Raw genomic sequence first — 288,358 nt, 5'->3', positions numbered from 1 at the left:
TCTTAGCCACAGCATTCAGACAGGAAGAAAAAATAAAAGGGGTCCAAATTGGAAAGGAGGAAGTGAAATTGTCATTATTTGCAGATGACATGATACTGTACATAGAAAACCCCAAAGACTCCACCAAAAGTTTACTAGACTTAATAAATGAATTTGGCAAAGTAGCAGGATACAAAATTAACGTCAAGAAATCGATGGCATTCTTATACACCAATGATGAACTCACAGAAAGAGAAACTAAGCAAACAATCCCATTTACCATTGCGGCAAAAAAAATTAAGATACCTAGGAATAAACTTAACCAAAGAAATAAAGGACCTATTCACAGAAAACTGCAGGTCTTTGAAAAAAGAAATAGAGCAAAATATAAAAAAGTGGAAGCACATACCCTGTTCATGGATTGGGAGAATTAACATCATTAAAATGTCCATATCACCCAAAGCAATCTATAGATTCAACGCAATCCCCATCAAAATACCAACGGCATACTTCACAGAATTAGAACAATTACTTCAAAAGTTCATATGGAACCAAAAAGGCCTCGAATAGCCACAGCAATCTTGAAAAGGAAGAACAAAGTTGGAGGGATTACAATACCAGATTTCAGGTTATACTACAAAGCCACTATAATCAAAACAGCCTGGTATTGGCATAAGAACAGGTATATAGACCAGTGGAACAGAATAGAGAACCCAGAAATGGACCCAAGGCAATATGCTCAATTAATATTTGACAAAGGTGGCAAGAGCATACAGTGGAGTAAGGACAGCCTCTTTAATAAATGGTGCTGGGAAAATTGGACAGCTACTTGCAGAACAATGAAACTAGACCATCAACTTACACCCTAAACCAAAATAAACTCAAAATGGATAAAAGACTTAAATGTAACTCATGAATCCATAAAAATCCTAGAGGAGACTGTGGGCAACAAAATCTCAGACATCATACGCAGCAGAATTTTTACTGACACATCACCTAAGGCAATAGAAACAAAGGAGAAAATGAACACATGGGACTACATCAAACTCAAAAGCTTCTGCACAGCGAAAGATAGAATCATCAAAACAGAAAGGCTACTCACTGTATGGGAGAGCATAATTGCCAATGATATATCAGATAAAGAGTTAATTTCCAATATATAGAGAGTGCTCATACAATTCTACAAAAGGAAGACAAAGAACCCAATTAAAAATGGGCAGAGGATCTAAATCGACTCCTCTCCAAACAGGACATACAAATGGCTAAGAGACATATGAAGAAATGCTCAACATCACTAATCATCAGAGAGATGCAAATTGAATAGACACTTCTTAAAAGAGGACATACAGATGGCCAGTAGATATATGCAAAGATACTCAAAGGCATTAATCTTCAGAGAAATGCAAATTAAATCCACAATGAGATATCACTTCACACCAGTCAGAATAGCTGTCGTCAGTAAATCAAGTCACAAGAAGAGTTGGTAAGGATGTGGAGAAAAAAACCTTGTGCATCGTTGGTGAAAATTCAGACAGGTGCAGCCACTGGGAAAAGCATTAGAGTTATCTCAAAAAAGAAAAAGCCCGTGACCAGCAAAGCCCATTGGTTAGAGCGTAGGCCCATGTTCCAAAGGGTTGTGAGTTTGATTACCTGAGTTACAGGTTTGATTTCTTGGGTCCCATCAGGGCATGTGCAGGAAGGCAACCAATAATGTGTCTCTCTCACATTGATTTCTCTCTCTCTTCCCCCCTTTTCACTCTCTGAAAATCAATAAAATAAATATCCTCAGGTGAGGATTAGCAGCATGTAGCATCTTCCCAAGAAGGGAGAAAGTAGAGTGTACACATAGGTGGGTCTCTACAACCCTCATGTCTAACCAACAGGCTGCTGTGAGGGAAGGCTATGCAGAACCTACCAGGCCAGACAGCCATGTGCCTTGTTGTCAAGGTCACAAAGCAGTTCCTGGGCATTGCAGTGCTCCACTGATTGTCAGGGGATTCTTGGTGCCTGCGTCTCACCCTTCAGACATCCTCCACCCAGCACAGGTCAGGATTCTACTATCTGCAGCTGGGCAACAAACGGGATGGGATCAGGGTGTGTGTGTGTGTTTATGGTGAGAAGACAGACAGCACCTTGCACACAAACACCCAGGCCAGGACCCATTGTCCCACACCACAGGGAACAGATACAGGTAGGAACCCTGAGTCAGCAAGCAGAAAGACCCAACTCCAGCTCAATGACTTCTTCCCAGAAGCTTAGAGTTAGTCAAGTCCAACTGGATGCCACCTGAAAAAGGGACAACAGAGTGTGGAGATGGTGGCCTTGGGGTGGGGTGAGCAGGGGTCCTGAAAATGGGGCCAGGCCTCACCTCCCTGGGTGTGGGGGCACAGCAGCTGAGATCAGCTGGTTGTGGCAGGCAAGTTGGTGAGGGCACAGTGAGTGATAAATGCCCACCTGTAGACCCATAGCAGCTGGATTGCAGTTGAGCCTTGTACTCACAACCTGTGGGACAGTTCTCTGGAAAGTTCTCAGGCACCTAGCACAGCTCTGGGGGCAGCTGCATCTGCCTTCAGCTGCAGCACCAAAGGGCTTGGGGCTCAAGAGCAGGGCACAGAGGGGAGTGTGGGGACACAGGGGAGGGTGAGATGGAGGACACCAGCCACCAAAGGAGGAAGGCAGGAGGGAGAAGGCAAGCTTGGTGGTGGCTGGGACATTGGGGAGACCTCAGCCTCAGGTGACTGAGAGCCCTTCGGCCAGGCTGCTCCACTACCAGTGCTGCTTCTCTGGCCATGCCTGGCTGTCAGTGAAGCAGACACACCAAGAGGAGGCTGCAGAGAAGCCCCAGTGGCCAGGTTGGGGGAGAACTTCCTCCAGCTTATATTGGCATGCCCCTTGCCCTCCAGGAAAACAACCTGGGAGGAGCTGAGGGCACAGAAGCATCTTCCTCAGGGTTTCTAGTTTCCACTGATCATCCCTGGGACTTAAGGGGCCACCTATTCTTATCTCTATGCCCTAGGGCAGGACAGGGCTCAGAGATAGGTGGGGGAGAAGGAGGCCTGAACAGACAACCCAGAGGCCAGCAGTGGTTTTATAGGAGGGTGCATGTACTGCAGGGGTACTCCAAAGTTCCACTTTTACCCTTCCAGACAGAGGCAAGATTCCCTCAGCTTCTCTCTGCCTGTAGCTCCTGTCCAAACCCCTCTGACCCCACATCCCTCCACTGCAGCCTGAGAGCACAGGCTCCTCCCCCAGGTCTGGCCCTTCCTCTGGGAGCACAGGCAGGTTACAGCCCTCAGTTCTCCTGAATCCCACCTGGGCATCTTGCCCCTGGACTTAGCTCTCTCCCAGGCCCTGCCTGAGAATCCTCTCTACAGTCTACCCACCTTTCCCATCAGAATCCCAGGCACAGCTCCCCACCCAGGAGCGAGGTTTCTGTCAAAGCCCATTCCCAGCTGTACTCCCTCTTCCCCAACAAGGTCTGGAGCTGGAGTCACTGTCCTACCAGGCCAGCTGTCCTGACACAGTCATCTTCCTCCCCAGATCTTGCTTGTGAACCTGTCAGGCATGTGTCTGTAGAAGGACAAAGATGAAGACACTGGGCTCAGGGGACACAGGCTCATCTCTGCTGGTGGATTAGCAAATCTCTCAGATCATCTTCTCCCTTAGGATACTGAGCTCAAGTGTGTGGCCTCTTGGGGTGGTTTATTCAAGAATGAGATGTGGTTGTCACAAGGTTGATTTATTTACTTGCAGCAAGTAAAGGAGACAGGAGGTTCATATCCAAAGCTCTGTCTCCCCACACAGGCTTAACCAGTACTTGTGTGCACTCCTTGGTCAAAAACAGGTTGATTTCTTCTTTGCAGTTGGCTACATTTGCTCCTGTCAAGATGACCCTGTTTACAACTGGTCTTCAAAATACTGTGGTACATTTTAACATTTAGCAAGAATAACATTTAGTAAAATCATTCAGAATTGCCCAGACCCTGAGACCCTTGTCCTATGAAACTCTTGGTTCTCACTGAACTCACAATTAAGTCCAAGCCAGGGACTGCTTTTTCCTAATAAAAATATCTTCACCTTAAAGCTGACTCTGTAATCTTAATACCAGTCATTTCAAATGAAACAAGGTATCAAAAGCTGTACATATCTCTGTGAAATTAAACTGAGACTGGATATTCTAAAAAAAAAAAAAAAAAAAAAAAAAAAGAATTGACTTACAAATCAATGGAATGGAAATGAAGGTCCAAAATAAAACCATACATCTATAACCAATTGATTTTCAACAAAATGCTAAGACGATTCAATTAGGAAATAAGTTTCTTCAACAAATGGTGTTGGGACAACTAGCTATCCACATGCAGACTAATGAAATTGGACCCTTATTGCATATCATGTACAAAACTTGAGTCAACATGTACCACTCTCCTAAATGTAAGAGCTCAAACTGTAAAAATTCTTACAAGAAGTAATACAAGTAAATTTTCATGACTTTGACTTTCACAAAGGATTCTTATATATGACATCAAAATAGATGAATTGTGCTTCATCAGAATTAAAAACGTGTGCATCAAAGGGAATTATGAAGAAATTGAAAGAATAATCTACAGAATCAGAGGAAATTTTTACAAATTATATACCTAATAAGGACCTGGTATTCAGAATATATAAAGAATTTTTGCAACTCCACAATAACTACAAAATAAAATCCAATTAAAAATAAGCAGAGGGGAATACTATGCAGCTGTAAGAAAAAAACCTATCTTACCCTTTTAGACAACATGGAGGGACCTGGAGAGTATTATTCTGAGTGAAATAAGCCAGTCAGAGAAATACAATTATCACATGATCTCACTTATTTATGGAATATCATGAACAAAATAAGCTGTCAATCACAATAGATCCAGAGACATGGAAGTAGGTAACAAATTGATAAACCTCTGAGGGAAGGGAAGTGGGTGGGTTGGGAAGGGATAAAGAATGTATATCCATATATCCATAACCAATAGACACAGACAATAGTTTGGGGGAAGCAGGTGTGCTGTGGGAGCAGAGAGAGGAGGTCAGTGGGAGGGGGAGGGGGGACATCTGTAATACTTTCAACAATAAAAATAAAAAAATAATAATAATAAAAACAAGCAGAGGTCTTGAATATACATTTCTCCATTGAAGATATACAAATGGCCAACAAGCACATTAAAGATGCTTAACATCATTAGTCATTAGGGAAATGAAAATCAAAACCAAAATGAAGCACTTCACAGCTACTGGGATGTCTCATAATAGAAAAAGACAATGTGTTGGCAAAGATGTGGAAATATTGGAATTCTTGTACATTGCTAATGAGAATCTACAATGTTTCAGCCATTTTAGAAAGTGGTTTGGTGGTTTCTTAAAATGTTAAGCATAGAATAGAGTTGCACTATGAACCTGCATTCCACTCTTATGTATATGCCCGAAATAATTGAAAACAGGTTATCAAGCAAGTTTATGTACACACATATTAATAGCAGCACTACATGTATATATGCACAATCAATGGACACAAATATTAGATTGAAAAAAAGAAAAGGGGGATTGAGAAAGGGAAAGAAAGGGTCAATGGGGGAAAACAGGAGGGCATCTGTAATACTTTCAACAATAAAATAATAAGAAGATACTAAAAACAAACAAACAAACCAATAGCTGAAAAGTGGAAACAGCCCAATGTCCATCATTAGATTTAAGGATAAAAAAAAAAAATGTGGTATATACATATGATGGAATATTACTTGGTCATAAAAAGCAACAACATGTTGATAAATGCCACAATGTGTATAAAACTTGAAAACATTATGCTAAGTGAAAGATGCCAGGCACAAAAGGTAATGTATTGTATGATTCCATTCATATGAGATATCCAAAATAGATAAATCTGCAGAGACAGAATGCAAATTGGTGGTTGCCAGGTGCTGGGGTAGAATTGGGGCTGCAAATGAGGAGAAACTGCTTCATGGGTTAAGGGTTTTACTCAATAGTGATGGAAATGTTTAGAGGTGATAGTTGCCCAACATTGTGAATGTATTAAATGCCACAAAATTGTGCACTTTAAAATGGTTATTTTTTTTTATTGTTGACAATATTACAGATGTCCCACATCCCCTCCTTTTCCCCCTCCACCTAACCTCTCCCCCACCCCAGACCTTCCCCCACATTATTACCTGTGTCTGTGGGCTATGCATATATGCATATATGTTCTTTGGGTGGTGTCTTCCTATCCCTACCTCCCTCCCCCCTAAGATCTGTCAGTCTGTTCCATGTATCCATATCTCTGAACCTATTTTATTCATCAGTTTATTTTGTTCCTTAGAGTTCACATATAAGTGAGATCACATGATATTTTTCTTTCTCTAACTGGCTCATTCAGATTAGCGTAATAATCTCCAGGTCCATCCATACTGTTGCCAAGGGTATTTTAGATTATGTGAATTTTACCTCAGTAGATTATTTTTTAAACTTAGTTGGTTCTTGGTAAATGTTTTATTTATTTATTAATTTTTTTCCTTTATTGATTTCAGAGAGAGAGGAAGAGAGATGGAGAGAGAGAGAGAAACATTGATGAGAGAGAACATCGATTGGCCACCTCCTGCATGCCTCCCACTGGGAATCAGGCCCACAACCTGGGCTTATGCCCTGACTTGGAATTGAACCGGCGACCTCTTGGTGCATGGGTTGATGCTCAATCACTGAGTGACACCTGCCAGGCTCAGTAAACGTTTTATTTAATTTTAATTTTTTTTTATTCTCACCTGAGGACATTTTTTCATTTTTTGTTCAGATAGAGCGGGAAGGAGAGAGAGGAAGAGAGAGAGAGAAACAACGTGAAAGGGACACATCGAGTGGCTGTTCCTGCACGACCCAACCAGGGCCGGGGACAAACTGCAACCAAGGTACGTGCCCCAGCGGGAACTGAACCCAGGTATCTCTGGACCACAGGTTGATGCTCTAACCGCTGAGAAGAACCTGCCAGAGCTCAGTAAATGTTTTAAATGTTAATATTTTAAATAATTTTTCCCTATTAACATAATTAAGAATACACAAGGTTCAGGAAACTGAAAACAAAATTAGTCTATTAGCAGGTGCAGGAATTTGAAACAGGAGGTTGGAAGAAATGCTCTCAGTTAAAACTGCAAGAAAAACACTGTCTGACTTACATAGCCAAGAAGCCATTCCCAGATGCCCCTCCCTCCTTTGACCAGAAACAGCAGAGGTATTTTCAGAGCTTTCATCCAAGGCAGGGACACATGGAAACAGGAAATAATCATTCAATTTCATGTCTCAAGGAGCTGTGTTTTCTGACCTTTTACTTTCTGGAGAACTTGGTAGATTGTGTTTATTCTAGTGCAGGGGAATCTCATTTATAAGAAATAATAGTTATTTGTGTATTATATAAGATAATACATGTAAAGGGCTTAAATGAAATGTCAAGTACATAGTCAATAACCTGTAAATGTTCATCCTTTCCCTGTTTCTATCACATTAAATTCTACTCTATTTTACAGAAAGGAACTCCATTTCTTATATCTTTGCTTATTTTTCACTTTTATTTTTTATTATTTTAATTGAATTTATTGGGTTGATGTTGGTAAATAAAATGATATAGATTTCAGGTGTACAATCCTATAATATATCACCTATATATTATATTGTATGTTCACCACCCCAAGTCAGGTCTCCTTCCAACAACATTTATCCTCCCCTTTACCCTCTTCTACTTCCCTGTATCCCTCTTTCCCTCTGGTAATCACCATATAGTTGTCTGGGTCAATGTGGATTCTTTTTTGCTTAATCCCTTTACCTTTTTCTCCCATCCTCCAACTCCTCTCCCCCCTGGCAGCTGTCAGTCTAGTCTCTGTATCTATGAGTCTGTTTCTGAGGCTGTCATGAAAATTAATAATCATCTCTACCTTCTTTTTTCATCTAAATTGCCATTTAAGGGTCCCCTATATCACAGGCTCCTATCCATCTGGCTCAGTTTAAAAGTTGAGAGACAAGAAGGTTTTGTCAGTAGGAAATAAATGGATCATATGTTAGAAGCACTGAGTTTAGCCCTAGCTTTTTCACTAATTAGCATACCATTTTTCTGGGCATATGTTAACATATAATGAATGAAGAATTTGGGCTCGAGTATCCCTTCCAGTTTTAAACTTACATGAAGCTGGTGACTAAAGCTGACAGTAAAGGACAAGTTACAACCTTTACTAGTAAGAAAAACAGAGTCATAGATCTATGAATATTTAAAGGACCTTGAAAGATCAACTCGTTTATTTAATGTTAGAATGATATTAGCCTGGCACATAGGATGGCGATCACATATACTTCCTTGCTGGCTTTTTCTAAGGTTTCTTCTCCCTGGAAGTATACCTCTTTACTTGAATTTATATTCATAGGATAAATTGAGTGTGCAAATAACAGGGGCATATAAATGTCACTATGTGGATGTAATGAATCAACCTATGTTCAGAGACATGATGATGAGTTTTATGGCATGGAGTGGTTTTGAGGTAATTATAAAAGTGAAACTAAAATAGGGGGTGGGGAGAGGGACATCTGTAATACTTTCAACAACAAAGATAAATATTTTAAAAAGGGGGAATCATTACTTAATCTGAAATGTCAGTGTAGTCTACCTCCATTGCCGAGGACACATTCTCTTACTATCAAACCTACTTAGTTAAACTTTAATCCTATAATTTTTAAGATGAAACATAACAGGATATACAAAACTTCACAAATATGCATGTGTGTAAACACACACACACACACACACCACTCCTCTTCTCCTAGAAGAGATAGGGACTATCTCTCAAATTATACCAGTTAGATGTGATTCCAAGGATACTTGAATTATCTTCACCCAGTAAATCAAGCAATCTATCAATACTACCAAAGGTAGAGCTTCTAGGAGGCCAAAACTTAGGGGAGGCTAGTAAAGGACAAATCACAAATTTCAAAGTCAAGGGCTGAATGTGGTAACTGTTGCCTCCATCTCCTAAATTCAGGGAGAAAAAAAAAACAACAAAACTTCTTCAGGCTATTAAAGAGAAGACTAAATGCCTCCAGCGGAGTTTACCCTCCTCCATGTAGCTCCTTCTCTCTGTAGGAAACACATAATCTGGAAATCCAATGTCATATGCAATGTCACTGACCTTAAGAAGTTTACAATCTAGCCAAAACTCCACATATGCAGAGGAGCATAAACTATAGAAGCTAGAAAGGGTCTTTAGAGATCACCCAGTGGTTTGACAGTCTTTCATAGAGCTTTTAAGTTTCCACAGAAGGGCCTCAAACCAACATTAAGAAGAGGTCAAGTGTTAGTTTGTACCCAGAAGTTTCTAGTACATAGCCTTATTTTCTTTATAAAACTCCCTGTTTTGAGTCTATTTTGTATATTGGACTTCTACAGATTTCATTAGTGAAGGTTTCATGACTAAACAAACATTGAAAACCACATCTCTGATGCAAATGCTTCATTTCAAAAATGACGAAATGAAGGTCCAGAAGGTTCTAACAATCCATCTAAGGTTTTATCACAAATGTTTAGCCAAATCATGAAGCATTGAAAAGAGGAGACTACATCTGCCTTGTGGTATTTCTGCTACTGTCAAGTGCCAAATAAATGCTGAAGACAAATTTGTGTGGGTGAACACAATCTCCTGGGTGCAACTTGGTAGACAGTGACTGATTCCTAGTGGAGATTGAACTTAAGCTGGGCTATGGCCTATGTGGAGGATTTCAAGAGTTGGAAGAAAAGAGTTCCTGACAGAGATAGAATCTGAGTAGAGGTACAGGGTGCACTGATTTACACAGAATGCTCTTCCAACCATTCTTTGTGGTAATGGTGTCAGTTACCTATGTCTTCTGCTTACAAAATGTTTTATTTATATTCTGACAAAATCTGTTCCCACTGACCCTTTCAGAATTGTATCAGTACCAAAGGATAAAATCAGTTTTAGTATGAGCCCTAATAAGCTTCAGTTTTGACAATTGGCATGATGAATTAATTCTTAATTTTATCTCCAATAACAAACTTGGAAATACAATAACAAATCTTATATGCGATAATTTATAGAGTTTTTGATTATGTATGGCTAGACTTTTCTCATAATATTCAAGTGCCAATTTCCTGCACATAAGTATGTTGAATTGTCATGACCACACACACACACACACACACACACACACACAAAACATTCTTCTCAAAAGGCATTGTATCTCTATTACTACTTATAACACACAAAAGAAACCAAGGGATTAATGTTGCCTTTGGTATAAATACCATCAGGGAAGAGTTTAACAAATTGTTCTTGGTTAAAAGAAAACATATTGGGACTTGATATTATTGTTCATTAACAATTATTGAGTTGCTTGACTTTTTATAGCACACCTATGGCAAAAGTATAGTATGAGCATTTATTACAACAGTTTCTCTCATTATAAAAAGCAAGTAACACAGGGGAGATGACTTACCAAAAGACATACCACACATAAAGTATTGAGTCAGGATTACAGCTTTGGTTTCATAATTCTTTATAAACCTTTTTTTTTTTTTCCAAAATCACCCTAATGTGAAATACTATTTCAAGTATAATAAGACCACTTAAAACTTTCCTTCATCTTTTCTCTTGCTCTTCATGGAGCAGCCGATGTGTAATTATAGGTATATTAGCCAGGGTTTTCCAGAGAAACAAAAACAAAATAGACGATAGATATGATAGATAGATACATAGATACATAAATACATAGATGATAGATAAATGATTAGAGAGAGGGAGAGAGAGAGAGAGAGATATCTTGGTCCACCTATTCAGAAAGAGAGAGTTAATAATTCCCTGAGTTTTATCTCCCCTGAAAATTAGATAAGAGTTTTCTTTATCCCTATTATGGTATACGTGGGAGGGAGAGAAAGAGGGAAGGAAAGAGAGAGATATAGATGAGAGAGAGAAAGAGAGACGGAGACAGAGACAGAGATTATAAGGATTTGGCTTAAAAGTCCCTAGATCTACAGGATGAATCAGCAAGCTGGAAATCCAGGAGAGTCAATGATATAGTTGTAATCTAAGTCAAAAGGCCAGAGAACAAGGAGAGCCAGTGATGTAAGTTGTAGTCAAAAGCTGGGCAGACTTGAGACAAAAGAAGAACTAATATTTCAGTTCAAGTCCGAAGGCAGGACAAAACTGATGTTCAGCTCAATCAACTGGGCAGGAGGTGTTTCCTCTTATTCAGGGGAAGTTCAGCCTTTTTGTTCTATTCAGGCCTTCAAGTAATTGGATGAGGGTCACTCACATTAGGAAGGACTATCTGCTTTACTCATTCTACCAATTAAAATGTTAATATTATCCAAATATATCCTTACAGATATACCCTTACACTCAGAATAATATAATTTTAATCCTCACCCAAGAATTTTTTTAATCTTTACCTGAAGATACTTTTTTCCATTTTATCTTCAGATAGAGTGGGAGAGAGAGAGAGAGAGAGAGAGAGAGAGAGAGAGAGAGAGAGAGAGGTGAGAGAGACACATTGATTGGTTGCTTCTCCCATAACTCGACCAGGGCCAGGGACCAATTCGCAACTGAGGTACGTGCCCTTGACAGGAATCGAACCCACAACTCTTTGGTCCACAGACCAATGCTCTACTACTGAGCCAAACCTTCCCGGGAAGAATAATGTTTGATTAAGTATCTGGGCACCGATGGCCCAGTGTTGACACATAAAATTAAACATTACAGCAGGGATTGTGGAAATTCTTATCTCCATGTTAGGTGATATAGTCCCCTTTCTTTCCACTCTGAGATGGACCAGCATCTCTAAGAAAGTAGGGTTCATTTTTAAGATGATCTAAATTGAATGAAACTTATAAGACCAGAATTCCTATAAAGATAATTCTAGGGATTGAGGACACAATGATTCTAAATCTCTATATAGGAGAGGATATAAAATTACTAGTTGGAAATTCCCTCAGTCCATGTTCAAATTTTCTTTTACTTGGACTAATCATTCTTAGCATTTTTTTTCCTCTGTTGGGGCTTAGGTAGGGTTTGGAACATCAAGGTTATGAGAATATTAGACAAAGGAGCAGTGAGCTACAGAAAAACATGGAACTATAACTTTAGATAAAGGTAGATTATAGAATCAGAATATAAGAACATGTCAAAAAATAGTCCAATTCCAGGAAGTTCATGGAAACTGCAGGTCAGAATAAAATAACATATTATAACCAAGCAAATAATCAGTAGAAGACTCCAGAAGCAAGAAGGCAAAGTGAGTCCAAGGAAAAAGGCAGAATAGTATGAGTTGACACAAGAGACAAAAAGACTTGGAAACCAACTTGTCTCTGACAAGAATCCTTAGACTTTTTCACAGGAACATGGGAACCTGTTTGACAGGATCTGGCTAATCAAAGACCAACATGGCTGCAAGTCAAAGAATCAGGATCTTTCTCAGAAAGATCTGCCAAGGGCTCTCAGAAACCCAGAAGAGACTGGAATTTGGAAACAGATTTCACTGTCAGGTGGGAGAATTGCAAAAGAAGACCAAGAAGAAAGGAGACAGTAAATAATGTTAAAGTAATTAAATTCTGATTGTATATTTTTTTACCCAATCCCCAGGGAGAGAGATTAATAGAGAGATTCACTGTAATATTGGAATTGTGCTATATAAATGCTAAACAATAAGAAAGTAGAAAATGCTAGTCTTTCTGTCAGTAAAATACATAGCAGGTGATCTTGCTCCAGTAAAATATTACTTCCAGGAAATACCATTGCAATTAACATTTTTTTTCCTGAACTTGAGCCAAGTTTGAAGGCCCTACCAGCCTAGTTTCTTTGTTGAGTAGTTGTAATTTTGGAACTACTGTAATCTTTTCTTCCTCTCACAGTGATGCCTTTTCATACTCCTACTCTGTAACAATTATACTATAAAGTGATATATAGGTATGGGTTGCAATGTCCTATATGGAATGATGAATGAAAGCACTCATCCATCCATTCAACACACGTATTTAGTTTCTACTATGCTCCAGGCATTTTTCTAGGCACTAAAGATACAGCAGTTGAAAAACCATACAAAAATCCTCTCTCTCATAAAGTTTGTGTTCTTGTGAATTCCTAAAGTGCTCTTGGGAAGGCCTGAGAACTAAGACTTTGGCCCATTCTGATACATACATGAAGAGTTGAAGAGTCAGTTTTTCATTGTAAATAGAAGCTCTTTTCTCCCTGTCTGTACTTAAATGGTTTAATAGAGTATCTGAGTTCTAGTTAAGTACTCTTATTCTCTATTAAATATGACAAAGGACTGGCATAAATGGAAGTCTGTGTCTTAGAATATCCAATTCCCACAGTAAAAATACTGTATCTTCCCCCACTAACACTTTGGACTCTTATCTACTCCAAAATGTACATCTAAGCTCCATTCATCAAGCTCCTGGACCTTCTGAAACCAGGCACCTTAGGACCACCATTCAGAATTTACAAACATTTACTGACTACCCATTAAGTGCGAGGCACTTGGCTAGACACACTTAGGTAATTATTCCATTTATTTCTCACAACAACCCTGTGGGAGATGAAGAGTAGATATTCTAAACTTTCTTAGACTTTGGGTTTCCCAGAAAGATGGGTCAGTAACTTAATCAAGGACAATAAGCTAGTTAATATTTGGAATATAAAAAATATTTATTTTGACTCCATAGCCCTTGTCCCCTAGTGTCCTCATGGGGAGCATTTCCCCCATATCAATCTCCCTATGTGCATGAAACATGGCCACAAACACAGTACACATAGTAGCCTTAATCCTTAATGTATATTCAATCATCTTGACTATTTAATAGTTGTTATTCCCTCTAGATTCCACATTTGAATGGGAATAGCCAAAGGGGACAGGGAGGTAGTGGTGATAGTAAAAGATTCATTCACTAACATAGACTGAGAGTCTGCATTTCTATCCCTATTTATTTTGGAATTGGGAAATCGAAAATTGGGGCAGTTTCATAATAGAGATTAATGCAAGAACAGAAGAAACAAAAGAAAAGTCTCATATGTCTCTGTATGAATGGTGACATTTATGAATATTCTGCTTTACTATTGGTTTGTGGGGAAAACTTTGGGTTTTGAAAAGGTCATAAGAAGTTAGGAGCACCTATACTGATCATCTAGAGGCTCTTCTATATTTTTTTTTATTATTTATTTTCTCTCTTTTTCTGTTTTTCTTGTTGATTTTTACCTGCCTATTGCATTTGCTGCGTGGGTTGGCACAGTGGACGACATTTAATATTGCAAATCCAGATATTTTGTGCACCACCATGTCAGTTCTCAAATGTGTAACAATGAGACAGACAGGAAAACAACAGAAAGGGATAAATGACAGATAATTCCCCATGGCCTAGCAGAATCAATAGTTTGTTTCTACCACAATTCCTAGAAGACCTTTCCTTAAAGCTTCAAATAATAAAAACTTAAACTTATTTTCTTCCAGTTCCTTCCATCCTCTTGTGCTCCTGTAGTGGGAGTAGTAATAAGGAGGATAAATACTCCAAATGCCAGAAGTGAATGGAAATCATCAAGCAAGTAGCCTGAAGCATCAGGCAACTAGATAAAGATCCCCAGAAGAGTTGAGAATTGACTGCTGTGGAAAAACTCAGATGCTGTCAGATTATTGATTATTTTGCAGTAGAAAAAGTATCCAGTGTCTGAACCCCTGGAAACATAAACAACAAGAAGAAAACACTTTCAATAAATAACCTAAGCTGATTTGACAGGGATGTGAATCAAGTCCCAACCCAAATCCAAAGCTAAGGAACATAGGAGGCAGCTGTACCTTTAAATTCAGTCATTGACAAAGTCAAACACAGAATGTCAGTCAGGCCACAGAGATTCCTGTTTTTTGTTTTTTTTCTGTTCTACAAGAATAATACTTGCTCATATAATCACAATGATAATGTACTGTTAGCATTGGATGAACAAATTGTATGTAAACATTTTAAAATTTGGGCCCAAGAATGTCACTCAGGTAATGTTTCTTTGAGACCCCAGGGTATTACATTACCTTCTATGTTCCTCACATCTTTTGGGGAGTCTGAACAGAGAATTCTGAAGCTCAAAGGTTATTTTCATCTAAAGTTGTTAAAAGTCTGGCTCTCAGTATCCCAGGGCCCTTAAAAGTCTGTTCTCAAATAATTCTGTCACTTCACTTTTTCCTGAATGAAAAATAGCACCACTTCTTTTCCCAAGTTCTCATTATATATATATATATATAAAACACTAATCTAGGTACTGCTATGAAGGTATTTGTATATGTAATGAAGGTCCCAAATCTGTTGACCTTAAGATAGGATGAGTATCTGGGTGGACCTGATGTAACTGCATGAGCCCTTTAAAGCAGGGAGTTTTCTCTGGTTGGTAAGAAAGAGGAAGTCAGAGAGATATGGCTTGGAAAAAAGCAAACATTCATCTTGAAACTGTCTTTGTGCACCTCATGGCAAGGAATTGATGACAACCAAATTCTTCCAACAACCAAAATGAAAATAGAAGAGACCCTGAGCCCAGATGAGAAATGCAGCCCTAGTCAAACACCTTGATTTCAATGCAGTGAAACCCTGAGCAGAAAATTCAGGCATCTCTGACCCAAAGAAACTGTGAAATAATAAAAGTATGTTGTTTAAGTCATGAAGCTTGTGGTAATTTTTATGCAGAAATAGAATATAAATACAAGTCCTTTCAGCCACGGATTCCTGGATCCTGTTGGCATCTTCACTTTTTTTCTTTGCTTTAAATTTTCCTTAGCTAGGGAATTATTTATTCCTCTTCACATTGCTTCTCTGAACAGACATGAGAAAGATTTCCAGATAATAAATCTGTAAGTGGAGCAACATTACATTACTTATCCACAGCTACAACTACCTGTCATTAGTGAAATTAAAGACATAAAAACCAGTAATATGAATCAAATATTCAGTTATACCAAGGAATAGAAAAATAAACCCAATGATTCCATGCCCCCCCACAGCCAAATTTCCAAGGTTCAATGCAAACCCAGATAAAAGATCAGTTTCTTCATTTGACTATTTAGAAATATATAAAGAGCACTACTCTATGGCAGGCAGTGAGAACACTATAATGATAAAAACAGACAAATTGTGTGCTCTTATGGAGCTGATAGTCTAGTACAGCATGGTTCAACAGAAATATAAGGCAAACCATATTTTTTATATTAAATATTCTAGTATCTACCTTTAGAAAACTAAAATAAATGAAGTTAATTTTAATATATTTTATTTGATCCAGTATATTCAAAATGTCATCTCAACATGTGATCAGTATAAAGAATTATTAATGAGGTTTTACATTATTTTTGGACTAATTCAATTTCTGGTATGCATTTTACACTTATAAAATATCTTATTTCAGACTAGCCATATTTCAAGTACTCAATAACCACATATGGCTTGTGTTTACTTAATAATATGACACACTGTGATAATTTGTTATGCTATGAGAATTACTGAGGGCTGTGGAAACATGAAGGCAAGATGTTGAACTCAAACTGGAAAAAGAGAGGAAACAAAGAAGGCTTAATAAGTAATAACCAGGTGAATGGCGGGTAAAAAGGTGTTCAAGCATGACGGAATAGCATAAGCAAAGAACTGGAAGGGTGAGAAGTATGCGGATGGTCAAAGCCCGGAAGAAAAAAGCAGAGCATTTCCAAAGAAACACAAGTATTTCAGACACTGCTGGAGTGTGGATTGAGAAGGAAGAAGAAAGGACCAATGCCCCCAATGGAATTAGCTTCATTGCCTACTGATCCACCCTTGTCTGCTCTGCCTCTTCCTACCTAGGTTGGTAACTCATAAGCACATCCTGCTCAGTTCTTTCTCTGCTTGGAAATGTAACTTTCTAAACTCTTCTTTCCAAGAGTATCTTTCATTTCAGACTCTGTTAAACACTCAGCTTAATTTGGCCGTGATGTTAATGGCAACTATGCAAGAAAAGGGCTTTCCTGAGAGCCTAAAATAGTGGTTTTTGCAGTGCCCAGACATTTAGGTTATGTTACCACCACTGTGGTTTTCTTTGCCTGCCCCAGAAATCTCTCACTTTCTCCATAAAATTAGCGATAATGATAACAACAGCTGAAAAGCATTAAGTTTTTATAATGTGCAGAGCTAAATACTGGTATGGATTATGTCTTAACTATCACAACAAATCTCCATATTAGGCTCTTTAGTTATCCTCTGTTTATTAAAAAAAAAAAAAAAGCTAAAGCTCAGAGTAGTAAAGTGATTTGTCCAAGGTAATGGAGCTAATGGGAGGTACAGTTGGGATTTAAGACCAAAGACTCTGAATTTGGATGGTTAACATTAAGCTATAGTGCATCTTCCCCTCCCTCTATATATGTCATGCACACAAATATGTACATGTTCATGTACATACAGCAAAATCTTAGCCCTAAGTAGTACATAGTTAGGTTGCACCAAGCTCTCAAGGAGATAAGCTGGTAGTCTTTCTGAGTGAAAGGACCTTAGAGGATGGAGAGCATCCTGTTCCTTGTGGTGGTCTTAAGGTACTAGGATGTGGTGCCAGGAACAGAAAAGGTATCAGAACTGACCTGCCAATTCTGCCTTCTGATTACTCCTAGCTAGGCTAGTATTTATGTCAGCTCATCCATACTCTTGGCTGTACAAGGGAAAAAGTAGTAAGGAAGAGTTATTATCTAATAAAATTGGCATTGTTGGGTCTCTCTCTCTCTCTTTCACTCTCTCTCTCTCTCTCTCTAATCAGTGTAATGTAACCAGTGTCCAGGGCTGCTGAACTCATTTACCACCTCTGTTCTTGTCTTTGACTCAGTAGAGAAGAGGGAGCGGATGGCAAATGCAGAAACTGCATTGCCAGCCATTCTGAGCCAAAAGAATGACTAACCACTTCCCTCCCAAACTCATTATGCCTGTCTAGCCCCTCCCCCCACCACCACCCCTGATCTTTGTGGAGAATAATTAAGTTTGCAACACTGGGCAATGTTAGCTAAAGCTAATTGTGATATTCAAAAAACAATCCAAAACACTCTTCTTTTTGGTCTGATGTGCTGAATTATGAATGGCTTTGATTTGTTTTGTTCTGCTTTCTTTGTGCCTGTGGTCTCTAATTTGCCCTAATTCTTTGACAATGAACCTCTTCCTCTTTAAATGGAAGAAGACTGTTCTAACCATGGCAGATGGAGATGGAGGCAACAAAACTCAAACTGTACAGAAACTGAATCAAGATAAACAACCTAATGATTTAACTCTTTCCTCAACAGCTGGCTGCCTCCCATTACCCAGGAGAACATTTGCTTAGTTCCCCTAATGCAGTCCATTTATCTTTCACTTGTCTTTGCAAAAGGACACTTGGTGACTTTGATAAAGCTCTTCCCAACACAGCTGTGCTTTAAAATTGTCATGGAGATTGAAGGTAAAAAAATGGCCATCATGCCCTGGCCGGTTTGGCTCAGCGGTTAGAGTGTCGGCCTGTGGTCCAGAGAGACCCGGGTTTGGATCTCGCTAAGGACATGTACCTCAATTGCAGTTTGTCCTCGGCCCTGGTTGGTCGTGTGGGTGGCAGTCACCCAATGTGTCCCTTTCACGCCGATGTTTCTCTCTCTCTCTCTTCCTCTCTCTCCTTCCCACTCTATCTGAACAAAAAATGAAAAAATGTCCTCGGGTGAGGATTAAAAAAAATGGCCATCACTACTGTCTTTCAAGAAATATTAGATGAAGAGAATGAAGTCCCTTCTCTTAACAATAGTGGTTTGTGAAATGTGATCCCTTAACCAGTAGCATCCACACCACCTAGGAATTTGTTAGAAATCCACATTCATGGGCCCCAATCCAGAAACTGAATCAGAAACTACAGGTGAGACTAGAAGTCTTTGTGATTCTGATGCACACTAATGTTCAGAACCACTGCTTCACGGAATCTCTTCTAAAGTAAAGCTCATAGTTAGAGAAACCCCACTTAAAAAGGCAAGAAGACAAAGTAAAGGGAGAAGGGGCTTTGACTTTGACAATAGTTCTCAAATTTGGATGTACATTAGAATTATCTGGAGAGCTCTGAAAGTACTGATACCAGGGCCCTAGCTCCAGAGATTTGGTTTCAAATGTTTTTGTTTTCTTTTTTGTTGTTGTTTTTTTGCACTTATCTTCGGATAGAGTGAGAGGAAGAGAGAGAGAGAGAGAAACATCGACACAAGAGAGACACATCAAGCAGGTGCCACCCACACGACCCCAACCGGGGCCAGAGACAAACTGTAATTGAGGCACCCACCCTCAGCAGGAACCGAACCTGGGACTCTCCGGTCCACAGGCCAACATTCCAACCACTGAGCCAAATGGGCCAGGGCTGGTTTCAGATGTTTTGATGTGAGAACTAGGTATTAGAATTTTTTTAAAAAAAAAGCTACCCAGGTGATTCTAATGTGTGTAGGATGTCATCTGGAGGACTTTCTCACTTCAATTATCACCTGGTAAATGCTTGTGTTTGAAGAAGGAAAATGCTAGGTTGACTCATGAGTGATAGGGAAGTATTACCAGTCTAATAAGAGAAAGGCAAGGTAGCTAAAGCATATTGGGTGCCTGCTATGTGCCAAGAATGACACTAGGCACTAGGCCCAAACAGCCCTGAGCAGGTAGATTTCCTGGGAACATCACTATGAAGCATCCAAGGAGAGGAGTTAGAATAAAGAGATGATTAATTAATAAGACAAAACAAAGAAAGTGTTAATCATAATCATTCAAAAAATAAATGAACAAAAGTAGTGGGGGGAGTCATCCCAGCTTAGATTCAGAAGGCTAGACTAAATGACCTAATATTTCCTCTAAGTTTCTTCTAGAATACTATGAAAAAGCATAAGGGCTGGTATGACTTGTAAACTGTTTCTGAACATACACAATTATGGGAAAAAAATGAGGTGCTATCTCCAAAACTATTCTCACCTAAAACTTTGAGGTGACTCAGACAACCTTAGGGACAAAGAAATTAAGTATTATCATACAGATTTTATAGACTACAACAGTGGTTCTCAATATGTGGTCCCTGAAATTTGTTAGAAAAATAAAGTATCAGACTCCACTTTAGTCCTACTGAATAGGGAACTTTGGGGGTGGGGCACTGCAATCTGTGTTTTAACAAGTCCTTCAGGTAACCCTGATGGTTGTTCAAGTTTGAGAATAAGTTCATTCAACTTATCCTCAAAGGAATCATCGATCATCATTTTTTTTTCACATCACTAAGTATTTATTCAGAAGCCTGACTATCTAGCCCCCATAGCACCCTCCTCAGAATTGCACTGGAAAATGCTGAGAAAAGGGCAGAACTGCAATGACGACTGTCAATGATGCTGGTAGGAAACATGAGAGAGTGGGGCTCTAAACACTGACATATGCTTGTAGTATGACTTAAAAAGTAATTTGACATCTCTGTTATATGGCACACAACAGGTACTCAATAAATATGTATATCAGTATCTGTAAACGAAAAGTAGCAGTACTAATGGGGGCAGGATATAGTGAAGGGAATAGGAGTGAGACATCTGAGATTGGGTTCTGGCTCTGTCTTTAAACTAGCATTTTGACCTGGAGCAAAGCACTTCCCAATGCAGCCTCAGTTTTCTCAGCTATAAAATGAAAAGAAATTCTAATTACAAAATCTCCAAGGGCTCTGTTTACATCAAAATAGTTTTGTTTAAAGATCTTCACTGTGACACTGAGAGAGTTTAGTGACCCAAGCAGTTTATATAAAAAGAGGACCACCAAATAAACACAAAATTTTCTGTAACCTATGAATATGTTCTATAAACATTATTAATTACTAGCACCAGGCAAATAACTATTTCTACTACTATAGGAGGTGGGTTAATCCTTAATATGTGGAAAACGCCTGATTAAACACTGTCCTGACCCATTTAATAATAAGAATTTCCATCGTCTGGGTAGCACACAGCAGTCTCTCCTTGTTGTTGGAAGATGATTGGAGTATCTGGGAAATATTATGCACAAATGACTGAGGCAAGTTTCTTAAACTCATTAGGATTATAGGGCTGGATGAACCCCTCAATTGCCCTTAATCATTAGAAGGTGAAAAATACAGCAAAAGGTCGAGGAAAACCCTCACAAAAAATCATCAGAAAGGAATGCAAATAGTGAAGAGACAACACTTGGTGCAAATCTCTGCTCCCCAGTAGCTGTGTGAACTTAGACTTGCCATTTAACGTCTCTGAGCCATAGATTCACCTGTAAAAAGGAAATAACACCACCCACCTCATGAGGTTTTTCTGAGGATTAAATAAAAGAATGGAGGTTTTCCTGGGAAGATGGCGGCAGGTAGGACCAGAGGGAGGGTGAGTGTGTGAGTAAGTGAGCGAGTGTGTGAGAAAGTGAGTGGACATGAAGGTGGGTGACCAAACCCAAGCTGTGCAGAGCTGCCAAGTAAAAACTTTCTGTGCTGTGGACTGGAGCAGATGGCTACCATGGTAAGCGGCCCTTCAGGATGCTTCTCCCTGTGCCGCAGGAAGCTCCCACCATTTTGGAAGATCCTGGGTCTTCTCTGGGAGGAGGCAGTGGGAGCAGCTAGGGCCCAGTAATGTGAGCCCACCAGCACACCTGACACCATCAGACCAGTGGACACTCTGTGTCAACACAGACCAGTGCACAGTAGTGGAGCTCCCAAGGTGCTGGTCACAGAAGCCACAGCCAGCCTGGAACCCAGCACCATGCCCCACAGTAGCAGCCTGATCAGAGTCCACATATACCACCAGCATCAGAGGCTGGGGAGCAGACATCCATACCCAGGCACCAGAAGCACAGAACAGCAACTTAGACCGATTTACAAAAACTACAGCAAAAGCTGAGCAGGAGTTGAGCCACAAGGGGCAGCAGCATTCCCCAGCCTCCAGCTGTGGGAATTGGGGCTCCACAGAAGCCTGTGCTGTCCAGCAGCTCACAAATGAAGTGGGAAGCCTGAGCCTCAGAGAGACTGGTGCTATCCAGCTGCCCGCCCTCTGGAACTGCAGGAACAGGGGCACCAGAGAGGCCTGTGTAACCCAGCAGGGACTGTGCAATCTAGTTACCCATGGGACCTGTGGGGTGCTGAAGCACCAGAGAGGCCTGTGTAACCCAGCAGGGACTGTGTCATCCAATTACCCTTGGAACCTGCAGGGTGCTGAAGCACCAGAGAGGACTGTGGGATCCTGCAGGGACTGTGCGATCATCTTATCCTTGGGAACTGTAGGGTGCTGAAGCACCAGAGAGGACTGTGGGACCTAGCAGGGACGCCAATATCTAGTAACCTGCAGGACCTGCAGGATTCTGGGACACCAGGAAGGCCTGTGCAACCCAGCTGCACACAACATAAGCATAGAGGATGTGAAAATGGAGACAGCGTGAATGGAAGCTACACAGACAATTTCCCAGGACCAAACGGGAATTACAACTAAAATAAACACAAATCCTCTGATAAAAACAACAGAAAAACAGCAGGACAGGACCATATAACAAGGGACACTGGTAGTATCTGCAGAGGTAAGAGAGGGTGGCAACCTGGGAGCCCATGGACAGCAGAAGTTTTAGCTATGAGCAGCACCCTTGGGGAATGAACACCAAACCTGCTCCACAGAGCACAGAGCCTGGACAGAGCACTAAAAAAGCCACAGCCACTCACCTGGGGGCTATAGCAGAGAGAAGGCAGACTGGGCTGGAACTCAGGGGGAACACCTGGAATTTGGAAGGCACTCAGGATTTTTGCTGAGTTGCGGCCACAAAGGACAGTGGCCAGTGTGCTCCTTGGCGGAGTTCTGGGGAAAAGCAGCAGCCCACCTCCTCCAAGGTTCAGCCTTTCCCAGGTGAGGCAAAAAATTCAAATTGAGGCTCATTAACAACCAACATCCATCCCACCCTCTGGAAATCCTCTTATGCAGAACAGTAGGGCTACATTCCAAGGCACTGAGTAACTGATACCACTAGCACTCAGGAAAAAGCTAGAGGATAACCAAACCTTTCCTAAAATTGCAAATCTATTCAGGAAAGTAAAACTTGACAGTGGTGTTTAACGTGGGGACACCCAGGCTCATCCAAACTCAGTAGAGGGAGCCACAAACTGCAGAACTCCAACAGCCACAAGGAAAGTTTGGCATCATCCAAAACCCACTGAGATAGCAAAAATGGTGAAACAAAGAAACAAATCCCAAATGAAAAAACAAGAGAACTTTATCGAAGATGAGATCAATGAAATGCAGCTAAGCAAATTATCAGAGGTAGAGTTTAGAACCATGATCTTGAGGAAACTCAATGGCATGAGTAAGGACATCAGCACCATGAGTAAAGATATAGAAACATTGAAAACCAACCAAGTGGAAATGAAGAATGACATAGCAGAAACTAAGAACACATTGAAAGGACTAACAAGCAGAATAGAGGAAGAGGAGGACTGGATCAGTGAATTAGAAGACAGGGTAGAAAAAAATCAACCAATCAGAAAACCAAAAGGGAAAAAAAAAAAACAATTAAAAAACAGGAAGACAGCTTAAGAAAACTGTGGGACAACAGGAAACGTAATAACATTCGATTCATAGGAGTCCTTGAAGAGGAAGAAAATAGGAAAGGGTAAGAGAATATATTTGAAGAAATAGTGACAGAAAACTTTCCAAACTTGGTGAAGGAAGAAGGCATTGAAGTTCAAGAATCACAGAGAGCCCCAAGTAAGAAGAACCCAAGCAGGCCCACACCAAACACATAGTAATTAACATGCCAAAAATTAAAGACAAAGAGAGAATCCTAAAGGCAGCAAGAGATAAGCAACAGTTTACTTACAAACACAAAAAACAAAAACAAAAAACAAAAACACAAGGCTCCCAGCTAACTTCTCAACAGAAACATTACAGGCCAGAAGAGAGTGGCATGAAGTAATCAAGGTCATGAAAAACAATTATCTAAATCCAAGAATACTCTATCCAGCAAGGCTGTCATTCAAAATGGAAGGTCGAAAAAAGAGCTTTCCAGACAAAAAAAAAAAAAAAGGCTAAGGGAATATATTAATACCAAACCAGCACTGCTGCAAGATATGCTAAAAGGACTGCTGTAATTGATAGAAAAAAATAGGAAGAAAAATATAACCACACTAAACAAAAAATGATAATTAATAAGTACATATCAATTATCACCTTAAATGTGAATGGTTTGGATGCTCCAATAAAAAGACACAGGGTAGCAGACTGGATAAGAAAGGAAGACTCACATATATGTCTTTTACAAGAGACCCACCTCACAACAAAAGACTCTCATAGGTTAAAAGTGAAGGAATGAAAAAAAAATATTTCAAGCAAATGGAAAGCAAAAAAAGCTGGGGTAGCAATACTCATATGTGATAAAGTAGATTTCAAAATGAAGGCCATAACTAAAGACAAAGATGCCACTACCTGATATTGAAAAGATCTATCCAACAGAAATATATAACCTTGATAAACATATATGCACCCAATATAGGAGCTACAAAATATATTAAAAATCTTTTGGAGTACTTCAAAGGAGAAATGAACAGCAATACAATCAAGGCACGGGACTTCAATACCAGGCTCACATCACTGGATAGATCTTCTAGAGAAAAAATTGACAAGGAAACACAGACTTTAAAGGAAGCACTACATCAAATGGATATCATATATATCTACAGAGAATTATTCCCCAAAAATGCAGAATTCATATTCTTTTCAAGTGCACATGAGATATTCTCAAAGATAGACCACATGTTGGGGCACAAACTAAGTCTCTACAAGTTCAAGAAGATTGAAATTATATCAAGCATCTTCTCAAATCACAACAGCATTAAACTAGAAATCAATTGCAACAAGAACATGCAAAGACATTTGAAGATATGGAAGCTAAATAGAATGTTATTAAACAATGAATGGGTAACCATGGAGATCAAGGAAGAAATTAAAAACTTCCTAGACACCAATAAAAATAAACACACAACGACACAAAATCTATGGGATGCAGCAAAAGCAGTTCTGAGAGGAACGTTCATAGCACTATAGGCCTACCTCAAAAAGCAATAAAAAATTTCTAATAGAGTATCTCACCTCACAACTTAAAGAACTAGAAAGCAAACAGAAAGAAATTCCCAGAGCAAGAAGAAGGAAGGAAATAGTAAAGAACAGAGTAGAAACAAATGACATGGAGATCAAAAAAGCAATTCAAAGATCAATGAGAAAAAGAGCTGGTTCTTTGAAAAGATAACCAAGATCGATGGACCCTTAGCTAGACTCACCAAGAAACAAAGAAAGAGAACCCAAATACACAAAATCAGAAATGAAAGAGGAGAAATAATTGACACCACAGAAATACAAAGGATTGTTAAATATTATGAACAATTATACGGCAACAAATTTGACAATCTAATGGAAATGGACCAATTTCTAGAAACACATAGTCTCCCAAAACTGAGCCGGGAAGAGATAGAAAACTTGAACAGACCAATAACAACAAAAGACATTGAAGATGTAATCAAGACTCTCCCAGCAAACAAAAGCCCAGGCCCAGACGGCTTCACGGGGGGATTTTACTGAACATTCAAAGAAGAACTAATACTCATTCTCCTCAAACTATTTCAAAAAATTCAAGAAGAAGGAAGACTTCCACACTCGTTTTATGAAGCCAGCATAATTCTAATGCCAAAACCAGAAAAAGACACTACAAAAAAAGAAAACTACAGGACAATATCCCTGATGAACATAGATGCTAAAATCCTGAACAAAATTCTAGCAAATTGAGTCTAGCATTACAACACAAAAATTATTCACCTTGACCAAGTGGGATTAATCCCAGGGATGCAGGGCTGGTACAATATTCACAAATCAATAAATGTGATACATCACATAAACAAAATGAAAAATCAAAATCATATGATCATACCAATAGATGCTGAAAAGGCATTCAACAAAATCCAGCACCCATTTCTGATAAAAATGCTAAACAATCTGGAAATAGAAGGAGCATATCTCGACATAATGAAGAACATATATGAAAGACCTACAGCCAACATCATACTCAATGGGCAATAACATGAAGCACTTTTTTTAAGAACAGGAACAAGACAAGGATGCCCACTTTTGCCACTCTTATTTAACATAGTACTGGTAGTCTTAGCCACAGCAATCAGACAGGAAGAAAAAAATAAAAGGGATCTAAATTGGAAAGGAGGAAGTGAAACTGTCACTATTCGCAGATGACATGATACTATATTTAGAAAACCCCAAAGACTTCATAAAAAAAAATTAATAGACTTAATGAATGAATTTGGCAAAGTAGCAGGATACATAATTAATGTTAAGAAATCAATGGCATTCTCATACACCAATGATAAACACGCAAAAAGAGAAACTAAAAAAAAAAATTCCATTTATCATCACGGCAAACAAATTAAGATACCCAGAATTAAACTTAACCAAAGAAGTAAAGGACCTATTCACAGAAAACCACAGGTCATTGAAAAAATAAATAGGGGAAGATATAAAAACGTGGAAGCACATACCTTGTTCATAGATTGGAAGAATTAACATCATTAAAATGTCCACACTACCCAAAGCAATTTATAGATTCAATGCAATCCCCATCAAATAATGACATACTTAACAGAACTAGAACAAATACTTCAAAAGTTCAGATGGAACCAACAAGACCTCGAATAACCACAGCAATCTTGAAAAAGAAGAACAAAGTTGCAGGGAATCACATTACCAGATTTCAGGTTATACAACAAAGCCACTGTCGTCAAAACAGCCTGGCACTGGCACAAGAACAAGCAAATTGATCAGTGGAACAGAATAAAGAACCCAGAAATGGACCCCAGGTGATATGCTCAATCAATATTTGACAAAGATGGCAAGAGCATACAGTGGAGCAAAGACAGCCTCTTTAATAAATGGTGTTGAGAAAATTAGACAGCTAGATGCAAAAAAATAAAACTAGACCATCAACTTACACCCTACACAAGAATAAACTCAAAATGGAAAAATAATTAAATGTGACTCATGAATCCATAAAAATCCTAGAAGAAAATGTAGGCAACAAAATTTCAGACATCTTATGCAATAGAATTTTCACTGATACATCACCTAAGGCAACAGAAACAAAGGAAAAAATGAACACATGGAACTACATCAAACTAAAAAGCTTCTGCACAGCAAAAGATACAATTATCAAAATGGAAAGACAACACACTGTATGGGAGAGCATAATTGCCAATGATATATCAGATAAGCTGTTAATTATATATATATATATATATATATATATATATATATATATATATATATATATATAGTGCTTATGCAACTCAACAAAAGGAAGACAAAGAACCCAATTAAAAAATGGGCAGAGGAACTAAATAGACACCTCTCCAAACAGGACATACAAATGGCTAAGAGACATATGAGGAAATGCTCAACATCACTAATCATCAGAGAGATGTAAATTAAAACAACAATGAGGTATCACCTCACACCTGTCAGAATGACCACCATCAACAATCATCAAACCACAAGTGTTGGAGAGGGTGTGGAGAAAAGGGGACTCTAGTGCACTGCTGGTGGGAATACAGACTGGTGCAGCCACTATAGAAAACAATATGGTGTTACCTCAAAAAATTAAAAATTGAACTGCCATTTGACCCAGTATTCACACTTGTAGGAATATACCCTAAGAAGTCTGAAACACCAATCAGAAAGAATGTATGTACCCTCATGATCATAACAGCACTATTTACAATAGCTGAGATCTGGAAACAGCCCTGATGTCCATTAGCAGACGAATGAATGTAAAAGCTGTGGTAGGTATACACAATGGAGTACTGTGCAGCTATAAGAAAGAAAGATCTTTTATCCTTTGAGACAACATTGAGGCACCTGGACAGTATTATCCCAAGCGAAACAAGCCAAACACAGAAAGACAAGCAGCATATGATTTCACTTATTTGTGGAATATAATGAATATAACAGTCTGAGGAATGGGGTAGTCCCAGAGACATGGAAGTGGGGTACAGACTGACAATCTCCAGGAGAGGGCATGGTGGGGGAGAGATAAACCACAGAACTTATATGCATGTATACATGAACAATGGACATGGACAACAAAGCTGGGGACAGGGCAGGGAGGGAAGGGGAGGGGGGATCATTGGAGGAAAAAGGAGTAACATCTGTAACAGAAAAATAAATAATTAATTTTAAAAAAAGAATGGACTATGTGAAGGGCCTAATATAGACCTCAGAACAATCTGAAATAATCAGTCAAAGAGAGACTATTATTATCGTGAATTACCTCTGCGTGTGAATGCAAATGAAATTGTGAGATCCTGGTTGCCTGCAATTTAATCAAACAAAAAATGGGCTTGACGCCTAACTGCTCCATACCCAGATCCAGGCAGGCTACTGTGAGACAAAGCCATGAAATGGCAGGCAGACTCACACACAATTGCAACGTTTGCTTATTTTCCTGAAAAATTCACCAATGTTATGGTTTGACACAATATATAAACCTGTGCCTCACTTCATATAAAGTCTGATACTGTCACAAAATGATTGATGTGCTGGGGAAAACAACACATGTGCGAAAAACAACAACGATTGCCAAATGTTTACCCAAGTGCTGACTTGGATATACCATAAATGTGCAGTGCAAGGAGGCATAATTGGGGCCCTAGAGGCAGCTGATGAACTCTCCTTTTGGGCTGTGTGACCTACTGAGATTCCCCAAACTTTCCGAATTGCTTTTTCAAAATACCTTCCTTTTAGCCACCCATCTAGCTCCACTCCCTTCCTGACTGATAGCTCAAAGATACGAGAGCAGTGGAAGACTTAGCCCCCATGGGAAAAGACCCCTACTGGCAGGCTGAAGGCTAGAGTGAGGAGCTCAGCACAATCAAAGTGAGATTGAGGTGGGTAACAGGCTTTGCTCCCTGAGATTCTGTGAGCCTCCAACCAAACAGCAGCAGATGACTCTTTCTAAGTCACAGTCATTATGATGCCAGTAACCTTTCATTGTAAAAATATATGCGTATCCCCCAGAGCCCTGCCACTTCCACCTTCCTTAAGTGGTTGCTAGGTTTCACAGCCACCAAATTAGATACATTCCTACTTGTTCAGGCACAGTCAGTTTAGGTCCCATGGTGTTTCAAGCAACAAAACCAGTCAAGAGGATTAAGCACTGATAGATCTAAGGAGAAATTGGAGTGCTTTCTCTGATAAAATTTTCCCAAAGGCAGCCACATCCCAGCTGATGATCGAATCAGACTAATCCTTTTCCCCACAGCCTCTTTAGATGTACTCTTTCTTTTATCCTTGTCAAATTTGTGGGTGGAGGTGGCATGTCCCTGCTGTATAGGATTAAGACCACTCCGTTTTCAGCCTGCACACTCCTCATGCTCTCCCCTGAGGGAAGTGGGTGGCTGTCTGGCTGGCCCTCTCCCAGACAGGAACTTTGCCTGCCAGGCATTTGTGGGTGCACATTTATATCACAAAAATTTATAAAATGCTCACTAAGTGTCAGGTGCTGTTCTAGGTACTATACACATAGTAATTGAACTATTATTCCCATACAACCCTGTTTAGTGTATAGTTATTAAGTCCATGTTACAGATGAGAAATACAATGCACAGAAAGATGAAGTAATTTGCCCAAGGTCACAAGCTGATAAGTGGGAGAGATGGGATGATTTTACCAGTAACTAACTGCAGAATAATGGTTAATTGCTCACATTTTGAGGTCAGACAAACTTGGCTTAGGGTCCTATTTTTACATTTACTGGCTGTGTGACTTTAGGTTAATTCCTTAACCTCTCTGAACCTCAGTTTTCTCCCCTGTGAAAAGGGGAAGCCAACAGTGTCTATCTCATTAGGTTGGTGTAAGCATTAAATAAAATAGAAACAAATCTCTAAGCCTAGTACCTGGCTCCTACTAACTGTTGTTTGTTCTAATTGTTACGGAGCTGAGTGATGCTAGAAATCACCATGCCTTTGTTATAGTCTAATCAGCCACGCTGCTGGCTGGATTTTAAGTATCTCAGAGTGACCTGACGTGTCCCTCTACTTCCCTTTCATGTGCACCTCAATTACCCTCCTCCGGTTATAGATCATCATAGTTTGAATGACTGTAAGTTTCTCCCTCCCTTCTTCTGCTAGTGTGGGAGCAATCTGAGGGGCCCACAGAAGCTGCAGAGGCAGACATGGAGAGCAATAGCACATTTGCCAATGAAGGCTTCTGAGGGAAGCAGCTATGGAAACTGGCCTTCAGTCTTTGAACACTCCTACTTCCCCTGCCAAGGCATATCCATTTCTCTGGCAGCCCCACAGTGGATGTTGGGGGATACAGAAAGATTTCAGATGAGCTTTGTCCAGGTATCTGTGTGAAATGACTCTGGGAAGGTGACTTAAATCATATCAGTTAACCAGTTTTGCAGCAAAAATTTATCCTGAGCTGCTAAAGTCATTCACAATGTATTCAGGAAAGTGGCTCAGCCTATATGAAGAATAAGATCCCCACTTGGACCTTCTGCATGGCTCTTTTACCACCATCCACCTGCAATAAGGAGACCAGTTACCAACAGTGTCACTCCCTGTTCCTTCCAATCCACTTACAAATGTGTTTTTTCCTTCTTCTAGAACAGGGATTCTCAACCCTGGCTGCACTACAGAATCACCTGTGGAACTTCTGAAGCATACCAATGTTGGGTCACCCTCAAAACCAATTAAATCTGAAGGTCCATGAGAGGGACCCTGGCATTGGTGATGTTAACAAGCTTCCCAGGTGATTCTAATGTGCAACCAAAGTGGAGAACCACTGCACTAGATAAGAATAGCAGGTTCTTTTACCAATCTCTTGGTTTCCATGTCTTTCTCCTTTTTGAACATTGCTGCTTAAAATAAAGAGTCCTATATGAAAGTCCAATAGAAAGCCTCCCAATATGACCTCATTCATTTTCCTGCCACCCTCACCCATGCACTCTACCCTCCAGTCACATCCAGTTCTTTATCGGTGCACAGAGACACTACCTAGATTAATCCCATTGCAATTTTGCTTATACTGTTTTCTTGCCCTAGAATGTCTCCTCTTCTTTGCCTAAAGTGGTGGTTCTCAGACATGAGGACTTGATATAACACAGATTGCTAGGCTCCACCCCAGAGTTTTGTATTCAATAGGTCCAAGTGGGCCTAAGATTTGAAACTAACAAATCCTAAAGTGATGTTGATGCTGCTGGTCAGAAGACTGCATTTTGTGAATCACTGGCCTAGTAAAACCTTACCCTTTAGGTCTGGCCAGCTCAAATACTGTCATCCCTATAATTCCTTCCTTTGCCCCTCACCTCCAGGTGAAAGTGGGCATTTGTGCTCTGCACTCTTCTGGTGAATTATTTGTGTCTCTGTTTCTTATACTTGGTTGTATTTCTGTCTCCTCCATTAGATTATAAAGCCGTTAAAAATAGGATTTATGTTGCAGTCATGTTCATATCCACTATGATGCTTAGTGTTGCATTTCATAGTGAAAGAGCCCTGTAAATAGATCTTAAATGAAGATGTTTACTCTAACACGTAGAGGGAGCCTGGATGTGTGGGCAGCCTCGGCAAACTGAACTTGAGTCACATAGAATAGCACCATTCTTTTTTGAATGTGTCGTGTAAACCACAAATGCTTTAGCTTTACCTTACAATTTAGTAGAAGCTGTTCTCCCCTTCCTGAATTTCCAAAAGGCCTCTTTCAAAATGACATTGCAATTCCAGGAAGAAATGACTCTAGCAGGATTTGTTCTTGGCAAATTTTAAGAAATGTTTAACTTCATCATGTTTCCATCTCTCTTCACTGATTTCTGATTCCTACTCCAAGCACTATTGTTTTCATACTGGTCTCTGGCTGTTCAAATTGCTCCACAACATAGGTTCCTGTTATCCAGCCAGACTTTTCTGCCCTCCTCACATCCTTTTGGTCTCTGTACTCTGTTGATAATAAAACCTCTAGATATAGTGCTGTGGTTAAGAGCATGGGCTCTGGGGTCAAACAGATCTTATGGATTCCTGGATCCACCACTTAACTGCTATATAACACTGGAAAAGTCAATAAACTTCTCTGATGCTACATTTCCCATCTGTTATATAGGGATATCATGCATACTTTTCAGGACTATTACAAGAAATAAAATAAAATAATGTATGTAAAGTATACATATTATATGTTCAATAAATATTTGCTCTTACAAATGCATTTAAACTGATTAATACCTGGCAAAAGCTTGCCCAGTTATGCCCTCCACCACCACCCCATTCCAGGTAGCATTTTTAATTACAAACAACCTTGTCAGGGAAGGCTTCTGGAAAACCCTCCCTTTTTTGTACCACAGCCAGAATGATCTTTTTGTTTGGTTGTTTAAGGGACAGACTTTCTCTTCTTCTCTTCCAAAAGTGTATCTGAATTAAATTTCATCGACTACCTGCAGTACTCTGACAGGAACCCTTCTGGACTTACTTTGCTTTTTTTTTTTTTTTTTTAAATATAATTTATTTTGTAGACCAGTTATAGATTCACAGAAGAATTGAGGGGAAGGTACAGAGAGTTCCTATTATACCCCCTGCCTCTACACACACAGAGCCTCCCCCACTACCAACATCCCCCACCAGAGTGATGCATTTGGTACATTTGATTAATCTACATTGACACATCAAAATCATCCAAAATCCATAGATTACATTAGAGTTCACTCTTGGTGTTGTACAATCTATGAGGTTGGACATATGGATAATGATATTTATCATTATATGATACACAATTTGTGATCATACAGAGTAGTTACATTGCCCTAAAAACCCTCTGTGCGCCACTGCTTCATCACTCACCTGCACTAATCTCAGGCAGCTACTAATATTTTTACTGTCTCCATAGATTTTTTTTTTCTTTTCCAGAATGTTATATAGTTGGAGTCATAATGCTGTAACCTTTTCAGCTGGCTTCTTTTACTTAGTAATATGCATTTACAAAACTATCTTTTCAGAATATAAATTAAATCACTTTCATCCTCTTCTTAAGTTGTTTTCCATTGTTTCCCCTTTGTAGGATAAGCCCCAAAATCCTTAAATGGCCCAAAAGGCCTTGAATTTAGTGGTTTATAACTGGGTAGGTATTTGGAAATTTAGGAACATTTTCACTGTTATAAATATTAAGGGTTCAGTTTGGCATTTAGTGGATGGACCAGAGAGGATAAACTTCATGAAACCTTGCATATACAAACTAGCAACCCCCATCCACGTTATAGAATTGTCCTACCCCAAAGAAAATGGCACCTCCATTAAGCCATCAAGCTTCATCTCCCACCACTCCCTTGCTCTCTGGACTCCAGCCACCCTGGCCTCATTTCTAGTCCTCCACAGAACCTTGGACCTGTTGTTCTTCCAGTTTGGTATACAATTTTTTTTTGATCAGTCACTTAACTCCGACTGACCTTCAAATTTCAGTATAAGCAATATTTCTTTGTGAAGGTCTTCATTAACTTCCTATTACAGCATACGCTTTCTTAGAACTGTTTCTTCCTTCAGAATATATATCTCAGTTTATAATTATATACTTATTTGTGTAATTATTTGATTAATGTCTATCTCACCCATGAGATGAGAAGCTACACAAAACAGGCATCACATCTGTTTTTGCTCACCATTGTATACCCAGCACCTAATTTGGCTAGTAGTAGACTCTCTCCCTCCCACTCCCTCTCCCTCTCCAAGTAACAGGGGCAGCTATCAACATGTTCTGTTTTCAGGGGTCTTAGAACAATTTGCTCCCACTTGACGCTTTGAGGTAGGAGAGAGAACAGGACAGAGTAGAAAGACTCTTCTTTTTAATTATTTTGCTTGTGTTCAAGTTTCTTAGAATGAAGTCACAGTGGTTATGTTTCTAATTTCTAATTTCTTGTCATTCCAAAATGCTACACATAGACATTCTGATTGATTACCTGCTCCCAAATTTAAGGGTATTTACAGCATGTTGTCTGTTCAATTTTTGATGCTTTAAAGATGTGCAGAGTACTTGTCCAGTTACAGAAAAAATTGAAATACATCCTTTCAGATCTAACAGTTTTGAAATGTACAAGTGGTGGAGACACTTACACTTCAACTCATGAACTATACATTGAAAATCAAAACAGCAGGCTACTTCAGCTCTAAGTGCTTTAAAGTTGGTTTGTTTGTATTTTTATATATGTATTTATGATTTTTGTATATATTTATTGTACAAAGTATTACAGGTGGCTCTCATTCTCCCACACATTAATCTCTCCCTCCTTGCTACAGTCCCCACCTCTGCCTTCACCTCATTGTAGTCTGTGTCCATTGGTTATGCATATATGCATATAAGTTCTTTGGTTTCTCTCTTCTGCCCCCTCCACTCCCGTTCCCTTTCAGTTTTGTCAGTCTTTTCCCTAATTCCATGTCTCTGGAAGAATTTTGTTCTTCACCTTATTGTATTTATGATGTTCCACAAATAAGTGAGATCATGGGATACTTGTCTTTTTCTGACTGGTTTATTTTGCTTAGCATAATATTCTCCTGGACCCTCCATGTTATCTCAAAGGGTAAGAGATATTTCTTTATTAAAGCTGCATAGTATTCCATTGTGTAAATGTACCAATGCTTTTTAAATTAATTAATTTATTTTTGTTATAGATATTTCTCCTTTTTGCCCCACTGATACCCGCTACCCCGCCCTCCCCGCCCTGTCCCCAGCTTTGTTGTCCATGTCCATTATTCAAGCATACATGCATATAAATTCTGTGGTTTATCTCTCCCACCCCACCTCTTCTGGGTATTGTCAGTCTGTACCCCACTGCTGCGTCTCTGGGACTACCCCTTTCCTCAGATTGTTATGTTCATTATATTCCCCGAATAAGTGAGATCATGTGATATTTGTCTTTCTCTGCTTGGCTTGTTTTGCTTAGGATAATACTCTCCAGGTCCCTCAATATCATTTTAAATGATAGATCTTTCTTTCTTACAGCTGCATACTACCCATTGTGTATATGAACGACAGCATTATTATCCAATTTTCTACTGATGGACATTTGGGCTGTTTCCAGATATTAGCTATTGTAAATAGTGCTACTATAAACATGGGGGTACATATGTTCTTTCTGATTGGTGTTTCTGGCTTCTTAGGGTATATTCCTAAAAGTGGGATCAAATGGTAATTCAATTTTTAATTTTTTGAGATAACACCATATTGTTTTCCATAGTGGCTGTACCAGTCTGCATTCCCACCAGCAGTGTACTAGAGTCCCCTTTCCTCCACACCCTCACCAACACTTGTTGTTTGAGGACTTGTTGATGGCAGCCATTCTGACAGGTGTGAGGTGATACCTCATTGTTGTTTTAATTTACATCTTTCTGATGATTAGTGATGTTAAGCATTTCTTCATATGTTTCATAGCCATTTGTATGTCCTGTTTGGAGAGGTGTCTATTTAATTTCTCTGCCCATTTTTTAATTGGGTTTTTTGTCTTCCTTTTGTGGAGTTGTATGAGCACTCTATATATTTTGGAAATTAACCCCTTATCTGTTCTATCGTTGGCAATTATGCTCTCCCATACAGTGGGTTGCCTTTCCATTTTAGTAGTTGTTTCTTTTGCTGTGCCGAAAGTTTTGAGTGTGATGTAATTTTATGTGTTCATTTTTTCCTTTGTTTCTGTTGCCTTAAGTGACCTACCTGTGAAAATTATACTGCATATGATGTCTAAAATTTTGTTGCCTGCAGATTCTTCTAGGATGTTTATGGATTCATGAGTCACATTGAATTATTTTATCAATTTTGAGTTTATTCTTGTGTATGGTGTAAGTTGATGGTCTAGTTTCATTTTTTTGCATGTAGCTGTCCAATTTTCCAAATACCATTTATTAAAGGGACTGTCTTTACTCCACTCTATGCTCTTGCCAACTTTGTCAAATATTTATTGAGCATATTTCCTTGGGTGCATTTTTAGGATCTCTGTTCTGTTCCACTGATCTATCTGCCTGTTCTTGGGCCAGTACCAGGCTGTTTTGATTACAGTGGCTTTGTAGTGTAACCTGAAATCAGGTAATGTGATCCCTCCAACTTTGTTCTTCTTTTTCAAGATTGCTGTGGCTATTCGGGGTCTTTTTTGTTTCCATATGAACTTTTGAAGTATTTGTTCTAGTTCTGTGAAGTAGGTCATTGGTATTTTGATGGGGATTACATTGAATCTAGAGATTGCTTTCAGTAGTATGGACATTTTAATGATGTTAATTTTTCCAATCCATGAACAAGGTATGTACTTCCACTTGTTTTATATCTTCCTCTGTTTCTTTTTCAATGACCTGTAGTTTTCTGTGAATAAGTCCTTCATTTCTTTGGTTAAGTGTATTCCTAGGTATATTAATTTTTTTGCTACGATGGAAAATGGGATTTTTTTTTTTTAGTTTCTTTTTCTCTGAGTTCATCATTGATGTATGAAAATGCCATTGATTTCTTGACAATAATTTTGTATCCTGCTACTTAGCTAAATTCATTTCTTAAGTCTAGTAAATTTTTCATGCAGTTTCTGAGGTTTTCTATGTATAGTATCATGCCATCTGCGAATAATGACAGTTTTACTTCCTCCTTTTCAATTTGAATCCCTTCTATTTTTACTTCCTGTCTGATTGCTGTGGCTAAGACTTCCAGTACTATGTTAAATAAGAGTGGCGAAAGTGGGCATCCTTGTCTTGTTCCTGTTCTTAAGTGAAATGCTTTTAGTTATTGCTCATTGAGTATGATGTTGGCTGTAGGTCTTTCATATATGGCCTTTATTATATCCAGATATGACCCCTCTATTCCCAGCTTGTCAGTGTTTTTATCAGAAATGGGTGCTGGATTTTGTCGAATGCCTTTTCAGCATCTATTGATATGATCATATGATTTTTATGTTTCATTTTGTTTACATGGTGTATCACATTTATTGATTTGCGAATATTGTACCAGCCTTGCATCCCTGGGATGAATCCCACTTGGTCATTGTGAATAATTTTTTTGACGTATTGCTGGATTTGATTTGCTAGTATTTTGTTCAGGATTTTAGCATCTATGTTCATCAGGGATATTGGACTGTATTTTTCTGTCTTTGTAGTGTCTTTTTCTGGTTTTGGAATTAGAATTATGCTTGGCCCATAAAACAATTTGGAATTCTTCCTTCTTAAATTTTTTATAATAGTTTGAGGACAATGGGTATCAGTTCTTATTTGAATGTTCAGTTTAATTTCCCCATGAAGCCGTCCAGGCCTGGGCTTTTGTTTGCTGGGAGAGTCTTGATTACGTCTCTAATTTCCATAGTTGTTATTGGTCTGCTCAAGTTTTCTCTTTTCCCACTTCAGTTTTGGGAGATTATGTGTTTCTATAAAGTTGTCCATTTTGCTTGGATTGTCGAACTTGTTGCCATATAATTATTCATAGTATTTGTAAACAATCCTTTGTATTTCTGTGATGTCATTATTTACTTCTCTTTCATTTCTAATTTTGTGTATTTGGGTTCTCTCTGTTTGTTTATTGTTGAGTCTAGCTAAATGTCCATCAATCTTGTTAATCTTTTCAAGATCCAGCTCTTTATTTCATTGATCCTTTGAATTGTGTTTTTTTGTGTGTGTGTCTCTTCATGTCATTTATTTCTGCTCTGATCTTTACTATTTCCTTCCTTCTACTTGCTCTGGGGTTTTCTTTTTGTTTGCTTTCTAGTTGTTTACGTTATGAGGTTAGATAGTCTATAAAAAACTTTTCTTGTTTCTTGAGGTGAGCCTGTAGTGCTATGAACTTGCCACTCAGAACTGCTTTAGCTGCATCCCATAGATTTTGTGTTGCTGTGTGTTCATTTTCATTGGTTTCCATGAAGTTTTTAAATTTCTTCCTTGATCTCCATGGTAACCCATTCATTGTTCAGTAATATGCTATTTAACCTCCATGTTTTCAAATGTCTTTGCATGTTCTTATTGCAATTGATTTCTAGTTTCATGCCATTGTGATCTGAGAAGATGCTTAATATTATTTCAGTCTTCTTGAACTTGTAGAGACTTAGCTTGTGTCCTAACATGTGGTCTATCTTTGAGAATGTCCCATGTGCACTAGAAAAGAATATGAATTCTGCAGTTTTGGGGTGTAATTCTCTGTAGATATCTATGACATCTATTTGATCTCATGCTTCATTTAGAGTCTGTGTTTCCTTGTTAATTTTTTATCTAGATGATCTATCCAGTGATGTCAGTGGTGTGTTGAAGTACCCTGCTATGAATATATTGCTGTTGAATTTTCTTTGAAGTCCTCCAGAATATTTTTAATATATGTTGGTGCTCCTATATTGGGTGCATATATGTTTATCAAGGTTATATCTTCCTGTTGGATAGATCCTGTCAATATTATGTAGTGGACTTCTTTGTCTCTAGTTATGGTCTTCATTTTGAAATCTACTTTATCAGATATGAGTATTGCTACCCCAGATTTTTTTTTCCTTTCTATTTGCTTGAAACACTTTTTCCCATCCCTTCACTTTCAACCTATGTGAGTCTTTTGTTGTGAGGTGGGTCTCTGGTAAACAACATATATGTGAGCCGAGCTTTCTTATCCCAGCAGCTACTTTGTGTCTTTTTATCGGAGCATTGAAACCATTCACATTTAAGGTGATTATTGATATGTACTCATTTATTGTTATTTTTGTTTAGACTGGTTATATTTTTCTTCCTATTTCTTCTACTAATTACAGCAGTCCTTTTAGCATATCTTTCTGTTCTTGTTTGTTGTTAATATATTCTCTTATCTTATTTTTTTTATCTGGGAAGCTCTTTATTTGACCTTCTATTTTGAATGATAGCCTTGCTGGGTAGAGTAGTCTTGGATTCAGATTCTTGTTTTTCATGACCTTGATTACTTCATGCCACTACCTTTTGGCCTGTAGTGTTTCTGTTGAGAAGTCACCTGAGAGCCTTATGGGGTTTTCTTTGTAGGTAACCTGTTGTTTATCTCTTGCTGCCTTTAGGATTCTCTCTTTGTCTTTAATTTTTGGCATTTTATAACTGTGTGTTTGGTGTGGGCCTGTTTGGATTCTTCATACCTTTGCTCTCTGTCCTTCTTGAACTTGAATGCCTTCTTCCTTCACCAAGTTAGGAAAGTTTTCTGTCACTATTTCCAAATATATTATTTCACACTTGCTCATTTTCTTTTTCCTTGGGTACTCCTATGATGTGAATGTTATTATGTTTCCACTTATCCCACAGTTATCTCAGGCTATCTTCCTGGTTTTTAATTGTTTTTTTGTTTTTTTTTTTTCCTTTTGGTTTCCTGATTGGTTGATTTTTACTACCCTGTCTTCTAATTCACTGATCCAGTCTTCAGCTTGTTAGTCCTTCCAATGTGTTCTTAATTTCTGGTATGTCATTGTTCATTTCCACTTGATTCGTTTTCAATGTTCCTATCTCTTTACTCATGGTGCTATGTCCTTACTCATGCTGTTGAGCTTCCTCAAGATCATGGCTCTGTACTCTACCTCTGATAATTTGCTTAACTACATTTTATTTATCTCATCTTTCATAGAGTTCTCTTGTTCTTTCATTTGTGATTTTTTTCTTTGTTTTACCATTTTGGCTATCTCAGTAGGTTTTGGAGCCTGCCAAATTTTCCCTGTGGCTGTTGATGTTCTGCTGTTATTGGCTCCCTTTGCTGGGTTTGGATGAGACTGGTTGGTCCATGTTAAACCCCACTGTCAAGTTTTACTTTCCTGGGTATATTTGCAATCCCGGTAAAGATTCAGTTATCCTCTAGTTTTTTCCCGAAGGCTAGTAGTCTCAGTTACTCAGTGCTTTGGAATGTAGTCCTGGTGCTCTGTATAAGAGGATTTCCAGAGGGTGGGATAGATGCTGGTTGTTAATGAGCCTCAATTTGCATTTCTTTGCCTCACCTGGGAAAGGCTGAATCTTGGAGGAGGTGGGCTGCTGCTTTTCCCCAGAACTCCGTGAAGGAGCACACTGGCCACCGTCCTTTGTGTCCACAACTCAGCAAAAACTCTGAGTGACCTCCAAATCCCAGGTGTCCCTACAGAGTTTCAGCCCAGTCTGCCCTCCCTCTGTTGTAGCCCCCAGGTGAGTGGCTGTGGCTATTTTAGCACTCTGTCCTGGCTCTGTGAGCTGTGGAGCAGGCTTAGTCTTTATTCTTTAAGGGTGCTGCTCATAGCTAAGACTGCTGGTGTCCATGGGCTCCCAGCCCGCCACCCTCTGTTACCTCTGAAGATCTTACCAGTGTCCCTGGTTATATGGTCTTGTCCTACTGCTTTTCTGTTGCTTTTTTCTGAGCATTTGTCTTTATTTTAGTTTTAATTATTATTTGGTCTTGGGAAATCATCAGTGTAGCTTCCATTCACTCCGCCTCAATTTTCACATCGTCTAAGCCTATCTTGTGCGCACCTGGGTTGCAGAGCCTTCTCTGTTGACCCCTCACCCTGCAGGCCCCTTGGGTAATTGGATCACACAGTATCTTTGTGGACCTGGCTCTATTCCTATGTTATGGGTTAATGGGTCGCACAGGCCTCTCTGGTGCTTCAGCACACAGCAGGTTCCGCAGATAACTGGATTGCACAGTCCCTTCTGGGTCACACAGTCTTCTGTGGATCCCTGGTTTCCGCCTCTGGTGGCTGGGAAGTACCACTGACCCATGGGGCTCAACTCCTGCTTAGTATTTCCTGTAGTTTTGGTGGATGGGTCTCAGCTGCTGGTCTGTGCTTCTGTTGCCTGGCAATGGATGTCTGCTCCCCAACCTCTGTTGCTGAGGTTATATCTTGAGTCTGATCAGGCTGATATAATGGGGGATGGTGCTGGGTTCCCAGCTGTCTGAGGCTTCTGCAACCAGCACCTTGGAGAACTGGTCTGTGTTGACACAGTGTCCACTGGTTAGATTGTGCCAGGTGTGCTGGTGAGCTCAGGTTGCTTGGCCCTGGTCGCTCCCATTGCCTCCTCCCAGGGAAGACCCAGGATCTTCCAAAATGGTGGGACCTCCCTGCGGCACATGTAGAAGTGCCCTGAAGGGCCGCTTACCAAGATAACAGGCTGCTCCTGTCCACAGCACAGGAACCTTCTCTACCACAGCTTTTTGTATACACTCATTTACTGTCAGACACTTGGGCTTTTTCCCGATCTTAGCAAATGTAAATAGCATTGTTATGAACATAGGGGTACATATGTTTTGTTTTTTTTTCTGATTAGTGTTTCAGGCTTCTTAGGATATATTACTAAAAGTGAGATCACTGGGTCAAATGGTAGTTCAATTTTTAATTTTTTAAGGTAACACCTTATTGTTTCTCATAGTGACTGCACCAGTCTGCATTCCCACCAGCAGTGTACTAGAGTCCCCTTTTTTCCACACCCTCACCAGCACTTGTTTGGTGTTTTGTTGATGGTAGCCATTCTGACAGGTGTTGTCTTTTTAATGCCACAATCTAGGCAATCAGAAAGAAAGAGAAAGAGTGAGAGCTATGTACAGTTGTACAATGGGAGAAGAGCTGCTGAGAAGAACAGAAACCTACTTCATGGGCATTGGACCCAGGGAAAAGTGGTGTCAATTAATGGAGAAAGTGGTGACAAAGGGTATTATGGTGTCACTATTGGAATGTCTGCTATTTGAGGACATTTCCTGAACCTCTATAAACAGCATTTGGCTGAGGTCAGGGTTAGACTAGTTGATTCCTACTTGCTTTACCCATTCTCACCCAAATCCTGAGTTCAGGATTGTGCTTTGCCCCTCCTTCTCAGTCCTTAGGTTATAAATTAGGCTAGAACCTGAGAGGCTTGAGCCTGTGTCCTGAATAATTTACTCTGGCACCTTTTTACTGCTCCTTGACTGTTATCCAGTGTATCTAAATCCATAAGAATTGGCTCAGCCAATTCTGGTGGACATGTGGTTTCTAAAGCAGAGCACTTTCTCCCCTGACCCCACCCCAAATCTCACTGTGACTCATATGATTATATAGATTTAACACAGATGGGAAAACCAGAGTCTTTCTAATTTTTAAATTCTCTCCACTCCAGAGCATAAATTCATAGCCCCAAGCATAGATCTGTGACACAAACATTTTATTTGGAACTGCAAGTACAAAGTTAAATAATCCAAAACTTTGGTAACCTTGTCAATAGCTTTTAGGTTTCTTTTATTTCCCTACACTTGCCCACTATAGGTTTTTATTTTAAGTTCGAATGGTAATTTTTAAAAAATGTTTTTATTGATTTTTTTAGAGAGAAAATGGAAGAAAGAGGGAGAGATAGAGACATCAATATGAGAGAAACATCAATTTGTTGCCTCTTGCATGAACCCCGACTGAGCATCAAACTCAAAACCTGGGGATGTGCCCAGACCAGTAATCTATCCAGAGACCTCTTGTTGCATGGGATGATGCTCAACCAACTGAGCCACACTGGCCAGGGCAAAATGTTAATTTTTCTAAGTAGAAAAAGTTGTCATCAATTACCATTTTCCAAGGTGTTACTCCTCAAAGGAAAACAAATCTGAATTAAAAAGGCATTTTTATTTTAAAAAATAATTATTGGTTCATTTAAAATGAAATTAAAAATTCAGAATTAAATCAATGTAAATGTATACTTTTCTCTTCTCTTGTACTCATCTTCCTCTGCCAAAAAAGACACTGTTAAAAGTTTGAGCCTTTCAAAGATGTCATTTTATAAAAGTAATTAAATAGACTCTTCAGAATGATTTTTAAATGTAGCCAAAGGCCCTCAGTACTCACCACCTCAGGCTGGCAAGGTTTTGACCAGGCCCATAGCATGAAAGAGTAATGCCAGACAATAAAGCCATTATCCCTCCAAATTTTCATCGCCAAGTTAATATGTACCCACCATGAGCCCAAGTTTTTTTTTTTTTTTCCTGTATTTTGCCTACCAAACTGATTTTGTCAAGTAAAATTTCATTTTTTTCACTCTTCAATAATCAAAGCCAAACATAGGTGGTCCTGGAATGGGGTTATCATAGATTACAAGCTATTCCTTGGAGTAAAAATGACATTAGTGAGGGACATTATTTTTTTAAAATCATATATTCATTCATTCAACAAATAATTGTTGAAAAATCAAAATATTCCAGGCACTGGAGATAAAGCAATGAACAAAACTATCAAAGTCCCTGTCCTGGAGGAGATGCTATTTTCAGTGAGGTAAGACAAACAATAGGTAATAAACAAGTAACAAATATGTCAGGTGGTGATAAATGCTATGGTGAAAATCAAAGAGAGTAAGGTAGTGAGGAATGGCTATGGATTGTAATGCTGTTTAATATGACATGGTCAAGAATAGTCTCTTTAAGTCAAATATTTAAGCAGAGGTCTGAAGGAAGTATGAAAATGAACTAAGGGTCTATCTGGGAGAAGAACATTCCTGACAGAAGGAATAGCAAGTGCAAGGATCCTGAGGCCAGAGTATGTAATTGGTGTGTGTATAAAAGAAATGCTTTTCTATTCCAGTGTGACCGAAACACAATAAGCAAAGGGGAAAGTGATGGATGATGTGATTGGAGAGATAATTAAGAGCAGATCAGGTAAAAATTTTGCCCTTCCCTGTGAATGACCTGGGAGTCAGGGGAGAGTTTTCAGCAGAGTATGATCTAACTTATGTTTAAAAAGAATCACTTTGAGTGCTGTTTGAAGAAAAGATTCTGGGTGGGAAGTGGGGAGGTAGGTTTCAGGTGGCAAAGGAAAGAAACCACAAGGCCATTTAAGATGCGGTTGTGATCATTCAGATGAAAGGAGTTAGGGGCTATTAAGCAGCTGATAACTGAGAAGACAGTTAAAACTGATCAGATTCTAGATATATTTTGAGAATAGAACTGATGGATTGACCATAAAGTGTGAAAAAAAAGAAGAGGAATTAAATATTCATTCATTTATTCAATAGATATTGACTGAGCACCTTCTATGTACCAGGTACTGTTCTCTGTGCTTGGGACATGTCAGTGAACAAAAATTTCTATCTTCATGGAGCTTACTTTCCAATGGAAAATAATAGCTAACATTTATTAAGCACTTTGCTTTCTCAACTCATTTAATCCTCACCACAACCCAATAAACTATGTATCTATGTACATATGTATGATATTAGCTTCATTTTTCAGATGATTTCCCTCAGAGAGAGGGTAATTAATTTCTTTGAAGTCTTGCAACTGGTAAGTAGCAAAGCTTTCTTTCAAACTCAGGAAGTTCTTCGGCTAGGGAGTCTGAGTTTAAACCACTATAGTCCAATGCTTGTACCAAGCCAGGAGAGTCAAACCTGCACCACCCATGTGCAAACCAGGAATCTCAACTGTTAGATGACTTGAAGATTTTACCCTGAAAAACTGCAAGAATGCTTTTGCTATTTATTTGATTCTGAACACAAATTAGTAGCTTGGGTCTATGGACTGAATTGTATGTCCTTCCAATTCACATATTGAAACCCCATATCCAATGTAATGCTATTTGGAGATGGGGCCTTTGGAAGATAATTAGGATTAGATTAGATCATGAGGGAGGAGCCGTCATGATTGGACTAGTGTCCTTATGAGAAGAAACACCAGAGTGAGAACATATGATGACACAATGAGAAGGCTGTCTGCAAACCAGAAAGAGGGCCCTCATCGGGTATGGAATCAAACATAACCTTGATAATTGGACTTCCAGTCTTCAGAACTGTGCAAAATAAACACCTGTTGTTTAAGCCAGCCAGTCTATGTTATTTTGTTATGGCAGCCCACTGACTAATACACCTGATCGCCCATTCACTATTACTTGTAATGTTTCTACTACTTGCATTGAAACTTTTTGTATAATTTTTTTTATACATGCTTTGATACAATCTCAAACACATGCTACATCTATCCCATTTACTTTTTCAGCTTACAGAGGTCAGAGGCTCTTATTAGCATAACTTTTTATTTTCCATCAGTTTCCATTACAGAGATCTTCCCACAAGTGAGTATCTAGTAAAGGTAGCAGATTGACTGCAACCAAAAAAAAATGTTTTAGAAATCTGCAGATAATTCTGTACACTTTCACCTAAAACAAGATTAATATCACACTTACAGATAAATAAGAATTGTCATTTCTTTAAGGTTTAATTATTGCTCAACATTGTGCTAAGTGCTTTCTATGCATTATTCAGCTTAGCCCTGAAAGTATGAATTAGATGCTCTTATTAGAATCTCTGTTTTTAAGATTGGAAATTGAAACTCAGAGAGGTTATAAACAGAACTCCTCTCCACAGTCAATAAGCTAATAAATGACAGATTCTCAGGTCTATCCATCTTCAAAGCCAGTTTTCTTAACCATTGGGTTTAAAGTGAAAATTAGGCCGTACAAGAATTTGCCTCATTGAAAAAATGCATTTTTAATGTGTATCTTAAAATTATTTTAACAGTTTTATTGAGGTATAATTGAAGTACAATAAACTCTACACAACTGATTAGTTTTGACATATGTATATATACACATATAAAACCACCACAATAAAAATATACATCACTCCCAAAAGGTTCAATACTTTTCTATAAGCCTTCATAACAGCTCTTCTTTGTCCTTCACCCTGTCTCCAAGCACAAATTATTTTTAATGTGCAAGGCCGAAACTGAGGTGAGGTTCTTCTTGCCCAATGATCATACCAGCTCGGTCCCTAATATACCGGGTTTATTTGATTAGTGTCAGTTTACTGATCTGTGACTTGGGATCCATAATGCCAAACTTCACCTTCAGGCTGACATCCAGGCTAACTATAGTAAAAAGAGTGATGATAAGTTTTCCCTGATTTAAAAAGCTAATTAAAAAAAAACAGTCGGGCTGATTGATTTCTTTTTTTTTTTTTAGAAACAAAAGATGCAGATTATTTATCAAGTAGACTGAAACTCTAGGGATCCTTTTTGACCGTCTGTATATTTATAAGCTTTTGAAAAATCTCAAATTTATCGACTAGAGTGATTCCCAGGTTATTAGAAAAGTAACAGAGCCAGTCAGCAGCTAAATTCATTTTTAAATAAAACCTACCCAAACTATTTATTTGAAGAATGGACCCAGAAGTGATAGATTGCTACCAAGTTCTTAAGAAATTATGCATAGGAGCCTTAAAGGTCTTTTTAAAAAATAAAATCTATGTATCTATCAACTTGGTTCATTTGCTCAGTTTCCTCCACCCACACATTAACCTAACATGTCCACTCTAAGTAGAAAGAAAAACATGGAGTGAAGAATTGTGTGGACATCTGGGCCCTAACAGATCACTACCCTTGGCCACTGTCACCCATCCAGCCATTTCCCAGCTCTGTTTATGAAATGGAATGATGAGGAAAGAGAATTAATATTATTTAAATGGTGAGAGAATTCAAAGTAGTATAACATAAGGATTAATCTATATGGTACAGCCGATATGCCATAGAACAGAGAATCTATATGGTACAGCCAATATGCCAATAGAAGAGAGGCCATTGTGCATGAAGGTGGTCAGAGAAGGATTGTTAAAGGAGTAGCTGGACATAAACCCAGAGGAGAAGGGAAAAGTATTCCAACTGTATCTAGCCACTTGGATAACTAGTAGGTTAGAGATAGGAATGAGTGTAGAAAATGTAGTGGATATAGAGTGAGAGGGAAGGCATCCCAGTGTTTAGCGTTGAATGAATCTAACAGCCGTGCATTGCTGACCTAAAAGAGATAGAGACACAGAAAGGGAAGAAGGGTGAAAGACTCTTTGCCAATTGGTTCCTCTGTCTTTTTTTTTACCACAATATGTGACAATCATCTGTCTGGGGCTTTTAATTTCAGATAAGCACTTGTCTACCCATCAAAAATAAAGCAATTCTACTTAAAGCAACTTTTATTAGAAACAGCAGCTAGCATAAAATAAAAAGTAACCAGGGGAAGCAAATTCTACAGGGAAACATTTTCCTTCGATTTTCCAGTCAAAGATTAAGTGCCCCATGGTGGGAAATATCCAAGACTCAACCTCTCTATAGTAGGCCATCTGGTAGTCAAATACTTCTGAATTCCAACTCCTATTTTGAAGGCAAAACATAGTTCAGGCAGGAGCCCAGAAGCAAGGAATCATTTAAGAGAACTGAGTCCATCTTCACTTGCTTTGTCACAGACACTCAGTGTTGAAATGGATCTTAAATGTGACCTACTCTGATCTTCCAGGACAAAATTTAGCCAAAGTTAGCCCCTGGAGGTCATCTTGTTCATGTCCTTCTCTTGGGCCATTTTAACATAAATTATTTATCCCAGAGAAAAGTTGGAAACTCCATCCTAAAAGAATTTTGAGAGGCTGTTGCAAATTTTCCTTACTGAGGTCTTCCTTTCATCTTATAGCCATAGAATTTGAGCTCAAAGGGAACTTAGGGACTACTTACTCTAACACTCTCCATTTTTTAAAAGAATGTCTTTACTTTAGAAAATTATTTACAAAGTAAAGAAAATTAGATTTATTTTTTTTAAAATTTAGAATAGAATGTTACATATAAAACTGATGATCTCCTTCCAATCTCAGGCACATCCTTTTGAATCTCCCTATCCCTTTAGAGGTAAAAATTATTACCATGTTGCTGATTTTACTTTCTGAATATTTTTGATACTTTTACATACACAAAAACATGTAATATTATTGTTGCATGTTTTAATTTGATTTAAAAGGTATTATGTTTGCTGGCTATCTATATTCAGCGTTGTTTTGAGACCTAGATAATTCCTTTTAACTGTTCTTCAATATGCCATGTCTGAAAGTACAACATTTTCTTTATATTTTTTTTATTAATTAATTTTGGTAACAGGTGTTTCTCATCCCCCCCCCACTGATTCTCCCCTCCTCATCTCTCCCTGCCCTGTCCCCAGTTTGTTATCCATGTCCATAGTTCCTGCACACATGCATATAAGTTCTGTGGTTTATCTCTTCCCCACCACCCCCTCTTCTGTGGACTGTCAGTCTGTACCCCACTTCCAGGCAGGCCTTTATTATCTGGGACTGCCCCATTCTTCAGACTGTTATGTTCATTATATTCCACAAATAAGTGAGATCATGGGATACTTATCTTTCTCTGTTTGCTTCTTTCACTTAGAGTGATACTTTCCAGGCCCTCCATGTAGTCTCAAAGGATAAGATATCTTTTTTTCTTACAGCTGCATAACACTCCACTATGTATATGTACCACTGCTTTTTTATCCATTCATCTCCTGATGGACACTTGGGCTGTGTCCAGATCGTAGCTATTGTAAATAGTGCAAACATAGGGGTACATATATTCTTCCTGATTGGTATTTCAGGCTTCTCAGGGTATATTCCTAGAAGTGGGATCACTGGGTCAAATGGAAGTTCAATTTTTAATTTTTTGAGATAACACCATATTGTTTTCCATAGTGGCTGCACCAATCTGCATCCCCACCAGCAGTGCACTAGAGTCCCCTTTTCTCCACACCCTCGCCAACACTTGTTGTTTGATGATTTGTTGATGGCAGCCATTCTGACAGGTGTGAGGTGATCAGTCATTGTTGTTTTTATTTGCATCTCTCTGATGATTAGTGATGTTGAACATTTCTTCATATGTCTCTTAGGCATTTCTATGTCCTGTTTGGAGAGGTGTCTATTTACTTCCTCTGCCCATTTTTTAATAGGGTTTTTGTCTTCCTTTTGTGGACTTGTATGAGCACTCTATATATATTAGAAATTAACCCCTTATCTGATATATCATTGGCAATTATGCTCTCCCATAAAGTGGGCTGCATCTCCATTGTGATGATTGTATCTTTTGCTGTGCAGAAGCTTTTGAGTTTGATGTAGTCCCATGTGTTCATTTTCTCCTTTGTTTCAATTGCCTTAGATGATGTGTCAGTGAAAATTCTGCCGTGTATGATGTCTAAAATTATGTTGCCTACAGTTTCTTCTAGGATTTTTATGGATTCATGAGTAATATTTAAGTCTTTTAGCCATTGTGAGTTTATTCTTGTGAAGGGTATAAGTTGATGGTCTAGTTTCATTTTTCTGAATGTAGCTGCCCAATTTTCCCAGGACCATTTATTAAAGAGGTTGTCGTTACTCCACTGTATGCTCTTGCCATCTTTGTCAAATGTTAATTGAGCATATGGCCTTGGGTCCATATCTAGGATCTCTGTTCTGTTCCACTGGTCTATATGCATGTTCTTGTGCCAGTACCAGGCTGTTTTGATTACAGTGGCTTTGTAGTATAACCTGAAATCTGGTAATGTTATCCCTCCAACTTTGTTCTTTCTTTTCAAGATTGCTGTGGCTATTTGAGGTCTTTTTTGATTCCATATGAACTTTGGAAGTACTTGTTCTAATTCTGTAAAGTATGCCATTGGTATTTTGATGGGGATTGCATTGAATCTATAGATTGCTTTGGGTAATGTGGACATTTTAATAATGTTTGTTCTTCCAATCCATGAACAGGGTATGTGCTTCCACTTTTTTATAACTTCCTCTATTTCTTTTTTCAATGGCCTGTAGTTTTCTGCGAATAGGTCCTTTATTTCTTTGGTTAAGTTTATTCCTAGGTATCTTAATTTTTTTTTGCCACAGTGGTAAATGGGATTGTTTTCTTAGTTTCTCTTTCTGTGAGTTCATCATTGGTGTATGAGAATGCCATCAATTTCTTGACGTTAATTTTGTATCCTGCTACTATGCCAAATTCATTTATTAAGTCTAGTAAATTTTTGACGGAGTCTTTGGGGTTTTCTATGTATAGTATCATGTCATCTGCAAATAAAGACAGTTTCACTTCCTCCTTTCCAATTTGGATTTCTTTTATTTATTTTTTTCTTGTCTGAGTGCTGTGGCTAAGACTTCCAGTACCACGTTAAATAAGAGTGGCGAAAGTGGGCATCCTTGTCTTGTTCCTGTTCTTAAGGAAAATGCTTTTAGTTTTTTGCCCATTGAGTATGATGTTGGATGTAGGTCTTTCATATAAGGCCTTTATTATCTCGAGATATGATCCCTCTATTCCCACAATGCTGAGCATTTTTATCAAAAATGGATACTGGATTTTGTCAAAGGCTTTGTCGGCATCTATTGATATGATCATGTGGTTTTTATTTTTCATTTTATTTATGTTGTGTATCACATGTATTTACTTGCGAATATTGTATCAGCCTTGCATTCCTGGGATGAATCACACTTGGTCATGGTGGATAATTTGTTTGGTGTATTGCTGGATCTGATTTGCTAGTATTTTGTTCTGGATTTTGGTGTCTCTGTTCATCAGGGATATTGGCTTGTATTTTTCTTTCTTTGTAGGGTCTTTTTCTGGTTTTGGAATTAGAATTATGCTGGCTTCATAAAACAACGTTGGAAGTATTCCTTCTTCTTGAATTTTTTGAAATAGTTTGAGGAGAATGGGTGTTAGTTCTTCTTTGAAGGTTTGGTAAATCTCCCCCGTGAAGCCATCTGGGCCTGGGCTTTTGTTTGCTGGGAGAGTTGATTTCATCTTCAATTTCTTATGTTGTTATTGGTCGGTTCAAGTTTTCTATCTCTTCCTGGTCCAGGTTTGGGGGACTATATGATTCTCGAAATTTGTCCATTTCACTTAGATTATCAAGTTTGTTGACATATAATTGATCATAGGAATAGTTAACAATCTTTTGTATTTCTGTGGTGTCAGTTGTTACTTGTCCTCTTTCATTTCTAATTTTGTGTATCCAGGTTCTCTCTCTCTCTTTTTTTTTTTTATCCTCACTCGAGGACATTTTTCCATTTTTTGTTCAGATAGAGCGGGAGGGAGAGAGAGGAAGAGAAAGAGAGAGAAACATCGATGTGAAGGGACACATCGAGTGGCTGCCACCCGCACGACCAACCAGGGCCGGGGACAAACTGCAACCGAGGTACGTGCCCTTAGCGGGAACCGAACCAGGGTTTCTCTGTACCGCAGGCCTACGCTCCAACCGCTGAGCCAAACCGGCCAGGGCTCTTTTTTATTGTTGAGTCTAGCTAAGGGTCCATCAATCTTGTTTATCTTTTCAAAAAACCAGCTCTTTGTCTCAGTGATCCTTTGAATTGTTTTTTGTGGTTTTTTTTGGTCTCTGTGTCATTTATTTCTGCTCTGATCTTTACTATTTCCATCCTTCTACTTGCTCTGGGGTTTTCTTTTTGTTTGCTCTCTAGTTTTAAAGATGTGTGATTAGATAGTTTATGAGATTTTTCTTGTTTTTTTTAGTTAGACCTGTAGTGCAATGAATTTCCCTCTCAGAACTGCATTTGCTGTATCGCATAGATTTGTGTTGTTGTGTTTTCAGTTTCATTGGTTTCCAGGAAGTGTTTAATTTCTTCCTTGATCTCCTCGGTAACACATTCATTGTTTAATAACATGCTATTTAGCCTCCATGTGTGCAAATGTCTTTGTGTGTTCTTCTTGAAATTGATTTCTAGTTTCCTGCCATTGTAATTTGAGAAGATGCTTGATATGGTTTCAGTCTCCTTAAACTTGTAGAGACTTAGTTTGTGCCTAACATGTGGTCTAGCTTTGAGAATGTTCCTTGTGCCCTTCAGAAGGATGTGAATTCTGTAGTTTGGGGGTGTAATTCTCTGTAAATATCTATTTAATCCATTTGGTCTAGTGCTTCATTTAGAGTCTCTGTTTCCTTGCTAATTTTTTGTCTAGAGGATCTGTCCAGTGATGTTAGTGGGGTGTTGAAGTCCCTGCTATGATTGTATTGCTATCAATTTCTCCTTTGAAGTCCTCCAGAAGATTTTTAATATATTTTGGTGCTCCCACATTGGGTGCATATATGTTTATCAAGGTTATATCTTCCTGTTGGATAGATCCTTTCAATATTACATAATGGCCTTGTTTGTCTCTAATTATGGACTTCATTTTGAAATGTATTTTATCAGATATGAGTATTGCTACCCCAGGTTTTTTTTTTTCTTTCCGTTTGCTTGGATGATTTTTTTTCCATCCCTCACTTTCAATCTATGTGAGTCTTTTGTTGTGAGGTGGGTCTCTTGTAAACAACATGTAGATGAGTCATGTTTTATTATCCAATCAGCTACTCTGTGTCTTTTATTATTTTTTTTTAATTTTTTTTTTCCTATCCTCACCCAAGGATATTTTTCCATTTTTTGTACAAATAGAGTGGGAGGGAGAGAGAGAGAGAAACATCGATGTGAAGGGACACATCGAGTGGCTGCCACCTGCACGACCAACCAGGGCCGGGGACAAACTGCAACCGAAGTACGTGCCCTTAGCGGGAACCGAACCCGGGTCTCTCCGGACTGCAGGCCGACGCTCTAACCGCTGAGCCAAGCCGGCCAGGGCTACTCTGTGTCTTTTAATGAGAGCATTCAATCGAATCTCATTTAAGGTGATTATTGATATGTACTATTTGTTGCCATTTTTGTTTAGTGTGGTTATATTTTGCTTATTAATTCTTCTGCTAATGAAAGCAGTCCTTTTAACATGTCTTGTAGTGCTGGATAGGTGTTAATGTATTCCCTTAGCCTTTTTTTTTTTTTTTTTGTCTGAGAAGCTCCTTATTTCACTTCTATGTTGAATGATAGCCTTGCTTGATAGAGTAGTCTTGGATTCAGGTCCTTGTTTTTCATGGCCTTGATTACTTCATGCCATTCCCTTCTGGCCTGTGTTGTTTCTTGTGAGAAGTCACCTGAGAGCCTTATGGGGTTTCCTTTGTAGGTAACCTGTTGCTTATCTCTTGCTGCTTTTAGGATTCTCTCTTTGTCTTTAATTTTTGGCAGTTTGATTACTATGTGTCTTGGTATGGGCCTGTTTGGGCTCTTCTTACTTGGGGCTCTCTGTGCTTCTTGAACTTGAATACCTTATTCCTTCACCAAATTAGAAAACCTTCCGTCACTATTTCTTTGAATATATTCTCTAACACTTGCTCATTTTCTTCTTCTTTGGGGACTCCTATGATGCGAATATTATTATGTTTCCAGTTGTCCCACAGTTCTCTTAATCTATCTTCCTGTTTTTTAATCGTTTTTTCCTTTTAGTTTTCTGATTGGTTGATTTTTTCTACCCTGTCTTCTAATTCACTGATCCAGACCTCAGCTTCCCCTACTCTGCTTTTTAGACCTTCCAATGTGTTTTCATTTCTGATATGCCATTCTTCATTTTTTCTTGGTGGTTTTTAATTTCCAACTGGTTGATTTTCAACATTTCTATGTCTTTACTCATGGTTCTCATGTATTTACACATGCTGTTGAGCTTACTCAACATCATGGCTCTAAATTGTAGTTCTATTAACTTGCTAAACTGCACCTCATTTATCTCATCTTCGGTAGAGGTCTCTTGTTCTTTCATTTGCCTTTTGTTTCTGTTTTTCGCCATTTTGGCTATCACAGTGGGTTTTGGAGTCTGCCAAGTTTTCCTTATTGGTTTTGGTGTTCTGCTGTTTGTGGCTCCCTCTTCTGGGTTTGGATAATTCTGAGAGGACCCACTTTAAACACCACTGTCAATTCTTAACTTTCCTGGTTAGAGTTACTAGCCCAGGGAATGGTACTTATCCTCTTTTTTGCCTGGAGGCTATTAGTAGCAGTCACCTACAGAACCTTCTTATCTGAGTTGAATGAAGAAATTTCTCAGGTGCTCAGTGTAAGAGAATTTCCCGAGGGTGGGGAAGATGCTGGTAGTTAATAGGCCACAATTAGCATTACAATGGCCACCGGTGGGGTTGAATCTCCTACCGTGGGGCCTCCGTCTTTCCCCAGGGCCATGGGATGTAGTAAGATGACTACAGTCCTATTTGGCTGCACTCAGCAAAAGCTCTGAGCACCCTCCAAATTCTGAGTGTCCCCACACAGTTCCAGTCCAGTCTGCCTTCCCTCTGCCAGAGCCCACGTTGAGTGGCTGCTGCCAATTTAGCCTCTGTCCAGGCTCTGTGTCATGGAGCTGCCTGGGACTTTAACCGGAGGGTGCTGCTCTCAGCTAAGGGAGGCCAAGGCTGTGGCACCAGCCGAGGGTGTAGCACCCAGCCCAGGGCGCAGCTTCTAGCTGAGGCTGCTGCTGGTCCCAGCCTAGGTTGCAGGACCCAGCCGAGGGCGTACCCAGCCAAGGCAGCCACAGGGCACAACCGTGGGAGCTGCTGGTCCCAGATGAGGCCACAGGACCGAACAGAGGGTGCAACTTCCAGCCGAGGCTGCTGGCCCCAGCTGAGGTCGCCGGACCCAGCCAAGGCAGCAGCAGCTTCCAGCCAAGGCCGCTGGATCCAGCCGAGGACGTAGCACCCAGGGGAGGTCGCAGGACTCAGCCGAAGTGGCCGCTGGTCCCAGCCGAGGGCACAGGACCCAGCCGAGGGTGCAGCTTCCAGCCGAGTCCACTGGTACCAGCCCAGGCTGCTGCGGACCGTGGGCTCCCGGCCCCCTCTCGCGTCCTCGCAAGCCTACCAGGATTGATTCAGTGTCCCTGGTTATGTGGTCCTCCAAGCTGCCTTTTGGTTGCCCCTTCCTGATGATTTGTCTTTATTTTCGTTGTAATTCCAGTTTGGTCCTGGGAGATGGTCTGTGTAGCTTCCATTCACTCCACCGCCATTTTTTCATGAACCTCAGCTATGTCATTTCTAATTCCCACTTGATTTTTATTCTGTAGCTTGTACTTTTTTCTTTTCATTTCTTTTCTTTTAATTTATTTTCTTCTCTTTTTTCTGCGTGTTTAGTTCCCACTGAGATCTTTATAATTCTCATTAACTTGCTTGTAATTCTCAGAAAGTTGTTTGAACACCCTTAAAACCATTGCTTTGAATTATTTATCTGAAAAACTGTTTCCCTCCATTTCATGTACTTATTATTTCTTTTTTTGCTGATTCTTCCTTTATTTTCACTTAGGGGTTGTTTCTTTGTATCACCATTTTCACAGTCTCATATTTTGGGGCCAGGTGAGGCATGTTAGGCCACATAGGCAGGTTGGTGTGTATCAAATAAAACTGTTATGTCTCAAAGTCTTGGTATGGTGCTCTTCTTATGGTATCCAGTGGACTGCTCTCCTTGATCTTCTGAGCTGGGTGCTCTAGGAATGATCCTTGTGTGGGTTATGTGGGCTCTGCTGTTGAATTTAGGTTTTGATTTGCTATTGTGTGTTTGTTCGTGGGCTCATTTCTCAGGCTTTGTAACTATGCAATGGAACCAAAACACTATTGATTCTGTCATATCAACCATTATATAGGTGTTGACAGGACAATACAAAGTAACCAGTCCAAACCAAAAAGAAACCTCCAAAGTATCAGACACAACAATGACAGATGCCTGGATGGTGTGGGTAAGTGGCTGAGTGTAGACCCATACACCAAGAGGTCAGCAGTTTGATTCCTAGTCAGGGCACATGCCCAGGTTGTAGGCCAACTCCCCTGTGTGGGGCGTGCAGTAGTGGCCAATCGATGTTCGCTCTCATCAATGTTTTTATCTCTCTGCCCTCCCCCTTCCTCTCTCTTTAAATACAATAAGAAAAAATAGAAAAAATAATTAAAAATAATAATAGAACATCCTCAACAGTAACATTAAAAGACACACAGACAATACACAATACACACACACACTCACAGACACACTCAAAATACTAGGAGGTCTGAGACCCAAGAAATTAGAAGAGTGAGAAAAAGAATAAATAATAAACAAAAGATAAAAGTAAAGAAGCCAATGCACAATAAGACTAAATAAAAAGGAGAGTGAAGAAATGGCGGGGGAGTGAATGGAAGCTACATAGACCATCTCCCAGGACCAAACTGGATTAACAACAAAAATAAAGACAAATCGTCAGGAAGGAGTAACCAAAAAACACCTTGGAGGACCGCATAAAAAGGGACACCGACTCAATCCTGGTAGGCTTGCGGAAACGCAAGAGGGGGCAGGGAGCCCACGGTCCACAGCAGCCTGGGCTGGGACCAGCGGACTCGGCGGGAAGCTGCTGCCTCCTCAGCTGTGACCGCGGCTGAGTCCTGCGAACTCGGCTGCATGCTAAGCCCTCGGTTGGTGCCACATGGACTGGCTGGGACCAGGGGACTCAGTGGGAAGCTGCTGTTGCCACCTTGTCTGTGACCACGACTGAGTCCTGTGAACTCGGCTGCATGATAAGCCCTCGGCTGGTGCCGCATGGACTTGGCTGGTACCAGGGTACTCTGCTGGAAGGTGCTATGACCGCAGCTGAGTCCTGTGGCTTCGGCTGAGTGCTACACTCTCGGCTGGTGCCACAGCCTTGGCCGCCCTTGGCTGGGAGCAGAGCCCTTGGGTTAAAAATCCCAGGCGGCTCCTCGATGCAGAATCTAGACAGAGGCTAAACTGGCAGCAGCCAATTACCTTGGGCTCCGGCAGAGGGAAGGCAGATAGGACTGGAAATGTGTGGGGATACTCGGGTTTTGGAGGGTGCTCAGAGCTTTTGCTGAGTGCAGCCACACAGGACTGTGGTCATCTTACTCCTTCCCAGGGCCCTGGGAAGAGGCGGTGGCCACTCCCTTAGAGAGTCAACCCCAAGTGGTGGCCATTGAAATGCTAATTGAGGCCCATTAACAACCAGCATCTGCCCCACCCTCGAGAAATCCTCTTACACTGTGCACCTGAGGGAGTTTTTCAGGCAACTCAGAAACCAAGGATCTTTAGGTGACCTCTACTAATAGCCACCAGGCAAAAAAAGTTACCGGATAACTACCATTCCTGGGGCTAGCAACACTAACCAGAAAAGCTAAAACTTGACAGTGGTGTTTAAAGTGGGTCCTCCCTGCCTCATCCAAACCCAGAAGAGGGAGCCACAAACAGCAGAAACCAACACCAACAGGGAAAATTTGGAAGGCTCAAAGCCCACTGTGATAGCCAAAATGGTGAAAAAAAAAAGAAACAAAGGACAAATGAAAGAACAAGAAACCTCTACCAAGATGAGATAAATGAGATGCAGTTAAGCAAATTAACAGAACTAGAATTTAGAGCTGTGATGTTGAGGAAGCTCAATAGCATGTGTAAGTACATGAGCACCATGAGTAAAGACATAGAAATGTTGAAAATCAACCAGTTGGAAATTAAAAACCACCAAGAAGAAACGAAGAATGGCATATCAGAAATGAAAACACATTGGAAGGTCTAAAAAGCAGAGTAGAGGAAGCTGAGGACTGGATCAGTGAATTAGAAGACAGGGTAGAAAAAATCAACCAATCAGAAAACTAAAAGGAAAAAACGATTAAAAAACAGGAAGACAGATTAAGAGAACTATGGAACAACTGGAAATGCAATAATATTTGCATCATAGGAATCCCCAAAGAAGGAGAAAATGAGCAAGTGTTAGAGAATATATTCAAAGAAATAGTGACGGAAAGGTTTTCTAATTTGGTGAAGGAATAAGGTATTCAAGTTCAAGAAGCACAGAGAGCCCCAAGTAAGAAGAACCCAAACAGGCCACACCAAAACACATAGTAATCAAACTGCCAAAAATAAAAGACAAAGAGAGAATCCTAAAAGCAGCAAGAGATAAGCAACAGGTTACGTACAAAGGAAACCCCATAAGGCTATCAGCTGACTTCTCACAAAAAACACTACAGGCCTGAAGGGAATGGCATGAAGTAATAAAGGTCATGAAAAACAAGAATCTGAATTCAAGAGTACTCTACCCAGGAAAGATATCATTCAAAATGGAAGGTCAAATAAAGAGCTTCCCAGACAAAAAAATAAAAAAATAAAATAAAAAAACAGGCTAAGGGAATACATTAGCACAAAAACAGCACTGCAAGAAATGTTAAAAGGATTACTGTAATAAGCAGGAGAATAGGGAAGAAAAATAGAACCACACTAAACAAAAATGGCAATAACAAAGTACATATCAATAATCACCTTAAATGTAAATGGATTGAATGCTCCCATGAAAAGACACAGAGTAGCTGATTGGATAAGAAAGCATGACTCATCTATATGTTGTTTACATGATATCCACCTCAAAACAAAAGACTCACATAGAGTGAAAGTAAAGGGATGGAAAAAAATCTTCCAAGCAAATGGAAAGGAAAAAAAAAAAAAGCTGGGGTAGCAATACTCATATCTGATAAAATACATTTCAAAAGGAAGGCCACAACTAGAGACAAAGAAGGCCACTACATAATATTGAAAGGATCTATCCAATAGGAAGATATAACCTTGATAAACATATATGCACCCAATATAGGAGCACCAAAATATATTAAAAATTTCTGGAGGACTGCAAAGAAGAAATCGATAGCAATACAATCATAGCAGGGGACTTCAAAACCCCGCTGACATCACTGGATAGATCTTCTAGACAAAAAATTAGCAAGGTAACAGAGACTCTAAATGAAGCACTAGACCAAATTGATTTAATAGATATCTACAGAGAATTATACCCCAAAACTACAGAATCCACATTCTTCTTAAGGGCACATGGGACATTCTCAAAGATAGACCACATGTTAGGGCACAAACTAAGTCCATACAAGTCAAAAAGACTGAACTCATATCAAGCATCTTCTCAGATCACAATGGCATGAAACTAGAAATCAATTACAAGAAGAACATACAAAGACATTTGAATACATGGAAGGTTAATAGCATGTTACTAAACAATGAATGGGTCACCGAAGAGATCAAGGAAGAAATCAAAAACTTTCTGGAAACCAAAGAAAATGAACACACAACAACACAAAATCTATGGGATGCAGCGAAAGCAGATCTGAGAGGGAAGTTCATAGCACTACAGGCCTACCTCAAAAAACAAGAAAAATCTCTAATAGATTATCTAACCTCACAACTTAAAGAACTAGAGAGCAAACGAAAAGAAAACCTCAGAGAAAGTAGAATGAAGAAACGAGTAAAGATCAGAGCAGAAATAAATGACATAATATCCACAAAAAAAATTGAAAGGACAATTGAACAAAGAGCGGGTTTTTGAAAAGATAAAAAGATTGATGGACCCTTAGCTAGAATCACCAAGAAATAAAGAGAGAGAACACAAATACACAAAATCAGAAATAAAAGAGAAGTAACAACTGACACCACAGAAATACAAAATATTGTTAACAACTACTATGAACAATTATATGGCAACAAATTCGACAATCTAAGCAAAATGGATAAATTTTTAGGAACACATAGTCCCCCCAAACTGGTTCAGGAAAAGATAGAAAACTTGAACAGACCAATAACAACAGAGGAAATTGAAGATGAAATTAAGACTCTCCCAGCAAACAAAAACCCAGGGACAGATGGCTTCATGGGGCAGTTTTACCGAACATTCAAGAAGAACTAATACCAATTTTCCTCAAACTATTTCAAAAAATTCAAGAAGAAAGAAGACTTCCAAACTTGTCTTATGAAGCCAGCATAATTCTAATTCCAAAATCAGAAAAAGACACAACAAACAAAGAAAACTACAGGCCAATATCCCTGATGAACATAGATGCCAAAATCCTGAACAAAATACTAGCAAATCAGATCCAGCAATACACCAAACAAATTATTCACCATGACCAAGTGTGATTCATCCCAGGGAGGCAAGACTGGTACAATATTCAAAAATCAATAAACGTGATACACCACATAAATAAAATGAAGAATAAAAACCACATGATCATATCAATAGATGTCGACAAAGCCTTCGACAAAATCCAGTATCCATTTTTGATAAAAATGCTCAGCAGTGTGGGAATAGAGGGATCATATCTCGACATAATAAAGGCAATATATGAAAGACCTATAGCCAACATCATACTCAAAGGGCAAAAACTAAAAGCATTCCCCTTAAGAACAAGAGCAAGGCAAGGATGCCCACTTTCACCACTCTTATTTAACATAGCACTGGAAGTCTTAGCCACAGTAATCAGAGAGGAAGACAAAACAAAATGGATCCAAATTGAAAGGAGGAAGTGAAACTGTCATTATTTGCCAATGAAATGATACTATACATAGAAAACCCCAAAGACTCCATCAAAAGTTTACTAGACTTAATAAATTTGGCAAAGTAGCAGGATACAAAATTAACGTCAAGAAATCTATCGCATTCCTATACACCAATGATGAACTCACAGAAAGAGGAACTAAGAAAACAGTTTCATTTACCATGGCGGCAAAAAATTAAGATACCTAGGAATAAACTTAACCAAAGAAATAAAGGACCTATTCGCAGAAAATAAAGGTCACTGAAAAAAGAAATAGAGGAAGATATAAAAAAGTGGAAGCACATACCCTGTTCATGGATTGGGAGAATTAACATCATTAAAATATCCATATTATCAAAAGAAATCTATAGATTCAATGCAATCCCCATAAAAATACCAATCACATACTTCACAGAATTAGAACAAGTACTTCAAAAGTTTATATGGAAACAAAAATGACCCCGAATAGCCACAGCAATCTTGAAAAGAAAGCACAGAGTTGGAGGGATCACATTACCAGATTTCAGGTTATACTACAAAGCCACAGTTATCAAAACAGCCTGGTACTGGCACAAGAACAGGCATAAAGACTAGTGGAACAGAACAGAGAACCCAGAAATGGACCCAAGGCAATATGCTCAATTAATATTTGACAGAGGTGGCAAGAGCATACAGTAGAGTAAAGACAGCCTCTTTAATAAATGGTGCTGGGAAAATTGGACAGCTACTTGCAGAAAAATAAAACTAGACCATCAACTTACACCCTACACAAGAATAAACTCAATATAGATAAAAGACGTAAATGTGACTCATGAATCCATAAAAATCCTAGAAGAAACTGTAGGCAACAAAATTTCAGACATCATATGCAGCAGAATTTTTACTGACACAACACCTAAGGCAATAGAAACAAAGGAGAAAATGAACACATGGGACTACATCAAACAAAAGCTTCTGCACAGCGAAACATGCAATCATCAAAACGGTAAAGCTACCCACTGTATGGGAGAGCATAATTGTCAATGATATATGAGATAAGGGGTTAATTTACAATACATATAGAGTGCTCATACAACTCCACAAAAGAAAAACAAAGAACCCACTTAAAAAATAGGCAGAGGAACTAAATAGATACCTCTCCAAACAGGATATACAAATGGCTAAGAGACATATGAGGAAATGCTCATCATCACTAATCATCAGAGAGATGCAAATTAAAACAACATCTAGGTATCACCTTACACCTGTCAGAATGGCTGCCGTCAGCAAATCATCAAACAAGTGTTGGCGAGGGTGTGGAGAAAAGGGGACTCTAGTGCACTGCTGGTGGGAATGCAGACTGGTGCAGCCACTATGGAAAACAATATGGTGTTACCTCAAAAATTAAAAATTGAACTTCCATTTGAGCCAGTGATCCCACTTCTAGGAATATACCCTAAAAAGCCTGAAACACCAATCAGAAAGAATATATGTACCCCCATGTTTGTAGCAGCACTATTTACAATAGCTAAGATAGGAATCAGCCCAAGTGTCCATCAGTAGATGAATGGATAAAAATGGTACATATGAATGGTACGTATACATAATGGAGTACTATGTAGCTATAAGAAAGAAAGATCTCTTATCCTTTGAGACTACCTGGAGGAACCTGTAAAGTATCATCCTAAGTTAAACAAGCCAAACAGAGAAAGACAACTGTCATATGATCTCACTTCTTTGTGGAATATAATGAACATAGCAGTCTGAGGAGTGGGGTGGTCCCAAAGACGTGGAAGTGGGGTACAGACTGAGAATCCCCAGAAGAGGGGGTGGTGGGGGAAAGATAAACCACAGAACTTATATGCATGTATGCATGAACAGTGTACATGGACAACAAACTGGGGACAGGGCAGGGAGGTAGGGGGAGGGTAAATCAGTGTGGGGGGGGGAAGGAATAACATCTGTAACAAAAATTAAATAATAAAAAATAAATAAATTAAAGAAATAAATAAAGACAAATGCTCAGAAAAAAAAAGCATCAGTAAAGCAGCAGAACAGGACAATATAACCAGGGACACTGGTAGAATTTGTGGAAGAACCAGAGGGTGGTGGGCTGTGAGCCGAAGGTCAGCAGCAGTCTTAGCGGTGAGCAGCACCCTTGGGGAATAAAGACCAAGACTGCCACACAGCACAGAGATTCTGAACAGAGCGCTAATTAGCCACAGCCACACATCAGGGTGCTACCTCAGAGGGAAGACAGACAGGGCTAAAACTCTGTGGGAGAACCACGATTTGGAGGGCACTCAGAGATTCAGCCTTTATTATGTGAGGCAGAGAAATGTGAATTGAGGCTCCTTAACAAGCAGCATCCATCCCACCCTCTGGAAATCCTCTTATGCAGAACACCAGGGCTACATTCCAAGGCACTGAGTAACTGAACTACTAGCCACCAGGAAAAAACTAGAGGATAACTGAACTTTCTCGGGGCTTGCAAATATTCCCAGGAAAGTAAGATTTGACAGTAGTGTTTAAAGTGGACCCACCCATGGTCATCCAAACCCACTAGAGGGAGCCACAAACAGCAGAACACCAACACCCACAGGAAAAATTTGGCAGGCTCCAAAACACACTGAGTTATCCAAAATGGTGAAACAAAGAAACAAATCCCAAATGAAAGAACAAGATGAGATCAAAGATGAGATCAATGACATGCATTTAAGCAAATTATCAGAGGTAGCATTCAGAGCCATGATCTTGAGGAAGCTCAAAAGCATGAATAAGGACATCAGCACCATGAGTAAAGATATAGCAACACTGAAAACCAACCAAGTGAAAATAAAGAATGACATAGCAAAAATAAAGAACACATTGGAAGGACAACCAGCAGAGTAGGGCTAGCTGAGGACCAGATCAGTGAATTAGAAGACAAGGTAGAAAAAATCAATCAATCAAAAAATCAAAAGGAAACAACAATTAAAAAACAAGAAGACAGTCTAAAAGAACTGTGAGGCAACTGGAAACATAATAAAATCTGCATCATAGGAGACCCCAAAGAAGAAGAAAATGGGCAAGAGTTAGAAAATATATATGAAAAAATAATGACAGAAAACTTTTCTAACATTATAAAGAAAGAAAGTATTCAAGTTCAACTAACACAGAGAGCCACATGTAAGAAGAGCCCAAACATGCCTACATCATGACACATAGTAATTAAAATGCCAAAAATTAAACAAAGAAAAAATCTTAAAGGCAGCAAGAGATAAGCAACAGGTTACCTACAAAGTAAACCCCATAAGCTTTCTGCTGACTTCTCAACAGAAACAATATAGGCCTGAAGGGAGTGACATGAAGTAATCAAGCTCATGAAAAACAAGGATGTGAATCCAAGACTACTCTATCCAGGAAGACTATCATTCAAACTAGAAGGTCGCCCTGGCCGGTTTGGCTCAGCGGTTAGAGCGTCGGCCTGCGGTCCTGAGAGACCCGGGTTCAGTTCCCGCTGAGGGCATGTACCTCGGTTGCAGTTTGTCCCCGGCTCTGGTTGGTTGTGCGGGTGGCAGCCACTCGATGTGTTCCTTTCACATTGATGTTTCTCTCTCTCTCTGTTCCTCTCTCTCCCTCCCACTCTACCTGAACAAAAAAGAAAAGAAAAAAATAATAATAAAATAAACAAAATAGAAGGTCAAATAAAGAACTTTCCAGACCAAAAAAAAAGGCTGAATGAATATATTAACACCAAACAAGCACTGTAAAATATGTTAAAAGGACTGCTGTAATTAGTAGAAAAAATTGGAAGAAAAATAGAAACATAAAAACAAAAATGGCAATAAATAAATACATATCAATTATTACCTTAAATGTGAATGACATGAATGCTCCGATAAAAAGATCCAGAGTACCTGATTAATAAGAAAGCATAATTCACATATATGTTGTTTTACAAGAGACTCACCCCACAACAAAACACTCACATAGGTTGAAAGTAAAGGATAAAAAAAAAATATTTCAAGCAAATGGAAAGGAAAAAAAAGCTGGGGTAGCAATACTCATATCTGATAAAATAGATTTCAAAAGGAAGGCCATAACTAGAGACAAAGAAGGCCACTACATAATATTGAAAGGATCTATCCAACAGGAAGATATATCCTTGGTAAACATGTATGCACACAATAAAGGAGCACAAATATATATTAAAAATCTTCTGGAGGACTGCAAAGGAGAAATCAACAGAAATAAAATCATAGGAAGAGACTTCAACACTCCGCTGACATCACTGGAGAGATCATCTAAACAATAAATTAACAAGAAAACACACGCTCTAAATGAAGTGCTAGATCAAAAGGATTTAATAGATATCTATTGAGAATTATACCCCAAAACTGCAGAATTCACATTCTTCTCAAGTGCACATGGGACGTTCTCAAAGATAGACCACAAGTTAGGGCACAAACTAAGTCTCTACAAGTTCAAGAATATTGAAATCATATCAAGTATATTCTCACATCACAATGGCATAAGACAAGAAATCAATTGCGACAAGAACATGCAAAGATATTTGAACACATGGAGGCTTAATAGCATGTTATTGAACAATGAATATGTTACCATGGAGATCAAGGAAGAAACTAAAAACTTCCTGGAAACCAATGAAAATGAATACACAACACAAAATCTATGGGATGCAGTGAAAGCAGTTCTGAGAGGAAAGTTCATAGCACTACAGGCCCACCTCAAGAAGCAAGAAAAATCTCTTATCGATTACCTAACCTCACAACTTGAAGAAACAGAAAGCAAACAAAAAGAAAACCCCAGAGAAAGTAGAAGGAAGGAAATAGTAAATATTAGAGCAGAAATAAATTATATAGAGACCAAAAAAAAATAAAAAAACAATTCAAAGGATCAAAGAACAAAGAGCTGGTTCTTTGAAAAGTCAAACACAATTGATGGACCTTTAGCTCGACTTACGAAGAAGCAAAGAGATAGAACCCAAATACACAAAATCAGGAATGAAAGAGGAGAAATAAAAACAGACATCACAAAAATACAAAGGATCAATAACAAATATTATGAATAATTATATGGCAAGAAATTCAACAATCTAAGTGAAATGGACACATTTCTAGAAACACATAGTCTCCCAAAATTGAACGGGAAGAAATAGAAAACTTGAACAGACCAATAACAACAAAAGAAATTGAAGATGTAATCAAGACTCTCCCAGCAAACAAAAGCCCAGGCCCAGATGGCTTCACGGGAAATTTTACCGAATATTCAAGAACTAATACCCATTCTGCTCAAACTATTTCCAAAAATTCAAGAAGAATGAAGACTTCCAAACTTGATTTATGAGGCCAGCATAATTCTAAATCCAAAACCAGAAAAAGATTCAAAAATGAAAAGAGAAAAAAAAGCTACAGGCTAATATCCCTGATAAACAAAGATGCCAAAATCCTGAACAAAATACTAGCAAATCTAATCCAGAAATCCATCAAAAAAAGTATTCAACATGACGAAGTGGGATTCATTCCAGGAATGCAAGGCTTGTACAATGTTTGCAAATCAATAAATGTGATACACCACAATAACAAAATAAAAGATCAAAATCATATTATCATATCAATAGATGATGAAAAAGCATTGAACAAAATCCAGCACCAATTTTTGATAAAAATGCTCAGCAATGTGGGAATATAGGTATCATATCTCGGCATAATAAAAGCCATATATGAAAGACCTACAGCCAACATCACACTCAATGGGCAACAACTAAAAGCATCTTCCTTAAGAACAGGAAGAAGACAACGATCCCCACTGTTGCCACTCTTATTTAACATAGTACTGGAAGTCTTAGCCACAGCAATCAGATAGGAAGAATAAATAAAAAGGATCCAAATTGGAAAGGTGGAAGCGAAACTGTCATTATTCGCAGATGACATGATACTATAGGTAGAATACTGCAAAGGCTCCATCAACAGTTTACTAGACTTAATAAATGAATTTGGCAAAGTAGCAGGATACAAAATTAACATCAATAAATCGATACCATTCTTATACACCAATGATCAACTCACAGAAAGAGAAACTAAAAGAACAATCACATTTACCATAGTGGCAAAATAATTAAGATATCTAGGAGCAAACTTAACCAAAGAAATAAAAGACCTCTTCACAGAAAACTACAGGTCATTGAAAAAAGAAGCAGAGGAAGATATAAAAAAAGTGAAAGCACATACCTTTTTCATGGGTTGGAAGAATTAACATCATCAAAATGTTTATACTACCCAAAGCAATCTTTAGATTCAATGCAATCCCCATCAAAATACCAACGACATACTTCACAGAACTAGAACAAATACTTTAAAAGTTTATATGGAACCAAAAAGACCCCAAATAGCCACACCAATCTTCAAAAAAAAAGAACAAAGTTGGAGGGATCATATTATCAGATTTCAGGTTATACTACAAAGCCACTGTAATCAAAACAGCTTGGTCCTGGCACAAGAACAGTCAGATAGATCAATGGAACAGAACAGAAAACCCAGAAATGGACCCAAGAGAATATGCTCAATTAGTATTTAACAAAGGGGGCAAGAGCATACAGTGGAGTAAAGACAGCGTCTTTAATAAATGGTGTTGGGGAAATTAGACAGCTTCATGCAAAGAAATGAAACTAGATCACCAACTTACACCATACACAAGAATAAACTCAAAATGGATAAAATCGTTAAATGTGACTCATGAATCCATAAAAATTCTAGAAGAAACTGCAGGCAACAAAATTTCAGACATCATAAGCAGCAGAATTTTCACTGATACATCACCTAAGGCAACAGAAACAAAGAAAATGAACACATGGGACTACCTCAATCTCAAAAGCTACTGCACAGCAAAAGAAACAACCACAAAAATGAAAAGGCAACCCACTCGACGGGAAAGCATGTTTGCCAGTGATACATCAGATAAGGGGTTAATTTTCAATATATACAGTTCAACAAAAGGAAGACAAAGAACCCAATTAAAAAATGGGCAGAGGAAATATATAGACAACCTCTTCAAACATGACATACAAATGGCTAAGAGACATATGAAGAAATTCTCAACATCACTAATCATCAGAGAAATGCAAATTAAAATAACAGTGAGGTATCATCTCACACCTGCCAGAATGGCTGCCATCAACAAATCATCAAACAACAAGTGTTGGTGAGGGTGTGGAGAAAGGGGGACTCTAGTACGCTGCTGGTGAGAATGCATACTGGTGCAGCCACAATGGAAATCAATATGGTGTTACCTCAAAAAATTAAAAATTGAACTTCCATTTGACTCAGTGATCTCACTTCTAGGAATATACCCTTAGAAGTATGAAACACCAATCAGAAAGAATATATGTACCCCCATATTCATAGCAGCACTATTTACATTAGCCAAGATCTGGAAACAGCCCAAATGTCCATCATTCATTGAATGAATAAAAAAGCAGTGGTACATATACACAATGGAGTACTATGCAGTTGTAAGAAAGAAAGATATCTTATTTTTTGAGATGACATGTGGGGACCTCGAAATAATTATCTTAAGTGAAACAAGCCAAACAAATAAAGACAAGTATCATATGATCTCAGTTATTTGTGAAATATAATGAACAGAACAGCCTGAGAAATGGGGTAATTCGAGATTTGTGGAAGTAGGGTACAGACTGACTATTCCCAGAAGTGGTTTGGTGGGAGAGAGATAAACCACCGAACTTATATACATGTATGCATGAACAATGGGCATGGACAACAAAGCTGGGGACAGGGCAGGGAGGGAGGGAGAGGTGGAATCAGTGGGGGGGGGGAACTTCTGTAACAACAGTAGATTAATTAATTAAAAAAATAAACAAATAAAAATAAATCTTAAAACTAAAGAAGAAGAAAAAATTAAAAACGGAACTGCCTTATTTACCAGCAATTCCAATTCTGGGTATATATCCAAAGAAACACAAAAGTCTTGCACCCCTATGTTTATTGAAGCATTATTTACAATACCAACAATATAAAAGCAACCCATGTGCCCATCAATAGACAAGTGATAATAATGATGTGGTACATATATACAATGAAATATTAATAAGCCATTAAAAAGAACAAAATCTTACCATTTGTGACAGCATGAATAGACCTAGAGGGTATTATGTTAAGTGAAATAAATCAGTCAGAGAAAAATAAATACTATATTATTTCATTTATATGTGGAATCAAAGAAAATCATAAACAAACAAACAATACAGAAAGGTTGCCAGAGAGGGACTGGGTTAAAAAGACAAAGGGATTGAGAAATAGAGAAGAGTAGTTACGAAATAGTCATGGGGATGTAAATTAAAGAATAGGGAATATAGTCAATAATATTGCAATAACTATGTATGGTGCCAGGTGGGTACTGGAAAAACTTTCAAGTATATGTTTGCCTAATTATTATGCTGTACACCTAAAACTAATACAAAATAATATTGAATGTAAACTGTAATTTAAAAATAAATTTTTAAAAAAGAAGTTTAATATTTAATATGTTCAATGTCTCTCCTTGTGCCTTTGTTTTTAATTTTCTTTATTGATTTTAGAGAGAGAGAAAGGGAGAGAGATAGAAACATCAATGAGAGAAAACATCAACTGGACACCTCCCGCTTGCCCCCAACTGGGGATCTGGGTCACAACCTGGGCATGTGCCCTGACCAGGAATCAATCCTGCGACCCCTTGGTGCATGGGGTGACGCTCAACCACTGAGCCACACCAGCCAGGCTCTACTTGTGTCTTAAAATAGCTTTGTTGAGATATAATTTGTAGGTGGTATGTATACAAATGGCCACTCAAAGTATTCAGACATTGTTGTTTGTTTTTTTTTTTCATTCATAGATATGTGCAACAATCACTATATTAAATTTTAGATCATTTTCTTTACCTCAATAAACGACATATCCTCTGGCTATTACCTGTCAAGTGTCCCATCTTTCTCAGTCGTAAGTAACCACTAATCTACTTTCTGGCCCTATATATTTGCCTATTCTGAACACTTCCTAAAAATTGAATCAAATATTATGTAATCTTTTTTGCCTGACCTCTTTAATTTAGAACAATGTTTTCAAGGTTCATCCAAGTTGCATGCATCAGTACTTCATTATTTATGGCCAAATATTATTTATAGAATAGATATAGCCATATTTTTAATCCACTTATCATTTAAATGACATGTAGGGGGTTCCTGCCTTTGTATATGATAAATGCTGCTGCTATGAACGTTGATGTACAAGTTTTTGTATGAACACATTTATAATTCTCTTTGAAACATACAAAAACTGAAATTGCTGGATCATATAGTAACTTATTTTATAACTATTTGAAGAACTGTCATACTGTTTTCCAAAGTGGTTGCTCCATTTTACATTTCTTTTTTTTTTTTTTTTTTTTTATCCTCACCCGAGGACATTTTTCCATTTTTTGTACAGACAGAGTGGGGGAGAGAGAGAGGAAGGGAGAGAGAGAGAGAGAAACATCGACGTGAAGGGACACATCGAGTGGCTGCCACCCGCACGACCAACCAGGGCCGGGGACAAACTGCAACCAAAGTACGTGCCCTTAGCGGGAACCGAACCCGGGTCTCTCGGGACCGCAAGCCGACGCTCTAACCGCTGAGCCAAACTGGCCAGGGCTCCATTTTACATTTCTTACAGCAGTGTATGAAGGTCCTGATTTCTCTATATCCTCATCTACATTTGTTATTATCTGACTTTTAGCTTATAGTCATCATAGTGTGATGTGACATTTCATTGCTGTTTGATTTAAATTTGCCTGATGACTAATGACACTGTGAATATATTTATGAGCTTATCGGTCATTTGTATATCTTCCTTGTAAAAGTATCTATTTAAATTTTTGATATTTTTTTTTTTACAATTTTTATTATTTTATTTTTGTTACAGATGTTTCTCCTTGTTTTCTCTAGACATTCTCTTCCTGAACCTGACCTTCCCCACAGCATTTTTGTCTATGTCCATTGGTTATGCATACATGCATATATGTTATTTGGTTTCTCTCATCCATCCACCCTGCCGCCCTCGTCTGAGATTTGTCAGTCTGACAAATACACCTTTCTATGTCTCTGAGTCTATTTTGTTAATCAGCATATTCTGTTCATTATCTTCCACAAATAAGTGAGATTATGTGGTATTTGTCTATCTCTCATTGGCTTATTTTGCTTAGCATAATGCTCTCTAGATCCCTCCATGTCATCTCAAAGGATTAGAGATCTCTCTTTCTTACAGCTGCATAGTACTCCATTGTGTATATATACCACAGCTTTTTTATCCACTCATCTATTGATGGACACTTGGGTTGTTTACAGATTTTAGCAATTGTAAATTGTGCTGCTATGAATATAGGGGTACATATATTCTTCTAATTGGTGTTTCACGCTTCTTAGGATATATTCCTAAAAGTGGGATCATTGGGTCAAATGGCAGTTCAATTTTTAATTTTTGAAGTAACACCATAGTGTTTTCCACAGTGGCTGCACCAGTCTGCATTCCCACCAGCAGTGTACTAGAGTTCCCTTTTCTCCATACCCTCTCCCACACTTGTTTGATGATTTGTTGATAGCGGCCATTCTGACGGGTGTGAGGTGATACTTCATAGTTGTATTAATTTGCATCTCTCTGATGATTAGTGACATAGATCATTTTTTCATAAATCTCTTAGCCATTTGTTTGTCCTTTTTGGAGAGATATCTATTTAGCTCCTCTGCCCATTTTTTAAGAGTGTTCTTTGTCTTTTTTTGGTTGAGTTGTATGAGAACTCTACATATTTTGAAAATTAACCCCTCATCTGATGTATCCTTGGTAATTATGCTCTTTTTTATAGTGGGTTCCCTTTCCATGTTGATGGTTGTTCCTTTTGCTGTGCAGAAGATGTTAGTTTGATGTAGTCCCATGTATTAATTTTTCCTTGGTTTCTTTTGCTTTAGGCATTGTATCAGTAAAAATTCTGCTATATGTGATGTCTGAAATTTTGTTACCTACATATTCCTCTAGAATTTTTATGGATTTATGAGTCACATTTAAGTATTTGATCTATTTTGAGTTTATTCAGGTGTATGGTATAAGATGATGGTCTAGTTTCATTTTTTGCATGTAGCTGTTCAGTTTTCCCAACACCATTTATTAAAGAGGCTGTCTTAACTCCATTGTATGCCCTTGCCACTTTTGTCAAATATCAATTGAGCATAATGTGTTGGGTCAATTTCCACAATCTCTGTTTTGTTCCATTGATCTATATACCTGTTGTTGTGCTAGTACCAGGCTGTTTTGATTGCAATGGCTATGTAGAATAACATATCTAGTAATGTGATCCCACCTACTTTGTCCTTCTTTTTCACAATAATTGTGGCTACTCCGGGTCTTTTTTGGTTCCAAAAATTGGTTCCAAAAAAAAAAAATTTAAGTATTGGTTCTAATTTTATAAAATATATCATTAGTATTTTAAGGGAGATTAAACTGAATCTATAGATTGCTCTGGGTAATATGAACATCTTAATTATGTTCATTCTTCCAAAGCATGAACAAAGTATGTGCTTACACTTTTTTATATTCTCCTCTATTTCTTTTTTCAGTGACCTGTAATTTTCTGCAAATAGGTCCTCTATTTCTTTGGTTATGTTTATTCCTAGATATCTTACTTTTTTTTATACCAATGGTAAATGGGATTTTTTAAAGTTTCCCTTTCTGTGAGTTCATTATTGGTGTATAAGAATGCTGTCAATTTCTTTATTTTTATTTTTTAATAATTATTATTATTATTATTTTATTTTATTTTTGTTACAGATATTTCTCCTTTTTTACCCCATGGACACCCTCCTCCCCATCCCTCCTACCCCGTCCTTGGCTTTGTTGTCCATGTCCATTGGTTATGCATACATGCATATAAGTTCTGTGGTTTATCTCTTCCCACTCCCCACTACCCCCACTTCTGAGGGTTGTCATTCTGTACCCTACTTCCGTGTTTCTGGGTCTACCCTATTCCTCAGACTGTTATATTCATTATATTCCATATATAAATGAGATCATGTGGTATTTGTCTTTTTCTGCTTGGCTTCTTTCACTTAGGATAATACTTTCCAGGTCCCTGCAAGTTGTATCAAAGGATAAAAGATCTTTCTTTCTTACAGCTGCATAGTACTCCATTGTGTATATATACCACAACTTTTTTATCCATTTGTGTACTGATGGACATTTGGGCTGTTTCCAGATTTTAGCTATTGTAAATAGTGCTGCTACAAACATGGGGGTACATATATTATTTCTGCTTGGTGTTTCAGGCTCCTTAGGGTATATTCCTAGAAGTGGGATCACTGGGTCAAATGGACCTGGAAAGTGTCATCCTAAGTGAAACAAGCCAAACAGAGAAAGACAAGTTTCATATGATCTCACTTATTTGTGGAATATAATGAACATAACAGTCTGAGGAATGGGGTAGTCCCAGAGATGTGGAAGTCGGGTACAGACTGAGAATCCCCAGAAGAGGGGGTGTTGGGGGAGAGATAAACCACAACACTTATATGCATGTATGCATGAACAATGGACATGGACAACAAAGCTGGTGACAGGTTGTGGAGGGTGGGGGAGGTGGGAGACAGTGGGGGAAAAATGAGAAACATCTGTAACCAAAATTAATTAATTAATGAATTAATTAAAAAGAAAGAAAGAAAAGAAACACCTTCACAGACACACTCAGATATAATATTTAACCAAATATCTGGGCACCCCATGATCCAATCAAGTTGACACATAATTTTGGCTATCAAAGCCTATAACTGTTCATATTATTAATATTATTAATAATTTTAATTTCTGTAAGTTGGTAGTTATGTCACCTATTTATTTACTGCTTTTAGGAATTTGAATCTTCTCAAATATTTTCTTTTTTTTTAATAATTAATTTTTGTTACAGATGTTTCTCCTTCCCCCCCCCCACTGACTCCCCCCTCCCCCTCCCTCCCTGCCCTGTCAACAGCATTGTTGTCCATGTCCATTGTTCATGCATATAAGTTCTGTGGTTTATCTCTCCCTCACCACCCCCTCCTCTGGGGATTGTCAGTCTGTACACCACTTCCACGTCTCTAGGACTACCCAATTCCTCAGACTGTTATGTTCATTATATTCCACAAATAAGTGACTTCATATGAAACTTGTCTTTCTCTGTTTGGCTTGTTTCAGTTAGGATGATACTTTACAGGTTCCTCCATGTAGTCTCAAAGGATAAGAGACCTTTCTTTCTTACAGCTGCATAGTACTCCATTGTGCATATGTACCACAGCTTTTTTATCCATTCATCTACAGATGAACACTTGGGCTGTTTCTTATCTTAGCTATTGTAAATAGTGCTGCTTCAAACATGGGGGTACATATATTCTTTCTCATTGGTGTTTCAGGCTTCTTAGGGTATTTTCCTAGAAGTGGGATCACTGGCTCAAATGGAAGTTCAATTCTTAATTTTTTGAGGTAACACCATATTGTTTTCCATAGTGGCTGCACCAGTCTGCATTCCCACCATCAGTGCATTAGAGTCCCCTTTTCTCCACACCCTCGCCAACACTTGTTGTTTGATGATGTGTTGATGGCGGCCATTCTGACAGGTGTGCGGTGATACCTCATTGTTGTTTTAATTTGCATCTCTCTGATGATTAGTCATGATGAGAATTTCTTCATATGTTTCTTAGCCATTTGTATGTCCTGTTCGGAGAGGTGTCTATTTAGTTCCTCTGCCCATTTATTAATTGGGTTCTTTGTCTTCCTTTTGTGGAGTTGTATGAGCACTCTATATGTATTGGAAATTAACCCCTTCTCTGATATATCATTGGCAATTATGCTCTCTCATACAGTGGGTAGCCTTTCCGTTTTGATGATTCTATCTTGTGCTGTGCAGACGCTTTTGAGTTTAATGTAGTCCCATGTGTACATTTTCTCCTTTGTTTCTACTGCCTTAGGTGATGTGTCAGTGAAAATTCTGCTGCATATGACGTCTGCAATTTTTTTGCCTACAGTTTCTTCTAGGATTTTTATGGATTTATGAGACACATTTAAGTCTTTTGTCCATTTTGAGTTTATTCTTGTGTAGTGTGTAATTTGATGGTCTTGTTTACTTTTTCTGCAAGTAACTGTCAAATTTTCCCAGCACCATTTATTAAAGAGGCTGTCCTTACTCCACTGTATGCTCTTGCCAATTTGTCAAATATTAATTGAGCATATTGCCTTAGGTCCATTTCTGGATTCTCTGTTCTGTTCCACTGGTCTATATGCCTGTTCTTGTGCCAGTACCAGGCTGTTTTGATTACAGTGGCTTTGTAGTATAACCTGAAATCTGGTAATGTGATCCCTCCAACTTTGTTCTTCCTTTTCAAGATTGCTGAGGCTATTTGAGGCCTCTTTTTGGTTCCATATGAACTTTGGAAGCACTTGTTCTAATTCTGTGAATTATGCCATTGGTATTTGGATGGGGATTGCGTTGAATCTATAGATTGCTTTGGGTAATATAGACATTTTAATGATGCTAATTCTCCCAATCCATGAACAGGGTATGTGCTTCCACTTTTTTATATCTTCCCCTATTTCTTTTTTCAATGACCTGTAGTTTTCTGCGAATAGATCCTTTATTTCTGTAGTTAGGTTTATTCCTAGGTATCTTAATTTTTTTTGCCACAATGGTAAATGCGATTCTTTTCTTAGTTTCTCCTTCTGTGACTTCATCATTGGTGTATAAGATTGCGATCAATTTCTTGACGTTAATTTTGTACCCTGCTACTTTGCCAAATTAATTTATTAAGTCTAGTAAACTTTTTGTTTTTGTTTGTTTTATTCCTCATCTGAGGACATTTTTCCATTTTTTGTACAGACAGATTGGGAGGGAGAGAGAGGAAGAGAGAGAGAGGGAAACATCGATGTGAAAGGGACAGACACATCGAGTGGCTGCCACCCGCATGACCAACCATGGCCGGGGACAAACTGCAACCGAGGTACATGCCCTTAGTGGGAACCGAATCCGGGCCTCTCCGGACCGCAGGTGGACGCTCTGACCGCTGAGCCAAACCGGCCATGGCAAGTCTAGTAAACTTTTGATGGAGTCTTTGGGGTTTTCTATGTATAGTATCATGTCATCTGCAAATAATGACAATTTTACTTCCTCCTTTCCAATTTGGATCCCTTTTATTTTTTCTTCCTGTCTCATTGCTGTGGCGAAGACTTCCAATACCATGTTAAATAAGAGTGGTGAAAGGGGGCATCCTTGCCTTGTTCCTGTTCTTAAGGGAAATGCTTTTAGTTTTTGCCCATTGAGTATGATGATGACTATAGGTCTTTCATATATTGCCTTTATTATGTCTAGATATGATCCCTCTATTCCCACACTGCTGAGAATTTTTATCAGAAATGGATGCTGGGTTGTATCAAAGGCTTTTTCGGCATCTATTGATATGATCATGTGGTTTTTATTCTTCATTTTATTTATGTGGTGTATCACGTTTATTGATTTGCAAATATTGTACCACCTTTCATCCCTGGATGAATCTCACTTGGTCATGGTGTATAATTTTTTTGGTGTATTGCTGGATCTGATTTGCTAGTATTTTGTTCAGGTTTTGGCATCTATGTTCATCAGTGATATTGGCCTGTAGTTTTCTTTTTTTGTTGTGTCTTTTTCTGGTTTTGGAATTAGAATTATGCTGGCTTCATAAAATGAGTTTGGAAGTCTTCCTTCTTCTTGAATTTTTTAAAAATAGTTTGAAGAGAATGGGTATTAGTTCTTCTTTGAATGTTCGGTAAAACTCCCCTGTGAAGCCATCTGGACCTGGGCTTTTGTTTACTGGGAGAGTCTTGATTACATCTTCAATATCTTCTGTTGTTATTGGTCTTTTCAAGTTTTCTATCTCTTCCTGGTCCAGTTTTGGGAGACTATGTGTTTATAGAAATTTGTCCATTTCGGTTAGATTGTCGAATTCATTGCCATATAATTGTTCATTAATTGTAGTTGTTAACAATCTTTTGTATTTCTGTGCTGTCAGTTGTTACCTCTACTTTTTCATTTCTGATTTTGTGTATTTGGGTTCTCTCTCTTTGTTTCTTGGTCAGTCTAGCTAAGGGTCCATCAATCTGTTTTATCTTTTCCAAAAAACATCTCTTTGTTTCATTGATCTTTTGAATTTTTTTTTTTTTTTTTTTTTGGTCTCTATGTCATTTATTTCTGCTGTTAACTTTTTTCTATTTCCTTCCTTCTACTTGCTCTGGTTTTCTTTTTGCTTGCCCTTTAGTTCTTTAAATTGTGATATTAGATAATCTATTAGAGATTTTTCTTGTTTTTTGAGATAGGCCTGTAGTGCTATGAACTTCCCTCTCAGAACTGCTTTCGCTGCATCCCATAGATTTTGTGTTGTTGTCATTTTCATTGGTTTTCAGGAAGTTTTTTATTTCTTCCTTGATCTCCTAGGTGACCCATTCATTGTTTAATAACATGCTATTTAGGTTTCATGTGTTCAAATGACTTTGTATGTTCTTCTTGCAATTGATTTCTAGTTTCATGCCATTGTGATCTGAGAAGATGCTTGATAGGATTTCAGTCTTCTTGAACTTGTAGAGACTTAGTTTGTGCCCTAACATTGGTCTGTCTTTGAGAATGTCTCATGTGCGCTTGAGAAGAATGTGAATTTTGTAGTTTTGGTGTGTAATTCTCTGTAGATATCTATTAAATCCATTTTGTCTAGTGCTTCATTTAGAGTCTCTGTTTCCTTGCTAATTTTTTTGCCTAGAGTGTCTATCCAGTGATGTCAACGTGGTGTTGAAGTCCCCTGCTATGATTGTATTGCTATTGATTTCTCCTTTGAAGTCCTCCAGAAGATTTTTAATATATTTTGGTGCTCCTATATTGGGTGCATATATGTTTATCAAGGCTATATCTTCCTGTTGGATAGATCCTTTCAATATTACGTAGTGGCCTTCTTTGTCTCTAATTATGGCCTTCATTTTGAAGTCTATTTTATCAGATATGAGTATTGCTACCCCAGGTTTTTTGTTGTTGTTGTTTTGTTTTTCCTTTCCATTTGCTTGGATGATTTTTTTCCATCCCTTCACTTTCAATCTATGTGAGTCTTTTGTTGTGAGGTGGGTCTCTTGTAAACAACATAGAGATGAATCATGCTTTCTTATCCAATCAGCTACTCTGTATCTTTTTATGGGAGGGTTCAATTCATTTATATTTAAGGTGATTATTGATATGTACTTATTTATTGCCATTTTTGTTTAGTGTGGTTCTATTTTTCTTCCCATTTCTCCTGCTAATTACAGCAGTCCTTTTAACATTTCTTGCAGTGATGGTTTGGTGCTAATATATTCCCTTAGCCTTTTTTTTTTTTTTTTTTGTCTGGGAACCCTTTATTTTACCTTCTATTTTGAATGATAGCCTTGCTGGGTAGAGTAGTCTTGGATTCAGATCCTTGTTTTTCATGACCTTGTTTACTTCATGCCATTCCCTTCTGGCTTGTAATGTTTCTTGTCAGAAGCCAGCTGAGAGCCTTATGGGGTTTCTTTTGTAGGTAACCTGTTGCTTATCTGTTGCTGCTTTTAGGATTCTCTCTTTGTCTTTAACTTTTGTCAGTGTGATTACTATGTGTCTTGTTGTGGCCTGTTTGGGTTCTTCTTATTTGGGGCTCTGTGTGCTTCTTGAACTTGAATGCCATTTTTCTTCACCAAATTAGGGAAGTTTTCTGTCACTATTTCTTTGCATATATTCTCTAATTCTTGCTCATTTTCTCCTTCTTCAGGGACTCCTATGATATGAATATTATTCCATTTCCAGTTGTCCCACAGTTCTCTTAAGGTGTCTTCCTGTTTTTTAATCGTTTTTTCCTTTTGGTTTTCTGATTGGTTTATTTTTTCTACCCTGTTTTCTAATTCTCTGCTCTGGTCCTCAGCTTCCCCTACTCTGCTTTTTAGACCTTCCATTGTGTATTTCCTTTCTGTTATGTCATGCTTCATTTCTTCTTGGTGGTTTTTAATTTCCAACTGGTTGATTTTCAACATTTCTATGTCTTTACTCATGGTGCTCATGTCCTTACACATCCTGTTGAGCTTCCTCAACATCATGGCTCTAAATTCTAGTTATGTTAACTTGCTTAACTGCACCTCATTTATCTCATTTTCTGTAGAGGTCTCTTGTTCTTTCATTTGGCTTTTGTTTCTGTTTTTCACCATTTTGGCTATCACAGTGGGCTTTGGAGTCTGCCAAATTTTCCCTGTTGGTGTTGGTTTCTGCTGTTTGTGACTTCCTTTCCTGCGTTTGGATGAGCCAGAGAGGACCCACTTTAAACACTAGTGTCAAGTCTTAGCTTTTCTGGTTAGTGTTGTTAGCCCAGGGAATGGTAGTTATCCTCTAGCTTTTTTTGCCTGGAGGCTATTAGTAGAGGTCACCTGAAGAACCTTGATATCTGAGTTGCCTGAAATCTCCCTCAGGTGCTCAGTGCAAGATGATTTCCTGAGGGTGGGGCAGCTGCTGGTTGTTAAGGGGCTTCAATTAGCATTTCAATGACCACCAGGTGGGGTTGAATCTCTGAGCGAGGGGCCGCCACCTCTCCCCAGGGCCCTGGGAAGGAGTAAAATGACCAAAGTCCTGCGTGGCTGCACTCAGCAAAAGCTCTGAGCACCCTCCAAAACCCGAGTGTCCCACGCAGTTCCAGTCTAGTCTGCCTTCCCTCTGCAGGAGCCCAATCTGAGTGGCTGCTGCCAATTTAGCCTCTGTCTATACTCTGCATCGTGGAGCCACCTGGGACTTTTAACCCGAGGGTGCTGCTTCCAGCCCAGGGCGGCCACGGTAGTGGCAACAGCTGAGGGTGTCACACTCAGCAGAATCCACAGGACTAAGCCGTGGTAGCGGGACACTGCTGAGGCAGCAGCCGCTTCCCACCTAGTCCCCTGGTCTCAGCCAGTGCATGCGGCACCAGCCAAGGGCTTAGCATGCAGCAGAGTTCGCAGGACCCAGGAAGGGTCACAGCCGAGGCGGCAGCAGCAGCTTCCCGCAGAGTCTCCTGGTCCTAGCCTAGTACGCAGGTCCCAGCCCAGGCCACTGAGGACCATGGGCTCCCGGCCCCCTCTCGTGTCCTCACAAGCCTACCAGGATTGAGTTGGTGTCCCTGGTTATGTGGTCCTCCAAGGCGTCTTTCGGTTGCTCCTTCCTGATGATTTGTCTTTATTTTCGTGTAAATCCAGTTTGGTCCTGGGAGATGGTTTGTGTAGCTCCATTCACTCCACCGCCATTTTTTTTTCCTCCTCAAACTTTTTCTTACTCTAGCTAAAGGTTTGTCAATTTTATTAACCTTTTCACAGATTTGATTGTTGGTTTTGTTTTTTCTATGGTTTTTCTATTGTCTATTTATATCAACTTTAATATTTATTATTATTTTTCTTCTACGTCCTTTATGTTTAGTTTTCTCTTTTTTTTAGTTTCTCAAGGTGAAAGTTTAGTTATTGATTTGAGATCTTATTTCTTTGATAACATAGTTGCTTGTAGCTATAAATTTCCTTTCAGTGTTGCATTAGCTAAACCCCATATGGTTAAGCATGTTGTATTTTATTTTGAGGCATTTTATTACTTCCTTTATGATTTATTCTTTGACCCATTTGTTACTTAGGAATGCATTTTTGAATACTGGCATATTTGTGATTTTTTCAGATTTTCTTTTTTATGATTTCTAATTTAATTCCAATGTACTTGGAGAACAGTTTTTATTATTTAAATCATTTTAAGTTCATTTAGTCTTGTTTTATAGCTAAGTGTATGATTTGTCCTGGAAGAATGCTTCGTGTGCACTTCAAATGAGTATGTAGTCTACGGGTGTGTGGGGTGTGCTATACTGTATACCTCCATACTGTTTTCCTTAATGGCTGTACCAATTTATAATCCTACCAACAGCATAACAGGGTTCCCTTTTTTCGACATTCTCACCAACATTTGTTATTTGTTGATTTATTGATGATACCATTATGACAGGTCTGAGGAGATATTTCATTGTGATTTTAATTTGCATTTCTCTAATGATTAGTGACATTTAGCATCTTTTCATGTCTATAGGCCATATGTATGTCCTTTTGGGGGAGGTGTCTATACAGGTCCTCTGCTCATTTTATAATTTAATTTTTTAATTAGTATTGAGTTGTATGAGGTCCCTATACATTTGGGATATTAACCCTTTAGCATATGTATTGTTGGCAAGTGTGTTTTCACATTCAGTAAGTTGCTTTTGTTTTGTTAATAATTTCCTTTGCTGTGCAAAATCTTTTTAGTTTCATGTAGTTTAATTTGTTTATATTTTCTTTTGTTTCCCTTGCTTGAGTAGATATATGAGAAAAAATACAATGAAGATCTAGTTTTTTTCTGTTTGTTTGTTGTTGTTGTTGTTGTTGTTTTCTTTTTGGCATGTATTTGTCCAATTTTTCCAACACCATTTATTGAATTGACTGTCTTTATTCTATGTTCTTGTCTTCTTTGTCAAATGTTAATTGACCATATAGTATGAGTTTATTTCTGGGCTCTTTATTCTGTTCCATTGATATATATATGTCTGTTTCTATGCCAGTAGCATACTGGTTTTTTATTTTATTTTTATTAATTAATTTATTTTTGTTACAGATGTTTCTCCTTCCCTCACCTAGACACCCTCCTCCCAATCCCAACCCCCAGCATTGTTGTCTATGTCCATTGTTATGCATACATACATACATATAAGTTCTTTGATTTATCTGATTCCTCCTTCCCACTCTCCTCTTCTGTGGTTTGTCAGACTAAACCATACTCCTTTCTTTGTCTCTGGGTCTTTCTTGTTCATCAGCTTATTTTGTGCATTATATTCCACAAATAAGTGAGATCACGTGATACTTGTCTTTCTCTGTTTGGCTTGTTTTGATTAGGATAATACTTTCCAGGTCCCTCCATGTTGTCTCAAAGGATAAGAGATTGTTCTTTCTTATGGCTAATTAGTGTTCCATTGTGTTGTGTTGGCAAGGGTGTGGAGAAAAGGGGACTCTGCTACACTGCTGTTGGGAATGCAGATTGGTGCACCCACTGTGGAAAACAATATAATATTTCTTCAAAAAAATTAAAAGTTGAAATGCCATTTGGCCCAGTACCATAGTGTTTTGATTACTGTAGCTTTGTAGTATAGCTTGTAATCAAGAAATATGATTTCTCCAAATTTGTTCTTCTTTCTCAAGATTGCTGTTGTTATTTGGGGTCTTTTGTGGTTTCTTATTTATTTCTTTAATATTTGTTCTAGTTCAGTAAAATATACCACTGGTATGTGAATAGGAATTGCCTTGAATCTATAGATTGCTTTTGGTAGTATGGACATTTTAGTAATGTCAATTATTCCTACTTATGAGCATGGTATATGCTTCCATTTATTTGTATCTCTCTTACATTTTTTCTTTAGTCTTATAATACAGGTATTTTACCTCTTTGGTCAAATTTATTTCTCAGTATTTTTTTTTATGAAATTATAAATTATATTGTTTTCTTATATTGTCTTTTTGATAGTTCATTATTGGGTATAAAAATGCAACCAATTTTAAATATTTATTTTGTATCTGGCTACATTACAAAATTCACTTATCAATTCTAGTAGTTTTGGTCAAATCTTTAGGGTTCTCTATATACAGTGTCTTGTCATCTGCAAATAATGACATCTTTACCTCTTCTTTTCCAGTGTGGATGCCTTTTATTTTTTCTTCTTGTCTGATTGCTGTGGCTAGGACTTTCAGTATTATATTGAACAAGATTGGTGAAAATGAACATCCAAGTCTTGTTTCTGGTCCTAAGGGAAACACTTTTAGTTTTGCCTGTTGAATAAGATGTTAGCTGTGTGTTTGTCATATATGGCTATATTATGTTACTGTATGTTTCTTCTATTTCCACTATGCTGTGAGTTTTTATCATGAAAGTGCACTGTACTTTTTCAAAAGCTACCTCTGTATTTATTGATATGACTATATTATTATTATCCTACATTTTGTTTATGTTGTGTATTATGTTAATTGATTTGCAGGCATTGATTTATCCTTTTTTTCTTGTTATTGTTATTCTATCTATTTTTGAAAGTGGGTTATAGTATTAATAACTGTTATTGTTAAATTTTCTATTTCTCACTTCATTTCTTTCAGTTGTTGCTTCATGTATTTTGGTGCATGTATTAGGCACATATATACTTATAATTTCTATATCTTCATGACCTTTCATTATAAAACATGTTTCTTTCCAGTAATGTGTTTTGTTTTAAGCTTAATTCATCTAATATGTGTATAGCCATTAAAGCTCCCTTTTTGTAATTATTTGCAATGGTATATCCTTTTGACCCTTTTAGTTTCAACCTAGTCATGTCTATCAATCTAAAATGTGTCTCTCATAGATAGCATATAGTTGATTTTTTCCTAATCATGACCTCTTATTTAAAATATTTATTGTATTCACATTTATTGTAGTTACTGATAATGTAGAGTTTATGTCTGTCATTTGTCTATTTGTTTTATAAATGTCATATTGTATGTTTCTCTATTCTATCACCATTGCCCTTTTTGTGTTAAATTGATATTTTTAGTATACCACTTTAATTCTCTATTGTTTCTTTTGCTATGTATTTTAGTTATTTTATTGGTGGCTGCCCTAAAGGGTTTACATCTTAACATTTTTTTAACATGGGTTAATTAGAACTTAATTTTAAGAATGGCCCTGGCCGGTTTGGCTCAGTGGTTAGAGTGTCGGCCTGCAGACCAGAGAGTCCAAGGTTCTGTTCCCGCTAGGGGCACGTACCAAAAAAAAAAAAAAGAATAAACCATACTTTTTTTTCAATGTAGCTCTGTTCCATCCATTCTTCTTTCAGTTATTATTGTCAGAAAAATTACATATGTAATATATATGTATATATATTATTGGTGTAATTGACCATGCCCCACAAGTGTCTGAGGCTCTGTTCACTCTTTCACATTCTCATTTTCTTTCTGTTCTCCAGATTGGATAATTTTAATTGACCTATCTTAAATTTCACTGTTTCTTTGGTCAATTCAAAATCTGCTGTTATATACCTCTAGTATATTTTTTATTTGTTATTGTATATTTCAACTTCAAAATGTATGTTTTTAGTTTTTAATAATGATTCTTTATAGATAATATTTGGTAAAATGGTGTTCTCATTCTTTTAATCCTTTATTTTATTTTTTTATTATGAATTTTTATTTATTTTTTTGTTACAGATATTTTACCTTTTTACCCCATTGGCACCCCCCACCCTACCCCCGCCCCACCCTGTCCCCGGCTTAGTTGTCCATGTCCATTGGTCATGCATACATGCATATAAGTTCTGTGGTTTATCTCTTCCCACCCCCCCACCCCCCATCCCCTCTTCTGAGGGATGTCAGTCTGTGCCCTACTTCCATGTGTCTGGGTCTACTGTATTCCTCAGACTGTTATGTTCATTATATTCCGTATATAAGTGAGATCATGTGGTATTTGTCTTTTTCTGCTTGGCTTCTTTCACTTAGGATAATACTTTCCAGGTCCCTCCATGTCGTCTCAAAGAATAAGAGATCTTTCTTTCTTACCGCTGCATAGCACTCCATTGTGTGTATGTACCACAGCTTTTTTATCCATTCGTCTACTGATGGACACTTGGGCTGTTTCCAGATCTTAGCTATTGTAAATAGTGCTGCTATGAACATGGGGGTACATATATTCTTCCTGATGGGTGTTTCAGGCTTCTTAGGGTATATTCCCAGCAGTGGGATCACTGGGTCAAATGGAAGTTCAATTTCTAATTTTTTGAGGTAGCACCATATTGTTTTCCATAGCGGCTGCACCAGTCTGCATTCCCACCAGCAGTGTATTAGAGTCCCCTTTTCTCCAAACCCTCGCCAACACTTGTTGTTTGATGATTTGTTGATGGCGGCCATTCTGACAGGTGTGAGGTGATACCTCATTGCTTTTTAATTTGCATTTCTCTGATGATTAGTGATGATGAGCATTTCTTCATATGTCTTTTGGCCATTTGTATGTCCTGTTTGGAGAGGTGTCTATTCAGCTCCTCTGCCCATATTTTAATTGGGTTCTTTGTCTTCCTTTTGTTGAGTTGTATGAGCACTCTATATATATTGGAAATTAACCCCTTATCTGATACATAATTGGCAATGATGTTCTCCCATACAGTGGGTTGCCTTTCCATTTTGATGATTGTTTCTTTTGCTGTGCAGAAGCTTTTTAGTTTGATGTAGTCCCATGTGTTCATTTTCACCTTTATTTCTGTTGCCTTAAGTGATGTATCAGTGAAAATTCTGCTCCGTTTGATGTCCGAAATTTTGTTGCCTACATTTTCTTCTAGAATTTTTATGGATTCACGGGTCACATTTAAGTCTTTTATCCATTTTGAGTTTATTTTTGTGTATGGTGTAAGTTGATGGTCTAGTTTCATTTTTTTGCATGTAGCTGTCCAATTTTCCCATCTCCATTTATTAAAGAGGCTGTCTTTACTCCACTGTATGCTCTTGCCACCTTTGTCAAATATTAATTGAGCGTCGTGCCTTGGGTCCATTTCTGGGTTTTCAGTTCTGTTCCACTGGTCTATATGCCTGTTCTTGTGCCAGTACCAGGCTGTTTTGGTTACAGCCGCTTTGTAGTATAACCTAATATCTGGTATTGTGATCCCACCTACTTTGTTCTTCTTTTTCAAGATTGCTGTGGCTATTCGGGGTCTTTTTTGGTTCCATATGAACTTTTGAAGTATTTGTTCTAGTTCTATGAAATATGTCGTTGGTATTTTGATGGGGATTGCCTTGAATCTATAGATTGCTTTGGGTAGTATGGAGATTTTAATGATGTTAATTCTTCCATTCCATGAACAGGGTGTGTGCTTCCACTTTTTTATATCTTCCTCTATTTCTTTTTTCAATGACCTGTAGTTTTCTGCAAATAGGTCCTTTATTTCTTTGGTTAAGTTTATTCCTAGGTATCGTAATTTTTTTGGCGCGATGGTAAATGGGATTGTTTTTTCAGTTTCTCTTTCTGTGAGTTCATCATTGATGTACAAGAATGCCGTTGATTTCTTGACGTTAATTTTGTATCCTGCTACTTTGCCAAATTCATTTATTAAGTCTAATAGATTTTTGATGGAGTATTTAGAGTTTTCTATGTACAATATCATGTCATCTGCAAATAATGACAGTTTCACTTCCTCCTTTCCAATCTGGATCCCTTTTATTTTTTCTTCATGTCTGATTGCTGTGGCTAAGACTTCCAGTACAATGTTAAATAAGAGTGGCGAAAGTGGACATCCCTGTCTTGTTTCTGTTCTTAATGGAAATGTTTTTAGTTTCTGTCCATTGAGTATGATGTTGGCTGTAGGTCTTTCATATATGGCCTTTATTATGTCGAGTTATGATCCCTCTATTCCTACATTGCTGAGCGTTTTTATCAGAAATGGATGCTGGATTTTGTCAAATGCTTTTTCAGCATCTATTGATATGATCATGTGGTTTTTATTCTTCATTTTGTTTATGTGGTGTATCACGTTTATTGATTTGCGAATATTGTACCAGCCTTGCATCCCTGGAATGAATCCCACTTGGTCATGGTGAATAATTTTTTGATGTATTTCTGGATCCGATTTGCTAATATTTTGTTCAGGATTTTGACGTCTATGTTCATCAGGGATGTTGGCCTGTAGTTTTCTTTCTTCGTAGTGTCTTTTTCTGGTTTTGGAATTAGAATTATGCTGGCCTCATAGAACGTGTTTGGAAGTCTTCCTTCTTCTTGAATTTTTTGAAATAGTTTGAGGAGAATGGGTGTTAGTTCTTTTTTGAATGTTCGGTAAATCTCCCCCGTGAAACCATCTGGGCCTGGGCTTTTGTTTGCTGGGAGAGTCTTGATTACCTCTTCAATTTCCTTAGTTGTTATTGGTCTGTTCAAGTTTTCTATCTCTTCCGGGAATAGTTTTGGGAGACTATGTGTTTCTAGAAATTTGTCCATTTCACTTAGATTGTCGAATTTGTTGCCATATAGTTGTTCATAGTAGTTGTTAACGATCTTTTGTATTTCCGTGGTGTTGGTTGTTACTTCTCCTCTTTCATTTCTGATTTTGTGTATTTGGGTTCTCTCTCTTTGTTTCTTGGTGAGTCTAGCTAAGGGTCCATCAATCTTGTTTATCTTTTCGAAAAACCAGGTCTTTGTTTCATTGATCCTTTGAATTGTTTTTTTGGTCTCTATGTCATTTATTTCTGCTCTGATCTTTACTATTTCCTTCCTTCTACTTGCTCTGGGGTTTTCTTTTTGTTTGCTTTCTAATTCTTTAAGTTGTGAGGTTAGACAGTCAATTGGAAATTTTCCTTGTTTTTTGAGGTAGGCCTGTAGTGCTATGAACTTCCCTCTCAGAACTGCTTTCGCTGCATCCCATAGATTTTGTGTTGTTGTGTGTTCATTTTCATTGGTTTCCAGGAAGTTTTTAATTTCTTCCTTGATCTCCTCGGTGACCCATTCATTGTTTAATAAGATGCTATTTAGCCTCCATGTGTTGAAATGTCTTTGCATGTTCTTGTTGCAATTGATTTCTAGTTTCATGCCATTGTGATCTGAGAAGATGCTTGATATGATTTCAATCATCTTGAACTTGTAGAGATGTAGTTTGTGTCCTATTATGTGGTCTATCTTTGAGAATGTCCCATGTGCACTTGAGAAGAATGTGTATTCTGTAGTTTTGGGGTGTAATTCTCTGTAGCTATCTATTAAATCCATTTGGTCTAGTGCTTCATTTAGAGTCTCTGTTTCCTTGCTAATTTTTTGCCTAGAGGATCTATCCAGTGCTGTCAACGGGGTGTTGAAGTCCCCTGCTATGATTGTATTGTTGTCGATTTCTCCTTGGAAGTCCTCCAGAAGATTTTTAATATATTTTGGTGCTCCTATATTGGGTGCATATATGTTTATCAAGGTTATATCTTCCTGTTGGATAGATCCTTTCAATATTATGTAGTGGCCTTCTTTGTCTCTAGTTATGGTCTTCATTTTGAAATCTATTTTATCAGATATGAGAATTGCTACCCCAGCTTTTTTATGCTTTCCATTTGCTTGGAAAATTTTTTTCCATCCCTTCACTTTCAACCTATGTGTGTCTTTTGTTGCGAGGTGGGTCTCTTGTAAACAACATATAGATGAGTCATGCTTTCTTATCCAATCAGCTACTCTGTGTCTCTTTATGGGAGCATTCAATCCATTAACGTTTAAGGTGATTATTGATATGTACTTATTTATTGCCATTTTTGTTTAGTGTGGTTCTATTTTTCTTCCCATTTCTACTGCTAATTACAGCAGTCCTTTTAACATTTCTTGCAGTGCTGGTTTGGTGCTAATGTATTCCCTTAGCCTTTTTTTGTCTGGGAAGCTCTTTATTTGATCTTCTATTTTGAATGATAGCCTTGCTGGGTAGAGTAGTCTTGGATTCAGATTCTTGTTTTTCATGACTTTGATTAGTTCATGCCATTCTCTTCTGGCCTGTAGTGTTTCTTGTGAGAAGTCAGGTGAGAGCCTTATGGGGTTCCCTTTGTAGGTAACCTGTTGCTTATCTCTTGCTGCTTTTAGGATTCTCTCTTTGTCTTTAATTTGTGGCATTTTAATTACTATGTGTCTTGGTGTGGGCCTGTTTGGGTTCTTCTTACTTGGGACTCTCTGTGCTTCTTGAACTTGAATGCCTTCTTACTTCACCAAATTAGGGAAGTTTTCTCTCAGTATTTTTTTGAATATATTCTCTATCCCTTGCTCATTTTCTTCTTCTTCGGGGATTCCTATGATGCGAATATTATTACGTTTCCAGTTGTCCCTTAGTTCTCTTAAGCTGTCTTCCTGTTTTTTAATCGTTTTTTCCTTTTGTTTTTCTGATTGGTTGATTTTTTCTACCCTGTCTTCTAATTCACTGATCCGGTCCTCAGCTTCCCCTACTCTGCTTTTTAAACCTTCCAATGTGTTTTTCATTTCTGATATATCATTTTTTATCTCTTCTTGTTGGTTTTTAATTTCCAATTGGCTTATTTTCATTGTCCCTATGTCCTTACTCATGCTGTTCAGCTTCCTCAAGATCATGGCTCTGAATTCTAGCTCTGTTAACATGCCTAATTGCTCCACATTGATCTCATCTTCGGTGGAGGTGTCTTGCTCTTTCATTTGGCTTCTGTTTCTGTGTTTCACCATTTTGGCTATCACTGTGGGCTTTGGAGCCTGTCAAGTTCTCCCTGTGGTTGTTGGTGTTCTGCTGTTTGTGGCTCCCTCTCCTGTGTTTAGATGAGCGAGGGAGGACCCGCGTTGAACACCACTGTCAAGTCTTACTTTCCTGGTTAAAGTTGCCAGCCCAGGAAACGTACTGTTATCCTCTAGCTTTTTGCCTGGAGGCTAGCAATCTAGGTTAATTGATGAGTTTTGGGTTGTCAGTTGATTGAAAAACTCTCTCTGGTGCTCAGCCAAGGGGCTTTCACGAGGGTGGGGCAGATGCTGGTTGTTAGTGAGCCTCAATTAGCACTTCAGTGGCCCACAGGGTGGGGTTGGATCCCCGAGGGAGGGGCTGCCTCAGAGCCCTGGGAAGGAGCAATATGGCCACCGTCCTGAGTGGCTGCCACTCAGCCAAAGCTCTGAGCGCCCTCCAAACCCCGAGTGTCCCGACTCAGTTCCAGTCCAGTCTGCCCTCCCTCTGCCGGAGCCCAAGATGAGTGGCTGTGGCTGTTTCAGCCTCTGTCCTGGCTGCACTGTGGGGCCGCCTAGGAGTGTAACCCGAGGGCGCTGCTCCCAGCTGAGGCAGCTGCCGAGCTGCCGACCGTGGGCTCCCAGCCCCATCTCGCGCCTTCGCAAGCCTACCGGGATCGAGTCGGTGTCCCTCATTGTATGGTCCTCGCAAGCTGCTTTTCTGTTGGTTTTTCCCGTCGATTTGTCTGTGTTATAGTTATAATTCCAGTTTGGTCCTGGGAGACGGTCTGTGTAGCTCCGTTCACTCCGCCGCCATTTTTCGGTTCCCCTCATTCTTTTAATCCTTTAGACATGGTTTTCTTTTATTTTTTAATACATTTATAATAGTTGATTTAAAAATCTTTGTCTACAAGTTCAATTCTGGGGCTTCCATAGGGACATTTCTATTGACTGGTCTATTTTTTCTGTGTATGAGCCATACTATCCTCTTTATTTTTGTGTCTAGAAATTTTTATTGAAAACTGGACATTTCAAATAGTATATGATATGGCAGCTGTGGAAATAATATTGCTCCCCTATTCAGTTGTATTCCTGTTGTTGTTTGTTGCTACTATTTATTTATTTAGTGAATTTCCTGGACTAATTATTTGAAGTCTGTATTCTATGTTGTGTGTGGCCACTGAAGTCTCTGTGCAGTTTGCTTAGTGTTCAGTTAATGATTGGACAGATATTTGTTTAAATTCATTGAACTATTAATCCTCCCAGCTTTTTCCAAGGGGCTCTGTGTTTCTTGCGGCACGCCTCCAACACCCTGGCAGGCAATTTACAGTTTTTCCTTAACTTTTACTTCCTGATTTTGCAGAATCTCATTGTCAGTTTTATGTTAGAAATAGGGGCCTTCTTGGATATTTTTTGGGCATACACACAGCCCTGCCTATGTGCATTAACTTTTTGATTCTGAGGAAAATTTCAGAGCTATTCAAAGCACCATATGGATCTCTCATTCCCCATATTCTCTTTTTATGTCTTTAATCAGCCTCTTGTTGGCCTCAACTGCCTCAGGGAACTATAGTGTTAAAATTTTTCACCTGATTTTTTTTTTTTTTTTGACAGCTCAAGAGATAGAGATTTCTTTACTGAATAATCTCTGAAGTAAGGTTATATAAAGAAAAATCCTGAGAACAGAGTTCTTCCAGAGACTTGCCAGACAGGTCTAATAGTGACATATCTCTTGGGGAGGGCCTGTAGGGAGTTCCAAATCCATTCTGTCATGTGCAATGGCTACTTGGTTGCTAGTTTTTTTCAGTTACTGTGATTGTGAGGTTGCATATTTTCAAGGTCACCATAAATCTGAAGACTGGGCAATGGGACTAGAGCAAGTAAAATGTTCTCTGCTGCTATTGAGATTTAACTGTTTTTCTGGAATAAATGCTTCTCAGACTGTTGTAAGCCTTTGATCAATTACCAGAACTCTGAAAATGTCACCTTGAACAATTTTTTGCCAGTGTTCTCGTTGATTTTACAAAATATCCTTACACCACCATGCCAGAAGTGCTTCTTCTATTCTGGGTATTTTCATATTCTTATAAATATTCTTCAGCTTTGTTAGGGACAGAGGTAAGATATTTGGAAACAGAATGATCCTTTATAGTCTTCCTTTTAAATTTTGTTATATGGGATGAAAGATTTGTTTAATCTGGGACTAATTATTTCTCACTATCAAGATAAGACCTTTCTCCCCAGTTCCCTACAATAAATAAAGGTTCAAGTCTGGCTAGTAGCGATAGGATCTCTTTCCCTTTTTGTGTGAATACCAGGTAATGTTCCATCTAACACTTCAAGTGGTTCTTTCTCCAGTCTTGGATTGCCTTGTCATAGGCATGTACTGATGCAGATATTTGGAGTTGCCTCTGTGGAACTGTCTCTTGTCCAATACTCTATCCTGTCATCTCTAGATGATCTGGTTTTCCTGGACACCTAGTTCTATCTTTTTATCACAGGGAGTCCTCAAGTGTCTACCTCAGTTCCTTCCCCCTATACCATGGCCTAAAAACTCTCTTAAGGCAGTAAGCTTGGGAAATCAGAGAGTTCTCTTCACTTGTTTTTCATCTTTCAGAAACAACTGTCCTTCATTAGTTGATGTCCAGTGCCCTGAAAGCAATTGCATTACTCTTTATGTCTCAACTTTTAGTTGTTTCAAGTGTCAGGTCAAATTAATTTTCTGCTATTTTATTTTGCCTAGAAGCTGAAGCCCCTACATAACACACTTTTAAGTTTTATCTGAATTATTAATGTTTTCTCTATTATTTTTTTCAATTTTTTAAAAGATATTATTGACTCTCCATCATTTCCTTAAGTTTAGTCCACCAACAAAACAATAACTACAGCTGTGGTTTATAGCATTTTGCCAATTTGTGTGATCTAACTACTCCCACTATGGCCAATTTCAAGCTACTAACATATGTAATATTTCCATTATAGAGATACAATAGATGGAATTAACCTCAAGAACATAAATTAGAGTAAATTAAGATGTGATGTTTTAAGTATTATATTTTTAACATAATTTATTAATTTTAAGTATATAATTTAATTTTAATAATAATTGTTTAAAAACCAGCCACAAAATTTCTGAAATATTAACAATCAACACCTGTGAAATAATATGAGCTATCTATAGCACACTACTGCCTCTATCTTTGGAGATTAGAGTCAGTGTGGAAGCATCACTATAAACAAACATACAAGGAACAGATTTCATTTAGCTGGGGATATGTGTACATGCTTCCTGCTCCCTATGTGTATTAGGCGACAGTATGAAATGCCCAAAGCAAGCATTTGACCACTTTTTTTCTCTCCAGAACAAAATAAAAAGCTATCCTCAAAACTCCACCATTAAAAATTAATTACTATGGATCTTGAAGTCTTTTGGATTTCTAAGAATCCCTTTTTAAAATAGCTAGGTATTTTTTCTGAGCAATAATACTTTCAGCCTTTTAATTGGCTAATACATTTATAGATATTAGACAGCTACACAAGAACAAGGCCTTGTGTCATTTGCCCATTGGTTCAGTGGTAGTAGATGCGGGAGAAAAATAAAAATGGGTAAGTAAAAATATGCCCCCAAAACTGCCTTTTTTATAGTTTTTCAGAGTTTGGCTCCAGTATATCCAAATGTTGGATAGGGTTTGAAAATACTAAATGAATAGTTAGTAGCATTTTCCCATTTTGGCTTGACTATCCACTATCAGGGGACACTGTGTGAGTTGCTGACAATTCTATCTTGCTCATCCCCTCAAGAATATTTTTATATTGGGAAAAAATTTAAAGAAGAAAAAGTTAAGATCATCTATAAACTTCAAAGGCTTAAAATACCCTTATAAAATAAAAAAGTACCCTTTTATTAATAGCCATGACAAAATATAAAAAGCTAAGGAACTTTCAACAGTTCACATACATAGAGAAAAGGAAGACTAGAATGAGAAGCCAGAGAAAAATAAGGAAGAAGATTTTGATATAGACAACCAGGGGTGCAATAAAATTGTCATTTTTTTTACTTGAGTTTAAGATAATATTTTGAAATTATACTTGGGTGATGTATAATAGCCCCTTGATAAATATGCAGAACGTGTACAACCTTTTTAGCACTTTTGTAGATGAAGAGTATTAAGAGCCACATCAAACTCCTCTAACACTAATCAGCAATTCCTGTATAAAGCTGTTAGGTTCATTCACCAAGCAGGCAATTCAAATTCCCAATCAGCTACACCGAGTTCAAGGTGCAGAATACTACTGGCACTTTCCCCCAGTAAAAAATAATGCATCATCTCCAAGTCACCGAATAAAGCCCCCTAATATCCTCCTAACCCCAAACCCAAGGCAACCTCTCATTGCCTATGATGAATGGAGTCTAGTAATTTGATGTGTTTGTTACTTCAGAAAAAATAGGAGAAGTGGCCTGTGCTCTCTCTGTTTTACAGCAGTTGGAATGTGAATGATACCTTCTTCAGATTTTTAAATTTTCTAAGATAAGAAGAAATCTAAATTAGATATCTGAGTGCCTGGCCAGGTGGTTCCATTGGTTGGAGCATCATACCATACAACAAAAAAGTTGCAGGTTTAATTTCCGGTCAGGAAACATACCTAGGTTGCACGGTCCCCATGGCTGTCTCCACACTAAGGTGTAGGGGATGGTCAGCAGTTCAGTTAAAATACCACAACACTCTCTCACCAAAATTTAGTAGCTTCTTTCTTCACGAAGCACAACTCTGGTTGTTGTAAGCTTTTACTAGAGTCCAGGGTTCAAAAAAAGTTGATTCTGATGGTGTTCGCTTCGTTAATCATTGTGGTAGTGCAGAGAAGCATTTTTGAAGTTCCTTACTATGCTATTATTTATTTTTTTATGTATTAATTTGTTTTTGTTACAGATGTTTCTCATTTTTCCCCCATTGACATCCTCCTCCCCTTCCCCCCCCCCATCCCCAGCTTTGTTGTCTATGTTCATTGGTTATGCATATATGCATGTAAATTCAGTGGTTTATCTCTTCCCCTTCGAAACCACCCCTCCTCTGAGGCTTGTCAGTCTATACCCCACCTCTATGTCTCTGGCCTAATTTTGTTCAGCAGTTTTTTTAGTTCATTGTATTCCACAAATAAGTGAGATCATGTGATATTTGTCTTTCTCTGCTTGGCTTGTTTTGCTTAGCATAATACTCTCCAGGTCCTTCCATGCCATCTTATAGAATAAGAGATCTTTCTTTCTTACAGCAGCATAGTATTCCATTGTGTACATGTACCACAGATTTCTTGATCCACCCATCTACTGATGGACACCTGGGTTATTTCCAGATCTTAGCTATTGTAAATAGTGCTGCTTTGAACATAGGGGTACATATATTCTTTCCGATTGGTGTTTCAGGTTTCTTAGGGTATATTCCTACAAGTGGGATCACTGGGTCAAATGGAAGTTCAATTTTTAACTTTTTGAGGTAACACCATAGTGTTTTCCACAGTGGCTGCACCAGTCTGCATTTCCACCAGCAGTGTACTAGAGTCCCCGTTTCTCCACACCCTCTCCAACACTTGTTGTTTGATGATTTGTTGATGGTAGCCATTCTGACTGGTGTGAGGTGATACTTCATAGTGTTTTAATTTGCATCTCTCTGAAGATTACTGACATTGAGCATTTTTTCATGTCTCTTGGGCATATGTATGTCCTTTTTGGAGAGTTATCTATGTATGTCTTCTGTCCATTTTTCAATTGGGTTCTTTGTCTTCCTTTTGTTGAGTTGTATGAGCACTCTATATATTTTGGAAATTAACCCCTTATCTGAAGCATCATTGGTGATTAGGTCTCCCATAGATTGGGATCCCTTTCTATTTTGATGGTTGTTTCTTTTGCTGTGCAGACGCTTTTTAGTTTGATGTAGTCCTATGTGTTTATTATTTCTTCTATTTCTCTTGCCTTAGGTGTTATATCAGTGAAAATTCTGCTGTGTATGATGTCTGAGATTTTGTTGCCTACATTTTCTTCTAGAATTTTTATGGATTCATAAGTTACATTTAAGTCTTTTATCCATTTTTAGTTTATTCTCGTGTATGGTGTAGGTTGGTGTTCTAGCTTCATGTTTTTGCAGGTAGCTATCCAATTTTCCCAACACCATTTATTTTATTTATTTATTTATTTATTTTTATTTTTTAATATGAATTTTTATTTATTTTTTTGTTACAGATATTTCACCTTTTTATCCCATTGGCACCCCCCACCCCACCCCACCTCCGCCCCGTCCCCGGCTTAGTTGTCCATGTCCATTGGTCATGCGTACATGCATATAAGTTCTATGGTTTATCTCTTCCCACCCCCCCACCCCCCCATCCCCTCAACTGAGGGATGTCAGTCTGTGCCCTACTTCCATGTGTCTGGGTCTACTGTATTCCTCAGATTGTTATGTTCATTATATTCCGTATATAAGTGAGATCATGTGGTATTTGTCTTTTTCTGCTTGGCTTCTTTCACTTAGGATAATACTTTCCAGGTCCCTCCATGTTGTCTCAAAGGATAAGAGATCTTTCTTTCTTACCGCTGCATAGTACTCCATTGTGTATATGTACCACAGCTTTTTTATCCATTCGTCCACTGGTGGACACTTGGGCTGTTTCCAGATCTTAGCTATTGTAAATAGTGCTGCTATGAACATGGGGGTACATATATTCTTCCTGATTGGTGTTTCAGGCTTCTTAGGGTATATTCCCAGCAGTGGGATCACTGGGTCAAATGGAAGTTCAATTTTTAATTTTTTGAGGTAGCACCATATTCCAACACCATTTATTGAAGAGACTGTTTTGACTCCACTGTATGCTCTTGCCACCTTTGTCAAATATTAATTGAGCATGTTGTCTTGGGTCTATTTCTGGGGTTTTTATTCTGTTCCGTTGATCAATCTGCCTGTTCTTGTGCCAGTACCAGGCTGTTTTGATTACAGTGGCTTTGTAGTATAACCTTCCTACTTCATTCTTCTTTTTCAAGATTACTGTGGCTATTCGGGGTCTTTTTTAGTTCCATATAAACTTCTGGAGTCTTTGATCTAGTTCTGTGAAATATGTCATTGGCATTTTGATGGGAATTGCATTGAATCTATAGATTGCTTTGGGTAGTATGGATATTTTAATGATGTTAATTCTTCCAATCCATGAACAAGGTATGTGCTTCCACTTTTTATATCTTCCTCTATTTCGTTTTTCAATATCCTGTAGTTTTCTGTGAAGAGGTCCTTTACTTCTTTGGTTAAGTTTCTTTTTAGGCATCTTCATTTTTTTTTGCTGTGATGGTAAATAGAATTGTCTTTTTAGTTTATCTTTCTGTGATTTCATCATTTCTTTATAAGAATGCCATTGATTTCGTGATGTTAATTTTGTATCCTGCCACTTTGCCAAATTCATTTATTAAGTCTAATAGATTTTTTTTTTTTTAATCCTCACCTGAGGACATTTTTTTTTTTTTTTTGATATTTTGTTCAGATAGAGTGGGAGGGAGAGAGAGAGAGAGAAACATCGACGTGAAAGGGACACATCGAGTGGCTGCCACCCACACGGGGACAAACTGCAACCGAGGTACATGCCCTTAGCGGGAACCGAACCCGGGTCTCTCTGGACTGCAGGCTGACGCTTGACGCTCTAACCGCTGAGCCAAACCGGCCAGGGCAGTCTAATAGATTTTTGATGGAGTCTTTTGAATTTTCTATGTACAATATCCTGTCTTTTGCAAATAATGACAGATTCATTCCCTCCTTTCCAATTTGGATCCCCTTTATTTTTTCTACATATTGAATTGCTGTTGCTAAGACTGCAGTACTATGTTTAATAAGAGTGGCGAAAGTGGGCATCCTTGCCTTGTTCCTGTTCTTAAGGGAAATGCATTTTTTTCTCATTGAGTATGATGTTGGCTGTGGTTTTTTCATATATGAACTTTATTATGATGAGATATGCTACCTCTATTCCCACAGTGGTGAGCTTTATAAAAATCGGAAATGGGTGCTGGATTTTGTCAAATGCTTTTACAGTATCTATTGGTATGATCATGTAATTTTTATCTTTCATTTTGTTTATGTGGTATATCACATTCATTGATTTGCAAATATTGTACCAGCCTTGCATGCCTGGGATGAATCTCACTTGGTCATGGTGAATAATTTTTTTGATGTATTGCTGCATCCAACTTGCAAATGTTCTGTTAAGGATTTTGGCATCTGTTTTCTTCAGGGATATTGGCCTGTAGTTTTCTTTCTTTGTAGCGTCTTTATTCGGTTTTGGAATTAGGATTATTCTGGCCTCATAAAATGAGTTAGGAAGTGTTCCATCTTCTTAGATATTTTTGGAATAGGTTGTTAAATCTTCTTTGAATGTTCAGGAAAACTCCCCCGTGAAGCCATCTGGGCCCGGGCTTTTGTTTGCTGGTAGTTTCTTGATTGCATCTTCAATTTCCTTTGTTGTTATTGGTCTGTTCAAGTTTTCTATCTCTTCCTGGTTCAGTTTTGGGAGGTTGTGTGTTTCTAGAAATTTGTCCATTTCTCCTAGATTGTCCATTTTGTTGGCATATAATTGTTCATAATATGTTTTGATGATCCTTTGTATTTCTGTGGTGTCAGTTGTTACTTCTCCTCTTTGATTTCTGATTTTGTTTTTTGTTTTTTGGTTTCTCTCTTTTTGTTTCTTGGTGAGTCTGGCTGAAGGTTCATCAATCTTGTTTATCTGTTCAAAGAACCAATTTTTTGTTTCATTGTTCTTTTGAATTGTTCTTTTTTAGTCTCTATGTCGTTTATCTCTGCTCTGTCCTTTACTATTTCCTTCCTCCTACTAGCTCTTGTTTTTTCTTTTTACTTTCTAGTTCTTTAAGTTGTGAGATTAAATAGTCAATTAGAAAATTTTCTTTTTTCTTGAGGTAGGGCTGCACTGCTATGAACTTCCCTCACAGGACTGCTTTTGCTGTGTCCCATAGATTTTGTGTTGTTGTGTGTTTGTTATCATTGGTTTCCAGGAATTTTTTAATTTCTTCCTTGATCTTGTTAGTAACCCATTCATTGTTTAATAACATGCTATTTGCCTCCAAGTATTTGAATGTTTTTGTGTGTTTTTATTGTAATTGAGTTCTAGTTTCATGCCACTGTGATCTGAGAAAATGCTTGATATGTTTTCAATTTTATTGAATTTGTAGAGACTTGCTTGTGTCATAACATGTGGTCTATTTTTGAGAATGACTCATGTGCACTTGAAAAGAATGTACACTCTCAGATTTAGGGTGAAATCTTCTGTAAATATCAATGAAGACCAACTTACCTAGTTTGTCTTATAAGGACTCTATGTCCTTGTTAATTTTTGGTCTAGAAAATCTATCCACTGGTGTCAGTGGCATGTTAAAGTCACACACTATGATTGTGTTGCTATTGATCTCACCCTTGAAGTCCTCCAGAAGTTTTCTAATATATTCTGGTGCTTCCGTATTTGGTGCGTATATGTTTACCAGGTTTATATCCTCTTGTTGGATTGCTCCTTTTAATATTATGTAGTGACCTTCTCTGTCTCTTATTATGGCCCTTGTTTTGACTCTGCCATTTTTTTATGTCATGTTTTTTTCTTAATCAAAATGTTTGTAAAAATTTTTGCACACTCATCTTTTCATTTACTTTATTTTCTATCTCCATATATAACACAAATGAAATACATTTTGTAATTTATATATTAATTTATGAAAAAACTATATTTTTATTAGACTCCTTTTTTTTCCCAATAACATAATGTGCTTCCCTGTTTTCTTTGTCTTGTTTGATCCACTTCAGTAACTTCTTTTACATGGATAATGTTTCTTTCTAGGTAAATTTATTCATGGATAGTTTAAGATGTTGCCACTAATATGCATTGGATTTTTTTCATTTCAATTTCTGAGTGATTATAATGATTAGTGTTATACATTTTTCAAAGTAGTTGATATTTGTGTATTTTTATTGCATTCTGTCACCTTACCAAAGTCTTTTGTTTGTTCAGAGTTTTGTAAAGTTTCTCGGGTATTTTATTATACAAATATATTGTCTGCATATAAGGGAAATTTTGTCTCCTCTGTTAAATAATTATTATATTATTCATAACTTTAAAATTAAATAATAGTGGCATCTCTATCTTGTTTGAGACTTTAATAGTATTTCACAATTTATTATGATATTTATTATTGATTTGAGCTAAGTAGTCTTTTGTGCATAGGTAAGGAATAGATGCTGACTTATATCAAATTATTTTTCCTAATGCAAATGTTTTTTTTTCCTCTAAGTCATTAACTTATTTATAAATTGTATTGAAATTTTCCTCATATTGAACCATGCTTGTATTCTTGGGATGAATTCTACTTGGTTATAATGTATTATTCTTCAAATACACTACTGGCTTCAATTTATTAATACTTTATTTAGAATTTTTATGGTTGAAATGTGTCTATAATTTTCATTTGGGGTACCTTTATCAATTTTTATCATTAAGATTATGCTAGCTCTAAAGAATTAATCAAGAAGTGTTTTTTGTTTTTTATATAATATGAAATATTTTCAATATGTTTTTATTGATTTTAGAGAGAGAGGAAGGGAAAGGGAAAGAGAGAAACATTGAAGTGAGAGATAAACATCAATCACCTGCCTCCTGCATGCACCCTATTGGGGATTGAGCCTGCAACCAGGGCATATGCCTTGACTAGAAATTAAACTGGTGATTTTTGGTGCATGGGACAATACTCAATCACTGAGCCACACCAGCCAAAGTTGAAATATTTTTAATATCAAAATAACATTTGTGCCTTGGCCAGTTTGGCTCAGCAGTTAGAGTGTCGGCCTACAGACCAAAGAGTCGTGGGTTTGATTCTTGTCAAGGGCACATACCTTGGTTGCAGTTGGATCCCCAGCCCTGGTTGGGTCATGCAGGAGGCAACAGTTGATGTGTCGCTTACATCAATGTCTCTCTCTCTCCCTCGCTCTCTCTCACTGTATCTGAAGATAAATAGAAAAATATCATTGGATGAGTATTTAAAAACAAATAAATAATAACATTTGTATTTTTTTTAGTTTCATATATAGCTATGAAATCACTTAAGCTGAATGACTTTTAATTGGTAGAACTTTCAAAATATTTTAATTTTCTCTATGATTATTGTGTTCAGGATATCTATTTACTTTTGGTATAGTTTTGGTTATTTTCCACAAAATCTTATCACTTAGAATGTCTTCGGCATCTTGTAACAGAAAAACACACCTAAAAGTGGGTTAACAAAAAGAGAGTTTTCAAATCTCACAAAACTGAAAATCTAAAGGTTGAGCAGCTCCAAGATTGGTTAATTCAGTGGCTCAGAGACATCATAAAAGACCCAATTTATGCCATCCTTAGCATGTAGGTTACATCTTTTAGGTTGGCTATCCTTATAGTCCCAAGGTGGCTACCAAAGCCTTTGTTGTTACATTCAAAGTACAACATTCATAGGCACAAGGGGAATTTTTTTTTTTCTACATTTCTTTTAAAGAACCAGAAAACCTTTCCCAGAAGCCCTCCAACATATGTCGTTGTCCATAATTGCATCAAGTGCTGAAATCTAGGTCAATTACTGGCCAAAGAAATGAATTTGCAATATTAACTTAGTCTCAGACTAATTAAGACTCTTTCTTTGAGGTGGAGGGGCAACATACAAATGAAAGCAGAGCTCTCCCAACAGAGCATTTCTCCATTGCTATCTACACCACTATTTCATGTACCAATTCAATATCATATGTCAATTGAAAGTCTACTGTGTGTTAGGCTCTGGCTATGGAGTAGAAAACATAACAGATAAGGTTTTTGCTATTATGGAATTTACATATTGGTTGGGAAAGCTATATATTAAAATAATTTTTAAAATATGGCGATTTCAAATAGTGATAAATTCTTGAAGAAAATCAAGAGCATGCTCTGTTATAAAAGATAGTCTTAGAAAGCTTACTGAGAAGATGACACTTGATCTCAAACCTATATGATAAGAAAGAAACTGTGAAGGTCCAGTGGAACCAGACTATAGGAACTGAACTGTATGTGCAAGCATCTCAAAGTGGTCATATGCTTGAGGGGTTTGTAGAAAGAAATTCAATGTTCTCTTAAAATACATTATGTTTTATAAACCCACACTTGAGCACATGCTGTGTCCGTCATCTAGAATGACCATCACTACATTGTTGTCTCTTAAACTCCTACCAACCCTCCAAGATATAGCTCAAATATTATATTGTCTCTCATTACCTTCTCGAGTAAGAACGCTTTGTGTCCCTACAATATATTAGAATCCTTATCACACAGTAGTACAGTTAACTTATTTTTATGTTTGCCTTTCCCTCTAGATTTGGAATAGCTTCAAGGTAAGGGCTAAGACTGATTTAAATTTGTATTCCTGCCCAGCCAGTGTGGTTCAGTGGATTGAGCATTGTCTCATGAACTGGGAAGTCTCAGCTCAATTCCTTTTCAGGGCACATGCCTTGGTTGTGGGCTTAATACCCAGTAGAAGGTATGCAGAAGGCAACTGATTGATGTTTCTCTCTCACATTGATATTTCTATCTCTCTCTCTCCCTTCCTTTCTCTCTTAAAAGAAAATCAATAAAAACATATTTAAAATAAATAAATAAATAAATAAATAAATAAATAAATAAATAAATGTGTATTACCCATTACCAAGTATTCCGGCCCTGACAAATAGTTTGTGCACCACAAGTATTAATTGAATTGAAATAAAAATAGCTATTGGTCTTAGCACTATTATAGGCATTATGGAGCATACAAAAGAACCTTGATCTCAGAGCTTGGCTCTGATCCCATTTTTACTACTTACTAGCTGTGTGAACTTAAGCCATTTACTTAACCTCTCTATGCCTCAGGTTCCTTATCTGTGAAGTGGAAAGTAATAATGGTAACAGTCTTTAAAAAGTGAGGTATAATTTAAATAATGTATGTGAAGCTTTTAGCACACACACAACTGGAACATAAGTGCTTAATGTTAATTTAGTAGTATTTATAAATTAATAAAATTATTAGATTAATAAAATATATACAAATTAAAATTATAATACTGCAAATGCATCACTAAGATGGTTTAAAGTGCATTCTGAAACAAGATGTTGTTATCTTCATCTCAGCAAAGCACTGCTGAATGAATGAAAAAAGAAAAAGTAGCCCCAGTATAATATGTGCTGGCCTGGCCATTCTAGAGCACTGAGTTCATTTCTGAGCATCATACCTTAAGAGAAAAAAACTATTGTGTAAGTAGAAGCAAACCACTGGGATGCTCATAATTCTAGTGAAGGGGAGATGCACGACAGAGAGAGATATGAGAGCTGAAATCAAACATTTGAAGGGTTGCCATGTGGAGAAAACAGAGCTTTGCTTGATGCTGATACAGAAAGCAGAACTGGGGCCATGGGGTACAAGTTGTAGCAGGTAATTTCAGCTTATTCTAGAGAAGCATGTGCTGAAAATCAGCATTTACCACACAGATGAGAAAATGGTGAGTTTTGAATCAGTGGAAGTGCTCAATAATTGAACAGTCAGTTAACAAGGGGATTTTGTTCAGTGGGCAGGGGATTATTCTAAATTATCTTTGAAGTCCCTTGCAAGAGATTCAAGATCTGGACCTTTCTGGTAAAGATTATTGTTACTACATTAAAATTAGGAAGTTCTCAGAGTGATGCTCTGAAAAAGAGCCAAAATGCTCTCAAAATGAACACCCCACCAAAAGTGTGTGTGCCTGCACACACGAGCGCGCGCACACACACACGCACATACACATAACCTTCTTCTGACCAGCCTATTCCTGTGCCTTTGTTTACAAAATTTCTACTTTGGTCACTCTTTAAATTGGACATTGAAGGTTTCTGTTCAAATGTAATTTTTTCCCCAGAAGAGGTATTGTGTTAAGCCACTCAGTCATTATCATTAGCTTCTGTCATATAATATTCAATGAATGTGTTTATTATCCGCCATTCACATTTGAGATTGTACAAGTTTATAAGATTAAATTTACTCACCTTAAAGGGCTCTAAAGAGATGGACAAGTGGATATGTACGTTTGGATAATGGTGACAAGTCACAAAACTTTCATCATTCAAGCTCAATCTTCATGGCACCAAGTGCAAACCATGCAGAGATACCATGTCCCTCCAAAGGCAGGTTTTTGTTTGTTTGTTTGTTTGTTTGTTTGTTTGGTTAGGTTAAAAGCAAGCCTTTTATCCTTACAAAGTCCTGAGCTGGGTAGTGATCTGCGCTGGGATTTGGCAAGACCATTTTGCAACTTGGCCTTCTGCCCAGCCCATCGATTTAGCTCATTAAATTGTATCATTTAAGCCTACAAATGTCACAGATCCCATTAGACAAACTCCTCTGGCTAGCATCACAGAAAAGAGAGAAAATGATAAGCCCCCTGAGGCAAACTGTTAGACCATTTCTAATCTTTTATGTTTGGGGGACTACATTGGGAGTGAGGTCTACTCATATAATGGTATGAAGTGCTGGCTGGTATCATTTTGTTCAGTTAAGAATATACCTCAAGACCAGTGCATAATAATGGGAAAGCCAACCTCATCTCTCAGCTTAATTTAGTGGCAGATGAGTACAATCTGCCAAGTATAAAGGTAAAGAGTGATGGGAAGGCACCTTTCCAATAATACACTGAGATCCCAGAAATTCCATTATTAGTTACTTATTCCCAGAATAATGGCAGAGTAAGACTAATAGCAAGCATATGGAGAAAGGACTGGTCTCAGAAACCAGAGCAAAGCTGATGCTAAAACTTTGGGGATTGGGAGAGAGCAGGGCACTAGGCAAGTCATTAGACATCTACATAAGCCTACGTGTAGACAGACAATGCAGGGAACCCATTTTATATCACTCAATAAATAGTGTAAAAGGTGGGCATGGAAATATAAAAGAGATTTCCTGAGCTGGACAGCAAGCCTCACTTTTCCCCTCCATTATATCTTCCCTGTCCTAGACACACTCTCTGTACTACCAAGGCCCCAGCAACTTTCCTAATCAAGAAATTCAGGTTAGGTTGTTATTATCAGCTGTGTTATTTATTATTCCACCCAGGGATAATTTTATGGATGTAGTTCCCTAAACCAAAGAAGAGGCTCTAATAGTATAATATCTGGTAAACTTCTGGAGGAGGTATATTTCCCTACAGGGGAGTTGTATGAGGCTTCTCATAGCACAACTCACTGGAAATGCAATAGGTCATAATAATTTCAAATGCAAAGTAAAGCTAGACTCTGAATTGAATATATATCATTCTATTATACTTACTTCAAGTCTCAAATTACCGTGATTTTACAGTTCTCTCTCTTCACTACTATAACCCAAGATCTTGCACATAGTGAGAGTTCAATGAATGCTACTACTTGTTGCTTTTTTAATTATTATTATTAGAAGCAATAGTAGTAATAGTGCTGCTGAAATACCTGGCACAGTGCCTGGGACATATTATATATTCAAAATTATAATAACTGTTTTATTGCACCATCTCCTGGCATAATTCCTGGAATATAATAGAGCACCAATTTAGTTATTTCTACTCATTCTCATTTTTCCCTGGGGATACATTTGTCTTCAGTCTACCACACAGCTGTGCCTTACTGAAGTAGGCACAGATCCTCCTGTAGCAGTCATGGTTAGCCCAGCACCACCAGTGACACCATCTGAAAAGACATTTAGTCTTTCTTTCCATAGTAGCCACTTAAGTGGCTAATTGGCATCAAATGTTTAAGATTATTTTTCAGATGGTGAAATGGAGGTTATGGAATTTTAGCTCACCTCTAATCCCTGTATCTTATTATACCACTGTTTCTCAACTAGGCCATCATAAATCTCACTACCTTTGTTCTTGCACTCTGTAGTGCCTGGACTACCCTCACATTTTTATACCTAATTCATTCTCTAAGAACTGTCTTAATACCCACCTTATCCATAAAATCTCTCAGACATCCAGCCCTCATTGAGTCCTTTCTAAAATTACAAAGCTTCGCCCTGGCCAGTTTGGCTCAGCGGTTAGAGCGTCGGTCTGCGGTCCTGAGAGACCCAGGTTCAGTTCCCGCTAAGGGCACGTACCTCGGTTGCAGTTTGTCCCCGGCCCTGGTTGGTCGTGTGGGTGGCAGCCACTCGATGTGTCCCTTTCACGTCGATGTTTCTCTCTCTCTCTCTCTCCCACTCTGCCTGAAGAAAAAAAAAAAAAAAAAAAAAAGCGAAGACTAAAATTACAAAGCTTCAAATCAGTACCACATAATTTAGCATTTTATTTTATGACCTTGCCAACCCTTCTCAGAGAGGTTGTATTTGCTCATTAAATATTCATTTGTTGTGTACTCGCCATGTTCCAAACCATGTGTGAGTGCTAGGAAGACAGGAAACAAGGTGTTCTTACTCTAGTAGCAGGAAAACAAAGATTCAGTTTGGTGACATTGGAGAATTGTGATACAAGTGTCCATGGAGAATTCAAAGGAAGATTGCCTAACTTTCAGAGGGTATTGGGGAAAGGCTTCACAGAGAAGGGAACCTATGAACAAGGTGCTGGAGACAAGTAGGACGAATCCATGTGCAAAGACATGGTCATTAAATGGCAACTCAGAAAACATGGCTCAGTATGGCTAGAACTTAAGGTAGGATATAGTAAGATGAGAAAATATCATGGAAGGTTTATTCATCTTTCATCAAATATATATATCAAGCATTCATGGTATGCCAGGAATTGGCTAGTTGCAGGTGCTGAAAAACAGGACAGATGCAATATCTACACTTGAGCTTTAAAGATAATTATACAGAGCAGACAATTGTAATAAGCATTAAGAAGGGAGAGAAAAGAGTACAAGAAGAGAAAACTATGAAGGAATACTCTAGAGGGTAGTTAGTGAGGATTGCACTGAAGGGGTGACATGTTATTGAGGTTAGAAAGATAAAAAGCTGAAGAAGAGTGTTTCAGGTGGTGATCAAAGATCTTGAAGGAGGTTGCCCAGCTGGTGTGGCTCAGTGGATTAAGCATCATCCCATGGACTGAGAGGTCCCAGTTCAATTCCCAGTCAGGGCACATGCTCCGGTTGCAGGCTTAATTCTCAGTGGGGGCATGCAGGAGGCAGCTGATTGATGTTTCTCTCTCACATGGATATTTCTATCACTCTCCCTTCTTCTCTCTCTGGAGGATCAGTGAAAATATATATATATTTTTTAATGTCTTGAAGGAGGAAAAATCTTGGCATGTTGGACAAATTGGAAGAAGTTCTACAAAGCTAAAAATTAGTTATGAGGATATAAAGTAGAGCATAGGGAATATAGTCAATAATATTGTAATAAGTATGTATAGTGTCAGATGGGTACTAGATTTATTGGGGTGATTACTTTGTAAGTTATATAAATGCAGAACTACTATGTTGTACACCAGAAACTAATATTGGATGTTAACTGTAATTTTAAAATAAATAAATAAAAATAGTGGATGAGGGTGAGAGAATGGCTTAAAGTAAAGTTGGAGAGGTAAACACAAGCCAAGACCTAACAGACCTCATCAAGGAATATTGATTTTATCACATGAATAGCAAGAAATCAACCAAGTAGGAGTAAAATGGGATCAGGTTTGTGTTTCATGGGATAACTTGGGGGTAGTGTGGTAGACAATCTGGAAGGGAAAGAATCATGTTAGGATGGTCAAGTCTAAGGCTGTGAAATGGTCCAGGTGAGAGATGATGAAGGCAAGGATTTGTTCTTTTATATCCTCTAAAAGTGACTATCATATTGCTTGGCACAAGGAAGGCTTCTATCATGGTCATGTTAATTAGCTAAATACGGTAAATATAAACTGAATTGGGTTGCTTAGTTTCTCCCCAGGAGATTACACTGTCTCTTCTTCCTCCTACTTTTTGCTTATAATGGAGACGGGGAGGCAGTCTACAATTAGTATTATTAAAGTCATTTTCTGTTTAGGGACAAATGCTTACTCTAAGTGCTGCTTTTCTTTAGTCACTGTTGAGTTACTTGAAAATAGCACAGGCAAATATCACATTTATCAAGACAGCCAAACAGCACCCTACTCTCCTGAGATTTTTATGCAAAGATAAATTTGTCATCAGGCCTGTTGAGGGCAAGAGTTAACACCCATCTTCAAATATGAACTTCCCAGAAGATCACAAGCACATGAATTACAAATGCCACTTGGTATAATATATGCTTTTACTTCTGCCAAAACTGGGATATAATTACCTGGAAGAGTGAAGCAAATGTTTGTGAGCTTCATGTCTTCATCTCTCTTACATCAAGAAGATGAGACAAGAGTCTATCATATTTTAATTTCCTTTTGCTGGCAAAACAGTTTGGTGATGAAAGACATGTAAATAAGTCTATCCAAACTCAGCCTCCAGAGAACCCTGGAGGTCCCAGGGATAGAAGGGAAAAGAGGACCAATCACTTAATGGGTCCAAGCCTCATCTTCTTCCCTGGGTAGGATAGCCATTTCTACCTCACAGGGCTAATACAAGGAGTCAGTGAGGAAGGTTCATGAATTTGATCTATGAACTACAAGGCAGGAGTTCTATACTGTGATTCATTCTATGCAATTAAAAGCAAAGACTGTCATATTTTCTCCCAGAGAAAGTTAAACACATTGCAGGATAATAGTTTTAATTTAAATTAAATTCTATGAAAATCTGGCTTTAGATGTGCTTGTGAAACAGACCGTTCACTTCACAGATTTCAATCACATTCTCATATCTGTCAGCTCCTTGGTTTGGAATAGTGGAGGAAAAAATCATGAGTGGGCAGAGGGATGCGTGTGCTTATCTTTTGCAGCTGCCTTTGGCCTTTTGGAGCCAATACCCTCCCCCCAGTGAAAAGTAGCAGGAGGCGAGAATTTCAGTTAGCATTAAAACAGAATTGCAGCCCGGCTGGTGTGGCTCAGTGGTTGAGCATCGACTCATGCACCAAGAGGTTGCAGGTTCAATTCCCAGTCAAGGCACATGCCCACGTTGTGGGCCAAATTCCCAGTGGGGCGCATGCAGGAGGCGGCCAGTCGTTGTTCTTTTTCATTGGTGTTTCTCTCTCTATCTCTCTCTCTTCCTTCCTCTCTCTAAAATTAATGAAGAAAAAACCATTTTTTTTAATAAAATATAATTGCAATCCATAATCTGCATTTGGGATAACTGCAAATGTAATCCTGAAAATCTGCACAAGCCCATAGGCTCAGAGCCCAAAGAAATTGGCCAAAGATGAACTCCAACTTTGCATCACCAATCAGAAGTATTATCACGAGTATTTTCAGGCAGCAGAAGAGAAGGAACTAGCTTGTGCCATGTCTCAGGTTTACACTGCCAACTGCTTTAGTAATGCCTTATCTTATTTAACTCTCACAATAGCTTTATGAAGTAGGAATTATTCTTTAGCACAGGACCTGGTACACAGTGAGAAGTCACTAATGATAACTGTTATACATATTATTGATATTGATAACCTTAACAATAATAAGGCTTGAGTAACTTATCCAAGGTCACAGAGCTGGTAAAGTCAGGATTTGAACCCAGATTTTTCTGACCCCCAAACCTTGGCTTTTTCTGCTATACTCCTTTGCAAGAAGGAAAAGATTGTGACATTAAAACAGTGTTGAGTTTTCCAACCCATTAGCAAGGCTGCCTCCACAGCTGGCCATTTGAGAATTTCAGGTATCTAAGAATATCTTTGGTCTCCCTTTCTCTCCTCACTCAGGTTTCTAAATTGCTATGAACCATGGCCCAACTGTACTACAAAAAGGTCAACTACTCACCGTACAGAGACCGCATCCCCCTGCAAATAGTGAGGGCAGAGACAGAGCTCTCTGCAGAGGAGAAGGCCTTCCTCAATGCTGTAGAGAAGGGGGACTATGCCACTGTGAAACAGGTCCTCCAGGAGGCAGAGATCTACTACAATGTCAACATCAACTGCATGGATCCTCTGGGCCGGAGTGCTCTACTCATTGCCATTGAAAATGAGAACTTGGAGATAATGGAGCTACTGCTGAACCACAGCGTGTATGTAGGTGATGCCTTGCTCTATGCCATCCGCAAAGAAGTGGTGGGTGCTGTGGAGCTTCTGCTCAGCTACAGGAGGCCCAGTGGAGAGAAGCAGGTAAGAGAAGTCCCTATAGGTTGGGAAATAGCCAGAAAAAACAAGACATATTCACAAGCCTTGAATCTAGGGAATTTCAGGTAGGCTATAGTAGAGAAGCCCTATCACAGCAACCCTTTGCTCTCAGAAGTAGCATCAGTGATCCCAGGTGGTATCCTAGAGCTACCCTACATGACCCATGCTGAGTTTTACTGATTTGCCTTTTCCTTATTAGGATTTTCCCGTATACATTCAATACTTCACAACCAAATAGTGTACTTTCTATTTCTGAAATATTCAAGCACCTACCCTTCCTACCATTTGTTACATATCTTTATTTTCTTCCTCTAATCAAAGGTTACATTCTAGAAAAGAAGAAACCAAACACAAACCTGAGGTTTCTCCTTTTACTAGCCTCTCTCCTGAAGGACAGGAGGCCTTTAAACATGAGTTTCATTATGCAAACGCAGATGGATACAGTACAGAGACTCACATATTTTTCTAGTATCTGTCATGTGACTGCATGCCACCCCTAGATATTCAGGTTTTAGTCTTGGCAATTCCTCTACTCTTCAAGGCACTGAGATTTCATATTCTGATGTCCTCTCCCTTGCCTCCATATCCAATCCCAAACCTTGTGGTTTCTTTCTTCCCAATATCCTTACATTGTTTCCTCTCCAGCCCAACTCTCACCACTCTGCCTCTGGTTCTCATCATCTCTTTTCTAGAAGAGTGATTCTCAAAGTATGCTCCCTAGACCACTAGCATTATCATCACCAAGGGAACTTGCTATAAATGCAAATGCAAATTCTCAGGACCCACCACAGACTGAATTAGAAATTCTGGGGGTGGGGCCCAGCAAGCTATGTCTTAAGAAGCCCTCCAGGGAATTCTTATGCACACTCAGGTTTGGGAACCAATGTCCTAGACTAACATGGAAATCTTCTAACTGCACTCTCTCCCACTAACCTCTTTCTTTCTTCCTTTCAGCACATTCTGAACAATGATGCTGCTTATTCTTCACAAAATATTGCAACAGTTCTATAATACAATTCCATCCTTTCAGCAACTACAATGTCTTTCCATTAGAAGAGAAACCAATTCATGAAGCCTAGCATTCAACATTCTTCATTAACAGTCTTTTCCAGTCCTATTTTCCCTAGTTTCCCTCAGTCCCTTCTAACCCCCTCAAACATGTCTCTTGATTTTATTTCTTCCTTTAGAGCATAGCATTGGGTGTATAGTAGGGACAAAGAAAATACAGAGTCCTCAAACTTGGAATAGTGCAATACATTAAAAGTAGAAATAGGCCCTGGCTTCTTTGGCTTAGCGGTTAGAGCATTGGCCCACAGACTGAAGGGTTGTGGGTTCTATACCTGGCCCTGATCAGGGTCATGTGGGAGGCAACCAATCAATGTGTTTCTCTCACATTGATGCATCTCTCTCTCTCTCTCTCTCTCTCTCCCTCACTCCCTTCCACTCTCTAAAAATCAATGTAAAAATATCCCTGGGTGAGTGCTACAACAAAAATAGAAATAGAAATAGTATAAATCAATACTAAAACTGCAAAGTGTTTAGAAAATATTGATAATAAAAATGCTCAACATCAAATCTTATGGGATATGACCAAAGTTGGGTTGAAAGGAAATTAATAGCTTTAATATTTACTTAGTTAAGCAAAAAGGAATGAAAATAAGCTAAGTGATAACTAGAAGACTAAGAATTATAATTGATAGAGCAGAAAGGAAAACACTAGATGAAAAATTCCTTGAATAAAGAGCCTGAATCCCCTTATTCTCCATCAGCATTTAACACAGTGCGAGAAGAAAAGGTACTTTATCTCTCTTCTTTACTGCTGTATCCCAACACTGGGAAAGTGTCTGCAACATCACATGCACTCAATAAATGTTTATTCTATGAATGAATAGTATGCAATCAACACTGTGCTAAGCACCATACACAACTTACCTTATTTAATACTCCCAGTAACTCAGTTAGGTAGAAACTATTATTGTCATCCCCATTTAACTAATGAGAAAAACTGAGTTATAGGATGATTAAGTCAGTTGTCCAAGATCACAAGAAATGTCATAGCCAAGACTGAAACCAAGCCATCTACTTCCTAAACCCACCCTCTTAACCACTAGGCTGCACTGCTTCCCTTGCAGTCTGAGTAAATGTTAGAATTCCCAGCACAGAAGTTCTGAGATGAGGTAGATCAGTGGAATACAGATGAATGAGCTCTCTGAAAAGGATCCATCATGTGGATTTATACCAAAGCAGAGAGATGTTAACATAATCCCTACTTTGTCCACATGAAAACTGATTTGTTCTGTGCTCCATTTCACCACAGCCCTGCTAAGTGCCTGAGTATTTTAATGTGCCAATACAAACTAAGACTTACCCAGCTACCCTGCAGTATGATGATCTTGCCCACCTCTGAGATTGTGTAGTCCTTCACCTGACACCAGTCACTTACTACTACATAATAGTGGTCAGCCTTACTTTATACTTAATCTGCTTTCTGTAACTAGATTGCTTTTTTTAATGTGAGGCATAATATAATGTCCAACTGTTGCCATGCTTCCCCAATTAATACCTAATACCTAACCCAGCAACTAGTATATAATGGGTAATATACAGTGGTGAGCAAATGTAGATAAATAATAATAATAATGATAAATAATAATATAAGAATAAACTTTGTTTCACGTACTCACAACTGTAAATCTATTTTTGCCTAACCTTGTATAATTGTTTACTGATTAACATGAAGGAATTATGGGGTGTATCTCCCAGAAAAGCATATGGCTAACTGATTGACAAAGACATCCCAGACTTTCCTTTTCAACCTCATTTGGCTTCATAACTATTTTGAAAGAGAGGAGGGCACAGAGGTGTTTCCAAAAAGAGAGTTAGAAATATCAACTCTATCTGAGTTTTGAAAGTAGGCCAAGTTCTTATTTGATGGTCGACACTTCTTTCATCTTTCCCCAGTGCTCTGGAATCCCTGAGGAAGAAAAGTACCAGGTAAATTTACACTAAATCTAAGGTATGACCTTTCCTGGAGAAAGGCAGTGCGTAACTCACAGTAATGAATTACTAATAGTGGAATATTAGGCATATGGAACCTACGGAAAGCTATCTGGGACAAGTTGTGTTTACCTTCAGACACTGCCAGTATAAGACCTCCTTTATCTATACTCAAATATCACGCCATTTGTACTAACCCAGAAAGTTGTCAACTCCATTCCCAAGTCTCTTCAGCAGCCTTCTCTTCTATTTCTCCTTTCTCTCCCAAGCCCCACCACCAGCCTCTGCTAAATTTCATTTTCTTCCATTGCTTTGACAATCACTGTGATAAGTCATACATCAGTAACTATAACAACAGGCTGCCACAGTGCAGAAGTGCTGCCTTTTTCTGAGATAGAAACAAGATATATTTACCTGGGGGCAATCAGGGATGTAAGCAAACACATGCCTTCTGAAGGACCTACTCTCAGGAAGGCACCCTCCCACAAAAAGAATCCAAACACCTGTCCTCTTTCACAGAAACCCTCCCTCATATCACTAAGGGATTAGGCACAGCTGACCTCAATCTGGCTTGGGTAAACTAGTGCTTCTTAGGATTTACTGGGTATAGTTTGACTTCAGGCTGGTGGCAAGACACCTTCAACTCGATCTTTACCCTCAACCATTGTCTTCTTCTCCCTCTTCTAGCTTATTGAAACTGTCAATGGGGGGGGGGAGAAACATCTGTAACAAAAACACATTAATAAAATTAATTTTAAAAAATAAAAGATAAAAATTAGAAGACAGTCATAAATGGTTGACACTGACTTCAAATATCAACACTCACTTGGAGACATGGATTCTTAATAGGTGCCAAATTTCAAACTAAAAATGGTGATGCTCTATCAGATAGGATTCCCTGCACTAGACAACAAGAAGAACCCTGTGTGTGTGTGTGTGTGTGTGTGTGTGTGTGTGTGTGTTGGGGGGTGGTTACTCTGTTGTCTTCTTGTGTATGTTATTCTGTGGTCTTCATGCTGCTCGAGAAATCTGACCCTTTTAGCAGCATCCAGTCCAAAACCACTATGGCTTATTTCATTAGGGGTAGATTGTAATGATTCAGAGGACTTGTGATCGCTTGGAATTCAAATATTTTGGACAGCAGAAGGTTTAATACCAGCTTATTTCTTGCCCATTAAGTCTACCTCTGCCCAGCTGGTGAGGCTCAGTGGTTGAGTGTAGACTCATGCACCAAGAGGTCACCATTTCAATTCCTAGTCAGGGCACATGCCCAGGTTGTGGGCCAAATCCCCTGTGTGCTGCATGCAGGAGGCAGCCAATCGGTGTTCTCTCTCATTGATGTTTCCATCTCTCTCTTCCTCTCCCTTCCTCTCTCTCTAAAATCAATAAAGAAAATAAAAGTCTACATCTTTCATCCCACTAACTTCGGAACTACTAGCAAAGCATCAGCAACAGAGACAGCAAACTCAGCAACAATCCAGAGAGACTTGTATCTGTGTATGGTCACAATAAGCTCAAATATCAATCATTGTGCATATGGAGAACTTGTCAAGATTCACATTCCTGAGTCCCACTGCACACTTATAGAATGAGAATCTTGAGGTTTTGGCTTGGAATCAGCATTTTAATAAGCCCATTCCCAACCTGTTTCTAGGTAAGAGATTTATGTACCTTTCTGTATTTGTTTCATATATCTGCCACAACAAACTACCACAAACTGCATGACTTAAAATAAATGTCTTTTATCATAGTTAAGGAATCCAGAAGTCCAAAATAAAGCTTTTGGCAGGGCTGATTCCTTCTAGAAGCTCTAAAAGAGAATCTGTCCCATGCTTTGGCTTGTATCTACTTCACTTCAATCTCTGCCTCTGTCATCACATAGAGTTCTCCTCAGTGTTTTGTATCCAAATATCACTCTTCTTTCTCTTCTAAAGACTCCAATCATTTGATATAGGGCCTATCCTAATTTAGGATGACCTCATTTTAACTTCATTACAAAGACCCTTCTTCCAGATAAGGTCATGTTCACGGGTTTTAAGATTTGAACATATCTTTGAGGGGACACAGTTCAACCCATCATACTTTGTATGAGAAATACTAGTCTAGAGTAGTGGTTTTCAAATATTTTCAGAGCTTTTCATTAAATGAAGTCCTGCCCAGGTATAAAACACACAAACAGACCCAAGCAGAGCTGCCTTAGTTTAAGTACATACAGGTTGAGGCCTAAAGCTCTACTTGTTTACACACACATACACAAACACCCATACCTGCTTGGCGCCTGAGGAGCAAGAAAAGCTGGAAAACTACTGCTCTACATAACACAATGATAAGCTCTAATTCAGTTTCAGGTACTAACTAGTTTATAGTTAACAGGGTGACCTTGGGCAACTCATAAGTTCTTTTACACACGTTCAGTTATGGATTCATCCTATATCTAAATTTCCTCATCTGTAAAATGAAGCTAACAATACCCAATCTAGGGGGCTATAGTAAGGAAGAAATAAGAAAAATATGTTAAAGTCTTTTAAAATTTTTTAAATGCTAGACAGAGGTCAATGACTACTATTTTCAGCTTCACTCTATCAGTTTGTCTTAGTCCGTCATACTGTGTGGAGAGCCCAGCTATCAAGTGGAACTCATCACAAGGTACCACCAATATAGTGAGAGGGAGAGACTAGTAAGTGAGCTGGCCCTGTTCATAGATTGCCCCCTTCTGCCTGACCTTGATGGCAATGGTCTCCCTTTTGCTGTCAGGCAAGCTGCATGACCTCAAAGTCATCCCTCCTTGTTCACTGGAGTCTAAGTATTTGAGCAACAGGGAGGTATAGCTGCTGGCCTATGCACCAATAGCCCACCCAAGTAATTTTCCTTCTTGGTCACTTGTGTCAATACAGGCAGGAGAAAGAGGCTAAGCCAACCTTCTCCCCACGGCCCACCCCTCTGGGCTCTGCCATAATTACTCATTTGTCTGTGGCAGATGGCTCTAAATTAAAATTGGTCTCACAGATGAGCTAGCAAAATTAAGTCTCAACAACACTGGTAAGTGTTTGTGTTGAACATGTAGAAAATCAGCAACACAACATTCCATTCACTCCTTCTCCTGTCTGATCCTTGGTCTCAGGGAGAGATTGCACAGTGTGGAGGGGGACACTAAGGGCCCAGGCAAAGGTGGCTGGAGCACAGAGAGGGTATAAAGAGTTTAGTTATGTTAGTCAATATGAGGGAAGAAATTAAAGTAAAAGTTATTCTGCTGTTTATAGGCAGCCTAAAGTAGTAAAGAGAACAGAGGCTTTGTAGGTATGTATGCCTACAATAATCTGAGTAACAGCTTTAATTCTATGATTTTAATTCCACAGTAAAAGTTCTAGGCCAAAAAAAAAAAAATGGGTTGTGTCAATTAAGTCAAGAAAATAAATCAGCCACTTTGTTGGAAAAAATGGTCAGAGTGACTATATGGCATCATATTGGCTAAACTGATTAAGTGAGTTACCTCCTCTCATATATCTGTGCTTACTTTTAGTACTCATGGACAGAATTGTAAAGAGTTTAGAGATCATTAGGTCTGAAGTGACATGTCCAAGGTCACTCTGCTGATCCCTGTACTGGCACAAAAGCTTCCTATCTCCCAAGCCACTCTTTCTACTACTCCATTTTGCCTCCAAGGAATCATTAGAAGTGGTAGCATTTACAATGATGTTCAAAATAAACAAAGCAATTATAAGTAGTGTCTGTCTACAATAATTAATTGATGACAGAGTTCCAGCAAATGATTAATTCTCTTCAGTTCTATTCAATTTTGTAAGCATTTTTTTTACCACTAATTATATGAATCACAATAAATTTGAAAGATACAGTTAGTGCCCTCAAGAAATTAATAGTCTTGTGGCGAGGACAGACATGCACATGCTTAGTGGGCATGGACTTCTGTGTTCCAAGGGTAACAAAAGATAGAAGACAGTGATGTTTGCCTTTCAGGAAAAAAAAATATTTAAACTTGGACTCAAGTAGATCAAGATAGCTGGCTACAAAACACTTCACAAGGAAGAAACCATGAAGCAATCTCAAAAACAAATCACTAAATGGAAACACATGAGGTTTTTTTAGCCATAACCCTCCCCACCTTCCTTCAGGGTTACCACCAACTCAGGACTTTCTTTCTGTAGCTTTATACTCTGGTTGTATATAGCCCTAACCCACATATACATGTCCAGTTAAAGAGTTACCTCTTTTCCTCTGTCCTCCTTCACCTCACAGGTACTATTTTGTAGAGAGTAATTATTTTCTGTCTCATTTTCACTCCAGGCTCCTCATTGTTTTTGGTTTTTCCAGGTTATGGTTCCTGTCACAAATTCAGTTCAAGTGTGGAATATCAGTGTCCTCCTATCTTCCCTCCTAGCAGTTTTATCCTAGTGCACCAAATACTACCTTGTACTGATTCTTTTCCATATGCCAACAACAACATGGGACAGAAAAAGAACAGCACAAGGAAATATGTGCTACATCATCCAAAATGTGTAATGTGGACAATATAGGAGGTCACTCTATATACAAGTATACAGAGAGATTTCAAAGGAGGAACATTTTATATAAGAAATTGTCTTTGAGCTGGAAAGGAAGAAAGAAGGGAATGGCACACTGTTCAGAAGGAAATAAATGGAGAATGGCATTGGTAGCTTGTTCATAGTAGGTCCTGGAGTGATGGGTTGGTGATAAAAACAATGCTTGGGGCTCATTACCCTCATGAGATTAGCCTCATAGAGGAAGGCCACAGATACCTCACTCAGTGTCAGGACACTGGGCCAAGTGGGCCCTGAGTCTTATCATAAACAGTAGTTGTTGGGTTCCTATGCTCATCTGCCCTACTTTTTTTTTTCTCTCTCTCTGATCCTAGTTAGAGTAAAGGAGAATGAGTCTATGGAAATTAGTTGAGCTGCTCCTTAGTTGGGAACTTGGTGAATAATCACCACCATCCCAGCTGGTTGTTACTGGTCCTCTGAATGGTAGTTGGAGCTGGGAGGGCTAGAATGGGATGTAAGGAGCTGGATCTACTGATCACCCAGAAACCTGATTGGACAGCGAATATCTATGAGAAATTTGGCCATATTGATACTTGACCTTTTCCTTTCATCTATATACTTCCCTAAATTACAGTCTCTTTGTTCCCTCCCCATCCACACAGGCCCAATGTGTTGCATTTTAATCTCATTGGTTGACAACTCTCTTGGCATCTATATCATACCTGTCAGGTTCCTCCTCTTTCTCTGACACTACCTTTTAGTCTTTTTCAAATCCTTTGATATTAGTGCTACCCTGAGTTCTGTCACTTCTCCCTTTGTAGCCCAATATCTATCATAAACATCATCATTTATTTTATAAACTTCAGCTAGATATACTCATGTAGATATATCCCAAACATTTAAAATTCACTATGTCTAATAATAAAAATATCAAACACTAATGTAACACTTACTATGTGTCAGGTACCATTCTAAGTATACAACATACATTAACTTATTTGATACTCATGACCATCTTGTAATGCAGGATAATACTATTATCCATTCTTACAAATGAGGATATCAGGAGGTTAAATAAAGGGGAAAAATAGGTTAAATAACTTTCCCAAGCTAGTAAGCAGACAAACTAGGAATCAAACCTAGGCAGACCTAGCAGTAGAGTCTATTTTCTTAATCCCTGTGCTAGCCTCATTGTGCCCTCCAAAGCCTCCTCCTCATCCAGTATATCCTCTCAATACAGTGTACCCTGTCTCCTTTCGGTTATCTTTTTAGTTATCTAGATTAAAAAAAAAACTTGCAGTTGTCTTCATCTTTACCCTCTTCTTCAACTATCCCATCCAGTTGGTTACTAAGTTCATTTCAATAACTTGATTGAGGGGAGGAGGCAAACATATAAACAATTAGTTGAAATATTAATGCTGTTAGAAATAAGAGTCCTGCATTTGATCATGTCACTCAAATGACCACAGCCATTCCTTATTTCATATGGAATAAAGTTCAAAATACAGGCACATGGTTGATAGTTTGAGAAAAGAGAGCTGACTGATGGCCCCTCAAATCAACTTAATTCTCACTGATAAATCTAGCCCTAGAAATTGGTGGGTTAGTGAGGCCAACAGACAATACAGGCTAAGGGAAGTGGTTTTTTCTCCTGTCAATAGAAAGTCACTGGAGTCAAGAGAGCCACCTTAGTAAGGAGCATCCTGGATTCAGAGACCAGCTGATAAATGCAAACTATGTTGCCTCTGGCAGAATTAAGTGACCCAATCCAGCAGCTATTCTAAGAAGTATGTCAGCCTTCTAAACTCCTCAGTAAAGGGAAGGTAATCATCATGTGAATACCAAGAGCTTAAATGGAGAAAAGCTTACTGTTTCACTTGCTATAGTAGATTATTATTGTCTTTCCATTAGTAAAGGAGAGCTGTGAGCCAAATATGAAAAATACACTGAAAGAACCATCCAAAGACAGTCAAATCAGTGAAGGAAGATGAAGCTGGCCCCAGTGACAAATCGACTGTGAGTCTACCACCTTTACCTCTTCCCCCAAAAAGGAGGGAGTGATGGGCCATTACAAAAATCCTGGGGCTGGACAGTAGAATGTCTAAATCCCTTTCTGCTCTTCAAGAACAAACTGGAGTGATTTGATATTTGTAGCCACCATCAGCTTCATTATCTGTATCAAAATTATAGATGGAAATTTGGAGCTAAAAATGACCTCTACAGATCCTCTAATCAACCCCTATGTCATCAAATAGGCAGATAGTATCCCCCACCTTCCAATGGGCCTGCACAGGGAAGGTTTCAATCCTCATTGATTCACCCAAAGTTTAGAGCAATTTGGGCTTTGTCTACCCAACCAAAATAAAAATGTGTCATATTTACCCAAGCAATTGTCTCTCTTCCCACCCCACCCCCTTTCCTTATCTCTTAACTCTCAAACTGAAATGTGAAATTATTTCTGTATCAGAATCTTAGGTCACCACAATCCTTTTCTACATCCATTTGTTTACTTTGGAATTTTTGAATTTTTGTTATAAAAGTAATACATATTAACTGTAAGAATTAAAACAGTATAAAAGCATGTTCAGGGAAACATCCTGTTTTCTACTCTCGCAATCAACTCCATAAAAGTCATTACTATGAACAATATAAGTGTATTGTTCTAGGTATTTTATATGCATATTCAAACAGAAATACATACAGATACACAGATTTCTTTTTTATTTTTAAATTTTTTTAATTCTTTTTTTATTAATTTATTTTTGTTACAGATGTTTCTCCTTTTTCCCCCCATTGACACCCTCCTCCCCATCCCCCAACCCCATCCCCAGCTTTGTTGTCTATGTCCATCAGTTATGCATACATGCCTATAAGTTCTGTGGTTTATCCCTTCCCTCCCCCCTCTGAGGATTGTCAGTCTGTACCCTACTTTTCAGACTTTTTTTTTAATGATCTGAAATTTGTTTTGTTTTCCTCAATAATACATGTGGATATCTTTCCATGTAAAAATATTTATCTTTACTGTATTCTTTTTAATGACAGTATTATGTTATATCATACAAATGTGCCATATTTATTTAACCAGTTCTCTATTTAAATTATTTCAAGGATATTTAGGCTTTGAGTTTTCTTATATTTTTGCTTTATTGAACAATACTGTAATGAATATCCTTGTATATATGTCTTTGAACATCTGTGATTATATCTGTAAGGGAAACTCCTAGTAATGGAATTATGCAATCACAAGGCGTATGCATTTTAAAATTTTGCTGTACATTACAAAGTTGCTTTCTTACCAACTGTTTGTAAGAGTGTCTCTCACATCTTTGCAATCATAGATTGCAAAAAAAAAATCAAAGATTAAAAAAATTGTCAACCTGACATGTTATAAATGCTACCTCATTATCATTTTACCATTGAATTTATTGTAAGTGGGATTTCACATTATAAGCAATTTGTTTTCTTCCTTTATGAATCAACTTTTCATTTTTAACTAATTTTTATTATATCCATGTTTTTATTGATTTGAGAGAGAGAGGAAGGGAAATGGTGAGAGATGTTAAGAGAGAGAGAGAGAGAGAAACATCGATCAGTGAGAGAGAAACACTGATCAGTTGCCTCCTGCACACACCCTGACCAGGGATCAAACCTGCAACCTGGGTATATGCCCTGACTGGGAATCAAACTGGTGACCTTTCAGTGCATGGGACAGTGTTCAACCAACTGAGCCACACTGGCCAGGGCTAACCCATTTTTCTACTAGAGTCTTCATCTTTTTCTTCCTGGTTTGTTTAAACTCTTGGTATATTAAGGTCATTGCACTTTATTTATTCTTTTAAAAAACACCCTAATTTATTAGAAAACAGTGATATACCCAGACTTTAACAGAACTGAGGCAAAAAAGAAAGCTAATTATGTTCTAGATCTTTAACTTTCTGCATAAAAATATAGGATTGTTTTAGTGATGCTTAAAATGTCTTAGTGTCTCTCTTATATAAAAGTCTGGATAAAAGAGTATTCATGCTTAATTATTCATTTATTTTTAATTTCTAGTTTAGGGCTTAAGTATCTTTATTCAGAGGAAGAAAGTCTATATAGCTATTATAGCTAGAGTTTACTGGTTTGACAGCACAGAAATAGAGAACTGGACAGGCCTATATCTCAAGCCCAAGGGAAGTAGAGAGGTGACAGAAACAAGAAGAAGGGTTGGTCTTCCTCATAGGAATGAGTTCTAACACTCAAGCAATAGCAAAAGTCCATTTAATCCATTTTCTGCCCTGACTTTGTTGGCAGCAGAGTTGCTACTTCACAAAGGATGGCAAGTAGCGAATATACAGGAAAACATTTCCTTGATTTTTTTTTAGTAGGAAGGAAACATGTAAAAGGGAGACAATGTATGACATGATGAGTCTGTATCATTTCTGGTATAGACTCTCCAAATTGTCTATACTGATCAGATGAATAGGATAGTTTCCAATTTTTTTACTTTATTTGATGCAATGCTGACGTAATCGTCTAGATTAAAAAATGTTTGGACACTGAGAGTATTAATGTGTAGTGTCAAAATAAATAGGTGATCAGGCAGCCCTGACTGATGTAGAGGCTTTTAGTGTCTTCTTGTCCAGAAGTCAATAAAATGATGTTTACCTCTGGAATAGAGCAACCTTAACAAGCTCAAAGAGGAGAAGCTTTCTCTCAACTGATGCTACCAACAATACCAATTGTCTGTTACTTAGGTTATTTTTTCCACTTTGATTTGAGAAGAGCTAGTAAGTTTGAGAATTCACAAAACAGATAAATGAAGCTTTCCCATGTTTGAAGTACATGAACTACAAATATAGACTCATGATGTCTAGAAGGGCCTCAAAGAATAGAGGATATTATGAAATGCCCATAACAAGAGACTTCAAGCTTTGAATCATTCCAGACCACCCTAGAATTTGCCAACCTCTCAACACCCTATCATCTCACCCTAGTCCAAGCTATCGTTATCTCTCAACTGGACAACTGTAGTAGCCTTCTAACTGACTTCCTCTTCTTTCCCTCTCAGATCCACATAATCTAGTCTTTTCACAGAAACTGAGTCACACTTTTAAAACATAAACCTGTGTCACTCTGATCAAAAACTTCCAAAGCCTTTTTCAATGCCTACAAGACTCTGCATGATCTGGCCCCCTGCTCTTTGATCTCATCTCTTTTTTTTATTATTATTATTTTTATTTTTTAGAGAGAAAGAGAAAAATAGAAACATTGAAAACAGAGAGCATCGATTGGCCGCCTCCTGCATGCCACCCACCAGGTACTGGGCCCACAACCTGGGCATGTGACCTGACCAGTGACCTCTTGGTGCATGGGTCGACACTCAACCACTGAACCACACTGAGCAGGCATCTCTTACTATTATCACAGTCGATCTGTTCCAGCCATACTAGCCTCTTATAGGAAGGGTCTAGCCTTGATGCCATTGCCTGAAATGTTCCTCATACAAGTAGCTGCATGGCTATCTCCCACTGTTTCTTTAGATATATGCTCTAATGCTACCTTATCAGATAGGCCTTTCTTAATTTCCCTATATAAAAATAGCACCTTCTCTCATTGTTTTCTATCCCCTTGCTCTGCTTCAAGATTTGCTTCAAAATTCTTCATAGTGCTTATCACCACCTGATATGTTTGTTGCCTATGTGACCTATCTAGAGAAGGTACTTTGCCTATTTTTGTTCACTTTTTAATCTCTAGTACCTAGAATAGCTTTTGGAACATGGCAAGTACCTAGAGTGAATGAACTACATAATAAAAAAGCATGATTTTCTTTTTCTTCCTCCTCCTACCGCTTCCCCTCTCCCTCCCTCACCTCTTCCTCTTCTACCTCCTCCTCTTTCTCCTCCTTCTTCTTCTTTTTATTTTTTACTAGACTAAGTAGCTTTATTAGAGAAAAGTGGTATGTAAAAGGACTTAAGAGTTAGCATTGGTGCCTTTCATCTTGCCAAAGGTGGGTACAGCATTAATGACACAATGGTACTACATCCACCACTTCACAAAGCCCGTGACTGTCTACTTCTCCTCTCCTTATCCCTCTTTTTCCTCCTTTTGGCCACTCTGGGAGTATGACTTTTCACTTTCTCAGCATAGGCCAGGGTATCATAAACTCTACCTTCAAGCACATGTCCAGTTATTTCCAGTGTGGTCAAGGCCTCCAACATACACTGGCTAAGGGTAGCCTCATCCTCCAAAACTGTGTCTGCCAGAAGCACCATTTGATCTTCTAGGGCAATGCCCACAAGTGAGGCTCCCTGAGCCTTGATCTAGGCAACTGCCTCCTGGCCACTCACCTTGAATTTATGTAGCTCCTGGGCATGGACAAAGAACTCCATGTTGGCTACTGAACCAAGTGTGGCCATGCCTGCCACTACCACAAAGATGGAGTCAAAAAATAAAAAGAAGTACATTCTCACTGCCTGCTGCATGTCACATCACTACTCAGGAAAACATTTTTTTTTTAATCCTCACCTGAGAATATTTTTATATTGAAGATATTTTTCTATTGACTTTTAGAGAGAGTGAAAGGGAGGGAGGTGGGAGGGAGAGAGAGAAATAAACATTAATGTGAGAAAGACACATCGATTGGTTGCTTCCCTCATGACTCCAACTGGGGCTGTGAATTGAACCTGCAACCCAGGCATGCGACCTTGACCTGGAATCAAACCCGTGATCTTTGGTCTACAGCCAACACTCTAACCCCTGAGCCAAACTGAAAAGCATTTTAAGTAAAGAGTTACATACTAGAGAGAGCAGTCTAAAAGTGCTGAGTAGTGTTTGATGGGGAAGAATAAAATGCGGTCACCCAATTTTAATACAATAATCTCAGCAGTGGAGAGAAATGAAATGACATATCACCACAAGAAATGTTGGAACAGAGGTAGAATGGCCATTGGACAGGAGTGTTAACAAAGGGGTTAAACATCTACTATGAGATTGGGCTATGTCATCTCCAAGGTCTCTTCCAACCTTGTAATTATGTAATGTGTATATCATCTGTGGCATATGATATGATGGACAAAGTGTGAGAGTGGAGTTCTAATGCTGACTCCATCCCTCAAATGTTATGTAGCCTTAGACAAACTACTCAACCCCTTACCATTTGAAAACAAAGATCGAATACTCAGTAACCTCACAGGAATGCTATGAGGAAATGAATAGTGTTTTGAAATTATTCCAAAATTACTTTATAAACCCACATTAAATAGGTATCATGTCAGACACCTAATTGGTTTAGTAAAGAGGCAAGAATACAAAGCTCCAGTATTTATAAAAACCATGGGGGAGTTCACTAGGCAGTGGTGTCATTGATATATTTCTAGAATAAAACCCCTGGAGTTCTAGTGGATATCTGTTTAGCTGTGGTTCACTTAATCATAGAATCATCAGGCTTAGATGAAACATAGTAGCAAGCTAGCTCATTCTTTTGTCACTGCAATTAACTTCTAGCCTCTGAAAGAGTTTAAATACTCCAATGTTAATTTGATGGGACCTTGGCAGGGTCTGAAATAAATCCCAAAGCAATTCTGTGCAAGTGTCAGTTGCTCTCAGTTCTCAAATGTATGTCTAGCGCCTCCAGGGCATCTCAAGTTTATAAATGAATGGTATTATAATACCAGAGGTGCAGAAGAATTTGCTGGAAGTTAAGCCTCCTCCTTGCATACCTGACCACCTTAGCTGCTCTTTTCTGACAATAGACAAACAATCCTATGCATTGATGGAGTCTTCCAAGAGCTGGGTGTTGTTTTCTCCCCCACTAGAAATTGGGAGTGGAATAATAAAACATCTGAGGTCTCAATCACTACCACTCTTCCAACTTTCCATCATTCTTTAAAATTCTTATCCCCTATTCATTGAATATGAAGAAGAAAATTAAGTGATAGTGAATTTCACTGGGAACACCAATCTCTTTGTCTCCCTTCTAATAGCCCTACCCTGCATTCCTGAAAAGGTACTGCAGAGTAAAAGACTTCATTGAAACTATAAGGTCTGACCACATGTGTCTTCCAGAGAGGGGAATATTTTGCAAGTGACTGAAAGGTCATCCTTACATTTACAATGTCTCTAGCTTTTCAAGTTTCAGATTTGGGGCATGTTTGACTTCAGGGAAATAAGGACAAGACACCTGATATTTTTCTAATTCAGTAGTGATCAATACCTAGCATACCTTTCTCTAGGGAGGCAGCAGCCCACACCTTTAGCATGGAAGCATACTAGAGAAAGACAAAGCAAAAGACAGTAGTAGTAGGGTTAAAAGCCCAAAGCAGCTCTCCCTTCTCCCACCTCCAGCCAGAGACAACCAAGCTCCCGTTTCTTTCCTTTAATAGTTTGTCTGTTCTGACAAGAACAAAACACATTCTGCTTGAGAAGGTACTATTGACAATGCAGCTGCCAGTTCAAAACAATGTAATTAGAAGTAATGTAACAGAGAGGAAGAAATTATGGTGGGGGGATATTCTTCTTGAGTTTTTCTCTCAAAATGCAATAGAGGAAAAATATATGAGTAAATACAGTACACCATATGGATATCAGTAAATCTTTGCTTGTCAAAGATTATGTTTGAAAAGAACTTACCATTGATGATGTCAATATGATAGGCATTGGTTCAATCACAAAATAACTTACACTACTTTTCCTTGCCAACCAGAAGTTGCAGTTTTTAAAAATGTAGCCTATTTGTTATTATGAGCCACTAATATAATCTTAGCTATTGTGTACTGAAAATCAATTGATCATCATGATGTGTGCTGCCATGGCCACCAGAGATGTTTAAATCCTGTTTTCTGCTAAAGAAGAAAGATTCTTGAAATAGGTTCTGCTGACATGTCTGTGCTAGGTGAACTTAAGCTTCTTAGCATTGTCCAGACACAAGCTTCTTTTGTAAAAGGTTTCCCATTCCTAACCAAGCCCTACTGCAGAGTGAGGGGTTCTTTGTTGCATGAGTGTTTCTCAGAGAAGCCACTCAGAAATCCCAGGTGGAGAGTTCAAGCAAAGTGAACCCAAATACAAAATTCTCCCAGGGTGCCTCCAGCAGTACAAACCAATAAAACATGTTTCCTGCCCCCCTCCCAAATCACTAAAAAATATTGGAGAAAAAAGAAGAGAGACTTTATTCAAACAAACAGTTCACAAACTGGGAAGATGCAGCTTTGAGTAAAAATAGAACAGAGACAAATGAGAGGCCATCTTTCATGGAGAAAATTCCTTCCCAGGTTTCCATCAGTGTAGATTGGTTAATGATGGGTACAATCTGTGTAGTTCTATTGATCAGGGCAGATCTCGGTCTATTAGTTAAGTGCTAGTATGGTAATGATGGGACAAGGAAATTCCTTACAGTAGTTGATTCAGAAAGCATAAACAGATGGGGGGTTGAAAGTTCAGTCTATGGTTCTCCCAAGAATGCAGAGTACATGAAAGGCCTCTGTCAGCAAAGAACCACTAGACTCTATTTCTGAATTTAGGCCTAGTTAACCACAGGGAGTCCATCTCAATAGATAAACTGCTTCTCAGGGTATACACATGTATTTCAGTCATTGTATGTTTGACTCATATTTGCCTAGAACATCCATAATTCATAAAGTTTCCATTTTTATTTATTTTTTATTTTTTATTTTTTATTTTTATTTTTTATCCTCGCCCGAGGACATTTTTCCATTTTTTGTTCAGATAGAGCGGGGGGGGGGAGGGAGAGAGAGAGAGAGAGAGAGAGAGAGAGAGAGAGAGAGAGAGACATCGATGTGAAGGGACACATCGAGTGGCTGCCACCCGCACGACCAACCAGGGCCGGGGACAAACTGCAACCGAAGTACATGCCCTTAGCGGGAACCGAACCCGGGTCTCTCCGGACCGCAGGCCGACGCTCTAACCGCTGAGCCAAACTGGCCAGGGCAAGTTTCCATTTTTATGATAACCAAGGGCACTTACTCTGGTATTTCCATGAGATGCATGTGCACTGATTCCTCTTCAGTGTGGTTGAGAATAACAGAATAATAGCACTATGCCATGGAAAGATGATCTCCATAATTACCTGCCCAGTTCCTTGCCACTGGAGACCTTCAGTACTGCCAACTCCAGACTAAGACACTTTATTCCCGTGGGGTGATTCTTCTAGTATAGGCTCTGGAACTAATGCTGTTTCTAGTCACATGGACTTTAGAACTAGAAGCCAGCAGCTCAGAAGTTCAGCATCCAGTCAGCCAAGCTTCTGGTCACCTCTGAATCTTGTATTTTGGTAGCTATACCTAAGCCCTTGCCTTGTTACCATGTAACTAAGCTCTGTTTTATATTCTACTTTAGTGGTTTTAAACTGAAGGCAGTATTGTTCCCCCTGGGAACATTTAGCAATGACTGGAGATGTTTTTGGCTGTCATATTTGGGTAAGAGGTGCTACTGATAACAAGGCTTTAGAGGCCAGGAATGCTACTACAATAAACAAGACAGCTCTCCCACAACAAAAAGTGATCTGAGACAAAATGTTAAGAGTACAAAAGTTGATATGCCTTGGTCTAAATTTAGTAATTGAATCCCTATCTTATACCATGCCCAGTACCCCTTTTCAATACCAACCATCTGCTTCCTAGACCTCTGAGTACATCCACACTGTGTACATTCACAGTGTTCCATCCACATATTGGGAAACCTCTGTCTTACCCACTACTAGAATGTCTGGACTGCTTCTGATACCAAACAGCCATCATTCTACTTGAGTACCTTGAGGCTATATCACACATTTTTAAAAAATCCAAGCCCTGGATCCAAACTGCTTGGATTGAAGTCCTGGTTCAATCATTTGGTAGCTCAGTAACCTTAGACAAGTTACTTAACCTTTCTGAGACTCGGTTTTCTTTTTATTTATTTTTTATAATTATCATTTAAATGTATTAAAATAGGTGTTTCTAACACTATTCCAAGATAATTTATTTTACTTATTTTTTTAATTAATTTATTTTTATTATAGATGTTTCTCCTTTCCCCCCCACAGATTCCCACCTCCTTTCCCTCCCCGTCCTGTCCCCCGTTTTGTTGTTCATGTCCATTGTTCATGCACACATGCATATAAGTTCTGTGGTTTATATCTCCCCCACAACCCCCTCTTCTGGGCATTGTAAGTCTGTACCTCACTTCCACGTCTCTGGGACTACCCCATTCCTCAGACTGTTGTGTTCATTATATTCTGCAAATAAGTGAGATCATATGACACTGTCTTTCTCTGTTTGGCTTGTTTCACATAGGACAATACTTTCTAGGTTCCTCCATGTCGTCTCAAAGGATAAGAAATCTTTCTTTCTTACAGCTGCATAGTACTCCATTGTGTATATGTACCACAGACTTTTAAAAAAATCTTTATTGTTGAATGTAGAATCTATTACAGATGTTCCTCATTTATCCCCCATTGACCCCCTCCTCCCCACTCCTGCCACCCTCCCACCTTTCACCACACTATTGTCTGTGTCCATTAGATATGCATATAAGTTCTTTGGTTTATTTCTGCCCACCCCCCAACCCCTTTCCCTTTGAGGTTTGTCACTCTAGCAACCAATTTGTTCTTCTTAATCCCTTTACCTTTTTCACCCATTCCCCCAACCCCCCTCGCATCTGGCAACCAACAAAATGTTCTCTGTATCTATAAGAATGTTTCTGTTCTACCCATTTTGTTAGTAGATTCCATTGTTGATAGATATGTATTCATTGCCATTTTGTTTGTTCATATATTTTATCTTTTTCTTCAAAAAGACCCTTCATCATTTCATATAATAATGGTTTGGTGGTGATGAACTCCTTTAACTTTTTCTTGTCTGGGAAACTCTTTATATGGCCATTGATTCTAAATGACAGCTTTGCAGGATAGAGTAATCTTGGTTGTTGGTCCTTGCTTTTCATCACTCTGAATATTTCTTGCCACTCCCTTCTGGCCTGCAAAGTTTCTTTTGAGAAATCAGCTGACAGACTTATGGGAACTCCCTTGCAGGTAACTACCTGCCTTTCTCTTGCCACTTTTAAGATTCTCTCTTTGTCTTGAACCTTTTGCATTTTGATGATGATGTGTCTTGGTGTGGGCCTCTTGGAGTTCATCTTGTTTGGGACTCTCTGTGCTTCCTGGACTTGTATGTCTGTTTCCTTCACCAAGTTAGGAAAGTTTTCTGCCATTATTGTTTCAAACAGGTTTTCAATTTCTTGTTCTTGCTCTTCTCCTTCTGGCACCCCCAATATGTGAATGTTGGCACACATGACGTTGTCCCAGAGGCTCCTTACACTATCCTCATTTTTTTTATTTTTTTGGATTCTTTTTTCTTTTTGCTGTTCTGATTGGGCGTTTTTTGCTTTCTTATATTCCAAATTGATGGTTTGCTTGTTGGATTTATGTACTCTACCATTGAATCTGTGTAAATTATTTTATATTTCAGTTAATGCCTCCTTCATTTCTGACTGTGCATCCTTCATTTCTGACTGGTCCTTTTTTATGCTCTTGAGGCCCTCACTAAGTTTGCTCAGGTTTTCAATAAGTTCATTGAGCATCTTTATAAGCAGTATTTGAACTCAACATCTGTTAAGTTGCTTATCTCCATTTCACTTAGTTCTTTTTCTGGGGTTTTGTTCTGTTCTTTCATTTGGGACCTGTTTCTTTTTCTCCTCATTTTGGTTGCCTTCCTGTGTTTGTTTCTGTGTATTACTGAATGAGAGGTATGGGGCTAGCTCAGACCAGATGCTGCTTGTTTGAAAGAATTTAGGAAAAACATGAAGCAGGATCCAAGACAGGCCAATCCTATGGTTAAGCAAGTGGCATCAGCTTGGGTGGGCCTGAAAGTTGGGTGGGGCAGGGCCTCAGGGAATCACCAGGGCGGGACTACCAGTGTAAGCCAGGTTGCTGGAGTCCCAGATATGGCAGCTGTCTGCCGCCCCAGGGAAGGGCTCACCAAAGGAACAAAGGCCTCTGACAGCACATTTGTCCCAGAGAAAACCCCCACTCCAGGCCTCGCTCCAGTGCCAAACAGCTCAGTTCTTCCCTGTATGTCTCTGGCGCCCCTCGAGCTGCCTCCCCTCCAGCCTTAGAGGGAATGAGTCCAATAATTCCGTGCGCGGGCCTTTTAAGGAGCTGCCTGGGGCTCCAGCCAAGTCAGCTTCCCTGAGCCTCAGTTCCTGCTGGTTTTTCCAGCCAGAAGTTATGGGGATTCTCTTCCTGGCACTGGAACCCTGAGCGGGGCACCTGCTGTGGGATGGGGACCCCTCAGTCCTCAGGAAGAACCTTCCCGGCGGAGGTATCCTCCTGATTTGTATCCGCCACACGTGAGTGTGGGACCAGCCTACCAGTCTGGATGTGGCTGCTGCTTTAATTCCGTAGTTGTAGGACTTCCATTCAGCTTGATTTCAGGCGGTTTTGAATGATGGTTGTTCTGTAGTTGTAACACTGATGTGGCTGTGGGAGGACACAATACTACGTTTACCTACGCCGCAGCAATCATGACCGGAAGTCTTCTGTACCACACATTTGTTATCCATTCGTCTACTGATGGACATTTAGGCTGTTTCCAGATCTTAACTATTCTAAATAGTGCTGCTACGAACATGGGGGTACATATATTCTTCCTGATTGGTGTTTCAGGCTTCTTAGGGTGCACTGGGTCAAATGGCAGTTCAATTTTTAATTTTTGAGATAACACCATATTGTTTTCCATAGTGGCTGCACCAGTCTGCATTCCCACCAGTAGTGTACTAGAGTCCCACTTTCTCCACACCCTCGCCAACACTTGTTGATTGATGATTTGTTGATGGCGGCCATTCTGACAGGTGTGAGGTGATACCTCATTGTTGTTTTAATTTTCATTTCTCTGATGATTAGTGATGATGAGCATTTCTTCATATGTCTCTTAGCCATTTGGACATCCTGTTTGGAGAGGTGTCTACTTAGTTCCTCTGCCCATTTTTCAATTGGGTTCTTTGTCTTACTTTTGCTGAGTTGAATGAGCACTGTCTATATATATATTGGAAATTAACCCTTTATCTGATATATCATTGGCAATGATGCTCTCTCATATAGTGGGTTTCCTTTCCATTTTGATGATTGTATCTTTTGCTGTGCAGAAACTTTTTAGTAGTCCCATGTGTTCATTTTCTCCTTTGTTTCTGTTGCCTTAGGTGATGTATCAGTGAAAATTCTGCTGCGTATAAGTCTGAAATTTAGTTGCTTACATTTTCTTCTAGGATTTTTATGGATTCGTGGGTAACATTTAAGTGTTTTATCCATTTTGAGTTTATTTTTGTGTATGGTGTAAGTTGATGGTCTAGTTTCATTTTTTTGCATGTAGCTATCCAATTTTCCTAACACCATTTATTAAAGAGAGTGTCTTTACTCCACTGTATGCTCTTGCCACCTTTGTCAAATATTAATTGAGCATATTGCCTTGGGTCCATTTCTGGGTTCTCTATTCTGTTCCATCGATCTGTCTGCCTATTCTTGTGCCACTACCAGGCTGTTTTGATTACAGTGGCTTTGTAGTATAACCTGAAATCTGGTAATGTGATCCCTCCAACTTTGTTCTTCTTTTTCAAGATTGCTGTCGCTATTTGAGGGTTTTTTGTTGTTTTTTTTTTTGGTTCCATATGAATTTTTGAAGTATTTGTTATAGTTCTGTGAAGTATGTCATTGGTATTTTGATGGGGAATGCATTGAATCTATAGATTGCTTTGGGTAGTATGGACATTTTAAGGATGTTAATTTTTCCAATTCATGAACAAGGTATGTGCTTCCACTTTTTTAATATGTTCCTCTATTTCTTTTTTAAATTACCTGTAGTTTTCTGCAAATAGCTCCTTTTTTTCTTTGGTTAAGATTGTTCCTAGGTATCTTAATTTTTTTTGCCATGATTGTAAATGGGATTTTTTTTTTAGTTTCTCTTTCTGTGAGTTCATCATTGGTGTATAAGAATGCGATCAATTTCTTGACGTTCATTTTATATCCCGCTACTTTGACAAATTCATTTAAGTCTAGTGAATTTTTGATGGAGTCCTTGGGGTTTTTTATGTATAAAATCATGTCATCTGCAAATAATGACAGTTTCACTTCCTCCTTTCTAATTTGGATCCTTTTTATTTTTTGCTCCTGTCTGATTGCTGTGGCTAAGATTCCAGTACTATGTTAAATAAGAGTTGCAAAAGTGGGCATCCCTGTCTTGTTCCTGTTCTTAAGAAAAATGCTTTTATTTTTTGCCCATTGAGTATGATGTTGGCTGTAGGAATTTCATATATCGCCTTTATTATGTCAAGGTATGATTCCTCTATTTTAAGATTGTGGAAATGGGTGCTGGAGTTTGTCGAATGCTTTTTCAGTGTCTATTGATATGATCATATAATTTTCTTTTTTTGTTTTTGTGTTATGTCACATTTATTGATTTGTGAATATTGTACCAGCCTGTATCCCTGGGATAAATCCTACTTGGTCATGGTGAATAATTTTTTTGATATATTGCTGGATTTGATTTGGTAATATTTTGCTCAGGATTTTGGCATCTATGTTCATTAGGGATATTGGTCTGTAGTTTTCTTTCCTTGTTGTGTCTTTTTCTGGTTTTGGATTTAGAGTTATGCTGGCCTTCTAAAACGAGTTTGGAAGTCTTCCTTCTTGAATTTTTTGAAATAGTTTGAGGAGAATGGGTATTAGTTATTATTTGAATGTTTGGTAAAATTCCCCCTTGAAGCCATCTGGGCCTGGGCTTTTGTTTTCTGGGAAAGTCTTGATGACATCTTCAATTTCTTTTGTGGGTATTCGTCTATTCAAATTTTCTATGTCTTTCTGGGACAGTTTTGGGAGACTATGTTTTTCTAGAAATTTGTCCATTTCACTTAGACTGTCCAATTTGTTGCCATATAATTGTTCATAATATTTGTTAAGAATCCTTTTTTATATCTGTGGTGTCAGTTATTATTTCTCCTCTTTCATTTCTGATTTTGTGTATTTGGGTTCTCTCTCTTTCTTTCTTGGTGAGTCTAGCTAAGGGTCCATCAATCTTGTATATCTTTTCAAAGAACCAGCTCTTTGTTTCACTGATCCTTTGAATTGTATTTATTTATTTATTTTTTTTTTGGTCTCCATGTTATTTATTTCTGCTCTGATCTTTACTATTTTTTTTTCTACTTGCTCTGGGGTTTTTCCTTTATTTGCTTTCTAGTTCTTTAAGTAGTGAGGTTAGTTTGTCTATTAGAAATTTTTCTTCCTTCTTGAGGCAGGCCTGTAGTGCTATGAAATTCCCTCTCAGAACTGCTTTTGCTGCATCCCACAGATTTTGTGGTGTTGTGTGTTCATTTCATGGTTTTCCAGGAAGTTTTAAATTTCTTCCTTGATATCCATGGTAACTCATTCATTGTTCAATAACATTCTATTTAGCCTCTATGTTTTCAAATGTCTTTGCATGTTCTTGTTGCAATTGATTTCTAGTTTAATGCCATTGAGATCTGAGAAGATGCTTGATATGATGTCAGTCTTCTTGAACTTGTAGAGACTTAGTTTGTGCCCTAACATGGAGTCTATCTTTGACAATGTTCATGTGCACTTGAGAAGAATGTGAATTCTGCAGCTTTGATGTCTAATTCTCTGTAGATATCTATGAAATCCATTGGATCTAGTGCTTCATTTAGAATGTGTTTTCTTGCTAATTTTTGTCTAGATGATCTATCCAGTGATGTGAGCAGAGTATGGAAGAACCCTACTATGATTGTATTACTGTTGATTTCTCCTTTGAAGTCCTCCAGAAGGTTTTTAATATACGTTGGTGCTCCTATATTGGGTGCATATATGTTTACCAAGGTTATATATTCCTGTTGGATAGATCATTTTAATATTATGTAGTGCCCTTCTTTGTCTCTAGTTATGGTCATTATTTTAAAATCCACTTTAGCAGATAAGAGTATTGCTACCCCCGCTTTTGTTTTTTTTCCTTTTTGTTTGCTTGGAAGATTTTTTTTTCATCTTTTTACTTTCAACCTATGTGATTCCTTTGTTGTGAGGTGGGTGTCTTTTAAAGAACATATGTGTAAGTCATGCTTTCTTACCCAGTCAGTCACTCTGTGTCTTTTTATCAGAGCATTCAAGCCATTCACATTTAAGGTGATAATTGATATGTACTTATTTATTGCCATTTTTGTTTAGTGTGGTTCCATTTTTCTTCCTATTTCTTCTACTAATTACAGCAGTCCTTTTTAGCATATCTTGCAGTGCTGGTTTGTTGTTCATATATTCCCTTAGCCTTTTTTTGTCTGGAAAGCTCTTTATTTTACCTTCTATTTTGAATGATAGCCTTGCTAGATAGAGTAGTGTTTGATTCAGATTCTTGTTTTTCATGACCTTGATTACTTCATGCCACTCCCTTCTGGCCTGTAGTGTTTCTGTTGAGAAGTCAGCTGAGAGCCTAATGGGGTTTCCTTTGTAGGTAACCTGTTGCTTATCTCTTGCTGCTTTTAGGATTCTCTCTTTGTCTTTAGTTTTTGGCATTTTAATTACTATTCGTCTTGGTGTGAGCCTGTTTAGGTTCTTCTTACTTGGGGCTCTTTGTGCTTCTTAAACATGAATGCCTTCTTCCTTCACCGAGTTAGAAAAATTTTCTGTCACTACTTCTTCAAATATTTTCTATAACCCTTGCCCATTTTCTTCTTCTTCAGGGACTCCTATGATGCGAATATTATTATGTTTCCTATTCTCTTAAGCTCTCTTCATGTTTTTTATTTGTTTTTACCTTTGGTTTTCTGATTGGTTGATATTTTTTACCCTGTCTTGTAATTCACTGATCCGGTCTTCAGCTTCCTCTGCTCTGCTGGTTAGTCCTTCCAATGTGTTCTTAATTTCTGCTATGCCAGTCTTCATTTCTACTTGGTTAGTCTTCAGTGTTTTATATCTTTACTCATTGTGCTAATATCCTTATTTATGCTGTTGAGCTTCCTCAAGGTCATGGCTCTGAACTCTACCTCTGAGAATTTGCTTAACTACATTTCATTTATCTCATCTTCAATAGAGTTCTCTTGTTTTTTCACTTGGCATTTGTTACCTTGTTTCACTATTTTGGCTATCTCAGTGGGTTTTAGAGTCTGCCAAATTTTTTCTGTGGGTGTTGGTGTTCTGCTGTTTGTGACTCCCTTTACTGGGTTTGGATGAGGCTGGGTGGGCCCACGTTACACATCACTGTCAAGTGTTATTTGCCTGGGTAAATTTGCAAGCCCAGGAAAGGTTCAGTTATTCTCTAGCTTTTTTCTGAAGGCCAGTAGTCTCAGTTACTCAGTGCCTTGGAATGTAGCCCTGGTGTTCTGTATAAGAGGATTTCCAGAGGGTGGGATAGATGCTGGTTGTTAATGAGCCTCAATTTGCATTTCTTTGCCTCACCTGGGAAAGGCTCAATCTTCAAGGTGGGGTCTGTTGTTTTTCCCCACAGCTTTGGAAGGAGCACACTAGCCACCATCCATTGGGGCCACAACTCAGCAAAATCTCTCAGTGTCCTCCAAATCCTGGGTTTCCTCACAGATTCCCAGCCCAGTCTGCCCTCTCTCTGCAGTAGTTTCCACATGAATGGCTTTGGCTGTTTTAGTGCTCTCTCCTAGCTCTCTGAGCTGTGGAGTGGGCTTGGTCTTTCTTCCCCAAAGGCACTGCTGACAGCTAAGACTGCTGTTGTCCGTGGGCTCCCAGTCCGCCACTTTCTCAAGCCTCTGCAGATCCTAGAATTGTCCCTGGTTATATGGTCTTGTCCTGCTGCTTATCTGTAGTTTTTTTTCTGAGGGTTTGTCTTCATTTTAATTATAATTCCTGTTTGGTCCTCGAAAATTGTCTTTGTTGCTTCCATTCATTCCTCCTCCATTTTCACATCCTCTATGCACATCTTGTGTGCAGCTGTGTTGCACAGGCCTCTCTTGTGCCCCCGCACCCTGCAGTTCCCATGGGTAACTGGATGGCACAGACCCTGCTGTGTCGCACAGGCCTCTCTGGTGCCCCCGCACCCTGCAGGTCTCGTGGGCATGCAGCTGGATGGCTCCAGTTCCTCTCTGGCCCCAGCTTCCCACCACTGTTGTGGGCTGCTGGGTTGCACAGGCTTCTCTGGTGCTTCAGCTCCCCGCAGGACCCACGGGCAGCTGGATTGCACCAGTCCCTCTCAGGCTCTTGCTTTCCACTGAACTTGTGAGCTACTGGACCACACAGGCCTCTGTGGAGCCCCAGGTCCATCCCGCCTCTGGTGGCTGGGGTGTGCTGCTGCCCCGTGGGGTTCAACTGTTGCTCAGCTTTTGCTGTAGTTTTGGCGGATGGGTCTCAGATGCTGGTCTGTGCTTCTGTTGCCTTGAGATGGATGTCCTCTCCCCAGCCTCTGTTGCTGGGGTCTATCTGGACTCTCATGGGGCTGCTACTGTGGGGGATGGTGCTGGGCTGCTGGCTTGCTGCAGCTTCAGTGACCGGCACCTTGGGAGTTCCACTACTGTATACTGGTCTGTGTTGACACAGAGTGTTCAGTGGTCCAATGGTGCCAGGTGCTCTGGTGGGCTCAAGTTGCTGGGCCCTAGCTGCTCCCACTGCCTCCTCCCAGGGAAGACCCGGGATCTTCCAAATGAGGGGAAAAGTTAATTTCTAGCCTAGGCCACTGTCTGTGTGGAGTTTGCATGTTCTCCCATATCTATGTGGGTTTTCTCCAGGTCCTCCAGTTTCTTCCTACATCCCAAAGATGTGCACGCGAGTTGAATTAGTGTGACTAAATTGTCCCAGTATGAGTCTACATGGGTGTATATATGTTGTACCTTGCTATGGAAGGGTGTCCTGTATAAGTTTCTTTCCCACCTTGCACCCTAAGCTGCCAGGAGAGGTTCTTGTCACCTGTGACCCTGACCTGGAATCAGTGGGTTGGAAAACAATTATCTTACTTATTTTTATTAATATTTCTTAAATGTATGTATAGCTCACATTTATTTCATTGTTTAAAATTAAAAGTGTTTTGGGTCTTCATTTAGAAGTTTTGTGATGTTTTGTGACCAGAAATATGCCATTTTGTTAATATTAATTAGCTGTGGTAAAACGAGTTTTGTTATATGTCGTTTTGTTTCAAGTCACAGTTTCCAATAACCTATTGACAACATTAAGTGAGGACTTACTATTTGGTAAATGTTAGCTATTGCCCATTGCTGATGCATTTTCAGATTGATTCAGCACGTCTCTCACATCCAGTGATTATCAACCTTTTAGAATTGCGGTGTCCAATAATGTGCATGGCAGTTTCTGCCATGATGGAAATATTTTCTATTATTGTCCTAGTAAACCACTATACTGATGGGAATGTGTTGTAATCCTCAGATTTTTTTTTCCTTTGGTTTGTTTTTTAATTGCTGCTTGAATTTCATTAGTTGTTATCTGTTTACTCCAGTTTACTGATTTTTCCTGGTTGAATTCTTGGAAGATTGTATGTTTCTAGGAGTTTGTCCATTTCACCCATTTTGTCCAGTTTGTTTGTTCATAGTATTTTCTTAGAATCCTTTGTATTTCTGTGATGTCAGTTGTTACTTTGCCTCTTTAATTTCTGAAATTATTTATTTGGATCCTCGCTCTTTGTTTCTTCATGAGTATAGCTAAAGGTTTATTGATCTTATCTATCTTTTCAAAGAACCGGCTCTTGGTTTCATTGATTTTTTGTATTGCTTTTATAGACCCTATGTCATTTATTTCTGCTCTGATTTTTATTATGTCCTTCCTTCTGCTTATTCTGGGCTATTCTTGTTGTTCTTTTTGAGTTCCTTCAGGTTAAGGGTTAGATTGTTTGAGATTTTTCTTGCTTCTTGGTGTAGGGCTGTAATGCTAAGAACTTCCCTCTCAGGACTGCTTCTGCTGTGTCCCATTGATTTGAGGTTGTTCTGTGTTCATTTTTATTTGTTTCCAGTTTTTTTATTTCTTCCGTGATCTCCTTGGTAACCCATTCATTGTTTAATAACATGCTATTTAGCCTCCATGTATTTGAGTGTTTTTGAGCTTTTTTTTTTATTATAGTTGATTTTCATTTTCATGCCGTTGTGATCTGAGAAAGTGCTTGGTATGATTTTGTTCTTTTTGAATTTGTTAATCCTTATTTTGTGACCTATCATGTGGCCTATCTTTGAGAATGTTCTATGTGCACTTGAGAAGAATTTATATTCTGCTCCCTTGGGATGAAATGTTCTATAAATATCAATTAAATCCATCTGATCTAGTGTGTTGTGTTAGTCACTGTATCCTGTTAATATTTTTGTCTGGAAGACATATCCAGTAATTATAGTGGGGTAATAAAAGTCCCCTACTATGACTGTATCACTGTTGATCTCTCACTTAAAGTTAACCAAGAGTTTTAAAAATATATTTAGGTGCCCCTATGTTGGGTGCATAAATGTTTACAAACGTTATGTCCTTTTTTTGGATTGACACTTTTAATATTATGTAGTGATTTTCGTGTTTTTTTTTATGGCCTTTGTTTTGAAGTCTATTTTGTCAGATATAAATGTTTCTAGCTGTGTTTTTGTTTCTATTTGCATAAAATATTTTTTCCATCCCTTCATTTTCAGTCTGTGTGAAACTTTTGTTCTGAAGGTGGGTCTCTTGAAGACATCATATATATGGGTCATGTTTTCTTATCCATTCAGCTACCCTATGTCTTTTGATTGGAACATTGAATCCATTTGCATGTAAGGTTATTATTAATAGGTCCTTATTTATTGCCATTGTTTCTTATACCTATGTTCCTCCCTCTAAATTTATTCTTATTAAAGCAGTTCCTTTAATATTTCTTCCAATACTGGTTTGGTGGTAATGAACACCCCCCCCCCTTTTTCTTTGGTCTGGGAAGCTCTTTATTTCACCTTCACTTTTAAATGATAGCCTTGTTAGATAGAGTAGTCTTGATTTTAGGTCCTTGTTTTTCACTACTTTGAATATGTCATGCCTATCCTTTCTGGCTTGAAGTGTTTCTGTTGAAAGATCAACTGACATCCTTATGTAAACACCCTTGTAGATATCTAACTGTTTCTCTCTTGCTGCCTTTAAGATTATTTATTTGTCTTTAATCTCTGCCATTTTATTTTATTTATTTAATCCTTAACCAAGAATATGTTTTTATTGATTTTAGAGAGAGAGGGAGAAAGCAGGAAGGATAGAGAGAAACATCAATGTGAGAGAGAAACATCAATTTGTTATCTCTCGTACACACCCCAGGAATTAAATCTTCAAGCTGGGTATATGCCCTTACTGGGAATTGAACCTGTGACCTTTTGGTGTACGAGATGACACACCAAATAACTGAACAACACTGGCCAGGGCAACTTTTGCCATTTTAACTATGATGTGTCTTGGTGTGGGTCTCTTTGTATTCATCTTTGGACTCTGTGCTTCCTGAACTTCTGTGACTTCCTGAACTTCCTTCAACAGGTTAAAAAGTTTCTGTCATTATTTCTTCAAACAGGTTTTCTATTTCTTGCTCACTTTCTTTTCCTTCTGATAACCTTATGATGCAGATATTGTCATATTTCATTTGTCCCAAAATTTTCTTAACCTATCCTCATTGCTTTCTTATTCTTTTTTTCATTTTGTTGCTCTGGTTGGGTGCTATTTCTACCTTTTCTTCCAAGTCATTGATTTGATCCTTTGCTTCATCCAGCCTACTTTCAATTCCTTCCAGTGTTTCTTAATATCAGATATGGTGTTATTCATTTCAAACTGGTTCTTTTTTTTTTTTAATCCTCCCCTGAGGATATTTTTATATTTATCTTTAGACAGAAGGGGAGGGAGAGAGAGAGAGAGAGAAAGAGAGAGAGATGTGAGAGAGACTGATTGGTTGCACCTGCATGGCCCTACTGGTTTTTATTCATGTTTTCTATGTCCTTTTTTATGCTGATGTAGTTCCCATTAAGTTCCTTATACTTCTCACCATAACTATTACTGTTAACTCTAAGTTTGATAAATTGTTCACCTCCATTTTATTTAGTTCTATTTCTGGAGATTCCTCCTTTTCTTTCATTTGGGTTTTTTTTTCTTTGTCACCCCATTTTACCTATCTCTTTGTGTTTGTTTCTATGCATTAGATAGAACTACTATGACTCCAAGTATTCATGGAGTGACCTCATGTAGTATGTATCCTGTGGTATACAGTGATGCAGTTTCCCTGATCTCCTGAGCTGTATGCTCTATAAATGACACATGTGTGGGTTATTTGGGCTCTTCTGTTGTAACTGGGTCTTGCTTGTTGTTGTCTCATTTGTGGGTGGGATCTCCTATCAGGCTAGCTGACTATGAGTTTCAACCCCAAACATATCATGTGAGCTGTTGTACAGGTGCTGACAGAACAAATCAAAACAATAATCAAAACAAAACAAAAAAACATACAAAAGAACCCAACAACACCAATAAAAACAACCACAAAAGAAAAAAAGAAGCGGGAAAGAAAAAAGAGAACAAAAACAATAAAAGAAGAGAAGAAAAATGGGGCAGAAAAAATAACATAAAAGGAAAGGAGGGAGAGAAAAATAAGAATAAAGATTAGGTAAAGAAGAAACGGTAATAAAGAAAAGAGGTAACAAAAGGACAAAAGAAGAGAAAGAAGAAAAAATAAAAGGAAAAAGAAGAGAAACAAGGAGAAGGAAAAGAGCAAGAAAAGGAAAAAGAAAAAGACAAAATATGAAAGAAAAAAAGAAAAATAATTTAAAAATAAAATAAAATAAAATAAAATAAAATAAAATAAAAAATAAAGTGGACTTTATCTCAGCAGAGTTTAGTGCCTGCTGGGATCTTCCTTAGGATTCTATTGTATGTTGTCTGAGGCTGACTGTTTTGTGTGCCAGTTCCAGGCCTTCTGGAAGGTACTTTGGTGCTAGCCTATGTCAGAAGCTGTTCACATTTGGTTCTCATCAACCTGTTCAAAGCTTCAAATGATCTGCAGTTTTTAGCTGCCTCCACTGGGTTTGATTGAGAATGAGAATAGCCAAGCTGTGCTCTAAGGCCAATTTTTTAGCAGCACAGGGCCCAGGAGTGTGTCAGCAAACATCCCAATGCACCTCTAGATCAGCCTCTGCCTGTTGGCTGCCTGTCAAACTTAGTCATTAAAAGGCTGTTTCTGAAAGGGCTTTTGGCAGAATCAGAAGGATGGGACCCTTGGACTTCCCTTAAGGGGAAGGTACAATTCAGACTTCAGAGAAGATGTTGGGCGTATTCCCCTGTCCCAGAGGCACACATCTGAGTCTGTCCTATACTATATCCCTGACCTCAGCAGGACAGAGGCCCTTGTAAGTAGGCCAGTGGGGTCTGCTGAAAGCCAGGAGTTTCTATCAGCTCTTCCTTTATGAGGAAGCTATAGACAGGTTCCCAGGAGAGAGGGTGAATGGTCCTACCCCAAAGCCAGTCACTGATTCGGCCCAGACCTGTGTTCCTAGCCTCTGTTCCTGCCTCCTCAGCAGCGGTTGAGATTCAGGGTGGAGCAAGCTGTATCCCATAGTGCAGGGTAATTGCCTTTCCCCAGGCTGCTGCTGCTGGAAGGGGATTGCATCTCTCAGGAGAATTTCTGCTGTGGTATTGGGGGCTGGCAACTGACCACAGGGATCCTGGCAGCTGCTCTCCCGCATCTCTCCTCAATGCTTCCCACTTCAGACTTTTCTCAGGTGACTCCAGACTGCACTGCCCTCCCTCTGCCAACGCCCAGAGTAAATGGCTGCAAATGAATATTTTGTGCTCTGGCTTTTTTAAAAAAATGGCTTTGTCTACAACAGACTCTGTCTCTCTCTGGAGGATAGAAGACACACTGCCTTTTACTACTGGATGCTACATGGGAAGCTGTTCTGGGCTCTGGTGCTCTGAGCTAGGGAGCCCTGCCTGGAGTCCAGGCCTCACTCCTCTCAGGTGGAATTCCCCCCTGCCCACAGCCAATATATACCTCCACAACCATAGCCTGCCACCTGTGGGAACATGGCCAGCACCACTCATGACCCACAAGTCCTAGTAGTCTTCAAGTGGTTTTTTCCCTTCCTTGTTTAAAAGTTTCCTCTTTGGCTAGTCTTCAGTTGGCAACTCAGTGTTAATATTCCCCAATTTCGTTTTATTTCCAGTTTGGATCCAGGTGGAGGTATGAGAAAGATCCACCTACTCCGCCACCATCTTTAAAACTTAAACCTGCCAAAGTTATAGGATGAATGACAGATTATGATTTCCACAGTGTGTAGTAAAATGGCTGACCTTATTATCCCTAAAGGTGATACAGTGTAAAAAGGTAAATGTAGTTTCAAAAGGGATTGGTTATGTTTACAGCTTCTAAAACTATAAGGGAGGATCCAGAAATATTAGGGCCACATGTCTTTGATACTGATAGCATGGAAAAATTACTGCTCTCCCCCGATATTTTCTCCTGTGCCTCAGAGACAGAAATCTATGTTGTAAGGTCCACTGACCTGAGCCAGTCATCAGGCTAGTCTTAGGTTTCCTGAATATCTCCATGCTGCAATTTAGATACATTTTTCTCATGTGTTTTCTTCAAGGGAAAAGGCGAAAGCTATATGTTCATTCCAGAATATGAAACTGGATAATTCAGATCATAAACTGATTTTTTTTTAACCTAACTGAGCATGGAGAATCTCTAAACTATCCTCCATAGTGGTCCCCAAATTTTCACTATATTTTGTAAACCAAATGCCTCTATGTAACAGCAGAGCCAGATATGCAAAATTCAACCCTGTAGATGTTTTACCACTATCTAGAGATTTGAAAAATGGAAGATAGTTGATAACCTTGTAATGCTTCCTTTGTTGAAAAGATCAAAGATAATAATGTAAAGAAAAATGAACCCCATCTTCAACCTTAGGGACTATGGCCACATTTAAAGTAGTTGTTGAGAAGTAGTATCTTATCTCTGAATAACAGTGCCAAATATCAGGCTTGCCTAAGGTGTGAATAACTAATGTAAGCAGGAATGTGGGGCTCAATAATTGCTTGATAAATATAACACAATCTCCTCTCCCAAGAATTATCCTCCAATCATATAACCCTCCATTCTGATGTCTACATGTAACCAACACAATTTTAAAACAAAATATTATTTGGCATACATATGAAGCATCAAATGAAAACCATGACTAGCAAAAGGAGTACACTTGACATTATTTCAAATAAATTTTGCTTCTAGATTTCTGGTCTGGTTTCCTTTACACCTTTTATAAAGGTCTTTACCTATCCACAAGCCTATTTAAAGGTCTTATTTTTTCAGTTTTATCCCACACTGATTTTGAGAGTAATGGTGAGAATTACCTGTAAAAATGTTCCATTACACTCTGAGAAACAACTGAGCTTAATTTTCATTGCCTAAGCTCTTCTAGGCCTAAAGTGGGACTGCTGATAATATCTACCAATATTTCATTGTATGGCAATAAACATATTTTAAATAGTATGGTTATGAGTTTTATTTTTCTTTTTCATTAATTAATTTTCGTTACAGATGTTTCTCCTTTTTCCCCCACTGATTCCCCCCTTCCCCTCCCTCCCCGCCCTGTCCCCAGTTTGTAGTCCAGTTCCACTGTTCATGCACACATGCATATAAGTTCTGTGGTTTTTTCTCTCCCTCACCATCCCCTCTTCTGGAGATTTTCAGTCTGTGCCCCACCTCACATCTCTGGGACTATCCCATTCCTCAGACTGTTGTGTTCATTATATTCCACAAATAAGTGAGATCATATGATACTTGTCAGTCTCTCTTTGGCTTGCCTCACTCAGGATGATACTCTCCAGGTCCCACCATGTTGTCTCAAAGGACAAGAGATCTTTCTTTCTTACAGCTGCAGAGTACTCCATTGTGTATATGTACCACAGCTTTTATATCCATTCATCTACTGATGGACACTTGGGCTGTTTCTGGATCTTAGCTATTGTAAATAGTACTGCTACAAACATGGGGGTACATGTATTCCTTCTGATTGGTGTTTCAGCCTTCTTAGGGTATATTCCTAGAAGTGGGATCACTGGGTCAAATGGAAGTTCAATTTTTAATTATTTGAGGTAACACTATATTGTTTTCCATAGTGGCTGCACCAGTCTGCATTCCCACCAGTAGTGTACTAGAGTCCTCTCTTCTCCACACCCTCGCCAACACTTGTTGTTTGATGATTTGTTGATGGCGGCCATTCTCACAGGTGTGAGGTAATACCTCATTGTTGTTTTAATTTGCATTTCTCTGATGATTAGTGATGATGAGCATTTCTTCATATGTCTCTTAGCCATGTGGACATCCTGTTTGGAGAGGTGTCTATTTAGTTCCTCTGCCCATATTTTAATTGGGTTCTTTGTCTTCCTTTTGTGGAGTTGTATGAGCACTCTATATATATTGGAAATTAACGACTTATCTGATATGTCATTGACAATTATGCTCTCTCATACAGTGGTTTGCCTTTCTGTTTTGATGATTGTATCTTTCACTGTGCAGAAGCTTTTGAGTTTGATGTAGTCCCATGTGTTCATTTTCTCCTTTGTTTCCATTGCCTTAGGTGATGTGTCAGTGAACATTCCGCCATGTATGATGTCTGAAATTTTGTTGCCTACAGTTTCTTCTAGGATTTTTATGGATTCATGAGTCACATTTAAGTCTTTTATCCATTTTGAGTTTATTCTCGTGTAGGGTGTATATTGATGGTCTAGTTTCATTTTTGTGCATGTAGCTGTTCAATTTCCCCAACACCATTTATTAAAGAGGCTGTCCTTACTCCACTGTATGCTCTTGCCACCTTTGTAAAGTATAAATTGAGCATATTGCCTTGGGTCCATTTCTGGGTTCTCTGTTCTATTCCACTGGTCTACATGCCTGTTCTTGTGCCAGTACTAGGCTGTATTGATTATGGTGGCTTTGTAGTATAACCTGAAATCTGGTAATGTGATCCCTCCAACTTTCTACTCCCTTTTCAAGATTGCTGTGGCTATTCGAGGTCTTTTTTGGGTCAATATAAACTTTGGAAGCACTTGTTCTAATTCTGTGAAGTATGCCATTGGTATTTTGATGGGGATTGCATTGAATCTATACATTGCATTGGGTAATATAGACATTTTAATGATGTTAATTCTCCCAATCCATGAACAGGGTATGTGCTTCCACTTTTTTATATCTTCCTCTATTTCTTTTTTCAATGACCTGTAGTTTTCTGCAAATAGGTCCTTTATTTCTTTGGTTAAGTTTATTCCTAGGTATCTTAATTTTTTTTTTTTTGCCAAAAAGGTAAATGGGATTGTTTTCTTAGTTTCTCTTTTTGTGAGTTCATCATTGGTGTATAGGAATGCCCTCGATTTCTTGACGTTAATTTTGTATCCTGCTACTTTGCAAAATTCATTTATTAAATCTAGTAAATCTAGTAAAGTTTTCATGGAGTCTTTGGGGTTTTCGACGTGTAGTATCATACCATCTGCAAATAATAACAGTTTTAATTCCTCCTTTACAATTTGGATCCTTTATATTTTTTCTTCCTGTCTGATTGCTGTGGCTAAGACTTCCAGTACTATATTCAATAAGAGTGGCGAAAGTGGGCATCCTTGCCTTGTTCATGTTCTTAAGGGAAATGTTTTTAGTTTTTGCCCATTGAGTATGATGTTGGCTGTAGGTCTTTCATATGTGGCCTTTATTATGTCTAGATATGATCCCTCTATTCCCACATTGCAGAGCGTTTTTAACAGAAATGGATGCTGGATTTTGTCGAAGGCTTTTTTGGCATCTATTGATATGATCATGTGGTTTTTATTCTTCATTTTATTTATGTTGTGTATCACATTTATTGATTTGTGAATATTGTACCAGACTTGCATCCCTGGGATGAATCCCACTTGGTCATGTTGGATAATTTTTTTGGTGTATTAATGAAGCCGATTTGCTAGTATTTTGTTCAGGATTTTGGTGTCTATGTTCATCAGGGATATTGGCCTGTAGTTTTCTTTCTTTGTAGTGTCTTTTTCTGATTTTGGAATTAGAATTATGCTGGCTTCATAAAACGAGTTTGGTAGTCTTCTTTCTTCTTGATTTTTTAAAAATAGTTTGAGGAGAATGGGTGTTAGTTCTTCTTTGAATGTTCGGTAAAACTCCCCCGTGAAGCCATCTGGGTCTGGGTTTTGTTTGCTGGGAGAGTCTTGATTACATCTTCAATTTCTTCTGTTGTTATTGGTCTGTTCAAGTTTTCTATCTCTTCCTGGTCCAGGTTTGGGAGACTATGTGTTTCTAGAAATTTGTCCATTTCTTTTAGATTGTCGAATTTGTTGCCATATAATTGTTCATACTAGTTGTTAATGATCTTTTGTATTTCTGTGGTGTCAGTTGTTACTTCTTCTCTTTCATTTCTGCTTTTGTGTATTTGGGTTCTCTCTCTTTGTTTCTTGGTCAGTCTAGCTAAGGGTCCATCAATCTTGTTTATCCTTTCAAAAAACCAGCTCTTTGTTTCATTGATCCTTTGAATTGTTTTTTTTTTGGTCTCTATGTCGTTTATTTCTACTCTGATCTTTACTATTTCCTTCCTTCTACTTGCTCTGGGGTTTTCTTTTTGTTTACTCTCAAGTTCTTTAAGTTGGGAGGTTAGATAGTCTATTAGAGATTTTTCTTATTTTTTGAGGTAGGCCTGTAGTGCTATGAAATTCCCTCTCAGAACTGCTTTCGCTGCATCCCATACATTTTGTGTTGTGGTGTCTTCAATTTCATTGGTTTCCAGGAAGTTTTTGATTTCTTCCTTGATCTCCTCGGTGACCCATTCATTGTTTAATAACATGCTATTTAGTTTCCACGTGTTCAAATGACTTTGTATGTTCTTCTTGCAATTGATTTCTAGTTTCATGCCATGGTGATCTGAGAAGATGCTTGATATGATTTCAGTCTTCTTGAACTTGTAGAGACGTAGTTTGTGCCCTAACATGTGTTCTATCTTTGAGAATGTCCCATGTGCACTTGAGAAGAATGTGAATTCTGTAGTTTTGGGATGTAATTCTCTGTAGATATTTATTAAATCCATTTGGTCTAGTGCTTCATTTAGAGTCTGTTTCCTTGCTAATTTTTTGTCTAGAGGATCTATCCATTGATGTCAGCGCAGTGTTGAAGTCCCCTGCTATGATTGTATTGCTATCAATTTCTCCTTTGAAGTCCTGCAGAAGATTTTTAATATATTTTTTGGCTCCTATATTAGGTGCATATGTTTATCAAGGTTATATCTTCCCGTTGGATAGATCCTTTCAATATTATGTAGTGGCCTTCTTTGTATCTAGTTATGGCCTTCATTTTGAAGTCTATTTTATCAGATATGAGTATTGCTACCCCAGTTTTTTTTTTCCTTTCCGTTTGCTTGGAAGATTTTTTTTCCATCCCTTCACTTTCAATCTATGTGAGTCTTCTGTTGTGAGGTGGGTCTCTTTTAAACAACATATAGATGAGTCATGCTTTCTTATCCAATCAGCTACTCTGTGTCTTTTTATGGGAGCATTCAATCTATTTACATTTAAGGTGATATTTGATATGTACTTATTTATAGCCATTTTTGTTTAGTGGGGTTCTATTTTGCTTCCCATTTCTCCTGCTAATTATAGCAGTCCTTTGAACATTTCTTGCTGTGCTGGTTTGGTGCTAATGTATTCCCTTAGCCTTTTTTTTTTTGTCTGGGAAGCTCTTTATTTGAGTTTCCATTTTGAATGATAGCCTTGCTGGGTAGAGTAGTAATGCATTCAGATCCTTGTTTTTCATTACCTTGATTACTCATGCCATTCCCTTCCGGCCTGTAGTGTTTCTTGTGAGAAGTCAGCTGAGAGCTTTATGGGGTTTCGTTTGTAGGTTTCCTGTTGCTTCTCTCTTGCTGCTTTTAGGATTCTCTCTTTGTCTTTCATTTTTGGCAGTTTGATTACTATGTGTCTTGGTGTGGGCCTGTTTGGGTTCTTCTTACTTGAGGCTCTCTGTGCTTCTTGAACTTGAATGCCTTCTTCCCTCACCAAATTAGAAAAGTTTTCTGTCACTATTTCTTTGAATATATTCTCTAACACATGCTCATTTTCTTCTTCTACGGGGACTCCTATGATGTGAATATTATTCCATTTCCAGTTGTCCCACCATTCTCTTAAGCTGTCTTCCTGTTTTTTAATCGTTTTTTCCTTTTGGTTTTCTGATTGGTTGATTTTTTCTAGCCTGTCTTCTAATTCACTGATCCAGTCCTCAGCTTCCTCTACTCTGCTTTTTAGACCTTACAATGTGTTTTTCATTTCTGATATGTCCTTTTTACTTTCCAACTGGTTGATTTTCAACATTTCTTTGTGTTTACTCATGGTGCTCATGTCCTTACACATGGTGTTGAGGTTCCTCAAGATCATGGCTCTGAATTCTAGTTCTTTTAACTTGCTTAAATGCACCTCATTTATCTCATCTTCATTAGAGGTCTCTTGTTCTTTCATTTGGCTTTTGTTTCTGTTTTTCACCATTTTGGCTATCACAGTGCGCTTTGTATTCTGCCAAATTTTCCCTGTGGGTGTTGGTGTTCTGCTGTTTGTGGCTCCCTCTCCTGGGTTTGGATGGTGCAGGTAGGACCCACTTTAACCACCACTGTGAAGTCTTAAGTTTACTTTAGCTTTTTGTTTTTGTTTTTTTGCCCTTAGGCTATCAGTAGAGGTCACCTGAAGAACCTTGGTTTCTGAGTTGCCTGAAAAACTCCCTTAGGTGCTCAGTGTAATAGGATTTCCCGAGTGTGGGGCAGATGCTGGTTGTTAATTGGCCTCAATTAGCATTTAAGGCTACCAGGTGGGGTTGAATCTCCGTGGGAGGGGCCGCCGCCTCTCCCCAGGTCCCTGGGAGGGAGTAAAATGACCACAGTCCTGCATGGCTGCACTCAGCAAAGCTCTGAGGACCCTCCAAATCCCGAGTGTCTCCACACAATTTCAGTCCAGTCTGCCTTCCCTCTGCCGGAGCCCAAGTTGAGTGGCTGCTGCCAATTTAGCCTCTGTCCAGACTCTGCGTCTTGGTTCCTCCTGGGACTTTTAACCCAATGGCACTGCTCCCCTCTAAGGGCAGCCGAGTCTGCGGCTCCAGCAGAGGGCATAGCACTCAGCCAAGTTCGCAGGACTTAGCCACGGTCACAGCTGAGGCGGCAGCAGCTTCCCGTAGAGTCCCCTACTCCTTGCCCAGTCTGTGCGGCACCAGCCTAGGGCTTAGCACACAGCCGAGGTGGCAGAAGCTTCCAGCCGAGTCCCCTGGTCCCAGCTGAGTTTGCTGGTCTCAGCCCAGGCTCCCTCTCGCATCCAACGCAAGCCTACCAGGATTGAGTCAGTGTCCCTGGTTATGTGGTCTTCCAGGCTGCCTTTCGGTTGCTCCTTCCTGATGATTTGTCTTTATTTTCATTGGAAATCCAGTTTGGTTTTGGGAGATGGCCTGTGTAGCTCCATTCACTCTGCCGCCATTTTTTTTTCTCAAATCCTGGTTATGAATTATTTAAAACAAAATAATGTCTTGGCTCCTCTTCTTGCTTGAAAGACCTCTTTTTTTTATTATGATTTTGTTTTGTTGGCAGATGTGCTTTTATCAAGATCAGTGTCCACTGGAAAATTAGAAAATAATAAATGTATATTTGTATTGAATCCTATGATATAATTAATATCAATCTGGTTATCCTGGCCCCCATATGGTCCTGTGTCCTGGTTGATCCCCTAGGTTTTTGCATCTGGATTTTCAGCCCTGTCTAGAAACCTTCATCATACTACTTGAATTCACATTGGTCACATGATGAGCAGTGACATAAAAAACTGTGAAACTGTTTCCAGTGTATATACGAGAAATTTAATTTAAAAATTACATGGTGACTTATAAAAAATGAACCAAGAACAATGGCTTTCCTATAGAGTTATTTGTACCAAGCACCACCATAGGGCTATCTGCAAAGCAAACTACACTTGCATCAGCAGGTCATGGCTTCATTTCTCTGTGCAGTGCTAGAGAAAGAATGATCAGAATTACACTTCTGACATTATTTCCACATATGTAATAACTCACGCTTTCTTATTTACTAATTTTTTTACTCGTTGCATCATTTTTAATAATTTTCTAAAAATGTCATATCTTCACTGCACACTGAATGGCTTCACAGAGGGCTGGCTTCCCAAAGACTAGACACAGTTTATCCTTTTCTGCTTTGGCTTCTTTTACCTCTTCCTTTGCTTCTAACATCCATCCCAAAACTCACTTTATGTTGGGAGTCCGTGGTCCTCATCATTCAGTATAAACCACAATTTGCAAAGAAAAATGTATAGAATGGTTCATTTAACCCTTTACAGCAATCTAGACTTGAGAAAAATGCCTTTCTAGGTTTCCTTTACTAGAACCTGAAATTATAAAGTCCATAACTTATGGCATTAGCCATATATTATTTTCTCATAAATTTTGCTCCTATCTTTTGAAAAAATTAAGATCCCCTATCTAATAAGAAATCAAGAATAGTTCTGTGGGCTCCTAAATCTTGATTAGTGTTACATAATGTTTATCTGGATTTAAGGTAGAATGTTATTTGATGAGGTTAGTTATTACCTAATAAAACCTGTAAGACATAATTATGATATGTATGAATATTCAATTTTATGATTGTAGATTCGTTACTTGATATAATAAATAAAACTGTTGGTCTTTTACTAGTTGGGAGTGAAGCAGTATAGTGGTTAACAGGACAGGGATTTGAGTCAAACAGCCTGGGTTCAAGTTCTGGCCACTCTACTTCCCAGACATGTGACCTTGGGCAAGGCACTTAGTTTCTCTGTAGATGAGTTTTATCAGATGTAAAGTGGGATAATTATTATGTTTACACATAAAGCAAAGACGAATACTAAATGAGGTACTCTAGCATGGTGTCTGGCATATGAAAAGTTCTCCATAACTAGTAGCCGTTAATGTTATTTTTATCCTTGTTACAAAGGGTGATGTTGGCCATTGTTATATACATTATTGATTTTTATGTATCAATATTGACTTTTTAAAAATACTAGGTGTGTTTTGTGACATCATCTCCAAATAAGTTTTGTTAATTTTAGTCTTCCAATCTAAATTATATACACTTTGGCTTTGACATCAGCTCAGATGGTACACCAAGTCTTAATTCTAATGGTTCTGTTTTTATTGGAGTCTGGGATACATTATTTTCTATATGATGACAATGGCTGCTCCAAAGTAAGCTCCTGCATCACCACTACTAGCTAACTGATCTATAGGTAAGGCAGAGTAGGCGGCTGGTAATGTGATGTGATTAGATGCAGGTGTTCTTCATTTCTGAGTAATACAGAAAAACTGAAATTTCCTTTTCAACAGTGCCTTGAATTGCTGAAAGGATTGAGCATTGATTTTATCTGGCATGTTAGGATGGGAAGGAGGAGGCCCAGCATGTATAAAAATAAGTATTGTGCCTGGCCGGTGTGGCTCAGTGGTTGAGCATTGACCCTCGCACCAAGAAGTCTCTGGTTCAATGCCTGGACAGGGCACATGCTCAGGTTGTGGGCCCAGTCCCCAGTGGGGGGTGTGTAGGAGGTGGCCAATTGATGTTCTCTCTCATCGAAGTTTCTATCTCTCTCTCCCTCTCCCTTCCTCTGTTTCTAAAATTCAATTAAAAAAAGGAAAAAGAAGTATTGCAATTTCACTAAATCTGGGCACAAAATGGGAGATTTATTTCGAACATGATACTATCAGGCCAGTTGTGTGAGGAAGTGCCAATTAGATAGGTTAGCCCATGACCAGAGAGCATTGTGGGTATGATTGAGGTAGCTCCTGACAAGGGTCTGCCTATTGGTGGGTTTAATTTCAGAAACCTGTGAAAAACTCTAGCAAGTATGCCTACCTAAGCTGGTAGCAATAGGGTTCAGAAAAATTACAATTAGCAGATTTGTCCAGTGATGAAGTTAATGGAAATGAATGTATCATTTGGATCACTTTAGAACAATAACCTTGTAAAGACTCTAGCAGTCCTGAGAGTGGAGGAAGTGGAGCATCATCTATTCCTCTGTTGTGTCTTCTGGGAATGGAATTTGGCTGAAAATATAAAGAACTGACTTGAGTTCTCTCTGTTCACTGTATTACCAGTATTTTATATGATGAGCTCCTAGCCCAGCAACTCTGTTCTATGCTCATTAATCCAGAAGATTCTACAATATAATACTAGCTTTTTAACAGGAAAACCTAGAGCAGATCCAAGAGCAAACTCATTAAGGCCTGAATACAAAGCTCCAGAGAGACGTAGGCAATGTATTCTTTAGTGGCCATGACCCAAGCTATATCATTGCAAACTTTAAAATGCATCAGGTTTCTTTAGAAGTATAGTTGTAGGTAATATGAACCAAATTTAATTTCTTGGTGTACTTATTTCCTTACCTTTTCTCTCCCTGCCCCCCCCCCACCATACTTTTTTTCTTTAAATAAAAACAGGATTTTTAATGGGAAGCCCAAGATCATGCAGTATAATTTTGGAGTTCAAAGAGAAAGCAAACAGAAAGAATATATGTACCCCTATGTTCATAGTACTATTTATAATTGGTAAGATCTGAAAACAGCGTAAATGTCCACTAGTAGATGAGTGGATAAAAAAGCTGTGGTACATATACACAATGGAATACTATGCCGTTGTAAGAAAGAAAAATCTATTATCCTTTGAGATGACATGGAGGGACCTGGAGAGCATTATGCTAATGGAAATAAGCCAATCAGAGAAAGATAAATACTACATGATCTCTCTTATTTGTGGAATATAATAAACAAAATAAGCTGATGAACACAATAGATCCAGAGACATAGAAAGGAGTATGGTTCAGACTGACAAACCTCAGAGGAGGGGTGTGGGGTGGGGAGATAAGATAAACCAAAAAACTTATATGCATGTATGTGTAACCAATGCACATAGACAACAATGCTGGAGGGGTGAGGGGGCAGTAGGGGGAGAAGGGTGTCAATGGGGGAAAAAGGAGAAACATCTGTAACAAAAAAAAATAATAAAAATTGAAAAAAAAAGAATAAAATTGAATTTTCCACCTGACCTCGATCTGAACACAAATGGCTGTTAAAAGATAATTTTTTTAAATGGTTAACTCATAATATACATACAAATTCAAGTGAACACATGTTCATTTTTTTTTGTTTAATTCATTAATTAGTGAGGAAACCAGGAGGCCAGAGGTCTGCAACCTATGGCCTAAGAGCCAAATCCAGCCTATCACATGTTTTTGTAAATAAAATTTTATGGAATATAGCCATATCCATTCATTTACATATTGCCATTGACTATTTTCCTGTTACAATGGCATTGTTGTATTGTCCACAAAGCATAATATATTTACTATCTTATCTTTAAAAAAAAAAAATTGCTGGCCCCTGACACAGGTCATCAGAAATGCTGAAAAAAAATTACAAATAGATGCACAAGGCAATCATTGCATTCTTCCAGACAAGAAATATTTTCATTACAATTTACAAAATTACAGAATAATTCAAAGCTAATCAAAGGCACAGATAATCCAGAAAATACACTAGGCCTTGGATATTAGGCCTATTACATGAACAGAAATTCAGACTAGAAATCCAGGGAGAAATTTTGTTTTACACACTAGGGCTAACGTGGGGAAGAAGATGGGATTCAAAAACTAACATAACAAGGAGAGTGCCATAATGCAAATCCTCAATGATTGGAATATGGAATGAAGGAGGCTGAGGCTGGCACTTAAGTGATTCCTACTTCAAGTCTCAGTTGCTTTGGAAACTGGGGTAGGACTGAGTCCTTGTGGTAGATCAGCAGTCCCAACTATGGGGAAGCTGGGGCAGGCAGAGACTGATCCCATCCACTCTCTTGGTTTCAACTGTTATAGGCCAAAGACTCTCACATCCACATTTTCAGTCCTCACCTTTCCTTTAAAATTCATGTTAGAGTTACACAATTTCCCTCTACTATCCCAATAGGTATGTGAAACTCAACATGTCCAAAACTGAACTTTTTAAAAACCCTACACTTTCTCTTCTTACTATATTCACTATTTCAGTTGGTGATGCCACAATCAACCAAACATGCAATCCAAATACCTGACCTCATTGATTTACTTATCCCTCCGCTACCACCTGACACATCCAATAAATATCTTAAATCTGTTCTTTCTTGTATATCTCTAGTATCACTGTTGAACATCTCACCATCTCTTCACCTAGAGTAGTGATATATTTTAACTAGCCCTATCTTTCTGAAACTCATCCAAAGGTGTGCTGGAGCTGACATATACCAGCTGGTGAGAACTGGTTGTATGCATCTCTTCCAAAGTATGTTCCATGATGTCATATTGGTAACTTAAAATTGGCCACAGGGGATATTTACACCACATAAATTGGCAAGCACTACAAATCAAGATTTTTTTTCTGTGTGAAAAGCTGCTTATTAAACATTAGGAGCACATTTACACACTTTGGCCAAATTGATCTTTGTAAAATATTTGTTCAACTACGCACCCCTCCTGATTAAAACTTTTTAGTGGTTCTTTATGTCCAAAAGATAACATTAGTTCCTTAACATGGAAAATTAAGCCTTTTATTATTTGTCTCCCACCTAAATGTCCAGCTTCCTCTCTCACTCCTTTATTAGTATCACAACTTATATAGTAGCTCAAAGGTCACAAACTGGTTCACTCAAGCCTAAATTCTCTCATATATGTATTTTCTTTGGCCTCCACACTGTTTCTAACTTTTTTGAGTCAACATTTAAATCTTTAAAAAATTCTGCCCCCAAATTCATATTTCTGATTTCTCTTGAAAAATTGCAACACTGTGATAATTTGTGCTTATAACAAGAAGAAGATGAGCAGCAGATTTCCCTCTTGAGAAGATACATGCTCTACAGTTCACCAGTTTGTACCACTTATTCATCCAAATTGTGCATGTGTACCCAAACCTAGTCTTCACTTCTGTTATCTATTAATTGTTTGGTCAACCATAACATAAAGTCCTAATTATGAATAAAAACCTCTGATGCTCACTAAAAATTCTCTTTCTTTACCATGATGTCCTCATTATAGTCCATGGTCCCTGCACTTTCTAGAAAGGGAAAAGCAGGAGAATGAAGATAGGCAGAAGAAGTGGGTAGAAGAGGAGTAGAAATCTATAGTCTTTGAATCAGAGTCTCATTTTGAAGTAACAGAATTGTGAAAATGACAGGCATAGACTGTCCTAAGTTTTTGTGATGTTAGGGTATTACCTATAGAGCTTATCTGCTAACCCTCATTAGAGTCTTGAAAGATCTACCTTCTCAGCTGGACATGGGAAGGAAAGACCCAAGGAAACTAGTTCACATTGACTCAAATTGTAGGTGTCAGGTTTATAAATGAGAGCCCATTTCTTAACTTGAGATTTGGAACTTAATGCCCTTTTGCTGAGTGCCTGCTGTGTGTTTAGTAGTGTGCTGAATGCTATGAGGTAAATAGGAGTAGACTAGGACAGCTCTGCCTTCAAAGATCTCACAATCTTACTGAAAAGGTGAAAAGGATACATGTGAAATAATAGAGAATATATGGCAGTCTCAGAAAAGTGAGATCTTGGATGTAACCTAGTGCCCACAACATCGGGGTGGTCAGTAAGGGGTGGAATCAAGTTAAGACAAAGAGACATTGAAGGATCCAGCGCCTACAATGGTCCTTCACTGGTAGAGAAATGAGGTAGACTATTCCACACAGAGACTCCACATGGAGAGCAGTGAATGAGTTAGGTGTGGCAATCTGTGAAGGATCAGGCTTACTGAAGGAGAAAAGGCAGTCTGGGTGGGACATGGTTGGTCATTATAGACCAGTTTTCTTTTGAAAATCTTTAATCTCTGGTGTCACTGCCCAGAAAGCTAAATGGAGAATCTAGAGCTTCTTGCTGAAGACTAAGTCAAAGAAAACAGAATCAGATGGTTCCAAAAAGCATGTTATATTCTAGGCGTAGATAGCAATCATTCAGCCTCATGACACAAGCAGGGCTAAGCAATTTTCACAAGTATCACTGTGTGTCTTGGACAGGCCTAGCAGCATTGATATAGTAAGAAAAACAGAAAGAGCAAAGAAGTAGAGAGAAAGGACAGAAAGGGTACCATGGTAAGGAGCAGACACAACTCAACCTAACCCAGGGAATTCTGCAATACCAATTATTTTTTCTTCACCTCCCACCTCCTGCTTCTAGATCTTGAAAGAGACTGAGGAATAGCCCTGCCCACTGAGAATTGGCAGATTTACAGATCTGAGCTCCTTTCTTCCTGGGCCAACCATGACACATTGTTCACTGACCATCTCTCCCAACTCTAAGTTTCATGCTGGTTGTGGTATTGATGTTCCTTACCAGGACCACTCAGATCTACTTCTTCCTTAGCATGTAGGCTTATGTTAATTTCTGAGATTATTCTATCCTGTGTTCAATTTACTATATGAACCAGTTGCTCACTTCCTGCTTTCTTGTTTGTAGCTGCTCTTTCTAAATGTTTAACAATTTTTACTCACTGCTCAACCCAAGCAATTAATGACCAATGTGCAGCCAGCTCTCAACTAATCAGAGGCTGACACAAGTACTCCCTGAAGGAAACAGACTTTTTGCACATTCCTCCCCCTCTTTCTCTTCCATCTTTTACCTATTCCTTGTTTTCTGAACACTTCCCTGTTTGGGAATCTTTCATCCAAAGTGGAAAGGAGGCAAAGGTGATGAAAAACTGTAACTCATCCTTTTGTCAGTTCTCTAGTATTGTGGGTTTCTAAAAAAATTTAAGAGTAAAAATAAACTATCCATTAAAATAATATGTGTCTATTCTGTGAGAATCTCAATTATTCATGTTCTCCCTCAGTTAAAATAAGTATTAAAACTGTTTTCTTAAGTGTATCAAGATCAGTATTTCATTATTTCCTGGAATCCTACATATGCTTTGAATATTCAGCCCCACATCTACACAAGGCCTCCTCTGACTATTCTAGCCCTCCTTATTCTCTAGTTCTATATCCTACCATACTGAAACTCTTCTGTGGGTCTAGTGACTTGCCACAGTTTCACTATTAGACTTCAAACAAACTGGGTCCCAAAAGACACATTTAAAGTTGAAAGGTTTTTTCTTCATTCATCAAGTTCTGCACTCAACCACAGATGCTCCTAAATACCCAAATAATACCATACCTTTCACCTATATCTACTATTTACACCAAGCATCACATCATGAACATAGCAATTTTATCAAAGATCCTTTTGCTACTGGTAGTCCCTCCCCTAAGCCTAGAGATCCTCATTTACAGACTACTTCTTCACAATAACAGATTTTCTCTACCTTTTTGGGACCTACGGGAAGTTGGAAGAACATTGTCTGGTCTTAGTCCTTGGTCCCCTGATGTTCTACATACATACAAAGACAGTGTAACCATTTGAGGATATCTTCTCTTTAGCTGTCAGGACTTGATTTAGTGGCATGGTCTTTAAGATTACTGGTTGTCTTTAGTCTTCCAAAAGAATAACCAAAGATCATATATGCCTACATGCTAACCCATGGACACAGACAATAGTGTGGTGAAGGCCTGGGTTGAGGCAGGGGCTGGGTGGAGGGGGGCAAATAGGGGGAAGATGGAGGACATCTACAATACTATCAACAATAAAAAATATTCCTGCAGCCTCTGTTGCTCCTTTGGAACTGAATACAAACTACTATGTACTCCTACTTACAAATTTGTGTAAGTCTGATCTATCAAACTAAATTCCAAAAGGTCAGAAAAAATTCCTTTTACTTTTCTGGACCCCTCATTGTGCCTCCGACAGGATTGGGCATATTGTGTTTGCATAACTTTAAGAGAAAAGGTCCAGAGTCATATTGCCTGAGTTGGAATCTTGGATCTGCTACTAAAGACTGTAATTTTATCTCTGTGTGCCACAGTTTATTCATTTGAGAAAAATATTTACCTCACAAGGTTGTTGTGGATATTAAATGACTAAATACATGTAAAGCACTTAGAACAGTGTATGGCATACAATAATAAATATTCCACAAATAGCTATTATGGTAAGGAGGAGAACTGACAAATGAATGGTGACTCCATTTCCCAAATCACTAACATTTCATGGGCCCTGTGCTCCCACTTTCTCCACTCCTTAATCCTTCCCTCTTATGCTTTTTGTTTTATTTTACTTAGGTCCCTACTCTGATGATGGACACCCAGTTCTCTGAGTTCACACCAGACATCACTCCCATCATGCTGGCTGCCCACACCAACAACTATGAAATCATAAAATTGCTTGTCCAAAAACGAGTCACTATTCCACGGCCTCACCAGATCCGTTGCAACTGCGTGGAGTGTGTGTCTAGTTCAGAGGTAGACAGCCTGCGCCACTCCCGCTCCCGTCTGAACATCTATAAAGCTCTGGCAAGCCCCTCACTTATTGCCTTATCAAGTGAGGACCCTATCTTAACTGCTTTCCGCTTGGGCTGGGAGCTCAAGGAGCTCAGCAAAGTAGAGAATGAATTCAAGGCTGAGTATGAGGAGCTCTCCCAACAGTGCAAGCTCTTTGCCAAAGACCTGCTGGACCAAGCTCGGAGCTCCCGGGAACTGGAGATTATCCTCAACCATCGAGATGATCATAGTGAAGAACTTGATCCTCAGAAGTACCATGACCTGGCCAAGCTGAAGGTAGCAATCAAATACCACCAGAAAGAGGTAAGCTGAGTCCTTCTCTGCTTTTAGAGAAACTTAAGCGCTCCAGAGTCCAGAGTTGCAGAGCAGAATTAGCATTTTTCTATCACTTAGCCCTTTAAGAAACAAATGGTTAGACCAGCCTCAAAAACATAACCACTTATCTAAGGCATATACAGCCTCTTCATATTTTCTTTATGGCCACATAAGTAAGGAAAAATACTGATCACCTGGCTCTTTGATGGGGAAGTATTCATTAATCCATCAAATGCCTATTTAGCACTGTTCTAGGTGTTTGGGATACAAAACCCAGACATTCACCCTATCTTCATGGACCTTATAAGCTCATGGTAAATATTAAGTAAATAATAACATAGTGAATATATAATTAAAAATCATTGTTAAGTGCTCTGAAGGATAACTTTTATGAGAACACTTAACAAAGGACTCCACCTGGGAATTGGTGGGCAGTAATTAGGATGGCCCACTGCCAAGATGTTACTAATTGTTTACAGAACTAAGTCCTTGGAAGCCCCTCAGCAAGAAGGCTGATACATATATTTGAAAGATGGAGTCATATTCAGGGTATGTATGCTGTGGAAGGCAACAGCAACATCTATTATAGTATGACCTTCTAACTTTTAGGGTTTAACTCTTTCAGGGAGATCAGTTCAAGGAGAACACAGAATAAGAGGCTTTGTTTTCCACCTTGGCCACATTTACAATCTAGCCAGCGCTGTTCTATGTCATCAAATCAAACAATTTGGGGGAGACTCTTAGAAAATTCAGAAGCCTAATATAACTCTTTAAGGAGGCAGCATGGTGTAGTATAAAGGGCAGGAACTTTAGAGCCAAAAAACTGAGGATGCAATTCCAATTCCAACTCACCATCTCTATGATCTGAAGAAAAGTCTCTCAAAATTTCAGGACATTCATTTTTTTTTTTTTTTTTCATTTATAAAGGGGAGATGACAATCGTTCCTCTACTTCATAGGACTATTATAGGAAATAAATGAGAAAGTGCTAGTATGGCACAGGAAGTACTTTAATGTCTATTTGCACCTTTCTTCCAACACTACAAGGAGGCAGATACAAACAGGTTGAACCAAGAGGTGCTTACCATCTGAAGAGCAACCAGCAGTGCTACCCCTTCATGGGTCCGACCGAGCCCTGTGGCAAATCACATTGAGTGCTCACCTGGTTCCTTTATCTGAAAAAGAAAAAAAAAATACTATTCCTTTGAAATGAGGGAAAAATGAGTGCCAGGGACAACCTTGAAGGGGATATACAATGACAAAAGAGCAATATGATGACCAAAAGACTGTTCAGAGGGAGATAGTAAATGAATAGGCCCACTCAAGTCTTCTTATCTTGTTTCTGCCACCAGTCACTTTACTAAGCCTGAAGTTACTTAATCCCACTTTTTTCTTTCAATTAATGGAAATAATAACAGCAACACTTACCTCCTTAAATAAATATGAAGTTTAAATGAAATGAAACATAATATACTTATGTGCAGCAAAATATTCAGCATACATTAGGCATTCCATAAATATTAGCTGCCTTTATGATTCATTTTCATTGTTATACACGGGGCCCATGGTATATGGTCTTAGACTATGAGCTAAAATTGTAGGTAATAGGTGTAGTAATTACTCTCCTCTCCCTTCCTCCTCCCTCCCGCCCTTCCACTGCCCTATGGTTGATGTATAGTATCAGTTGTGTTAATAGTCTGCTGTAAGGTCTAATCGACTTTTCTTCACTTTGGTATATGTGCATGTTTCTATTAATTATATATATTATACTTTCCGTGTGTTTTTCATTTTATATAAATTGTTATAATATTGTGAGAAAATAATCACAAGTATTTTTAGAACATGAATAGTTTCCAGTTAACACAACGGTTAATGAGAATATAACTGTAAAAAATATATATTTGCAGCCGGGCCGGTGTGTATCAGTGGATAAGCATCGACTCATACACCAGAAGGTCGCCGGTTCGGTTCCTGATCAGGTCACATGCCCAGGTTGTGGGCCAAATCCCCAGTGGGAGGCATGTCGGAGGCGGCCAATCGATGTTCTATCTCATTGTTGTTTCTATCTCTCTCTCCCTCTCCCTCTAAAATTAATCTAAAAAATAGATTTGCAAAAGATAAGTCAAGTTTATATTCCTTACCTCAGTAGATAGCAGAAAACCATAATTTTAGGCCCCCATTCCCCTCAAAATTGACAGAGCACTTATTTTCAAATAAGTTCACTGCAATATTCCATTAAATTTTCATTAATAGATTATCTCCCAACTACTTTATCACGTGATCCCTTCTGCTCATATACTCTTAATTTGCCAGTTTTAGTTACTTCTCCATTGTAAACCATCGTGATGAGTTCCTCATTCTCATAGGGATCTGCTTGACATATGACCATGGGTTCCACATTCACTGCCCTCCAAGCTTCATTTTTCCCGTCATGTTTTAGTTGCTTACGTCCCTGAAACTTTGTTTCCTGTGTTTCTTATATAATAATTTAACTTACTGTTGTTAGTACAGAATATCTCTATGTTACTACATGTTCATACAATGTATTTCTCAGCTATTATTATACCAACCTGGATGTGACAAGGAGTTCTATTTCTTTTTACTCACTTAATTAGGTACCAGATATTCCAAAATTGTTTTCAGGGTCCATTTGTTATATACATTCAAGTGGAAAAGTCATTAGTGTTATTGTGGTAAAATATATAACACAAAATTTATCATTTAACCATTTTTAAGTTTACAGTTCAATGGGATTACAAGTACATTCATGTTGTTGGGCAACCACCACCACTACAGTGATATTTTGAAGATGCACAAGATTCAGGGTATCCACTTTTCTTTCAATTGTGAGCCCATACAATTAGAGTTTTATACTTTACAGACCATATTATTTTTAATCCACAACAGTGGCAAAGTAGCACCTTTTAACCATTCCAAATTATGGATATTCAGCAGTAATACATAAACTTAGCTACAAATAGCCTACTGGTGACCAGAAGCCTTCCCAATAACATAAATGTCAACACATATTTTGTAAGTTATATGTATTATACACTGCATTCTTACACAAAAGTAAACTAGAAAAAAAAAAAAAAAACTCCTCTTAAGAAAACCATAAAAAGAGGAAAATATGAAGGCAGGCAGCATTGGAGTGAGGGTAAGAGTGCAAGTGAGTGAGAGGGTGAGTATGTGGACGTGTATGAGTGTGTGCGTGTGTGCGAGGGTCAGTCCGACCAGGTGGGTACTTGGGGGCCAGTGGTTTGGGCTCTCCTCACCGGGGACCTTCTGCTGCCACCATAGCCAGTTGACTGGTGCTTCTCACTGCTGGGGCTTCGAGTCAGTGCCATCTAGAAGGATTTATAAGGTCATCCTCAGGAGAAGGCTTTGAGAAGTGGCTGCAATTCTGCGCCCAGCCTTACCACCACCCAGACTCACCGCAGCCCCCAGCCCAGATGGCACCCCCACCACAGACCATACCCAAATTCCCATCCCCACCATGGACCCCAATGGAACTTCCACCCCCAATGCAGACATAGCCCCAACTCATGGACATGCCCTGAGCTCACACTGTAGCCCTGCCATAGACTTACACCACTGCTGTGACCACCACTGCATCACAATGCCACTGCTAACCTAGAGCCTAGTCACACGGTTGGGGGCAGGAACTGCACTGAAGTCTGGGAGAAGGCTGTAGCCTCCCCAGCCCTGAGCTCTGCTGGAATTGAGGACCGGTAGAAGACTGACGAGGCTGTAGAAATGTTGGTGAGACAGGAATGCCTGGGTTAAACAAGGATGGCTTGGAGGGTGCTGGAGAAGAGAGACTTTGGAGAGGATACAGTTACAGAAGCCTGGGGCTGAAACCCATGGAGGGAGAAGCACTAGCACCCTGTCATCATCCAGACTGGGAAGTTCATCCTGAACTCTCAGTTGGAAGTCCACAAAAAAGCTCAGGGCCAGCCTCCAGTGGAAAAGACTGAAGGAAACACCAGCATTGCATCTGGGGAACCCTTTATTACTTGGAGGAGCTCATTTTGGTGAGCATGATGGGGATTGAACAGTAGGACCAGGAAGGAGGATCAACCCTGCCTACCTGCCCCACAGGCAGAACAGCTGCTTCTGATCTGTCTTGCAGTGACTGTAGGCAAGGGGGGAATAGCCCAGGGCTGGAAATCTGCTCCCCTTCATGTGGCAGAGAGGAGGTGCCAGCAAGCCAGGCAGAGCTCAGGCATTGGAAGGACAGGAAGTGCCCAGACCCATTCCTATAAGCGAGTAGCACCACCCCCAACATGAGTGCGCTCAAACCATCCTGGCCAAGACAAAGATGCCCCCACAGAATAGTGTTCTCTTGGGGAAGGGAGAAAAGCTCAGAGCAAAATCATTCAATGTGCAAGACCCAAGGCAGACACAGCATCTGGGCTAAGGAGGCCCCACTCACCGGACTACTTGGGCGTCCAACCTGTCAGACCTCTGTAAGGTAACTCAGGGCTAGGCAGGGACTGTGGCTCACATTGGCCTGCACCAGAGAAGCGCCAGGGAGGCCCAGGTTAGACACATCAAGGAACCAGATTCAACAACATCAAAGCAAGATCCAATGAGCTCCACAAATAGCAGATACAAAGCTTTGTGTGTGTGCATGTGTTTTCCACTTTTTTCTATCTTCTCTTTTTTTCTTGAATATCTCTAATTTCTCTCTTTCATTTTATTCTATTCTCTTTTTGTATCTTTCTCTTTCCTTCTTTTTATTAAAATTATTAAGTTCTTACTTTATTTTATCTTCTTTAGTTTTCTTTCCTGTTTCATTTTTCTATTTATATTTTAATATATCCATTATTATTAGTTTTTTAAGGCATTATTATTATTTTATTTATTTTCTGTTTTCTTTTCTTTTTTATTTTTATTCTAGTTCTTTTTGTTCCCTTCTTTGCTTACATATTCTCCTTTTTATCTCCTTCTTTCTTCTTTTTCTTTTGTATACCCTCTAAGTCTTTGGTCTCATGCCTATTAGTATTCTTTTTATTTTTCTTTGGCATTAATTTATTTTCTTTTTTTCTTTTTAGTATTTCCTGCTGCTGTTGCTTTGCTTAACTTGATTTCCAAGTTGTTTTGGTACAGTCCTGTTGTATCATGTTTTGTTCTTTCAACACCTGTATAACAGCTGGCACAATGAGTTCAGGGTTGAGCCTTACAGTTAACCAGTCAGAAGGGGATCCCACTCATGAATGGGACATCAACAATCAAGTCCCAATTCAACAGGAGAGCCCAAATAAGATGCAAAAGGATTATTCCTAGAGCATCTAGCTCAAGAGATCAAAGAGACTGCACCGCAGGGCCTCTCAAGACACTTTCCAGATAAGGCTGTCACATGAAGAGTGAGAGGAATAACAGTTCTATCTAAGGTATAGAAACAAACACAAAGTGATAGTTAAAATGGGAAGACAAAGAAACAACCCCTTAATGAAAGAAAAGGAGAAATCTTCAGAAAAAGACCAATCAAAATATAGGCAAGCAATCTATCAGACATAGATTACAAAGTAATGGTTACAAAGATGCGCAAGGAAATTAGTGAGAATTACAAGAAACTCAGCTAGAACTACAACAGCATGAAAAAGGAAATAGAAACCATAAACAAGGACCAATTGGAAATGAAAAATAACATACCTGACATCAATAATAAACTGGAGCGAATTAAAAGTAGATTGGATGAAGCAGAGTATCAAATCAACAATTTGAAAAACAAAGTAGAATACACAATTAGAGCAGCAAATAGAAAAACAAAAACTACAAAGCAGGATGATAGCTTAAGGGAGCTTTGGGACAATATGAAACCTAACAACACCTGCATCATAGGGGTACCAGAAGAAGAACAATGTGAGCAAGAAACAGAGAGTCTGCTTGAAGAAAAAATGACAAAAAAACTTCCCTAACATGGTGAAGGAAAAATACATACAAGTTCAGGAGGCACAGAGAGCTTCAATCAAGATAAACCCAAAGAAACCCACACCAAGACACATCATAATTAAAATGGTAAATGTTAAAGACAAAGGAATAATCTTTTTTTTTTATTGATTAATTTTTGTTACAAATGATTCTCCTTTTTTCCCCCACTGATTCCCCCCTCCCCCTTCTCTCCCTGCCCCTTCCCCCGATTGTTGTCCATGTCCACTGTTCATGCATACATGCATATAAATTCTGTTGTTCATCCCTCTCTCACCTCCCCACTCCTTAGGGGATTGTCCTCAAACTGTTATGTTCATTATATTCCAGAAATCAGTGAGATCATATGAAATTTGTCTTTCTCTGTTTGGCTTGTTTCACTTAGGATGATACTTTCCAGGTCCCTCCATGTAGTCTCAAAGGATAAGAGATCTTTCTTTCTTACCGCTGCATAGTACTCCATTGTGTATATGTACCACGGCTTTTTAATCCATTCGTCTACTGATGGGCACTTGGGCTGTTTCCAGATCTTAGTGATTGTAAATAGTGCTGCTACAAAGATGGGGGTACATATATTCTTTCTGATTGGTGTTTTATGCTTCGTAGGGTATATTCCTAGAAGTGGGATCACTGGGTCAAATGGGAGATCAATTTTTAATTTTTTGAGGTGACACCATATTGTTTTCCATAGTGGCTGCACCAGTCTGCATTCCCACCAACAGTGTACTAGAGTCCCCTTTTCTCCACACCCTCGCCAACACTTGTTGTTTGATGATTTGTTGATGGCGGCCATTCTGACAGGTGTGAGGTGATACCTCATTGTTGTTTTGATTTGCATCTCTCTGATGATTAGTGATGATGAACATTTCTTCATATGTCTCTTAGCCATTTGTATGTCCTGTTTGGAGAGGTGTCTATTTAGTTCCTCTGCCCATTTTTTAATTGGATTCTTTGTCTTCCTTTTGGGGAGTTGTATGAGCACTCTATATGTATTGGAAATTAACCCCTTATCTGATATATCATTGGCAATTATGCTCTCCCATACAGTGGGTAGCCTTTCCGTTTTGATGATTGTATCTTTCGCTGTGCAGAAGCTTTTGAGTTTGATGTAGTCCCATGTGTTCATTTTCTCCTTTGTTTCTATTGCCTTAGGTGATGTGTCAGTAAAAATTCTGCTGCGTATGATGTCTGAGATTTTGTTGCCCACAGTCTCCTGTAGGATTTTTATGGATTCATGAGTTACATTTAAGTCTTTTATCCATTTTGAGTTTATTTTGGTGTAGGGTGTAAGTTGATGGTCTAGTTTCCTTTTTCGGCAGGTAGCTGTCCAATTTTCCCAGCACCATTTATTAAAGAGGCTGTCCTTACTCCACTGTATGCTCTTGCCACCTTTGTCAAATATTAATTGAGCATATTGCCTAGGGTCCATTTCTGGGTTCTCTATTCTGTTCCACTGGTCTATATACCTGTTCTTGTGCCAGTACCAGGCTGTTTTGATTATGGTGGCTTTGTAGTATAACCTGAAATCTGGTATTGTGATCCCTCCAACTTTGTTCTTCCTTTTAAATATTGCTCTGGCTATTCGAGGCCTTTTTTGGTTCCATATGAACTTTTGAAGTAATTGTTCTAATTCTTTGAAGTATGCCGTTGGTATTTTGATGGGGATTGCGTTGAATCTATAGATTGCTTTGGGTAATATGGACATTTTAATGATGTTAATTCTCCCAATCCATGAACAGGGTATGTTCTTCCACTTTTTTACATCTTGCTCTATTTCTTTTTTCAAAGACCTGTAGTTTTCTGCGAATAGGTCCTTTATCTCTTTGGTTAAGTTTATTCCTAGGTATCTTATTTTTTTTGCCGCAGTGGTAAATGGGATTGTTTGCTTAGTTTCTCTTTCTGTGAGTTCATCATTGGTGTATAAGAATGCCATCGATTTCTTGACGTTAATTTTGTATCCTGCTGCTTTGCCAAATTCATTTATTAAGTCTAGTAAGCTTTTGGTGGAGTCTTTGGGGTTTTCTATGTACAGTATCATGTCATCTGGAAATAATGACAATTTCACTTCCTCCTTTCCAATTTGGATCCCTTTTATTTTTTCTTCCTGTCTGATTGCTGTGGCTAAGACTTCCAGTACTATGTTAAATAGGAGTGGCGAAAGTGGGCATCCTTGCCTTGTTCCTGTTCTTAAGGGAAATGCTTTTAGTTTTTGCCCATTGAGTATGATGTTGGCTGTAGGTCTTTCATATATGGCCTTTATTATGTCTAGGTATGATCCCTCAATTCCCACACTGCTGAGCGTTTTTATCAGAAATTGATGCTGGATTTTGTCAAAGGCTTTTTCAGCATCTATTGATATGATCATGTGGTTTTTATTCTTCAATTTATTTATGTGGTGTATCACATTTATGGATTTGCGAATATTGTACCAGCCTTGCATCCCTGGGATGAATCCCACCTGGTCATGGTGGATAATTTTTCTAGTGTATTGCTGGATTCGATTTTCTAGTATTTTGTTCAGGATTTTGGCATCTATGTTCATCAGGGATATTGGCCTGTAGTTTTCTTTCTTTGTTGTGTCTTTTTCTGGTTTTGGAATTAGAGTTATGCTGGCTTCATAAAACGAGTTTGGAAGTCTTCCTTCTTCTTGAATTTTTTGAAATAGTTTGAGGAGAATGGGTATTAGTTCTTCTTTGAATGTTCGGTAAAACTCCCCTGTGAAGCCATCCGGGCCTGGGCTTTTGTTTGCTGGAAGAGTCTTGATTACATCTTCAATTTCTTCTGTTGTTATTGGTCTGTTCAAGTTTTCAATCTCTATCTGATCCAATTTTGGGAGACTATGTGTTTCTAAAAATTTTCCATTTCGCTTAGATTTTCGAATTTGTTGCCGTATAATTTTTCATAGTAGTTGTTAACGATCTTTTGCATTTCTGTAGGGTCAGTTGTTATCTCTCCTGTTTCATTTCTGATTTTATGTATTTGGGTTCTCTCTCTTTGTTTCTTGGTGAGTCTAGCTAAGGGTCCATCAATCTTGTTTATCTTTTCGAAAAACCAGCTCTTTGTTTTATTGATCCTCTGGATTGTTTTTTTGGTCTCTATGTCGTTTATTTCTGCTCTGATCCTTACTATTTCTTTTCTTCTACTTGCTCTGGGGTTTTCTTTTTGTTTACTCTCTAGTTCTTTAAGTTGTGAGGTTAGGTAGTCTATTACAGATTTTTCTTCTTTTTTGAGGTAGGCCTGTAGTGCTATAAACTTCCCTCTCAGAACTGCTTTTGCTGCATCCCATAGATTTTGTATTGTTGTGTCCTCATTTTCATTGGTTTCCAGGAAGTTTTTGATTTCTTCCTTGATTTCCTCGGTGACCCATTCATTGTTTAATAACATTCTATTTAGCTTCCATGTGTTAAAATGTCTTTGTATGTTCTTCTTGCAATTGATTTCTAGTTTCATACCATTGTGGTCTGAGAAGATGCTTGTTATAATTTCAATCTTCTTGAACTTGTAGAGACTTAGTTTGTGCCCTAACATGTGGTCTATCTTTGAGAATGTTACATGTGCACTTGAGAAGAATGTGAATTCTGTAGTTTTGGGGTGTAGTTCTCTGTAGATATCTATTAAATCCATTTGGTCTAGTGCTTCATTTAGAGTCTCTGTTTCCTTGCTAATTTTTTGTCTAGAAGATCTATCCAGTGATGTGAGCGGGGTGTTGAAGTCCCCTGTTATGATTGTATTGCTATCGATTTCTCCTTTGAAGTCCTCCAGAAGGTTTTTAATATATTTTGGTGCTCCTATATTGGGTGCATATATGTTTATCAAGGTTATATCTTCCTGTTGGATAGATCCTTTCAATATTATGTAGTGGGCTTCTTTGTCTCTAGTTATGGCCTTCAATCTGAAGTCTATTTTATCAGATATCAGTATTGCTACCCCAGCTTTTTTTTCTTTTCCATTTTCTTGAAAGATTTTTTCCATCCCTTCACTTTCAATCTATGTGAGTCTTTTGTTGTGAGGTGGGTTTCTTGTAAACAGCATATAGATGAGTCTTGCTTTCTTATCCAATCAGCTACTCTGTGTCTTTTTATGGGAGCATTCAGTCCATTTACATTTAAGGTGGTTATTGATATGTATTTATTTATTGCCATTTTTGTTTAGTGTGGTTCTATTTTTCTTCCCATTTCTCCTGGTAATTACAGCAGTCCTTGTAATATTTCTTGCATTGCTGGTTTGGTGCTAATGTACTCCCTTAGCCTTATTTTGTCTGGGAAGCTCTTTATTTGACCTTCTATTTTGAACGATAGCCTTGCTGGGTAGAGTAGTCTTGGATTCAGATCCTTGTTTTTCATGACCTTGATTACTTCATGCCATTCCCTTCGAGCCTGTAATGTTTCTTGTGAGAAGTCAGCTGAGAGCCTTATGGGGGTTCCTTTGTAGGTAACCTGTTGCTTATCTCTTGCTGCTTTTAGGACTCTCTCTTTGTCTTGAATTTTTGGCAGTTTGATTACTATGTGTCTTGGTGTGGGCCTGTTTGGGTTCTTCTTACTTGGGGCTCTCTGAGCTTCTTGAACTTGAATGCCTTCTTCCTTCACCAAATTAGGGACGTTTTCTGTCACTGTTTCTTTGAATATATTCTCTAGCCCTCGCTTACTTTCTTCTTCTTCAGGGACTCCTATGATACGAATATTATTATGTTTCCAGTTGTCCCACAATTCTCTTAAGCTCTCTTCTTGTTTTTTAATCTTTTTTTCCAAAGTAATAATCTTAAAGACAGCAAAAGGGAGACACAAAATGACCTACAAGGGAATTCCCATTAGAATTTCAGATGATTTCTCAATAGGAACACTTCAGGCCAGAATAGAGTAGCATGAAGTATTCAAAGTAATGAAAAAGAAAGGCCTGGATTCAAGACTGCTGTATTCAGCAAAACTATCATTAAAATTGAAGGTGAAATAAAGAGTTTCCCAGACCAAAAAAAAAAAAAATTAAAGGATTACATTACCAACAAACCAGTATTGCAAGAAATGTAAAAGAGGCTGCATAAAGAAGAAGATAATGAGAGAGAGGTACATAGGCATAAAGAAAATAAAAATGGCAATAAACATGTACCTATCAATAATAACTACAAATGTAAATAAATGAAATGCTCCATTCAAAAGACATACAGTGACAGAATAGATAAGAAAGCATGACCCATATATATGTTGTTTACAAGAGACCCACCTAAGAACAAAACATTCATACAGACTGAAAGTGAAGGGTTGGAAAAAATATCCCATGCAAACAAAACCAAAAAAAGCAGGGGTAGCAATACTCATATATGACAAAATAGACTTAAAAACAAAAGCTATAACAAGAGACAAAGAGGCCACTACATAATACTAATGGGATCAATCCAACAAGAAAATATGCCCTTGTAAACATAAATGCATCTAATACAGGAGAACCAAAAAAAAAATACACACACACACACACACACATGTACTCTTAATGTACTTTAACAGAGATATTGACAGCAATAGAGTCATAGTAGAGGACTTTAACACCCCACTGACATTACTGGATAGATCTTTCAGACAAAAAATCTACAAGGAAACAGCAGCCTTAAATGACACACTAGTCCAGATGGATCTAACTGATATTTACTGAACATTTCATCACAAAGCAGCAGAATAAACATTCTTCTCAAGTGCCCATGGAACATTTTCAAAGGTAGACCACATAATAGGACACAAAACAAGTACTTATAAATACAAAAAGATTGATATCATACCAAGTATATTCTCAGATCACAATGGCACAACACTAGAAATCAACTACAATTTAAAAGAAAGCTCAAAAATACTCAAATACCTGGAGAATAAATAGCATGTTATTAAAGAAATGATAGGTTACCAATGAGATCAAGCAAAAAAATAAGAAACTGCCTGGAAACCAACTAAAATGAACACACAACAACACTAAACCCCTAGGACACAGAGAAAGCAGTCTTGAAAGGGAAGTTCATAGCATTACAGGCCTACCTCAAAAAAAAATAAATACATACATACATAAATAAATAAATAAAAGAGAGAGAGAAAGCTCTAATTAATTATCCAACCCTACAACTAAAAGAATTAGAAAGAGAACAGCAAGAGAAGTCCAGAGAAAGTAGAAGGAGAAAAATAATAAAGCTCAGAGCAGAAATAAATGACACAGAGTCTAAAAAGCAATACAAAAAATTAGTTAAACCAAGAGCTGGTTCTTTGAAAAGCTAAACGAGATTGATGAACCCTTAGTCAGGCTCATTAAGAAACAAAGAGAGAGGACCCAAATAAATAAAATCAAAAATAAAAGAAGCGATATAACAATGGACACCACAGAAATACAAAGAACTGTAAGAAAATACTATGAACAACTATATGCCAACAAACTGGACAAACTCAGTGAAACTGACAAATTCCTAGAAAAATTTAATCAGGAAGAATCAGAAAACCTGAAGAGGTCAATAACAATTAATGGATTGAAGCAGTAGTAAAAAATCTCCCAGCAAACAAAAGTCTTGAACCAGATGGATTTACAGGAGAATTTTACTAAACATTCATAGAAGAGCTAACACCTATCCTCGTCAAACTATTCCAAAAAATTCAAGAGGATGAAACATGTCTGAACACTTTTCTTGAAGCCAGGATTATCCTAATTCCCAAACCAGATAAAGACAATACAAAGAAAGTATAGGCCAATATTCCTAATAAGCACAGATGATAAAGTCTTCAATAAAATATTAGCAAATAGGCCCTGGCCGGTTTGGTTCAGCAGTTAGAGTGTTGGCCCATGGACCAATCAGTTGTGGGTACAATTTGGTCAAAGGCGCTTATCTCAGTTGCGATTCATCCCCAGCCCTAGTTGGGGTCGTGGGGGATGCAACCACTTGATGTGTCCCTTTCATGTCAATGTTTCTCTCTGTCTCTCTCCCTCTCCCCCCCTCCCACTCTATCTGAACAAAAGTGACAAGATGTCCTGGGTGAGGATAATATATATAGTTTATACACCATAAAAAAGGGGGATTTATTCCAGGGATGCAAGGCTGGTACAATATTTGCAAATAAAAATATGATACATCACATAAAAAAATAAAGAATAAAAATCACATGATCATTCCTGGCCAGTCTGGCATGGTGGTTAGATCACTGGCCTGCAGACAAAAGTTTCATGGGTTCAATTCCTAGTCAAGGGCACATCCCTGGGTGCATGTTTGATCCCGTCCCTGGTTGGGGAACCTGTGGGAAGCAACCCATAGATAAATCTTTCTCACATCTCTCACATTGATATTTCTGTATATCTCTCTCCAAACCCCTCCCTTCCACTCTCTCTAAAAGTCAATAGAAATAATATCCTCAGGTGAGGACTAATAGAAAAAAATATGATCATATCAATAGACACAGAAAAGGCATTCAACAAGATCCAGCACCCATTTTTGAAGAAAAAAAAATCTCAGCAAAGTAGAAATAGAGAGAACATATGCCAACAAAATAAAGGACATATATAAAACATCTACAATCAATATCATATTCAATGGGCAAAAACTAAAAGCATTTTCCTGAACAACAGGAAGAAGACAAAAATGTCTGCTTTCACCACTCTTATTCAACATAGTACTGGAAGGCCAAGCCACAGCGATCAGACAAGAAGAAAAGATAAAAGGTATCCAAAACTGGAAAGGAAGAAGTAAAATTATTACTATTTTCAGATGGCATGCTATTGTATATAGAAAACCCAAAAGGCTCCACCAGGAAACTACAAGATTTAATATATAAATTCAGCAAAGTAGTAGGATACAAATTCAACATCCAGAAATTGATGGCATTTTTATACACCAATAATAAACTCTCAGAAAGAGAAACCAAAAAATAACAATCCCATTTACCATTGCAACATAAAAAATATGATACCTAGGAATAAACTTAACCAAGGAGGTAAAAGACCTATACTCAGAAAACTATAGGACATTGAAATAAGAAACAGAAGAAGATGCAAACAAGTGGAATCATATAGTATGTTTATGGATTGGAAGAATTAACGTAATTAAAATGTCAATACTATCCAAAGCAATCTATAGATTTAGTAAAATCCCTATTTAAATACCAATGGCATACTGAATAAAACTAGAAAAAATACTCCAAAAATTTATATAGAACCAAAAAGGACTCCAAATAGCTGCGGCAATCTTGAAAAAGAAGAACATAGTTGGAGGGACGACTCTATTGGATATTAATCTGTACTGCAAATCCATTGTAATCAAAAGAACCTGGTACTAACACAAGTACAGGCATATGTAGCAATGGAACAAAACAGAGACCCCAGAAGTCAACCGATACAATTACAGTCAATTAATATATAATGAAGGAGTCAAGAACATACAATGGAGTAAAGACAATCTCTTCAACAAATGGTGTAGGGATAACTGAACAGGCCCATACAAAAAGATTAAACTAGACCCCAAAATTACACCATACACAATAATAAATTCAAAATGGTTAAAATGCTTAAATGTAAGTAATGAAACCATTAAAAAAAACATAGAAGAAAACATAGGCAATAAAATTTCAGGTAGCAAAATTTTTGCAGCTACATCCCCTAGGGCAAGACTAACAAAGAAAAAAATAAACAAATGGGACTACATCAAACTAGAAAGATTCTGCACAGCAAAAGAAACTGCTATCAAAATAAAAAGGGAAACCATATGTATGGAAGAACATATTTGCCAATGATACATCTGATAAGGGGTTAATTTCCAAAATATATAAAGTACTCATACAACTCAAGAAAAGGAAGACAATCTAATTTAAAATAAGCAAAGAACCTGAAGAGATACTTCTCCAAAGAGGACATACAAAATGACCTATAGACATATGAAAAAATACTGTTACTAGTCATCAGAGAAATGCAAATTAAAACCACAATGAGATATCACCTCACACCTTTCAGAATGGCTACCATATATCAACCAATAAGCAAGTGCTGGCAAGGATGTGGAAAAAAGGGAACTCTAGCACACTATTGGTGGGGATGCAGACTGATGCAGTCATTATGCAAAACACTATAGAGTTTCATCAAAACACTAAAAATGAAACTGCATTTGACCAAGAGATCTTACTTCTGGAAATATATCCTAAAAACCCTGAAACACCAATCAGAAATAATATGTGCACCCCTATGTTTATAGCAGTGTTATTTACAATAGCTAACATTTTAAACAGCCCAGTGACCATCATTAGATGAATGTATAAGAAAGCAATGGTACATGACAATGGAATACTATGCAGGTATGAAAAACAAAGATATCTTACCCTTTGAGATGGTATAAATGGACCCAGAGATTATTAGGCTAAGAGAAATAAAACAGTCAGAGAAAGACATGTATCACATGATCTCACTCACTTGTGGAATCTAACAAACAAAATAAACTGACCAACAAAATAAGTCCTGAGGCATGGAGGCTTGGAACAGACTGACATGTCTCAGGGCCGGTTGTGGGGGGAGGAATGAAAAGAGAAAAACCAAAGTACTTATATACTTATAGCACACTGACAGAGAAAATAGTGGTCTGAAGGTCTTGAGGATAGAGGATGAGCAGAGGAGGGTAAAGGCGGGGATGGGGGGCATCTGTAATATTGTCAAGAATAAAAATTATATATATAATTTTTTCTTATTAATTTATTTTGTTACAGATGTTTTTTTCCTTTTTACCCAATTGACACTCTTCTCCCAATTCCGCCCACCCCAGCATTGTTGTCTGTCAATTGGTTATGCATACATGCATATAAGTTCTTTGGTTTCTCACATCCCTCCCCCAATACCCCTCTTTGAGGTTTGTCAGTCTGTACCCTACTATCATATCTCTGGATATTTTTTGTTCATGAGCTTATTTGGTTCATTATATTTCACAAATAAGTGAGATCATGTAATATTTGTCATTCTCAGATTGGCTTATTTCACTTAGCATAATATTGTGTGTGATGTCTGAAATTTTGTTGCCTACATTTTCTTCTAAGATGTTTATGGATTCACGAGTCACATTGAAGTATTTTATCCATTTTGAGTTTATTCTTGTGTATGGTGTAAGTTGGTGGTCTAGTTTCACTTTTTTGCATGTAGCTGTCCAATTTTTCCAACACCATTTATTGAAGAGGCTGACTTGACTCCACTGTATGCTCTTGCCTCCTTTGTCAAATATTAATTGAGCATATTATCCTGGATCAACTTCTAGGTTCTCTCTTCTGTTCCATTGATCTATATGCCTCTTCTTAAGCCAGTACCTGTCTATTTTGATTACAGTGGCTTTGTAATATAACCTGATATTTGGTATTGTGATCCCTCCTACTTTGTTCTTCTTTTTCAAGATTGCTGTGGCTATTCAGGGCCTATTTTGGTTCCATAAACACTTCTGGGATACTTGTTCTAGTTCTGTAAAATATGTCATTGGTATTTTAATGAGGATTTCATTGAATCTATACATTGCTTTGGGTAGTATGGACATTTTAATGATGTTAATTCTTCCAATCTATGAACAAGGTATGTACTTCCACTTTTTTATATATATCTCTATTTCATTTTTCAGTGACCTGTAGTTTTCTGTGAAGAGGCCCTTTACTTCTTTGGTTCAGTTTATTCCTAGGTATCTTAATTTTTTTGCCTTTATTGTGTCGAGATATGATCCCATTATTCCCCCATTGCTGAGCATTTTTATCAGAAATTGGTGCTAAATTTTGTTGAATGCTTTTTCAGTATCTATTGATATAATCATATGTTTTTTACCTTTCATTTTGTTTATGTGGTGTATCACATTTATTGATTGGCCAATATTGTACCATTCTTGCATCTCTGAGATGAATCCCACTTGGTCATGATGAATAATATTTTTGATGTATCACTGGATCCAATTTGCTAGTACATTGCAAAGGATTTTGGCATCTATGTTCATCAGGAATATTAGCATGTAGTTTTCTTTCTTTGTAGTGTCTTTATCTGGTTTTGGAATTAGAATTTTGCTGGCCTCATAAAATAAGTTTGGAAGTCTTTCTTCTTTTTTGATTTTTTGTGATAGTTTAGAAGAATGGGTGTTAGATCTTCTTGGAATGTTTGGTAAAGCCCCCCCCCCCCCCCGCCACCACCCCCGAAGCTGTCTGGTCCTGGGCTTTCGTTTGCTGGGAGTTTGTTTTTTTTTTTTTTTACTACATCTTCTATTTCCTTAGTGTTATTGGTCTGTTCAAGTTTTCTCGCTCTTCCTCAGTTCAGTTTTGGGAGACTGTTTTGCTTCCAGAGATTTGTCTGTTTAGCCTAGATTGTTCAATTTGTTGGCATATAATTGATCATAGTATTTTTTTAATAATCCTTTCTATATCTGTGGTGTCAGTTGTTACTTCTCCTCTTTCGTTTCAGATTTTGTTTATTTGGGTTCTGTCTCTTTGTTTCTTGTTAGTGTGGCTAAGTGTCCATCAATCTTGTTTATCTTTTCAAAGAACCAGCTCTCTGTTTAATTGATCTTTTGAATTGTTTTTTTAGTTTCCATGTCATTTATTTCTGCTCTGACCTTTACTATTTCTTTCCTTTTACTTGCTCTTTACTTTTTTATTTTTCTTTACTTTCTATTTCTTTGAGTTATAGGGTTAGAAAGTCAATTGGGTGTTTGTTTGTTTTTTGAGGTAAGCCTGTAGTGCCATAATTTTTCTCTCAGTACTGCTTTCTCTGCGTCCCATAGATTTTGTGTTATTGTGTGTTCGTTTTCATGAGTTTCCAGGAAGTTTTTAATTTCTTCCTTGATCTCCTTGGTAATCCATTTATCATTTAATAACATGCTATTTAGCATCCATATGTTTTAATGCTTTTGCATGTTTTTGTTGTAATGGATATCTAGTTTCATTCCATTGTCATCTGAGAAGATGCTCAATATGATTTCAATCTTCTTGAATTTGTAGATACTTAGTTTGTGTCCTAACATGTAGTCTAGCTTTGAGAATGTCTCATGTGCACTTGAGAAGATGTATGTTCTGCAGTTTTGAAGTAAAATGTTCTGTAAATGTAAATTAATTCCAACTGATCTAGTTTGTCATTTAAAGACTCTGTGTAATTGTTAAATTTTTTGTGTAGAACATTTATCCAGTGGTGCCAGTGGGGTGTTGAAGTCCCCTACTGTGATTGCATTGTCCTTGATTTCTCCTTTGTAGTCACCCAGATGTTTCTTAATATTTTTGGTGCTTCCCTGGCTGGTTTTGCTCAGTAGTTGGAGCATTGGCCTGCAGACCAGAGAATCCCAAGTTTGGTTCCTGCTAGGGGCATGTACCAAAAAAAAAAATTGGTGCTGCTTTGTTGGGTGCATATGTTTACCAAGGTTAGATCCGCCTGCTGGACAGATCTTTTCAATATTATGTAGTGACCTTCTTTGTCTCTAGTTATGACTTTCATTTTGAAGTCTGTTTTATCAGATATGAGTATTGCTACTTCAGTTTTTTCTTTTTTCTTTCCATTTGCTTGGAAGATTTTTTTTCCATCAATCAAGATTGATTATTCTGAAATATAAATCTAATTATACATACATAGTTATCTTATCAATATTGAAGTCTTACAGACTGAACCCCAAGAACAGTATTAAACCAAGGCTCCTGGGTATTCAAGCATAATGACTACACAATGTGATAACTAAGAAATGTTACTACGATTGTCTAAAATTCACCGAGTAATAATGTGAGCTGTAATTGAAAGGGAAAAAAAAACAAAACAAAAACAACTACTATACCTTTGAGAAGACAGAAAATCTCAGTCTGTCACTTATTATATCTTCTCATTTCTTCAGAGAAGTATGTGACAGCCACAGTTAAGGCAAGGAAGTATTTCCAGGGCACTCTGGGTAGAATAAACTAGTTATTGCCTTGATGTTCCTCTGAAACAGAATCAACTGAAAGTTTCATTATGCAGAAACTAAGCTAGAGAGAGTCCACTCACTCCCTTGTCAGTTCGTAACTTATCTGTGGCCCTACTCCCAAATCATCCCTGTTGTAAGAGCCATAGGTTTTCCATTACACACTGGCAAGAAAAAAAGAGAATTTACTTGAATAATGTTTATATCAGTGACAGGAAAGTTGTATTCCATTTGAATAATGAGGAAAGGAACTCTAAATATAGATTATGAGAAGTGAAAATTGCCAGATTAAGAAGGCAAGTGTTCTTCCTAAAGGAGAGAGAGCTCATCCCTTCCTCCCTATGCAAAATATACTGATATACTCTGTATGCTCTCAGACATTTGCAAATTGTGAATTGCTTATGAAGGAACTCATCTTGGGAGTGAAGCGTTAACCTTCACGTAGACATTAGGAAAAGATGGCTATCAGAAATAGTAGTGCCATAACCCAATGACTTACCTCTCTAGTGGCAGAAATTTCCACTATAGGTAACTTACTCTCCCATCTGGGAAATTAAGAGATTTAGCCATCCTGCAGAAGGCTCCCTGCTAGTAGGGTCCTGCCTTTTTTGGCCATGTTTGTTTTTCTAGTTTTTCTCTCTCTTAGGGGACACTGAAATATTTCATTTATCTCCCAAAGACCTTGCTTCTAAAATTTGTTCTCCCTTCTCTGTCAGAAACCTTCCCAGTCAGGAACATGCACACAAACACATTCACATGCACACACACACACACACACACACACACACACACACCTCTTCATTATTTAATAAAAATAACACATCCCTTCTCCTTCAGCCTGGGAGATAAAAACCCTGGTTTTTACCCTACAGGAGTTTAGACTCTAATCATGTAAACCAACCAAGCACAACTGTGAACAAAGTATACCTCAGTCATTTTACTATAGTTGCTACAGGAACTTGGAGAATGGGGAGGTCAGCACCCACTGGAATCCTTAAGAAAACTCTAAAATTTTTAAAGAATGGAATAACAGTTCATTCAAGTGCACTGTAGGAAGAAGGATTTTCTTGTTCCTTGAGGTAGGCCTGTAGTGCTATGAACTTCCCTCTCGGAACTGCTTTTGCTGAATCCCACAGATTTTGTGTTGTTGTGTGTTCATTTTCATTGGTTTCCAGGTTTTTAATTTCTTCCTTGATCTTAATGGTAACCCATTCATTGTTCAATAACATGCTATTTAACCTCCATATGTTCCAATGTCTTTGCATGTTCTTGTTGCAACTGATTTCTAGTTTCATGCCATTATGATCTGAAAAGATGTTTGATATGATTTCAATCTTCTTGAACTTGTAGAGACTTGCTTTGTATCTTAATATGTGGTCTATCTTTGAGAATGTCCCACATGCACTTGAGAAGAATGTGAATCCTGTAGTTTTGAGGTGTAATTCTCTGTAGATATCTATTAAATCTATTTGGTCTAGTGCTTCATTTAGAGTCTCTGTTTCCTTGCTAATTTTTTGTCTAGAGGATCTATTCAGTGATGTCAGTGGGGTGGTGAAGTTTCCTGCTATGATTGTATTGCTGTCGATTTTCTTTTTTTTTTTTTTTTAAGTCCTCCAGAAGATTTTTAATACATGTTGGTGCTCCTATATTGGGTGCATATATGTTTACCAAGGTTATATCTTCCTGTTGGATAGATCTTTTCAATATTATGTAGTGGCCTTCTTTATCTCTAGTTACGCCCTTTATTTTGAAATCTATTTTATCAGATATGAGTATTGTTACCCCAGCTTTTTTTCTTTCCATTTCCTTGGAAGATTTTTTTCCATCCCTTCACTTTCAACCTATGTGAGTTTTTTGTTGTGAGGTGGGTCTCTTGTAAACAATATATATATGAGTCATGTTTTCTTATCCAATCAGCTACTCTGTCTTTTACATTTAAGGTGATTATTGATATGTACTTATTTATTGCCATTTTTTTGTTTAGTGTGGTTATATATTTTTCCTGTTTCTTCTATTAATTACAGCAGTCCCTTTCACATTTCTTGCAGTGCTGGTTTGGTGCTAATGTATTCCCTTAGCCTTTTTTTTTTTTTTTTTTGGTCTGGGAAGCTCTTTATTTGACTTCTTCTTTTGAATGATAGCCTTGCTGGGTAGAGTAGTCTTGGGTTCAGATCCTTGTTTTTCATGACCATGATTACTTCATGCCGTTCCCTTCTGGCCTCTAATGTTTCTGTTGAGAAATCATCTGAGAGCCTTATGGGGTTTTCTTTGTAGGTAACCTGTTGCCTATCTCTTGCTGCTGTTAGGATTCTCTCTTTGTCTTTAATTTTTGGCATTTTGATTACTATATGTCTTGGTGTGGGTCTGTTTGGGTTCTTCTTCCTTGGGGCTCTCTGTACTTCTTGAACTTGAATGCCTTCTTCCTTCACCAAATTAGGAAAGTTTTTGTCACTATTTCTTCAAATATATTCTCTAACCTTGCTCATTTTCTTCTTCTTTGGAGACTCCTATGATGTAAATATTACTACGTTTCCAGTTGTCCCACCATTCTCTTAAGCTGTCTTCCTGTTTTTTAATTGTTTTTTTCTTTTGTTTTTTTGAATGGTTGATTTTTTTCTACCCTGTCTTCTATTTCACTGATCCATTCCTCAGCTTCCTCAACTCTGCTGTTTAGTCCTTCAAATGTGTTCATTATTTCTGCTATGTCATTCTTCATTTCTTCTTGGTTGTTTTTAATTTCCAGTTGGTTGATTTTCAATGTTTCTATATCTTTACTCATGGTGCTCATGTCCTTACACATGCTTTTGAGCTTCCTCACAATCATGGCTCTCAATTCTAGCTCTGTTAACTTGCTTAACTACATTTAATTAATCTCATATTTGGTGGAGGTCTCTTGTTCTTTCATTTGTGATTTGTTTCTTTGTTTCACCATTTTGGCTATCTCAGTGGGTTTTAGAGCCTGCCAAATTTTCCTGTGGGTGTTGGTGTTCTGCTATTTGAAACTTCCTCTACTGGGTTTGGATGAGCCTTGGTGGGTCCATGTTAAACACCACTGTCAAGTCTTACCTTCCTGGGTAGATTTGCAATCCCAGGAAAGGTTCAGTTATCCTCTAGCTTTTTTCTAGAGGCTAGTAGTCTCAGTTACTCAGGGACTTGGACTGTAGCCCTGGTGTTCTGCATAAGCAGATTCCCAGAGGGTGAGATAGATGCTGGTTGTTAATAAGCCTCGATTTGCATTTATTTGCCTCACTTGGGAAAGTTTGAATCTCTGAGGAGGGGGCTTCTGCTTTTTCCCACAGCTCTGAGAAGGAGCACACTGGTCACTGTCCTTTGTGGTTGCAACTCAGCAAAAATTTTGAGTGGTCTCCAAATCCTGGTTGTCCCCACAGAGTTCTAGCCCAGTCTGCCCTCACTCTGCCGTAACCCCCAAGTGAGTGGCTGTGGATATTTTAGCACTCTGACATGGCTCTCTGTGCTGTGGAGAGAACTTGGTCTTTTTTCCCCAAGGATGCTGCTCACAAATAAGACTGTTGCTCTCCGTGGGCTCCCAGCTTTCCAACCTCTCACACCTTCACAGATTCTACCAGTGTCCCTGGTTATATGGTCCTGTCCTGTTGCTTTACTGTTGCTTTTTTGAGAGGATTTGCCTTTATTTTAGTTGTAATTCCTGTTTGGACAATTGTATGTGTAGTTTCCATTCACTCCGCCTCCATTTTCACATCCTCTATGCCTATCTTGTGTGCAGGTGGGTCACACAGGCCTCTGTGCCCCCCCCCCACACACACACACACACTGCAGGTCTCATGGGCAGGCAGCTAAATCTCACCAGTCCCTCTTGGGCTCTGACTTCCCACTGCTCTGGTGGGCTACTGGGTGGCACAGGCTTCTTTTGCCCCAGCACCCCGCAGGACCCATGGGAAGCTGGATCACACCAGTCCCTCTTGGGCTCTGGCTTCCCACTGCTCTTGTGAGCTGCTGGAGTACACAGGTCTCTGTGGAGCCCAAGGTCCCACCGTTGGTGGCTGGGGAGTGCTGCTGCCCTGTGGGGCTCAACTCCTGCTCAGTTTTTGCTCTAGTTTTTGAGGATGGGTCACAGCTGTAGGTCTGTTCTTCTGTTGCCTGAGGATGGATGTCTGCTCCCCAGCCTATATTGCTAGGGGTATATCTGGACTCTGATTGGGCTGCTACTGTGGGGAATGTTGCTGGACTCCTGGCTGTCCATGGCTTCCATGACCGGCACCTTGGGACTTCTACTATTGTGCACTGGTCTGTGTTGACACAGAGTGTCCACTGGTCTGATGGTGCCAGGTGTGCTGGTGAGCCCAGGTTGCTGGGCCCTAGCCGCTCCCACTGCCTCTTCCCAGGGAAGACCGGGATTTTCCAAAATGGTGGGACCTCCCCATGGTGCAGGGAGAAGGGCCCTGAAGAGCCCCTTACTGTGGTAGCCGGCCTATCCAATGCACAGCACAGAAACTTTCTGCTCCTTGGCTCTTCACTGCTCGGGTTTGGTCTTCCAACTTTACGTCCACTCACACTCTCACACACTAGCTTACTCTCTCACACACTCACCCTCCCTCTGGTCCTGCCCATCACCATCTTCTAAAGTGGCTGTCTTGACTCCATTGTGTGCTCTTGCTACCTTTGTAAAATATTAACTGAGGATAATGTCTTGGGTCAATTTCTCTGTACTGTTTTATTGATCTATATGCGTGTTCCTGTGCCAGTACCAGGCTGTTTTGATTATAGTAGTTTTGTAGTATAACCTGATATCTGGTATTCTGATCCCACTTACTTTGTTCTTCTTTTTCAAGATTGCTGTGGCTATTTGGGATCTTTTATGGTTCCATACAAACTTTTGAAGTATTTGTTCTAGTTCTGTAAGATGTTGTTGGTATTTTAATGGGGATTTCATTGAATCTATAGATTGTTTTGGGTAGTATGAACATTTTAATGATGTTCATTCTTCCAATACATGCACAAGGTATGTGCTTCCACTATTTTATGTCTCTTTCTATTTCTTTTTTTAATGACCTGTAGTTTTCTGCAAATAGGTCCTTTACTTTTTGGTTAAGTTTATTCCTAGGTATCTTAATTTTGTTCCCACAATGGTAAATGGAATTGTTTTTTAGTTTCTATTTCTGTGAGTTCATTATTGGTGTATAAAATGCCATCGATTTTTTTATATTAATTTTCTATCTTGCTACATTGCCAACTTCATTTGTTAAATCTAGCAGATATTTGGTGGACTCTTTAGAATTTTCTATGTACAATATTATGTCCTCTGCTAATAATGACAGTTTCACTTCTTCCTTTCCAATTTGAATCTCTTTTGTTTTTTCTTCATGTCTGATTGCTGTGGCTAAGAATTCCAGTACCGTTAAATAAGAGTGGTAAAAGTGGGCATCCCTGTCTTGTTCCTGTTCTTATGGTAAATGCTTTCAGTTTTTGCCCATTGAGTATGATGTTGGCTGTAGGTCTTTCATATATGGCCTTTATTATGTTGAGATATGATCCCTCTATTCCCAGATTGCTGAGCATTTTTATCAGAAAGGGGTGCTGGATTTTGTCCAATGCTTTTTCAGCATCTATTGATATGATGATATGATTTTTATTTTTCATTTTGTTTATGTGGTGTATCATATTTATTGATTTGCAAATATTGTACCATCCCTGCATCCCTGGGATGAATCCCACTTGGTCATGGTGAATAATTTTTTTGATATATTGCTAGACTGATTTGCTAGTCTCTTGTTGAGGATTTTGGTATCTATGTTCATCCAGGATATTGGCCTCTTCTTTTGTTTCTTTGTAGTGTCTTTATCTGGTTTTAAAATTAGAATCATGTTGGCCTCATAAAACAAGTGTGGAAGTCTTCCTTCTTCTTGAGTTTTTTGGAATAGTTAGAGGAGAACGGGTGTTATTTCTTCTTTGAATGTTTGGTAAAACATTCCTGTGAAGCTGCCTGGCCTGGGATTTTGTTTTCTGGGAGAGTCTTGATTACATCTTCAATATATATATATTTTTTAATCCTCACCCAAGGACATTTTTCAATATTTTGTTCAGATAGAGTAGGAGGGAGAGAGAGAGAAGCATCAACGTGAAAGAGACATATCAATTGGTTGCCACCTGCATGACCCAACCAGGGCCGAGGACAAATTGCAACCCAGGTATGTGCCCTTCACGGGAACTGAACCCGGGTCTCTCTGGACCACACACCAATGCTCTAACTGCTGAGCCAAACTGGCCAGGGCCATCTTCAATTTTTTTTAGTTATTATTGGTTTGTTCATGTTTTCTATCTCTTCTGCGTTCAGTATTGGAAGACTATGTTTCTAGAAATTTGTCCATTTTGCTTAGATTGTCCTATTCATTGCCATATAATTGTTCATGGTATATGTTAACCATCCTTTGTCTTTCTGTGGTGTCAGTTTTTACTTTTTGTCTTTCATTTCTGATTTTGTGTATTTGGATTCCCTTTCTTTGCTATAGTGGCAGAGGTGAGTAATTACAACAGAAAGCACATGGCCTACAATGCCTAAAATAATTTTCTCTGTGTTCTTTGCAAAAAGTTTGCTGACTCCCTTCCCTGCCTGCTCTACCCACCATATCAAATAGTCTCTTGTATGTAGACTTTAGAGTTAGAGCTGAGGTCAAACTCTGATTTTGCCATTTATTAACAATGTGCCCTTGGACAAGTCTTTTTACTTCCTTTGTGCCTCAGTTTCCCCATCTTTAAAATGGAAATATTAATATTGTAGATTTCTTAGCCTTGTTGTGAGGATTAAATGATATACTATGCACGAGAAGTTGTTATCACAGTATTTGGATGCCTGGCACATTGTAAACTCTTTAAAATGGTAGTTAAATTATTTGGAGTGGTAATGACAACACATAGAATGTAGCTTTGTGCCTGGCACATGGTGAATATTCACTTAAACACCAAATATTTGTATTTATTTTATTCTTATTCTTGCCAACTTCTCTAAGGCCATCTCGTGCTTAAGAAAAGTCTGAAGTTTAGAGCCAGTGATAGAGGTGTGGGCTTGAGCAGGACAGGGCAGTGAACACAGTGGTTCTAACCCAGAGAAGTGTTGACAGCAGATGATTTAGTCTGGAACAATCTGCTTAATGCTTAATGAATGAATCAGATTATAAAACCAATTGAGATGTGTGAGTGAGAGAGCAAGAGCAAGCATTCCCAATTCTGTGAGTGTGTGTGTATGTGTGTGTCTTAGTATGTATGTGTGCATGTGTATCTTCAAAATCCTTCTTCCAGAGACAGCATTTCCGGTCAGGCCATGAATTCCAAGGGACCAGACGTGATACCAGACCGGAGTGGTACCTGCTTGGCCTAGAAGTTATTTCAACAACAGTGGTCAGCTTAAAATACACTGACTGGAAAAGATACAAAAATGGCACGGAGTGAATGGAAGCTACACAGACCATCTCCCAGGACCAAACAGGAATTACAACTAAAATAAAGACAAATTGTCAGGAAAAAGCAACAGTAGAGAAGCTTGTGACGATCATATAATCAGGGACACTGACTCAATACTAGTAGAATTGCAGAGGCATGAGAGGGGGGCTGGGAGCCCATGGACAGCAGTGGCCTTAGCTGTGGGCAGCGCCCTCAGGGTTAAACTCCCAAGTGGCTCCACAGCGCAGAGCCGGGACAGAGCACTAAAATAGCCACAACCACTCACCTTGGGATCCGGCAGAGGGAGGGTGGATAGGAGTGGAACTTTGTGGAAACACTCAGGGATTGGAGGGTGCTCAGAGCCTTTGCTGAGTTGTGGCCACACAGGAGTCCTTCCCAGAGAGAACTCTATCAAAGATGAGATAAAGAAAATGTAGCTAAGCAAATTATCAGAGGTAGAGTTAAGAGCCATGATCTTGAGGAAGCTTAACAGCATGAGTAAGGAGATCAGCATCATGAGTAAAGATATAAAAACATTGAAAATCAACAAATTGGAAACAAAGAATGAAATAGCAAAAATAAAGAACACATTAGAAGGACTAACCAGCAGAGTAGAGCAAGCTGAGGACTGGATCAGTGAATTAGAAGACAGGGTAGAAAAAAATCAACCAATAAAAAAAACAAAAGGAAAAAAAATTTTTTAAATAGGAAGATAGCTTAAGAGAACTGTGGGAAAACTGGAAATGTAATAATATTTGCATCATAGGAGTCCCCAAAGAAGAAGAAAAAGGGGAAGAGTTACAGAAAATATTTGAAGAAATAGTGACAGAAAACTTTCCTAACTTGGTAAAGGAAGAATGTATTCATGTTCTGGAAGCACAGAGAGCACCAAGTAAAAAGAACCCAAACAAGCCCACACCAAGACACATAGTAATCAAAATGCCAAAAATTCAAGACAAAGAGAGAATCCTAAAAACAGCAAGAGAGAAGCAACAGGTTATCTACAAAGGAAACCCCATAAAGCTCTCATCTGACTTCTCAACAAAAACACTACAGGCCAGTGGCATGAAGTAATCAAGGTCATGAAAAACAAAGATCTGAATCCAAGACTATTTTATCCAGCAAGGCTATCATTCAAAATAGAAGGTCAAGTAAAGAGCTTGCTTTCTACCCCCCCCCCAAAAAAGGCTAAAAGAATATATTGATACCAAACCAGCATTGCAAGATATGCTAAAAGAACTGCTATAATTAATAGAAAAAATGGGAAGGAAAATATAACCACACTAAACAAAAATGGCAATAATTAAGTACATATCAATTATCACTTTAAATGTGAATGGACTGAATACTCTGATAAAAAGTCAAAGAGTAGCTGACTGGATAAGAAAGCATGACTCAAATATACGTTGTTTAGAAGAGACCCACCTCACAACAAAAGACTCACATAGGTTCAAAGTGAAGAAATGGAAAAAAATATTTCAAGTAAATGGAAAAGAAAAAAAAAGCTGGGGTAGCAATACTCATATATGATAAAGTAGATTTCAAAATGAAGAACATAACTAGAGACAAAGAAGTCCACTGCATAATATTGAAGGATCTATCCAACATGAAGGTATAACCTTGGTAAACCTATATGCACTCAATATAAAAGCACCAACCTATATTAAATATCTTCTGGAGGACTTCAAAGGAGAAATCGACAGCAATACAATCATAGCAGGGGACTTCAACACCCCACTGACATCACTGGATAGATCTTCTGAACAAAAAATTAACAAGGAAACACAGACTCTAGATGAAGCGCTAGATCAAATGGATTTAATAGATATCTACAGAGAATGACAACCCAAAACTTCAGAATTCACATTCTTCTCAAGTGCACATAGGACATTTTCAAAGATAGACCACATATTAGGGTGCAAACTAAATTTCTACAAGTTCAAGAAGATTGAAATCATATCAAGCATCTTTTCAGATCACAATGGCATGAAACTAGAAATAAACTGCAACAAGAATATGCAAAGACATTTGAACACATGGAGGCTAAATAGCATGTTATTAAACAACAAATGGGTGACTGAGGAGATCAAGGAAGAAATTAAAATCTTCCTGGAAACCAATGAAAATGAACACACAACAACACAAAATATATGGGATGCAGCAAAAGCAGTTCTGAGAGGGAAGTTCATAGCACTACAGGCCTACCTCAAGGAAAAAGAAAAATCTCTAATAGACTATCTAACCTCACAACTTAAAGACCTGGAAATCAAAAAAACAAACAACAAAACCCAGAGCAAGTAGAAGGAAGTAAATAGTAAACATCAGAGCAGAAATAAATGACACAGAGACCAAAAAAACAATTCAAAGGATCAATGAAACAAAGAGCTGACTCTTTGTAAAGATAAACAAGATTGATGGACCCTTAGCTAGACTCACCAATAAACAAAGAGAGAGAAGCCAAATGCACAAAATCAGAAATAGAAGAGGAGAAATAATAACTGACACCACAGAAATACAAAGGATTGGGAACAAATATTATGAACAATTATACGGCAACGAATTCGACAATCTAAGTGAAGTGGACAAATTTCTAGAAACATAGTCTCCCAAAACTGGGCCGGGAAGACATAGAAAATTTGAACAGACCAATAACAACTAAGGAAATTGAAGAGGTAATGAAGACTCTCTGTAGATGAATGGATTAAATAGCTGTAGTACATATATACAATGGAGTACTATGCAGCTGTAAGAATGAAAGATCTTTTATCCTTTGAGATGACATGGAGGAACCTGGAAAGTATTATCCTAAGCAAAACAAACCAAACAGAGAAAGACTAGTATCATATGACCTCACTTATTTGTGGAATATAATGAACATAACAGTCTGAGGAATGGGGTAGTCGTAGAGACGTGGAAGTGGGGTACAGACTGACAATCCCCAGAACAGGGGGTGGTGGGGTGACAAAGAGATAAACCACAGAACTTATATGCATATATGCATAACCGATGGACAGGGACAACAAAGTCGGTTATGGGGTGGAAGGGATGGGGAGGAGGTTGTCAATGGGGAAAAAATGAGAAACATCTGTAACAAAAATAAATTAAGTTATTAAATTAATAAAACATAATAAAAAAAATAGTATAAAAAATATTTTCTGCCATGGGTTCAACATGTGAATCAGGCACAAGCCATGTAATTATTTTGACAGCTGTAGGAACAAAAGTTGTGTACAATAGACTGGTAAGGAGCTAGGGAGATTATTCTCTTCACTGAATGAATGAAGACAGAGCTCTGCTGAGATGAGATCAAAGCCATTTTGCTAGTTGTCTGGGGGAGCACTTTCCAATAAATCTGACATTATTCCTATCAAGAATTATCCTTTGTCTTTCTCTATTTGGCTTGTTTCGCTTAGGATGACACTCGTGGAAGTGGGGTACACCCCCAAAAGAGGGGGTGGTGGGGGAGAGATAAACCACAGAACTTGTATGCATGTATGCATGAACAATGGACATGGACAACAAAGCTGGGGATGGGGCGGGGAAGGATAGGGAGGGTAGAATCAGTGGGGGAAAAAGGAGAAACATTGGTAACAAAAATGAATTAATTAATTAAATTTTAAAAAAAGAATTATCCTTTGGAGGGGCAAAGAGCTATTGAGCCACTCCATTTAAAACACAGCTTTATGCCAAAGAAAAAAGAGTCATGACTTTTCCAAAAGTCCTATGCAGCAGTAAAGAAAAAAAAAAATTAATTTTCACCTCTTATCTGGGAGCATTGGAGAAATGAAGCATTGTAAAGAATACAAACAAACAAACTGCAGTAGGGGCCCTAGGAAATTTACCAAGAAAAGATTTATACATATTCAAAACATAGGTCCCTAAAGATCTAGCCTGGGGCTAAACCAGGTAGCTAAGATCTTCAAGGTTTCCCTCATGTTCCTAGCTATGCATCATTCCTCCTGCCTTTCCTAGCTGCTACTCAGGAGCCCAGACCTAGGAGGGTCCCATAGCTTCTGCACTTTGCTGGCAAAGAGGTCCCTTATAGCTAACATGATATACTCACTTTAAACTCATAAGGGTAGTTAGTAGTTTCATGTATTCTACTTCCTAAAAACATGCCTTAACCCAATATAATAAGTGATATGGGGATTTCAATTACTGTGGTAAGGCTAATGGGGATGATACTGGGAATACCAGTTTTCTGCAGGCCTCAGATCATACCATCTATGGATTGCCAGCATTCAGTGTTTAAGAGTTTGGTCTATGTTCAGCTATGGTCGGGCTCCAGTCCTGGCTCTACCACTTACCAAGAATGTAAGCTTTGGTTCAGTCCCATCATCTGTAAAATGGGTATGATATTAATATTTGCCTTTAGGGTTGCTGTGAGATGATGTATGTGAAAATCTGGTACAGTCACTGGCACACTATAAGAGCTCAATAGATGGTAGTTAATCTGACTATGTTAAGAATGGCTCCTAGTTGCAACTCCTAAAAGACTTGAGTTAGCCACCAGACTTCACCCGCTACATACACTAAGGAAAGAAGGCTTTGGAAATAGAGGGTTCTGTAAAGATTCATCCAGCACAGATTTATTTATTCACTCATTCAAAAAATATTTATTCAGTGTTTACCTTGTGTCAGGCATTTAGCAAAATATTGGGAATATAATAAAAACTAATACATGCTCCCAGTCCTTGAGCATTACCCAGTCTTCTCTGGTTTTTAAGAAGCTTCTCTAATTTCTCATACTTTGTTGTTGTTGTTGTATTTGAACCCCCCTAAAGAGGAAATTAGAAAGGACTCTTTTGCACTTACCCACACACAGATACAACATTACTCTGGCAAATCAGGAAGCATGAGTCTTCCAAATTTGTTATTTTTCAGAACTGACTTGGCTATTTTGCCTCCATTATATTTTCATATGAATTTTTTGATCATCTTATCAATTCATGCAATAAAATTCCTGGGGTTTTGATAGGGATTGCATTGGACTTGTAGAACAGTTTGGGGTGTATTGCCATTTTAACAATATTAAGTCTTCCAAGATTTAATAAACCCTTACTGTGTGCTAAACATAGTTCTAAGTGGTTCATATATAGTAACAGATCTCCTCACAGCAACTGTATATGATAGATGATATTATCTCCATTCTTCAAAAGAAGACTTTAAAGAACAGAAGAAACCAAGGCAATCTAGCTCCAGAGTCTATCCTCTTAACTACTCTACTATATTGCTTTACACACACACACACACACACACACACACACACACACATACACAATCACTTATGGCTCTCCATTGCTCTTAAAATAAGTCATACTATCTATAATGACCTATAATTTTGATCTTCTGTAACGGCTTCCTACATCTCCAACCTCTTCTCTTGTCATTCCCAAGAGCATGCATCCCAGACTGCTTTAGTCCCATGTACAAGACAGGCTTTTTCACCTCTATGTCTTTAGTCACATTATCCCCTTTTCTTTGGCTATTTACTCCCTTTCTTTCTCCTCCCCTACATCAACCCAACTTCTAAAAACCCTTTAATGCTCCACTGAGGTAGTGCCTCCTCCAAGAAAATTTTGCTGAGCAGTCTATATTTGCCCCTCTTTTGTGCTCTCATTTTGCTTTGTTCATATCCACTTTGGTGTCCTTACTATTACTGTTTTATAACTGTCTTTTTCTTATACATCTCTCTTCACCAATAGACTGCGTGCTCCCAGTGCTTTTCCCCGTTGCATTCAAACATCTTGCTTTACCCTTCAACTTTTCTTTACTTTTTTCTAGGACTTTTTTTATCCCAGCTTTTAGCATAGGCTATAATGCCAAGAAGAGTAGAAAAAGACTATAGAATTTTTTCATTTTGTGTGTAAATGTATGAAAAGATGTGAAGACATAATGCTGATCAGGAACATCTTTAGAGAAATTGAGATCACATGATAAAAAAAAATTTAGAGCTTAGTTTTGTAATAATAAACTGCTTTAGGGTAGCCTAGATCCCCAAATAAATGGCTCAAACACAGTAATGTAGCATTCCAAGATAGGTATTCTTTTTTTTTTTTTTTTTATCCTCACCCGAAGACATTTTTTTGATATTTTGTTCAGATAGAGTGGGAGGGAGAGAGAGAGAGAGAGAAACATTGACGTGAAAGGGACACATCAAGTGGTCGCCACCCACATGACCCATCCAGGGCCGGGGACAAACTGCAACCGAGGTACGTGCCCTTAGCCGGAACCGAAGCTGGATCTCTCCAGACCGCAGGCCGATACTCTAACCGCTGAGCCAAACCGGCCAGGGCCAAAGATAGGTATTCTTGGTGAGCAGGATAGTTTTCCTCCATGTGGTCATTGGGAGACATAGGCAGGCAGAACTCCCTAAATCATCTCGAGTTACAGCATCCATCAGCCAGAAAGGGGAAAGAACATGGAGGAGCATACATGGTAGACCTCTACAGGCAGGCCTAGAAGTACCACTCATCATTTGTCTGAACATTCCATTATCCAAAACGTAGTCATGTGGCAACACCTTATTGCAAAGGAGAGTGAGAGGTGTAGTCCAGCTGTGCACTCAAGAAAGAGAAATGGTTTTGGTGGAGAAGGTAATGACCTTCATAAATATATTAACAGTACAGTTGGGTAAATGAGATATATAGTGTAACTCTGTTTACTCTTTAATTTCCCATGGGTAGCTATAGTAGTCAAATATTTAAAGTCATGGCTGACAGTTAAGTCCCTTATTGAGTTGCTTACCAAAAAAAGAGTTGCTGGAGGGTGACTTGCAATGTTGATGATTCCTTAACTATTAATCACTGATACTTTGTAGATTTATTTTAAGTAAAATCCTAGCTGAGTTGTATACATGTTTTAATATTGGCCCCAAAATGTATTTATCTCCTTTGCATGTCTAGAATAGAATGTGTGTTAAATAAATGGCAAAGTAGCAACCTGATTGATTGCTAGCCAACCAAGAAGTACTCAGAACCAACGGGGGAAAAAGACAAAATAAAAAAAGGAATTCATTTCCATTGCAAACCATAGCCATAGGCATGAGTTGATTCCCTGCCAATTTGTGTTTGCCCAAAGTGCACATTTGTTGATGACCTCACATAGGCTAGGGGAATGCATTTGAAATAAAATATCCCCATGATTCTCTGCTAAGAGGCATGTAAGTTCTCAGGAGAACTTTGTAAAACAGCTGCCCAAGCTCTATCTCCCACTATAGAGAGGCTCATTTATTCAGCCTGTGGTGCCACCTGGTAATATGGATTATTTCATGTTCCCTGGGTGATTCTGATGCAGAGTCATGTTTCAGGAACCATTTCTCTAACATAATGGGATATGGAATAGAGTGGCATGTCAAAGCACAAACCAAGCATAGTTATTTTGTTTAATACATGAAACAAATAATTACAAGAAAGATCTCATCTCATAGCCTGACATGTTGATCTATCTCTGGAGGTCAGACCCATACATGGAAATCTGGAAATTAGGCCTCTTTGGGGATTGGCCATGCAGCTGGCTGTAAACTAGGGAAGGTATTATGAATGTAGACTTCCTCCTAGTCATCTCAGATGCCTAAATTGTTCTCTTCTTTTCCCAGTTTGTTGCTCAGCCCAATTGCCAACAGTTGCTTGCCACTCTGTGGTATGATGGCTTTCCTGGATGGCGGCGGAAACACTGGGTAGTCAAGCTTCTGACCTGCATGACCATTGGGTTCCTGTTTCCCATGCTGTCTATAGCTTATCTGATCTCACCCAGGAGCAACCTTGGTCTATTCATCAAGAAACCCTTTATCAAGTTTATATGCCACACAGCATCATATCTGACCTTCCTCTTCATGCTTCTCCTGGCTTCTCAGCACATCGTCAGAACAGACCTTCATGTACAGGGGCCTCCTCCAACTGTTGTGGAATGGATGATATTGCCTTGGGTTCTTGGTAAGTCAAAGGGAGCAGGAGATATAGATAGACTGACTGCTGAGCCTATATAAAGGAACTACTGGAATAGGCAGTTGGACCAGCCCTGAACTAGGGCACCTTCCCTCTGTGCAGTGATCTAGTCCTTTTTTGGGAGTCTCAGAAATTTAGTTCCTTCTTCTCCAGTCCCTGGACACTCAGTATTGCCTGTTTTACAGTGAGATTGGCAGTGCCCCCAGGGCTTTTATCTGCTAACCTAACATCATCAAGGACAAAGAAGGTGTCTGTCAGGATCTTTAGAAGGAAAGCCAAGTGTCAGTCAGAATGGGCCTTAGGTAAATTGGGCAGGACATATGCTGATTAGTCAATGCCCTCTTCCCATAATTGGGAGGTGGGGCACTTTATCTATTTCTTTCTCATGGCTATTCCACACAATCCCAGTAGTCATTCAGAACAGACATCCTATTTGGATATTGATTTCACAATCAGGAGGGTACCTGGGAAATTTACACAATTCATGGTAAAAGCAGCCTTACCAATACTCTCTGGACATAATTAGATTGTACTGGACCCTCTAATGCATTGTCATCCTCCAAGTCTTTCCTACTTAAGCTGTGGTCCCCAGTCCAGCAATGTCAACATCATCTGGGAGCTTGTTAGACATACAGAATATCAAGTCTCATCCTGAATCTATAGAATCAGAATATGCATTTTAACATCATCCCTAGGCGATTTGTATGCACTTTAAAGTATGAGAAGCACTGCCTTAGACTACAGCCACATATTTTACTGCATTCCACATTCTAAGACATCTAAGCTATCAGGCAGAATTCCATGAAACCACCACACAATGAGAAGAGAAAGAGAAAAGAGGGTTCTAAATTATTTTAGGCCCCACTGCCAGGCTTCAGCCCCAACATAGAGCATTTTGGTTCATGGTCAACTTGCTCACCTCAAAACTCATTAAGAAATTTTTCTGCTAGCTTATATTAGAAACTAAGGACTATGGAATAATATTGACCTAATTAATTTACTGATGAAATTACTCCCACTCTAAAATGGAAAGAGGGTATAATTTGGCACCCAAAATTATAACAGCATTCCAGTAACTATAGTAACAATGTTAAAAGTGAGTAGTAGCCACAAGTGTAACATGTCTGCAGATTCAGGTAAAGCCTATCAGGTTTGGTAAGTTCAAGAGCAGGAGGTGATATAGAAAAGAAAAAGAGGTAAATGATTACTACTTCTAGGGGCTTCACTCCACTGACCCCAATTGACTCATTTATTTCATCTCGTTACCTGGGGGAATCCTACTATGATGACTATTCTGACCCTGTGAAGAAATAAACCTTTTGCTGTCATTCTTCAGGTTTTATTTGGGGGGAGATTAAGGAAATGTGGGATGGTGGATTTACTGAATACATCCACGACTGGTGGAACCTGATGGATTTTGCAATGAACTCACTCTACCTGGCAACTATTTCCTTGAAGATTGTGGCCTATGTCAAGGTAACTCAGAATGTCTGGCATTTTTCCTAAGCACTGGGGACATAAAGAGTTTAAGGGAAAAGTACTGATGACAGTCCCATCCATGTGGGAAATCACCATATAAACATTCTTTTAATAGTTTTTAAGTAGTGTCCACTTAAGCAAAGAAAGTGGAGAATAGAGGAATTTGCAAATAAATCCTTAGCTTTTTAAACTCTTAGAGTAAAATAGTTTTCAGCCACCCATCCATCCAGTAAGTGTTTAAATCCTCTCTACAATATATTTTCCAAGAAGATGGCCCACTGATGCTTGCATGGGACAGGGACAAAAAAAGTCACTAAATTTACTATTTACAAAAGCTTCTCTCCACCCTTGTCACTTCAATAAAAAGTGCTTCCTCTATATTTTTCTAATATTTTCTTGTGACACATTCATTAGTAATCCTTTTTCCTTGTGGGATCAAAGAGAACAAGGCTGTTCCTTCTCCATAATAGTGCTTCAAATATGAAGTTATCTCTCCTTAACCCACTGAATTGTCTCTTCTCAAAACTAAATATTAACACTTCCTCAAGTGTTCTTCATGTGACATATAGTACAACAGTAGAAACTTCACTGCATGAGATATAGACCTTTAATTGTCTCTGTTTCCCTCATCACATCCACCATCAGGATGATCATTCAAGCTGTTATAAATTTAGCTTCTGAGTATCATCCAAACTACGTCTCTCTACCAGTTCAGATAATGTACACATACACACACACTCACACACACACACACACACACACACACACACACACACACCACCCTGATGCTTTTCCTGCACATTATACAACCTGAATTATCCTGAAAAAAAAGTTTCATATCTAGCTCTTGACATTAGGTAGTCACAGGTTTCAAGTTCAAGTTTGATTCTCATTAGAAAATGGAATGGCCATCCTCTTTCTACCTTGAGTTGAACTTCTCCAGTATGAGGAAAGGCTGATGATTCAGTCTCCAAGATTATCTAGTCACACATGCTTTTTAGCACTAAATTCCACATTAATTTTTAGAATGGGAATATGGCTATCCCCCAAATCTTCAACAACTTTCTTTATTTTTATATCCATAATATGCATATTGCATAAATTTTAAGATATTGCGAGTTAGTTATATGGAGCATGAATATTGAATGCAATTATGAAACATTTTTTAAGAAGCCTAAGGGTATGCATTATACTTGTGGTGATCATTTAACACATACTTACAACTTCCTTATACAAGAAAAAGCTGGTGAGGAAATGTTTGAATCTCTGGTTAATGTGCCTGGATGAAATCCATATCATTCTGGCACTGTGCTGACTAAGTAACACTGTTTGCCTAAAAAAATATGTTTTTTCCTTTGGAAGTGGTATTTATACACTGGAGGGACAATAAATTATCAATCTAGAGATTGGTGGTTTTTTCTTAAATAAGAAAGTCTAGAAAACAGGATCAAGAAATTGATTAACTATTGGGGATACAAAAATGTACCTATAGATGCCCAGTATTAGCTAACCATATAACCTGTCCAGCTTCACTGGTAAAGCTTCCAAGGAGCTAGACACTTCCCCAGCAAATAGTGTAAGGATACATCAGCTCTGCTAAGCTGAGTGAATGCATCTAACTGAAAAACACTTAACCACAAAGGAGACATTTGCCAAGAACCTGGAGTCCTTCTATAAAAAAAAGAAATTTTACAAAGCAAAGCATGCCACATGCAGACTTCAGATTTGCAATGAGAAATTATAAATTGGCAGTCTAGTCTATTCATTCACAGAGCACACCAGCCTGAGACGAACTTGTTCTAAGTACCACATAGGCTGAGCCAACCCTGATGGGGACACTGTTGTACTGAGGAAGTAAAGAAGAAAAATGGGATAAGAGGGCCTTAAAGAGCATCCTTTATTAGAGTGAAAAACTAGTTAATAATAATTTTATATATATATATATATATATATATATATATATATATATATATATATTCTACCTCACATGGTCTACAACAGGAACCAAAAGACACACACTAAAGTACTCAAAAGGAACACATAAGGTTGGTTCTCAGTGCCCCCCAAATATCCCTACAAATGAAGAATAATTGCCCTTTTGTCCTGTAGGATAGCACCAACTACGTTTATTCTACCACCACCTTACTTCCATATGTACAGACTAAAACTGAATTTTGATACCCATTGAATTGTAATTCTTTCTTTAGCCAGTACTTGGCTGCACACACACACACACACACACACACACACACATCCTTGTTATGATTGAGTCCTCACATTAGGCTGTCCCTTTTGATTTGACCAAATGTAACTTACTCCCCCTTTGGAAGGCATGGAGGCCAATTTTAAAGATGCATTCCATCTAAAAAAAAATATAAGAAAAATCCCTTGCCTCTCAACATCACTAACCAACAGTCAGGAAACCTGAATTTAATCCCTGCTCTGTTATTCACAAACTGGATTATGATAGATCATCCTTCTACCTACTCTGAGCCTTAGATTGTGGCTCTGAAAAATAAAATTGGACTAGATCTATGGCTCCCGATCTTTACAGTTTTCCACAGAACTACACCTTGAAGTTAAAACTTATGCAGCAATTCAATATATTAAATAGCTTAAAGGGTTGAATTTGGATTGAGGAATGGGTCTTCCAGGCCTCCTCTTTGGCTCCCATATTGGCCACCAGATGCCTCCACTGAACCCTCAGGTTTCAAGGAGCACAGTTGGAAAATGACCAGTGTTGGATCAGGGTTCAGAAAACTATGGTCTGCAGGGCAAATTTGGCCTTCTGTCACATCCATTTCTTTATATACTGTCTCTTAGTTTTATAAGAAATGAGTTGAGTAATGGTTACAGGGACTATATAGTCCACAAAGCCAAAAGTACAGGGTAAGGCAAACATAGGTTTACAGTTGTTTGTATGGAAAATAATACAATAATTAATAAATAATAACATAAGAATAAACTCTGTGTTTCATGTACTTAAAACTACAAACCTACTTTTGCCTCACCGTGTATGTACTATCTGGCCCTTAATAAAACATTTTTGCTGACCTCCATATTAAATGAGTTCCAAATTTATTCCCTCGTCTCACATTTTATAATATATTTCTCCAAAGGTATATGCAAAGCATAGATTTGCCACAAGAATCATCTTTCACACTTCAGAGTATTCTGCAAATTTAGACTCACCATCCCATGGGCAGCAGACTTCCCTGTAGTTTCACTTGTGGCTGTGAAGAGAAAAAAAAAAAAAAAAACCCTCAATCATGAGCTATACATGTTCCAGTTAATAATATCTGGTTTTAAAACATAGGTCTGTTTTCTAATCAGCAAACAGTCTCTGTCTTTTATATATACCTCAAAACATTTAAAGGCCTATCTACCATATGTGCTGTAATATAAGTAACATTTAATAAAAATATCGCTATACTGTTTAGAGACCTGAGTTTTAGTCCTGGATCTGCCATCAACTTGCTGTGTGATCTTAAACAAGTCACTCTGCCTCTCTGTATTTCAGTTCCTCCACTTGTATACCAGGCATAACAGTGCCCAACCCTCCACAGAAATGCAGCAAATTATTTTGGGAAGGAAAAATGTAGAGATACAAGATTTGGCCAAGAATGTATAAAAGTGATGGGCTAACTAAAGTCTATCTGAAGCACAAGCAGAATTGTGGCAAAGTTTCTCCAAACTCCTGACAGTAAAGAATATTGGATATACAAAAATGATTTTAACAACACTAGTTTCCTCAGTTGTTAAAACTAAAGCACATTTTAGAAATGCTAACAATATAATTTGGCCCCCGATGCAACATTTTCTCAGGAAATGTGTTTACATTTAGTCCTGAGAAACTGTGATATTTAGATGAGAGCTAAAGGCAATATGCTTCAGATTGAATCCCAAGCCATATCTACTTCTGTCTTGGGAAGGTGATAAGCATATCCTTGTATTTCCATAACATCTCCCCTTATGGAGTACATAGACTTTCACATATGGATACATAATCACAAACGTGTGTAGTGGGTAGGAGTAGCTATTATCCTCATTCTGTGGTGAAGTTGAGAGATAAAGGCAAATTCCTGTTTTTGTTTTTAGAAAGTAAATTTGCTCTTTAATGGGGCATGGGATGGAGGACTGTTCCCATAGGAAAGGGGTTAGGGTTTCAGAGGCACATTCCCTTGCAGGCTAAGTTGTGTCTGGCCTCCTGGATCTGGCCCTGCAGCTCACAGGCAGTATCCTCAAAGGCGAGGAGGGCGAGAGCAATGGCTGAGCATTCCTGAAGCAACCATGACAAAATTAGCACAGTGGCTCTGCCTAGGTGGCCCTGTTCATGGGAACCCTGAACCTGGAGCTGGGAGGTCCTCTGGCTACTGCCCAACTGCTTGCTGGTATCTGCCAGCTGCTATGCCCTGGGCACTGTGGGCTATTGTGTGGACACTTTTCACAAGAGGTAAAGATACTTTTAGGTGACAAAGTTCAATTGAACCTTAGGTCTCACAATTAAGCCATCTTTCTACAAGGCTGGACACCCACTATTTTAGGAGCTGGAAGTCCATGAACAGGCTGAAAAATGGATAATAACCCCAGAAATACTGGCTCTTCTCTTCCTTCAACCCCCTAGTTTTTCATTTGTGTTAGACAGACATTCAAACTTGTAGACCTGTCAAAGGAACAATACAATACATCCATTCACCACCGTGTGGACAGTACTAAATTCACTACGTGGAAAATTGACATGCCATTTGTAATAATATGGAATACATTACAGACTACAAAAACTTTAGCAGAAAACTCTGAGTAATGACCCTCTAAGGATGCTTCAAAAACCTCAAACTGCAATCATTAGGTAAATCAGGATGAACACTGCACACTGAGGCTGAACCTATCCCTTGTCCTTCAGTAACAACTTCTCCGTGATGCTCAGAACAAAATGGAGGGAGGGGGCAGTTGAGGAGGTAAATCTGATTTGAAGTCTCATTAGGAAGCAGAGTAGTTTGTCCATACCACCTTGGGTATACCAGTGGCTCAGTTTCAGTGACACTTCCCAACAATCTGGCAAACTCAGAAAATGTCTGTTGACAAACCACAGGTGGTTGCTCCAGATGATTGCTTCAGAATTGATTTTTCTGTGTCTATATCCTGGATATATATTTGGATGGGAGTAGAAGGAAGATAATTATTATCATCATGTATTGATTGGGTGGAGAGAAAAAAAACAAGCAGTGTCATGCATGGGGCCTGTTGTATAAATGAATGCTTAATGTTTACTTTGGTGGCTTTATTTGGGTACAGAAGACAGGAAAGAGGGGAACGTTTTATAAATGCTCACTGCACGTCTTATCTTGTGCACTTGTTTTTTTTTGTTGTTTTTTGTTTTTGTTTTTTTTCAGTATAATGGTTCTCGTCCAAGGGAAGAATGGGAAATGTGGCACCCGACTCTGATTGCAGAAGCGCTCTTTGCCATATCCAACATTTTAAGTTCATTGCGTCTCATATCCCTGTTCACAGCCAACTCCCATTTAGGGCCTCTGCAGATCTCTTTGGGGAGAATGCTGCTTGATATCCTCAAATTCCTCTTTATCTACTGCCTGGTCCTTCTGGCTTTTGCCAATGGATTGAACCAGCTTTACTTTTATTATGAGACCAGAGCGATCGATGAGCCGAACAACTGCAAGGGAATTCGATGTGAGAAACAGAACAATGCTTTCTCCACGTAAGACTCCCCCTCTCCTTTATGCCTTTTTCTGCCTTCTCCTTCTTTGCCCTATTTTCAGTCCAAAGCTTCATCACTGTCTTTTGACAGTGCAAACAAAGCTCACTAATGGATCAACCTGCAGGGTCTGAAGTGCAGGAAGGTTCTGCACTTGCTACAGAGGATTAGGAGAGGAGGTAGACTTAGGTGAAGGGAGCAAAGATATAAATACACAGCTGGGCTCCCAGGAATACATTTAGAGTTAAACTATTTTGGTAGCATGCCACATTTTTAAAAGAATTAATGAGAAGGGAGTAAATAATTCTTCACGCAAAAAAGCATCACTCACCAAGGAAATGAAACAGCAAGACTATTTCTCTGAGTAAGTGACTATGAAAGCTAACTTAACTACTCTGAACCAAGAACAAATAAAAAGGAAGGAATAAAACGTATCTTAATGCATCCTGTGATATTGTGATTTATAATAAGAAATATATACTTGGTCTTCATCCTGCCCTTTCTGGCACAGAGTTCCTAAAAGACTCTTGGAATTTCCTAAGTGAAGAGAGTGATGATGTGTCTTTGTTATGTTAATGGTGACTTTTGGAAAGCACCTAAGGATTGGGGCTGGTAGCCAATGGAGTTAACCATTTGATTAGAGGCTTCCAACTTACAGTCTCACCCCACAGACCTCCAGGGAAGGGAGAGCAGCTGGAGAATGAGTTTAATCATCAATGGCCAATTATTTCAACCTCTCATGCCTATGTAATGAAGCTTCCATAAAAACCCAAAAGGATAGATTTCTGAGAGCTTCTGGGTTGGTAGAGATTTCAGGAGAGTGGCATGTGCTCAGAGAGGGCATAAAAGCCCCACACTCTTTCCCCATATTTTACCCTATGATCTCTTCCATCTAGCTGTTCTTCAGTTATGTCCTTTTATAACAAACCAGTAATGTAGTAAGTAAAACGTTTCTCTGAGTTCTGTGAGATGCTCTAGCAATTTAATTGAACCCAAGGAGAGGGTTGTGGGAACCTCTAGTCCAGCAATTTTCAACTGATGTGCTGCAAGAAGCACAATGATATGCCTCAAGGATTTTTAAAACATGCAATACCTGACTACTTTGTCAGGGGCACTGACCTCTTTTCCCTTAGAGTATCAAATAAAAATAAAAAGTGACAACAGCCAACACAACAATAGCAGTCTGGTGTGAATGAATCAAATTTATACCTATTTTTGTTGTTAGATCAGCAAAAACTGTAATATATTTTTGGTGTTCTGCAGAATTTTAGTAATTAGCTTATGTGTACACATTGAAAATTGCTGCTGTAGTCTATAGCCAGTCAGTTAGAAACACACCTGAGATCTAAGGTAGGGGAACATGCAGTCTGGTGGGACTGAGCCCTTAACCCAGCAGTGTCAGAATTGAGTTGAATTGTAGGACCACCCAGATGGTATTGGAGAATTGATAGTGTGTGTGTGTGTGTGTGTGTGTGTGTGTGTGTGTGTGGAACCTACCCATACTCACACATTGGAATTGAGTTCAGAACCCCTTACTTGGTGTCAGAGAAGTGGGATTTGTTAGAATAACCATGGCTCACAGAAACATGCAGTAGTTTATGAAGAGAAAGGCAGGGGATGGTGAACCTTTGATCCCTGGATGACTGCCTAGTTACCCATGGCATGAAACTGCAGTTGTGCTATGATAAGTTACTAAAGGTAAAAGTAACCAATGGAGTTTAAAAAGGGTAGTAAACCCAACTCCACGTTGGCTCATTGGATATATAAGGAAATGCAAAATAATAGGAAGCATGCTAAACATACAATCCCTTGGTTATTGTTATTTGTAATAGCTAAAATGGAAATAAACAAAAGTGCTGGGCTGGGCCTTAATGCTAAACCAAGTTGAGACCTGGATCATTCTGAGCTTGGGCCACCAGCCTCAAAGCTGCCCCTAAGGGAAAATTATGCAGGGACAATAGAAAATACCTCTAAGATCTCTGGTCAGCAAGAAGTTTTCAATGCAGTGTGTGTGGGGGGGGGAGCGACACCAAGAAACTACTGAAACCAGGGAGTATAGAGTGAAGGAGTTGTTTCATTTTGTAGTTCAATATCATCAGCTTCCTGAAAAACCTTTACTGAAATGTATTATGAGAGTAACTAATTTGGGGAGTATGTATTTGTTTTAGACGGCTGCAGAGTGAAAGAGCATGTTTAGGTACATGCAGAACACACAACTCACTATAGAACAATGAGAGATGGCTACATATGATCCATACACATATGAGGTCATTTCTGAGGGAATGATACAGTTATAATTAACCTGGTTATTATTAACAGAAAAGGAGTAAAGGGGAATATAGATAATATAAACATGCCATTTACACAGCTTTGCCAGGAAACTGCAGTTAACACTCTCCAAGTCTACTCCTCACAGATTGATAGAGAAGGGACTGGACAGAAACAGTTTAGACACATACCCAATAAGGTCTGAGTGACATGGAAAAATTCTTACCTGCCATTTACACCTGGAAACAAGTCAGTGGCCAGAATAGGTGTGGTCATTGCAAGAGCATTAAATCTGAGATATTAAAGCTCCTAAACAAAAGAAGGCTCTCTCTCTCTTGCCGCTTGCACCTGACTCCTGGCTTTCGGGGCTCTAACACTCTGCAGTCCCCCCATGTGGTTCATAGCCATGTGGACTCCACACAGTGGACTAATGGACTGAATATAGCCTCATGCTCTGCTGGACTCAGCTTTACCATGGAACAAAAACTGTGGACACTGGCCCTACTTCTAACTTTGATGAATTCCAGCTACCGCTCTTCCAGGACTGGACTAAGGAAACTAGGACTTTTGAACCTGAGGAATGTAACCCCATGAAAATAAAGTATTTTACCACATCTTATCCTCCTGTGGGGGCCTTTGGAAATGCTTATTCCAGTGGCGCCCCAAGAACCCCACACCAACTAGTGGCAGAGAAATTCAATTCTCAAGTAACAGGAACAGCCAGCCTGGTGGACTGAACAAAAGCCATTAAGGTCTATTTACCCTGAGAATGGGGAGTTTCCATCTCCACATATAAATATGAGCCAATTAGAGCCCTCCAGATGAAGCAGTTAGTATGCTTCATATGTAAGACTTATGGGGCTGGCTTTATGATGACCAGGATATTCATCACTTAATATGCCCATTTCCCAGGTTATGGTAAATGCTATTGTTAAGGGGACCACTTTCCCATGGGCACCCCATGTAACCTTCCTGTTGCAAAACCCAGGAACAGTTGGGGAAGCCTTATCAAATTTTTTGTCTAAGCTTCCCCTCCTGGGTCTTACATGTGCTAGTGAAATAACATTAGGCTAATTAACAAGAGAGTAGGAAGAGGCTGAAAAGGTGGGAAGGTTTCAACACTTATTAAGAAATAAGGTGACCTCAGTCAGTGTTTCAGTTGGTTGGAATGTTGTCCCACACACCAAAGCTGGGAGAGTTCAAGTCCTGATCAGCACACATACCCATTTTGCAGGTTCAATCCCCAGTCAGAGTGCATGCAGGAGGCAACTGATTGATGTTTCTGTCTCACCTCTCTCTCTCTCTCTCTCTCTCTCTCTCTCTCTCTCTCTCTCTCTCTCTCTCTCTCTCCACCCCTGTCTTTCTTTCTCTAAAATCAATTATAAAAGAAATAAGGTGAATAAAGCAAATATCGATAGGAACAGAAAACAATGGAAATAGAAAGGGGAGAGTCACAAGACTCATCCCAGCAGGATGTAAATCTGAAGATGGTTATTTAAAAATTAGATTAATAAAATGCACATTGATGAGATTAAAACAAATGTTTTAGTATAGCACCATCAAAGGCTAGTTGAGACAAAGGAACCCCTCTCCTGGTTCCCCAACATTAAAGGGTTCCAAACAAAGTCCACTCTACTCCAGTTTGGAGAAATTTTAAAAGCTAGAAGGCAAAACGTACAATGGAAACATAAAGAGCAATCTCTTGGGACAATGGTTAGGAAGGTAAATCAAGTTAGACTAACAAAAGGGACCAGGGTCTCTTGTCTCAACCCCTGGCTGGAGAGCCAAAATCTTTTGCACAGAGTGGGTAAAATGGTCAGGAGGTGGAAAAGAGAAGTTTCCAGGAGTCAGGACTCACTTAGTACAGGAGTCCTACAAACTAGAGTACCTGACACAGGCTACAATTAGATTGAGATAACAAATAAATATAAGGGTTCATAGAATTATGAAAGTTGGAATGTAAAATTTTAGTAGCATATGTAGGACCCAGGAGGAGAAGCTTAAACAGAAAATTTGATAAGGCTTCCCCAGTTGTCCCTGGGTTTTGCAGCAGTAAGGTTACATGGAGTGCCCAAGTCAAAGTGGCCCCCTTAATAATTCCATTTACCATAACCTAGGAAATGGGCATATTACATTGTAAAAAAGTTTACATTGTAAAAAAGTTGTGTCTCCTCTACCTGAATGTTTTATAGGAATAAATGTTATGTCTGACAGCAGAATACTTCCCCCACACAATATTATAAAACCAAAACCAAAACTTGTTGATGAAGATCTAATAAAGGCCGCAGTTAGGAACATAAGGGTTGATAGAATTAAGGTCAACTTTTGTAGAATTGGTATGTTTGAATGGGCTTTATGTGATACCTAGTATTGTAGAACAGAAGGCATGTAACTCCACCCTTTAAGCAATATTAATTGGACATGCTAAATGGGAACCTATAAGGTTGCTGGAGCACACACAGTGTAGAATAGAAGCTGGAATGCTGGTAGGGACAAATGCTCTGTTCCTTAGTCCTATATGGAGCATAGAATAAGGTTTATGGCAAAAGCCTGTGAGCATCTTCCAATGACAACTTCACCCCCTTTTACAGAAGTACACTAGAGAAAGTGGACAGGCTGAAGGCAAGATTAAAATCATGTTACCTTTTGGGATTAAGTTGAGGTTTCAAGTGGGCCAAAGGGTACCAAGCACTGATTGGAAATGTTTCCCATTACCACTTGGGACACATGAGACAGCTCAAGACTCTCTGTCTAGACACATGGAAGTCCTGTGCCTTTTTTTTTTCCCCTGTAAATTCAATAACTGCTTCTTCAAACCATAAAAGTGGCTTTTATTTTATGTCAAATCACTATCAGGGAAATAAACAAGAGAAAACAAATAAGCACACTTTAGGAAATTTGTTAGGTTCCCAGAGTGGTCATGAGCTTACCCTGGTCTCAGTGGCCTATACCTTCCCTATGTCTAGTTCTGGGGAGTGCCAGTCATTGATGGTATCACAGCAATGACCCCAAGGTTGTGAGATATTCTTAGTCATTAAACTAAGATACAAAATTTCCTTTTAACTCTGTAAACTGAAGAATTTTAGTGTACTCAGATATTCTAGAAATGTGTTCATTAACAAAGGCCAAGAGGGGGAAAAAAGGGGGTTTCTGCTTGACCCCAAGTTGCACAAATTAAGGGGAAAAAACAATGCTATCTAGCTTATCGCTATTATTTGCTTCTAGCAGCATTTCCTAAAATGGGTTACAAATAACCACAGTTCAGGAAAATGTTAATAGACATGAAAACAAGATATAAGATTGAATGTGTTTAGTAAATGCTAGGACAAATTTTAAGAGGTTTCTTCACTGTAAGACTTCTTAGAGACTTTCACACTGTGAATGCAAAATGTAAGGAAAGGTTTTCCCTAATGTATTAGCAAACATGATGTTCCAGTGAAGAGTTTGATAAATGTTGGCTCACTCCCTTGCACATTTTGTACTACCTACCCCCCTCCACTTGGCCAAACCTCTTGCCTCTCTTCCTGGAACTCAGGACAAAATTTTGAATGGGGAAACCAGACTTGTGTGAACGGAAAGAGAGGCCAAAATGAGTTAACAAAGAAATAGGGCTATTTTGATTAAGCCAACCATGAGTGTATAATGGCAACTGGTGACCTTACTAGTGCCTCTGAACAAGGAATAGCTTCGTTTCTTTCCTGCATAACTCTAGAGACAGATTTCACATCAACCTGTTTTTAATATAAAGAGAAATATATTAGTGACTTAAGGTCTAGGAGATTGCATTTGTTCCCATCAAAGCATTCAACAGAATTAAACACCTGAATGCAAGGTGCCTTTCAGGAGGCTAGATCCCTGCCAATTACCCTTTCATATAAATTCTGTTAAGGAAGTTTATGAAATGCCTTCTTGCAAACTTGTAGTGATTATTAAAACCCCTTTTTCCAACTGACATTTTGCTCCCATCACTTGCCCAGCGGGAACAATAGAAAAGAATGGGCACCATCATATACAAAATTATATCTTGGGGCATCAGGTATGATGAAGCATCGTCCTGCTGGGGCCAACTCAGCAGTGACATTAACTCAGCTTTCCTCTAGGTGTTGATTTTTTTTCTTTCATAGAGGTGTGACTCTGATTTACATTTTCTTTTACATTATGCAACTCAGGCATTTATAAACCTATTAAAATATGTGCACTTCAGAGCATCAGAAAGACTCAGCTTTTAGAGAAGGGGAAAGTGAGCTTGTTTGTATACCTAGAACAGAGTATGGCATATTTATTGTCATCCTTTTCCTTATGATCACTGCTATTCTTTGTCTTGAAAGAGGAAAAAATGTTGTTGTTTTTTCCCACGGCACACAATTCAAGGGGACTTTATTGTCCTTGCTGACAATCACATGACAGTACTATTGGTGGTTCTAGTTCAGTATTACATACTAGGAGTACCTTCATCTACCGTCAAGAGAAGCAACTGGGAAGGCACCATCATTCTGAGGGCACAGGACTTGTGAAAGATAAAAGGTGGAGGTGGTAAGAAGCTAATTTGTGGGAATTGCATCTCTTTCTGAAGCCCTGGCCCTCATCTCCAAATGCCTCCTGAATACACCTGGCTGTGCCACAGGCCTCTCAAACACAAAATGTCCAAAGCTAAATGTCTTATCTTTATATCCCCACCCCAAACCTATTAATTCCTCATCTTCACAAGTGACACCAGCCAAAATCCTAGAAGTCATCACCATCTCATTCATGCAACACATCCAGTCTCTCACTCAGCCCTGTTAGTTCTACTTCCTAAATATTTCTTGAATCCATCCTCAACACACACACACACACACACACACACACACACACACACACACAATGTTTTGGTATCTTTGTTCTTGTCTAAATTATGTCTTCCAAGAAGTGCTGCATGCTTAACTGGTCTCACAGCCTTAAGTCTTTCTTGAAAAAAAATTATTGAAGTTATTGGGGTAAATATTGGTTAATACAATTATATAGGTTTCAAGTGTAAAATTCTATAATACATCATCTGTATATTATATTATGTGTTCATCACCCAAAGTAAAGTCTCCTTCCATATCCATTTATCCCCCCTTTACCCTCTTTTACCTTGCCCCACCTCCCATCCCTCTGGCAATATCAATACTATTACCTGTGTCTATGAATTGGGGGGGTGATTAATTCCTTCATCTCTTCATCCAGCCCCCCAACCTCCATCCCCTCTGACAGTTATCAGTCTGTTCTCTGTATCTATGAGTCTCTTTCTATTTTGTCTATTTTGTTCACTAGATTCCACATATAAGTGAAATCATATGGTATTTGTCTTTCTCTGTCTGACTTTTTCACTTAGCATAAGGTTCTCCATGTCCATCCATGCTGTCACAAAAGGTAAGATTTCCTTCTTTTTTACAGTCAAGTAGTATTCCATTGTGTAAATGTACCACAGCTTTTTTATCCACTCTTCTACTGATAGGCTCTTGGGCTGTGTCCAAATCTTAGCTACTGTAGTAAATACACTGCAATGAACACAGGGGTCCATATATTCTTTGAAATCAGTGATTTGGGTTTCTTTGGAAAAATTCTCACAAGTGGAGTCACTGGGCCATAAGGTAGTTTCATTTTAATTTTTTGAAGAACCTCTATATTTTTTTTCTTAGTGGCTGCACCAATCTGCATTCCCACCAACAGTTCACAAGGGTTCCCTTTTCTCCACATCCTGGCCAACATTTGTTGTTTGTTGATGTATTGATGATAGCTGTTCTGACAGATGTATGATGATATCTCACTGTGGTTTTAATTTGCATTTCTCTGATGATTAGTGACTTTGATCTTTTCATATGTCTATTGACTATCTGTACATCCTTTTGGCAGAAGTATCTATTCAGATTTTTGCCCATTTCTTAATTGAATTTTTGGTTGGTTTTTGTTTTTGCTTTTATGTTGAGTTGTATGAGTTCTTTATAAGTTTAGGATATTAACCCCTTATGAGATGTATCATTGGCAAATATGTTCTCCCATATAGTGAGTTGCCTTTTCACTTTGTTGATAATTTCCTTTGCTGTGCAAAACATTTTTAGTATGACGTAGTCCCATTTTTTATTTTTTTTCCCTTACCCAAGCATATATAAGAAAAAAATATTGCTAAGAGAAATGTTAGAGATTTTACTATGTTTTTTTCTAGGATTCTTATGATTTGAGTTTTACATTTAAGTCTTCAATCATTTTGAGTTTATTCTTGTGTATGGTGTAAGAAGGTAGTCTAGTTTAATTTTTTGCATGTATCTGTCCAATTTTCCCCAAACCATTTATTAAATAGACTATCTTTACCACCTTGTATGTTTTTGCTTCCTTTGTCAAATACTGACCACAAAGGCGTGGGTTTATTAATGGGCTCTCTATTCTGTTCCATTGATCTATATGTCTGTTTTTATGCTAATACCATTCTGTTTTAATTACTATGACCTTGTAGTATAGTTTGATATCATGTAGCATGATTTCTCCAACCTTGTTCTTATTTCTCAAGATTACTGTGACTATTTTGGGGTATGTTGTGGTTTCATATAAACTTTTGGAATATTAGTTCTAGTTCTGTGAAATACACCATTGGTAGGAATTGCACTGAATTTATAGATTGTTTTGGGTAGTATGAACATTTTAATGATGTTAATTCTTCCTATCCATGGACATAATATATCTTTTCACTTATGTGTATCTTCTTTCATTTCTTTCTCCAGTGTCTTTTAATTTTCAGAGTACAGATCTTTTACCTCCTTGCTTAAATGTATTCCTAGGTATTTTATTTATGTTGATGAATTGTAAATGGGGTTGTTTTCTTAGTTTCTCTTTCTGGTAGTTCATTATTGGTGCATAAAAATGTCACTGATTTCTGCATATTGATTTTGTATCCTGCTACTTTACTGAATTTATTTTTCAATTCTAGTAGGTTGTGTGTGTGTGTGTGTGTGTGTGTGTGTGTGTGAAAACTTTAGGGTTTCTTATATACAGTACCATATCATCTGCAAATAATGATTGTTTTACTTTTTCCTTTTCAATTTTGATGCCTATTATTTCTTCTTTTCTGATTGCTATGGCTAGGACTTAAAGTACTATGTTGAATAAGAGTGGTGAAAACAGACATCCCGGACTTGTTCCTCATCTTAAGGAAAATTTTTTTGTTTTTGTCCATTGACTATGATGTTGGCTGTGAGTTTGTCATATATGGCCTTTATTATGTTGAGGTATCTTCCCTCTATTCCCACTTTGCCGAGAGTTTTTATCATAATTGAGTACTGGGTTTTATTAAATGCTATTTCTACATCTATTGATATGATCATGTGTTTTTTAATCTTTCATTTTGTGTATGTGGTATATCATGTTTATTGATTCATGAATATTGTACCAACCTCCCACCCCAGGATGAAGCCCCACTTGATCATGATGTAAGATCTGGTTTGATAATATTTTGTTGAGGATTTCAGCATTATGTTCATCTAGGCTATTGGCTTATAATTTTCTTTCTTTGTAGTATCTTTATCTGGTTTTGTAATAAAGATAATGTTGGCCTCATAAAATGAGGTTGGGAGTCTTCCCTCCTCTTAAATTCTTTGGAATAGTTTCAGAAGGATAGGTGTCAGTTCTTCTTTGAATATTTGGTAAAATTCACCTATGAAGTTATCCAGTCCAGGACTTTTACTTGTTGATTTTTTTTTAATACTGCTTCAATTTTACTAGTTGTAATCTGTCTATTCAGATACTCTGATTCTTCTTGATTCAGTTTTGGAAGATTTTGTTTGTAGGAATGTATCCATTTTGTTCAGGTTTTCCAGTTTGTTGGCATATAGTTGTTTGTAATATTTTCTTACAATCCTTTCTATAACCGTGCAGTTGGTTGTTATGTCTCCTCTTTCATTTCTGGTTTTATTTATTTGGGTCCTCTCTCTTTTATTTCTTGATGAGTCTGGCTAAAGGTTTGTTAATCTTGTTTTTCCTATCAAAGAACTGGTGCTTGGTTTCACTTATCTTTGTATTATTTTTTAGACTCTATTTTGTTTATTTCTGCTCTGATCTTTATTTATTCTAGTCACTTTGGGCTTATTTGTTGTTCTTTTTCTAGTATCTTTAAGTGTAAAGTTAGATTGTTTAGTTGAGAATTTTCCTGTTTCTTATGGTAGGCCTGTAGTGCTATGATTGTCATTCTTAGGACTGCTTTTGCTGTGTCCCATTGATTTGGGGTTGTTGTGTTCTCATTTTGATTTTTTTAAAGTATCTTTTGATTTCATCCTTGATCTCTTTTTTAACTCATTGTTTAGTAACATCTTTGAGTGTTACATATCTTTGAGTGTTTTGCAGTTTTTATTTTCTTGTGATTGATTTCTAGTTTCATACCATTATGGTCAGAGAAGATACTTGATATGATTTCAATCTTCTTAAATTTACTGAGACGTGTTTTGTGTCCTAACATGTGAGTGTGTCCTAGAAAATGTTCCATGTGCCAGTCTCAAGTCTTTTCTCTCCTCCAAATAACTTCCTACTTGCCACGCACAAGTTTCTTTCTATATATCAGTGTTATCCTGTCAATGCTCTGGCTTCATGTTCACCAGGTATCTGAATCTTCTCCAGTGTAAAATCTACCTCTTTTGCATAGCACACAAGATTTAGTTACCTGGACCCCACCTCTTTACCTTCTTTCTCTTATCCTTCATAGTCAACATCTTGCTCTTTCCCAACTACAGGAGAGCATCTCAGCCCTACAGGCCATCACATATAACATACCATTTCCCCTGCCTAAAATGCCATCCCCACCTGACCAGCCTGGAAAACTCTTACACATCCTTTAAGCCTCTGCCAAAGCATTACCTACTCTTTTAAGTCTTTTCCTATTCCGACTTCGCTCTCAGTAACAGGCTCCTTCTGTGTTTCCCATGGCATTCTAAGCACATCTCCATTACAATAGATAACCTGCTGTATTTTAGTCATTTTTTTGTTGTTGTTGTTGTTCATCCCACCAGACTGGGATCTCCACCATAGTACGCCTTATACCTGTCATAGAGGAGACTAAGACATAAAGGTGCTCAATGTGCCCATTAAACAATTAAGTGATTGAAAAGGATGAAGTCTAATAGCAATCCTATCTTTAATTCTAGAAGATCTACTTCTGTTTCACCCCCTCCCCCCAAATGGGTGAAGTACCTTGCCAGCTCTGTCATTCTGCTGATCCACTTTGAACTTGCTGTCAGCAAACACCCTTGGACTTTCTCATGCCTCTCTCATCTTGTACTTTCACACTTGGCCTGAGAGTAAAGCTCTACATCGATCTCTACTACGCCATCTTATTAGTTCTAGCACATTGTTGCAGGCTGTTAAAATGTTTCTGAAACTTGATCCTGTCACCCAATTTATTAGCTAATGCTCCTAGTCTTGTGTCATCTGAAAATCTAAAAAGCTTACCATCTATTTTCATCAAAAGCATTGATAAAACTGTCTGATAGGCTTGTTATTTGCTTGGAGAAATATTGGGCAACTATTAAATGTTACCTTTGAAGACTGTATATATGCAAAATCTATAATTTTAAAAAGCACAAAAATTATATATACTATGATTGCAATTATGTACAACTAGATATGCAAATGGATGACAATATATAAAGACAATAAAGAAAGGCAAAACAACAACAAGGTTGTATTTAGGTGGAAGACTAGTAATACTCATAAAAATATCTAATATTTACTGAGTGCTAAGTCAAGGCACTATTACAAAATAAGACTTACATTAATTAACTCATTTAATCCTTACAACCATGCTATCAGGTAGGCACTATTATTATTAACCATTTTACAAATGGAGAAATTGGAGTACAAAGCAGTTAAGCAGGCTGCCCCCAAGTCACATAGATGATCAGTGGCAGAGTCAGAATTTCAATTCAGACACACAAGCTCAAGTCTATGCTTTTATTCAGAAATGCAGGTATAAGACTGACTTTTTAAAGTCATGTAAAATTTGTTGTATAAAGTTGCAATAATCACAAATACATGTACAGCTAAATAGCAGAGAGCCATGACCTAGCAGGTCACTTGCAACCTCTTTGTAGATTATTACCATTCATTTGTAGCTATTCCCACTTAATCAATGTTGATTTCTCTACCCAACATTCAGTCCACATTTTCCCATATTATTTACATAGATACAAATTCAGTTCCCATCAAAGGGTCTTTTTTTTTTCTGACCAGATATTAAAGGTCCTTATTGATTGTTTCCAGATTTTCCCCCTGATTTCAGTTCATAGTTTTCTTGCTACTGTTATCACAGGATGGTACCATTCATTTGTAGTTTCCTTAGTTATTTGCTTCTCCTGTTATCTTTTATAGAGTCATTCAATAAACATTTAGTCAGCAACTACTATGTGCCAGGAAATAAAGAGATTGAGTAAGATGGCATTCTTATCCTCAAGAAGTTCATGGTCTAATGGAGAATACAAGTAAACAATTAAAATAGCTGACATTTTTAATGCTAACCATATGCCAAACACTGTGCTGAATGCAGTATCTTATATGATAGAGTAAAGTGATTAAATGTGTGGGCTCCAGAGTTGGAGGAGCTGGGTGCAAATCCTACCTCTGCCACTTCCTGCCTATGTGACCACTCTGTACCTCAGTTTCTCAGTTTAAAAATAGGAAAAATAGTAGCCATTTCATAGATTTATTCTGAGAATCAAATACTATAGTACATTGAAAATAGCCCAGTGCCTGCCATATAGTAAGAGGGCAGCAAATGTTAACAACTGGTGTTTATCCTATCAATAACCATTTCAGAGATCATGAAACTTGAAGTTTAAAGAGACAATATAACTTTTCCAAAGTCAAATAGTTAATAAGCACTTATAACTGGGTGACCATGGAGAAGTCATTCAACCTCTGAAACTGTTTCCTCAGCAGTAACAAAGTTTTTATAAAGATCATAATGATAATGCATGTAAAAGGCCTCATATGATTTTATAGTACTCAATAATTATTAGTTAATATAACATTAAAAATAACCCATATAAAGTATTAATATGAGTCCTTAAGCTCCTCAACTGAGCTGAGCACCATCTTGGGCCCTGTGGCAACCACAAAAGAAGTATCAGAAATGGTAAGTTGCTCATGTTCACTCATCTAGCAAATGCCAGAGCTGACATTTTCATCCAGAGCTATCGAACCCAAGTACCATATTCTTAATGCAAGCACCACTGTATTTCTCCCTCTATGTAATTAGACTAGTGATAAATCACATGGTCTGAAGATGAGAGAGAAAGTTTGGTGGAGGAAGTAGACCTTGAAATAAGTTTTGGAATATTATAGGTTCTGCATAGACTGAGAAGAGGGAGATGGTATTACAGGCAAAAAAGCAAAGCATAAGACATAGAGAGGGAAAAAACAAACTGATTTGGCTGGTTTGGATTGGGAAAGAAACCAAAATACATGAGATCATCAGTCTACCTGTTTGGATGTAAATATGGCAGCCTCCTTTTTAAGCAGATTACCTAATATTTTCTCTCTCTTCTTGCTCTTCCTAGATAATAAATTAACCTGCTCTTTTATCTCTTTAGGCTCTTTGAAACCCTTCAGTCACTCTTCTGGTCTGTATTCGGCCTGTTAAATCTCTATGTCACCAATGTGAAAGCCAGGCATGAGTTCACAGAGTTTGTGGGAGCTACCATGTTTGGGACATACAATGTCATCTCCCTGGTAGTGCTGCTGAACATGCTGATTGCCATGATGAACAACTCCTACCAGCTTATTGCTGTGAGTAGCTTTGTTTTATAAGGGTGGTTACCTTTACAAGGGTTTTTCAGGAGGGATCACACTGGAATGGAGCCCACTGGAAACTTACTAAGAAAGGACGGAGCAATATACCTAGCAAGAGTTACCAGCAGCTCTGAGTTGGGGTTCCCAGGCCCCAATTCAGACCTTCTGGTTTGAGTCAGACCTTATCTCCAGCCACTCCTGGGATCCTGAAAGTTGAGAAGCGTTGGGATGGTGGCCCCTTTGGGGAGGCCTCCATGATGGTTGGATGACTTGAGACCAAGCTAGGTGGGAGAGTTTCAATCCCAGTTCTGCCCTTCCCTACCTGGATGACCTTGAACCCTTCTGAATTTTCTTATAAAATGGGCAGGGTGATTCCGAGGATGTGAGGTGATGCATTTAAAGTGCTTTACACAGTATCTGCATGTAGTAGGCACTTAGAAAATAGTTGTAGTTGCTAATTCTAGCTAAAAGAACAGGTCTAAATTAGGCCTTCTGCCTCATTGTCTGCCTCAATTATTTTACATTAGCTTTTCCAGTTGTTAGATAGAATTATTTCTTTCCAAGGCAACTCAGTTTGGACTCTCAGTCCATTGAATCTCAAAAATCTAAAAGATGTTCTACTTAATAAGGCTTTCTGGTTACTGTTAAAATATTTTTAAATCTCTGAATCTGTTTTCTTGCCTTGATAAGGAGAGCTCAGGAGGTATGAGCACAATTTTGCTACATGTCACCCCAGTAATCTCCAGGGGAGATTGAGCTAATCCAGTTCTCTAGGCAATAGAGTCCTGTCTCCCTCTTCACTGCAATCATCTCCCTCTCAAAATTGAAACATTAACAAGGACAACTTTCTCAGAGTGGCTATTTTTTTTTTATCAAAGATATGAGTAACTGTACATCACTGTGAGACGACCTTAAGTAGAGTCCATTGCTGAATATATTTTTAAATATGTTTTTATTGATTTTTAGAAAGAGAGGAAAGGAGAGGGAGAGAGAAGAAACATCAATCAGCTGCCTGCTGTACAGCCCCTACTGGGGATTGAGCCTGCAACGCAGGCATGTGCCCTGATTGGGAATCGAACTGGTGACCTCTTGGTGCATGGGAAGACACTCAATCCACTGAGCCACACCGGCTGGGCTGTTGAATTTTTTTTTTTATTAATTAATTTTTGTTACAGATGTTTCCCCTTTTTCCCCCACTGATTCCCCCCTCTCCCTCCCTCCTGCCCTTTCCCCAGTTTGTTGTCCATGTCCACTGTTCATGCATACATGCATATAAGTTCTGTGGTTTATCTCTTCCCCACCACCCCTCTATTTAGGGGATTGTCAGTCTGTATCCCACTTCCGCGTCTCTGGGACTACCCCCTTCCTCAGACTGTTATGTTCATTATATTCCACAAATAAGTGAGATCATATGAAACTTGTCTTTCTCTGTTTGGCTTGTTTCACTTAGGATGATACTTTCCAGGTCCCTCCATGTAGTCTCAAAGGATAAGAGGTCTTTCTTTCTTACAGCTGCGTAGTACTCCATTGTGTATATGTACCACAGCTTTTTTATCCATTCGTCTACTGATGGACACTTGGGCTGTTTCCAGATCTTAGCTATTGTATTGGAAAAATCCTAGAAGAGACTGTAGGCAACAAAATTCCAGACATCATATGCAGCAGAATTTTTACTGACACATCACCTAAGGCAACAGAAACAAAGGAGAAAATGAACACACGGGACTACATCAAACTCAAAAGCTTCTGCACAGCGAAAGATACAATCATCAAAACGAAAAGGCTACCCACTGTATGAGAGAGCATCACTGCCAATGATATATCAGATAAGGGGTTAATTTCCAATACATACAGAGTGCTCATACAACTCCACAAAAGGAAGACAAAGAATCCAATTTAAAAATGGTCAGAGGAACTAAATAGACACCTCTCCAAACAGGACCTACAAATGGCTAAGAAACATATGAAGAAATGCTCATCATCACTAATCATCAGAGAGATGCAAATTAAAACAACAATGAGGTATCACCTCACACCTGTCAGAATGGCCGCCATCAACAAATCATCAAACAACAAGTGTTGGCGAGGGTGTGGAGAAAAGGGGACTCTAGTACACTGCTGGTGGGAATGCAGACTGCTGCAGCCACTATGGAAAACAATATGGTGTTACCTCAAAAAATTAAAAATTGAACTTCCATTTGAAGTTATCCCACTTCTAGGAATATACCCTAAGAAGCCTAAAACACCAATCAGAAAGAATATATGTACCCCCATGTTTGTTGAATATTTTTGACCATCGTGTTACTATTTTGATCAGCAATATTTATTACTCTAAACTAGAAATGGCAAAGGTATAGAATATGAGATCAGTCTGGGCTCCACCTTGTTTTGTGATGCCAATGTAAATATCTATCCTTAGGTTATTTTTTTTTTTAAAGAGTGTAACTTTTATTATTTTATTTATTTTTTATCCCCACCCAAGGACATTTTTTCCATTTTTTTTTTGTTCAGATAGAGTGGGAGGGAGAGAGAGGAAGAGAGAGAGAGAGAGAGAGAGAGAGAGAGAGAGAGAGAGAGGGAGAGAGAGAGACATCAACGTGAAAGGGACACATTGAGTGGCTGCCACCCACACTACCAACCAGGGCAGGGACAAACTGCAACCGAGGTACATGCTCTTAGCTGGAACTGAACCCAGGTCTCTCTGGACTGCAGGCCAACACTCTAACCACTGAGCCAAACTGGCCAGGGTCTTAGCTTATTTTCTTATGATCTGCCTATCAATCATTTCTGGAAGTGGAGTATTAGCAAATAAGTTCTGGCTGACTGAGGTCCTATTTAGTTGGATATCAGTGAATTTGGTTGTTCAGTTCATATTAAGATGCTAGATCACCTCCATGGGTTTATTTCTTGCTCAAGGTTTTACTGTAGCATAGAAGGCACAGAACAAAAAGACCCGAGTCTCATATTTCTTCATAGGTGCTAATTTTCTTATTTGGTTTGCCACTGAGGAGTCATTACAAATGAAGCTTAATTTTTGGTTCATGTGTGTGAAATAGAGAGAGAGAGACAGAGAGAGAGAGTGAGTGTGTCTACAGGCATACCTTGTTTTATTGTGCTTCACAGATGTTGTGTTTTTTACAAATTGGAGGAAGAATATATCCCCAATTGTTAACTGACATATAACAATAAAATATTGTATAAGTTTAAAGTATATAGCATGATGATTTGAAACATGTAGGTATGGTTAAATGATTACCATAAAGTTAGCTAACATATTTATCACCTCACAAAAATTACCTTTTTTGTGTGTGTGATGAGAACATTTAAGATGTACTGTCAGTAATTTTCAAGTATGCAATACAATACTGTTAACTATATTCACTACGCATTAGACACCCAGAGCTTATTCATTTTCTAACTAGAAGTTTGAACCTTCAGCCCATGGCAACCATCATTCTACTCTGTTTCTATGAGTTTGGCTTTTTTAGATTTCACATATAACTGAGATCATTAAGTATTTGTCTTTCTCTGTCTATTTCACTTAGCACAGTGCCCTACAGTTTCATCCCTGTTATCACGAATGGTAGATAGTTTCATCCCTGTTATCACAAATGGTAGATATTCCTCCTTTCTTGTGGCTGAATAATATTCCATTATATATATATATATATATATACATATATATATATATATATATATATACACACACACACACACACACACACACACATTTTCTTTATCTATTAATCTATCAATGGATACTTAGGTTGTTTCCATATCTTGACTATTATAAATAATGCTTTATATCAGTACAGATATCACTTCAAGATAGTGATTTCATTTCCTTCAGATATGTACCCTGAAGTACAGTTGCTTGATCATATGGTAATTCCATTTTTAATTTTTTGAGAAACCTTTATACTGTTCTCCATAGTTGCTGTACCAATTTTCGTGCCCACAACAGTGCACAAGTGTTCCCTTTTCTCCACGTCTTTAGCAATATTTGTTATCCCTTATCTTTTTTATAATAGACATTCTGATAAGTATGAAGTGGTACCTCATTGTGGTTTAAATTTGCATTTCCCTGACGATTAGTGACATTGAGCATATTTCATGTACCTGTTGGGTATTTGTATGTCTGATCCAGTGGTCTTTAATATCCCTGCCAACTCTGATATCCTGTGAGTCTGGGTGTCTATAGAGGAACTGGATAGGTTCACAAGATTTTTTTTGGAGTTCTGGAATTCTGTTCATCCATTGCATTTGAAATGAAATAGAGTTCAATTACTTTCTTAAAATTCTTTTTTACTTTTTTGGTTTTAGAGAGAAAAGGAGAAAGAAAAACATCAGTGAGAGAGAACACCTACTGGCCACCTCCTGCATGCCTCCCACTGGAGATTGGGCCCACAACCTGGGCATGTGCCCTGACCAGAAATCGAACCAGAGACCTCTTGGTGTATGGATTGATGCTCAATCATTGAACTGGCCGGGCAGAGTTCTATTTCATTCTCCCTCTCCCCCTCTCTCAATAGTTCAAACACAACTAGACCAAGAACTCTGAAATCATTTATGTTCACTCCTAGTCTATCTCTGTAACAGGGACAGGCATAGAATCAGGGGTTTGTTTTTCCAACCCTATACCTACCATGCTAACCCACTAGCCCTACCAAAGATATTGATGCTGAGGCATTTGGCATTTTCTCCCTGGGTGTCTCGCAGCTGATTGCTTCTAATGGTAGTGGAAAAGGGAGGTATTTTTTTTTGTTGTTCCCTAATGTGTGGCTCTAGTGTTTCCCATTGAGTTCCACAACATTTTGTTAGGAAGGATGGAAATCATCTACTCCAGCTCTCTTGTAATCCCACCTGCTGGTAATAAATTGTGTTTTAATGCTAGCTACTGCTGCACCTGAGGAAAATACCTTGGATTGGGAGAGAGCTGGGAGTTGGGGGTGGGTGAGTTGTGGGGAGATGGCCTGAATGGGACCTATACTATCTCACACATCTGGAGTCATAGCCAACCATTCTGAATACTACCTGCTGCTTTAGGATCCTCTGGTAATGTGTCTTTACAGTTTGGAACTGGATCCAGTGGAATCCTGATATTGGACAACCTGATTCCAAAAATACCTAAATCTGTTTAAGTGGAAAAGACCAGCAAGGAGATTTGATTTCACTTGCAACATCTATACTTCAGCAGTGAATGCAATTTGTAGAAGGGTTTTAATATGAGGAAAAGGTTACAGTAAGGGAAACCACTCAAGACAAAGCTCTCCTACTTCAAAATGTATCACAGGCTGACTGAGTCTAAGTAGAGACTCAGTTGTCAATGTGCTTCACTGTGAATCTATTCACTGTATATTCTAGGACACAGGTCGAGAATACCAGGTAATAGAAATCCCTTGAAGGGTCGAGCTCTTCTCAATGCTCTATGTAGGATGCAGAGGTTCTGGTGGAGTTGATATATGGCAATTCATATTTCTATGAAGAGTCTTCAGTGTGCGAGTGGATAGAGTCAGCCTCAAAATATGGAAAAGTGGGGATCACTCCATGCTTGTGCTCTGTGATCCCAGCAGCATCAGCAGGTGAAGCTAGCCATACCGTATATTATTGTTGTTTGTAACTAGGTGTAAAATCCTTGTGATTTAAATCTCCCTCAAGCTGTTTATTTTCCTCTGTGACACTTCATTCACATATCCACATTGTCACTTCTGTTCCTGATGTGTATACTCCCAGTTCCATCAAGTGAAACTGCCTCTGGTGCCATTTTAATCAAATTCACCTATATAAAAATATTAGGGGGGAGAGACAGATCAGTCACAAAGCTCATTTACCTTAGGCCCTATTCCTACCTCCTGGTCACCTACAAGGGGTATCTCTGTTACCTGAGATTGGTCCTCCAAAAACATGGGACTCATGATGATCTATGATAAAGCCTCATTCAGCAAGTTAATAAGAACCCTCAGTTTCTTTGGCTTTTGTGGAGTATTCACTCTAATGCTGAGAGTAAGTGAATAGCACTTACCCCACTGAGCCACAACATTTATTTGGCTTCGAGAGAGCCCAAATACATAGCATAGTTGTCTCCCTTGGGGAAGCAATACTTTGAGGCTCAGAGGATGGACTCACACTGCAGAAGACAGCCACACAAATGAAGGCATTCATCAGAACAAATCCAGCACTATAAAGTGCTGGAAAGGCTCTGGCTGGTGTGGCTCAGTTTGTTGCACATCATCCCATGCACCAAAAGGTTGCTGGTTTGATTCTCAGTCAGGGCACAAGCCCAGGTCGTGGGCTTGATCCACAGTAGGGGGCATGCAGGAGGCAGCCAATTAATGTTTCATTCTCACATTGATGTTTATCTCTCTTCCTCTCCCTTCCTCTCTCTCTAAAAATCAATACAAATATCTTTAACAAAAAATAAAGTGCTGGAAAAGGCCGCTGCATATCATCAAAGTGCCAAGGAGGGCAGGTGGTCTTTCTGTCCTCTCCCAGTAATTTTGGACCAACCTCAGCCTCTCAAAGTATAGAGAAGAAGGCAGCACTTCACAAATTACACCATAATTTATAACCCTCTAACCAGGCAGATAACCAACTACTATGCACTGATAAGGCACCCAGTTGTTAAAATAGTAAACTATTTCCAACCCAGTTGGTAAATAGCCACCACTCCAGATGTTCCATTTCAGATGCCCCCAGACCACCTCACATTGCAGCAAGTGAATGGTAACATCTGAAACAGCAGGTATTTGCCATGTGCCTGCTGCAGTGCTATTGCTGGCATACAATCTTATGGGTCAGTTTCTTAAACATCCTGAATATCACTATGGTAGGCAAAATCCTAAAATACTCACCCAAGATTCCCACCCTAATTGTCAGGACTATGAATATGGTGAGATAGCATGTCTGTGATTATGTTGCATTACATGGCAAAAAGGATTTTGCAGATGAAATTAAAGTTACTAATCAAGGAGATTATCCAGGTAGGCCTAATATAATCATTTGAGTCCTTTAAAAGCAGAATTTTCTCTAACTGGTAGCAAAAGAGCATGTTGGAGGTTCTAAGCACAAAGAGGATTTGATGTGCCATTGCTGGCTTGAAGATGGAGAGAGCCATATGAGACTCCAAATTAATGTAAAATTCCCTTTACATAAACATAATAAAGAATTAGACAAGGATCCAAGATGGCAGCAGAATAAATGAATGCTACACTCACCTCCTCCCAGGACCAAACTTGAATTACAACTTATAGAAAAATCATCCTGAATAACCAACTGAAGAATAGCTCAAGAGAAATCTTATAACCAAGGATTTACATAAGAAGCCATATCAAGCCCTGGCCTGTTTGGCTCAGCGGTTAGAGTGTCAGCCTGTGGTCCAGAGAGACCCGGGTTCGGTTCCCACTAAGGGCATGTACCTCGGCTGTAGTTTGTCCCCGGCCCTGGTTGGGTCATGCGGGAGGCAGACACTCGATGTGTCCCTTTCACATCGATGTTTCTCTCTCTCTCTCTCTCTCCCTCCCACTCTATCTGAACAAAAAAATGGAAAAATGTTCTCGGGGGAGGATTAAAAAAATAAATAAAAGAAGCCATATCAAGACTGGTAGAAAGGGTGGAGACATGAACAGTGATGGCCCTACTCCTATGGGCAACAGCTAAAGTTCCAGAGGGATATATCAGCTGTGTGGTATCCCCTGAGAAATATGATGTCTAAACCCCAAGTCAGGCTCCCCAGACCAGAGCACCAGAACTGGGAAGAGGTGCCCACATAATATCTGGCTGTAAAAAGCAGTAGGGATTCTGTCCATCAGGAGGAGGCAGAAGCCAACTACTGACACAGGCACCCTTAAAGGGCCAACACACAACATTTTGTTCACAGCCACTCACCCTGGCTCCAAAGGAGGGAAGGTGGAGCAGACTAGAATCACGTGAGAAGAGTCTGGGGTTTGTGACTGTAGGGAGGGAGCTGAAGGTACAGCCACTAGGATCGTTGTGTTAAATCATTTTCCTATACCACAAATACCATCTTTCTTTGGTCAAGTACTCCCTTCTGTGTGGCATCAGCCTGGGGAAAAGAAATAGCCCTGTTCTCTGGACTCCCTGTCACCCCACACTGTGAAGCATGTGCCTGCTTAGGAGTACAGCCAGAGGCTCTTTCATTGACTGAGTCTAACAGGCAGCAGACAGGTAGAGACAGGAAGAGGTAGATCTCATCAGGGTGCCTTGGTACTTTTGCTGACCTGCCCCACAAGCCTGGTGCTGGTAAAAGCCAGCCTTGGTGTGCAGCTTGGTTCTTCTTATGCACACCTAAGTCAAGCAGAGACAACCACAAAGTGTGGATTGCTGGTAGCTCCAAACAGGTTGCTGAGGGCCTGAGCACCCAAGCAGAGCAACAACAAGAAAAGAGAAGTTTTAAAAAATGAGGAAAGTTTGATGGCTCTGTGGGACAACATCAAGTTAAAAAATATCTCCATTATAGGGGCACTAGAAGGAGAGAGAGAGAACAAGGGAGCAAAAACCTATTTGAAAAAAATTATGAGTGAAAATTTACCTAACCTGGTGAAGGAAAAATTACACAAGTCCAGGGAGCACAGAGGGCCCCAAACAAAATGGACTCAAAGAGGCCCACATCAAAAAACATCATAATTAAAATGGCAAAGGTTAAAGACAGAGAGAATCTTTAAAGCCACAAGAGAAAAACAGTTAGTTAGCTATAAGGGAGCTCCCATAAGACTGTCAGCTGATTTTTCAATAGAAATATTTTAGGCCAGAGGGGACGGGCATGAAATATTGAAAGTGACAAAAAACTAGGACCTACAACCAAGACTACTTTACCCAGTAAGGCTATCATTTAAAATTGGAGGAGAAATAAAAAGATTCCCAGCCCTGGCCAGTGTGGCTCAGTTGATTGGGTATCATCCTGTGCATCGAAAGTTTGCCAGTTCAATTCCTGGTCAGGGCACATACCCAGGTTCCTTGCTCAATCCCCTTGTGTAGGAGGCAGCTGATGGATATTTTGGTCTCACATTAATGTTTCTCTCTCTCTCTCTCTCCCTCTCCTTTCCTCTCACTCTAAAAATCGATTTTTAAGATCTTAAAAAAAAAAAAGCTTCCTAGACAAGAAAAAGCTAAAGGAGTTTGTTACCACCAAACTAGTATTACAAGAAATGTTAAAGGGTCTGCTTTAAAAAGGAGGAGGAGGAGAAAAGGTAGGAGAATGAGAAGAAAACAGAGGAATATAGTTAAAAGAATAAAATGGTAATAAATATGTACCTATCGATAATCACTTTCAATGTAAATGGCTTAAATGCTCCAATCGAAAGACACAGGGTAGTTGAATAGATAAGAAAACAAGACCCATATATATGCTATCTACAAGATATATGCTCAAAACAAAAGATACATACAGACTAAAAGTAAAAGGATGAAAAAAAGACATTTCATGCAAATGAAAATTTTAAAAAGGGCTGAGATAGCAACACTTATATCTGGCAAAATAGACTGTAAAACAAAGGCTATAGTAAGAGACAAAGGAGGACACTACCTAACAATAAATTAAGCAGCCCAACAAGAAAATATAACCCTTGTAAACATTTATGCACCCAACATAGGAGCATGTAAATATATAAAGCAAATCTTGATGGACATAAAAGGAGAGAGTGATAGCAATACAGTCATAGTAGGAGATTTTAACACCCATTGACATCAATGGATAGATCTTCCAGACAGAAAATCGATAAGGAAACGAAGGTCTTAAATGACAGACTGGATCAGGTGGGTTTGATTGATATCTTCAGAGCATTTCACCCCAAAACAGTAAAATACACATTTTTTTCAAGTGCACATGGAACATTTTCTAGGATAGACATAAAACAAGTCTCAAATTTAAGAATATTGTAGTCATATCAAGCATCTTTTCTGACCATAATGGTATGAAACAAGAAATCAATCACATGAATAAAACTGAAAAACAAAAACACATAGAGACTAAATAACATGTTGCTAAACAATGAAAGGGTTCCCAATGAGACCAAGGATGGAATCAAAAGGTACTCTGAAACAAATTAAAATGAGAACACAGCAAGCCAAAATCTATGGGACACAGTAAAAGTAGTCCTAACAGGGAAATTCATAGCATTATAGGACAAGAAAAAGCTCAAATAAACAATCTAACTTCACACTTAAAGGAACCTGAAAATAACAACAAACAAAACCTAAAGTGAGTATAAGGAAGAAAATAATAAAGATCAGAATAGAAATAAATAACACAGAAACTAAAAAATAATACAAAACATCCATGAAACTAAGAGTTGGTTTTTGAAAAGACAAAGAAGATTGACAAAAGTTTAACCAGACTCATCGAGAGAGAGAGAGAGAACCCAAATAAATAAAATCAGAAATGAAAGAGAAGTGACAACTGACGCCAAAGAAATACTAAAGACTGTAGAAAATATTATGAAAAATTATATGCCAACAAATTGGACAATCTGGAGGAAATGGGTAAATTCCTAGAAACATACAATCTTCCAAAACTGAATCAGGAAGAATCAGAGAATCTGAATAGATAGATTACAACTAGTAAAATTGAAGCAGGAATTAAAAAAAAAAAAAATCTCCCTGCAAACCAAAGACCTGGACAAGAGGGCTTCACAGGTGAATTTTACCAAACATTCAAAGAAAAAATAACAGATATTTCTCTTAAACTATTCAAAAAAATTCAAGAGGGAAGACTCCCAACCTCATTTTACAAGGCCAGCACTATCCTAATTCCAAAACCAGATAAAGACACTACAAAGAAAGAAAATATATGCTTCCCAGCTGGTGTGGCTCAGTGGATTGAGTGCTGTCCCATGGACTGAGAAGTCCCAGTTCAATTCCCGGTCAGGGCACATGCCCAGGTTGCAGGCTTGATCCCCAGTGGGGGGTGGGGGGACATGTAGGAGGCAGCTGATTAATGTTTCTCTCTCACGTCGATATTTCTATTGCTCTCTCCCTTCCTCTTTAAAAAACAAACAAACAAACAAACAAAAAAAACAAGAAGAAAATTATAGGCCAATATCCCTGATGAGCATAATGTTGAAATCCTCAACAAAGTATTATAAAACCGTATCGAGCAGTACATTAAAAAGATCATATATCATGATCAAGTAGAATTTATTCCTGGGATGAAAGGTTGGTGTACAACATTTACAAATCAATAAACATGATACATTGGTACATTTACACAATGGAATAATATGCAACTGTGAAAAAAGAAAGAAATTTGGAAAACGAATAAGTCCAAAAATGAGGACTGGGGCATTTTAATGTGTTGAAATTGGGGGGGGGGGTAAATTGTCTAAAGCAGGTGAGGAATAACAACCAGAGAGGTAGAAGTAAAAAACAGTCTAATGTACTATGCCAATACTCTACTGCCTGCAATTTACTGATCAGGTCGTATGCTAGAGAGTGATAGAGCCTGGATTTGAATTAAGATAGTCTAACCCCAAGACGCATGTAGAGAACCACTGTGTTTATCATATAGACACCTCAAGGCCAAGAAGCACCTAATATGCACTTCATTACAAGGTCTCCAGTATACCTTTCATTCCTTTCCTGAGCTGAGATTACCTCTTCACAACCAATCGTACCCACCAGCTCTCTTTTTCTCCTTAGTGTGCCCACCAGATTTCAAAGTTAAGTTTTCTCCCAGCTCGGCCCCTAATACCCCCAGCCTCCCCAAATGAAAAATCAGACAACCCATCTGAAATCACCACACCCACAGAGGGTAAAAACTTCAGAACTGCCAAGCTCATTTGCATGACAAGAACTCCTCATTCAATTTACACTTCCTGGTTTGGGATCTCTCATTCCTGTTCCTTCCCAGACAGCGCTTACATTCCAAAAGCCTCTCTGGAAATTATGTCTTCACCAGCAAATAGAATATCCACCCTCCATTTTCAGGAGAGGACTGAGGAACATTATCTCTGCAAAGGCTGCGGGGGCCACCAAAGGCTGACTATTCAGACTTTTGCATCTTGCTTGGGCTTGGCCTGGCCCTCCCTCTGGTGGTCTAACAGAAATGGATTATTTTGTCATTCTGCATCAATGCTCATTCATGATTTTCTCAGTAAGCTGTCTGAAAGCCAACATCTGTTAGGAATAAAAGCTCTTTGCTTCAAAATGCTGAGGATATACTTTGGATGGTCTCAGCTGAGCAGCAGCCTCTGCTTCCAACAGCAGCAGCAGCCGCCTTTGATGATTTTGGTGACTGACAAAGATGCAAATGAAAATGGGAAGAGGACAATTGAAAGGGAGTAGGTTTTCTTTCCCTGTGCCAAAGGGCAACCAACCATAGCAGATAGATGCCTGGACTGCTCCTCTACATTCCAGATTTACCTGTCCTGGATGTGTATTAAGAACATCAGTAGTTGTCATTGAAATTCTACCTTGGGTAACTCAAACAGAAACAGAGCCAACTATGCAAGTGACAGGAAGGGCCTAATGACCAAAAATACTTCTCCCTATCTGCAGGCTGATGTCCCTTATTCTTTAATCCATTCACTTAACAAGAAATATTTCTTGGATGGATAAATGAATGAATTTAACAAATACAGGGGTGGACAAAAGTAGGTTTATTCATGTTGTGAGTACATGAAACAGGTTATTCTTGTATTATTATTTATTAATTATTGTATCATTTTCCATACAAACAACTATAAACCCATTTTTATTTTTTTTTATTTTTTGAACAATGATTTATACTTTTTTTTTAAGAGTTAAAGGTTTTATTCTTTTTTTAAAAATTTTTTTATTTATTTTTTTGTTACAGATATTTTACCTTTTTTACCCCATTGGCACCCCCCTCCCCACCCCACCCCCACCCCATCCCCGGCTTAGTTGTCCATGTCCATTGGTCATGTATACATGCATATAAGTTCTGTGGTTTATCTCTTCCCACCACCCCCCACCCCCTCTTCTGAGGGATGTCAGTCTGTGCCCTACTTCCATGTGTCTGGGTCTACTGTATTCCTCAGACTGTTATGTTCATTATATTCCGTATATAAGTGAGATCATGTGGTATTTGTCTTTTTCTGCTTGGCTTATTTTACTTAGGAATTAATAATACTTTCCAGGTACCCCATTTTTACCCACCTTGTATTTATTGAGACTTCTCTGTACTACACATTCTCTTCTTGGCACTGGGGATGCAATAGGTGACAGATGAACCTTGTTCTCACAGGGTCTACAATCATTGAACCACAGTTTCAAATATCATTATTTGCATTTCATTTCTTTACCTTAAGATTGCCCTTAACCTTTTATAATTTTTATTGCTTTGATAATCTGATGAATATAGACAAAAAAATGCACATATGAGCAAACAAGCATTAAATCTCAGAAGATTTGTAGACAACCTTCCATTGTCATCCAGAAATCCCTCATCTTAAGACCTTGTTTCCTGCCCTGGCCTGTTTGGCTCAGTGGTTAGAGCATCGGCCTGTGGTCCAGAGAGACCTGGGTTCGGTTCCCGCTAAGGGCATGTACCTCAGTTGCAGTTTGTCCCCGGCCCTGGTTGGGTTGTGCAGGTGGTGACCACTTGATGTGTCCCTTTCATGTCGATGTTTCTCTCTCTTTTCCTCTCTCTCCCTCCCACTCTATCTGAACAAAAAAATGAAAAATGTCCTCGGGTGAGGATAAAAATAAAATTTAAAAAAGACCCTGTTTCCTGTTATAACGCAAATATGTGTTTGTAGGTCACTTAGGGTTAGGTGTAAATGAGTCCAATCCTTTACTGATCAGGTTTTTCTAAGAGGCCAAGCAATAAAGAGAAGACTGGGGTGGGAACACCAACAAGAAAAAGAGACTGGAGACACTAGAGGGAAATATCACTATCATCACAGTTTTGTAAAGGATCAGGTCTGTGCAACAGTCCCCAAGCCAAATATGCCTTCAATCCTTACATAAAATAGCAACTATCAATGGACAATTGGGAGATAAAAATGACTGTGTTTATATTTTAAAAGATGTCAGAGCTGAGTCTCAGGAAGAATTGTATCTTGTGCAAGAGAATGTTCTCTTCATAGGCTACAAATAATATTTGAGGACAACTAAAATGACCATGGCCCAAAGTTCATAGAAAGGGAATATGATTCTTGACTTCTGCCTCATTCTCATCATCCTTTTTCTGGGCATCAGGAATCAGTTGATGGGAAAGATAAGTAATACAAATGTTCTTTAATTTCCTAGCAGCTTGAGGATTAGGAACTAAATGTGAGCACTGAGTTATTTAATAATAACAAGGTCTCTCTCCCTTCCTGTGGTCACTGGAGCCCTGTGTTGTAGCCTGCTTAATGTGAGAGACAGCATGGGCAAGAGGTATCCTCTAGCTACAACACAGATGTCACAATACTCAGAAGGAGTATCAGAGGTTACAACCTACTGCATTACTCTGACTTTTACTTAAGATCTGATAGTAAAATTACAGGATCTCATCTGTCAAGGTAAATCTACTTTTGTCTAAAAGAAGAAAAAAGAGATCTACGAGAAAAAATGAGGTGGAAATTTAATGTTATTTATCTTTTCCTTTGCTTTTTCCTCTTTTCTCTTTCCTAATTCTCCCTACATGTTTGAACTTATAGAAGTACCTGAGCCCATAAAATTGTGAGCTAATCACAAAGACTTGATGAGAAATATGTTTATCCTAAAGCTGATCTTAATCAATGTGGTATATTAGAAATCCCTGATAGTGAAAGAAAAGGAAGTGTTGCAGGTCTCTTCACTCATGAGATAATCAACACCAATTATTAAAGAAGATCTGACTTACCAAAATTAGAATCCTCTGAAATGACCCCATCAACATTTTCGTTGGCCTAACCCTAAAGGTTCCTGGAGGTACAGAGAAGCTTTTATCACCCCAAGGACTCTCTAATAGGTTATGCTACAGGATTTTGCTCTTAATACCCTATTTCATATAAGAAAACTAACCAACACAAAAATACTTTGTGCTGAAGTCCCTTCCTCCTTAACTAGAATACACTGTCTGACACATAGTAGGCTCTCCCTTAATGTCTACTGAATAAATGAATTAATAAATTTTTTATGCATATGACTTTCTAGAATATTTTAAAGTATGAAGACAGAGCAACTGACAAAGCTGACCAAACCTAAGTTTATTGTCCTTTAGTTCAGGAGGTGTCAAAGGTTTTCTGTAAAGGGGCAGATAGTGAACATTTTAGGCTTTATGGATTATAATATCTCTGCTACACTACTTAATTCTGTTCTTTTAACATAAAAGAAACATTGAGAATACATAAACACTACCCTGTAAAGCCATCTGGTCCAGGACTTTTGTTTGCTGGGAGTTTTTTTGTTTGTTTGTTTGTTTTTGTATTATTATTACTGCTTCAATTTAAATAGTTGTTATTGGTCTCTTCAGGTTTTCTAATTCTTCCTGGTTCTGTTTTGGAAGATTTTATATTTCTAAGAATTTGTTCATTTCTCTCACGTTGTCCAATTTGTTGGCATATAGTTGTCTGTAATATTTTCTTGCAATCCTTTGTATTTCTGTGGTGTCAGTTGTTACTTCACCTCTTTCGTTACGGATTTTATTTATTTGGGTTCTACCTCTTTGTTTTTTGATGAGCCTGGCTAGAGGGTCATTGATCTCATTTATCTTTTCAAAGAACCAGCTCTTGCTTTTATTGACTTTTTGTATTTTTTTTTCAGTACACTGCTAGTGGGAATGCAGACTGGTACACAGCCACCATGAAAAGCAGTACAGAGTTTCCTTAAGAAATTTAAAAAGTGAAACCGCCATTTGACCCAGTGATCCCACTGCTAGGGATATATCTTAAGAATCGATCCTGAAACACCAATCAGAAAGAACATATGTATCCCTATGTTCATAGCAGCACTATTTACAATAGCTAAGATCTGGAAACAGCCCAAGTGCCCATCAGTAGATGACTGGATAAAAAAGCTGTGGTACATGTACACAATGGAATACTACATAGTTGTAAAAAAAAAAGAGGGAGAGAGAGAGAGAGAGAGAGAAGGATCTTTTATCTTTTGAGATAGCATGGAGAAACCTGGAGAGTATTATATGCTAAGCAAAATAAGCCAGTCAGAGAAAGATGAGTATCATATGATCTCACTTATATGTAGAATCTAATGAACAAAATAAACTGATGAAGAATAGATCCAGAGACATGGAAGCATGGAACACATTGACAAATCTCAAATGGGAGGGAAGTGGGAAGAGATAAACCAAAGAACTTATATGCATATATGCCTAACTCAAGGACACAGAGAACAGTGTGGTGAAGGCCAGGGTGGGGGAGGTGGAAGTGAGGTGAAAGAGGTCAATGAGGGAATAAAGGGGGAACATTTGTAATACTTTCAACAATAAAGATACATTTAAAAAAAAAAAAAAAAAGGAAAAGAAACAAATGGATGTGACTGTGTGTCAATAAAACTTCATTTAGGGGCACGGAAATTTGAAATTCATGTAATTTTTAAGTGTCCAAAAATATTCTTGATTGATTTTTTTCAACTATTTAAAAATGTAACAACCATTCTTAGCTTCCAGGCTATACAAAACCAAGTGGCAAGCCATATTTGGCTTGCAGGACATAGTCTGCCTACCTCTACTTTAGTTGTTTCAAAATATGTCTCTTTTCTACCTTTGTAGACTGAAGCTCCAGAAGATAGGGACTCTGCTTTAGGTTTTCTTTATATTTCTCTGGTGCCTAGTAAAATGTGGTAAACACAGTAACTACTTAATACATACCTTTTACTGATTGATAGGGAGAAGTTTAGGGAAATCTGTGACCTATAGTTTGTCAACCATGTTAGAAAATACATAATGTAGATTTATGTCCATTGCAAGTGTTCAGTGTTTAGAGATTAATAAATTCCTATGGAAATGGGCAGGGGCATTATCTAACTGCAAGGAAGTCTGCCTAGATGATGGATTTTATAATTATAGTTAATACAGTGCTTTAAACTTTCCACAGAATATTTGCACATATTGTCATATTTGATCCCTACAAGAACTCTGTGAGTGTAGGCACTATTATCTGCATGTTACAGATGAGGAAACAGCCTTCCAAAAGTTGAGACCTACCTAGCATTGCATGGTAGGTTTGTTCAATCATTCATTTTTTCTATAAGGACTTGAGAGTCTGCTATGTGCAAGGAATTAGGTCAAGGTGAACTCAGGTCCAGTGACTCCACAGGAAGTGATATTTAGAAACAATCTAGAAAACAGAAGTATAGTTTGGGGAGGGGAGCTAAAAGTAAGCTCCTGATAAGTGAAGTAGGAAGTTAGAAGACACATACTATGACAATCTGACTACATGAGACCAGACCTGTAGTTTTTCCCAGTCCCAGGTGATAAAACATACCTTTCTTTTCTTCTCAGGCTTGCAGATGAAAGACCCAACTGGGTTAGTCCCAGTTATTTCTGAAAACTGCAAAGCAAACTCAGCAAAACACCACTCACCACCTTCTGATTTTTTCTGTCTTCCAAAAGGAAAAGGTTCTCCCATTCTCAAACTGAAAGATACAGGCAGGCAGAATAGTCAGTGCCTCCTTGACTGAAGGGTTCAATTTACATCTCTGGAGACCCCTAGAAAAGATGATAAGGAGTTCGGGAAGCTTTGGGACTACCACATTTGCTGTGACTGGTACTCTCAGAATTATGCAGTTTACAGCCTGCACAGCTGAATGCAGGAGCCCTAAAAAGTTCACTTCTGTAGCAAAATAAATAAATAAATAAACAAACAAACAAACAATAAGCTGAAAGAAACAAGAAGAGAAACCTGGGCAGGTAGAGACCTTGCCAAGTGTATAGACAGATCTGTTTGTAAAAATCTTGGAGACCTATCAGGCTCTGTTTCTGCACCATTTGTATGTACTTTTCCAACACAGGAGTGAGCATGCTGCTTATTGTGAAATCCAACTGAGTACACTTCCCAAAGAGACGGTCTATCTTAGGGGTTAAGAGATTGAGTTCTAGAGTTCACCTGATCCACATTTGAATTGTGGTCCCCAGTTTCTAGCTGTGTGTCCTTAGATATATTTCTTCACTCAGGTGAGCTTTACTCATTTACTGATAAAATAAAAATAGTAATAGAACCTACATCATCAAGCTGTTGTGAAGACTAAAAAAGATGGTATACTTTAAAAAATGATACATAATATTATCGATACTTCATTCACTTATATGTCTGCCTTTGTATCTTCAATTAATTCTTTTTGCAAAAATCTATTGTACACCTTCTCTCTGTCAGTCTCTAGGACTGCAATAGTGAACAAGACAAAGTTCCTAACTTCAATGGGCTTTCCTTCTAGCAGGGAGCCAAATAATAAGTAGATTTGTGATGATGTTTGAGAAAAGAGCAGGATGCTGTGAGACAAAGTAACAGAGAAGCCCATTTTAATTTGGTTACTCAGGAAAGGTTTCTTTGATGAGGTGATATTTGAGTTGAGAAATAACATATAAGAATAAGCCCTATTTTCCTGCCTAGGAAAAAAGAACAATTAAAATATAAAAGGATGCTCTGGCCAGTGTGGCTCTGTTGGTTGGGTGTTGAAAGGTTAATGATTCAATTCCCAGTCAGGGCACATGCCCAGGTTGCAGGGCTCGATCCCCAGTGGGGGACATGCATGAGGCAGTTGACTGATGTTTCTCTCTTTCTCTCTTCCTTCCTCTCTCTCTAAAAATCAATTTTAAAATCTTTAAAATGCCCTGGCCAGTTTGGCTCAGCGGTTAGAGCATCGACCCGCAGACCAGAAAGTCCCAGGTTTGGTTCCCGCTAAGGGCACATACCTCACTTGCAGTTTGTCCCCGGCCCCAGTTGGGGTTGTATGGGTGGCAACCAGTTGATGTGTCTTTCTCACATCAATGTTTCTCTGTCTCTCTCTTCCTACCTCTCTCCCTCCTGCTCTATCTAAAGATAAAACCAAAAATGTCCTTGGGTGAGGATAAAAACTAAAACTAAAAACAAAAACAAAAAAAACATAAAAATATGTAAAAAGTAAGTAAAATAAAATAAAATATAAAAGGAAAAAATGTTCCCTAAACCCCTCCTTGTTTATCCAGGTCATTATGCCTTTAGTCACTCTATGGAGGCTCTTGGAGGAGTAAAGACTTGAGTTGCAATTTAACTGGGGATGTAAGAGAGGGCAGGAGGAGTATTTTTTCAGTGGGTATCAGTGAGTCCATACCAAGGCTCAGAGGACTGGCAGGAGAGTAAGGAGCAGATACAGAAATTGAGGAATGAAGATACAAGAAGGTCAGGCTACCTGGAGCTTCTGATGGGGAATGGAGTGTGGCAGGATGTTAAAGAGAGGCTGAACATTCCAAGCATTATCCCACTGAATCCTGTGAGGGTTGTTCCTGTCTGAGCATTATCCCTATAGATATTAAGTGAACCAAATGAGTGAAAGCAAGCATCAGAAGACTCAGATTCTAGATATGCTTTATTACAAAGTAGATGTGTGAATCTCAAGAAGTAATTTCTCACCCTGGACAGTGTGGCTCAGTTTGTTGGAGCATCATCCCACACACTGGAAGGTCATGGGTTTGATTCCTGGTCAGGGCACATACCTAGGTTGCAGGTTTGGTCCCCAGTCCCTCTGGTTGGGGCCCGTATGGGAGACAACTGATGAATGTTTCTCTCTCTCTCTCTCTCTCTCTCTCTCTCTATCAAAAAACATCAATGAAAATGTCCTCTGGTGAGGATAAAAAAAGTAATTGAAAAAGAAGTAATTTATCTCTCCAGACCCATTACTAGATAATAATTGGTGTCCTGACAACTTAGCAGGGTGGGTATGACAAGCAAATAAGAGAAAGTATCTGAAAGCACTTGGAAAAGTATAAAATTCTAGACAAAATAATGTATTAGTTGTCTGATGTCCTTTGTCCAGGGGCATGCTAAAAGGGGAAACACTTGACATATTTTTTCCAGTCCACTGAGTTTGAAACTGGCCAGAAAGCACTTATGTAGTGAAGATAGTAGCTCCATAAATCACTAAGTGAGTACCTATCCATGATGACTGGCACCCACTGTCAGGGTGTAGGGAGGCCAATTCTTCCTCATGTAAGCTCAGTGGGGCCTGGGAGTCCAATTAGAGCTTATAGATGGTCCCCAACTTACTATGGTTTAACTTATGCTTTTTAAACTTTAAAATGGTGTGATAGCAATACATATTCAGTGGAAACCATACTTCGAATTTTGAATTTTGATCTTTTCCCAGGTTAGTGATATGCTGTCAAATACTCTTGTGATGCTGGGCAGCGGCAGCAAGATGATTTTGTCCAACTGTAGACTAATGTAAGTGTTCTGAGCATATTTAAGGTAGGCTAGGCTAAGTTATGATGTTTGGTAGGTTGGGTATATTAAATGTATTCTGAGTTACAATATATTCAACTTACAATGAATTATTGGGACATACCTCATTATAATTTGAGGAGCATCTGTATTTCCTTGGAGGACCACCTAAGATATAGGAAGAATATTTTTGCAGTGATAAAGTAAAGTATGGGTAAAGTAACATGGTGTATTTCCAAATCTCAACTATGATATACACATTTTATATTACCCAGAGACTTCTATGGTTCTGTCCTTTCTGACCTTACATAGGATAAGGTGTCCTGCTACCAATTTCTCTCTCCCTCCTATTCTTAATAAAAAATTACCCACACTGTGTACAACTCCACTGAGGCCCCGCCTTCCTTACATAAAAATGGATAATGCTGTCGTCTTACTGGGAAAGAACTACATTTTTTCATTTAAAGCAGCCAAGTACCCTGAGGACTATTTTTCTTCTCCTTGCAACCCCAACCCACCTTGTGGTATGGCAAGGAGGACAAGAAGGGAGGAAAATTGAAACTGGAGAGATGACTGCAGAGATAATGAGTACCAGAAGAAGCACTGCAATCTTACTGGTTGATTTCATGAGAAATTAATTTAAAACCACCTAATTTAGTTCTGACTCTCAAAAAGTAGATAATTTGTTTGAAGGCAACAGAGTGAGTCAGAGATGGACCACAGAGTAGGAAATCCTGAGGATCCAGTGCCCTTACCAATTTGCCTTCTTTCCTGACATGTCCCTTGCAATCAGAGAGGGAAAGACAATTAAGCTTCATTGTTTATGACCTGTATTGTTTTGTGAGTACACTTGTGTTCTATATACTAAATGGTCTTAAATAAAACTCAGAGTTGCTGGTGAGGACATTGCAGGACCATTTTACAAGATAGAAAATAGATTCTCTGTAGTCTCAGGGACCCAATGCACTAGATCAACTTACAATTGTCTTTGTTCTGCCACTTTATTGTCCTCAATACAAAGCAGCCTGCTGACTTCTCATTAGAAAGACAACAAGGATACCCTGGCTGGTTTGGCTCAAGGGTTAGAGCATTGACCTGTGGTCCAGAGAGACCTGGGTTCGGTTCCCGCTAAGGGCACATACCTTGGTTGCAGTTTGTCCCCGGCCCTGGATGGGTTGTGCAGGTGGCAACCACTCGATGTGTCCCTTTCACGTAGATGTCTCTCTGTCTCTCTCTGTCTCTCTGTCTCTCTGTCTCTCTCTCTCTCCCTCTCCTTCCCCCCTCCCTCTCTATCTGAACAAAAAAATGGAAAAATGTCCTTGGGTAAGGATAAAAAAGAAAGAAAGAAAGACAACAAGGATGAACCTGGAGGGCATTATGGTAAATGAAACAAGTCAGACAAAGAAAAATAAATACTATATGATCTTACTTATATGTGGAATCTATTAAAAAAAAAAAAAAGAAACCAACCAACCAGGACTTCCAGTCAAGATGGCAGTGTAGGTAAACGCAGTACTCACCTACTCCCACAACCACATCAAACTTACAGCTAAACTACAAACATCCTTTGGAACTACCTGAAATTGAGCTGAACAAAAGATGAAAGTCCCACAGCTATGAAATTAAGAAGCGGACACATCGAGACCGGTAGGAGGGGTGGAAATGCTGACGGGCTGGTCCTATACCCACGTGTGGCAGATAAAAATCAGGAGGGATACCTTGGCTGTAAATGTCCTCCCTGAGGAGTCAGGGGTCCCCATCCCAAATTAGGCCCCCCAGCTCAGGGTTCTAGTACCAAGAAGTCCCCATAACTTCTGAGTATAAAAACCAGTGGGAGTTGAGGCTGAGGGAGGCTAAGGCTTCAGAAGTCCCAGGCAGTTCCTCTTAAAGGGCCCATGCCCAGACCTACTTAGACTCACTCCCTCTGGGTTCCAGCAGGGTGAAGGCAGCTTGAAAGGCATCAGAGACATACAGTGAAGAACTGAATTGTTTGGCATGGTGGGGAGAACTGGAGGGGCAGCTTTCTCACAGATAGAACTGCTGGCAGAGGCTGTTGTTCCTTGGTGAGTCATTTCCCCATGGAGCTGGCAGATGGGGACCATATCTGGGACTCCAACAACCTGGCTCACATTGTTTGACCCATGCTGGTGATTCTCTGAGGACCTGCTCCACCCAATTTTCAGGCCCACCTAAGTGGCTTCCAGCTGCTTTACCATAGAAATGGCCTGTCTGGGCTCATGCTTTGGATTTTCATGAAATCTCTCAAACAAGCAGCATCTAGCCTCAGTGGACCCATACCTCTCACTAAGTGGCCCCAGGCCCAGCACTAGCAGCAGCCAGACTTGGTTCACAGCTTGGCCTTGCCTGGGCACCTTAAACTCAGAACAAGAACCAGTCTTCTGCAGATTGCTTTGTAGCTTATGCTTGGTGGAACACAGGCAGTGGCTGACCTTGGCCTGAACCTCCTGGGAGGCCCCAGAGCCAACACATCCAGTGGACAGCTTCAGACCATGTTGAAGCACCACCACTCATCCACCTCCACAAGCAACACACTTAAGGGCTGGACTCAGTGGGTAACAGAGCCCTGCTGAAGTAAGTCTTGCTCTGTGTCGTGGGCACAACTGATCCTTCAAGGTGGTCAGAGTTCAGTGGTCAGTGGACACAGCCAGTACTTGTAGCTGATCAGCCTAAGTAAATCCCTCCCATTGACATGTCAAAAGCAATAAAGACTCAATTACAACTGAAGGATGTATAGTCCACACAGGGCGTGCAACTCGAGTGCCTAGTTGGGGTGATCAGGGAGGCTGTACCGCTGGATCCTACAGGACACCTACTACAATAGGCCACCCTATGAAGCCTAGGAGACATAGCAACTCTACCTAATACATAGACACAAACACAGGGAGGCAGCCAAAATGAGAAGATAAAGAAATATGTCCCAAATGAAAGAACAGAACGCAATTCCAGGAAAAGAACTAAACAAAATGGAGATAAGCAATCTAAAAGATGCAGATTTCAAAACACTGGTTATAAGGATGCTCAAGGAATTTAGCAAGGACCTCAAGAGCACAAAAAAGGACCAGTCAGAAATGAAGGATGCACAGTCAGGATGCACTAATTGAAATAAAGAATAATTTACAGAGAATCAATAGTAAAGTAGGTGAAGCTAAGAAGCAAACTATAGATTTGGAACATATGGAAGTAAAAAACACCCAATCAAAACAGCAAAAAGAAAAAAAAAAATGAGGATAGTGTAAGGAACTTCTGGGGAAATTTTAGGTGTACCAACATTCACATAATGGGGTTGCCGGAAGAAGAAAAAGAATAAGACATTGAAAGTGTATTTGAAAAAATAACGACAGAAAACTTTCCTATTCTGGTGAAGGAACTAGACATACAAGTCCAGGAAGCACAGAGTCCCAAACAAGATGAACCTAAAGAGGTCCACACCAAGACGCATTATAATGAAATTGCAAAAGGTTAAGAACAAAGAGAGGGAGATCCCAAAATGGCTGCGGAGTGAATGGAAGCTACACAGACTGTCTCCCTGGACCAAACTGGAATTACAACTAAAACACATACAAATTGATGGGAAAAAGCAACAGAAAAGCAGCTTGCGAGGACCATATAACCAGGGACACTGACTCAATGCTGGTAGGATTGCAAAGGCGCGAGACAGGGAGTGGGAGTCCACTGTCAGCAGCTCGGCAGCGGCCTTAGCTGTGAGCAGCACCCTCAGGTTAAACTCGCAAGTGGCTCCACAGTGCAAAGCCAGGACAGAGGCTAAAATAGCCACAGCCACTCACCTTGGGCTCTGGAAGAGGGAGGGCAGACTGGAGTGAAACTGTGTGGGGACACTCGGGATTTGGAGGGCGTTCAGAGCTTTTGCTGAGTTGCAGTCATGCAGGATGGTGGCCATATTGCTCATTACCAGGGCTCTGGGGAGAGGCAGCAGCCCCTCCCTCGGGGATTCAACCCCGCCCTGTGGGCCATTGAAATGCAAATTGAGGCTCACTAACAACCAGCATCTGCCCAACCCTCAGGAAATCCCCTTACACTGAGCACCTGAGAGAGTTTTTCAGTAAACTTACAACCCAAAACGCTTCAAGTAATCTGGACTGCCAGCTTCCAGGCAAAAAGCTAGAGGATAAGAGTACCATTCCTGGGCTAGCAACTCTAACCAGGAAAGTGGGACTTGACAGTGGTGCTTAACGTGGGTCCTCCATGGCTCATCTAAACCCAGGAGAGGGAGCCACAAACAGCAGAATAACAATACCCACAGAAAAAACTTGGAAGGCTCCAAAGCTCACTGTGATAGACAAAATGGTGAAAAACAGAAACAAAAGCCAAATAAAAGAACAAGAGACCTCCACCAAAGATGATATCAATGTGGAGCAGTTAGACAAGTTAACTGAGCTAGAATTCAGAGCCATGATCTTTTTATTTTATTTTATTTTATTTTATTTTTTATTTTATTTATTTTTTTGTTACAGATATTTTACCTTTTTACCCCATTGGCACCCCCCAACCTACCCCCCCTCCACCCTGTCCCCGGCTTAGTCGTCCATGTCCATTGGTCATGCATACATGCATATAAGTTCTGTGGTTAATCTCTTCCCACCCCCCCAACCCCATCCCCCATCCCCTCTTCTGAGGGATGTCAGTCTGTGCCCTACTTCCATGTGTCTGGGTCTACTGTATACCTCAGACTGTTATGTTCATTATATTCTGTATATAAGTGAGATCATGTGGTATTTGTCTTTTTCTGCTTGGCTTCTTTCACTTAGGATAATACTTTCCAGGTCCCTCCATGTCGTCTCAAAGGATAAGAGATCTTTCTTTCTTAACGCTGCATAGTACTCCATTGTGTATATGTACCACAGCTTTTTTATCCATTCGCCTACTGGTGGACACTTGGGCTGTTTCCAGATCTTAGCTATTGTAAATAGTGCTGCTATGAACATGGGGGTACATATATTCTTCCTGATTGGTGTTTCAGGCTTCTTAGGGTATATTCCCAGCAGTGGGATCAGTGGGTCATATGGAAGTTCAATTTTTAATTTTTTGAGGTATCACCATATTGTTTTCCATAGCGGCTGCACCAGTCTGCATTCCCACCAGCAGTGTATTAGAGTCCCCTTTTCTCCACACCCTCGCCAACACTTGTTGTTTGATGATTTGTTGATGGCGGCCATTCTGACAGGTGTGAGGTGATACCTCATTGTTGTTTTAATTTGCATCTCTCTGATGATTAGTGATGTTGAGCATTTCTTCATATGTCTCTTGGCCATTTGTATGTCCTGTTTGCAGAGGTGTCTATTCAGCTCCTCTGCCCATATTTTAATTGGGTTCTTTGTCTTCCTTTTGTGGAGTGGTATGAGCACTCTATATATATTGGAAATTAACCCCTTATCTGATACATCATTGGCAATGATGTTCTCCCATACAGTGGGTTGCTTTTCCATTTTGATGATTGTTTCTTTTGCTGTGCAGAAGCTTTTTAGTTTGATGTAGTCCCATGTGTTCATTTTCTCCTTTATTTCTGTTGCCTTAGGTGATGTATCAGTGAAAATTCTGCTCCGTATGATGTCCGAAATTTTGTTGCCTACATTTTCTTCCAGAATTTTTATGGATTCACGGGTCACATTTAAGTCTTTTATCCATTTTGAGTTTATTTTTGTGTATGGTGTAAGTTGATGGTCTAGTTTCATTTTTTTGCATGCAGGTGTCCAATTTTCCCAACACCATTTATTAAAGAGGCTGTCTTTACTCCACTGTATGCTCTTGCCACCTTTGTCAAATATTAATTGAGCGTATTGCCTTGGGTCAAAACTGGGTTTTCAGTTCTGTTCCACTGGTCTATATGCCTGTTCTTGTGCCAGTACCAGGCTGTTTAGGTTACAGTCGCTTTGTAGTATAACCTGATATCTGGTATTGTGATCCCACCTACTTTGTTCTTCTTTTTCAAGATTGCTGTGGCTATTCGGGGTCTTTTTTGGTTCCATATGAACTTTTGAAGTATTTGTTCTAGTTCTATGAAATATGTCGTTGGTATTTTGATGGGGATTGCATTGAATCTATAGATTGCTTTGGGTAGTATGGACATTTTAATGATGTTAATTCTTCCAATCCATGAACAGGGTATGTGCTTCCACTTTTTTATATCTTCCTCTATTTCTTTTTTCAATGACCTGTAGTTTTCTGCAAATAGGTCTTTTACTTCTTTGGTTAAGTTTATTCCTAGGTATCGTAATTTTTTTGGCGCGATGGTAAATGGGATTGTTTTTTCAGTTTCTCTTTCTGTGAGTTCATCATTGATGTACAAGAATGCCGTCGATTTCTTGACGTTAATTTTGTATCCTGCTACTTTGCCAAATTCATTTATTAAGTCTAATAGATTTTTGATGGAGTCTTTAGGGTTTTCTATGTACAATATCATGTCATCTGCAAATAATGACAGTTTCACTTCCTCCTTTCCAATTTGGATCCCTTTTATTTTTTTCTTCATGTCTGATTGCTGTGGCTAAGACTTCCAGTACAATGTTAAATAAGAGTGGCGAAAGTGGACATCCCTGTCTTGTTCCTGTTCTTAATGGAAATGTTTTTAGTTTCTGTCCATTGAGTATGATGTTGGCTGTAGGTCTTTCATATATGGCCTTTATTATGTCGAGATATGATCCCTCTATTCCTACATTGCTGAGCGTTTTTATCAGAAATGGATGCTGGATTTTGTCGAATGCTTTGTCAGCATCTATTGATATGATCATGTGGTTTTTATTCTTCATTTTGTTTATGTGGTGTATCACGTTTATTGATTTGCGAATATTGTACCAGCCTTGCATCCCTGGAATGAATCCCACTTGGTCATGGTGAATAATTTTTTTTGATGTATTTCTGGAACCGATTTGCTAATATTTTGTTCAGGATGTTGGCGTTTATGTTCATCAGGGATATTGGCCTGTAGTTTTCTTTCTTCGTAGTCTCTTTTTCTGGTTTTGGAATTAGAATTATGCTGGCCTCATAGAACGTGTTTGGAAGTCTTCCTTCTTCTTGAATTTTTTGAAATAGTTTGAGGAGAATGGGTGTTAGTTCTTTTTTGAATGTTCGGTAAAACTCCCCCGTGAAACCATCTGGGCCTGGGCTTTTGTTTGCTGGGAGAGTCTTGATTACCTCTTCAATTTCCTTAGTTGTTATTGGTCTGTTCAAGTTTTCTGTCTCTTCCGGGAATAGTTTTGGGAGACTGTGTGTTTCTAGAAATTTGTCCATTTCGCTTAGATTGTCGAATTTGTTGCCATATAGTTGTTCATAGTAATTGTTAAGGATCTTTTGTATTTCCGTGGTGTTGGTTGTTACTTCTCCTCTTTCATTTCTGATTTTGTGTATTTGGGTTCTCTGTCTTTGTTTCTTGGTGAGTCTAGCTAAGGGTCCATAAATTTTGTTTATCTTTTCGAAAAACCAGCTCTTTATTTCATTGATCCTTTGAATTGTTTTTTTGGTCTCTATGTCATTTATTTCTGCTCTGATCTTTACTATTTCCTTTCTTCTACTTGGTCTGGGGTTTTCTTTTTGTTTGCTTTCTAATTCTTTAAGTTGTGAGGTTAGACAGTCAATTAGAAATTTTTCTTGTTTTTTGAGGTAGTCCTGTAGTGCTATGAACTTCCCTCTCAGAACTGCTTTCGCTGCATCCCATAGATTTTGTGTTGTTGTGTGTTCATTTTCATTGGTTTCCAGGAAGTTTTTAATTTCTTCCTTGATCTCGTCGGTGACCCATTCATTGTTTAATAACATGCTATTTACCCTCCATGTGTTGAAATGTCTTTGCATGTTCTTGTTGCAATTGATTTCTAGTTTCATGCCATTGTGATCTGAGAAGATGCTTGATATGATTTCAATCTTCTTGAACTTGAAGAGATTTAGTTTGTGTCCTACCATGTGGTCTATCTTTGAGAATGTCCCATGTGCACTTGAGAAGAATGTGTATTCTGTAGTTTTGGGGTGTAATTCACTGTAGATATCTATTAAATCCATTTGGTCTAGTGCTTCATTTAGAGTCTCTGTTTCCTTGCTAATTTTTTGCCTAGAGGATCTATCCAGTGCTGTCAATGGGGTGTTGAAGTCCCCTGCTATGATTGTATTGTTGTCGATTTCTCCTTGGAAGTCCTCCAGAAGATTTTTAATATATTTTGGTGCTCCTATATTGGGTGCATATATGTTTATCAAGGTTATATCTTCCTGTTGGATAGAACCTTTCAATATTATGTTGTGGCCGTCTTTGTCTCTAGTTATGGTCTTCATTTTGAAATCTATTTTATCAGATATGAGAATTGCTACCCCAGCTTTTTTTTGCTTTCCATTTGCTTGGAAAATTTTTTTCCATCCCTTCACTTTCAACCTATGTGAGTCTTTTGTTGCGAGGTGGGTCTCTTATAAACAACATATAGATGAGTCATGCTTTCTTATCCAATCAGCTACTCTGTGTCTCTTAATGGGAGCATTCAATCCATTAACGTTTAAGGTGATTATTGATATGTACTTATTTATTGCCATTTTTGTTTAGTGTGGTTCTATTTTTCTTCCCATTTCTACTGCTAATTACAGCAGTCCTTTTAACATTTCTTGCAGTGCTGGTTTGGTGCTAATGTATTCCCTTAGCCTTTTTTTGTCTGGGAAGCTCTTTATTTGATCTTCTATTTTGAATGATATCTTTGCTGGGTAGAGTAGTCTTGGATTCAGATTCTTGTTTTTCATGACTTTGATTACTTCATGCCATTCTCTTCTGGCCTGTAGTGTTTCTTGTGAGAAGTCAGGTGAGAGCCTTATGGGGTTCCCTTTGTAGGTAACCTGTTTCTTATCTCTTGCTGCTTTTAGGATTCTCACTTTTTCTTTAATTTGTGGCATTTTAATTACTATGTGTCTTGGTGTGCGCCTGTTTGGGTTCTTCTTACTTGGGACTCTCTGTGCTTCTTGAACTTGAATGCCTTCTTCCTTCACCAAATTAGGGAAGTTTTCTCTCACTATTTTTTTGAATATATTCTCTATCCCTTGCTCATTTTCTTCTTCTTCGGGGACTCCTATGATGCGAATATTATTACGTTTCCAGTTGTCCCATAGTTCTCTTAAGCTGTCTTCCTGTTTTTTAATCGTTTTTTCCTTTTGTTTTTCTGATTGGTTGATTTTTTTCTACCCTGTCTTCTAATTCACTGATCCGGTCCTCAGCTTCCCCTACTCTGCTTTTTAAACCTTCCAATGTGTTTTTCATTTCTGATATGTCATTTTTTATCTCTTCTTGTTGGTTTTTAATTTCCAATTGGCTTATTTTCATTGTCTCTATGTCCTTACTCATGCTGTTCAGCTTCCTCAAGATCATGGCTCTGAATTCTAGCTCTGTTAACATGCCTAATTGCTCCACATTGATCTCATCTTCGGTGGAGGTGTCTTGGTCTTTCATTTGGCTTCTGTTTCTGTGTTTCACCATTTTGGCTATCACTGTGGGCTTTGGAGCCTGTCAAGTTCTCCCTGTGGGTGTTGGTGTTCTGCTGTTTGTGGCTCCCTCTCCTGTGTTTAGATGAGCGAGGGAGGACCCACATTGAACACCACTGTCAAGTCTTACTTTCCTGGTTAAAGTTGCCAGCCCAGGAAACGTACTGTTATCCTCTAGCTTTTTGCCTGGAGGCTAGCAGTCTAGGTTAATTGATGAGTTTTGGGTTGTCAGTTGATTGAAAAACTCCCTCTGGTGCTCAGCCAAGGAGCTTTCCCGAGGGTGGGGCAGATGCTGGTTGTTAGTGAGCCTCAATTAGCACTTCAATGGCCCACAGGGTGGGGTTGGATCTCTGAGGGAGAGGCTGCTGTCTCTCCTCAGAGCCCTGGGAAGGAGCAATATGGCCACCGTCCTGAGTGGCTGCACTCAGCCAAAGATCTGAGCACCCTCCAAACCCCGAGTTTCCCGACTCAGTTCCAGTCCAGTCCACCCTCCCTCTGCCGGAGCCCAAGGTGAGTCTACACTCCACCGCCATTTTTCAGTTCCCCCAGAGCCATGTTCTTGAGGAAGCTCAACAGCATGAATAAGGACATAGAGATGCTGAAAATCAGCCAATTGAAAATTAAAAACCACCAAGAAAAGATCAAGAATGACATATCAGAAATGAAGAACACATTGGAAGGTCTAAAGAGCAGAGTAGAGGAACCTGAGGATCAAATCAGTGAATTAGAAGACAGGGTAGAAAAAAATCAACCAATCAGAAAACCAAAAAAAAAAGAATAAAAAACAGGAAGACAGCTTAAGAGAACTGTGGGACAACTGGAAACGTTATAATATTTGCATCATAAAAATCCTCAAAGAAAAAAAAATGAGCAAGGGTTAGAGAATATATTCAAAGAAACAGTGACAGAAAACTTCTCTAATTTGGTGAAGGAAGAAGACATTCAAATTCAAGAAGCACAGAGAGCCCCAAGTAAGAAGAATCCACAGAGGCCCACACCAAGACACATAGTAATTAAAATGCCAAAAATTAAAGACAAAGAGAGAATCCTAAAAGCAGCAAGAGATAAGCAACAGGTTACCTACAAAGGAAACCCCATAAGGCTCTCAGCTCACTTCTCATAAGAAACACTACAGGACAGAAGGGATTGGCATGATGTCATCAAGGTCATAAAAAACAAGGATCTGAATCCAACACAACTCTACCCAGCAAGGCTATCATTGAAAATAGAAGGTCAAATAAAGAGCTTCACAGACCACAAAAAAAAAAAAAAAAAAAAAAAGACTAAGGGGCCCTGGCAGGTTTGGCTCAGCGGTTAGAGCATCGGCCTGCGGTCCGGAGAGGCCCGGGTTCGGTTCCCGCTAAGGGCACGTACTTCGGTTGCAGTTTGTCCCCGGCCCTGGTTGGTCGTGTGGTGGCAGCCACTCGATGTGTCCCTTCACGTTGATGTTTCTCTCTCTCTGTCTCTTCCTCTCTCTCCCTCCCACTCTATCTGTACAAAAAATGGAAAAATGTCCTCAGGTGAGGATAAAAAAAAAAAAAAAAAAAAAAAAAAAAAAAAAAGACTAAGGGAATATACTAGCACCAAACCAGCACTACAAGAAATGTTTAAAAAACTGCTCTAATTAGTAGAAGAAATGGGAATAAAAATATAACCAAACTAAACAAAAATAGCAATAAATAAGTACACACAAATAATCACCTTAAACGTAAATGGACTGAATGCTCTTATAAAAAGCCACAGAGTAGCTGATTGGATAAGAAAGCATGACTCATCTATATGTTGTTTACAAGAGACCCACCACAACAAAAGACTCACATAGGTTGAAAGTGAAGGGATGGAAAAAAATTTTCCAAGCAAGTGGAAAGCCAAAAAGTAGCAGGGTACAAAATTAACGTCAAGAAATCGACCGCATTCTTATACACCAATGATGAACTCACAGAAAGAGAAACTGAAAAAACTATCCCATTTACCATCACGCAAAAAAAATTACGATACCTAGGAATAAACTTAACTAAAGAAGTAAAAGACCTATTTGCAGAAAACTACAGGTCATTGAAAAAAGAAATAGAGGAAGATATAAAAAAGTGGAAGCACATACCCTGTTCATGGATTGGAAGAATTAACATCATTAAAATGTCCATACTACCCAAAGCAATCTATAGATTCAATGCAATCCCCATCAAAATACCAACGACATATTTCATAGAACTAGAACAAATACTTCAAAAGTTCATATGGAACCAAAAAAGACCCCGAATAGCCACAGAATCTTGAAAAAAAAAAAAGAACAAAGTAGGTGGGATCACAATACCAGATATCAGGTTATACTACAAAGCGACTGTAACCAAAACAGCCTGGTACTGGCACAAGAACAGGCATATAGACCAGTGGAACAGAACTGAAAACCTAGAAATGGACCCAAGGCAATACGCTCAATTAATATTTGACAAAGGTGGCAAGAGCATACAGTGGAGTAAAGACAGCCTCTTTAATAAATGGTGTTGGGAAAATTGGACACCTACATGCAAAAAAATGAAACTAGACCATCAACTTACACCATACACAAAAATAAACTCAAAATGGATAAAAGACTTAAATGTGACCCGTGAATCCATAAAAATTCTAGAAGAAAATGTAGGCAACAAAATTTCGGACATCATACGGAGCAGAATTTTCACTGATACATCCCCTAAGGCAACAGAAATAAAGGAGAAAATGAACACATGGGACTACATCAAACTAAAAAGCTTCTGCACAGCAAAAGAAACAATCATCAAAATGGAAAGGCAACCCACTGTATGGGAGAACATCATTGCCAATGATGTATCAGATAAGGGGTTAATTTCCAATATATATAGAGTGCTCATACAACTCCACAAAAGGAAGACAAAGAACCCAATTAAAAAATGGGCAGAGGAGCTGCATAGACACCTCTGCAAACAGGACATACAAATGGCCAAGAGACATATGAAGAAATGCTCAACATCACTAATCATCAGAGAGATGCAAATTAAAACAACAATGAGGTATCACCTCACACCTGTCAGAATGGCCGCCATCAACAAATCATCAAACAACAAGTGTTGGCGAGGGTGTGGAGAAAAGGGGACTCTAATACACTGCTGGTGGGAATGCAGACTGGTGCAGCCGCTATGGAAAACAATATGGTGCTACCTCAAAAAATTAAAAATTGAACTTCCATTTGACCCAGTGATCCCACTGCTGAGAATGTACCCTAAGAAGCGTGAAACACCAATCAGGAAGACTATATGTACCCCCATGTTCATAGCAGCACTATTTACAATAGCTAAGATCTGGAAACAGCCCAAGTGTCCACCAGTAGGCGAATGGATAAAAAAGGTGTGGTACATATACACAATGGAGTACTATGCAGCGGTAAGAAAGAAAGATCTCTTATCCTTTGAGACGACATGGAGGGACCTGGAAAGTATTATCCTAAGTGAAAGAAGCCAAGCAGAAAAAGACAAATACCACATGATCTCACTTATATACAGAATATAATGAACATAACAGTCTCAGGAATACAGTAGACCCAGAAACATGGAAGTAGGGCACAGACTGACATCCCTCAGAAGAGGGGGTGGGGGGGTGGGGGGGGTGGGAAGAAATAAACCACAGAAGTTATATGCATGTATGCATCACCAATGGACATGGACAACTAAGCTGGGGACGGGGCGGAGTTGGGGTGGGGTGGGGGGTGCCAATGGGGTAAAAAGGTAAACTATCTGTAACAAAAAAATAAATAAAAAATTCATAAAAAAAAAATGGAAAGCCAAAAAAAAAAAGCTGGGGTAGCAATACTGATATCTGATGAAATAGATTTCAAAATGAAGACCGTAATTAGAGACAAAGAAGGCCACTACATAATATTGAAAGGATCTATCCAAAAGGAAGATATAACCTTGATAAGCATATATGCAACCAATATAAGAGTACCAAAATATATTAAAAATCTTCTGGAGGACTTCAAAGGAGAAATCGACAGCAATACAATCATAGCAGGGGGATTCAACACCCTGTTGACATCACTGGATAACTCCTCTAGATAAAAAATTAGCAATGAAATGATGACTCTAAATGAAGCATTAGACCAAATGGATTTAATAGATATCCACAGAGAATTATACCCCAAAACTGCAGAATTCACATTCTTCTCAAGTGCACATGGGACATTCTCAAAGACAGACCACATGTTAGGGCACAAACTAAATCTCTACAAGTTCAAGAAGATTGAAATCATATCAAGCACCTTCTCAGATCACAAAGGCATAAAACCAGAAATAAATTGCAACAAGAACATGCAGACATTTGAACACATGGACGCTAAATAGCATGCTATTAAACAATGAATGGGTTACCGAGGAGATCAAGGAAGAAATTAAAAACTTCTTGGAAACCAATGAAAATGAACACACAAAAACACAAAATCTATGGGATTCAGCGAAAGCAGTTCTGAGAGGGAAGTTCATAGCACTACAGGCCTACTTCAAGAAACAAGAAAAATTTCTAATTGACTGTCGAACCTCACAACTTAAAGAATTAGAAAGCAAACAAAAAGAAAACCCCAGACCAAGTAGAAGAAAGGAAATAGTAAAGATCAGAGAAGAAATATATGACATACAGACCAAAAAAAAAAACAATCAATTCAAAGGATCAATTAAACAAAGAGCTAGTTTTTTGAAAAGATAAACAAAATTTATGGACCCTTAGCTAGACTCACCAAGAAACAAAGAGAGAGAACCCAAATGCACAAAATCAGAAATGAAAGAGGAGAAGTAACAACTGACACCACAGAATTACAAAAGATCGTTAACAGCTACTATGAACTATTATATGGCAATAAATTCGACAATCTATGCAAAATGGACAAATTTCTAGAAACACACAGTCTCCCAAAACTGGACCTGGAAGAGACAGAAAACTGGACCAGACCAATAACAACTAAGAAAATTGAAGAGGTAATAAATACTCTCCCAGCAAACAAAAGCCCAGGCCCAGATGGCTTCACAGGGGAGTTTTACTGAATATTTAAAGAACTAATACCCATTCTCCTCAAACTAGTTCAAAAAATTTAAGAAGAAGGAAGACTTCCAAACTCGTTTTATGAGGTCAGCATAATTCTAATTCCAAAACCAGGAAAAGACACTAGAAAGAAAGAAACTACAGGCGAATATCCCTGATGAACATATATGTCAAAATCCTGTACAAAATACTAGCAAATCGGATCCAGCAATACATCAAAAAAATTTATTCACCATGACCAAGTGGGATTCATCCCAGGGATGCAAGGCTGGTACAATATTCACAAATCAATAAATGTGATACATCACATAAACAAAATGAAGAATAAAAACCACATGATCATACCAATAGACACTGAAAAAGCATTCGACAAAATCCAGCGTCCAATTCTGATAATAATGCTAAGCAATGTGGGAATATATGGATCATATCTCAACATAATAAAGGCCATATATGAAAGACCTAAAACCAACATCATACTCAATTGGCAGAAACTAAAAATATTTTCCTTAAGAACAGGAAACAGACAGGGATGTCCGCTTCCACCACTCTTATTTAACATAGTACTGGAAGTCTTAGCCACAGCAATCAGACAGGAAGAAAAAATAAAAGGGATCCAAATTGGAAAAGAGGAAGTGAAACTGTCATTATTTGCAGATGACATGATATTGTACATAGAAAACCCTAAAGACTCCATCAAAAATATACTAGACTTAATAAATGAATTTGGAAAAGTAGCAGGATACAAAATAAACGTCCAGAAATTGATGGCATTCTTATACACCAATGATGAACTCACAGAAAGAGAAACTAAAAAAACAATCCCATTTACCATCACAGCAAAAAAAATACGATACCTAGGAATAAACTTAACCAAAGAAGTAAAGGACCTATTTGCAGAAAACTACAGGTCATTGAAAAAAGAAATAGAGAGCCCTGGCCCGTTTGGCTCAGCGGTTAGAGCATCCGCCTGCGGTCCGGGGAGACCCGGGTTCGGTTCCCGCTAAGGGCATGTACCTCGGTTGCAGTTTGTCCCCGGCCCTGGTTGGTTGAGCGGGTGGCAGCCACTCGATGTGTCTCTTTCACATCAATGTTTCCCTCTCTCTCTCTTCCTCTCTCTCCCTCCCACTCTATCTGTACAAAAAATGGAAAAATGTCCTCGGATGAGGATTAAAAAAAAAAGAAAGAAAAGAAATAGAGGAAGATATAAAAAGTGGAAGCACATACCTTGTTCATGGATTGGAAGAATTAACATTATTAAAATGACCCTATTACCCAAAGCAATCTATAGATTCAATGCAATCCCCATCAAAATACCAACGACATATTTTATAGAACTAGAACAAATACTTCAAAAGTTCATATGGAACCAAAAAAGATCCCGAATAGCCACAGCAATTTTGACATAGAAGGACAAATTAGGTGGGATCACATTACCACATTTCAGTTTATACTACAAAGCCAATGTAATGAAAACAGCCTGGTACCAGCACAAGAACAGGCATATAGACCAGTGGAACACAACAGAGAACCCAGAAATGGACCCAAGGCAATATGCTCAATTAATATTTGACAAAGATGTCAAGAGCATACAGTGGAGTAAGGACAGCTTCTTTAATAAATGGTGTTGGGAAAATTGGACAGCTACATGGGAAAAAAAATGAAAGTAGACCATCAACTTACACCATGCACAAAAATAAAGTCAAAATGAATAAAAGACTTAATTAAATGTGACCTGTAAATCCATAAAAATTCTAGAAGAAAACGTAGGGAAAATAATTTCGGACATCATACACAGCAGAATTTTCACTGATACATCACCTAAGGCAACAGAAACAAAGGAGAAAATGGACATATGGGACTACATCAAACTAGAAAGCTTCTGCACAGCAAAAGAAACAATCATCAAAATGGAAAGGCAACCCACTGTATGGGAGAACATCATTGCCAATGATGTATCAGATAAGGGGTTAATTTCCAATATATATAGAGTGCTCATACAACTCCACAAAAGGAAGACAAAGAATCCAATTAAAAAATGGGCAGAGGAGCTGAATAGACACCTCTCCAAACAGGACATACAAATGGCCAAGAGACATATGAAGAAATGCTCAACATCACTAATCATCAGAGAGATTCAAATTAAAACAACAATGAGGTATCACCTCACACCTGTCAGAATGGCTGCCATCAACAAATCATCAAACAACAAGTGTTGTGTTGCCGATGTTGTGGAGAAATGGGGACTCTAGTACACTGTTGGTGGGAATGCAGACTGGTGCAGCCACTATAGAAAACAATATGGTGTTACCTCATAAAAATTAAAAATTAAACTTCTATTTGACCCGGTGATCCCACTTCTAGGAATATACCCCAAGAAGCCTGAAACACCAATCAGAAAGAATATATGTACCCCCATGTTCATAGCAGCACTATTTACAATAGCTAAGATCTGGAAACAGCCCAAGTGTCCATCAGTGGATGAATGGATAAAAAAGCAGTGGTACATATACGCAATGGAGTACTGTGCAGTGGTAAGAAAGATCTTTTATCCTTTGAGATGACATGGAGGGACCTGGAAAGTATTATCCTAAGTGAAACAAGCCAAGCAGAGGTAGACCCAGAAACATGGAAGTAGGGTACAGACAGACAGCCCTTAGAAGAGGGGGTGTTGTGGGGTGGGAAGAGATAAACCACAGAACTTATATGCATGTATTCATAACCAATGGACATTGACCACAAAGCCGAGGACGGGGTTGGGGGATGAGGAGGAGGGTGTCAATGGGGTATAAAAGGAGAAACACCTGTAACAAAAATAAAAAAAAAAAGAGGTGGAAAAAAAAAAGAATATGATACAATTGGCCCTCGTTTATCACGGTTAATCAGTTCCAGAGTCTACCGTGATAAGTGAATTTCCGCAAAGTAGGATTTGCTGTTGTCAAACAATGATAAAGTAAAGCCGGAAACGTCGAAGTGAAGTGGCGAGGGATGACTGTAATGTCACTAAGATGATCTTCCACACTGGACCTTCTTGCTACTACAACTGTCATCACACTAACATTTGTACAGCATCGTTTTTCCACCCCCATCAAAAAAAGAAGGCATGCATTATTTACCTTTTATGGCTTGTACCAAAACTTTGAAAAATAGTACCATTACAAGAACACTGAGAAAACACATCAAAACAATGCTTAGGTCTCCTGAAAACTTGTGTTGTCTTACTTCTAACAAGAAATCAAATGCATTATGATGTGATTTTTTTATTTTTAAATGTTAGCCTGGGATCCTCTGAATTAAAAAACAATTTTTTTCTTTATTGATTTTTAGAGAGAGAGAGGAAGCGAGAGGGAGAGAGAGAGAGAAACACCGGTGAGCGAGAACATTGATTGGCGAGAACATTGACTGCATGCCCCCCAAGAGGGATGGGGCCCACACCCTGGGCATGTGCCCTGACCAGGAATCAAACTGGTGACCACTTGGTGCGTGGGTCCATGCTTAACCACTGAGCGACATGGCCTGGGCTGGGATCCTCTGAACTTTAATGTGGTTTGTGTTTATAATATCATTGTATAATATTTGTTAGATAATACCTTCATTTCTTTATTTCTCTGTAGGTAGGGGATTATAAAGAATCATTGTGTTAACACACATAAACAGCATGATAAAATCCACTATTGAAACCAGTTTAGCAAGATATTCATCAAAACACAATTGAAAGATCACAGGACATTTTGTCCTTAAAATTCTCACATCAGTAAATGCTATATTTGGAAAATTCCATGAACTATAGAACACATCATGTGTCTACATCCAGCTACACAGAAAAACATTCGGTAATAAAGAGTTTTATTTATAATGACACCAGAAAATGTGCAGTAATATTCATATTGAACATATCCTTGATAATAAAAATCTTTAAAAATACTGTTTTTATAAGCAACAGCCATAATGTTGGGGCCCAATGATTATGAAAAACTCCAGTGGCTAAGAGAAGATAACCTTGACACTGTAATATAAAATCCCTGAAGTGTTATAGATGACTATGTTGTATAAATGTAACTTGGCAACATCTTCATGCTGAGATTTAATACTTGGGGGTCAGTGTAGTGGTAAAGTTTGAAAAAATAAACATATCAACTAAACAACCTTCATCATTGTGTCCACCAGGGAGTCTCAGTATGAAATCCTTTGCTCATCAAGAATTAGTTCAACACTGAGTCAAAAAGCCTAAAGCATGCAGGAGATCAACCAAGCAATGACAAAATTCTTAAACAGGAACTCCTAAATTCTCACATATAAAGTTTTACATAAAATGTACTTAAAATATATATCATTTGAAGATGAATTTTTTAAGTGTACCAAGATATATATTCTTCAACCATTTACTCATTTTCCAAAAGGCAGTTGAGTTAATAAAAAAGATAAAAAGGTTATTTTATCATCATTATCACATAAAAATTAAAGTAGTAAAAGAAGTTAGATAAAGATTTTATTTTCCAGATGGAGAATGGAGAATTTTTAGGGCAGCAAAACTATTCTGTATGACACAATAATGGTGGATACATGTCATTATACATTTGTCCAAACCCCTAAAATGTACAACATCAAGAGTGAACCATGGAGTCTGGGTGGTAACAATGTGTCACTGTAGATTTATCGATTGTAACATATATATCACTCTTGTGGGGATATTGATAATGTGGGAGGCTTGTGTGGGGGCAGGAGGTCTATGGGAAATCTCTGCACATTCTGCTCACTAGTGCTATAAACCTAAAATTGCTCTAAAAAGAAAATCTATTAAAAAAAACCCTCATTTTCTTTTTCTTTTTATATTAAAAATATTAACACCTTTTTGGAAGTATAATGGGCATATATATCTGTAATATATGTGTTGGTGAGTTTTGACACAAGTACACAATCCCAATAGGAAACATTTCTACCTCAAAGGTTTCCTTATTCCCCTTTGAAATCCCACCTTCTCCTCTACCTGATCCCAGTTCCCAGACAACCACTGTTCTGTCACTACAGATACATCGGTATTTTTTAAAGTTTACATAAATGTACTCATACAATATGTAATCTTTTTCTCTTCTTTCACTCAGCATAATTAGTTTGAAAATCGTCTGTGTTTTTGCATTTATCATTTTTTTTAATTGCTTAGTTTTTCCATTGTATAGATGTATCACAGTGTGTTTACCCATTCACCTATTGATGGAAATTTGGGCTGTTTCCAGTTTTGGGCAATTACAAATAAAGCCGCTATGAAAAAAAAAAAAAAAAAAGACAAAGAGAGAATCTTAAAATCAGCAAGAGAAAAGCAGTTAATTGCCTACAGGAGAGCTCCCATAAGACTGTCAGCGAATTTCTTCAAAGAAATTTTGTAGGCCAGAAGGGAGTGGCAAGAAATATTCAATGTGATGAAAAGCAAGAATCTGCAACCAAGATTACTCTATCCTGCAAAGCTGTCATTTAGAATCAATGGATATATAAAAAGCTTCCCAGACAAAAAAAAAAAAAAAAGCTAAAGGAGTTCATCACCACCAAACCAGTATTATATGACATATTAAAGGGCCTTCTTGAAGACGATACAAAATATGAACAATAAAATGGCACTTAATACATATCTATCAACAATTGAATCTACAAACAAAATGAACAAGCAGAAGAAAAACAGACTGATAGATACAGAAAACTTTTAGTTGGTTGTCAGAGAGAAGAGGGTTTGGGGGAATGGATGAAAAAGGTGAAGGAATTAAGAAGTACAAATTGGTTTTTAGACTGATGAACCTCAGAAGTAAGGGGGGAGGGGGCAGGAAGAGAGAGACACCAAAGAACTTGTATGCATATATGCATAACCAATGGACACAGACACTAGTGTGGGGAAGGCAGGAGGAGGAGGGAGCAGGGAGAAGGGGTTCAACGGGAGAAAAATGGGCAACACCTGTAATACTTTCTACAATAAAGATAAATTTAAAAACAAAAATAACCAGAAAATAACCCAACCCCTCTACATCCACATTTTGATGCATCAACATATTGAAGGACACACCTGAAAAACTAATGAATATTCTGTTAAGACCCTCCCCTGAGATCTCCTCTAGGACTCCTGCTGTTCAATGAAGGATAAAAAGCGTCAAGACAAAGACTGTGTAGCATGATCTTGCTAGAGAATGCCCAGGCCTTGTATCTCTGCTTTCTTGCTCCTAAACTTTATGGGTCCCCACGAGATTTGCAACCAGCGGAGCAGTGGGCAGTGGCAGGTCGTCCTGGGCTTACCCCCCTGAACCTGTCTCCAAGACCCCCTTTTTCTTTGGCTTCCCAGTGAGCTCACTTCTGCCACTGTGACTTTAATTTCTCAGAGAGCCAAAGCAGTCCTATCTAGGGTCTCTCCAGTTGCTTCTTCTATCCTAAGTCCTTCCTTTGTTTCACAGCCCCCAGTTATAATAACCATGTTCTCAAAATCAGTCAATTAATCAATAAAAACCCATAGTCGTAGACAAAGAGATCAGATTAGTGGTTACCAGAGGCAGGGAGTGGGAGGTGAGAGAAATGGATAATGGTGGTCAAAAAGTACAAACTTCCAGAAAAATAAGTACTGAGGATATAATGTATGACCTGATGACTATAAGTTAATGCTGCTGAATAGTATATTTGAAAGTTGCTAAGAAAGTAGATCCTAAAATATTCTTATTACAATGAAAAACATTTTGTTTCTCTTTTTGTATCTATATGAGGTGATGGATGCTAACTAAACTTATTGTGGTAGCCATTTCACAATATATGTAGGTCAACTCATAATGCTGTACTCCTTAATCTTTTACAGTGCAGGATGTCAATTATATCTCAATAAAACTGAAAGAAAAATAAACATAATCAGACCTCTTCTCCCCCCAAAAAAGAAAGACCAGAGTGCGCCAAGCAGTAACTCCAATCACCTAACAATTTAACTGGGGAGAGAGACTAACATACATTTTATGCCTAGGATAGGGGGGACAGACATAAGAGCTGCCCACTGTACAACTGTACATGTTCAGTAGGGAGAAGGACCTGTTTGTAATATCCACTGAGGGGCTCTAGCCATCTGGGAAGGCTTAAATGAGATATTGGGGGGCATAAATACTAGGGTACAAGGGAGTATTGGGAGCAGTGGATGGGCAGTGAATTGAAGCTGGAGGGAGGGCTCTCCTTATTCTCCTGCTGTTTGCAGCTAAGCTGGTGTACTTGAATTGAGGTTGCTACACAGGCTCTAAATTAGATAAACCAATATCAAAGTCATTCCCAGCAGGCCACAGAATGATTAGCCCAGAAAATTCTAACCACCTAGCAGCCTTGGGGAACAGAAGAGGATTGCTGACCATTCACTGACAGGGAATTGTCTCTCCTCTAGACCAATGCACATGTGGAGTAAGTTGGAGAAGAGGGCGTGGAGGGGTATAATAATACTCACTGAGGGGGCTTTCTCTACTTCAAGGCCTCTAAGAGGTTGCAGGAGGCCTGGACTACTACTGTATTTTGAAGATTCCTATATAGTATCTTTTAAATGAATCAAAACAAAAACAGAGTTACAAAAGCTATAATATGTAGTCAGCTGTCCATATCCGTGATTTCAACATGGGGTGAAGCAACCAACCATGGATTGAAAATGTTTTCAATCCATGAATGCAGAGGGCTGACTGTATGAATTGTTTCATGCCATTTTATATGAGGAAAATGTGCATGCTTGGATTTTGGCATCTGAGGGGTGTCCTGGAATCAATCCCTTAAGGAACAACTCTAAATGCTTATGTTTTAAAAATTGCATTTTTAGCTTTGAGGCAAAATTACAATACAACGCATAACATCTGGTGAGGTCCAGAAATCTGAATTTTAAACAAATGCTCCATGTGATTCTTATGCACACCAACATTTGAGAAGCATACCGTGAATTCTACCAGGAGAAGAAAATAGTCAAAGTGAGATAGACTTTCCTTGTAATGTCAGGGATATTAATTATCTCACCTTAGTTTGGGGTTTGAATGCCATAGAGTTTTGTGTTGCTACTAATTAATGTGAAGGATTCAAATGTTCCCCTCCCAAAAATATACCTCTAACCAGTCTGCCATCAGTCCCAAGATTCCTGGGAGGAACTTTTCTTTTTAAAGGTTATTATTAGCTCTGCTCTGCTATGTCTCTGCCTGCCATGCTCCCTTTGCATTATGTTATAAAGCTTTCCAGTTTGCTAGAGCAAGATGGTTGCTGGCAAGAGATCTGAAAGAGTACATAAGAATTTGTCAAAAGCTGGTAAGAAATTGGCCTTCTTTTTTTATTGTAAGGAAAATAATCTTAAGCTTGAATTTGCTGAGAAATGCAAAATTGAACAGACATGTTCATTTGGCCATGTGTTCATAATCTGAGCAAGTCAACAACATTTGAGGGTATGCCCTATAGTCCAAGTACGTTACACTGGCACTGAGAAAGAAGTTAAAATAAATAGAAGCCCTGGCCTGCTCTACAAGACCTGCTAATCTTAAAGGTATTGCAGGGAACACACATGAACTAGAACACACATGTACATCTATGTGCCATTAAAAGCACATTATGGTAGCACAAAAGTCCTAAAATTTTTATAAGTTGGGAATTGGAAGGCTCACAGCCCATGACTGTGTAGGATATATATTACACAAAAGCATCCAGCCAGGGGCTGATCTTGGAGAATGTTCAAAAAAAGCCAATGTCTGATTTGTCTATCACATAAGGTAAAAGGCTAGCCCCATACAAATGAATGAAAATATCTTGGACATTATATATTTAGGGAAGTTTTAGACAAATACAACTACAAAAGCTATATTCATAATCTTGTCATTCAAATTAGATCAAGGGTTGAAAATAAAACAGATTTCTACACGTCAAATCATCTTGACCATATTGTTCACTGCTACAATTTTAACACCTAGTGTCCATCAGGCACTCAACAACATGTATGTATTTGTTGAATGAATGAATTAATAAATACCTTATTTATCACTTTACAGCTCAAACTGTTGAACCAATCCTGCCTTGTGGTATATTATTGCTCAATCTTCAGGATTCAGGTGTTACTTCTGTATTCTAATTATGTTCTTTTGTGGTATTCCTACAACCAGTACTGGACAGTAACCTCTCTATACTCAGCCCTCAGCAGAGTGCCTGGAATATGGTAGTTGCTCAACACAGGAATCAAAGAATGAATGGATAAATGGACAATGAACTGATACATGATACATTAATGGGAAAGGACTGTTGTGATGATCATTTGTAATAACTTCTTTTAAACTATTATATAGTATTTCCCAGCCCAAACTCACTTGAGCACTAGGGAAATGGAATGGTTGCATTTGGGTTCCTTGTGCTGTTTTCAAAATGCTTATCAAAAGTCATATCCTCACCTAAGTGGAGTAGGTGCAATGAGGAGCAACAGAGAATATCCTAAGCTCATAAAATATGCCTCTGGTTTAAAACTTGGTCCACTGCATGACTCTTATTCTTTGTCAAAATCAAATGCTTTTTTGGCTATTATGAATAGTGTTGCTATGAACATTGTTTTACAAGCTTGTTTTTAATCCTCACCCGAGGATATTTTTTCATTGACTTTTTAAAACAGAGTGGGAGGAAGGAGGGAGGGAGAGAGAGAAAGGGAAACATTGATATGAGAGAGACATATCAATTGTTTATCCCCCACATGACCTGAACCAGATTGAACCCACAAGCAAGGTATGTGCCCTTGACCAGGAATCAAACCGATGACTCTTTGGTTCGAGGGCCAATGCTCTAACCACTGAGCCAGACAGGCCAGGGCTGTCTACAAGTTTTTGTGTGGAATATGTTTTTATTTCTCTTGGGTATATTATAGCTTATAGTGGAATTGCTGGGTCATATGGTAACTTTATGTTTAACCATTGGAGGAATTACCATACTGTTTTCAAAAGCAGCCGCACCATTTTACATTCTCACCAACAGTGCGTGAGAAGTCTAGTTTCTTCATATCTTCACCAACACTGGGTATTATTTGTCTTTTTTATTATATTTATTCTAGTGGATATGAAGCTGTCTCACTGTGGTTTCAATTTGAATCATTCTAATGACGAATGGTGTTGAACATCTTTTCATGTACTTATTGGTCATTTGTTTGTCTTCTTTGGGGGCAGCCAATCAATGTTTCTATCTCTCTCTCCCTCTCCCTTCCTCTCTCTCTAAATATCAGTTTAAAAACCCATAAAAACTTGACAAGTGTTAAGGAGGATATAGAGCAGGCTGTGGGAATGAAAAACAATGCAGCCACTATATGTAGAAACACGGTTTGAAAGTTTATTATAAAGTTAACTTTACATGACTCAGCCATACTACTCCTAGATATTTAGATTAGAGATATTAAATTTATGTCCACACAAAAACCTATCAGGCAAGTTCATAGCAGCTTTATTCATACATGGTAAAAAAACAAATGCTCTTCAAGGGGTGAATGAAAAAACAATGTGGTACATCAATATAATGGGAAACTATTCAGCAATAAAATGGAATGGACTATTGCTGCATGCAAAAATGTAGATGAATCTCAAAGATGTTAATATTGCCCTGGCCAGTTTGGCTCAGCAATTGAGCATCGGCCTGTGGACCAGAGAGTTCCGGGTTTGGTTCCCGCTAGAGGCACGTACCACACACACAAAAAAATATGTTAATATTGAGTGAAATAAACCAGTCATAAAAGGTTACCTACTGTATGATTCCATTTATATGACATTTTGAAAAAGGGAAATTATAGGGATTGAAAATGGAGCAGTGCTTGTCAGAGGTTGGGGAGAGTTTGATCACAAAGGGGCAACACTAAGGAATTCTTGTGGGTGATGGAATGGTTTTGTATCTTGATTGTGGTAGTGGTTACATCAGTCCATGCAGGTTTTAAAACTTTCAGAATAAAACTCCAATGTGTGTGTGTGTGTGTGTGTGTGTGTGTGTGTGTGTGTGGTGTGTGTGTGTCTGTCTGGCTGTCTTGGTTATGATGGTAATTTTATATATATATATATATATATATATATATATATATATATATATATAATCAAACTCATTAAATACTTAAAATGGGTAAATATTACTGTGTAAATCATACTTCAATAACATTCATTTTTTTAAAAAGAAAACCTCTCCACACCAATCCCACTCTTTAAAAATAAATACTGTTGCCAGTTTAGTGTGTACCTGTCTGGGACATGTAAGCATGCAATATAAAGGGTTTTTCAGTTGCATGAATGAGATCATTGTACATAATACATTGTGTGCTTTGTGTTGCTATTTTGACATAGAGGTCTTAGAGGTTTTATAAATATACAGACAAATGTATATACACATATACATGTTCATAGATATGTTTAAATAGTTATATTGTAAGCAATTTTATGGATGTAACATCATTTATTTAAGCAGTCTCCTATTGTTGAATATTTAGGTTGTTGCTGGATATTTTGCTACTAATAAACTACAGTGCTATAGAGAACAGTCCTGTGCACACATCTTTTTATGAGTATATTAATAAGATAAATTTCTACAAGTAGGATTACTGAATCACAGAGTATGTGTAATTTGAATTTTTATACCTATTGACAAATTTTCTTCTATAGAAGCAAGGTAGAACTTAGAGAATGAGATATGGGTGCATTTTGGAGTTTCCCATCCTGAATCCTTGAATTTCTCTTTTTCATAGGATCATGCAGATATCGAGTGGAAATTTGCAAGGACAAAGCTCTGGATGAGTTACTTTGATGAAGGCGGTACTTTGCCACCTCCTTTCAACATCATCCCCAGTCCCAAGTCATTTCTATATCTTGGCAACTGGTTTAATAATACCTTCTGCCCCAAAAGAGACCCTGATGGTAGACAGAGAAGGCATGACTTGAGAAGCTTCACAGTAAGGCTTTTTAAAATTCTTTCTTTTTAAACAAAACTGTTTCCTACCTTTCTTCATTTGTGACACTCCCTACCTTAAACATCATAAAATCACTCCAACCTAAAATGTTTGGGGGTTTATCAGGCAGGAACTCCTGTCATTCTCAAGTCCTAATATTTCTAAATAATATTTGGGTGGATGGATTTCTGAGAGACTGTTGATGTAACCTCTCTGTTCATTTTGAATTATAGGAACGCCATGCTGACAGCCTGATACAGAATCAACATTATCAGGTAAAGCTTCCTCACAGAAACTAAGCACAATAGTTCTTGGTCAGCTGTTCGACCTTGGACAAGTCACTTAACTTCCCCAAGGCTCAGGTTTCCTCATCTGTAAAATGAGAATGATAAAACTAACTCAGTATTGTCCTGGCCAGTTTGGCTCAGCGGTTAGAGAGTCCCACAAACTGAAGGGTCTTGGGTTCGATTTCTGGTCAAGGTATGTACCTGGATTGTCCTGCAGGATGCAACCAATAGATGTCTCTCTCTCACACTGATGTTTCTCCCTCTCTCTCTCCCTCCCTCCCTTCCACTCTATCTAAAATATCAATGGATGACGACTAACCAGTGGGGATTTGTTAATGAGAATTAACAAAACTAACCCAGTGTTATTGTGAGAATTTAGTGGTGAGTATGTATGTATGTGTGTGTGTGTGTGTGTGTGTGTGTGTGTGTGTGTGTGACACATTGTGTTAAGTAGTAGCTATCATCATTACCATTACTAATACAAAGCATAGTGACCATGTGTGTGCCATTCTCAGAGAGCTATGTAAACAGAGGCCATCACTGCAAAGAACTGAGATTGTCTCTAAGGAAAATATCTTGATTGAGTACTTAGTGAACACTGAAATCAGAAGACTTTGTGACACTAAAGAACAATTTTTTTGATTTTATAAAAGGAAAAAAAAAACAACTCTCATCTTAACTAGCTAGACAGGTTAAGGTTTAATCTAGCCTGAAGGGCAAGGGTATTGACTATGATCAGTCAAGAATTATTCTGTTCTAATCATTCTATAAATGTAAATCTGTGTTTACTTATGCTTGGGTGGAAAAATTTTCTTTCAGATGAATTTGATCTTGCTGGTCCACACTTCTACCAAATTTGGACACATAATCATTCTTTATATAGCCAATGAAATTAACTGAGCTTTTGCAGAAAATGGCTGGATCCTGGAGATCTTTCTACCGCAAAGAAGATCTACGCATATTTTATTTCTTGTGTATGTTTCTTATTTTACTGAGAACCCAAGAAGAAAATGCATCTTCATGTTGTTGTTGTTTTTAATTCCAGGAAGTTATCAGGAATTTAGTCAAAAGATATGTGGCTGCTATGATAAGAAATTCGAAAACAAATGAAGGACTAACAGAAGAAAATTTTAAGGTAATTTAACCATGAAATAGTTTAATTTCTCATTTCACATTTCTTTTTTTGTTGTTGTTGTTCAGATAGAGTAGGAGGGAGGGAGAGAGAAACATCGACGTGAAAGGGACACATCAAGTGGCTGCCACACACACAACCCAACCAGGGCAGGGGACAAGCTGCAACCAAGGTATGTGCCCTTAGTGGGAACCAAACCCAGGTCTCTCTGGACCTCAGGTCGACACTCCAACTGCTGAGCCAAACCGGCCAGAGCTCATTTCACATTTCTTAAGCATCATTTAATCTTCACAGTGTTTGAGGTTTCTGGTGATGAAATTTCGGTTGCCTGTAATACAGCAAAACTAGCTACAATTTTTATTCTTTCTCTGAGAATAGTCTGTTATTCAGTAGATGGAGATATTTTATCAACATCTGTCACCACAATTGGTTTTATGAACAAAAGAATCTGCCCTATGCATTCTTTTTATATTCTGGGTATTTCTTAGTTTAGTAAGTGAGTGCTTTAAACGATGTGACAAGAATGTGTGGTGAGGGGCAAGTTAGCAATGGGAAGACACCTGAAGATTTAAATTATATCTTTAGTTAAAAAATATAAGGTAAAAATCAATAGAATCTATTATTAAATCTGAGATTTAAGAAATACTACCATTAAACATTAATATTCTATCAATACTGGCACTACCCTAAAACAGATTTTCAACCAGGGGCAATTATGTTCCCCAGGACACATTTGGTAATGCCTGGAGACATTTTTGGGTGACATGCTGAGATGTGCTATTGGCATCTAGTGGGTAGAGACTAGAGTTGTTACAAACATCCTACAATGCATTGGATAGCCCCACAACAAAGAATTATCCAGGTCAACATGTCAAGTGGTTGAGAAACTTTATCCTAGAACACATGTATATTTTCTTTTTTAAATAGAACATGATTATATTTAATACACAACTTTGGTAAACCAAAAATTAAAATACCATAGTAAAATAATAACAAAAAACATGAGAAATGGTTAACGTCTTTAGTTATAAACAAGCTTTTAGAAACCAGTAACAGGCATTATAACCCAAGGGAACTGGAAAAAAGAAAATGAAATAATACAAATGACAACTAAGGATTAAGAATACATGATTGAGCTGAATAGGAACACATGAATAATTTCTCTGTAACATCACAGTGTCAAAAGAATAAAAACACTGACATGTAAAGTCTTTCAGTTTTGAACAGTGTTGTCCAGTTTGAAGCCTCATGAATGAACACTGGAAGAGATTGATGAGAGCATCTACAAATAGGCAGCTAAATTTGATTCAAAATATAAATTTTGAATTCCTTCACCCTAGCAATTCCAAATCATTTCAACAAATTAATTGAAGAAATTAAAAATGAGTTCTATAAAAGCATGCATAATGCAGAGAAAATATGTAGCCCGTATATGGGCCCAAAACACTACTTGCCTATCAATTTATCAACACAACCCAAAAGGATGTGCACAAAATTCATTAACAGTAGATAACACCATTGGGAATATAGTTAATAATACTGTGATAATTATGTAAGGTGCCAGGTGGGTACTGGAAATGTAGGGGGGACAATTTGTAAAGTATAGGATTGTCTAACCACTATGCAGTATGCCTGAAACTAATACAAAATAATGCTGAATGTAAACTGTAATTGAAAAAAAAAAAGAGACAGTATATAACACTGGGGAAGGGGTAACATTAAAAGGAAAACAAAGTCATATAAAGTAATAACTCTATACTTAACAAATATCTACATCCTCTAAAATCTCAAAAAGATGATTTTTTAATGAATACATTTAAAATTTACCCTATGATAAGTAACATTAGAAATATAAGTGCTTAGTACTATTCATGGGAGCCCTGGAAGAAGGCCTCACAATGGCTCTCCTAGGCTTCTCAGTATTAACGCTTCCACCACTTCATCTCCTGGGATTCAGTCCAACAGCAACAATGAGAACAGTCAACATGCCTATTTTCTAAGAAACATAGGAAGGTCATTATCCTAGTCCATAGACATGATTCATCTATCGAGGGCCTGCTATGTGCCACGCAATCCAATAGGTGATGGGGTACAGTGTTGAGCAAGATATAGCCAGCCCTACTCTCATGGAGTGACACATAAACAATAATAATAAAGGGTGACAAATGAGTATTCTAATAGGATATACACAGGGGGCTGTAGAGACAGAGAGGAAAAACACTCAACTGGGACTTGGGGAGTCAGGGCAGGTTTTTAAGCTAAGGCTTGAAGAAGGAGCCAGATAAATACAGCTGGGGAGAAGAGTATTTAGACAAAGAGAAGAGTCACAGGCCAATGACCAGAGGCAAGAGAGAATATATCCACATAGGCAAACAGTAAAGAACCTGTGGATAGTAGGAAGAGATGAAAGGAGAGATCAATAGATACCAGGCTTTGAAAAACTTTGTAGTATGTGATATAGAGTTTTTACTTTTTTCTAAGGTCAGTGACAAGGTACTAAAGGGTTTTAAGCAGGGGAGTGGCATGCTCAGATTTAAGCCCATGGCCCCAGGGTTGGAAGGAGACCAAGCGGGTAGTTATCTGGGAGGATTACTAGGGCTTGCTCTGACCCAGCTCTTCCCCTGTGCTATTCACTGTTTTCCCACCAGCCTCTATCACCAAAGTTGCTGCCCTAGCTATGGATACCTGCTTCTTCCAGAGAAATAAAATTAGTTTCTTATAAATGTCAACTGCAATAGGAATCCAACTAAATTCCTGTGTGTACATTCCAGTATAAATAAGTGAAATCAAGCATTTTCTTTATTTATTTTTAAATCTGTTTTGAGTTTTTGTGGTTGGCTAGAGTCTTACATACCTCTCTAGCACCACTCACCTACAGAAGCTGCTATAGAAGCCAGCAACTGTTTTTTCTCCCTTCCCAAACAAATACAGCTTGGTCTATAGCTTCACTGCCCCATAATAGGGAGACAAAATGAAGCATTTTCAAACAATGCAAATATGCCTCCAAAATAGCTTTTGACAGTGTGGTTTCTGTTATTTTTTTAAACATAAAATAGAAACTAATTTTATTTCTCTGGAAGAAGCATGTATCCATAGCTAGGGCAGCAACTTTGGTGACAGAGGCTGGTGGGAAAACAGTGAACAGCACAGGGGAAGAGCTGGGTCAGAGCAAGCCCTAGTAACCCTCCAGGGTAACAACCCCCTTGGTCTTCCAACCCTGGGGCAGTGGGCCCTGGTCCCTGTCAGAGAACTTCTGGCACCTATGCCCTGCTTTCTGAGCCACCTCAGGCTATTTCCAGGCACAGGATCCTAAAACCAGCCAAGCTTTTAAAAGATGATTTTAAAAGGAGCAATCTAGTATCTGAGCAGCCAGTTAGAGATAGAAGACATTTTATAGGGACTTGCATGAATCGTGCCCCTTCTTCCAAAATAGCAGCCTCATTACCTGACACATTCCACTTTCCTAGTTTTAGACCTTACAGTCTTGAAAGCTTTTCCTGTTCAGGAGCCCATTTATATGCAGACACCTATACCTATGAAAGCCAGTATCCTAATCTAATTCCTTAATTGTTAGTTAATGCTTTAGCAGGTGTTAGTCTGTTTGTGTGCCCCTGATGCAGAGGTTTTGAAATCAACTTTACCAATTGCACAATTTTTCCAATGGCCAGCCTTGCCCACATAATTAAAATTTTTTTTTTCTTTATTGATTTTAGAAAGAGAAGAAGGGAGAGGGAGAAAGAGATAGAAACATCGATGAGAGAGAACATTAATTGGCCACCTCCTGCATGCCCCCCACTGGGGATCAGGCCCACAACCTACACATGTGCCCTGACCAGGAATCGAACCAGCAACCTCTTGGTGCATGGGTCGATGCTCAACCACTGAACCACACCAGCTGGACTGCCCACATAATTATTAATGTTTTTCTTATACTGGAAGATTGTGACATTTTCCTGGTAGTTCGTGTACTTTGTGATTTGCTGTTATGCAAAACCAGGAACATTGCAAAGAACACCCAATGTACCTAGTTTTCTCTAAAGACCATGTATCATAACATCATGTGTTTTCTCTCTTACACTAGGAATTAAAGCAGGATATCTCCAGCTTTCGATATGAAGTGCTTGACCTCTTAGGAAATAGAAAACACCAAAGGAGAAGCTTTTCCACCAGTAGCACTGAATTCTCTCAGAGGGATGATACTAATGATGGCAGTGGTGGGGCTCGGGCCAAATCCAAGAGTGTCTCTTTCAGGTTAGGCTGCAAGAAAAAGGCCTGCCATGGGCCACCTCTCATCAGAACCATGCCAAAAGCCAGTGGTGCCCAAGGAAAGTCAAAAACTGAGTCATCAAGCAAACGCTCCTTCATGGGTCCTTCTCTCAAGAAACTGAGTCTCCTATTCTCCAAGTTTAATGGTCATATGTCTGAACCCAGTTCAGAGACAATGTACACAATTTCTGATGGACTCATTCAGCAGCACCATATGTGGCAAGACATCAGATATTCTCAGATGGAGAAAGGGAAAGCACAGGCGTGTTCTCAGAGTGAAATTAACCTCAGTGAGGTAGAATCAGGTGAAGCCCGGGGCACTGCTCAGAGCAGTGAATGCCCTCTAGCCTGTTCCAGCTCTCTTCACTGTGCATCCAGCATCTGCTCCTCAAATTCTAAACTTTTAGACTCCTCAGAGGATGTATTTGAAACTTGGGGAGAGGCTTGTGACTTGCTCATGCACAAATGGGGTGATGGACAGGAAGAACAAGTTACAACTCGGCTCTAAGTCAAGCCACTATCACCTGTTCTAGAACTCAGCAGAAAATTTGTAATTTCCTTGCTATCAGAGGTGGCATAGAATATAATCCCCTCACTATGTTCACCCCAGAAAGGAAAGTAACTCATTATTTTCACTGTCTTTTATAGGCACATTCTTCCATTTTTTGTTCTTATGATGATGATGATGATGATGATGATGATTATATTACTATGATTTGCCTTTCTATACCTATAAACACTAAGTCCATTTCACAACCAACTGAAGGGGTGTGTGCCCCTAATCAGCAGAGGTGCAGTCGGGTGCTTAACGCTTTGGCTTTGCTTTTCTTACCCTTGCTTCATTGAAGCTCCAGGTGCCACTTTGCTACTGTTGCTGCCGCACAGATTCCTGATCTCCCTCAGGATCTCACACCATTTCCCCACTGGTCTGAGGGTTGTGCTCAGCTGTTCCTACCAGCTATAAGATAAGGCAAACAAACCTGCCTATCTTTGTTACCATTCAGTGCTCCATGCTGCCCATTTTGGTTCAATGAACAGCATCAAAGAACTGTCAGCTTGTGGTGTCTAAGTATAACTTGGCCATCGTTTTTGTTTTCAAACACTATAGCTTCTCCTTATCGTGGGGGCTGTTGACTTCTTGGTTCTTAAAGAGGTGTTAGTTTCTTAATGTATGCCAATGAATATCCACCCCATAGTATATGTCATATCTAATAAGTAGTGAATTCATTTCTTGCGTTTGTGTATTTCAGTTAACTTACTACATTTTAAAATTTGATAGTACTGAGATTAGCATTTAGGATGTATACTGTTTTTAAAAAATGTCTATTGCACTATAACCAATAGTTACTACATCTCATACACTGGCAAGAAAAAATTAGCTGGTATATTTATAGGGTCCCATCTACTGTTGGTAGTTTTAATCATCATTGCTATTGAAAAGCATTTCTAAGATAAAGGACTGGATTTGAAAACATTTTTATCAGAAAAATGACATCTTGTTGAGGTGTCGAAATCTGAAAAGAGCCTCTTCAATTTAATTAATTGCTGATAAAAACAACAACAAAACTATTTTATGTCTAGATAACCTGATTGCAGTTGCAGTTTTAATATTCACTGGGCGCAATGGAATTGCATGTGTAAACGTATGTTTAATATATAACATAACAACCCTAGTGGTTTCATGGAACTATAAACATGATCCAAATTCTACTGTCTTCAAAGAAAGCTGCATTTATAGATCCCAACAAATTATTGTCTATGGCCTAAGAGGACCTCGTCAAACTACAAAGATGCAGGTTAAAAAAAAAAAAATGAAGTTCATAATGCATATGGTCATTATGTTAGACCCAATAACTGCTGAGAGATAACCTTCTGAACAAGGGTGGTTTTCACCAACATTAGCACAAAGGTATCCTCAAATTTAACCTGAAACAGGCCTAGGTCTGGGTCCTGGAGATTAAATTAACAGTATGTAACTCAAAAAAGAGAGTTAGGTGTCATACTGTTCTTATAAATGTCAACTGCAATAGGAATCCAACTTAATTTCTGTATATGCATTCCGGTATAAATAAGCGAAATCAAACATTTTCTTTATTTATTTATTTATTTTTAAATTTGTTTTGAATTTTTGTGGTTGGCCACATAGAGTCTTACATACCTCTCTAGCACTACTCACCTACAGAAGCTGCTATAGAAGCCAGCAATTGTTTTTTCTCCCTTCCCAAACAAATACAGCTTAGTCTATAGTTTCATTGCCCCATAATAAGGAGACAAAATGAAGCATTTTCAAACAATGCAAATATGCCTCCAATATAGCTTTTGACAGTGTGGTTTCTGTTATTCAAATTAATTCCCATTTCCAGCCATAGTTTTGGTGACTGATGGTCAGAATATTACACATGAAGAAGATAAAAATTAGGCAGGAGGGTGGATAGAGAAACAGGAAAAGTTGTTGAAGAACAAATCTCAGATCCAGGGAAAAGTGACCAAGAGAACAAGCCACATCAAGACCCATTTGGCAAAAGATGGTCCCCAAATAATTCCTTAATCATATCTCAAGTGATCATTTACTCAAATCCAACTTCTCCCCTGCTTCTCTAAGTGAGATTATCATAAATGGCCCTGACATCAATTACAGGTTACTTTTCGGAAGGAAGGTACCTAAAGCTATAGAATCAACTTTCCCAATTATCAAATTTATTTTTAATAATAAATAGAACATGGGTTACTTTCCTAACTCATGTTGATAGCATCAAAAACCAATACATGGCCCTATGCCATCAAAAGAAGAACATGTCTTTCTCACAAATGCATGTAGTTGTGATAATTTTGTTCTGCCACTACTTTATCAGTTTCTCAGAAAACAAGGTTGGCCACTTCTACAGCCATGCTCCAAAATCTAGTTTTCTATTAGGGTCTAAAGAGGGAATATGTATAGATCACAGTAGCCAATCTCTACTACTGAAAGAAACCAGTGTAAATATTTAATGGATAGTACATTCCTTTTCAGATCTTCTCAGGGTTATTGTCTTTGGGACTTGGGCTTAAAACTTCACTGGCTATGTTTAGGCCTACCTGTGTTAGGGACTGAGGCCACTTTGCTGTTAAAACTAAACAGCTATTGCCCTAACTTCCATGTTGGTGACACCAATGTTTTTATTAGCTCTAACTCAGTAGAAAGTAGGAAGGCCAGAAGATTTGTGTTCATCTCTCTAACCTCTGGATCAGCTACTGTCAAGAACGGTATTTCAAATCAAATGCTTAACTTAAATATGTCCTCTCAACCTAGGGAAGGTATGAACTAACATGAGAGTAAGTTAAAAAAATTTTTAGACCCAAAAGAAAACTTTAGAGAGGATCTATTGCTTCTATTACAAATTTGATTTTACAAATAGAAAAAAAAAAGAGGCCCAGAGAAGAATGACTTGCTTAAGGTCGCAGAGCAAGTCAATAAACCCAAATCTTCTAGATCATAGAAACAAGACGTTTATTATAAAGCATATATATATATACACACACACACACACACACACACATGCATGTATATATGTGTGTGTAATTGTATATACATATATAAATATATATATGTGTGTGTGTGTGTTATACATATAAGATGTGAAATGGAATGGCCACTATAGTTACCTTTTTGTTCATTTGCTCAAAATGCCGTGAACTCTACAATCTCAGACTGACATATTTAATGTGAAGTTAAAAATGTAGTTGCAAGTCAAATATAATTATAAATGGTACAAGAATCACTTAATATTTGTCACAGGTCACCTCCATTACTTGCTTTTCTTATCAGTTCTACACAGACACATTCTTTGTTTAATTACATTAAAGTCTCCGTGATCATGCAAGGATAATGCAGATATAAAGAACATGTCTTATGTTAGAATTATATTAGAAAATGACCATTGTTGAAGTATCTCCTCCACTTCTAGCTTTAAATCAGTGTACTACAAAGACAGAGGAAAGATTCCAAACTCAAAATCATTACTTTGGGAAGATGCCAAATTTTACAGGGATATAAATGCTTCAAGTAATACTTCTGTCCACTTACATAGAAATATTGAAAAATTTCCAGTTCTGCCTCCCACAGTCATTTTTCATCCTACTCTGACCTAATGTAGGCTATTTCCGCTAAGTACAAAATATCTAAACATGTGTCTGCAATTTGATTAAAGAATTTTTAAAAAGTCCTTTACCTTTTGAATGCCATTAATAAATAGCTCGTCAATAAGAACTTTATAGTTCTTACGGCAGAGAAAACCCTCCCATGCAAATTTCATTGAGAATTTCAGTGAAAAATATGAGTTGATACTTTGGCCAGAAAATATAAATAACAATTTGATATTCATATTACCTTGTGGATGAGACTCAAGTGGTGTTTTGACTAAAAATTTTAAGTTGCCCAGACCTTGGTTTGTTGAACTAGTAGGTAAAAGTTCCTTGAAGTTAGGCAGACATTCTTTTCTGTTTAAAAGTACATAAGAAAAATTTATATTAATTTGGTAATCAAATTTTCAAAACAATGCCAATAAACAAATTGTTGTATGGATGTAACCAATATAAGCTGATATAATTATTTAGATCATTTATTTATTTATTATTAAAATTTTTTTCTGTATTGATTTTTAGAAAGAGAGGGAGATAGAAACATGGGTGAGAGAGAACATCGATTGGCAGCCTCCTGCATGCCCCACACTGGGGATCGGGCCCACAACCTGGGCATGTGCCTTGTGAAATGAACCAGCCACCTCTTGGTGCATGGGTCGATGCTCAACCACTGAGTCACACCTGCCGGGCATTGGATCATTTATTAACCACTTCACACCTACTTGTAAGCTCCCTCCAACCCCAACCCCCACAGCTTTGCATGAAATCTGTGGGTATTTTAGATTGTTTCTTTGGTTTGCTTTATCTAGATAATTATTTCAAGTATCCACTGTGTTGTTATAGAACTAGCCACTAAGAACTGAGTACCCCAATTCAATGTGAGCATTACTTTAGTACAGAGACAAGCTATTTTTACTATATTTCCAATGACCTTCCATCACTTTCTTCCAACAGATGCGGGGTTTGGCTTGCATTGCTTTTGGGGGAATTTTGTAAAACTGAGAATTTTGTGTATGCACACAGATACATGTGTGCGCACACACAATGAAACGATACCATTTCATTGCTCTGGCCTTGGCTCTTCATCCCTTTTGGTAATTATTGGATCATTTGAAAGGAGGGCAAGCAGGAATAACCTCAATTAAAAAAAAAAAAAAAAAAAAAAAAAAAAAAAAAAAAAAAAAAAAAAAAAAAAAAAAACTTCCTGAGATGTGGTGAGGAGTTGCTAAAATTAATTACCACCAAGGCATCTGTTGTAGCACAACTCTTAATATTAGAGCTCTCAGGATTTGCGGTTTCTAGTTTAAAGAAAAAGTAAAGCTTTTAGGTTAGAAGAAAAGAAAACTAACTTATAAAAATAAAAATATCAATTTTTGGTGAATTAAGTCAGTATGCATACTTTAAGTCAAATTCACTGTACACTGAGATATTGCTATTCGTATGTTGATATGTGGCCTAGAATTTCCATCTTTATGCTGCATGGTAGTACAGAAAAGGTGCTGGTAGGTGGTTTTGAGAGTTTTACTTTTACATATTGGAATGTTTATTAAGAAACAAAGGAGCTAATTGTTAGAATGATACAGGCAGCAGGCAAGAGTGCTCTAACATTTTAAAACTCATTATTTGTTTTATTCCCTCTACAGTGTATTTGTATATCATATGTACTTGTTAGTTTATAGAATCTGAGTCATGGTCTTTTTTTTTTTTTCTAAAGAGGTACCATCAGTGTTTGTGATACTTGAAAGACATGTACATTTTAAGAATTATAATGTTTAAATATAAAATTATGTGGAATGCCCTTATGCCAAAAGCTAATTTTCTTTTCTGATGTGAAAAGTTGTGAAAGCTCTGTAGAAACTTCTTGTTACTACACAAATAAAAAGCAAACAATTTCTGTGGTTAGCAGTCACAGCCTGCAAGTTTTGACCATTGCAATCAACCTTCATAAGTCCATGATTTCATGACATATGTGCCCTACCCTCATCTCACTCTCAAAAAGAAAAGCCTTATTTATAACACCAAGTGACTTGATAGAACCAAAAAGACTACATGAAAATGTATGTAAGAAAGACCTGCAGAGTGAAGGTCATTTTCACCAATTTATATCCTATTTTGTCCTTTGACTTTAGTTTTTAAATGTTTTTATTGCCTTTTTATTTTTAGAGCAAAAGGAAAGATAGAAACATCGATGTGAGAGAGAAACATCGATCATCTGCCTCCTACATGTCCCCTAGTGGGGACTGAGCCCGCAACCCAGGCACATGTCCTGACCAGGATCAAACCAGGACCTCTCAGTTCATGGGATGACGCTCAATCCACTGAGCCACACTGGCCAGGATATCTTTTGACTTTATTTATTTTTTTAAATCCTCACCTGAGAATATTTTTCCATTGATTTTTCAGATAATGTGGGAGGGGGGAATGGAAAGGGGATGAGAGAGAGAGAGAAATATCAATGTGAGACACACATCAATTGGTTGCCTGCCGCATGGCCACAACCAGGGCTAGGGGAACTAAACTGCAACCAAGTATGTGCCCTTGACCAGACTCTAACCCACGACTCTTTGGTCCATGGGCTGACACTCTAACCACTGAGTCAAACTGGACAGGGCATGTCCTTTGACTTTATATAAGCAGGTTTCAGAGCAACCTAACATCCCAGGAGTTAGACTTCAACATATGCACACATACCAAGGCACCATCCTCCATGGCACTTAAATGAGTAGGTGGAAGTGTGCCTTTTATTTTAGCCTAAGGTGGCCAACCATTTGCAATTACAGTTATGCTTGGCTTGGCCATTTTATGTCTTTTCCCACAAATTACAATATATCCCCCAAATACTAATTGCCATCAATTGCCTTCCAAGCTAGAAATGTTCTTGACAGTTCTCTGGTCTTATGCAACCCTTAAAACTGAGCCTTGGCCTGGCCAGTGTGGCTCAGTGGTTGAGCATCGTCCATGGACTGAGAAGTTTGATTCCCGATCAGGGCACATACCTGATCCCTGATAGAGGACGTGCAGGAGGCAGCCTATCGGTTTCTCACATTGATGTTTCTCTCTCCCCACTCCTCTCTAAAAAAAAAAAAGAAAAGAAAAAACATATTTAGAAAAAAACTGACACTTGGAAGACAGGATAAAAAAAGAGGTTTTAGATTTTTATGAGAGTCTTGAGGTACTTAGAGGGTGGTAGAACAAGGACAGATGGAAAAGTTTCCAAAATAAGAATATGGATAAAATACATTTATTTACTTATTTTTTGTTAATCCTCACCCGAGGATATTTTTCCACTGATTTTTAGATATAGAAGAAGAAAGTGTGGGGTGGGGGTGGAAGGATAGAGGGAGAGGGAGAGAGAGAGAGAGACAGAGAGGGAAAGAGAGAAAGAGAGCAAGAGAGAGAGAAAGAGAGAGAGAGAGAAACATCACTGGTTGCCTCCCACACAACCTTGACCAGGGTTGGGCATGGAACCAGCAACCCAGGTATGTGCCCTTGACTGAGAATGAAATCCATGACCATTTGGACCAAGGGCCAACGCTCTAATTGCTGAGCCAAACCAGTTAGGCAGTCAGGGCTGAATAAAGCACTAAAACATAATACTAAACCATCATATTGCCCAACATTTTAGATGTCCACACTGATATAGAGTTCCTTGATTTAAAAACAAAACAAAACAGTAAAACAAGAATATCAACATTTTCTCCCTTAAAAAATCTAGAAGTGCAGTAGTTTATGAAAACTAGCTCTGAACAACCTACAAATCATTTTTCAAAGGTTAGGTCATATTCAGGTTTAATTTCAGATGGTGGCAAGTTCTCATCTTGTGATTACTGTATTCCTAAATTCAACACATTGGACCCATAGTAAGTTTACAATTTAAATTGGTATCATTGATTGCCTTTTATAAATATGCACATTTGACCAATTATTGGAAGGATAGATTTCTCCAAATCTTATCTAAGAAATAAAATAAATCTGTCAAAACTCTACATGAAGAAAAATAAAAGGTAAAATTTGGGGAGAGTAGTAGGAAAGAAAGCTAGATTCTGTATCTGGTGTCCTATTTTAACCTCATGAATTTAGAATAAATATGTAAAGTGAAATTATAAAATAATGAGACTATTTTCATAAACATATCAGAATTTAAGCTCCAATATGAATGTTGTTCTTCAAAGTAGTCACCATAAGCTGCACCCATACTCAAATGCTGCCATTACTCCAACCATTGTGAACTTCTGCTATTGGGAGGGTTTTCAAAATCTATAATAAAACCTCTTAAAATCCTCAATGACAGAAAATAAAAATCCTATAAGATTACATCTTTATGAACAGTCAAAGGTAACTTTGGATACACATTTGGTAAAAAACAAAATGATTAAGCCGACTTCCACTTTTTCTAATAAAAGAATAAACATTTTTTTCAAGTGCTATTACACAATAGGCACTTTGACAGGCACAATTTTTAAATTATGATACAATATTTATGTAGTTTGTAAAGTGACCTGAAATTGCTCTTTGGAATCTATTTTCTTTTCATATCAACTTTATTGAGGAATAATATGTGTACAATGAACCGCATCCATTTAAAGTATACAATTCCGTGAGTTTTTACAGGTGTATGTACCCATGGAACCATCACCAAAATCAAGAGACAAAATATTTCCATCATCCCCCAAAGATTCCTTTCCATCTGAAATCTAGTTTCAAGCATGTTGGAACACTGGCAGCAGATCTAGCAGAAGTGTATAGCTTCCCAAGGACAACACTTTAATAGAACACCACACCACATTTATTTTTTTGTTTTGTTTTATCCTCACTTGAGGACATTTTTCATTTTTTGTTCTGATAGAGTTGGAGGGAGAGAGAGGAAGAGAGAGAGAAACATCGATGTGAAAGGGACACATCGAGTGGCTGCGATGCACGACCAGCCAGGGCTGGGGACAAACTGCAACCGAGGTAAGCGCCCTTAGCGGGAACCAAACCCGGGTCTCTCTGGACCGCAGGCCAATGCTCTAACCACTGAGCAAAACCAGCCAGGGTGAACACATTTGGTATAGAGCATCCACTGATTTAGGAATAACCATAAAGACTTAAGCCTTGAAACATTTATGTTTAAAACAGTAAAATACATTCCAAGTTCCAATGGCTATATGTTGCACATAAACTCAGAACTGGCTTCTCAAGCTTTATTTGATCCATAAGAAATGATACTTTATAATGCAGAGGTTTTGACAAAGTAGTCTATTAGCAGGAAGAAGAAACAGTAAAGTCCCAGCCTTTGTAAAAATATGCAGGGGAGGAGTTTGGACTCAGAAAAAGCTCTGGTAGCATAAGTAGGAGGTGGCTCTCTTGAGATGATGGTGGCAGGTAGCGGAATTTTCAAGTTATTTGAAAGTTACTTATTCAGACTAGGTATTTCGTGTATAAGATTTAGTAATATTATTAAAAGTACAGCTTTAGCCCGGCCAGTGTGGCTCAATGATTGAGCATTGACCCTTGCACCAAGATGTCGCCAGTTTGATTCCCAGTCAGGGCACATGTCCAGGCTGTGGACCACTTCTCCAGTGGGGGACATGCAGGAGGTGGCCAATTGGTGTTCTCTCTCATCGATGTTTCTATCTCTCCCTCTGCCTTCCTCTCTCTCTAAAATCAATAAAGAAAAAAACTTAAAAATTAAAAATGTACAGCTTTATCATTTTTGGTCAAACCTTATGGGACTTCCTTTTATAATACATATTAAGTGATCAGTTTAAACAATCAAAGCAATGTAGCCTGTAGTCTAAACAAGCAGTGATAACTCTACTTAATGTACTTGGGCAGGAGAAGCACTTCCAATTCTCAGTGTCTAACGGGATTATTGGAACCGATGGCACAAAAATGAATGTGTGAACTCAAGAGGAAACCTCTGAACTCAAAGGTTTAACAGTCTGTGGTTTTTTAAAGTTAAAGGCAATCAGATTTGATAAATTATTAATTTTCAAGATTTTAACTGTTCAAATCACTACTTTAACATAGTAAAAGTAAACCCATGTGTTTTTTTTTATTTCAACTATTAAGACAAAGACCTTCTCAAGGACATTTCAGTTGAAATTAGAACAAGTATATCCCTCTCAAGTGAAAGCATTTTAATTCATCTTTGTTTCTTATAAGATTATAAGAGTGCACACTAGTGGTAGTATTCAGTAAATATAAATATTTAAACTCTTCATAGGATTCTATTTCAAGATTTCTCAAAAACAGGGTTGAAATTGAGGATAAAGAGTTTCTTTCTATTCAAAACAATGAATGTAGTTTGGAGCTAACATTTGATACCATACGACGAACACTAGAAAACACAGGTAGTGTTTAATTCACTTTCTGAGCCCCAATCACACATCACCATACATAAAATATTCACATCAAACTTAAAGTTAAAATTGTATCTCCTGAGCTTACTCATGAAAAGGGAAAATTCCAAGTGTGCCCATGTAAATGGCATTTTGGATTTGCAAACTACTATCTTAAAAGCTAAAGCCTCCTGAGTAACTGTTACTTTAATTCAAATACCTTCTGTAAGAAGTGCAAAGTTCATGTTAATCTTAAATGTGTTAAAAAGAATGTTGTAAAATAAAATGATTTTGTGTAATTTTAGCTTCATTGTTAAGAAAAATAAAGCATTTAGTTCCCTCCCCCGCGAAATGTATGACTGCTCAAATTTAAGGTGTTTTTTCCCTCCCTTTCCCAATGCAATCATTTAGAGCCACCTATTATAAATAAACATTTATGAACAATAGATTTTACATTACAATTTAAACAGCAGAAATGCATAAGGGAGACCTTGGCAGTCCAATATATTTTGAAAAGTAGATTATTGAGAATACACATTATTAATATTATTCTAACTTTTATACTTCCTATTATACAAAGCTGTGACTATTAAATAGTTAAAACTTGAATATACATTTACAAAGAACTTTAAGATGATGACATGAAGAGAGCAATAGACATAAAACTGTAGCTTAAACCATTGAGCCACCTTAGAGGTCTAATCCTGGAAATTTTTTATTCTTTCTTGAGTACCCAAATACTGATACATATTGTACAGAAGAGAGTGATTCTGTGCATCAGTGAGAAGATAAGTGAATTGAAGTTAAGCTGTTTATTGTTAAATTAGAATTATTGAGATACATTTGGGCAATAATTTAAGTATCAGGTCACACTTTTTTTTTAACTAGCAATTTTGGTAACTCACACTATATTTTTATTTAATTAATTTTTGTTACAGATGTTTCTCCTTTTCCCCCCACTGATACACCCCCACCCTCCATCACCACCCTGTCCCCAGCTTTGATGTCCAAATCCATTGTTCATACACACATGCATTAATGCATATAAGTTCTGTGGTTTATCTCTCCCCACCACCTCCTCTTCTGGAAATTGTCAGTCTGTACCACACTTCCATTATCTCTAGGACTACACCGTTCCTCAGACTGTTATGTTCATTATATTCCACAAATAAGTGAGATCATGTGGTATTTGTCTTTTTCTGATTGGCTTTTCACTTAAGAAAATACTTTCCAAGTCCCTCCATGTCGTCTCAAAGGATAAAAGATCTTTCTTTCTTACAGCTGCATAGCACTCCATTATGTATATGTACCACTGCTTTTTTATCCATTTGTCTACTGATGGACACGTGGGCTGTTTCCAGATCGTAGCTATTGTAAATAGTGCTGCTATAAACATGGGGGTATATATATATATATACTCTTTCTGATTGCAGTTTCAGGCTTCTTAGGGTATATTGCTTAGAAGTGGGATCATTGGGTCAAATGGCAGTTCAATTTTTAATTTTTTTTAGATAAAACCATATTGTTCTCCATAGTGGGTGCACCCATCTGCATTCCCACCAGCAGTATACTAGAGTCCCCATTTCTCCACAACCTCACCAACACTTGTTGTTTGATGATTTGTTGATGGCGGCCATTCTGACAGGTGTGAGGTGATACCTCATTGTTGTTTGAATTTGAATTTCTCTGATAATTAGTTATGTTGAACAATTCTTCATATGTCTCTTAGACATTTGTATGCCCTGTTTGGAGAGGTGTCTATTCAATTCCTCTGCCCATTTTTTAATTGGGTTGTCTTCCTTTTGTTGAGGTGTATGAGCACTCTATATATTGGAAATTAACCCCTTATCTGATGTATCATTGGCAATTATGCTCTCCAATAGAGTGGGTTGCCTTTCCCTTTTGGAGGTTGTTTTTCCTGCTTTGCAGAAGATTTTGAGTTTGATGTAGTCCCATGTGTTCATTTTCTTCTTTGTTTCTGTTGCCTTAGATGATGTATCAGTGGAAATTTTGCTGCATATAATGTCTGAAATTTTGTTGCCTACATTTTCTTCTAGGATTTTTATGGATTCATGAGTCACATTTAAGTCGTTTATCCATTTTGAGTTTATTCTTGTGTATGGTGTAAGTTGATGGTCTAGTTTTATGTTTTTGCATGTAGCTGTTCAATTTTTCCCACACCATTTATTAAAGAGGCTGTCTTTACTTCACTGTATGTTCTTGCCACCGTTATCAAATATTAATTGAGCATATTGCCTTGGGTCCATTTATGGGTTCTCTATTCTGTTCCACTGGTCTATATTCCTGTTCTTGTGCCAGTACCAGGCTGTTTTGATTACAGTGGCTTTGTAGTATAACCTGAAATCTGGTAATGTGATCCCTCCAACTTTGTTCCTATTTTCCAAGATTGGTGTGGCTATCTGGGGCCTTTTATGGTTTCATATGAACTTTTGAAGTATTTGTTCTAGTTCTGTGAAGTATGTCATTGGTATTTTGATGTGATTGCATTAAAGCTATAGATTGCTTTGGGTAGTATGGATATTTTAATGTTAATTCTTCCAACCCATGAACAAGGCATGTGCTTCCACTTTTTTATATCTCCCTCTATTTTCTTTTCAATGACCTGTAGTTTTCTGTGAATAGGTCCTTTATTTCTTTGGTTAAATTTATGCCTAGGTATCTTAATTATTTTTTTTGCTGTGATGGTGAATGGGATTGTTTTTTTAGTTTCTCTTTCTGTGAGTTCATCATTGGTGTATAAGAATGCCGTTGATTTATTGACAATATGTTTGTATCCTGCCACATTGCAAATTCATTTATTAAGTCTAGTAAATTTTTTATGGAGTCTTTGGGGTTTTTTATGTATATCATGTCATCTGAGAATAATGATAGTTTTACTTTCTCCTTTCCAATTTGCATCCTTTTTATTTTTTTCTCCTGATTAGTATGTCTTAGACTTCCAGTACTATGTTACATAAGAGTGGCAAAAGTGGGCATTCTTGTCTTGTTCCTGTTCTTAAGGAAAATACTTTTAGTTTTTGCCCATTGAGTATGGTGTTGGCTGTAGGTCTTTCATATATGGCCTTTATTATGTCGAGATATAATTCCTCTATTCCCAGATTGCTGAGCGTTTTTATCAGAAATAAGTGTTGGATTTTGTCAAATGCTTTTTCAGCCTCTATTGATATGATCATATAATTTTTATCCTTCATTTTGTTTATGTGGTGTATCACATTTATTGATTTGCAAATATTGTACCAGCCTTGCATCCCTGGGCTGAATCCAACTTGGTCATGGTGAATAATTTTTTTGATGCATTGCTGGATTCGATTTGCTAGTATTTTGTTCAGGATTTTGGCATCTATGTTCATCAGGGACATGGGTCTTTAGTTTTCTTTCCTTGTACTGTTGTTGTTTTTTTCTGGTTTTAAAATTAGAATTATGCTGGCCTCATAAAGTGAGTTTGGAAGTCTTCCTTCTTCTTGAATTTTTTGAAATAGTTTGAGGAGAATGGGTATTAATTCTTCTTTGAATGTTCGGTAAAATTCCCCCATGAAGCCATTCGGGCCTGGGCTTTGTTTGCTGGGATTCTTGATTACATATTCAATTTAATTTCTTATTATTGGTTTGTTCAAGTTTTCTATGTCTCCCCAGTTAAGTTTTGGGGAACTATGTGTTCCTAGAAATTTGTCCATTTTGCGTAGTTTGCCAAGTTTGTTGCCATATAATTATTCATAATATTTGTTCACAATCTTTTATTTCTGTGGTGTCAGTTATTAGTTCTCCTTTCATTTCTGATTTTGTGTATTTGGGTTCTCTCTCTGTTTCTTGGTCCATCAATATTGTTTATCTTTTCAAAGGACCAGCTCTTTGTTTCATTGATCCTTTGAATTGTTTTTTTGGTCTCCATGTCATTTATTTCTGCTCTGATCTTTTTTATGTCCTTCCTTCTATTTTCTCTAGGGTTTTCTTTCTGTTTGCTTTCTAGTTCTTTAAGTTGTGAGGTTAGATACTCTATTAGAAATATTTCTTGTTTCTTGAGATAGGCCTGTAGTACTATGAACTTCTCTCTCAGAAATGCTTTTGCTGCATCCCATAGATTTTGTATTGTTGTGTGTCCATTTTCATTAGTCTCCAGAAAGTTTTTAATTTCTTCATTGATGTCAATGGTAACCCATTCATTTTCAATAACATGCTATTCACCCTTCATGTTTTCAAATTACTTTGTGTGTTCATGTTGCAATTGATTTCTAGTTCCATGCATTGTGATCTGAGAAGATGCTTGGTATGACTTCAATATTCTTGAACTTGTAGAGATTTAGTTTGTGTCCTAACATGTGGTCTATCTTTGAGAATGTCCCATGTGCACTTGAGAAGAATGCAAATTCTGCAGTTTTGGGGTGTAATTCTCTGTAGATATCTATTAAATCCATTTGATCTAGTGTGTCATTTAGAGTCTGTGTTTCCTTGTTAATTTTCTGAGTGGATGATATATCCAGTGATGTGAGCAGGGTGTGGAAGTCCCCTGCTATTATTGTATTGCTATTCATTACTTCTTTGAAGTCCTCCAGAAGATTTTTAATACATGTGGGTGCTCCTATATTGGGTGTGTATATTTTACCAAGGTTATATCTTCCTGTTGGATAGATTCTTTCATTAATATGTAGTGACCTTCTTTATCTCTAGTTATGATCATCATTTTGAAATCTACTTTATCAGATATGAGTTTTGCCACCCAAGCATTTTTATCTTTTGTGTTTGCTTGAAAGATTTTTTTCCATCCATTCACTTTCAACCTATGTGAGTCTTTTGTTGTGAGGTGGGTCTCTTAGAAACAATATGTGTCATGCTTTCTTATTGAGGCATCTACTCTCTGTCTTTTTATCAGAGTATTCAAACCATTCACATTAAAGGTGATAATTAATATGTACTTATAGCATTTTACCCCAGAGATGCACAATAAATATTCTTCTCAAGTGCACACAGGATATTCTAGAAAACAGACCACATGTTAGGACAAGAGCAAATCTCCAAAAATTTAAGAAGATTGAAATCATATCAAGAATCATCTCAGATCACAATGGCATAAAACTAGAAATCAATTACAACAAGAACAGTCAAACACATGAGGCTAAATAGCATGTTATTAAAGAATGAATGGGAGGATTCCAAAATGGCAGTGGAGTGAATGGAAGCTACACAGACGGTCTCCCAGGACCAAACTGGAATTACAACTAACACACAGACAAATCGACAGGAAAAAGCAACAGAAAAGCAGCTTGGAGATCCATATAACAAGGAACACTGACTCAATCCTGGTAGAATTGCGGAGGCACGAGAGCGGGGCTGGGAGCTCACAGATAGCAGCGGCCTTAGATGTGAGCAGTGCCCTCAAGTTGAATTCCAAAGTGGTTCCAAGGTGCAGAGGCAGGACAAACGCTAAAATAGTCACAGCCATTCACCTTAGGCTCTGGCAGAAGGAGGGCAGACTGGACTGTAACTGTATGGGCACACTCGGGATTTGGAGGGGGCTCAGAGCTTTTACTGAGTTGCAGCCATGCAGGCCTGTGGCTATCTTGCTCCTTCCCAGAGCTCTGGGGTGGCAGCAGCCCTTCCCTTCTAGATTCAACCCCACCTAGGTGGGACATTGAAATGTAAATTGAGGCTCACTAACAACCAGCATCTGCCACACCTCGGGAAATCCCCTTACACTGAACATCTGAGGAAAGTTTTCATTCAACTGAGAACCCAAGACTCTTCAAGTAACCACTACTGATAGCCTCCAGGAAAAAATATAGAGGATAATGGAACCATTCCTGGGCTAGCAACTCTATCCAGGAAAGTGAGACTTGACAGTGGTGTTTAACGTGGGTCATCCCTTGCTCATCCAAACACAAGAGAGGGAGCCACAAAACAGCAGAACACCAACACACACAGAGAAAATTTGGCAGGCTCTAAAGACTACTGTGATGGCCAAAATGGTAAAACAAAAAAACAAAAGCCAAATGAAAGAACAAGAGACCTCGACCAAAAAAGAGATAAATGAAATTCAGTTAAGCAACTTAACAGAGCTAGAATTCAAAGCCATGTTCTTGAGAAAGCTCAACAGCATGAGTAAAGACATAGAGATGTTGAAAATCAACCAACTGGAAATTAAAAACCACCAAGAAGAAATCAAGAATGATATGTCAGAAAAACAGAACACATTGGAAGGTCTAAAGAGCAGAGTAGGGGAAGCAGAGGAACGGATCAGTGAATTAGAAGACAGGGTAGAAAAAAATCAACCAATCAGAGAACCAAAACAAAAACAAAAAAAAACAATTAAAAAACAGGAAGACAGCTTAAGAGAACTGTGGGACAACTGGAAACGTAATAACATTCGCATCATAGGATTCCCCAAAGAAGAAGAAAATGAGCAAGGGTTAGAGAATACATTTCAAGAAATAGTGACATAAAACTTCCCTAATTTGGTGGGAAACAAAGGCATTCAAATTCAAGAAGCACAGGGAAGCCAAGTTAGAAGAACCCAAACAGGCCCACAACAAGACACATAGTAATAAAAATGCCAAAAATTAAGAAAAAAAAAGAGAATCCTAAAAGCAGCAAGAGATAAGCAACAGGTTACCTACAAAAAAACCCGCACAAGATGATCAGCTGACTTCTCAAAACAAACAATACAAGCAAGAAGGGAATGGTATGAAGTAATCAAGATCATGAAAAACAAGGATTTGAATCCAAGACTACTCTACCCAGCAAGGCTATCATTCAAAATAGAAGGTCAAATAAAGAGCTTCACAGACACAAAAAGGCTAAGGGAATACATTAGCACCAAACCAGCACTGCAAGAAATGTAAAAAACAAACAAACAAACAAAAACTTCTGTAATTAGAAGAAGAAATAAGAAGAAAAATAAAATCAAACTAAACAAAAATGGCAATAAATAAGTACATAGCAATATTCACCTTAAATGTAAATGGACTGAATGCTCTGATAAAAAACAAAACAAAACAAAACAAAAAACACAGAGTAGCTGATTGCATAAGAAACGAGACTCATATACATGATGTTCACAAGAGAGCCACTTCACAACAAAAGACTCACATAGGTTGAAAGTGAAGGGATGGAAAAAAATCTTCCAAGCAAACAAAAAAGAAAAAAAAGCTGGGGTAGCAACACTCATATCTGATAAAATAGATTTCAAAATGAAGTCTATAACTAAAGACAAAGAAGGCCACTACATAATATTGAAAGGATCTATCCAAAAGGAAGATATTACATTGATAAAAATATATGCACACAATATAGGAGCACCAAAATATATTAAAAAATCTTCTGGAGGACTGCAAAGGAGAAATGAACCGCAATACAAGCATAGCAGGGGACTTCAACACCTGACTGATATCACTGGATAAATCCTCTAGACAAAAAATTAGCAAGGAAACAGAGACTCTAAATGAAGCAGTAGACCAAATGGATTTAATAGATATCTACAGAGAATTACACCCCAAAACTACAGAATTCACATTCTTCACAAGTGCACATGGGACATTCTCAAAGATAGACTACATGTTAGGACACAAACTAAATCTCTGCAAGTTCAAGAAGACTGAAATCCTATCAAGCATCTTCTCAGATCACAATGAAACTAGAAATCAATTACAGGAACAACACACAAAAGCATTCAAATACATGGAGGCTAAATAGCATGTTATTAAACAATAAATTGGTTACCAAAGAGATCAAGGAAAAAATTAAAAACTTCCTGGAAACCAATGAAAATGAACACACCACAACACAAAAAGCAGTTCTAAGAGGGAAGTTCATAGCACTACAGGCCTACCGCAAGAGACAAGAAAAATTTCTAACAGACCAACCTCACAACTTAAAGAACTAGAAAGCAAACAAAAAGAAAACCCCAAAGTAGAAGAAAAAAAATAATAAAGATCAGAGGAGAAATAAATGACATAGATACAGACCAAAACAACAATTCAAATGATCACTGAAAGAAAGAGCTGGTTTTTCTAAAAGATAAACAAGACTGATGGACCCTTAGCTAGACTCACCAAGAAACAAAGAGAGAGAACCCAAATACACAAAATCAGAAATGAAAGAGAAGTAACAACTGACAACACAGAAAGACAAAATATCATTAACAACTACTATGAACAATTATATGGCAACAAAATCGACCATCTAAGCAAAATGGACAAATTTCTAGAAACACACAGTCTCTCAAAACTGGACTTGGAAAAGATAGAAAACTTAAACAGACCAATAACAACTAACGAAATTGAAGAGGTAATCAAGACTCTCCCAGGAAACAAAAGTCCAGGCCCAGATGGCTTCACAGGGGAGTTTTACTGAACATTCAAAAAAGAACTAACAACCATTTTCCTCAAACTATTTCAAAAAAATCAAGAAGGAAGACTTCCAAAAAACATAGACGCCAAAATACTGAACAAAATACTAGCAAATCAGATCCAGCAATACATCAAAAATTTATTCATCATGACCAAGTGGGATTCATCCCAGGGATGCAAGGCTGGTACAATATTCACAAATCAATAAATGTGATACACCATTTAAACAAAATGAAGAGTAATAACCATATGATCATATCAATAGATGCTGACATAGCATTCAAGAAAATCCAGCATTTCATTTCCGATAAAAACGCTCAGCAATCTGGGAACAGAGGGATCATATCTCAACATAATAAAGGCCATACATGAAAGACCTACAACCAACATCATACTCAATGGGCAGAAAGTAAAAGAATTTTCCTTAAGAACAAGAACAAAACAGGGATGTCCACTTTCACCACTCTAATTTAACATAGTTCTAGTAGTCTTAGTCACAGGAATCACACATGAAGAAAAAAGTAAAAAGGATCCAAATTGGAAAGAAGGAAGTGAAACTGTCATTATTTGCAGATGACATGATATTATACATAGAAAACCCTAAAGACTCCATCAAAAATTTACTAGACTTAATACATTTTGCAAAGTAGCAGAATACAAAATTAATGTCAAGAAATCGACACCATTCTTATACATTAATGATGAATTCACAGAAAGCGAACCTGGAAAAACAATCCCATTTACTATAGCAGCAAAAAAATTAAGATACCTAGGAATAAACTTAACCAACAAAGTAGAGAACCTATTTGAAGAAAACTACAGGACACTGAAAAAAGAAATAGAGAAAGATATAAAAAAGTGGAAGCACATATCTTTTTCATGGATTGGAAGAATTAACATCATTTAAATGTCCATACTACCCAAAGCAATCCATATATTCAATGCAATCCCCATCAAAATACCAATGACATATTTCACAGAACTAGAACAAATACTTCATAAGTTGATATGGAACCAAAAATGACCCCGAATAGCCACAGCAATCTTGGAAAAGAAGTACAAAGTAGGTGGGATCACAATACTGGATATCGGGTTATACTACAAATTGACTGTAATCAAAACAGCCTGGTACTGGCACAAGAACAGGCATTTAGACCAGTGGAACAGAATAGAGAACCCAGAAATGGACCCAAGACACTAAACTCAATTAATATTTGACAAAGGAGACAAGAGCATACAATGGAGTAAAGACAGCCTCTTTAATAAATAATGTTAGATAAATTGGACAGCTACATGAAAAAAAAAAAATGAAACTAGACCATCAACTTAGACCACACACAAAAATAAAGTCAAAATGGATAAAAGACTTAAATGTGACTCATGAATCCATAAAAATACTAAAAGAAAATGTAGGCAACAAAATTTCAGACATTATACACAGCAGAATTTTCACTGATACATCACCTAAGGCAACAGAAACAAAGAAGAAAATGAACACATGGGACTACATCAAACTCAAAAGCTTCTGCAGAGCAGAAGAAACAACCTCCAAAAGGGAAAGGCAACCCACTCTATTGGAGAGCATAATTGCCAATGATACATCAGATAAGGGGTTAATTTCCAATATAGAGAGTGCTCATACACCTCAACAAAAGGAAGACAAAGAACCCAATTAAAAAATGGTCAGAGGAACTAAATAGACACCTCTCCAAACAGGACATACAAATGTCTAAGGGACATATGAAGAAATACTCAACATCACTAATCATCAGAGAGATGCAAATTAAAACAACAATGAGGTATCACCTCACACCTGTCAGAATGGCCGCCATCAACAAATCATCAAACAACAAGTGTTGGCGAGGGTGTGGAGAAAAGGGGACTCTAGTACAGTGCTGGTGGGAATGCAGACTGGTACATCCACTGTGGAAAACAATATGGTGTTATCTCAAAAAATTAAAATTGAACTGCCATTTGACCCAGTGATCCCACTTCTAGGAATATACCCTAAGAAGCCTGAAGCAGCAATCAGAAAGAATATATGTACCCCCATGTTCATAGCAGCACTATTTACAATAGATAAGATGTGGAAACAGCCCAAGTGTCCATCAGTAGACGAATGGATAAAAATGCAGTGGTACATATACACAATGGAGTACTGTGCAGCTGTAAGAAAGAAAGATGTTTTACTCTTTGAGATGAAATGGAGGGTTCTGGAAAGTATTATCCTAATTGAATCAAGCCAAGCTTAAAATACAAATACCACATGATCTCACTTATTTTTGGAATATAATGAACATAACAGTCTGAGGAATAGGGTAGACACAGAAACATGGAAGTAGGGGTTGTGGGGGGAGGGAAGAGATAAACCATAGAACTTATATGCCTGTATGCATAACCAGTGGAGATGGACAACAAATCCGGGGCCGGGGGCAGGGAGGGTTGTGGAGGAGGGTGTCAATGGGGTAATAAAAAAGAAATGTCTGTAACAAAAAGTAAATTAAAAATAAAATTTTAGAAGAGTAAAAATAAAAATCACACACACACACAAATGAATGGGTTACTAAAGAGAGCAAAAAACAAAAAAATTAAAAATTTCTGGCAACCAATGAAAATGAACACACAACAACACAAAATCTATGGTAACCAGAGAAAGCAGTTCTGAGAGGGACATTCAGGCCTACCTCAAGAAACAACAACAATTCCTAATTGACTTTCTAACCGTACAACTCATAGAAAGTAAACAAACAAACAACAAGACCCAGAGCAAGTAGAAGGAACAAAATATTGAAGGTCAGAGCAGAAATAAGAGACATAGAAATTAAAGAAACAACAACAACAACAACAACAACAACAAAACAATTCCAAAGATCAATGAAACAAAGAGCTGGTCTTTGAAAAGATAAGATTGATGCACCCTTAGTGAGACTCACCCAGAAACAAAAACAGAAGACGCAAATAAATAGAATCAGAAGCAAAAGAGGAGAAATAACAACTGACACCACTGAAATGCAATGGATCATTAAAACATACTACAAAAATCATATGCCAACAAATTGAAAAATCTAGGCAAAATGGATAAATTTCCAGAAACAGTCTCCCACAGCTGTACCGGGAATAGATAGAAAACTTGAATAAACCAATGAAAACTAAAAAAATTGAAGATATGATCAAGAAACTCCCAGAAAACCAAAGCCCAGATCCAGATGACTTGACAGAGAGTTTTACCAAAAATTCAAAGATCTAACCCCCATTCTCCTCAAATTATTCCAAAAAATCCAAGAAGATGGAAAACTTCCAAACTCATTCTTTGAAGTCAACATAATTCTAATCCCAAACCTGATAAGGACACCGCAAAGAAGGAAAACTACAGGCCAATATCACTGATGAATACAGATGCCAAAAATCTTTTACAAAATACTAGCAAATTTGATCTAGCAATACATCAAAAAAATTATTCATCACTACCAAGTGGGATTCATCCCAGTGATACAAGGCTGGTACAATATCCGCAAATAAATAAAGGTGATACGCCACATAAACAAAATGAAAGATAAAAACCATTTATATGATCATATCAATAGACTGTGAAAAAACATTCAACAAAATCCAACATCCATTTTTGATAAAAATGCACAGCAAGATGGAAATAGAGGGATCATATATTGATATAATAAAGGCAATATATAAAAAACCTACAGCCAATATTATACTCTAGGTAGGCAAAAACTACAAGCATTTCCTGTAAGAACAGAAACCAGACAGGGATGCCCACTCTCACCACTCTTATTTAACATAGTACTGAAAGTCTTAGCCACAGCTATTAGACATGAAGAAAAGATAAAAGGAATCCAAATTGGAAAAAAAAGTGAAACTGTCATTATTTGCAGATAACATGATACTGTACATAGAAAACCCTGAAGACTGCACCAAAAATCTATTGGATTTAATATATGAATTTGGCAAAGTAGCACGATATACATTTAACATCAAGAAATCGATGACATTCTTGTACACCAACAAAAAATCAATAAAAAAGAAACTAAAAAAGCAACCCCATGTACCATTGTGGCAAAAAGTAAAATACTTAGGAATAAACTTA

The 288,358-nt window shown here is 38.3% G+C and overlaps 1 protein-coding gene across 1 annotated transcript; it reads left to right on the top strand.

Annotated features, from left to right (window-relative positions):
• The first annotated feature begins 107,969 nt into the window (after positions 1-107,969).
• Positions 107,970-265,962, top strand: TRPC5 (transient receptor potential cation channel subfamily C member 5). The gene is made up of 10 exons (XM_036271288.1): positions 107,970-108,347; positions 157,044-157,565; positions 191,416-191,752; positions 193,101-193,240; positions 198,637-198,959; positions 212,816-213,011; positions 259,569-259,772; positions 260,003-260,044; positions 261,102-261,191; positions 265,270-265,962. The coding sequence occupies exons 1-10, from the start codon at positions 107,970-107,972 to the stop codon at positions 265,960-265,962; spliced, it is 2,925 nt and encodes a 974-aa protein (XP_036127181.1).
• The last annotated feature ends 22,396 nt before the right edge of the window (positions 265,963-288,358 follow it).

This window comes from Molossus molossus, unplaced genomic scaffold (genome assembly GCF_014108415.1).
Source record: "Molossus molossus isolate mMolMol1 unplaced genomic scaffold, mMolMol1.p scaffold_m16_p_2, whole genome shotgun sequence".
NCBI classification, from domain to species: Eukaryota; Metazoa; Chordata; class Mammalia; order Chiroptera; family Molossidae; genus Molossus; species Molossus molossus.
Note: the sequence above shows the minus strand (reverse complement) of the source record. Positions and strands in the feature narration are given on the sequence as shown.

Bases quoted from the DNA above. Each gene is read 5' to 3' on its own strand.
- TRPC5 (XM_036271288.1), top strand. From the start codon at position 107,970: ATGGCCCAACTGTACTACAAAAAGGTCAACTACTCACCGTACAGAGAC. The intron at 108,348-157,043 runs GTAAGAGAAGTC...TATTTTACTTAG, and splicing joins GGCCCAGTGGAGAGAAGCAG to GTCCCTACTCTGATGATGGA. The intron at 259,773-260,002 runs GTAAGGCTTTTT...TTTGAATTATAG, and splicing joins ATGACTTGAGAAGCTTCACA to GAACGCCATGCTGACAGCCT.